Source organism: Cyprinus carpio, chromosome A17, assembly GCF_018340385.1.
Source record: "Cyprinus carpio isolate SPL01 chromosome A17, ASM1834038v1, whole genome shotgun sequence".
Lineage (NCBI taxonomy): Eukaryota > Metazoa > Chordata > Actinopteri > Cypriniformes > Cyprinidae > Cyprinus > Cyprinus carpio.
Window position 1 is genome coordinate 20,130,934 of NC_056588.1, and position 283,582 is coordinate 20,414,515.

Below are 283,582 nucleotides of genomic sequence, written 5' to 3' on the forward strand. Positions count from 1 at the left end.
TGAAGTCATCAACAAGGGGTATGTAACATCTCAGATAACACCTATCACCCTATGTGTTTGAAACATCCACCATGAATCATTTAACCCATTCATTCTTGAGAATAGCCAAGCTGATGTCATCCTGGGTCGCCCATGGCTCATCCGACACCAACCCACCATAAATTGGAAATCTGGAAAAATTCTGAACTGGGGCTCCAACCCACAGACGACCAACCTGAACCAGTGTAAGTGAGTTCTACTACTTCCATTGAAAGCCCCCAAGAAAGCCTATCAGTCACTATCCCTTCGTGTTACTCATCTTTTTCAGATGTGTTCAAATCCTGTTGCAGCCTCCAAGCTACCGCCACACCGACCCGGGGGATTGTGCTATCGATTTGGTCCCAGGTGAAACCATTTCCAAGGGTCGGATCTACTCGTTGTCCATTCCTGAACAAACCGCCATGCAAAAATACGTCGAAGAAGCCTTGCAACAAGGGTACATCAACCTTCCACCTCTCCAGCTGCCACCAAGCTTTTTCTTGTCCCAAAGAAGGACGGAGGCTTACAGCCCTGCATAGATTATAAGAGCCCTCAATAAAATCACGGTGAAATTCAGCTATCCACTCCCTTTAGTTCCATCCGCCCTCGAAACAACTCTGAGAAGCCCGCATATTCAAGCTGGACCTGAAGAGTGCAATATATAATTTAATCAGGATTCGAGAAGGGGATGAATGGAAAACAGCATTCATCACTCCCGCAGGGCACTACAAATACCTTGTGATGCCGTATGGCCTGGTCAACACCCCCTCAGTATTTCAGAGTTTCACGGACGAGGTCCTCTGAGAATTCCTGAACCGCTTCATTCTCATTTACATCGATGACATTCTCATCTTTCTCCAACGATAAAACCGAACATCAGCGCCATGTCTCCCAAGAACTCCAACGGCTGCGAGAGTTTTTCCTTGTGTTCTTAAAGGCAGAAAAGTGTGTTTTCCATCAGACCTCCATCGAATTCCTGGGTTACCACCTCAGTGAGAAAGGAGTTGAGATGGATGACCGGTAAGACCCAAGCCATCACCTCCTGGCCCACTCCTCAGTCAATCAAGGAATTACAGAGGTTCCTGGGTTTTGTAAATTTTTAAACCGCAGCCGGTTCATAGACCAGTACAGCATGTTAACAGCACCATTAATGTCTCTCCTAAAGGGGAAGCCGAAGACCCCTCACTGGACCCTAGACGCTGAACACGCTTTCCAAACGCTCAAATCCGCCTTCACCACTGCTCCCCTGCTCCATCACCCAGACCCGAAAAAGATGTTCATCATTGAGGTGGACGCTTCAACAACAGGAGTGGGGGGCCATGCTGTCGCAGTACCAAGAAAATTCCTCCAAACCCGTGCCTTGTGCGTTCTTTCTCCCGAAAAATTATCCCCCCTGAAAGTAACTATGATATCGGCAACCGAGAACTCCTAGCCAAGAAGCTCGCCCTGGAAGAATGGAGGCACTGGTTGGAGGGGGCCGGGCATCCATTTCTCGTACTTACCGACCACAAGAACCTCCAATACTTAAGGGAAGCCAACAGACTTAACCCCCGCCAAGCTCGATGTGCTCTGTTTCTTTCTTTACCCGGTTCCATTTTTAAGATATCCTAACCCCGCCCAGGGTCAAAAAACATGAGAGCAGATACACTGTCAGGTCTCCACGCTCCCGAGGAAACCATGGAAGAACCCAGAAACCATCCTACCAACAAAGTTCTTTATTCGTTAACCCCATCCAATGGGATATCTCGATGAACAGCTCCTTGAGCTATCTCAACGTATGCCCGTTCCTCCAGAGTGTCCCGCCTGGCAAAGTCTACATGCCTGAAGATTTCCGCACTTCCCTCATCTCTTCCGCCAATTCGCCTGTTGGAACAGGTCACCCAGGCATCAGTAAAACTTACTATACCCTCCAGCAGAAATACTGGTGGCCGAAGCATGCATGATGACATCAAGACGTTTATCCAAGGATGCACACTCTGCGCCATGACCAAGGTCCCACGCCAACTACCCCACCGGGAAGCTACTCCCGTTACCTATCCCTCATCGCCCTGGTCCCATATTGGTCGAATTTGTCACCGATCTCCCAGTCTCCGATGGCAACAATCGATCGATTCTCTAAGGTGTGCAAGCTAATCCCTCTGAAAGCCCTGCCTACCAGCCTTTGACACTGCGGAATTACTATTTGAACACGTGTGTTTCGCAATTTCGGTATTCCTGAAGATATTGTGTCGGACAGAGAGCCCCAGTTCACCTCCAGAGTGTGGCGGTCATTCTTCGCCCTCCTCAATGTTACAGTGAGCTTAACTTCTGGTTACCACCCGCAGACAAACCGCCAAACCGAACGGAAAATCCAGGACATCACCCGCTTCCTCAGGATATTCTGTCACACCAACCAAAACCTTTGGAGCCGCTATTTAATCTGGGCAGAGTATGCCCAAAACTCCTTCAGACAGACATCCATGTAAGGGGGAAACAGGTCAATTTAGCTCAAAGGGAATCATTTAAGATTTTAAAGGGAATTTGAACAGAATCAGTTTCACGGCTGATCACTGAAACGGCCAGCGATTTACTGAACGAGCCATATAACATCAAATCTGCGCTGGATATTAATATCCAAAGTATAGTGAAAACACTATTAATTAGCACAGTAACAAGATCGGCAGTTTAAGACATTAACTTGTAAGCACAAAAACACAAGATACTTCTCTTTTCAATATGAATAAGGCTTTATTAGATAAATCTAAGACATATAAACTAATCTAACACATAAGCACACGCACTCACACATTCACACAAGTTGCAGGAGGATAGAAAGTTAGGAAAGAGTGAGTTTAAGAGAATTGAAAATGTGAAATCCCAAGTTTACAGCAATACGTGAAATTGCATAGACATGAACAACCATCAGTCACTTAATTAAGCCTCGCATTGAGTTCCTCAATGAGGTTAAATTATATTAGATACACCAGTACAGACCGAGTCTGGAGGTACGTTACTTGTGATGCCTGTGTAACGGGGTTCCCTTTGTTGTCGCTGAAAAGTGGGTTTCCCGAGGGTTGCTGATTGGCTGGAAGTTTCAGTAGTCGTTGAAGTGACGTCTTGGGAAGCCCGTTGGTTGGGCGTAGGCTGAAGATGCGGAGTTGTGGGCTGGTTGTAGTTTCAGACGGGGCACGCGAGGTCAGACTCGGAGACACGACATTACAAAACTTAACTCAGAACACGACACTCTCCAACGGAAAAAGAAAAGAAACTAAAGTAAAAGAATAGAAGTAAAGTTTGACGAGACTAGGTGGTGTTTTCTTCTCATCGTGGCTAAGTAGCAGCAGGCGTGCAGGCCAAAGCATGCTGGAATGGCGCTCGAAGAATGCTAAAAGTGATGACAAAGCATGACTAAAACGCAAACGCTAAAAGCCGGCATGACTGATAGCAAAAGCTAAAAGCAAGTTTAAGCTAAAAGCAAAGGCTAAAAAGCTAAAACTACAAGCAAAAGCAAAGTTTGATGGTGTCCTGAGTATTTGAACTGGCATTTTGGCCACACCTCAAATGTTGTCTTGACTAATTAGATATTTCTTTTCTCAGGGTGGTTGCATTGTTTGTCCCACCCATTCATAAATCATATGTTATCTTATCAAGCACGTGGTCCGAATTTTCCCCGCTCTTGCAGGGTATAATTTGGACAAGATTCCTTAAACAATAATATGATACATTTCACAAATAACTGATGGTCAGAAACCTTTCAAGCAAGAAGATTCGAACACACACATACAAAACATGAATATGATCCCTTAAGCTATTCAAGAGTTATGTAAAAAGACATACACAATAAGTGATTAGAAACATTATAATCAAATGTGTGGGTTACATGTATGATATGGAGTTAAGCAATGGACTGATATCCATTTTAGAAGTCTTTTTTGAGTTCATTTTGGTGCATATATGCATTGGAAGGCATTCTATGTGCCATTCTGTGGAGTAAGGATATGTCCTGGGAAGACCAGAGAGGTTAACAGGTCTCCTTAGGAATTTCAGTCTGGTTTCCTTCGAGTTGGGGAAGTCAATCCAAAGAGCTTGTGATCATGAATTACTATCATGGGTTTACATGTGATGGTAATGCTGTGCATCTCTTTGATTACTTGCCCCAAATTTGAAAATCTATTCTTCGAATTGAAAATTGTCAATAATTGTTCTAATTGTGTTAATGTGTGAAAGGCTGTTCTGTGGAAGAGCTAATTGGTTATCTAGCTTCAGACTGTGGTGCTAGGAGTTGATTTACAGCATCCTGTTGCCTTTCCGAGGAATTCGGCTTCTCTTGTTTCAACCATGCTCACGATAGAATCTTTTAATTTGTCTGGTTCAGGCCTCATAACGCTACATCCACAAACCTGACCCCATTCCAATGTGTCCTGGGGCTATCAACTGCCACTGTTTCCCTGGTCCGGTGAGCCATCAGAAGTCCTTGCCGTGAATGCATGGATCCAAGACAGTGAGAAGGTTTGGAACCAGGCACACCACCACCTTCAGCAGGCAGTAAACCGCCACTGGCACTTTGCTGATACTCACCGCCGCCAAATTCCCATCTACCAGCCTGGGCAATTAGTATGGCTCTCCACTTGTTATATCCGGTTGAGACAACCATTGTCGCAAGTTAAGCCCAAAGTACATCGGTCAATTCCCTGTGGAGAGACAAATCATCCCAGTCACTTACCAACTTTGACTACCCGCTCAGTATCGGATACACCCCACCTTTCATGTTTCCCTTCAAAAAATCCCATCACTTACCTGTCTCTGTTCCCTCTGCAGACTCGGCCCCTGACGATAACCCACGATACCGCCCATAGAAGTCGAGCCCATCTACACAATCAAGGAGATACTGGACTCCCGACGTCGTGTTGGGTGGACGACTTGAGTACCTGGTGGTCTGGAAGGACTATGGTCCAGAAGAGAGGTGCTGGGTACCTCATCATGATATCCTCAACCCCAACCTACTCACCGGTTTCATGTTCAGCATCCGGGGAAACCGGCTCCACGACCCCCGCGGCAGACCCCCACGACATTGGGGGTCAAGGTCTTATTACTCTGGGTAATGTCAGGGACCAGTCAAGCCCCGGTCCCATCCACCACACAACGATCATTCTCTCCAGAGTACTAATCACCCCGCACCTGTTCACCATTAGCAACCTTATCACAGGGCACCATAAAACACTCACCACAGCCTCAGTTCAGTGATAAACCTCCAACAGGAACAGACCAAATCTCATTGTCTCTTGACCATCGGCTGCACTAAAGATTCCCAGATGTAACGTATACTCACCTTTGGAACACTAACCTCTGTGTCGTTGTCCTACTGTCTCCAGGTCCCGTTTGATTCCCTGTAAACCCGTGATCCGGTGATCTCCCAAGCTTCCATTGGTTCCTCTGAGCTTGCTTGATACTATCCGCATCTGAAAGAGAAAGAGACAAGTATTAACGAACTGTGACTGCGTGGTATGGACATATCTTCAGAGGACGTTCTCACCTGTATTCAGCCCCGCACTGAGTGATCTGCACCAAACCCGCACCGGAATTCACCGAATTTTCACCTTGCACTTGAGATTCTAAAAATAAACACTGTTTGGATTCACTTACCTTTGTCTCTTGTCTATATCCTGACTATATATATATATATATATATATATATATATATATACATACAGTATTGTTTGTATTTCTTTGGAAAATGGTATTTTAATATACAAAAAATGGTTTAATTTATGTATTTTGTATGTTTTGATGTAGTTTGTCCACTAGTATTTTCACCAACAAAAAATGGTACATTATTTTTGCCATTAATTGTAATAATCCAGTGAGACTTTTGTTTGCACATGGAGTCTGACAACAGCCGGTTGCTCCACACAGAGATCTGATCTCACCATCATCCAATCTGTCTGGAATAACATGAAGAAACAGAACAAACTGAGAACAGACTAAATCCAGAAAAACTGTGGGCAATGTCTCCAAGACTTCAAGAAACCTACCTCCAAACTTTTGTTTGGGGGGGGGGGGGGGGTACTAGTGGCCTAAGAATTTTGCACAGTACTGTATACCAAACTCTCATAGTGGACTTGTAACGCTGTGCCAAACGAAAAAAAAAAATACAAATAATAATTTTCTTTATTCATTTCCTCAATTTTTGAGACAGTGTTTAAAAATGTATAAGTGATTTTTAAACAAAACAGTCTGCTTATTTAATACAGATTACTACTTGTGACAGTGCTAACTGCCTTGTGTATTTTTAATGTTAAATGATTTCTTTGGAAAACACTCACCTATTTTTTTTGTCTTTTTTCCTTCTTGGTTTTGCTATTTGTGCTTTGTTGTTTCTGACTACCTATAGTAAAACGAACTGAAATAATCACATTCGAGACTGTATCTTTCATATGTAGTCAAAAAGTTATCTAAAATAGTTTTTGGACTAATGAGGACAAGTTACATTAGACCATTGCTTAGGTCTGCCCACATAATATTAATAAAAAAAATTGAAGTAACCGAATGGTTACCAACACACGACTATTAATCTATGAGGTTGCCACGACATTGCCATGACATAGCAGTTACATACTGACAATGTCACAAGTTATGTCATGGAAAAGAATCCAGGGCTGCTTTCCAGTTCCCTTATTATGCCATTCATTCGCTAACTTCCCTCCATCTCATTTACTCGGATAAACGTCATTGATTACGTTGCATGAGTACCCACTACTGGCAGAACCCTTGAAATGGGCTGAATTGGAACGTCCTAAGCCCTTGATCACTTAGAATCTGCTATTGAGTTGGTTTATTGTTTACATTTTTTCCCTTATGAATTTGTTTGGTGCAGCATTCTATATGTATAAAGGTATGCTTGGGCTGTTATAAATGGAAAACTAATAATTTTTTTAGAGTTTTTTTATAAATAATACATTGTACAGTTTTTTGGGGGTGGGGATGCAATCTGTGATGACATTATAGTCGTGTTGCATTGTGGTCTATAGTGCGGCCTGAAGTGTGCAATCGACGGGGTCGAGTGTATGTCCATGTCAAAATTCCCTCTTCCATTTGACGAAGTGGAACACACTTCAAAATGGATACGGAATTCCCCCGAGGGTAAGTGCTTAGGGACATTTGCGAGTGCGTGTCTAAAAGTGAATGGAAGTGGACCAACCCTCCCCCTCATGCTTGCAAATCTCAGTTAGTGAGAGAATAGTGCCAAAATTGTAAGCGAGAGAGAAAAGAAAGACGGAGCTGTACATATCGGATTATTTTGGGAACTTTTTGCCCATCATGAACAACAGGTCATTTAGACATTTGCAACAGTTTGTTTTTTTACACATACAGATTGGTTCTATGCAGTCAATCCATTTTGCAGTTCTTTAAACTGTTGTTTTCGCTTGTAAATCAGCGTTCACAGGCTTGCAGTGCTTTTGACTGTCTTTTGGGTGAAAAAAACGTGCCAAAAGTGTAAGCGCGGAAAAATGGAAGTCAGGAAGCATGCAGAGTATATTTTATTTGCTTTTAGCATGAAGCTGCAGTTTCACAATACATGAATTATACTTATAAATAACAGTAAAATGCTGCAAATCATTTTTTCTTATGCTTGAAACGCGATTTACACCTTTACAAAGCTTCTGTTGCGCATGCAAATTTAATTTACGCTTACAGTCTTATGTACATTTGCACAAATATTACCCTGCATATGCAAATCTTTTTGACATCATTTTTACATTCATACTGGTGTCTTACCTTAGCACCCGCCCTGAGGGAGCTGTCATCAGTCCGCCACTGTTTCACCCACCGGGAATGACTCATAAACGACTGAGGTGTTTTGATGTTGGTGTAATAATGAACATAGCCGACATCATTTACTCCCGAAATCTGAGCCACTGAAGACGCAGTGGATTACCTTTTTTTGTGAAGGGAATGTGCCCCCGATCTACATAAATGCATCTATGTTCGCGCAAATCATTTTGTGATCCAGCCTCACCTACAGAAGAAGTGATTATATGGTTTTTAATGAATTTTTGTAAATTGCCTTTCCTTATAATGTGCTAATTAGCAAGTTTCACGATTAATGCTGCTAATGTAAAACTGTCCCTCAGAGAGTGGCTCGGAAGAGAGGGGCGACGGCTTGCTTTGGAAAAAAAGCTGTTTTTTGACAGGGTAAAAAGGGTGTTTTTTACACTATCACTGAGAAATTTTAACCAAACTATGTTACAGACTTTTTCATTAAGACCCTAAGAAATCATATCAACTTGTGGAAAATGGGCATTTCATGATCCCTTTAATATGACTCGGGGAACATCGACTTGTTCTCAGCATGGGATTCATCAATTACATGTTGACTGTGTATGCACAACATTCCTATAAGTTCTTTACAGAAAGCAGAAATTACTAGTACCCCTTTTCAAGTCTTCGGGTTCGCGTTCGACTCATTTGTTCATCCCAGGACAGCCCCATAGACTAGAGGCTTTGCAGTCTGTACTGAAAATTGTTAATGACCATTAAATGGTCAGAGTGTTGGACTTGCATCCCAAGGGTTGTGAGTTCGAGTCTCGGGCTAACAGGAATCGTAGGTGGGGGGAGTGAATGTACAGCGCTCTCTCCACCTTCAATACCACCATGAGGTGCCCCTTGAGCAAGGCACCGAACCCCCAACTGCTCCCCGGGTGCTGCAGCATAAATGGCTGCCACATGCTCTGGGTGTGTGTTCATGCTCTTCTTTTAAACTTTAATCACGGAAGTTGAGTAAAAGAATTTTGTATGGGTTAAACACAGAGCATGAATTCCGAGTATGGGTCACCATACTTGGCTGTATGTCATGTCACTTTTTTTTTTTTTTTCAAATAGATAAAGATTAGTTAATCTCTTGAGTCTTCGGGTCTGATCCATTTGTTATTTTGTCATGTCACAACCATGACTACTATGAATTAGAAAAGAAGAACAAACTAAGGGAAAACACTGACATATTCCTTTACTTTATATGCATTTTGGTTTACTATGAGTGATTTTATAGTTACTTGCAGACCAGGATAATTGGCTATTTTACATTTTTGTTTTTGCATCTCTGTGAATATGGTACATAAAACAACCTCATGCTAAAAAAAAAAAAAAAAAAAATCATCACATAAAGGCAGCAGCAGAGGGTGATACATCAGATTCAGTATGTGGTACACATGAAGAACACTGGATTAAAAGGAACAACAACTAGTAGTCCTGAAACAAATACATCACATTGTAATAATGACATCATATTGTCTGACATTAGCAGATATAATATCCTCTACTATAATATAGTCTGAATAACATGCTTGTACATAAATAGTATGTATTAATGTTTTACTGTCAACATCACAATACATTCATATCTTATTGTTGACTGCTCAGAGGGACAACACCTTTAAAAAGTATACAGTAGCTTGAGTTATTTATGTTTCCACAAGATGATTGTCCAAGTAAGGAAATAATGGCATGAAGTAGGACTTGATATATTCGCCATTCTAGAGAAGAGACAGACAGGACAATAATGTCAAACACACTTCTGTACTTTTCACGCAAATAAAAGCAGTAATGCAATGTTCAATTTGCTAAATGCAGATTGCAGTGGTAATATTTATTAATCTATGGAATTATTGGGATATACATGCTAATGTTTAGCAATTATACAATATCTTTTTGGAAATTTTTGTGCAGTTTTCAACACTATTCCTGTGTTTGTCCAGACCAATGTCTTCATCTGCATCACGATTGCAGCTTATTGACAACCCAGTTGTTGTTTTATTTTTTATTATTCTTTTTTTTTTTTTTACAATTTATGAACATAGAATTGGTCAAACACTGTCAGGTCACAGCACAACTCAATGTAAAACTACAACTGCACCTGAACAGTTTAACATCAAATGTGCTGGAACTATAACAGCTGAACACACAATTTGCCTCCTCATTCATTTCAAATACTGGCTGCAAGGAAAAGATTGGGTATTTTTGTTAACTTAAAGTACTGATTTTGGTAACTTCAGTTATACATCAATCATGTCACAAAGACTGAACATTTCATGTAACATTACCTGACGTGTCTTTATCACAGCGGTGAATATTTCACTTAGAAGACAAGCACTTCTATGTCACATTGCCAGCATACTTTTTTATATGTGTTATTCAGACAAATCACCAACTAAATCTTGGAATACATCGCTGATGATTGGGTGATGTTTTGTTTGGTGTCATTGACCTGAGCAACAAAGTGAACCAAAATATTGTTTTATTCAAAAGTAATGGATACTCATATTCCTCCAGCTAAGCTTGCTGTAAATTATGAAGTGACTTTTTGGGGGCATTGCTTTCTACTTTGGTCAGTGTGTAGGCCTACTGCTTGGATGTCTTTGCTCTTGTTTGCACCAAGAGCATTGTTTTTAAATAGTAGACCATATAAGCTTCCATCACAACTCTTCACGGGTTGTACATCATTCTGCTACACTTTTTCACCTCGACCTGAGTGGGTGTTTTTTTCTTTCTCTCCGAAGTTTAAGCAAGTACTCAGGGTAAAGAAAAAAAAGTACTATTTTGAAATTGTAACTATCCATGGCTGCAAGATGTGCGAAGTGAAAAACACTAGAGTGCAACTTGCATTTAACTGCAAATTATTTAATCAGATTTATCAAAGTGGGCCTTGTTACCCGCGTATGACTGTGACGTTGGTGATTGGTCCATTTAGCACTGTGTCCTTTAATGTATGAGCAGAATAAAACATTTATATATAGATCAGATATATAGATATAGATTAACTATATTAAATGATATAAATATAAGACATACAGAGGCATTTTGCCTCTTATCTTGAATCTTATGGTCATTTTAAATGCGTTTAAACAGACTTTGTGTACTCTCTGGGTGTGTTTTTGTGATATGCTTGATAATGTAAGATTGCATATCGTTAAAACAACACATAATATAAGCGCAGAAGATATATATCACACATCCCAGCCTTGACTTGAGTGGAGAGGCTTTATTAACATTAAGTGACATCTGACCCACGGAAGCCATTGGCACATGCTTTAATTAAGCTCAGTGGCACATCCGGTGACACTTCTGGTTTTCACTGACATGTCAGTGGAGAGTGGCATTATGGCAAGCCGTTTTAGCATTAAATAACCTAGCTGTACTAGTCATATAATTTAGTTTTGACTCGTCGTAATTGGAGTTAAGATACCTACAATGTTATTATGACCAAAGTCCCTTTCAAGGAGTCTTTATTATGACTAGTCATATGCATTGAAGATATCTACAGTGTTATTTTTACTAGTCATAATATACATTCGAGATATCTACTGTGCTATTATGACTAGTCATATTCTTCCATCGACTTCCAGTGGAAAATGTTTTCTGATATCTACAAATGAGTTTGGACTGATAGAAATTGTAATTAAAGATATCTATAATTGATTTTGTAAGAGACATAATTGTAATTAAAGATATCTCAAATTACAATTTTACTAATGATAATTAAACTAGAGATATATCTAACTAAATTGCCATTAGTAAAAATTGTAATTCAAGACATCTCTAACTAGTGTTTGACTAGTCATAATCAAATTTCAGATATTCATAATTTTTAAAGATATCCAAAATACATTATTAGATGATGATTAGATTATTATCTGAAAGTAATTTATCACTAGTCAAATTACAGTTGTAGAAATCTTGAATTTTATTTTTGACCAAGCAAAACTTGAGATATCTTGAACTGGAATTCTTCCTAGTTAAAGCTCATTTAAAGATCTGCCATTTAATTATGGATATCTCAATCTGATTTTTGACTAGAAAGATCTTTGTTTGGGGAGATATCTGCACTTAGCTTTGTGACTAGTCAAAATTCCTTTATAGATATCTAAAATGTGCATGCAAATGCACCTTTGTTAAGCCCCATCTTAAAACATTTTATTAACCAATCCTACCTTGGAAACTGTTGTCTTCTGCCATTTTGTCTAAGAATTGTATAATAAAGTTATACCCAATTAATTCAAAATAAAAATGTAGCTGGTGCACGTGTAAAAGTGACGTAAGGTATGCAGAGAACACTCAATCTACACACATTATTTAAAGTTTTTAGAGATATCTCTAATCAGATTTCTTACTTGTCCAATTATAATTGCAAATATCTTTATTTACTACTCTTACTAATCAAATTATAATGATGTCTTGTCAAAATACAATTGTAAGTATTATGGATAGTCAAACCAGTTTTATTTCAATTCTGCCTGCCATAGTACTGAAACCTTACTGGTATGCATGCAGCAGCATTACTATACCTTCTATGGCTTATATATTTAAAAAAATATATTTTATAGAATTATGCAATAAGAGATTAAACCATTTTTTTAACAATGTGAATTTTATTATTAAAATATATTTTTGTAATTAAAGTTTTTTTTTTTATTAAAGTATGATCAATAAAACTGGATTTGTCTTATGACAGTTCAGATACTGAAAGCACATGTTGGGGATTTCTGAAGGAAAGTTTCAGGAATAACCCATCAATCTTTCATAGAGACACCACACTTTTATATCAAAGTTGTGAAAAGCTGTTTATTGCAGTTTACAACCTTGGAAATTGTCTAAAATATTCTGTTTTAAAATTAATGAGACGCATCACATTAAATACAAGAAAAGCAGGCGGTTTGTTAATTTTTTTTAATATTAATTTTAATGATTAGTTTGACTTTTAATATTAGATAAGAGGGAGGAATGAGGAGAGATGAAGTAAACATGGTTTTAAAACTTGAAAAGCAGAAAAAGTGCAGTCAGTTAAACAGGTTTTAAAAATGGAATGCAGAAAAGTGCGTCTTCATTCATTAAATATTTAATAGTATCTTACCAATATAAAGCTTACAACAGTTCAAAGTTCTAAATAGAAACTTTCAGACAAAATCTGTGAGGTATGTACATGGTCATGACGTCACCAGCCTGCATAAACAGGCTCAGCATCACAAGGGATTCCATAGAAGCGACCACGTGGGCGGTCTTTTCGCAGGAGGGGGGTCCGGGCAAGGGAAAGCTCGCTGTCATTATCTCTTCTCCTCCGCAGAACCAAAATAATGATGAAGAGAAGACCCACTGTGGAGGAGAAGAATCATTTAAGAGCGACAACTGACCTTTTGCTAAACCCCGCCTTAAAACATTACCAAACAATCTTAAATCGAATACTGACCAATTAATAAGTTCTATAATAAATTTAGCTTGATACCTCCTCCTCCAATAACAAGCAGTGCAATGGTAACAGGAGAAAGTTCACACGTCTCCCCTGCCTTTCTGAAGAAGGTCTCCATGCAGTAACCAGGGGCCGTGCTGCCCTCGGGACAGAACGCATCACTGGGACACTCGATCGGATTTACATCAGGACTCTGGTTTATATAGACAGAAGTACATTTATTCTATGTAGTGACACATATTTGTAATCATAAATATGCTCTCATTTAGAATGTTCTTAGATAAACGAGGAAGTATTAAAAAAAACAGTACATGATTTCCATTTTAAGCAAGAGGGACAAGTTCAGTGGTAACAGTAAAGACTGTGTGTGTGTTTAGAGGAAGTAATCACTCACAGGGCAGTAGTGGTTTTCAGGACACCGGTCACAGTTCTCCTGGCCCCAGTGGATCTGATAGAAACCCCTGCTGCAAATCTGACAAATGATTTGATGGGCAGGCTTGTGCATTCCTGTCAAAAAAATATTGATGACATTTGAGTTTCATAAGTGTGGAAATTCAGATTTTCTTATTCAACAAAAGACCTTCATTCATGTACTGTACTATGGCAAAACTTGTATATCACATTGTGTGTTTTTATCTTTTTCATTATTTTTTTTGTGTTTCTTGGTTTCATGGGTTTATGGGTTTTTGTAGTTTTATGGAAGTAAGTTTTTTTATTTTGTTTTTTTCTATAATTTGAGTAAGCAATGTGGCTAAAAGAAGATGATACCTGGGCGACAAGGTGTGCATTCTTTGGAAGCGGTCTGTAGAGCCTCTGAGCCTGCAGGACAGACCTGACACTGAGTACAGCTGGAGGAACTATCAAAGGGGCAGAAAGAAGAATTGTAACAAAGAAAATCTGTCAGTTCTGTGGCACTGCAATGACGCCGCTGTGACGACTAACATATTAGGAAAACAAAGCACAGCACTGAAATTTGAGAGAATGTCATCAAGTCTATGAATGGAGATGGTTCATTTTAATAGCCATATAATTTAACCTTTATGTAAACACATCAAAGCATTTAATCTGTAAATATCAAGATATTGTACTGATTCCTTAAAATAAAAACAAGAACAAAACTAAATATTATTAAATATCCAAAGTTGAATTTTTTTAATTACAAATCTAATAAAAATGTAATAAGTACACATAAATAAAAATAAAAGTGTATATTACTCAAAGTCTGTGATGTATTTATTTATGGTGCAGTGTTCAGAAAAGGAACTTACTTGCAGTACATGCCTTGTGGACATGGGTTACATGATGTTGAATTTTGCAAAGATGTGTAGAAACCTGATGCAAAAAGGAGAAGAAAAGAAACAGTACAATATATTTTGTATGCTTTATTAAATGTTTAATTTCAGATAACATTTTACATCTCATAACTGTACTATAAGGTATATAATACTTATGCTTTTTATTTTTCATAGATACATGTACTTTTATGTAATAAAGAATAATTTTTAATGATTCCAGTGAAATATACAATGATACACTTTTATGTATTTTAATAAAAAATTCTAAATGAATCTAAATTCTTATTTCCCCTCAGTATTTCAATAGTTGCATTTGCGTTTGTTTTTTCTCCACCTCTCAATATGTCAATTTATTTAGGTAGGAAAGCAGAATGAATGAATGAATGAATTTACATATGTATGCATGTCACTTGTTACCTGGTGCACAGGCTGTACAGGAGGCAGAGCCCGTGTTATTGCTGTAGGACCCAGTAGGACACGGCTGGCAGACGGGGCTTCCAGTGGAACTAATGAAAAAATGGTTAAAGCCTTGGCATGGAAAGACTGCATATGCTTCAAATAAACAACAGTGTAATACTTTCTCCTCTCACTTGCTGTAAAACCCAGATAAACAGGGCAGACAGCCCTGCTGTCCTGCTAGAGGCTGATAGAAACCCTGCACACACAGAAGACAGGCTCCAGGGAACACACACAGCCCGGCCTCAGGACAGCAAGAACACAACAGAGTTTCTGAGACCACAGAAAGAGAAAGTACATGTGTCAACTTCAACTTTTAAGACAACACGAAATCAAAATGAAACCAATTCACGTTCCTGACACACACAAAAGCACCCACCATTATCATAATAAGAGCCAGGAGCGCAGGCAGCACAGGTGGAAGTGTTGAGGCCGGAGCAGCTGAGCGCTGTAGTGCTGGGAGCAGCAGTGGTCATGTTTGCACTGGCTGTGGTGATCGTCACAGCAGGACTGAGTGTTGTCTGACTCATCACCACTCCTACACAACGACAGAAGACAAACCAGGTTCACATTAATCATGACACAATGGTCTAACCCACTTATGGACTGTAAACAGTTTATAAACCACAAAGAAGATCATAAAAGCAGTTAATATGACATGAACATCTCATTTTGGCCCAGTACTGTTGTGTGTTTTTATGGTCTGTTGATGTGTACTGTAAATGGCTCAGCATGGTTGTTACCCATCAGCAGAAAGGCAAACAGAGTCCTTATTGTGAATGTAATCACATTAGCCATGAGTTCGGTCACCCTCAGCAACACAAGCACCCACTGAAGAAATACAGTTATTCTGAGGGGATGGTCATATGACTGGATTTCACTCCAGAAATACCAGAACAAGCGAGGGACCCAGTTCTCTTCCAAGCTTTCACTACGTACTCAGAGGAAAATAGATGACTCTTACTGACTTGTTAATTAACATTTCAGATCATTTGAACAAATTCTTTGAAACACACAATTGGGTAATTTGACAAATAACATCGACACTGAAAAATGAATGAATCAGAGGTCATAAAAACTTAAATTACTACAGAACACTGTACAATAACCCATAGTCTTTGTTTACTAAGCAGAGCTGTATTCTGACATTTGATTTTGGTCTGCAGATCTGCAGGTAGCCTTGTTGGGTTTAGGCATGTCTTAGTTATCAGGAAGAATTTTGTTTTGTCAAAATATCTCTTTTGTCAAAAGATGTAGTAAATGTGTCTCTGTATTGAAAAACAACCACAAATAAATAAATTAATAAATACATACATATACATACATAAAGGAAACTGATTTTTAAAAACACTTAAACACAGTTATACATGTATATATATATTTTCTATTATAAAAATATTAAACATTAGGTCAAATAAGAATAAAGTCTAGATAGACATTTAATACTGATTTTAAAAAGGGGGCTTATTCACAAGCCAAAAGTTCAAAAAGTGAACCCTTTACATTTTTTCCTCACGACCATGGATGGCACTTCTATGTATTTTAAGATATCAGCTCAATGATAAAAGTTAAATATTAAAATGCGGGTTGACATTGTGTTAAAAGTCACAGTTTCTCAGTTAATTTGCTGTGATTCGGAAACTCACCCAAAACACAAGCGGTGGCGAGAACAGACAAAACTCCCAAACTCTCCATGATCCAGCGATTTACTTCAGGATCTGTTTATCCATCTGAATTCATCACGACAGACGACAACACTCGTGAAAGAGTGTATTACTGGCAACTGTGGAAGATTTCTGCTCTCATTCCCTCTTTCCCTCTTTCGAGGGCTCATCAATGTCATATGACACTAATCATGTGATCTGAATCAAAGACTGAAACCATTTACTGTTCTCTACCTCACTATTGTATCATCTACAAACACGAACTAAAGTGAGCACCATCCAGAAGTTATAAGACGTAATATTTAAAGTGGGTGACATATTAACAAGCTGGACGCCAGTCAAAGGTCCAAATGACAACATTCTTCTGCTTCTTGTTTTATGGCGGTTCACAGAAATGCAAAAGACGATATTTTTGAAGTCCCGCCCTCAAAACAGTCAACAGGACCCCTTACAGTTACTATGGTAACTGTACTTTATACACACACACACACACACACACAGTGGTAATTTGAAGGTCTGGGTTATTTGAAGAAGTAAAGAAATAGTTGCATTTCTGTCATTTCGCCCAAAGCTTGATTTGTTCTGCTTTACACAAGTGCCAGAGTCTATCTCTCGCACTGTCCAATCTGCTCCATTTCAGATGGATGGGAGAAAGTTTATTACCTACTTGAATATTCTGCACACCAAGCAGAAAAGATATGGTCTATTTTTCAACATATTTCCTCTTGACTGTTTATTATGATGTTCAGACTTGAGCATGCCCTGAGTAACACAGGATTTCACATCCATGGTAAACACAGCAACAAGTGAAGCCAGTTTGTAGACATAGTAACACTGATGGATTCAAATACTGCATAACAGATATACACATATAAAGGTTAGAATACAGAGTGCAAAACAGCCCTTTATGGTAAACAATAACAGAGATGTTCATTCAAAACAAGGCAAATACACACAGAAACAGTGTATCCTTGTGGCGCGGATGATTCAGAAGAGCATACAGTGATATGGAGAGACACAGAGGAGACTGACTTGACTGTTATTTATTTGGCAGTACAGAGATGTTCAAGTCCAGGCCTAAATACCCAGTGTATCCTTGTTTTGATCCAAAATGTCTTAAATTGTGTTCCGAAGATGAAGCCTCCCGGTTTCATCCAAATGTCTTAAATGGGTTCGAAAGACGATCCAAAATGTCTTAAATTGTGTTCCGAAGATGAACGGAGATTAATGACAACATTTTCATTTTGGGGTTGAGCAGTATACCACCTATTGAATATTTAACAGTTTTCTTTCTCTGTTTATTTATGGCTTGATATAACTTAGTAAACAATTTCAAAGCTATGATGTTCAGTGCAGAGGGCCTGCCACTGACAAACTTTATTTATTTTATTCTTAGTTTGTTTATCTTTTTTGCAATGTGACAAAATTGGTTGGTAGCCATCGACCTTCATAGTATTTCCATTCTATGGAAGTCAATGGCTACCTTCAACTGTTTGATCACCAACATACTTCAAAATATTTTCTTTTATGTTCAACAGAAAAAAAGAAGCTCATACAGGTTTGGAACAACTTGAGGTTTTTTCATTTTGGGGTGAACTATCCCTTTAAAAACCTTATTTAAATGGATCACTCGTCGCACCCCGGATAGACAGAGCAGTATTCACTCTAGCTGCTTGACTGACGTGTCTTTTTTTACATCCCTCACTGTCTTTGATTGAAACTTCTGGGCAACTCCATAGAGAACATGAGCCGCCACCGTCCCAAGTTCTGCTGCTCCCTCCACGTGGAACATTTGATCACCAAAGACGATGTGAGGTCTGATCTTTTCCAGCATGGGGCCTTTAGGGGCTCCTGCTAGGAAGAGGGCTTCATCTGTCTCTAGACCCCAGGAACGTAATGTCTTGAGGGCCCGGGTGCCTGAACTGGCTGCACTGCAAGCTGTAACCAAATAGGTGCGGATGGGACAGTCCAGGCGCTGACCTTTGGGATAGAATTTCTGTTGCAGTTTTCCCAGAGCTTCCAAGAACCCCTTAAGTGGTCCCTATGGAAAATGATAATAATCCACTGTTGACAGAAGTATAATATACTTGTTTCCTTGTGAAAAAGTGTTTACAGCAAACATTATTCACATTATAGATCAACAAATGGAGTTTAAACACATTTTTATAATCCACACAGTATAATATTGCACTGCTGTTACATTTAAATTGAACATACATGATCAAGAGGTTTATTTTCATGGGCTTTCTCATGCTCCAAGAATTTGTCCAGTCCATGAGTTTTGTAGAGTCTCTCCGACTCATCCGAGAAGAGAACGTCATCTCCATCAAAGGCTACTCGCAGCTGAGTCTCCGGCACCTCTGTGATTTTTCTGGGTGAGAATACTGTAGCTGATGTAGCTAATTTTATTATTATTATTATTATTATTTAGTGATGTCAAAGGTAATATGTTAAATAGATAGTCCACCCAAAATTTTTCTAAGGAAATTTGTAAATTAACAGCAGAACAGAATAGCAGAATTACTGTATACTAAAACTATCATATATATATATATATTTCTACTAGTTGCCAAGTCATATACATACTGTATACATAACTATACAGACATATTAAAAAAATAATAAAAATGACAACAAAACAAAAACACAACAAAATTACTAAAACTTATAAAGGAAGATATTTTAAAGAATGTTGGTAACCACACTGTTTCGGATCCCATTGACTTACATTGTATTTTTTGTCCATAAAATGGAAATCAACAGAAACAGAAACTATTTGGTTTCCAACATTCTTCAAAATATCTTTATGTTCCACAGAAAGAAAAAAAAAGAAAGCATGCAGGTTTGGAACAAAGTGAGGGTGGGTAAATGATGACAGAATTGTAATTTTAGGGTTGAAGTCCTGGTGTTTGTCCAGTTAAAAACAGAGCCTCGCAATCTTTTGACTTAAGGTAATGGTTAATTGAATTTATGAGCCGAAGTCCAACATGAGCATGATTGCTAGTCATAAGAACCACATCAAAGAGCTCTTCACTGTCTGGATAAAGCTCCCTGAGTCGAGAGTTCACTGTCTACACAGCACAGAAAAAGAACATTTCCCTCTATATCCATAGCTCTTGGAAAGAGATAACTGAATGACAAAAATAAATATTTTCTTCCCTTAAGGTGAAATAATTGTAAACAATTTTTAGATTCTCATTAATGATATCACTGCTAATCACTGATGTATGTAAGTACATTAGACTAGGTTGACCTTAATGAAGGGGAAAGTAGGCCCAGGTGCGAAGGGCTCGAGCTCAGGTTGGATCTGGTATTTCAGGTAATCCTCCATTCCCTGCTGCTCATAAATGTCCTGCTCTCGTTCCAAGAGGGCACAGGATGACACGGCAATGGTGATGGCATTCTGAGGCTTTGGCTGAATAAACATACTATTTTCTATTTGACTATTTGATTTTTTTTTTCAAATGTATTTCAAATTTTGACAGACAAACAGACAGACAGACAGATAGACAGACCGATAGATAGATAGATAGATAGATAGATAGATAGATAGATAGATAGATAGATAGATAGATAGATAGATAGATAGATAAAGCTATCCATTTACAGCAAATTGTTACAAACCTCACTGTTAGTCTAGGGGTTAAATGAAGTCGTAACAAAATGTAAATAAATAAAAAGTCTGACGGTCACATCAATCCCCTGATCCAGAAAAGCACAGCCACTAAATTAAGCAAATAACTTAATTTATTAATAACAAAAGGAAGCAAATCTTCAGGAGAGGGCCAGGCCAACATAACAAACAAAAAACCCTCTAGCTAAACACAAAAACTCTAAATATCCTTAACTAAAAAAAAAGAAAATAAATGACAGAGTCTTACCTATCTCCCTGTCTACCATAAACATAAACAAAATTTTATATCCAAAACAAATGGCACCCTCTCCCTACCGCTTCCTAAGAAAGACAAACAAAGGTATTTACATGAATTAGAAAATAACACAAAAGAATCATAAACACACCCACCATAACGTTCACACACACACACTCTCATAGTTTGTAATTAACAAGTTAATTCACAAAGTTCAGAGGTAATAAAGACCACACTTGGTCCCACTGAGATACACAAAATAACACCAATCTGGATCAGGACAAAGAGTGAGCGCGTAGCCGTCCAGTCCTCCAACATTATTTCTTTGCCGTCTTATACACCTTGGATCTCTGTAGCATTCACTCAGTACTGATGAATGATGGACATCAGCTGGAATCCAATTAGCAATCTATAACAGAGAGAGACAGAAAGAGCAGGAGAAGAAAACATGCAATGTCTAACTTGCCCCAGTAGGTGAAATCACTCTCCCAAGAGCGCACAATTCACAAATACGTCCACAGGACGTAACACCCCCACCACTAAGAATGCAAAAATAAATAAAAATAAGAAACAAAATAAAGACGTCGACCCAAATCTCTCCTAGATAGTGAATACATTAATCGGGTACCACTCTTAACTTCTTGAAAGGGCATCTGCCATAACATTCTCCACCCCCTTCTTGTGACGAATATCTAAGCTGTACTCTTGTAGAGTAAGAGACCACCGTAACAACCGTTGATTAGCACCTAACATACGAGAGAGAAACACCAGGGGATTATGATCAGTATATACCACAATAGGACTAATACTACTACCCAGGTACACATCAAAATGCTTGAGCGCTAACAACAGTGCAAGGGCCTCTTTTTCAATTACACTATAATTCCGTTGAGCTCCAATGAACTTTTTTAGAAAAATAGGAGACAGGATGTTCAACACAAGCTTGATCCTCCTGTAACAATACAGCTCCAGCACCATTGTCACTCGCATCCACCTGTGATTTAAAAGTCCTTGTAAAATCAGGTGCAGAGAGAACAGGAGCCTGACAAAGGAGATCCTTTGCTGCTTCAAAAGCAAGTTGACATTCGGGTAGACCACACAAACTCTTGTTTTATACTGAGGAGATCTGTGAGTGGACAGACCAAGGTGGAAAAATTTGAACAAAAAGCTCGATAGTAAACACTCATCCCCAGAAAACGTCTTAGTTCACGTTTATTAGATGGAACAGGAAACTGAAGAATAGCTGCTATTTTAGCATCAATTGGTTTTACCAGTCCCTGACCCACTTGCTTTCCCAAATAGGTAATTGTACCTTTAGCAAATTCACACTTTGCCAGATTTAGTGTCAATGAAGCGGTCCTTAAACGACTACAAACTTCTCTGAGTGTTTCTAAGTGTTGTACCCAATCATCTGAATGAATCACAATATCATCCAGGTACACTTCACAATTTGAGACTCCCGAAAGAACTTGATGCATCATCCTCTGGAATGTAGCAGGTGCATTTCTCATCCCAAAAGCTAAAACGGTGTATTGTAGAAAGCTATCAGGGGTTACAAATGCAGATATCTCAGAGGTTCGTTTAGTGAGGGGCACCTGCCAATATCCCTTCAATAAGTCCAACTTAGTAACATATTTAGCTGAACCAACTTGATCCACGCAGTCTTCAATTCTAGGAAGAGGAAAGGAGTCAGGCTTTGTTACATCATTGACTTTACGGTAATCCGTACAAAATCGAAAGGTTGAATCTGGTTTAGGTACCAGCAAGCAGGGAGAGCTCCATGGGCTCTGACTGGGCACGGCCATACCATGTTTTAACAGGTAGTCAACTTCTACTTTTATAACTTCCCGCTTTCGTGGATTTAGTCTGTAAGGGTGTTGTTTTATTGGTTTTGGCATTCCACACATCAATGTCATGAGCACAGACAGATGTTCTACCGGGGACATCACTAAACAAGATAGAAAAAGTACTCAACAACTCCAACAAGTCATGAGACTGTTCTGCAGTCAGATGTGAAAGAAAACAGGAGGGATCTTGTAATATAGCAGAATTCTGAAGGCGGGTGGGAGAAATAGGAAAGCCTCCGCCTTGCAGTTCATCCTCGTCCGTAGAGGATGTAGCTATTACACTCACAGTAGCAGCAGCAGCACAAGTTAAGAGAGAATCAACCTGCTTGCTATTGTTATCAGATGATGTTCTACTCACATAAGCTTTAAGGCGATTCACATGACATACACGATTCTTGCACTTTCGGTCCGGTGTAGCAACAACATAGTTGGTCTCATTCAAACTCCTTTCAATCAAATACGGACCAGCAAATTTGGCATGTAGAATCGACCCAGGCATTGGCAGCAAAACTAAAACCTGATCACCAGGTGAAAAGTCTCGTTTTACACTTTTTACATCAAACCGTTCTTTCTTTCATTTTTACCTGAGTTTCAGACAGATGTAACTTAGCCAGGGTCTCGTGCTTTACCTAGCTTTTCACTGATGGAGGTAACATACTCATCAACAGGCACAGGTCTAGATGGCTGGCTTAACAACTGATCACTTAGTAATTTTAACGGACCCCGCATAGTGTGCCCAAACACGAGTTCAGCAGGGCTGAAACCAAGAGACTCCTGTACAGTCTCTCTGGTTGCAAACATCAAATAAGGAAGACCCTCAGCCCAGTCTCTACCAGTCTCGATACAATAACATCGCAACATCGCTTTGAGGGTTTGGTGAAACCTTTCCAAGGCCCCCTGGGATTCGGGATGATAGGCACTAGACATTTGATGGCCAATACCCAGCATCCCTAAAGCCTGCCTGAAAACCTTGGAGGTAAAATTCGAACCCTGATCACTCTGTATAATCCTTGGTAATCCAAACGTTGTACAGAACTTAAGAAGCTCTTTTACCACCCACCTTAGCCCTCAATGTACGTAATGGAATTGCTTTCAACAAAACGGGTGGTCGCACACATTATTGTGAAGATATACTGATGTCCTGCTTTCCCTTTTGGCAGTGGTCCGACACAGTCAATAATCAGTCGGGTCAAATGGATCATCTACAACAGGAATCGGACAAAGGGGGTGCGGGAGGAATTTTCTGATTCGGCTTGCTTGCCATCTGGCAAACATGGCATGAGTTACAGTATTTAGAAACAGAGTTCTTAAGTCCAGGCCAGAAAAAGTATCTAGAAATGCGGTAATTAAGTTTTAGTTATACCAACATGTCCAGAAAGAAAATTCTCATGGGCAAGTTTCAAAACCTGTTGCCGATAAGTAGATGGCAAAACTATTTGCTGCACCTCCTGCCAGCCAAGCTCTTCCTTCGGTGGTTTCCATCTGCGCATCAGCAAGCCCTCCTCCCAAAAGTAAACCACCCCTGAATTAGAATCATGGACACTATTCTCAACAGCCTTTATGCACTTGGCCAGAAGGAAGGGTCTGCTCTCTGTGCAACAGCTAAAGAGTCTCTCCCCACCTTCAAGGAAGGCTCCATTTCACCCTCCTCCCTTCCAGAAGGTACATCAACATCAGAATCTGGTGGTATAAACAGAGCACATTCCACAGTCTTAGGCACGTCATTAGCTATAAAAGAGGTTGACAGATCTACTATTTCTTTAAACTTCTGTGCTTGAGCATGAGTAACCACACAAGAGGGGAACACAGACGGAAACTTTATCAGCTAAATCATCGTTTTGGGAAGTATTAGGCATGCGGGGTCACAATAGGTGTAGGGAAAACTAGGCCACCTGCAAGATCATTCCCCAGAATCAAGTCAACACCCTCTACAGGTAACTGTTCCACGCACAGCCAAGTTGACTACCCCACTAACAATATCAGATTTCAAGTATGCAGTATGAAGTGGTACATTCACACAACGCATCTCAATTCCACGTACCAATACTTCCTGACCAGTAAAAGTAGTATCGGAAAACGGCAAGATTCCTGCAGATATAAACGATTGAGCTGCCCCCGTATCACGCAGAATTGTTACAGGCTTAAACTCCGAATCACACGATAACGAGACTGTTACCCTAAACAAAAAAGGCTGATACATCTCTTTATCAGTGTTAGATTGTACAAAATCAACAAGTGCAACATTTTTAGTCTTAGAAGCACCACTCTTCTGCTTCCATGCTCTACAATCCGCAATCAGATCATTTGAATCTAGGCAAAAAAAACAAACTCGCTTGTCAGCACCCCCATTTGATTTACGAGTCACTTCATTTTTAAACGGACGTGCAACACGCTGCACCGAATTTTTCCACCTGCATTTTGACATTTGCACCCAAAGAAAAAAACATTCTTGTGTGTCAGCAGCACAAATTCGTCTGCCAAAACTGCAGCATCAGCTAGAGAAGTGACCTTCTGTTCATTTAAATACACAACAATGTTAGCCGGAACGCAATTTTTAAACTCTTCTAACAAGATTAACTCCTGTATTTCCTCCAGGGATGTAACCTTGCTAGAAAGACACCACTTTTCGAAAAGCACTTTCTTTTCTCTCACAAATTCAACAAAAGTTTGTTTGACTGTTTTCATATGCCCCCGAAACTTCTGCCGATAAGCCTCTGGGACCAACTCATATGCCCGCAAAACAGCAGACTTTACTGTTTCATAGTCAAGGGAACCTTCAATAGGTAAGGCCGAGCAAACCTCTTGAGCTTTCCCTGTTAGACTGCATTGCAACAGCAAAGCCCACATCTCTTTTGGCCATTTTAGTTTACTAGCAATTCTCTCAAACGCAACAAAGTAGGAATCGACTTCAGCCTCCCTAAATGGAGGTACCAGTCTAATATACCTACTAACGTCAAATGAATCACTCGCAGTAGATCTAGAAAAATCTTCAGTTCCAGTGCTATTTACGGGTGAGGATATGGAACTACTCAGAATACGTGGAACTGGAATTGGCCTTTTGGCCAACCGCTCAGATTCCAAATCCAATTTACGGATCTCAATATCTCTTTCCGCCTGTTTTTCTAATATACGAAACCTAATCATCTCCGCCTCGCATTCTTGCTTCTTAATTAAAAGATCCATCTCTTTCAATTTTAAAGCAATCTTTGGATCCTGAGGCACAGAATCAAAATTTGGACTTGCCTCTTTAGGATCCACTGCCAGCTCATCCTCATCACCAGATTGTCTAGGTAAAATACCTGCAGTTGTCAATTTCTCCTGAAGATCTTGTTTAAGCACTTGTTTTAGTGGCCTCCCTCTCAATCCTAATATTGAAGAATTCCGCAATTAAAACCAAATCTTTTTTTCTACATCTATTAAAGACCTCAATCGTGGGCATGAGAGTAAACGCTGTCAAATCGAATTCCATTATTTCCCTTCTTTACTCCTTCCCCACCCACAAATGAAAACAGTCAAAACGTTAGAAGAAGAGAGAAAAACTCACCATACACAAACCGCGACCCATCGAATCACGATCGTACAAACAGACTTCAGTCTTGGACAAACAGAGCAAAACTTCCAATTTGCGATCCGAAAAATAAACGAACTCACTTCTCAATAAAAAAAAAATAAATGACGGGCGAGCCACTTGTTGTTAAAATCATTGTTGTTATAGGGGTTAAATGAAGTCGTAACAAAATGTAAATAAATAAAAAGTCTGACGGTCACATCAATCCCCTGATCCAGAAAAGCACAGCCACTAAATTAAGCAAATAACTTAATTTATTAATAACAAAAGGAAGCAAATCTTCAGGAGAGGGCCAGGCCAACATAACAAACAAAAAACCCTCTAGCTAAACACAAAAACTCTAAATATCCTTAACTAAAAAAAAAAGAAAATAAATGACAGAGTCTTACCTATCTCCCTGTCTACCATAAACATAAACAAAATTTTATATCCAAAACAAATGGCACCCTCTCCTACCGCTTCCTAAGAAAGACAAACAAAGGTATTTACATAAATTAGAAAAATAAACACAAAAGAATCATAAAACACACCCACCATAACGTTCACACACACTCTCATAGTTTGTAATTTAACAAGTTAATTCACAAAGTTCAGAGATAATAAAGACCACACTTGGTCCCACTGAGATACACAAACTAAACACCCATCTGGATCAGGACAAAGAGTGAGCGCGTAGCCCGTCAGTCCTCCAGCATTATTTCTTTGCCGTCTTATACACCTTGGATCTCTGTAGCATTCACTCAGTACTGATGAATGATGGACCATCAGCTGGAATCCAATTAGCAATCTATAACAGAGAGAGACAGAAAGAGCAGGAGAAGAAAACATGCAATGTCTAACTTGCCCAGTAGGTGAAATCACTCTCCCAAGAGCGCACAATTCACAAATACGTCCACAGGACGTAACAAAATGCTATAGACAAAATTGCCAACAAACAACTTCAAATAAATAAATAAAAGTAAAATATTGGTCATTAACCAATAAAAGTTTTTAGACAGACAGACAGACAGACAGACAGACATAGACCTAGATAGTAAACCTGTACAATAAGACAAAAAAAAAAAAAAAAAAAAAAATGCACAAATGTTATTTCAAATAAATAAGCAAACAAACAAACCATTTCATTTCAATTTCAAATGCTTTTAGGAAAACAGATAGACATTAAAATAAAATAAAATAAAATAAAATAAAATAAAATAATAAAATAAATGTATAGCCTAAAGAACAAAAAATGCCATTAAAAATATTAAATGTTATTTAAATAAACAAATAAGACAATAAAGCAAAAAATGTCAAACAACCAATTTCAAATGTTTTTAGACAGACAACAGATAGAAAGACAGACAGATGATATTAAACTAATAAACAAACATAAACAACAAACAAACCATGCAATAAGGCCAAGAATGTCAATCATTTCAGTTTCAAATGTTTTTAGGTAAAAAGGACATTAATTAAATAAATTAATAAACAAATAAATAGCCTATTCAATAAGAAAAAAATGTCATTAACAATAGCCTATCAAATGTTATTTAAATAAACAAATAACGCAATAAAACAAAACCAAAAACTGTCAAACAGCCCATTTCAAATGTTTTTTAGACATTAGACAGTCAGATATATGTAAATAAATAAATAAATGAGTGGCCAAACGTAACGTCCTAAAAAACAAACACTTTTTTAAATTCTCCTTAAATCGATGCGTAATCTGTTTCTGCAGTTATTGAAGCACTGTATAAAAGCAACTGACTTCAAGCGCGTCTTCGTGTCCTTTTTTCTAAATATGTACAATCGCTCCTACCAAATTCTGCGCAGCGATTTTATTTCGGATCATGGTCCTCTTGAGCTGCCTTGTGATTTTGTCTGCTGATACACTGTTGAATAGGCTACAGGTTTTACTGCACCAGACGCTCCCACGGTCACGCCGAAGCGCTCGCGCCAATCTTTAATGTCCCGCTGATGATGCAGACACCTCGGTGCGCTCAACACGATCACAACCGGTCGCTATATTATAAAGAACTTGGCTACAGACTCACCGGTGTAGGTTTCTTGCTGGGACTCGACTGGTTACAGGTCTCCTTCCTCTCCCCAAAAGTGTGCGTCTCTGTCATTACTGGTTTATTCGTGACGAGCAGCTGAGAGACTGATGGTCAGAGGAGCCCTGCTCTGTAAGACCTTCACATACATGCACACACTGGACAGTCACATCCCCTGGAGCTAAGCACAGCCCAAAGAGCAATCATCGGAGCACACACTGATTTAGACAGAAGGGGACGGCTGCTGTCACCATCACCATCACATCTCCATCATCTGCTGCTTCTGGGAATCATGATGGAGGGTCTTCCTGTGGCAGCTATGAGTGTGGGTGTACTGTACATAGTGCTAGTTTGTGTTTTTACATCATCTGCAAATGGAGGAAATGCTTTTTTGGGCTCTGGGGATCTCAGGCAAATCTCAGAGATGTTCCCATGACAACTGCTGGTGTTAAGAAGTACCTAAAAGAGAGGGAAAGCCCTTCTTGATCAGCACTAATGCACAAGAGCACTTCATAATGACTCTGAAGACATACTGTGCTGTGTACACTGTATTTTTTTCTTTCATGAGGCTCAAAAAAGGAATATGAGCAAGTTATGTACTATTCAGACATGTCCAGGAGGATTTATTTAAAATGTTTTAGAAAGAAGTCTCTTATGCTCATCAACGCTGCATTTATTTGATCTAGAATACAGTAAAACAGTCTTATTCTGATGTATGATTGCAATTTAAAATAAATGTTTTCTATTTTAATATATTTTAAAATATAATTTATTCTTATGATGGTAAAGCTGAATTTTCTGCAGTCATTTTTCCAGTCTTCAGTGTCACATGATCCTTCAGAAATCATTCTGATACACTGATTTGGTGCTCAAGAAACATTAATCATAATTTTTGAAAAGAGTTGTGCTGCTTAGTATTTTTGTGGAAAGGTCAAGATTTTTGGATGAATTAAAAAAAAAAAATTCTAGCTAGACAGAATGATTTAAGCATTTAGTCCAATGAAAATTGGGTATGTGATCTTAATATCCACTATGTATCTCAGAATAGGGCAATGCATCTTGTGACAAAGACTCAGAAAAAGAATAGCAGAGAGCTCCAGTTATGTTAAGAAAACTTCATTTATTACTTTCATTGCATGACATAAATACTTAGTAGGCTTCGAAAAGTTCTTCTTTACATCTTATTAGACTGAACCGGCCATTACAAAATAAGAACAAGCTTTGAATAAATAGAGTAAATTCTCTCATTGTGATTCTCTTTATACAGAAAAAGTAATTTTGTACATATATAATTTCATTATTTTTGTTCTCTGTAAAATAAAGCATCTGTTTAATTTTAAAGACTCATATCTTATTTTTAATTAATACAAAAAACACAAGGCGGCAAAAAAAGAAAAAAAAAAGAATGAGAATTGGAAGAGGGCACAAATCAGAAACTGAGTTTATCACATGACAGGCTGGAAGATGAGTCTGCAGACGCTGAACCTGCCGTCCGAGGAAGTATTCGACATTTGCCACACCATCTCACTTCAAAACCAAATTACATTCCAAGTCCAGCTGTAGAAATCAATCCCTCAGTATCATGCCAATGTACAATCAATCATTCCTGAGGAACAGTCATGATATCAAAACAGGAAGCAACCAGAAAAAGCAAAGAATTGTTCCATTCGGCTACTTGACGTACCGCTAAACAGCGATGCAAATCTGTATACATCACTATCTAATCCTAAAGCTATATCTGCAGTATTTTCAGTGTCAGGTGTAGCCGTCTATCCCAATACTGATGGTATAGAATCAGTTCAGCTGACTACAGGTGAGCAAAGGCAAAGCAATCAAGAAGTCCTCTTCAGTCTTATTATAACAAGTAACTGTGGTAAATCTGGAGATAATCAAATTACCTTAATATTGACAAAAATAAATATATAAAGTAACACGGAAGTATGGCAAAGTGACATATTTGAACAAAATCTAGCTGTACCCTGCCATTCATCAACATAAACCTTTGATTCTGTATAATGCAAATATCTTGTTTAAAGCTGTGTATCTGCAGACATTGTGGTGAATGTCCTGTAAATGCAGCAGTGTGGTGAGAGAGCAAAAGAAGATGTGAGGACAGGTTTGAAAAATACGAATGATTCAAACGAGGTCAAAAAGAGGTCAAGTATTAACCATCAACCAGCAGTATCAAACTGCCTCAAGTGTGATGGAGCCTACAATATTGCTAGAACCGGTCAATGCCGCTTCATAAGATGCATGCAAACATATTAGACCTTTTCCTTTCTAAAAAAAAAAAACCCGTTCTATGTGGTGCCAAGGATTTACAATAACAACTTTGGCAAAAAGGAATGTGTTCTGAACTGATTAAGAAGGCTAAATTACTATTTCAGTGTCAATCAGATTTTTAGTGTTGGAAAACAGTATCTTATAAAGTATCTATTGAGAATGTTTAATAACACTGATGTAAGATCTCAAGAAACAATTCTGTCTGTAGTTAAAATCTGAAATCAGGTGCAAGGTTCAAGTTTAATGTTACTGTGAAATGACTCGAGATCATTACACATGATAAATCATGAAATGTGCCAGCTGTAACTCATTTCAAATGCTCCTCTATTCGCCATAAAAAGTGCATTTCATACTAGCCAGTAGTGTTTGTCATTTCGTTCCATTACAGGTGAAGTGTTTTGGTCAAAACTGTTTTGCAGCACAATATCAATATTCTCAGTTTCAGACCATCTTGACTGCAAAACCTAGTGCATCTATATGATGACGAGGTGACGAGGTTACAGAAGCAGATGTTTTGCAGTTAACCTTGAACCAAAGACTGAGGTTTAAAAAACTGAACAAAACTAAAGCTTTTTTTCTTATACTGAGATCTGAAACCAACAGAACAGCATCTTTCATTGGTAAATGTTCACCCCAAATTCAATAGGAAATAAAAAGAAATGTATTTTGCATAAAGAAAATGAAGCCTATTTCAGGCTGATATATTTTTTAATTAAAATAGCATAAATTAAATTCAACAGAAGTATACTGTGATGTACAAATACTTGTAAAATACTTCACAATTTAAAATAAAATATAAATATTTATTTTTACACAGTAAAATAATGAGATTCGGGAGAGGATGCTCAATTATCCTAATATTAATGCAAAAATTGTCAAATTGGCTTAATTTTCTTTATGAAACATCAATAGAATCTTTTTTAGAATATGACCCAGATGTCATATTCTTGACAGGTTTCATGAGATTTGCCATTATACATACAGTTACAGACAGAAAGTAGTGGTTTTTTTTTGATTATGATATATATATATATACATACATATATATATAACATATAGTATATGGTATATATATATCACTATATATATATATATATATATAGAGAGAGTGTGAAAAAGACAAAGAAAGGCATCTGCCTCTTAGTGTAGCAGACAGTCAGGGCTGACTGAGACGGTAGTGTAGGCATACTGTAACGGGACGGAACCGTGTGGGGGTAAACAGGGATGAGGTAGGGGCTTTAAAGTGTTCTTTCGTACCAGAGGGAGAAGCAGAAGGCTCCCAAACTGCTGTAAAAGGCAATTACTTTACAGTTCAGTATTAGTTACAGAAAACAAAGAACATCCAAATGTTGCACATTCATTTGCATGAGGAATATGAGAGAATCTTCTCTTTTTGGAAGATACATTAAATCCATTTTCAAACTTATATATATATATATATATATATATATATTATTATATATATATATATATATATATATATATATATATATATAATATATATATATATAAACACACACACACACACGTATTTTTGGCCATTCATCTAATCCCCAAATATCACTTCTCTGTTTTACAGAAAGCAGCATTATTGTCTAAAAAACATTTGGAAAAAAAAAATAACATCTGTGCTATATTGTGCCACAAAGGTGTCACTGATGGTGCAGTTAGTGTTAGTATTATTGTCTTCATATGTGTCACAGTTTTGTTATTCTCATATTAATAATGTGCTCACAGTTTACATTCACTCTAGAAAACTGAGCCCATAGAACCTCCGGTGCTAATAAAGCCACAATTACTGGCAGACAAAATCCTATTAACAAGCTGTATTTTTTCGGGTGCAGCTCTGTTTTACAGAATCGCCCGCTTGTTCCATGCTTATTTGTAATTAAGCTCATTATTTAAAAGCAAAGCCCTAAATAAATACTTTGGCTCCCATAGCGATGGGGTACTTCCTTTATGTGCTTGAGGCAATTTCAGTCCTTCTCACTTTGTTCCGTGGTCAAGGCGGTTTCTTTCGCTTTGAAGTGATTGCATTTAGTGTTCATATTTACATTATGATGATGAAAATGATGTGCACGCATGTTCCCGATGAAATCTCAGTGAAACTCATGGTAATGTGCTTATGTCTGTGTGTGTGTGTGTGTGGTGAGAGCGCTGTGGTCAGATACCAGTCCTGTCGCTGTAGAAAGGCGTTACGTGGAACATGTAGCAGTGAGTGCAAACTCTCACCGGTTTCATCTGACCATATCTAGGCAACGGGGCTGAGTGTGATGAGCAGCGGGAACAGAAGATCTGCAAAAAAACATCATCTCATTAGGATTGGAATCATGTTTTTCTTGTTTTCTTCCTCTTTTTTTTTTTTTTTATAAGTAACTGCCAACTGGATGGGGGTGGAGACTAATTACTTTAAAACCTGAAACGTCTGCCTATTTAAGAGCCGCTGATAAGCTCTCTCTCGCTCTCTATTTATATACACACTATTAAAAAATTAAACATTCTAACATTATTACAAAAAGCTGAAATATATACACACACACTTTTTTAAAATAAATATATCTATATCTTGAAAGAACTGGTTTCTCTATGGAGAAAATGAATGAGATTTTTATGCCTGGAAACAACTGCACCCTATTCTGACCTTTCCACAGCTCCTGCAGTGATGTTTCCTTCTGATGACTGTAAATGGCGCTTTACATGCAATGCAGGAATTGCAGGCCTCATCTGGTACCCATTCAGGAGGGTCTGATGTTGAAAAAAAGAACAGAGAAAGGGGTTACAAAAATGAAGAAAGGTCAGTCAGGTGTTGAAGCAGTGGCCATTTATCTTCTTACAGCATTACATATTAGCAATGCTCTAAAACCTAGCACCATGGCAACACAGGAAGATGCCCTCTAAAGCAGCATCCTAAGAGCGTCATTCTATATTTCCCATAAACATTTCTACTGACTTTGAGTTTGCTGATTCTCTTGTTTGAAAGCCCACAATCTCATTAGGATTTTTTTCTCAAAGAAATTACTGGAATAGTCAAACCTGTTTGATTGTGTATTTAGAGCAAGAACAGGATGCTTTAAAGTCTAGTTAGGCAGCTCACTAGGGCTTAATCTAAATATGCCTACTTATAGAGTATATAGAAATCTAGTAATAATCAGTATGTTCGAATTCACAGCTTCAAAAAACAGTAGGCGAAAAGTACCCGGATGACCAACTACATGTGGTGAGAATCTGAAATGCGCATACAAAGATTCATAAAAGATGGGTAACCTACATACATTCATACTATATAGAACACAGTTTTTAATAGTCAAAAAGTACATTCCTTGTTCAAAAAAGTGCCAAGTCAGAGAAAGTGTGATTTCAGATGCAGCCAAGGTTTTGGTATATTATGTATATCAAAATAAAAAGCTTTTTTTTTTTTTTTTTTTTCTGAACTAACCTTCAAAGTGACCCTCTCGGGCTTTAGCAGCGAGCTCTGATGAAGAGATGGTCTCTTGACAGAGAGCACAGTCCTCCAGTACAGCACTGCCCAGACATGGACCTGAGGTGCATAACAAACAGCATATTAAACTAATGATGTCTGACATCGGGCGATAAAACATGCCGTTATGGTATCTGTATCTTTCAGAAGTGTGCCTCACAAACCTTTCTTGGGCTTCTCAGTGTCCCCTTGGTCGGATTTTGTAGCCATGACCTCAAACAGAGTCTTTAAGATGCTTCGCAGGTCACTCGCATAGTTAGTTTGCAACTGATCAGCCACACCTTCAGATATTTTAAAGACAAGTATTGTTCGTTTTACAGAGCTAGTTAGACATTTTATAGTCAGATTTACAGTGCACTTAGTAGGCAATACTGAAATGTTACATGTTAAACAATATCACAGGATGTAAATTATAAGACTGGATCTCATAAAAAAAAAAAGTCTGACAAATGCAAACAAAATAAACACACTGTGTATTTAATGATTCATTTAGATTTTTACTTTAGTAGAAAAGCGGTTTTGCCATTTAAACAAGGCTTTACAAAGCATCGCAAAGCCTTCATCAGACTCTAAATCCCACACATCGTTAGGTAACACACCTGATATGCAGACAAAAAGGCGATGGATGAGGTCACTACTGCTATGGAAACGTGAGCGAATTTTGTTGTGAGCAGCGAGTTTGGCAGCTTGCAAAGCCACTTGAATCTCCTGATGATCCAGATCCTCAGACATGTCCGAGCTGGTTGTCAGGCTACTGACAGGACTGAAAGAGAAGATTACTAGGTTAAAATTAAATTTAATAATACACTAAAAAAGGGTCAGAAGCTGTCACTGGGGCGGTACCTTTTCAAAAGGCACACCTTTGTACCTAAAGAGTCCATATTGGTACCTTAAAAGATACAAATTAGTACCTAAAGTCTAATATATTGATACGTAAAAGGTACAAAAGTGTACCTTTTGAAAAGGTACCGCCCCACACTCTCAGAAAAAAAGGTACAGAAGCTGTCACTGGGATGGTACCGTTTTAAAAGGTGCACTTTTGTACCTTTAAGGTACCAATATGGACTCTTTAGGTACAAAGCTGTGCCTTTTGAAAAGGTACCACCCCAGTGACAGCTTCTGTCCCTTTTTTTCTGAGAGTGCAGTGACAGCTTCTGTCACTTCTATTAAGAGTAATAAAAAAGTAAATCTGTTCTAAGATATAATTGTCTTGTGTTCAATCTCTGAAAAATGATCATTTCCTGGTTGAAACTGCTGGCCTTCCTCAAGAGAGAATTTCACATAATCAAGTTAATCCAGAAAGTGTGACCCTATGGTTGAGGGAACACTACAGGATTTGTGCAAGAGCTTGCTGGAACCACAGAGCAAATTTTAGGATTTGATCATTCACACTGATGTTAAAATAAATGTTCTGAAAAACGTATACATGCTAATTTTTTTCCCTCTGCAAAAGTAGTGTTTGTCAAGGTGTTGTAGTATGGATGCTAAGATGTCATTATGCATGCGAGTTTAACGCAGTTGCTAGGATCTTCTGGGTGATAGCCAGGACATTGCTATGTGCAACGAGATGTTCTGGAAGGTTATTCTTATAGCGCTGCTATTTCAATTGTCAAAAGAACAAATCTCCTGAAAAACTAATGCTGCATTTAAGTCATACATGTAATCAGTCACACTCTACTACCTACGGTGAAAAGCAGTGATGTGAGCTAATAAAACATAGCTGTGTTTGTTCGAACAGCTCAATCAGCCCAAAATAGGACCATTGGCTTTTCAGTGGGACTACCGATGGCAGATGGGGGAAAACCAAAATCACAAACTTCTAAGCCTTAGCTAGCATCGAAAACTAAACAATCTATAGAGTGGTTTATGTATGAGTCATAAAACCCAGAAGTAAATTAGCGTTTTTGCGCTTCCTGTTCCACTGTGCAGAAGACAATGGGTTTTTTATGAAAGGTATTTTGGTTAAATGCCTGAAATATGTCTGTATTAACACGCACTCAGGATATTTTCACTTTATCTATAACATAAGAGATATATTTAACACCTCACTCGTGATTTTTTTTTAAAGCTATTACATGCCTGGAAAAAGACATTAAACTCCATCACGTTGAACAGGTAAACTCAGAATGACATTTAAGTCATGTGACCATGGTGTATATTGTAGTCTAACTTTTGTAAAGCAATTGTACTTAGGCTTCAAAATTCATAATCCTTGTGTTCAGTTGTAAACTTTCTCTTGATGAACAAACATACAATAACTGCAAACCTTTGTAGGTTGTTTGTTTTGCACAGGGAACCAAGGTTATGCTAACTTCCAGGTTGGACTACAACAGTATATCATCCCTACAGCGCTCTATAGTAACAGTGCTCACATATCTTACTTCAACCTATTAGCCAAAAGTTAGACATGTTTACCTGGGTGTGTATGAACTTGACAAACTGCATGTAGTGATAGAAACACCGTCAATGTCACTGCTGGGGACAGAACTGAGGGGGGACTCCTGAGAACTGCTGCGGACCATTGCAACAAAAAAACAAAACAAAAAAAAATGGGGGGCAACAGATGAAAATGAAATATGAGAACCAAAAAGATTGATAACCTTCATAATGAAATCAACTAATATATACAAAAAAAAGGCAACAAACAAAACATTTTCAAAATCAAAGAAAACCTGAATCATGTCATTAAAAATTCAATTTCACACACAAGTAAACAAACCTAGAGTTCTTTCTGTTATCTTCCTTTGGCTGTTTTCCAAAACCTTCCGATCTCCCTTTAACTATAGTTTTAGGTTGCGTCGGGCATCCCGTGTCCTGATGGGTGCAACTAGGTCCTCCCTCCCCTTGTCCCGAGCCTCTATCCTGAGTCAGAAGAACCCCTGGGGTGCATTTCTCACAGCACGGATAGTGGGAAAATTCCTGACTGCCTTCGTCTTCTCTCACTTGGTTCTGCACAGAGCCGTGTGGTACAGAAGGGGTGAGGTGGCCCTGAGAAGGGGGCAGAGTGAGAGATAAATGTCCATTTCCCTTCCCTGGGCTGCCAGCAGCTACTGCTGATTGAATGACAGAGCTCGTAATGGTGAGCTTGTGCTTCTCAAACCCCAGCGTCATGCCCCGTCCAGCAGGCTCCATGGCATCCTCGTGGTTGTCCACGCATCCGCCAGTGCAGCACACGCAGGAGTTAAGTAGGCACTGAGTGGCAACTAAAGCCCCGCCCTCACCGGATTCCGGAATGCTGGCTGAATGAGGTACGACGACGGCCAAGTCGGTCAAGCTTGGGGAATGAGGGTTGAATATAACAGTGGCAGACAACTTCATTCCACCGGTCCGACTGGCGATTTCTTCCGCAGTCTGTACGCTGTCCTCCTCCTGTGACCCTTCCCAGCCATTCACCACAGGGGACCTTTCGGAGTCCCCCATGGACTCGGCTGATTGGAGTTGGCAAACCATATTGTTGTCATCGCTTGACTGACAGATTGTCAACCAACCGTTACACGAGGAGTCAGTCAACAGGCCGGGTCTACTGTGCTCTGGGGATCTGAGGCATACAGTAGGAAGAGGAAGTTGCCCGTGGCACAGCTCGCTAGTTACACCAGACTCCAGGTCGTCCATAAAGAACACTCTATCATCATCGTGGTATGATCCCGGGACTCTCCGCGGAGACGCTTGAGTGCTGGAGGCGGCACTGGAACCTTCGAGACTACTTCCTCTATAGGGCCGTGGCCGATGGGCTGGAGACTGACTCTGACTTGGAGGGGAAAGCAGCGTAGACATTTCGTCCCCCACTTGATGCACCATCATATTAAGTTGCTCTATCTCTTCTTCATCATACTGCATGGAGCAAGCCAAGTCTGCATCTGTGGCCTCCTCCTCTTCACACTCACGGGACTCGGGCTGCCCCTTTCTCTCCTCATCCTCCTTCCATGCAGAATCATCTTCCTGAGCTACACAAAGTGTGAGATCCACCACCTCCTCAACTCCATCATCCTGTTCCAGTGTCTCTAGATGGCTCTCAGGGCCAGTGGAAGCAGCTGGGTCATTGGTCGACGGCCTACTGGAGCCTGCAGGGAATTCTCCGTCCTGGGAGATGCAGAGGCTGCGCTCCAGCGTCATGAGCTCTTCTTCCGTTAAAGTCTGCAGCAGGTCCCTGCCAGGAAGAACACAATTATATGATTCACAAATCTAACATTTTCTTCAGTTGCTACTTTAAAAGTTAATAGGGCTTGAATTTTAAATCTCAGTGCTGATGCAGATATTATAAATCCATACAATTAAAGAGAGACAATAATCCAGTGATGTACAAATAAACTCAGGCATCAACTCTATTTCTGACATACTCCACACATCTGCGCTACAAACGGACCGTTCAGAGCTGTTGTGGTGTGGTGTAGACATGCTGTAAGCCTTCAATACATCATTGACTACATAATATCACGCAATCAAAGCAAACCAAACCACAGATTTGACCGAAGCAGTCACTGATGCATGTGAGTTCACAAAGTCTCACTGAATAACCTCTGGCTACACCTGCATCAGATGACCAAATCAGAATGACTACTGTGAACACTAACCATACCTTATTTTTCTCAGCAAAGTACGGAAAGGCCGGAAGAGTTCAGACATGTCCTCTGGTTTGCGGTCAAGGTTAAGAGGCCCTTCAGAGTAGATAACAAGTCCACTAATAAGACAAAACATAACAAAAGATACCATTAAAAAAGTATGACTTATACATGAAATTATCATTTTAAAGGTGGATGACATGAAAAAAAGAGATGACACATCACTTACCAAACAATGGCAAGTCTAGGGATTGTAAACATGAGAGCTGGTTCGTAGTCATCTATCATGTCTTGTGTAAGATACTCAAGCTTTAGGGCCCTTGAGATGGGAAAACAAGACATTTGCTTATTAATAATACATAAAAAAAAAAAAAGTAAATAAATACATGGTGCTACTAAATTATACTGATCATAATTCTTTTCACGTATCTTTCCAATTAATATCGCAATGCATCATATCACCATGTGTATTGTATAGGGATGTAGCAGGCAACACCCTGTCCAAGATCTGAATATTCACCTCTCAACTGTCTCACAGAAGAGCACAATCACCTCCTGCTGGATGTAATACTCTTTAGGAGACTTCACAGGCACCATGGCTGACACGTAGCTACAATAGGAAACAGACAGATCCATTATATGATTATATAAACACCACATTTTGTTTTAAAAATCTGCTGGTGTAAAGGTATCTTGTAATGATTTATGAACTGTCCATGAATGCACCCTAGGCATCATCATGATTATATGTGACCCTGGACCACAAAACCAGTCTAAAGTGTCAGTTTTTGATTTTATTAACTTTCCATTAATGTATTGTTTGTATCATTCTGATTATATTTGGCTTTGTTAGAACTCTTTGAAAATCTGGAATCTGAGGGTGCAAAAAAAATCGAAATATTGAGAAAATCACCTTTGAAGTTGTCCAAATGAATTCTTAGCAATGCATATTACTAAGCAAAATTAAGTTTTAATATATTTACGGTAGGAAATTTACAAAATATCTTCATGGACATGATCTTTACTTAATATCCTAATGATTTTTGGCATAAAAGAAAAATCAATAATTTTGACCCATACAATGTATTTTTGGTTATTGCTACAAATATACCCCAGAGACGTAAGACTGGTTTTGTGGTCCAGGTCGCATAAGCGGATGCAAAAATCAAAACAGCATTTTAAGGTACCTGAGCTCAAACTCAGCGAAGAGGCTGTCAAACTGACGTAGCACCTCCTTCAAGCGGTCTGTGTAGTTGTTGAGATCTCGCAGCGCTTGGTCTCGTGTGATGTTGCGTACTTCCTCCAGGCTACGGGTGAGGTCTTTAGCTAGTGGTCTCATGGCCATGCTCTCGATTTCACGATTCATAATGATCGATCCTGCTGCCAGGCACTGGAGAGAGGAGTGATGATAATATCATCACTGCTTCTAACGGGTTACACCCTGTTACTCAAGTGACAGCTATGATACACTGTTGGTAAAATATTGCAATGGAATACGGTTTTTCAGTAAAGTTCTTTATCATCAATAAGTTCTTTTGAAAGTTAACAAGAAATATCTCTATGGAAGATGCCTCTTTCTAAAGGTAAGTAGTTAGTGCTCACTACCTCTGCTCCAAACCACAGCTGCCCGGCGAGGTTGTCATGGCGGATCTCTTCTGGGAACTTCACACAGAAGTCTCTGTTGGCTCGGTCTTCAGGTATGCACTCATCCATGATCTGATTTATGATGTTTAAAACATTGTCCTATACAAATATTGAGAAGATACACAACACGCAGTGTTAGAACATTCACTTTTAAGGGTTTAAGTGAGACAGGTCAATAATGCATTAAATTTTTTAAAAGTTAAAGTTAAGGTTTTGAATTTAAAAAAATTTTTTTTTTTATTTTGTTTTTTTGTTTTTTTTTTATGAAGAATGCAAAAAAGTGTCACAGTTTACACAAATACATTAAACAGCACAATTGTTTTTAATAGTGATAATAAGACATTTCTTGAGCACTAAATCAGCAAACAATTTCTGAAAGATTGCGTGACTAAAGACTCAAGTATGAGTCCATCAAAGAAATATTATATTTTAAAATATATTCAAAAGGCTCATTCTTAAAGATTCCAGAATGAAAAACAAACAACTGCTGCTCAAACTGGCCAAACCAAACTAAGCTCTCTACTGTAAGAGCATAAGTGGAGTGAACTGGTTAACCTGGCAGGAGCGGAACTGGTTGACCAGCAGTGTACACCTCTGAGGGTCCTTCCTGCCGTCCAGACTGTCCAGCTCAGTGGCCACTTGGTTCAGCTCTTCATCTGCATAGTAGAACTGGGCCAGCAGCTGTGGATCTGACCTCTGTATGAAAAAAAAAATAAAAAAATCAAATATAAACAAATGCTCGGAATGATCTAATCAAGCACCAGATGATCAAACAATCTAGTGCTAAAGTAGGCACATATCAGTCCTGTAATAAGAGGGGTGTCTGGCGCTGTATGCAAACATATTATTATTAAAAGAGGCATAAGTTGTTGCAACAACAGCCATTCACATATCAGAAGAGTATGTTAGACACTAAACGAGTGTAGCTATAGATGTCAGCACTGGATTAAAGAGGATTTAGACCTTTGGACCCCTTCTGCTTCAGTGGGCACTCGACAGGGAACATCTTCAATGAATTGCATCATAGACTGGAGCTTCAAATTTCAAGAGCTTACACACACTACTGCCGAAAGGTTTGGGATCAGTGTCATTCTTATTTATTTTTTTAAAGAAATTACTCTTGGACTTTCTATTCATCAAAGGATCTAGAAAAAAGGCATCACCGTTTCCATGTCCATGTGGCAGAAATGTACAGTAAAAATCATGCAGTCAGTTAATGACATGTTTTCAAATAAATGGAGAAGACAATTAACAGCTATGATTATGTGTTGCAATCAAACATACAGTAAAATTTGGTCGTTTTGTATGTTGGTTCATCTGATGGGTTGTCATCATCGCTGCTCAGTCATCTCAGAGCTTATAATAATATTTTTCTAATAATAAGATTATAATAATATTCCACATTATTACGGTTTTCACTGTGTTTTTGATCGAAGAGACACAGCTTTGGTGATCATAAAAAAATATATTCTTAGATTGTCAATATTTTCCCATTTTTGAATGCTTCGGTTTATTTTTATAATACATGCCAGTGCAAAATCTCCAAAAAGATTTTAGGGTGCTGTGGATAGTTAAGATTTTGTTGTGATGTGGTTACTGTGGTTTTTTACCAGGGTAGTTTGTTTTTTTTTAATAGGGTGTTATTCTCTGTGTTGTTTTTCAAAATCTCCCCAGCCCAGGGGTCTGTTTTAAATGCAAGCCTAGGATTTGTTTTTGTATTATTGTCCAGTATGTTTTGGATTTGTTTTTGTGTTTTTTTCCAAGCAAAACTGTACAACAATTAAAAACACAGGTCAGTCCTATGAGATCAACACAGGAGAAAGCAAACCACTTGAGACTCCAAATCCCCATAGAACAATTAAGCACATATATATTTTTACTCTGGGCGACTATTTGGGTTGTGAAATTCAAACGGACTTCAAAGGGATGAAAATGATGTCTGTGTAGGTTTATGGTTATAGCACAGTTGTAAAATTAAGGCAACATTGATAAGGAGGACCTGGGTCAAGTAATGCACTAACAGTGACACACTTTCCTAAGCATCAACCAAACATATTAAATCATTTATCAAAAACCAATCTTTTCTCATTTTGTACACTACAAATCTGCTAATTTTAGTAAGTGTCAGACACTGCAGTTAATTCCTGATGACAACAACAGGCATGTTTGTGAAGAACGTATCCAAGTGAGTCACAGTCGTCGAGGTAGAACTGCACCCGTGGGCCAAGGCTTCTCTGACAACGAGCGTTTGCATATCTTAAGGGATAACTCTTTTCTGCTCTAACATCCTGTTGGAAGACTATTCAGACTTTTTAAGACATTACCAAAAATGTTCTGAAAAGTGGCCTTAATTTCTCACAGAAAGTCTTTAATGCATTAAACATCAGTTGAAAACAAAACGGTCACAAAGAACAACTGCATCAGCTGCCCAAAGTGTGCACTGCATTAATCTTTCACCACTAAACACATTGTGAGCTACAGTGAAATGTGGTTTTAGATGTGTAAAACACAAATTGCTGATAGCAAAAAAGTTTGGGGCTACACAAAGGGCTTCAGCAAAGACCAAACACAGCGCATAGAAACACACCTGAGAAAATCCTAATGTACTAATATATGCTTTCATACTGCACACTTTAACAAAGAATATGATTAAATAGCTGCCAGCGTACCACACAGCTGTGCACAAGCCCATTCATTATAAAGGGACAAAATCATCTGAATAAACAGTAAAGGACTGTGTTTCAAAACGTAGTGAAGATTCTACCTACAAGAAAATGTTGGCATATGATGTCCAAAATCGCTGTTAAGGTAGGCAACTCACATTGTATGACGCTCAAAATGCTGTCTAGGTAGGGAGCTCGCATCATGTGAGGCCAGAATAGCTGTTAGAGAGCTTGTTTTTTATACAACGACCCAAAAAGCTGTGTAGGCAAGACGCCCACATCATATGATACCCCGAGTGCTGTCTAACTAGACAGCTCGCTATGTTTTGAAACACATTCATTTGATAATAAAGCTACATGTTGAGTTTTTTTTTTTTTTTTTAATTGAACTAATGGCAAGCTTACCTTTGGCTTATAAAGCCACTTTCGGAAGCGATTCATCATTGGTCACCTCGCCAGTTTACCGAAAGCTCCGTACCAAACCCGAACCGGACCTTTAAACCCGCACACAAACACACAGCTAGCGAGCTAAGCTAGCGCCTGCTCTTTAACAAAGCCGCGCTGACAGTTTTAAGTAGAGGCCAAAAAACTGACACAGGCTGTGTTAATCCACTGTTAGCTAATCACGGGCTCGGACTCTGCCCTTATATCCAGCAGCCGAGCCGTTGCCTTTGTCCCCGAACACACGGGCTGCTCATGACTAAGCTCTTGAGCTCGCGCTCGCTCGGACTCGGACTGCGGAAGTGGCGCTGCTTGACTGATTACACTAGTGTTGCCAAACACTCCGCGGTTTTTATTTCTAAACGATCTAGTACAGTTGTTTTTATTAACCGTCCTTTTTTTTTACATAAACAAAGGAAAAATAATATTTCTTAATTATATATGTCTACACAATATTATTTTAATTATTTTTACACATTTATTTAACTTTCTTTTTTTTTAAATCACTTCACGTTACTGAAATGCTATTTAAATTAATTATTATTATCATTAATATTATGTTTTTCACTAAATGTTTCATTTTTGGACAAAAGAGAACAAAGGGAATCGGAATAGACGGACCGCCTCGCTGTTGCCAGGCAACAACAAAACACTGTATCTGCCGGATGGACGGACCGCCTCGCTGTTGCCAGGCAACGTATATTTAGATCAGTGGCCGGATGGTCCGGATAGATCAGTTTTTAACAGGACATTATCAACCTCCCTAAACCTGTTCAAGACAAAAAAGTTAAACACTCTGACCAATTTTATTGAAATGCTCTGAATCAGGTAAGCTAAGTAAAAATAATCCACATTATCGGACTGCTATCTATTGATCCGAAAGTATATTTAATTTGGCTGAGAAAAATCCAGCGAGAATGAACTATAAAGAACTCCTGGACGACTTTCAGGAGGACAAACAATGCATTGACAGTTTTACAGAGGATATGCCAAGGATCTTAAGGTATTCTTTTCTAACACAGGTCTATTCTCCTCCATATACATATACATATAGGTATATTCTCCTCCATATACATGTTTATATTCATGTGTTTATTATCTTGTGTTTGTTGTATTGTGTTGGTTGTTTTTTATTTATTGCATTATTAACTTTTTTTTTTACTTTTTAAAATTACTTTTAAAATAATTCCCCTTGAAAAAGTAAAGTAAGGGATTGATTTAATTTAATTACAGTTGCTTCTGATGTTGCAGACTATAGAACTGGGGCCGGTTGCATAAACATAGACACAATGTTGTGTCTTACAGACTTGTCTGATCAGCTAACAGTTAGCAAGGGCTAATCAGTCTTACTTTTTGGATTCACATTAGACCAGTCTACCTTACTGTAACTGTTTTGACCAGTCTTGAAGAAAATAAATGAGATGATTAACTTTTTAAAACTAGTCTAAGCAGTTTATGCAATCCGCCACAGTTCTGTATAAAACAATAGTGGATTTAACATCAAAATGTAACAATTAATGTTGAAATAGTTGTCTTTAATTTAACATTCCCCCTTTAAATACTTTGATCAGTTCAAGATTCATTTATGCAATATTATATTTGTATTATTTAGGCCTATTTGAAAGAGTTGAAAGAGCAGTTTCATGTCTATCCATGTACTGTTCAGCAACTCGTTAGAAAGTAATTAGTAATGCGTAATGCAATATTTAGAGAGAGTAGTTAGAACAGTAATAGTTAGTAGTAGTTAGTATATGAAGATGTATTTAGTAGCTAGTAATTAATTACTGTTTTAATTACACTGATCTTCACTATAGGGACACATAATAATCATAGTCTCATGTCTTTTAGAATCGGTCCTCTGCTGACCAGAAGTTTATTATTGATACTTTGTATGGATGTAACATGCACAAAAAGCTTTTGGATGTTGTGTTCAACATCTTTTACAATCACCATGGAAAAAAATTATTCAGCGTGGATCGAAACCTGTTCATTGGTAAATTAATTTTGTTAATACTACTGATGGTAATATTACTATAACCCAAGTACTGTTTGTTTTTGCTATAAAGTTAATTTAGATTCAGACATTCAGAAAGGTAACAGATCTGATTTTGTCTTGTGTTTGGTTTTCTCAGTCGTCTTTTATCTCGCCATGTTCTGTCGTGATGATCTTGGCCTGGAGCATTTCAGTAGAATTACTAGACATCTCAAACATGCACAAAGTAAGCAAAACACATGTACTATACACACAAATCCTTTATGTGCACTTTTTTATGGACCAGTTTATCATTATGGACCAGTTTATGCATCTAGAAAAACAGAATTAAAATGTAATTTACAGTGAACTTGAATAGTAACTGAGTATAAAGTACTGATATTTCAACATCGTATTATACATTTACCCATTCTTTGCTTTCTGTCCGGTACCTCAGTTCCTGAGTTTTTTCTTCAACATCAGCAACCTCACAGCACACATCCAGAGAGAATGGAGTCACATCTATGATGCTGCCATTGTAAAATGCTAATAATAAACAAGAAAGAGTGTTTATTAGTGAGAATATCACGTTATTTGACAGTGTGATGCGCACTTGATACCTTCAGGCGATGTTACCTTACAGGCTGGTGTTGCATTAAATCACACTATCAAAAAATAAATACATATCCTGAATTATTTATAAGTATCTGTATGTCATCAATTGAAATAGGTGTATTAATTAGGTGGATGCTTTTCGTAATCATTCAATTATTAATGAGAGTATGAATTCTAGCTGGAGGCTTGAAAAAGGTGTGGCTCAGTGTTTCCTGATGCCAGAACTAACATGTAACTAATAGACTCTGCTCTACACAATCTTTTCAGGCTTTTTATTTCTGTTATTTATTCTTTATTCTTCTTATCAGACAGTGCAGTGAGATTGAGGTGCTGTTAGATCAGCTTGGCAAAAAAATGAGCGGAGGAAATCTGCCCAAAAAAATCTCCCAGGAAAAACACTAAGCCCAGGAAATTTGATCTGACCCAGCCCAAAGCTCGCCCGCTCCCTGCTCCTGAAGTCATTCCACGGAAGGACAAGTTCAAGCCAGTAAGTATTAAAATAAATACTTAAAATAATGGAGTATGTGTTTTATGAGTCAGTCTTTTTTTTTTAATCTGTTGAAAAAACACCTAACTCATTTCATTCAATCAACATTTTATTATTGAATAATTGGTTGTTTGGGAAAAGGTCAAAAGATTCATAAATGACTAATAATGGTTAATAAATGTAATATATGCTCTCAGTTTCTATTCATTAAAACATTAAAACAAGCTGCTTTGTCATAATTACAGCAGAAATATGAGGAGTGGCTTTCTAATATTGCTTTGGAGAAGGTGGGCCGTTGAATCAAAAAGGCAGAGAACCACTGTGTTATGACATTATTCATTTTAGATGGTAAAATTATGCTGATTGTGGCATTTGCTTGCCTCCTTCCTCAGGTACCAGCCACCACTCACAGAACTCCAAAGGAACCAGAGATTCTGGATGAGATGAAGCAGAGTAATCAACAAAAGCTTTAGTAAGCCCAAACACAGAGATACTAGGAAGCAAACTGCTTTTAATTTTGTCGTAATTATTACATTAATTTCTGTTCTGACTTTACCTCATGGTGGTTTTTTACTTACTCCATTAGCAAATCCTGAATGAAGCAAACTCTCAGCAGTTCAGATGTGCAAACCTGCAGAAGTCTGAGAAAACTCAAGTTAGTGTCTTACAGCACAGTTGAACTGAGCTGTTTTTTCTTCAATGCCACAGCACCACAGAATTCAAAAGCTAGAAATGTTTATATTTTTTGATGAGCAGAATACGATATCGCAGATTCTTCAAAGCCGTGCTGAACTCCAATTTGACAAGCTTTATACTTCTGGAAACCCTGCCACCAAAAAGGTAATTTAGACTAGACTAGCATGCATTGATAAAAAAAAGTTTCTTGACACATGCACCATGTGCTTTTGAACCTATTTTCTACTATTGAGGATCTTTGTACTGTTAAAAAGTGTCTGAATGTATCTGTTTACAATGGCACAGATGAACAGCTTACCTGTCAGACTGAACACAACAGCCATACTGCAAGAGGGAGCTTTATATAATCGTCAACTGGAAGAAGAGTTAGGAAGGTAGAGTCGCACTCATCAGTAATCAGATTTTATTTTTCTCTGTGCAATTACTCAAATGTACTCCAAATTATTTGGACTAATTATCTCAAATTATTCATCATTATTCCAAAGCATTGAAAAGCAACTAATACCACACTGAAGAAATAGTTCTTCAAAAAAATTACAATCTGTCATCATTTACTCACCATTAACTCACATATTTCCAAAACTATTTTTTCAATGAAACACAAAAGGAGACATTCATGTTGCTCTTTTCCATTTAATGAGAATGATTGTCAATGGATGTTGTTTAATTAAAAAAAAAAAGACAAGAAGCACCATAAACTGTCTACTGTATATGACATATAACTGATATTTGAGATTTTGCGCTATTTCTATGTGACGAATCAAATTAATGTGTGGCATTGGCTCATTTGTTCAAAAGGAGCTTCCTTTTGATCCTCCCTGATCACTACAACTGTTTGGTTAAGGGAACAAAAATCTAATCTTATGTGGTAAATTAAGGTGTGCCACAAGGCTCAATATGAGGTCCTTTGCCCTTTTAAAAATCAGATTTCATGAGGAGCAAACTGAAATCAGAAAAAAATATCAAATCTCATTTATATATGTTTAATAAGACACATGAAAAAAAAAATCGCACTAGAACACTAGGTCTGACATCAATATTGCTATATGTCTATTTCTATAGTGGCGTAAACTACATTTATGGTTCTTCTAGGGTGACTTAGAAAATCATGAGATAAATGTGAGATCATAAAATGTTTGGGTTATCCTACCCTTCAAGTCATGGAGGTGTTTTCTACAACATTCATGTCATGGTTATTCACTTGTGTGAATAACAAAATCCTTTGTTCTAATGTATGTGTATTTGGGTGTTCAGATTAGAGTGATTGTCGCAGGGTGCAAGCGAGCCATCTGCGCCCCTGCAGTGGCAGAAGGAGATGAAAGAGAAGGATCTGCAGGAGGAACTAGCTGAGCTGGAGCACCGAAGACTGGAGGGACGGATCAGCCATGAGGAGGCAGTTCTTGCACGAGAACGTGTCTTGGATGGTGAGGAAGGTGATGTCATAACAAACATCAGTGTTTACAGCAATAAATGACTTAGTCTGCATTAAGTTTATGATGATGTAATGTGTGATTGGCTCAGACTGCAGAGCTCATGCGCAAGTATGCAGAAAAACGTCTGAAGGAGGAGAAGGAAATGAGAGAGCTGGTGCAACAAGTGGCCGATGGTCACAAGAACTCCAAAGCTGCCAGAAATTTAACAACGGATAGGTACGAAAAGTGTGATTTGTATAGCATAACATTTCAACAAATTATTAAATGATAATAAAAACGCATTGTATTTCTTCAGAGCTGTTAAAGAGGTCTCAGAGCAGAGCAGGGAACTCCTCAGCCAGGCTCTGGAGGAAGCCCAGGCCGAGCTAAGCAGGAAGATGGAGCTTATCTGTCAGATTCATGCTTCCTCGTCAGACAAAAGTTTGTGGATGACACTCAGGTTGGTTAATTATCTTCTTATATTATCAAAAATCTAATTATATCCACTACAGTCAGTGGTTTTGACGCAATGGACCCAATTTACGTTTCATGATCTTTAAGAATTTAGACTGAACTGCAGGAGGCTGTCAGTGGAGATGAGAGAGTGCTGGCCCTACAGAAGACCCTTGAACAGAAACAACAGGAACGACAGAAAAGAAAGACAGAAAAAAAAAAAACCAGTATGAAGAAAAATAAGCAGGTGCTTCCACTCACAGCGAAGACCACCCTTAACAAAAAGGTGAGAAGTTATTAGAACATGGTCCAGATGTCACAAATTTTGCCACAATAACACTAACACTACAAATGTTTATTATTGCTATGTTTCTCTATTAAATGGTACATGCAGCAGGTTCTTGAGGAACAGCACTGGCAGGAGTTGGAGCATAATTTCGAACAACAGATATACAGGACCTTTCAGCAGTCATCTAAAAAAAAATGTGCTGGTCAGAACCACAGGAGAGTTTTCTGATAGGCACGTCTCTTGTAAATGCAATATTTGTAATTTTTTTTTTTTTGAAAGTGTGTGAGAATGTTATTTTGTGAATATGTGTGTGGGTTTTATATATATATAAACAATACTTGGTATAAAGCATGTTATCCATATATTGGTATTTAAAATATAAGCACATGTAAATATTTTCTAAAGTTGCTTTTAGCACATGCCTGGATTAATCGTGATGTTACCAAAGATATACATACAATATTGGGCATGTTATAGTTGCTTTTAGCAGCAGGCCTGGTTGAGATTTTAGAAAGCAGATTTACTCTTGAAAGAACAGTGTTTTGGCTGTAGAAATAAAACAGAATGATTGCATGAGGTTTTTTTCCTATACTAAAATATTTCTAATCGCAAAACTACAGTAACAAAACGCATTCTCTGTATTGAATAATGATATCAGAATAAACCAGTTCAGTACAACTTTTTAATGTTGTTCCATTTCATTTTAGCAAAATTATTAGATTAATGGCCAAAGAATGTTTGAATAAGAGTGAATTATTTTGAAACAACTGAAATAGAACAGTTCCAAACAACCGAAACCATGTATTGCACTATAGTACCATAACAACATGAATTATCTTGAAAATAATCTACAACATCATTTAGTGGAACGCATTGTGTGTGCTACTTAAACATTCAGAAGTGTACATATATGAAACAACGATATTAAACAAATCACATTTACCTAACAAGACGTTTTCATACACACTGTACCCTACGTACAGTTTCATAGTGCTCAGACCCTATTTTAACTATTAGAACTATTTTAACTACTTGATCAAAAACAACAATATGAAGATTAACCCTTAGTGTCTAACATGAAAAATAAAAAAAGTTCAAATGTTAGTTAAGTGTTTAGAGGTTTAACTGTATAAAATCATTCAGTCTAAAAAACAAAAACAGTTATCCAGTTCCCAATGCATCTTTTTTTACCTACTGATACTTTAAGAAAAACTAGAATGTATGCACCCGTTTTCGTAGCACAGATGAAAAAAAAAAAAAAAAAAAACAATATATTTTGACATTATTCTGATATGACAGGAACCTACTGATACTTTAAGAAAAACTAGAATGTATGCACCCGTTTTCGTAGCTGGTTGTAGTGGTTACATCATGAGTGGTTATTTCAGACAACTAGTTTTAAAAGACATGATATGCAAGTGAATAACATTAAATCAATATTCTTAAGTTGAAATGAATTGGGCCATCATCAAGTCTTGAAGATGAAGGTTATCCACCGATCAACCACTGGACTGTTATTTTAAAAACAATTAATATAGTAAGACTTTAAAAAAATAGCAAACTTCGTCTGCATTTAAGTGTTTGTTCAAGCTAGAACAAACAAGGAAGGCCATTTATACACTCACATTCACTCCCAGCATTCTCATCTACATTCTCTTGACCCTTGATATGGATCAAGTGAAAGACAAGAGGGAGTTTATCTCCTTATGAATCCAAGGATGTTTCATCGTTCCATAACAGATCATTAATCAAAGAGATGTCTCGCGCCTCATTAATTCACCAGGCTTTTGGGTTCATCTTATCTCTGAATGACATCCTCAGTTTGTTCCTGGGGGCCGGCACAGGTGGCTGAGGGGCCTGACTGTCCTCTTTCCCAGGATTTTCAGGTATATCGGACTCATCATCTCTTTTTTGAGGGATGCAAGGGTGCTGACAGGGCTCGATTTGTCCAAGAGGTGCATTTTTGCGAGTGGATGTGTGGCTCTTCTGTAACTGCTGAATGATGGCAGAGAATTTAGCATCAAGCGAGGGTCGCCCTGTCCGAGGCCTTGCCCCTCTACAGTTCTCTTTCTCTTGACTGGGTAATACACTGGTAGGTTGAACAAATGGTAATTTATCAGGAGGAGGTGGAGGTGCTCTCCTCTTGATTCTGCTGGCTGTGACAGGACTTGTATTAGACTGATTGCTTTCTTTACCTGGTGACAGAACCGTTTTTTGTACCACCATTGGCCGGGATCCTTCAAACAGTGCTGCCCAATAGGGAGGCTCTGTGTCCTCCTCCTGACCAATAAGAAAGCGCCCATCAGTTTCCTCAATCTTATTGTGAATTATGTCAGTCAAGCTCTCAAATTTCCCAGGGGACCCGATACCTGAAAATAACACATTTTTAAACAAGCAATTAAGAGAAATAACAGCAAGTTTCACTATGACTCGTTCATCCCAATTCAGTCAAATCCATCCAGTACATTCTTATTTTCTATTATAAATGATAAATATATCCTTCATTACTCACTTAGATCATTATAAACAGAGTCAGCTTGCTTTATGAGAAAGAGCGGGGGTTTCCGTGGTGATAAAACCTCTATTTCCATGATCTTCTCGCATGTATGTTGCCACTGACCTAAAGAATAAGTCCATATTGATTGTTAACAAATTGTAATAAAATAATTTAGCTTTGATTTCTGACAGACATCAGGGGAACTTACTCTGGTCATAAATGTGCTGCCAGAGGGCATCCAGCCACTCCTGCAAGATGTCAGGGGTTTCAGTGATGAACACATGACTGGTAGAGTCTCCATTTCCCGGGTTTATCAGGTTGAGTCTAGTGCCAGTCCTCTGGTGGTCCTTTCCTACCACACGAATACGGGTGTCCTGCATAAACACACACAGAAACTCTGTACTGCATATTTAATGATGGTTCTCCCATTCAGTGAGTCTTGTAGCAATGTATCCTAAGTGGTAAAGCTTTGTCTGTTATTTGCTATTATTGCCATAACTTTTAATGTTGACTGCAACTAAATTACTAGCTTTAAGATTAGAAAGGCTGAATTGCCACTATAGCAGTCTAAAGTAACGATTATAATATAACAGTTATACTGTATAATATGGGTGATATTAGATTTCTCTCAAATTTATCAGCCCATACTGGATACGTAATTGTGCTTGCTCATTTTTCCAATTTTTCCATTATCTTTGTGTTACATTTAAATTACCATTGAAGGCTTACTTCACAAATAATTTAATAACACTGGTAGATCTTTAGCCAATCTAAAAATCTAATGTCCATTTTTCATATATTACAGTGTTGTGATGTCAAAATCCACCTGTAGTATCTATTATTTTGTAATTTTAATTTTTTATTTTTTATTTTTTTTTTATTTCAGTGTTGTGATGTAGTATTTAAAACAATTTAATTTTGTTTTGTGTGCTTTGTAATTTATTTTTCAAAAATGGAACACTGTTGTTACTGTCACATGACCTCCAGCGTCGGTTGCTTCATTGCATTTGTATGTGTTCTTTATTATTATTCTTCCCCAATGGGAGTCTATGGCAGCCTGTAGTATCTAAAACAATTTAATTTACATATTTGGAACATATTTGGCACACTTGTAGTGATGTGCGGAGTCTGAAATCGCATACTTCCCTACTATATAGTAGGTGAAAAACAGTATGTGAGGAGAGTAGTATGTCCGAATTTGAAAAACAGTAGGTGTGCATTCATGTGTGCATTCAATGGACACTTTACTTTCCCATGAGGCAATGGGAGAGGATTTATGAATGTGTGTGAAGTTCGAATTTCATTCATACTACCCATATCCATACTATATGGAACTTACTTGAACGACCGTGAAGTAAATTCAAATTCACAAGTAGTAGGAATTTAATTAAATTCAAATTCACACGGGAAAAACCCTGAGTACGTGATTTCAGACGCACCGCTGGTCAACGCGAATAGTGAACTATAGTGCCACCACCAGTTAAAAAACACTTCTCAAATGGTTTTGAACCCTTTGTTACAGAAAAATTTAATTTAGTTAATCTTATCACTCTCTTCATGGTGAACACATTCAATAACAGCCATTTTTTCACTACTCCTCCTTCAAAATGTGTCCAATTTTTGAGAAAATTGGCTCAGATAATCTTTGGACTGAGCCGCACATAAATGACTGAACAGAATTTTGATATACATCTTTGTTCAAAAGTTATGATATCGTGAAAATTGGTTTAGGGGCTGTATCTTGGCCAAACTTTGATCAATCAAAACGAAACTTGGTACGCTTAATCAACACTGTGATCTGAGACTCCATATCAAATTTGGCAACAGCACCACCTAGTGATCATGAGATACAAAAAAATGGCTATTTTTCCTAATAACTCTTGAACTGTTAGTCAGAAAATCATTGTTTTTGTGTCTATGGATTCCTTGGGTCATGCAGAATCTGTGGATGTGAATGATTTTACTAGATTTTATCAATTCCAATATCATTTGAACTATTTGACATATCACACAAAAATTAGACATCAACAACATGTCCAGGAGTTACCTGAGAAATCTGAACACAGCGCCACCTAGTGTTCTAAAGATATAACTTTTGAAAACATTGTCCAAATATTGGCTTCCCTGCTTCAGTACATTCCTTGACTTATGCCAAATCTGACGATATCTCATTTTCCATCATTTTGTTGGTCCGCCATTTTTAAGTAAATGCAAACCGTTTTTTCCTGTTACTCCTCCTACAAATTTCTCCGAAATCGGATTAGATTATCTTTCGACCAAATCGCACAGAAATGACTCTCCGAAGTAGACTAATTGCTTAGCATGCTAACCAGTTGCCATTCTTTCTAATGTAGCTCTTCAGCTATCAAATTAACCATAAGACATGTTAGCGTTAATTTAGCTTTGCATGCTAATCTGATTAACGTGCTAAGAAACTTTTTTGTGAGCTCATTCTGACACTGAAACATCTCCTCAGCAGCCTGTTGAACATGCATGAGTGACAACGACAAGCTCAATGTGTTACGCCACGGATCCCGAATGCTTCATGTCGTGGGCTCGAAATACAGTGCAATATATGCCCAGACCGCAAGAGGTACTGTGGCGAGAAATGATACAGAAGTTGCTGCTGTTGCAGCCATTGTTCCTTTTCAAGAATCATCTCAGCTGAAACTATTAATACGAAATGCAGTGCTTTTACTTACAAATTAATTAATTTGAATTGATTCTCAGATGGGTGACAGGCACTTGACCTGGAGATTGTGGGTTTGATTCCCTTGTGTTACAACTTAATAAAATTGTGTATAATGTTGTGTCATTTCAATTCCTTTATTATCCTGCTAGGAGTTGTACTAATCTTTCTTCCTCTTGGATTAGAAATAAAGCTGTTTTTATTCATGCTGTGTTCATTTTCATTTGTACTTCAAATTTTATTTTTATTTCAGTTTTAGTCATCTTAGCACTTCAAATTGAGTAGGCGTAAAGGCAACATTTCTAATTATTAAATTTTTTTTCATCTAATATTTATTTCAGCTTTACTTCAAATGAAAATATTTTAAATAGTTTTATTTAACAATAACAACACGGTTTTGAAGACAAACATTTTTCTTCGGGAAATTACACTAATGAATGTTGCATGAGACTTGGAATTTTTATAAAGAAAAGGGTCCACTTTGATTTGTGGTGATTAGATTCAAACACAATAACCCACTTGATCTTAGAACAGAAAAATACTTGAGGTAAAAAAAAGAAAAAAAAAGGCCACTTTGAAAATTTTCCCTACCTTGTTAATGGGAATAATGAGGCTGGGCTCCACTTTTGCTTGGATTTCTTCAGGAGAGTAATAGCATGAAATCTGTCCAGCCTTCAGCACACAGTATAGCTTACAACGGCGCTGCAAACCCTCAATGCTTTGCTAAATGGAAAATCAAAATGCTAATCTTACAAATTTCATTTCATTTTCATTTCAGTTAGTATGAATTGTGTATGGCATATATTCTTTAATAAAGAAGTTCCTGTCTTACCTGTTGGCTCAGGTATCCGCTCATCATGTCTTGTGTCATGCAGTCAGGTTGTGCCACCAGCTTACAGCACAGGTTACCATACAACGGCAGCCATGACGAAGCCTCCACTGACAGACCGATGGCAGAAAGTCAATCAGAATCACTACGCTAGTCAATTATTAGAACATGGCTTGTTTGCTCTTACCATTTTGCAGAATTATAAGAGAATGAGACTGGAAAGATCCCTCTGCCTGCTCCAAACCCAGAGTGGTGTATGCCAGCAGTGAGTACCGTGCACCTCTGTCACAAAAGGAAGTTATTTATTTGAAAGATACTACAGGCATTTCTCTACTAATACAACAACAACAAAAATTATTGTAAAGGTAATGAACATATTATCCATCCTTGCATACACTGGTATTGGGTTGGACTGGAGGAAAGTGTCAGGGTCTCCTCCATCCAGAAGAGGGCAGAGCTTCCTGCTTGAAGATCTGCCAAAAGAGGAGCGCAGTTTCCTGGCCAGTTTTTTTGGAGTATTGACTAAGGTTGTCTCCTCCTCCAGTCCACAGCTATACAGCTCACATGTCAGTTCAAAGTCCGGCTTAACTTCAGAGCTGTTGAAAATATTGAAAATGAGCTCAGAACTCAACAGACTGCAGCCAGGCAGTTCAAGCTCATTTAATCAATATAATTTTCATATAGTTCTCAAATGACTGTAGATTTGCAGAGAGAAATAGGGAAAGCTGAAAACTTACAAAATTTTGACACCTTCAAAGCAAATATCGGTCATTGAGGGGTCTGCAATCACCATTTCAGTGTCAAAAATCTCTGACCCAATCTTCATCAAACAGAAGACTGCAACACGCTGTGCACCTGTTGGGTTGAGATACACATGACATCGGCATAAATGGCTACGTGAAGATATTTACATATAACGATTTAATTAAAATAACCATTTTCTGTTCTATTGTATATAAAAGCTAAATCTTCAGGATTCACTATGACAGTCTTCAGTGTCACATAATCATTCATAAAGCATTCTAATAGGCTGAATATTTTTCATTATCAATTTTGAAAACATATGCACTGCTTAATGGTTTTGAGAAAAACAGGGATGTAACGATGAGCCAGTTGAAAATCAATACAGTTGGAGGTGGAAGTTTATATGAATGTATATTGGAGGGGAACTGACTGTTTTTAGAAAAGTTTAAATGGTATTTTCTTTTCCTCTTGCCTCTGTATAATGCTTTTTATAATAGTGTTCATAGAGTGAATCTGCATCTCATTCAGCCCGCCTGCCGCTTCTGTTTCATGCAGATGTTTTAATGTAGTGTAGCTTCACAAAGCTATAGCAAAGACTATAGAATACCCAAGACATGTCACTCATAGTTTTGGCCGCTCGATCAAGTTGCACTTGGATGCCCGAGAGGCGTTTCAAAGTGACATGACTTGTCTTAAAGGGACTTTGGCTATAGTCAGACCATTCTGTTTTGGCGTAAAATTTCAAAAATCTACAATATAATTTAGATTAAAAATGGCTCATGCTGTGAGAAGCTCATCTCATTATATATATAAGAAATTAGGGAAATTACATTAAATCAGTTTTGTGAATCATTTCACATTGTACGTTACGATCAGTTATCAGTTGAGTGAATCGTTACATCCTTAGGAAACTATGATGCATTTTTTCAGGCTTCTTTGATGAATAGAGCAGCATTTATTTCAAAACAGAAATTGTCTGTAACATTATAAAATGTCTTCACGGTCACTCATAATTACTATATAAAACGTTTCGTATTGTCACTCACTCCCTTTGCTGTTAAAGTGTTCCGTGTCTTTCCAAAACAATGGAATTCGTAGGCCTGGGTAAGCAAAAGAAAACTACATGAACCAAAGACACACTGAAGCATTAATAATAAATATAACAGACAGAGGTATATAATTACCAGATATGGCTACCTTTCCTTTACAAGCGATTTGATCCGGAGAGCCTGATGATCTGAAATATATAAATAAAGAATTTAATGGCCATTTATTTCTTATTTGCATGTCTGATAATAATTTACATTTAAAAAAAAAAAAAAATTCCACTAAATACTCCTAACAAAAAGAACAGCTGGCAATACACCTGCTGCTCTAACCTTCTAATGTCCTGCTGCTTTTTCCTCATCTGGGCTTCACTCATGTAGGCTTTAATTCGGGCGTTACAGGTTAACAGACTCCTGGAAGCATCCAACACCTGCTCTTTTTTAGTGCTCGCAACCAGAAGCTTGTAAGCCCCAGCTCTCATCCGCATCTCAAACTCCAACTTCTCCTGAATATCACAGTCCTATTGGAAGGATAAATTAAATCAGGAGTTGAGAAATAAACAGTTTAGGGTAAAAAAAAAAAAAAAAAAAAAAAAAAAAAAAAGACTAAAGGAAAAAACATACTGGAAGAAAACGACTCTACCACACAATCTACTGTACAAAGGCAGGTGCATACTACTGATTCGTGATGAGATGAGACATGGGCATTGGGCACCACTGGCCTGGACACTGAAGAAATGAAAATGATGCAATGAAATAACATCAAAACGGCTGGAAGAGAAGATGAGCCTCTTCTAGGCTGTAAACGGGTCTCTGATAACCGACAATGACACATGGATTGATGACAGTGAGTGGAAGTAATGGAAAACTGACTCATTTCCGCGAATCGGTTCTTTCGAACAGTTTATTTTAAAACTTCGATTCAGTGATTCTTTTTTCCATCCATAATCATGTGGACCCAGGTGCATTACATATCCTAATAAATCACAAGCAGGCACACATTGCGGTGAGCTTTATTGTTACTTTTTATTAACTGTAATTTATCAGCTCAACAGATTCATAGGAAAAAATAGTCCGATTCATATGAAATGATTCGTTCACGCGAGTGGGTGGTGATGGGGAAGAAAAGTCGGACAAGAAAGACAAAACAACCTAAACACTCACACTTTCTAAAAAGCACTCTTGATTTTAGAGCTGTGCGATGATGTTTCAAAATTAAATGTCAAGATTATTGGTCTTATTTGTACCGAATGACGAAGTGCTCATAAGCTTCAATGCAAAACACAGCATATCAATGAAACATGATCACACGCTCCCAAACACAGACTACCTTTAGTTTCTTAGAAATCTGTCGTATGTACAACAAATTCATGTCCTCTATAATCTGCTGCGTGTCATTCACAACTGCGCATCGCTTCTTATGTCTGTCTTTGGCCTGAGAAAGTATTTAATGCGCCGGTTAGTCTCAGTGTATGAATAACATCAACCATATTCCACACACGAAAAACTAAAACACGGACTTCAAAAACACAAACTCACCTCGCTTTGAAAAAACATGCTTTCCCTTATTTTCTTCCTCTTAATCTCCATGGCGAGAGAGGAACACGACGATACCGTGGACCGAGCGGCGACGTTTCGTTTAAAACGTTGAATATCCCGCGGTGGATCCATACTGGCCTCTTCCTCCAGACAAGCCCCGCTCCGCACAACAAACCAACGGATTACACAACCGCCAGCCGACCAATCAGCTTCTTTCAAAGCGCTCCGATGCCGACACAACGGTTGGGCGATACCATTTTTAAATTCGGAAAGGTTGGAATAGCTAACCAGCTCAAGAGGTTTGAATATACAAGTCGAACTTATTAATACGTTTTGGTGAAATTCATAATAATTTATAAAAAACTATAAATTTTAAACATGTTTATGCGAATGCTTATAAAGTAGGTTTGTGTTATCACTGTGATGTCGTGCTGATCTCCCCCGTCTGTCTCTAAATAGTTTAAACTGATGGTCTGCCGCACTGCATTCTAATGAATCCTCGACGTTCTGATCGAGTCTCTTCAGTCAGAGCGAGGCTTCTGCATGTTTTTAGTGCGATTGTTATTTAACTCGTAAGGTGATGACATTTTGCAAGCATTTCGCACAGGAAAACGGTATCATATGAAAAGAAATCAATGCCACCTCTGTCGCTGCTGTCACGCTCATTCTTGACAACGTCGTTAGTACCAGATGACTTCATACACCTAGATGTCGTGCTGTAATCTGAGTCAGAGAGGGACAGAGATATCAAGCAACAGATAATCCGAAGGATCAACAGTTTGATTAAAGGTTACGATACACAATCCCACTGCAGCTCGTTCAAGGTATGGATGCATGCTTGGTGTTACAGAACATGTCAGCTGACTACCTGTCTGATTTCATACTCTGGCCAATAACGTTAGATCTGCTTGCATACGAAGATTTGCATTAATTTTTCTATGGCAGTTATAGAGGGAATTATGGGTCATTAAAACGTGAGATGACATGATTGTCGTTTGATGTGAGCTTAACTAACATTAACCATTAAAACAAACGCATTGGATCTCACCATCGAGGTTCATGGATTTGATTTGCCAGAGCTTTACAGTAACCTATTTAAGCTAAACCTAAGTGATTCGTTGTTTTCAGTGGATGGAAATGGTCTTTTTTCTATTCTTAATGAATCTATAGCACGCAGCCTAGTCGTGAAAGGTCTTGAGTATTGATGTCAGGTTTTTTAAGCATCAGCATACTGTCTTTATGTATTTCAGTGATATACATTTATTCACACATTGTGTCTTTGTTAGGCCTTGTGAAAATCTTGCTAGATTGGCCAGTTTGTCAGAGAGGTTTGCAGACTAGTTTAAAAAGATTTGGGTTTTCAGTGCCCATGCCGATATCTTGAGAGCGCGCAGGGTGGCCGATATAATAATGAAAGTGACCGGGGCAAGTTGTCACATATTTATTCCATTTAATTTTTCCCAGCTTGGGTTCATTTTTTGAGACAGTTTCTATTCCGCCACATACCTTAAAGTCTATGCTTCACCCATCCTGACATTCATGAAAAATACCTGTCCTGAGAACACAAGTTTCACGTGTGACAAATAATTTTTTAATTTTATAAAAAGAATGAATAAATAGATAAAAAGACTCAAAAATAACTAAGAATATTTGTGTTATATGCAAATAATGTGCATTGACAATACGATTAAAAAAACCCCCTCTAAAATCACTACAAATATTTGCATTGTATGCAAACATTGTACATTGACTTCTCTGAATCAGTAAAGCAGACATTTTCATCAGCACTAAAATGCTTCTAAACACTAAAAATAACAATTATAGACTAATTAAACATTATGCCTGATGTATGTTTTTGTTTATTACTAGCATAGACTTATGGTTGCAGAGTTTTTCCTGCGAAAAATTCTAACTTGATTGAGGGCCAAACATAAATATTAAAATTGTCATTTTTTAAAAGTAAAATTCATTTATATTGTCTATATTTCAATGCAAAAAAAATTACACATAAGAAGTGAAGTTATGCTTAAATGACATGTTTTCCCCCCTCTTCAAATCAAATGTCATCAACTTTGGCCTACGTGCCCTGGTTTGGGCATCTCTGCTATACAGTAAGTTTATATCTAAGAACTGGGATGCTAAATATGTAATATTTTTTGTTGTTAGGTGTCATGCAGCAGAAAGTGTGCACACGCAACACGGCACTGTTTGTGAAGAACGGTCAGGCGTGTGGAGCCGGAGCCCCTCCTCAACTTCCTTTCCGCTGCCCGCGATGTGGAGAGCATGAACGATTCCACAGTCTTTCTTCTCTCAGAGCGCACCTAGAATACAGCCACCCGTTCCACACTAAACATGACATCAGCCTCCATTCCACGAGGGACCTTTCTGACACACAGTGCATGGACGGCTGCAAAATCTCCAATTCCAACATGCATAAAGTACGTGATGCCGGCACAAATACTAACTCCACTGTGAGAGGAGAGCACAAGCACTTATTCGGCGTGGACCAAACTCCATCGCAGCAGCCCGCAGAGCAAAAGCTCACGCCCCCAGTGAGGAGCTTCAGTGTTGGGGACGCGGCGGCTGGAGCCGGACCCCTCTCGGCTCCTGTGGCCTCAGTGGAGAAGAGGCTGGAGGGGATGATGAGGACAGCCAATAGCAGCATGGAGCGACGTCTGCTGCGGCTGAGCTCAGAGCTGGCACAGACAGACACGGCTATCCTGTGTGAGCGCGCTCACTCGCATCACCTGGCCCAGGAGAAACAGGAAGTGCTGGAGCGAGAGCGGGCGCTCAGCAGACAGGTAGACGCCGCCGTTATGGTAATCGCCACCATGAGGCAACAGCTCAGCGTCTCAGAGCACGAGCTGGAGAGGAGAGAACAGTGAGTGAAAGATTTAAATATCGTTTCAGCTCTGAATATGTTTTGGGGGACCTATTAACCCTTTAAAACCTACTGACAGACAAATTTCACAGGCCTCTAAATTGCTAAAAACCCACACAAGCCCTCTGTAGTCTGAATGATATTTTGTACTTCCTTTTAATATAATTATAAAAGAAAGTAAATGTAAGAATAACTTTTATATTGTTAGTTTTATATTGATGAACTGGACTGAAGCAAGTTAGGTTTACTTGATTAATTCATACAACATCTTTTAGAAAAATCATGTTAAAATGTATCAAATATGACACACTAAGCTATTGAGGAATGTTTATTTGTCTCTCAATCATCATTTTATTCTATTGTATGATATGTCTCCCTCCCCATATATACACAATAAAAACCTTAAGAGCTTTGATCATAAAACTAAGCACTTAAATATTGTTTTAGTAAGACATATTATTGGGAGATATAAACTGATTTTTATATTTACCGCATGTAAGTATTTTGCTATACTTTTATAAAAAGTTAATTGATTACAATACAGCAGAATTTCATCTTACTTTTTGATCATGCAAATATGAGCAAATTTATCAAATTGCATTTTTTGCTCAGTTTGGACCTCTGAATTTTTTGTATGTGTGTGTTTCCTTATTCTTCAGTGTCATATTATATAAGCCATAAAAACCTGATGTGTCAATATCATACTCAATAAAAACACGTATGCAAACTTTATATTTTAATATTTTGTCTTAAGTTTCATTAAACTGTTCCATTTCCCAAAAAAATAACAAATCTGATTGTTAGTTGATATGTCAGGATTTACATGGTTAAAAGAACAGTACATATTTACTTTTTCTACGTAATTTTCTCCATGTAACACATGTTTAATAGAATGTCCAAGCTTTTGAAAACGTTTTAAAACATCTTCTTTTGTGTTCAACGGATGACAGAAATTTAAAGGGGTCATGAACTGCCTTTTTTTATTATTTTGTACTGTTCTCTGAGGTCCACGTATAATGTTATCAAGATTTTTACATAGAAAAACATCATCATTTAGAAGTAACAGGCTATTTTCTGTCCTGTCTTGACCCCCTTATCAGAACGCTCTGTTTGAATGGGTGTGGTGGATTGTAGACTCAGAAGTAAACGCCCACTGCTATGATTGGCTAACAGTTGTGTGTGTTTGACAGCCTGCATCCTTCACAGATGAGCGCTGCTGTGATTTAGGTTAAAGACTCATAAATACTGACTACATATCAAACAATCTGTAATAACAGACAAAGCAATAGTGATCATGTAAGAAAAACAGTTCTTCTTCTATGGAGGCGGGGTTTAGCCACACTATTACGTCATAAAGTGTCACATTCCACAAGCTGTCGTTTTGTCAGATTGGCTTCAGTATAGGCTGATTTTAGACTAACGAGAAAGTTTTGAGTTCTGAAACTTGCAGGATGTTTTTATAGTACAATAACCTCTTATGTCAAAAGATCAAGGGATTTTTGGTTTCTCAGTTCATGACCTCTTTAAAGCTACAGGGTTGGAACATCATGAGGGGGAGTGTATTATGAAACTGAAGGAAACATTTATGACTGTCAAGGGGAAAATATGAATTAAAAAATGCCTCATAAAGCAGTTCTCCGCTAACTACCTTTTACTGTATTGCAGGGAGGTTATTACCATCCAGAGGTTTCTGGAAGCGGCAGCACAGCATGAGATGTGTGGGAAGGTTCGCTTGCGACGGTTCATTGAGAGCCTCTTGCGGCGGATTTCCCTGGCCGAGAGACTACTGGAATACTATCAGAGCGCCCCTCACAGGCATTATTGCACGGTTCACTCTGTATGTCACCAAAATTTCCATATACTGTAAAATAAAAAATATGTATATCATGACTTTTTTTTTATTTAAACATTTATTTCTATATTTTTAAAAAATGGTTTTCAAGCAATTATTTTTTCCCCAATTTAATTATTTACTTATTTAAAAAAAAAAAAATCATTTTGAATATTAAGTTTTCTTTAGGGTACTCCACTTGACCTAAACAACTGGAATGCATTTTCATAAAAAGGTCATATCTGATAGAAAAAAACAACAACTTCATGACATTTTATAACAATAATTTAAAATTAAAATTAATAATAATAAACAAGACCATGCATGAATTTCATGAAACCATGAATTCCTCTTTAAGTCCTCCAAAAATGATAGAATGACTTTGAAATTGAAAAGGTATTTTCACACGCATTTTTATATGAATTGCATTTTCAGTGTATTTTTAAATGAGGAAGAGCATCAAGTCATTGTCCCATGTACTGATATAAAAAGGGAAATTCAATAATGAATCACCTGATATGACCCACTTGTACAATTTTCCAGGATTGCAATAATTAAGTTCTATTTCAGAAATATGTCAGTCCTCTGCATTTCTCTAATCTGTCATTATTTCAGGTGCCTCTGCCATCAGAGCTCGGTCCACACAGAATAACAGAAAGCAGGTATTGCGTTATTCGTTTTACCTTTAGAAGGAAATTTGCATTACCTCAGTAATGGGTAATCCATGTAACCATTTAACCTCTAGTTTACTATAATTAACAACCAGCAGGACATTTTCAGAGAACTTCAGTATAAATCATGTCCTTACTTGACTCAGGCCAGTCATTTGGCTTGTAGTAGACAGGATGTCCCCTCTTAAGTAATTCATGAGATCCTAGATTCAAGACAGTAGATGATCAAGTACCTCTGCCAGAAATAATAATTACTCTTCTTTTCCATTTAGTCTTGATGTGTGTAAAAATTAATACAAGCATGTGTGGTGGATGATGATAATTAGCCTATTTTGCTGTTCTTTGACATCAGGTCTTCAGGAGACCATCTTGAGCAGGATGAAGAGCAGCAGTTACTTGGTCAGTCTGGATGGGGACTGTCTAAAGGTTCTTCTGGGAGACTGGGTTACGACAGCTGGTCCCAGCGGAGGAGGTCAGATGGGTACGAGGTTTAGGGACAGAGGCGGAGCTTAGCAATGAATGTACGTGCAAATAACACAATATTACTGAAATATGTTGAGTATATTAACAATAATACAGTTGGGTACAAAGTCTGAGGCCACATTGAAAATCTTATTTTTTGATGATTATTTATCATTTGGGTATGTTTTTTTGTTTTTGTTTTGTTTTTTCATCAGGTTATCAATTACTAAGAAATGTTGATATGGATTTCACTAGAAACAGAAAAAGAGACTTGAAAATTATTATTAGAATCATTTAATTAGTGGCAGACGTTTGGACCCAACTGTATGTACTGTAAATATGAGTTACGCAAAAGCCCAGTAAACAACAGCGATGTCTAACTGCAGATGGCAGATTAGTTATTTGACACTTATTTGAATCTTGAATGTGTTTATGATCCATCTGTGAAATATTTTAATTATAAGATTGGCTGTAGACTGAACACATGGTGGAGCTGCCCTTTAATTCAAATAGAAAAGCTGTCATTACAGGTTGCTTACATGAAGTGAAGCTATAGTTAGTAATGTTACATGCTTGTTGTTTTCTAATTAACACTACTTACTGTTCAGGAAAATTAATGTAGTTATATTATCTAAATGCAGGATGATGTTAAAACAAAACCCACTTTGAGCTTGTAGTTTGTTCACAAACTTTCTCTTATAGAAAATGCACTGTTTCAGCAAGAAGAAAAATTATGTAGCAAATATCAAAATCATTTAGTCTTTTTTTGAAGGTGCAGTTGTGTATTTTAAATAGTGGTGCTACATTTTAAGGGATGAATATACATTACCCTGCTTATGTCAGCCAGCCTCATTAGAATGAGAGAAAAAGGAAACTTTAACAGAGAAGAAAGTTCTCTTTTGTTTTAAAACATGCAGCTATTGGAATATGTATAGATGTTGTTAAGTGTTCTAAAATTCATTGCCAAGAACTTTGATAATAGATCCTTTTTGCTATTCTGTACAATTGGAGCAATAGCACTTATGGACTTTAGGAATGCACTTTCATTTAAAAAGATAGTTTACCCAAAAATCATTCAGTCATCTTTTACTCACCCTAGTGTCGTCTGAAGATATATTTTTTTTTACAATGGAAGTCAATGGTCGCCAAACCCATTTAACAATTGGTTACCAACATTCTATAAAATATCTGCTTTAGTGTTTCACAGAGGAAAGAAATGCATAACAGGTTTGGAACGACACAAGTGTGAGTAAACGATTTGGTATCAAAATGTTTTCATTTTGGGTAAGCTACCGTGTTAAGTGATTATAATTACAGTATTTAAGTCCTAAACTTAAATGGCATCTAGCACTGAAATCAACCGAATATTCCATATTCAAAAAATGTTAAGCTCTATGGACAGATTCTGACTGTTCTAACTGTACTGTTCTTTTTACAAGCTAAAGGAAAATCACAATTCATGTTTGTGGAATTCAGTAGCATGTCACAGACACCATAAAGCTTAACTTGAAAAAACTTGAAAAAATGGAACGTTCATTCTCAGCTCTGTACAACTGGAGCAGTAGCACTTTTTTTAATTTTTGGCAAAACTGTGAAACAATTCAGATAATAGCAGTATACTACCAAAGTCCATTAAAGGGGACATCGGATGCCCATTTTCCACAAGTTGGTATGATTTTTTAGGGTGATGTCTGTAGCATACTTTGGTTAAGATTCTTCAGTGATCGTGTAAAACAACACCATTTTCACCTTGTCAAAAACAGCGAGCCATTTCGGTGCATGTCTCTTTAAATGATAATGAGCTACTGCTCATCCCACCCCTCTCTTCCATGAGGGGTTTTGACTATAGACTGTATAATGTACGTAGTGTCCTTGATGTCCACCGTAGATTCCTGAAGAGCGTTTTTGAAGCTCAAAGTGGGCGGAGCCGGCCGTCACCATCTTGGCAGCGCGTCACTCTCAGATAAACGAAAATGGGCAAAAAGGCGGGAGCTGGTTACTGAAGCCACGCCCACCTAGCACAACGGCAGTGTCAGCAGTGGCAATCCACCTGTCACTCAAGTGGCCATGCCCTTAATTATGCAGAACTTTAAGGCTTAATATAATTTAAACAGATTTGTTATAAAAAAAATTTAAACCCCCTCACAGTTATCATGAACCGTAAAATTAGCTATATAGACCAAAATCATTTTTTGAACAGGCTGTAAACATGTTTTTTTTTCTGCTGTAAAGTTGGGCATTTTAACATGGGGACTCATTCCCTATGCAGCCAGCCTCAAGCTGTAATAATACATTTCATTCGATGTCCCCTTTAATGTACAAATAATACTGACATGCAGTATAACATTTGAAGTATAATTTTATGTATAATGAGGGTATTGTCCATAAAACCAACAGACTGGAGGAACAGTGTAGTGGTTATGTGCTGCATTATTAATAGATTGTAGTGGTCAATAAAGGACCACTGCATGCACACTAGTGTAGAACCTTAATCTGAATTTGACTTCACATCATTTCAATTTCACAGTATTCAAAAGAAATGTTTTGTAAATACTAGTATGCAATTTGTCAGATGCAGGGTAGATCTCATCCACCGCACCTTAGTCTTGATATGAACCCAGTCAGTTTTGGCGGGAAATAAGCCAAATGAGGGCATTTGCTAGCATTTCAGCTCAGGCTACTTGTTCTGTTCAGTTTAAGCTCTGACTTTTCCCCATGCATGTGACCAGCTAAATAGGACCCCTTGGCTTCATGTGTTGGACTTTTACCAGCTAAATAGGACCCCTTGGCTTCATTATAATAAATATATATATATATTTTTATCTTTTTAGATTAAAAAAAAAAATATATATATATAAAAAGCCCAGCAGAAATGACAAATGGCACTTGGATTTTGAGTTCAGAAGACGAAAGTTTTAATCTCTTTTTGTGCTGTTTGGTTCAGTGGTGGCAATGTCATCCACTCTATTGTGTGCTCAGTTCTGACTGTGATTAGAATCTGATTTAGTCTTTTGTGGTTCCTTCGTGTTTCTGTATCACTAGCTGATCTTAGAAGGAGATCTGAAGTACTGTAGTGCTGTGTGAGCATGAGTTAGTTCACATCCATCAGTATTTTATTGTGAGTGAGCATGCTGTAATGCTTTATCCAGTGGCTTGTGCAATATGTGGCAATATTTTCATAATGGGAGGAAAAGAAACGGTACTGTACAGAAGAAATTTGGAGGACATCAAAGGGTCGAACAAGATCAAGTAGATCTCAACCTAATTCACATGTGGTTTTATTTATTTATACTTATGTTTTATTTTCTCACTTATCTGCATTCTAGATAATCTGAGCCAGTGTTTATTTTATTATGGGTATTACAGTGTCCATAACACTGGTTCGGATCATCCTTTTTAAGAATCAACTATGTTTTTTAGACAGGCAATTCATTTCTAATCTACTATATTTCGGTATCAGGTTTGAATTTCACAATGTAGAGTTCTGCACAGAGGTCTGTGAATTAGGTTGGACCCTAGCTGTGCCATTATAGATGTGACAATCAGAAGTTGAACAAAGCTACATTGCTTTAATGTTTTTTGTTCTATCGTTTGGTGTTTCTTGATAATAATAAGTATAATTTGAGCTAATGATTAATGTTGTGCCATGTTGATTTTGTTAAAAATATTGAATTTGTTTTCTCTAGACTTAATTATCTTAATGTTTGTGCCTTTCTCTTGAAACATTGTCGTCTGTATTACACTTGTATTATGTGAGATCTGAAGTCTCACTCGATACTTGCTGCTGTACGTGATATTCTGAATAATAGAAATGAGATTAGAATTGATCATTAAAGATTGATTAGTAAATGCTATGCCTGTTTTCCATTTCTTGTGGCTACTGCAGCATTATTAAAATCTGAATGGTCATTCATTTGATCAGGTCTACTTGTTTTACTGTGTTTTTTTCATTCAGTGCTCTAAATGAATATATGACTTTTTAATTCATCTTCTCATGTCTTCAGAAGGTTTTGCTCACTTCTTATTTGATACTGCAGTGCAGAGGATGAACACTAGAGGGTATCATTGATTTTACTTTTTATGCAGCTCAGAGTGTAATTGTGAGTATTTGATTAGTTTTCTACAGCAAATTCAACTCTGAGTTTGTGGTACCACCTTAGATGAAGCCTGTTAGAAACCGAAGACGATTGGGATTCGCAATGTCTGAAATATTTGTATTATTTAACACCAGCACTCTTATATGTGACATTTAAAAATTTGGATTTTCAGTCAAACTTTGGAAGATGAAGAGAAATCCTTAGGTATTTTAGGACATGAATGTTTGAGAATGTTTCCAAACATGTTACAGAGCTACTGGTAGCAGCATTTTCTTTGAAAATGATCAGAAAATACTTTTTCTTTGTAAATAATCATATATTATAATACATATAATTTGGCTTAGATCTCAAAGATCTGTGTTATACTTAATTTAAGAAGTAACTAGAATCCTGGAGGAACTTTTTCCTAATAATAACTGGTTATTTTTATTTATTTATTTGTTACATTATGTCTTATCTTAACTAAACCAGCCACTGTACATTAAAGAAAAATGAAAGAAAAAGAAAAAATTTCATCATTAACTAATTTCATTGCAAACCTGTATGATTTTCTTTCTTCCATGGAACACAAAATTAGACGTTTAAAAGAATGTTCGAGCTGCTCGGTTCCAATGTAACTGAATGAGAACAAATGCTGTAAAGCTCCATAAATGACAAAAAGCAAAATAAAAGTATTTGAAACTATTTTCACTTTGAAGTACTGAAATACTTCAGTACATATAGTATTGTAATAACAAATGGCATAGTATTTATTTTTTTATTTTTTTGGTAAAAATAACTCCCATAATCTTTGTTTTATGTACAGTACAACTTAGAAATATGCTTTATTTATTTATTTATTTTGTAAAATTGTGTACTATATTCCATGCCTTCATAAGTGATAGTTTTCTGTGAGGAACAGAATGATGTTTGTCACAAGTCACTTAAAAAAAGAGCATTTTGAACATCTTATCAAATTTTCCTTCTGTGTTCACCGGAAGAAAGAAAATCATTTGGGTGTAAAATGATGTAAATAAAACTGTCATTTTGGTGTGAACTATTCCTGGCTTCCTATGCTTCAGAGATTTGTAGAGCAGAAGAGCTTTGGGGCCTAATGCTCAGAGAGTTTGGCTGTGTTTCAAGGAAAATAAAGCTCCAGAATGGAAACACACATTAACCAGACGGCATAGATCTGTGGTCGAAGGGCGAAGACCTCCCTGCTACATTAAACAAAGATATCATCTAGGAACAGAGACCAAAGAGTGAAACATGAGTCCGTGTTGAGCTGTAGTGGTACGAGCTGAAATGGGAAGGTGGTGCATGTTAACATGTTTCTTTACAGTGTAGTGTTCTTGAAGATCAAAGAATCGCTTGGGAGCCGTTTTGATTGGTTCGCTCTCACTGTTGTCTTTGCGAGCGTATTAAGGGCTCTAATGGCTGCAGTCTCTAAGGCTCGGACTGACGTCACTCATTACACTGAGAACACTGAGGTCATGACCTGTCCAATTTACATTTTTCAGAAGGTTTTTGTCTAACGGAGGCCATTCATGACCATTTGGGCCTAGTCAAACATGCAGGATGTGTTCTTGTGTTTAATACGACCTGTATTCAGTAGCTTCAGAATTGTAGATCTCTGTTATCCTCTGTCCTCATGATGTCCTTGAATATTCCTTTCCCTGTTTCCCGTTCATTCATTATGTTGAAGGCAGTTTAGTTTGGGAAAATTTGGGAATTACTGACACTAATTGCTCTAATGCATCCTTTCTTAAAAAAATAATAATATTATCTAATAAGTAATGCAATCTTGATTTTTTTTTGTTATAGCTTCGTAAGTTTTGACAAGGAATATTTTTAAATATTTCTAAGTTCTGCAGCTTACTAGGGTCATGTACTCCTCATTGGGAATCACAGCTCATTTCTGCTAAAATTTCACTGGAAAGCCAATAAACTTCTGACAGTGAGGCCTCTGTTTGTTTGAGTTGGCTGTGAAGAAAGTTTACAAGCCACTTTATTAGGAGGAGACAGAAAGAGTGAATAAGCAGACCAATATTATTAGAAAGCACACTTGTTTGCGTAACTAAAAGTGTTGTTCAGTCATACGTGTCACAGCATAATGAGGACCGGAGAGTTTATGCATTTATTAATGTCTGGTGTGAATTCGGATGACATGGTAGAACATCCTTATGATGTCATTAGAACTGTTTTCATATGTGATTCACACACACAGTGTGTATGTGGTTCTCCAAGCTCAGAGGACTGGAGTAGGCGGGAGTGTTGCATCCTGTTACATAGCTTTAGCTTATTATAGATGCTGTTTTTATGTGTATGCCAACAAATGATTAGATGAAGTATGCAGGAGAAACAACATGACCATAGATGACTAAACTGTCCACATGTCTCTATCTATAAATATATTTCTTTAAACAGTGTCATGCAAACATGTTCGTGAGTCATAATAGGTTGGGCAACAGCCAACATGTCAACAGTCTGCTTCTGCACTGATAATGAGATTACCGGTTCGTCATTTTCTACCGTAGTCGATCATTTCATTCATTTCTTGCTCGTAATTTTGAATCTGATTCATGTAACACTGAATAATGTAACAAACTGTGTCAATATGGATTGGAAAAAACAGCTCACCTTCTGCTGTCACATCTCCATTAGTAGTAGAGGGATATTTCTGCATAATATAGACTTAAGTGGCATATTTTTTTAATGTATGCGAATACAGTAGGTCTCCCTTTGTAAGTGTGTAATTGCAATATATTGTGGCTGCAGAAAATATGGATCATCATTTATTCACTCTCACATCATTCCAAAACATCAACATGTTCTTTCTTCTGTGGAAAATAAAAGAAAATATTTTGAAGAACATTGGAAAGCAAGCAGCATCGGAGCACGTTGTCTTTTATGTCATACCTTTCATGTTTCATGTTCCGTGCTTGGGCCAGAAAGAGGGGAAAAAAAAGGCACAGCGTCTGTTTAGTATATTAAAATCTGTCGTGGCTGGGTGAAAGAGGGAATTTGTGTGCTGCTCATTCTTCAGAGCAAACTGGAGGTGTAAAAATCATCATATCATGAAGGGAACGCTAATCAACAATTTATTAATGTTTCAGCCTGCTTCTGATAGGACAAGCTAACAAAAACTATTTTTAACTGAACGCTACTTCAAAGCTACCGCTATCCCCCTCTCTCTCTCTCTCTCTCTCTCTCTCTCTCTCTCACTCACTCTCTCGTGCGCTCATGCACGTACGTTCTCACCTTGTTGCCAAAGTCTCAGAACAACAATCTTTTGCAATTCTGTGAATTTGTCACGGAAGAAGGCAAAATTGCAGGTAAAAACGTGCAAATCGCTCTTGTCATTGGCCATGTTTGCTTTTTGGCTCTTTTTAACCAGCTTGTCATATTCAATAATTAATCACTTAATATTAAGTCATGGCTGTAACCAGGGTTTGAAAATGAATGAGGTCTAGAGAGGGGTTAAGAATTGTGCTATAATAACCCCCACAAATACAACTCATCATACACACTGAACACTGTAAAAGAGACAGACTTGTAGATGTTTTGTAGGAATTATACCATATTTATTGCATCAAAATTTGTTAATACTTCACTATAGGTTAGGGTGGATAATTTAATCAGTAGCTTATTATTCATGCAACAATACAGTAAAACTTAGTTTTCATTAATGTCTTAACTTAATTGTGCATGCAGACACTCACACGAGGAGTTTTAAACGGCAGATTAGTCATTCAGAGAACAAATTTCACTTTTGAACATGAAAAATGACCTCATATCTGGCTATGGCCATGAGTCTATTTAGACCAAAAGTGTCTAAATGCTTTTTGTTTTGAGTTTGAACTATATCTGTTCCATTCCTTTTGGCATTTCTACAAGGTTGGCATTTACAACCTAACAAACTACTTTTTTGTTTTTTTCCTGAAATCTGTCAGGAATGTTGCTTGGTTTGATATTTTGTGTTTAATGCAATTATTATATTTATAATTATATATGTCCAAATACAATTTTGTGGTCATCAATCATCCATGGCCCTATTTTTTTTTCCCAGTCTCACACTTATCAAAGCATTTTCTGAGCGTGAGTATTGTCTGAGTGGTGGTGAAAGACTGAAGTGTCGTTGCCCCTTGAAAGGAAACCGTTATGGGAATTGTAGTAACCGGTTTACTTGCAATATCTCGTGCAACGTCCGTGTAGGAACTTCGCGAAGATCTTTCAACCCGTGACAGACGAGTTTGGCTAAAGTTTACAGACATTAAAGCACGAATTCTAGAATCCTTCGATCTGTAGGCGCATTTAAGTTTCACAATAGTGGAAAAAACTACATTTCCCATAATCCTCTGCATGACGTATAACAGTGTTGACATTGCGTACGTGTGAATCGGATGCCTGTATATGGAGTAGACATGGACAGGAGTGACTCGATCCTAACGGTATTCTTAAGGCTGCGCTTAAGCTTTAACACATGGTGTCGATTTTGATGGCCTTAGTACGAAGTCATCTCTGAAATAGCACTTGCACTCGATATCAAAGAAGGAGCAAGGTGCGTGAAAAGGTGGCGCGAAGTTGAATGTCAAGTTGACGCTGGACACTTGCGTTATGATGCCACGAGACAACATGACTTCCACTGTCCAGAAAATCGCCAGACAGGCCCTCACGACGTTCAGAAACCCCTCGCTTGTCGGAGAACACAATAAAGTGTTTTTGGAAAACCTGAGCAAGCTGAAAAGCCTTATGGCGGAGGTCAGAGCGGCGGACTTGAAGATCGCACCCCGGAGCACCGAGAGCGCCCCGGTGCCGTCTCCGCGCGTCGCGCCTCCCGTTACATACATGCACATCTACGAGACCGACACGTTCAGCATGGGGGTGTTCTTACTAAAAACGGGCGCTTCGATACCGCTGCACGATCATCCGGGAATGCACGGCATGCTGAAAGTGATTTACGGCAAGGTGCGAATCAGCTGTTTCGACAGATTAGATAAACCTCGGGACGGTGCCAGCGGCGTGCAGTTCAGCCCTCCGCTCATGCCCTTCCAGAGGAGCTCTCTTCGGCCCTCGGTGCTGAGGTCGGTGGGGGAATACACGGAGGAGAACAGTCCGTGCGTGCTGTCACCCCAGAAGGACAATATCCACCAGATAGACGCTGTTGACGGACCCACGGCTTTCCTTGACATCTTATCACCGCCGTATGATCCGGATGAAGGGAGAGACTGCCATTATTATAAAGTTTTGCATACACATTCAGAGGCTGTAGATAGAAAGAGTGAAGCCCAGGAACCCGGTGACCTGTGGCTTATGGAGATCCCACAGCCTAGTGAATTCTGGTGTGGGGGTGAACCCTACCCAGGGCCTGAAGTGTCCCTCTGAAGGATCTGACTATAAACTGGGTTCAGCCTATCTTCTCCTTACATGTCAGACTGGCTTCCTGATCAAGAGTACAGTGGTTTATTTGAAATACCTAGGCACTTATCCACAGCTGCCTGCTGTCTTTGACTTTTAATTGTCTTTTGGCTATTATTTTCCATAAATTTCCAATGTGTTGCATGCAGACCGTGTCCTGATTTTGTGTACAGGTTCAACAAAAGAACTAGCGTCTGTCCTTTCTCTTTTGCCTGGATTGACTTTGTTTAGCATGTGATAAATATTTAAGTATTTGCAGCAGATGTGAGATTTGGTTTAACAAAGGCTTCACACGGTCTATCAGAGCAGGAATCTGCTCCTCTTGTTTGCATTGATATATTGTGTTAATGCATTAAGGTGTCAGAACACTGAAATGTTTAGCAATCTTTAACAATCTTGACAAATTGGCCTACGTAACACTGGATACTTTTTTTAACACCTCTGTTAATTATTACAATAAAGCACTTAGTAATGATGACATGTAAAAAAATAAATAATAATAATAATCATGGAAAATTTTTAAAGACAATTGAAATATGAAGAATATGATGCAAATTTTACTTAAGAAATTAAAGTTCTGTTTTTTTTCTCAGATAGATTTCTGCTAATAAAAGATGCAATAGAAACGGGTCTTGTTGATTTTTTAAAATACTTTTTAGAGTTAGGAGCATGTTACAGCCAACATCCACAACAGTTCAAAGGTCTTTGATGCTCAGCAAGGCTGATTTTTTCATGAAATACAGTAAAAACAGTAATACTGTGAAATATTATTACAACTTCAAATAATGGTTTTCTGTATTTTAAAACGTAATTTATTCTTGTGATGGCAAAGCTGAATTTTACTTCGTCTTCGGTGTCACATGATTCTTCAGAGATTATTCTAATATGCTAATTTGGCATTCAAGAAACACTTATAATTATCAATGTTGAAAACTGTTTAACATTTTGTATTTTTTTGAAGAATACAAGTTCAAAAGAACTACATTTATCTGAAATCCAACTATTTTGTAACATAATGTCTTTGCTGTCAATTTAATGCGTCCTTGCTGAATAAAAGTGTCAATTTCTTTCAAAAAGAACCTTATTACTCTTTTGAACGCCAATGTATTGTATATTGCGTACTTGCAACCTTCTCTTGAAGTATTAATCAGCCGCAATCAATAGTTTGTCAAAGCGCGACCTCTAGTGTTACAACTTTGTAATCTCATACAGTATTTAATTTCCCTTCCATTGATTCTCAAAAAATACACCTTGTGGTCATTATCATTTTATTCAAACACATGACAGTAATAATGGCAATAAAAAGACTCACTGTAAACACTATAGAACAACTGCAGTTTGCACAATGCACATGAAATATTCTGTGATAATAAGGACGTTGTCTAGTTACTACAACAAAACACATTCAACACTTAAATCATAAGCTGCCTTCGTATATTTGTGCGCACACAAAGGTCCAGGGTTAAATGGGGCAACGACCGACCCAGCAGTCAGAAGTTGTTAAACTGTAAACTGTTCACATCGCTGTGCCGTCTGCGCTCGCGCTGTGAGGAGCCTCACACGCCTTTTTATCTTTCTGTCTCTGGTGGATTTTTGTGTGCCTCCTTCGCTCGTCGCTCCTGGCGAACTTTCTCCCGCAGAAGTCACAGGAGAAGGGCTTCTCGCCCGTGTGCGTGCGGATGTGCGTCGTGAGGTGGTCGCTCCGGCTGAAGCTGCGCATGCAGATGCGGCACTGAAACGGCTTGTGGCCGGTGTGGATGCGGACGTGGCGCGTCAGCTCATCCGAGCGCGAAAACCTCCGGTCGCATCCCTCCGCCGGACAGGGGTACGGCCGCTCGTGGACCGGCGTCTTGCACGGTCTGTTCGGGTACTTCCGTGGCCGCAGTATCGGCCTGAGTGGGACATTCTGCGGATTGGCGCAGTCTATAGGCGGCCTCGGCCCATCTACCGGACAAGCCAGAGTAAAATTTCTTATGGTGTTCAAAGGAGTCAGAGGTGGAGGGACTCTGATGGACTCAAAAGAGCATGAGAATGGCTTGATGTCCTGAAATACAGCCATGTTGTCCCTTTGGCTGCTGCTGGTCTGATAGAACCCCCCATAGTCGGGAATGATGGAGAAAAGCGTCCCGTCTATAGTTGACTTTGGGGTTGAGTAGGACGGAGTGGCGTATGTAATGGGGCACGTGGCGGTCGATAGGTAAGCCGAGGGGTCCTGGTAACCATCGGCGCTGCAGGTGTATGGGGGTGGGCCTGTGTACATATGCTCCATGTTGGCAAGAGTTTGGCCTATTTTGGAGCAGTCCGGAGTGAGGTCTGTGGGAGCTGAGGGGGATCCCGTGGAGAATGATCCCGGGGAAGGGGGCCTATCTTGCACTCCTGCACTGACGAAGTTGATTATTCCCTCCTGATTCCAGCTTCCCTGAGCGTCGATGGAAATCTTGCCTGTGTAGGCGATGGGCGCGCTGTGTGGTGAAAACTTGCTCGGGTCTGTCAGTTCAAGGCCCTGGTTTTCCACGCCGAAGCTGTCGGTGCTCAAGCCACCTGTAGAGTGAAAACAAGACATTTCTCTTGAGCAATGCCTTCTTATTTCATCAGGTGAAGCATGCATTTCCAGCGAATCGCATATTCGGCACGTGATATCTAGGAAAATATAGTAAGCTATTTGTTTTCAAAAGATAGCTAGTATGTAGGTGGCAAAATATATGCGGGTATATCTCGGTATTCTGGTTGGACCAAGTTCTCAGTAAAGTATTTTTAGTCGAATACTGAATGTTGTTCCTCTAAATGAGCTGTAGAGGAGATATAAATAGCCTAAAATCTATCAGGAAATATTGTACTCCATGCGGGTTTGTTTTGAAATTGTTTAGAATGCCAGCCTGTGTATGGACACGCGTTGGCTACTAAAAGTAGGCTGTTGAATGTTTCCACAGTTCAGTGAGCACACACTTTCAGCTTTTTAGATTAGATTCAACTTTATTGTCATTGCACATGTGGGTACAAGGCAACGAAATGCAGTACAGGGGAAGAAGAAATACAGCATGACATTAGGGAAGGGAGGAGAAAAAAACAACACCCAGACTATGCTCCTTTTGTGACAACATGCCCCGACACAAGACAGACTATAGACTATATACACACAGTAAAACATAAACACAGGCAACTAATACAAACAACGATAAAGTAAAGAAAAAAAAAAACTAGATAACAAGAGTTCAGGCTCTATTATTAAGATGTGTATTTGTTTCTCTAACAGGGTGATTAGAGCTAAAATGATTCTAATTCAGCATAGCTTTAAAGTAGTTGTTTAAAACCAACTTATAAGCAAGAAAGCAAGCAAACAAGTACAGGTCACAGGCTTTTTTTTAAAACTCAAAATATGATTACTAATCTACAGCTCTTGTGAATAGCTGTTACTTTGATGATTGTAAGCATCCTCATGTTTTCTTACCTCCCGACGGCTCACTGAACTGGTGAGAAGCAGAACAAACCCCCACATCCACCCGAGAGAAGCCCGACGCGGGGGTCTCATCCAGAGGGTAGCTGCGCGTCAGATCATTCAGCGACGCGTTAATTCGATCCCTGCTACTAGCTGTCGCTGTCATTCTGATCCCCGAGGTTTTTTTTTTAAAGAAGTTGAATTTTATTCAGTTGTTCGCAGAGATTTTCGGATCTGGTTGATGTGCTGTAAATATGTTCACTTCGGTCTGTCAGAGCTCATCAGCTCCCTTCATATGTGCGCTGCAACAAGTGAAACTTCATGTCGTAGTATGCGTTTAAGAAGAGCCTGTCAATGGCCCATGACGTCACTGACCATACAAGGACAGAACCGGACCAAAAAAAAAAACCGGGTTGTCCTTTCTTTTATTTCTTTTTTTTATTTCTTTTTTTTTTTTTTTTAGACATCTCTGACTCTGCTTAACTCGAATTTGTTGTGATTTAATTCTTGTGCACATGTTGAAATAGGTTTGTGATCTATGGAAACAATTTTTTAATTTTTATTAACTTTTGGTGCGTGTCATTATCAGGAATTCCGGTTAGTGCGCATCCCATAAATGGATATCATCCGGTACTCGCAAACACGCCCCTTTTGCCTTATATGTGAGGCATCCGGGAAACTCGACACGGAAAATAACGAGCCGCGCCGAGTTGACGTCCCACAGAGGAACCGTGATAAAACTAAATTCAGGAAAGTGATATCTGAATGTGTTGGAAAGTCATTCTAGTTTCTACAGAGCTAAGGAAACATTATTATTAATACAGGCTACAGAACTGTTTATTTTCCTCGGTAACAAGATCATTGCGTTTAAACATCTTGATTACTGAAAATAGACTTTAGTTATGTTTTCTACACTAAACCCCTAAAAATAACACAACATTATCCATTAATTTTAAAGAGATTTCTGTTAACTATAAAACATTGCAATGAAGTGTAAAATTCAAAAAACAGGTAAAACATCTTTAAAAACGAAATAAACAAATGAATACCCTGTTTTTTTTTTTTTTTTTTTTTTTTTTTTTTTTACCTGTACCTTATACATATATTTTAGACTTTCACAGCATTTTGAAGCATTTCAGACATCTCAAAGTAGTTTTAGAAGCCGTTTCACAAAATATATGCATGCAGGTACTATTAGTTTTCATTTGGTTTGAATACTACTGAACATGTATTTAGCATACAATATCTAATACATAGCTCTCTATTGTAAGGTCTTATTCTCGTATGTTCTCTGTTAATATGACTGACACATGTAAGGCCGTCCTCGGCTCTTCATCATCATCTCTCTCGTCACTTTTTGTTTTTCTGCCACCGTGTTCTATTTTCATCCATAGCAGCATGAGCAACAGAGTGTTTGCTGTATGTGCGACTGAGGCCTAATTCATAGCCTCCCACACTATGGAACAGCCCCTTCTCCATGGAGTCCTAGCAGAAGTGGAGCCTCTCTGAATAGATCTGCATCTGCCCTCCTCTTACTTCTGTACAGACACCCCCAGCCTGCCTGCCTTCTCTCTGTTCCCATTCACACTCGCCCACATGCACAGCGCTGCATGCTGACTGAGCTTCTGTGCATGCCAGCAATACACATTACAAAGCAAGCTCTTCAGGTCTTATTTAATAGATCATAGTCAGAAACTGAATGCATATGAAAAGATTCAACCAGGAATGTTTGTTGCATGGCAAACCCGTGCCTTCCACACACTTGGCGTCCTGTGATGCAGCTCATGGCCACATCAGCTCTACTGCATCCTCCAGCAGTCAGTCTGAATCTGACGCTCGCTGTCACCCAGAACCTGTTCAGAATCTATTGCATTCTAGCTCAAAATCTATATAACTGTATATCTGTGAAGCGCGTTCTGTTGGAGACCTCGGTCTGTTATTATGATTCGTGAGTTCAGGTGTCTTGTTAAACGAATAGCATTTTTCTCCCAATAAAAGCCAAACATCTATTCATTCTCAGGATTGTTGGGGGCAGCACAAACGTTTGCTTGCTTTGTCTTACGCCTACAGACACAAAAATGTCTTGCCATTGTGTCAGTGCTGCTATTCACCAGAAAAAGTTAATTGCAGCTGTGGAAGACACAATACTTATATAACTCACAAGACAAGTTATCGCAGAAATATGAACACAAATGATACTGAAATGAATAAAATAACTGATAAAACTGCTAATGATAAAATAAAAATTCGCATTTCGGTCATTATCAACCAAGAAATTGATAATTATGTTAAATATCAAAGGATATATTTTGAAATAAAGTGAATTCTTCATAGCAGATGGTAGATTATTTCGGCGGGTTGTTTGGTACCCCCATCCCAACAGCCCTCTCTCTCTGTGCCCCTCTCATGCCCTCTGTGCCTCGCACGCCCACGCAGCGCCATGTTGGGATGGGTTCACAGCCCATTTCGTTTGCGCTGGCTTTGGTGTTGCGTGGGGGTTTGTTGACCCCTGCACACGACGATTAATCAAACGTCACTCTGTGATTTCTCCAAAACTCATTATTCCTTTTTTATAACACAACACGCCTCTGTTAAACGCGGTTTTTCGATAAATCATCCCTGTAGGGCTATACACACTTCCATCTGAATCTTTTTTACTTATTTAATCTAGTCAAAGAAATTAATGTGAAGTTTTGGTAACTGTTCATTTGCATCGTCAGCTGTTTTATTCACAAAGAAACAGACACTTCATTTTCTCAAATATGAAAACAACCAAAGTGTTCGGAGTTGGTCAGAAGGAAAAAAACAAAACAGTAATATTGTGAAATATTATTTCTATTTAAAATAACTTTTTTTCTATTTTATATATTTTAAAATGTAATTTATTTCTGTGATGCAAAGCTGAATTTTCAGCATCATTACTTTATTATTATCAATGTTGAAAACAGTTGTGCATTTAAATATTTTTGAATGATGTATATTTTTTAGGATTCTTCTGAACAGCATTTATTAGAAATAGAAATATACTGTAATATTATAAATCACCTTGTGATCATTCTAGCTGAATAAAATTAGTCATACATTAAAAAAAAAAGAAAGAAAAACAATGCAGACCCCAAACTTTTGGACATGTATCTTTTAGGAAAAAATAAGTGATTCCAAATAGTTTTTCTCTCAGTCTTAATTCTCATTCAAACATTATACAGTTCAACGCTTACCGTTCTCGACGGCTGCATTCTGCTGAACGTGTGCTTGGTTTTCATGACCAGCGTAGAGCTTTTCTCTTGTCCGGGGTCTTCACGGCTTTCTTCTGCTGTTCACCCAAACACAACTAACACTGATCAGATGTAGTCCTCTACATCTCTAAGAGGAGGTTCATGTATGCTTTTCTATTCATTCGGAAACCAACCAAAAAACTGGACAATGCACTTGTTCCCACCTCCAAACACCCTCACGATTGCCGCTGGTATGGTAATGAGTGAGATTTGGGGAGGCCGGCAGATTGGGCCAGAGAGCGTCTCTTTGAGTCGGGAGGGGGGCGCCGTAGGTGTGAGGGTTTGGTTTAAGCATGTTACTCTTAAAAGGCATGGCGTCCCAAACAGCTGACCCTCTAGTGAAGGGTCCTGAGCAACAGCAGAACAGGTTTTGGAGCTTTGTGAATTTGATTAGCCAGTAAAGTCTTCTTTATGGAAATAGAATGTTCTTTTTAGGTTTTCAGAACGTTTTGTGTTTACAACATTGTCTTACTCTGTCACTTTTTGATACATTTGATGTAAACCTGGAGAGCTTTAAAGACCTCTATGTGTCTCTTTCCCTTCCATTACACATCTTAAATAGTCAAAACTGGGGAGGGTTAAAGTTTTAAGTATTGATAATTGAAAAAAGCCTTAATAAGTTATTCTGCATTTTTATGAATAGAACTTCATTCTCAATTATCATGCTCTTTTATAGTAAATGCAGTTTGTTTAGGCATAACATTGCCAGAGCAGAACATCACACAAATGGTTTCACAGATTTTGGCTGATGCTTCAGAACCGCCATCCAGAATCACAGAACCACAAAGAATCGCTTCCATGCCCAGAGCTCGAGAAGATACAGCAACTAACTCACTGGAGAACAAGGGACAGTCTGTAATTAACAATTACAAAATGAAGCAGTACATATATTACTTGTCTCACGTTGAAATGTAATATACTATATATATAGTTTTAACAGATTCAAAGCAGATATAAACATACAATTATAACTCAAGCCAAGTATTTCTGAATAAGAAGCTCCAGATTTTTTTCCACAGGGATCAGTGAACCCCCATCACACAAAATTCCCCGTGCGTAGGAGGAAAGAGCAGGAAGATGGATGACCAAGCCGCTATGGTTTGATGGTATTGCCCATGTCATCAGCAAGAAACAAAGACAGAAAGCAGCAGCACGGAGAGGACGGGGAGCGTGGATCATTAGATGCAGAATCAACACGGGCCAGCTGAAATCCCTCTGTCGCTCTCATTGTTAATCTGTGTGAAAGTGGTGTGTATTCAATATCATAACATAAATGACAGAACTTGATGTTGTTATGTTCTGGCTCGTTTCAGACGTTCAGGCTTGTCCTGTTCAGTCAGCAGATATTGCTCGGCGTTCCTCGAATGATTCTTTTGAACGGTCAAAGACAAAACATCCACCCCCAATGTGAACCTGCTGGAGAACACATATTCAATAAAATCAAACAATCAGAATACTGCCTCTAAATTACAAAATCAATTCTACAAATATCAGATGAGAAGAGGCTAAATAAGAAAACACGCGCTCATGCAGTGCTCAAACTATAAGCTATTTATCGACTTTAACAGTAAAAGGTTGCATTATTTAAACTTGTCACAGTATGTTTGAAATTCAGGCTGAATAGATCATGCATTGTTGTGTAATTCGTGCCTAGTAAACAATCGCATTTGAACTCAGTTACAGGGATAGTTCACCTAAAAATGACAATTCTGTCATCATTTACTCAAACCAAACCAAAGATATTTTAAAGAATGTTTGTAACCAAACTTTTTTCCCCTCGATACTGTGGAAGTCAATGTTACCAGCAACTATTTGGTTACCGACGTTCTTCAGAATATCTTCTATTGTGTTCAACAGCTGAAGGAATCTCGTAGCACTTTAAGAGAGTTATATTTATCAGATAATGTGACTTGAAACAGTCTCTGTGGGTTTATCTGCAATACATGTGACGGAAAGAATTGTAATGCACTGTCGCTCATCTAAAAAACGAGCATTCCATAACCTTGTGCGTTTGAGCACGTGATGGGGTTTTCTTAGCACTGTGTTTGTGATGAGAGAGTCATGCTGGGTCTGTGTGGTCCAGCAGATGGCGTCATTTCCCTTCTCGAGCACGTGTCAGTGTTCAGTCACTGCTCGTCTGTCGGGAGGCAAACCTTGTGAAATCTGAATGGACTGCTGCTGGATGAAATAGAAATGGAAGCAATGGACAGCCCTCTAAAAGTGTTTTTTTTTTTTTTTTTTTTTTTTTTTTTTTTTCACAGTACATCAATATAAAATGTTCTGGCAACTGGAGCTGATTCAGGTTAATATGCGTTTTTCTGTTGTGGTTTTATGTATTTCAACTTTTAAATATACTAAATAGGCCCCACCACATGCAATGGTAATTTGTTCCTCCCTTATGTTAAAAGCTTATTCAGGAATAAAATAAATAAATATGCAAAAAAGTGAAGACTGACAAATATTTGCGACATGGAGTGCAAAGAAGTAATCTCTTTTTAATAGTTTGGAGTCTGTAAGATTATTATTATTATTAATGTTTTACATTTTTTAAAAAGATGTTTAAAAGAGGTCTCTTCTGCTCACTAAGGCTGCATTTATTTGACCAAAAACACAGTAATATTGTTGAATATTGTTACAATTTAAAATAACTGCTTTTTCAGTGCTTCAAGAGGATCCATTTATTTATTTATAGTTATTCACTGCTTTGCAAAGTGGATTTAGTCCTTTTGTTATAATATAATAGTGGTACCACGCAATCATTGCAATTGTTCTATTATATATCTATTGTATATATCAACATCATATCAACATAACATGAAAAGGAAAAGAAAAAACTCTAAAATCACATTTATGTTTGTCAATTTTTAAATTAATGTGAACAGTCAAATTATACATAAAATCTGCAGGCAGTTGCCATCGTCTTTAAGGTTATTGCCTACAGTAATGTACCTCTCCTGAATTAATACTGTACAAAATGGTATTTCGACAGGTCTTCTGTGTACTTTTTAAGCTACAGTGAATAAAAAAGAACAATTGTTCTTTTACGTAAAGTATTCTCATGTACCTTTTCTTTCAGAGTGTAGACACTCTTGTAAAGCACAACCAACATTTGAACCATTATTGTGATTCTCCTCAAGGTACAGCTGTCTTTAGAGCTCCAGAGAGAGAGAGAGAGAGAGAGAGAGAGAGAGAGAGACATCTGCAACAGCAGCAACTGATCAAGGTGAGCCACTAACAGGCTAAACTCAAAGGAAAGCTCCTGGTCAGCTCACCCCGATAACACAGTGTACCAGTCCAACAACAGTCCTCCAAAGTCCTCCACTCGGCTGGAAGGCTGCCAAAGATGACAAGACCTGGCTGGAAGAGCAGAGCAAAGCACTGTCATCACTGACCTGTGGAAGCTTGTGGCGGTTATGCCATATTATTATATATTAATAATAATAATGAATAAATTAGAAAAACCTTTTACTCATTGAATTTATCCAATTCACTCTAAAATACATCCTCACAGAAGTGTGGAACTAATGCTGTTAGCATTAATGTGTCTCAGAGTTAAGCAGCATCTGTCTATACCCCACATTTACACTTTATAAAAGTGAACGTGTAAGTGAGGGGAGGTCAAGTCATATGGAAGTTGTTGTTTTTTTTACATGATCAGTGGGTTGTACAGTTTCAGTGACACAAAGATGTTAAATTCAGGTTTGTTTTTCACCCTCAGAACACTGGGATACTTTTGCATCGTTTTGTTAAAGCTTGAATCTGGTTATTATTCACTTCCATTATATTGACAATATACAGGAAGTTTTCTCTTAATTTCTGCTTTTGTGGTCTGAAAAAATAAACGCCATACAGCATTAGAACAACACCAGTTTCAATTTTGAGTGAACTATCCCTTTAAATAAAAACCTAGAAAACGGAGTAATTTTTTTTTGGACATGAATTCATCACATAAATGGTCATGACAGACAAATCATTTTTGATTATTCCATTTTTAATGGAAAATGTAAAACATCTCTTAAACTTCAATGTACATACAGTAGCAAACAACACATACAGCAAATAAAGCACACCATGTTATAGAAAATCATAATATATATTTATACAGTATATGTATATTCTGCTATTTACAAATTACATTTCAGCTGAAAATTTCACAAGATCTTATGTTTTTTAAACAAACAGAATAAACTTTAATTTCATTAATATTCTCCCTCTGCACAGTGAATATCTGCCAAACTGTTAATAATTTATTGTTGCTTAAACATAATAAAACCTGTCAGTTTGGCAGCTGCTGATGTGATGGAATGCCGCTATGATTGTGTTGGAATCGCTGCTCTCTCCAACTGTCAAAAACACAGCATGACACCAAGGTGAACACACGTCATGAATCTTTATCGCCTTTGGAAAACATGTATTTTCCCGTGTTGTTCTTTCTAATGGCCTTCTGCATGTGCGGCAAGTGGAAGCGACGGGCTTTGAAGTTCATTGCACCTGTTTGGAGAGCACAGTGTACTTCTTTTATCTCTCTGTTTATCGCTTCCTGTCCATGCAGGAAAACACGATGTGGAAGTTCAAACAGAGAATAAAATCAAAGAGAAGACAGTGACATCATAGAGGAAGTTACAGAACCTTGCAGAGTGTCCCATTTTGTTGGAATCAAGTCTAAGAACAGAGGTTTCTTCCTGGAGAATCTTGGGATTGTCTTTATGCTCCAAGGCTTTGAACAGAGGAGGAGGAGGAGGAGATGCACTGTCAGGACTCCTCCTGTGTGACATCGTCTGTGTTCTTCTTCAAATGGTTCCTCAATGTGGCTACAGCATCTTTCACAGAGTGATAAAAGATGTTCTTCACCTGAACAATAAAGAGGAATGAAAAGATATTGTGGATTCAGATTTTACATACAGATTTGAATTTTTACATATAAAATTATCAACTTAAAATAAAAGTGCAATAGCAATTTTGGCTACATCAAGCCTCTTATTACTAAAGGCTGGAATACACTATACAAATCTTAACAGATTTTAAAACACTAGGCCTCATACACCAACTTTATTAATGGTTACAAAGGAAAAACTGGACATTATACACTAAACGACTGAGGATAACACACTATCAGATGTTCAAATTGTCACAATGTGTGTTCTAAAATCTGCGCAAAATATCAAACATATTTGATATCCTCTAACTGGATGGAATCATAGTCTGAAGCTAGAAAATCTAAATCTGTGTCCATCATACACCATGCAATTTTCTGTAAAACGGTCAAGTCCAACTGACTAGCATAGACTCCACCAGACTGTAAATTTGGTCAAAATCCTGGAAAAAGTTGTGTAGTGTATTCCAGCCTCAAAACAGAATTAAAAGAATAAAGTGAGACACAATGCCACAAAACAAATGAACAAGTAATGATTTTGAACCCATGAGATTTCACTGTGGGTAGGGTTACCAGCATGATGCAGCAGAAATGGAAACTAAATGATCAACAACATAAGTCACAGTAGCCAGATGGAGGTACCTGGAGTTTGTCTTCATAGTTCACTTGGTCTTTGAGAGGGCGGAGCTCTTGGGTTAGATAATAGGAGTTGTGCGCATGTTCAGGAGACACAAAGTCCACATTCACTTGGATGCAACTGTGCAGATTCATCACTTAAAACACACAGCATGTATAAATACTGAATACTGAACTTCTGGTGGAGTGACAGCTTTAAGAAACCAGTCATCCTTCCCAAGAGCCCAGGACACATTGCTTTAGGAGGATGTAGCTGGTAATGTGAGTGTGGTAATGTACCTGGTGCAGGGCTCCAGCAGGGATGATAACAGCATCTCCAAGGAACTGGAGGAGTGTGCGGGTCTCTACGCTATATTCATCCTGTAGCCTCTGCCTCAGACTGGGGCTCAGATACCAGCCGCCTTCACGCAGGGGGTCAGCATCACTGTCCCACTCTGAGTCGGAGTCTGTCTCTGGATCCACTTCAGCCTGATGCTCAGCAGAAACCTGCGAACGCACACACACTGAAGCATGGATATCATATTCTCATTGATTGGGGCCGGGGGGGGAGGGGTTGTTTATTAAAACAGCAATATGTGTTTAGTGGACTAATTTTATCTAGATGGAATATAAAGCTACGTCGTCTTCAAAGCAATGAATGCTAATGGATGGTTTTCGGAGCATAAACAGGGAGAACAAAGGGCCCAAGACTGAGCCTTGTGGCACACCATACTGAACCAGTGTTATATCAAACAACTCATCCCTTACTAGCAAGTAAATACGTTCATAAACTTTACATGATCATGTAGTGTAGTACCTTTTGTAGAAACTCCTGGATCTTTTGTAGGTCTTTACTCATGTAGATGTGCCACAGAGCACCTGGTGTCTCATTAGGGTCTTTCAGTCGTTTCTTTACACTCTCATCCAGAACTTCTCCTTCCAAGAGCTTTAATACCCCTATCACAAAGGGTTTGACAGCCAAATTAATGCAATCTTACACACAAATTATTGCTCACAATATTCCATAAAAGTTCTTATGGTGGGATTTTAAAGAACACTAACAACTGTTTTATTTTAGCAATTTCCAAGACTTTAATTTTAACAATTTTCAAGACTTTTTTATTAATTTAGAAATTTTTTTGATTTTATTAATCAAAATTCATTTTTATTTTCATTAATCAACATTCAAATAATGATCTCATAAGAAGGCAAGGAATGATTTTGTACTAAGGAGTCTTCCTATTTTCAAAATCCATATACAAGATGTTTTTGCATGCAGATCCACCTTCCTTGCAATTAATTGTACTGTTAAATAATGTAATGTATATGCAAACCTACTGAGGCAAAATAAATATTTTAGAGGCAAAGGTCAATGTACCTGCTTTTGATGGGGCTCCGTTTCCTTTGGCCACCCCAACATATACCAGAATACTCATGGTGTCTGAGATTTCAACATGTAGATTACTGGTCCCGAAGTCTTGGGCTGGACATGTTGTTACACCTGAACAAACACAGGAACATAAGGTCCATTGCATAACAAAGAGCACAACAGCACTGTCAGTGAGTACAGGAAAGAAAGAATACCGTGGGCGCAGCAGAGGCGAGGACCAAGGTCGGGTCGAATGAAGAAGGAGGGCAGATGTGAGGCCAGGTTCAGATGAGCCTCGGGGTCTGTGTACTGTGGTACCGGCAAAGACTTCATCACATCATGATATCTGAGGTGGGTGAAAGCATTTGCATGATCAGATTTCTTTGTCTCAAAAATATCAGAAAAACCTCAGTACACATCAAGATGTGCTATTAAAGCAATGTGATTTTTTAAATTATTCTAAAAATATTATAGAATTATTATTACTTATAATGATTACAATTCTGTTTATTTTATAATTGTGTAATTTAAGGTGACTTGATGGTTTAATAACATTTTTTGAGAACTCGTTTACAGTGAATTTTATTTTTGTGATTTTAATTCCATTTCTTTGTTGTTTAAATAAAGAAATAATGTAGAATCTGATGGACCTGTGTGCAAAATAAAAAAGCAACCCTGCATTTTTAATTAATTTGAAGAATGACAGTCATTTAACATTAGAAATCTATTACTCTATTGAGAAATTCATGTGTTTTTGTTTCTGGAACTTGTTGCAGTCTTTTACTGCATGCCTGAGTTCCAAGCTTGAGAAGAGGTTTATTCAAATAGTGGTGAAAGTATATTCAAATCGAAGCATTAGCAGAAAACAGGAAGCATTAGCAGTACAAAGTGGTATTCAATGAAAATTCAAGTGAGGTCTGAAAGACAATATATGTTTCAAATGTTTACCAAAAGCAGCAGTACCTGGCAGGCATGAGGGCCAAAAACTCCTCCCCTGATGGCCAGTCTTTCAGTCTGTACACCACTGACTCCCCTTTATCAGATTTAGGTCTCTCTGTGGGTTACATACAGAACAATGCAAATATCATTTAGTGCACAGAGTCAAATAACAAAATCATATTCGCAAATTAGAATAGAAAGATAAGTACAGAAATTCTGGACTCACTTGACACATCTTCAAAACCATCCCAGAACTCCTTGACCTTGGAGTTTGTGATGCTCCCATCTCTGCAATTGTAGAGGTCACTATGGAGGCTGGAGAACTCGCGGCTGAAGTGCTCAGGCTTCCACAGATTAGCCTTCAAACTCTTGTGCAATCCAGAAACCAGCACTGGCTAAAGAGACATCGCAACAACTACAGCTTCAGAATCATACAATATGAAGTTTCTTTTTACGTTTAAATTGCAAATAAAATGTTTTCATACAAGAAGCTATTCCTAATGTCATTTTTTCAAATAATCAAAATTAGGGCTGCATGATTAATCGCATGTCATTGTCATGCGTGTTTCGTCAGTAAAGCCAGTTCTGTGATTAGCAGTAAATGTCCATAACCCGTTTTCAAATGGAGTGGCATTTACTACACAGAGCCATTTTTCACAGACAAGCTATGCAATATTGCGTTTATAACAGAATGCAATGGTTTCTCTGAAGTAATTAAATCCCAAGAGGTTTCATCCTATGCCAATCTTATTTTTTGTATTTTTTTTATTTTTTTACAGAAACTAAAACTGTAATTCAGTGGAACTTCCCATGACAGTATAATTTCCTTTTCCCCCAGTATCTATAGCGATATAGTTAATACTCCACTAGCGTGAGCAATACAAACCTGCTCCTGTATCCAGTACTCTTCGAACAGTCTTTGGTTGCCTTGGTGATGGTGATCTTTGAGCCAAAGCAGCCGGTGGTTCCCTAGCCATTCGTGAGGGACTATGGTGTGGGGATCAGCCAATGGGCTTTCATCAAGCTTTACCCCCTCTGGCTGCTGCCCCACCTCCCCCTCTGGCAGCGAATCCTGAATCAGTCCCACCCTGGCCATCTTTGTAGCCGGAATCTTATTTTCTACTACGGAAGCAATGATGTCATCCAGGATGTTGGGTACGCGAGTGCTTTGGACTACCTAAAGAATAAAGCATGAGTAAGTTTGTTACAAGTGTTAAAATCATTCTTATATTCTTGTATTTATGAGTCTGTATATATCTAACCTGTTCGGACAAGTTGTAAACTGGTGCAAAGGCACCTCCGGTGGACCCAAGACGTAATTTCCCAGCTGTGGAGGTCAAAAGGTCACGCAACGTTGATCCTTGTTCAGGGCTCATGGACTTCCCACTGTGAGCTTCCATTCCATCACACCCTGCCTTCTCTAGATTAATAAGAGGAAACAACATGTCAAGTGCATTTTATTCAGAAGGTACAATCAGGCAAAATGGGAAGCTACTAGAGGCAAAAACAAAGTGACAAATTCACAGCCTCACAAAACACTTCTGAGGTTTAATACACTATGTGGAGGAACATATTTTGCACCAATGAGATTTCATGGTGGGCAGGACTACCTTTATGTTGTGAAAAAAACACAAGCAACCAATAGAGTGTCTTACTGCACATTGCTTGTTGTGGACATGACTGGTTAGTAAAAAACTCTTACCTCTTTTCTCAGTCTGCGCTTTCACTGTGACATGCAAGTTCTTCTGCTGATCTGGGATCTGCTGGCTCTTCAAGTCACTCTGATCTCTGTCTGAAAGCTGAAGTCACACCAAACACTCTTTCATAAAATGTTATTCATTCAACTACACAGCTTCACACACATCTAAACATTCCTGTAGCCCAAGCAGAAGATCAGAGGATGTCCCATCCTGCTCCTGGAGGTCGAACGTCTGCAGGGTTTAGCTCCAACCAACCACTTTCAGTGAGTCTGAAGACCTTGATCGTCTCAGATGTGTTTAATTAGTTTTGGAGCAAAACTCTGCAGGACAGTGGCCCTCCAGGCTTGGACACCTTTGCAGCAGAGCCATGCCAAAGATATGGGTTTAATTCCCAGGTAATTCCTTTACTAATAAACTTTATACCTTGAATGCAGTGTAAGTCGCTTTGGACAAAAAAGTCTACCACATGCATAAATGTAAATGCAAAGAGGAACTTGCCAGGACATAAGTAAGCCAAATGCATAATGTGAAGTTGGCATCTTACTGGTGGGAGTCCATTGGTAGTGGCCGTGCTGGGGTTGTGGGTTTTGCTGTCAGTGCAGGAACAATGGGATGGGATTCCAAACTTTTCTCTCACTGAGTGCACAGACCTCTGCATGTCTGCCAATACTTGAAAAGATGGCAATGCACTACTTTAACTATCAGGTACTCAGTCAAAGGTGACAGAAAACAGGATGTGATGTTTAGATACATATAAGTACACAAACCTACACTTATGCTTACCTGTTTCAGGGACAATCTGAGTAGGCATTAAGTTCTTAAAGTCATGTGGCTGGTTCTTCACACATCGCACCCAGACATACAGTTCCTTATCTGAATGACAAAATATACAAATTGTTGGAAAGAGAATCACAGCCAAAAAAAACAAAAAAAAAACCCTGCTGAAAAGACCAGCATATGTTTGTTTTAAAACATTTTATATAGATTGCACTCACAAAGAGAAATTTATAAATGATGATATTTTAAAATAAAAATGTATTTAAAAAAAATTGTGACTAAAGAAATTAGATTTGATCAATTTAAATAAAAAAAAAAAAAAATCCATCAACTTTCTTATTCTGAAAAATTTTAAGTTTCTTGATTTTTTCCAAATTTTCCATGGTCATGGGAATCCTGTTAGCAAGACCATGTTGGTCGACAAACAATTCCAGCTAATTTCTTAACATGCTAGACCAAAACTAAACTAGTGTTAACCTGCTTGGACCAGAAAGGAAAGTCATGTTGGTTTAAGCTGGCGTTTTACAGAGAGGTGAAATGAAAATGGCATCCTGGAAAATCTGTGATGTATTTGCAACTGACCTTTGGCTTTCTTATTCTCTCTAGCTTTGTAGCAGTCCATGCAAACTACGAAGCCACATTTGTGACAAGCCCAGTGCATGTTGAAGAGAGTGGCCTCACATGCATCACACATCTCCCTCACACCTCTCACCGCTCGCTTCCACATGATCTGAGCTAGAGAAAGGAAAAGAGAAAGAAGACAGCAGTGCAAGGTGAAAAAGTCAAACTGACAAGGAATAAGAGACTGTGTGTATTTGTCACTCCACACAAACATACTGTCTTTCTTGACCCAGGTGAAAGCAGTGTCCTCTGTCTTTACGAGCTGGCAGAACTTGTCTCCGATGAACGTGAGGACGGATTTTGATGTCTCAAGGTCCATCTTTCTCCTCTTCTTGTCGTCCTCGTCCTCTGAGCTGCCTGTCCACACCGTAACCGCCTCCTCATCTGTCTGCTCAGACACCGAAAACCCATCCACACGGATAACACCGTTCCTACTGTATGACAGACTGAAGAGAGACTGGGAAGAATTAGTGTATGCATAAACTGTGCTGTTTGACTGATTTTAAAAAGACAAAAGTTCAGATGTTCTTCCATTAAACATTCGCAAATCATGGACGATTGTCATGTTTTAAAAAAACTTGTGTGCATGTCATTAAAGTTGGACTCCACAGTACTTGTACATGAGACTTGAGTAAATATTGCACCAATGATGAACCAAATAAAACGTAAATGAAGTGCATCACAGGGAGTTCACATATGTCCAAGAACAGTGCCAAAAGTATTAAAGACTGACCGTCGGAAGTAGTAAAAACGGCAGAAGACTGGTGAGATGGCAGGCTCCTGAGATTTACGTGAGCGATCCAAGCGACACTCTCTGCACTTCTGCACGTTGGGCCCAAACTCTACACACGAGTCGTCTTGTAAGAACGCTTCTCCAGTTTGCTTGAGCTTCCTCACCTTCCTCCAGTCTTTCAGCACAGAGTGAGGGATGCCATCTAAGACGGAAATCTGAGCTGAGTACACATTTGTAATCTCAGTGTCAGTTTGAATATGCATGATTTGAATTGTCATTACCTCCGTTCTCGGTTCTGAATGCCATGGTGAAACTGACACTCAATTACATTTTTGGCAAAAACACACACTATGCATAAATGTTCAGCCAGTTAAACAGCTTGTTTAAACAGAACTGCTATAGGTTACAACACTGAATACTGCAAAGGTATTTTCCCTTTCATATTTTCTAGGCATTGGAGAATAATCTTTTATAAAGACCATCCAGGTCTGAGATGACTCACAACATTACAACATTTGATAAAAAAAGAAGTACTAAAAAAGCCATGACTATGACTATATTTGACTCAAAATATAATTGATACTCATTCTCTGGAGAAAATGAATGGGAGTTTATCATCATTAATACCAATGACAAAGATGTTCTAATTAATAACATTTACTTTGGATCAAAACAAAAACTCACTGCTGTTAGCGAGTCTCTGCTGAGGCTTATCTTTTGCACTTTGCAAAGTTCCACTGGGTTTGGCCTTTTCCTCTTCTTCCTCCTCCTCCTCCTCCACTTTCTTCTTCTGGTGGTCATTCTGCTTGATTTTAAAAGAGGACTTAGACTGCCTTTTAAACCTCCGTCCTGATCCACTTTCATTGCCGGAGTCTCCTCCACTCTCACTGTCACCACTGGACTCTAATGGCCGTTTCTCGCCTCGTTTCTCCCTCTCAGGCTTCATATGTACCGGGGTTGATCGTTTTTCAATAGATTTCTTGTCCTCCATGAAGGACTCCTTACCCTCCAGCTTGCCATTTCTGTCCAAGACAGGTTTAACATCCTCCAAGGAAGACTTCTTGTCCATTGTCACTGGTTTCTCATCGGCCATGACAGATTTTTTGTCCTCTGAATTGAAACTTAGAGCATTACTATTAGACATCCTATCCTCTAAACTAGGCTTCCTGTTGTCTTGAGCAGTCTTCTTGTTCAATATTTTGGACTTTCTGCTGTCTAGGGAAGAATCTTTATCCTCCTGACTGAACCCATTATCCACCAGTCCATTAACTTTCTGTTTGATTGGCACAGATGTGTTTGTGCTGCTCAAAGTTACAGCTGTCTTAGTGCCATCTACTGTTTGGGAGACCGTGCTGTCTCTGTCTTGCTCAGAATGGCGGGTCAGCCAGGCTTTTTTCAGTTTATGGTAGTTGTTCTGACCGGAGTGAGACTGGTTGGTTACGGCCAAAGCAGGTGCCTGCTCATTGGTTAGCAAACCTTGTTTGGTTGTTGGTACAGGGCTGGAAGTCCCTGATGCTAGTCGGAGACATTCAGAAGAACTAGTGTTGAATACAGACGCTTTTTCTCTTCCTGAAGCATGTGCAGAACACACAGGGTGTGTAGTGAGCATAGTGCTAGACCCACACCTGCTATTTGAGAGGTGAGGGGTATGATTCATAGCGTTTGAAGGATGTGTAGTGTGCTGAGGCTGGATCGTATACATGTTATGTCTAGATTCAGCAGTAGCTAGTCCAGCTCTGTGTTTCTTCAGATGAGGGAAGTCTCTAGAAGTGCAAAAAGAGGTGGGAGAGGACTCCATCTTCGGTTGAACAGCACCACTATCTCTCCTCTTGCAGTATTCTGCAATTAGTTCTATTCTAGAGTGTGTGACATTCATATTTGTTAAGGGGTGACTCGGTTGAGCTGTGTTAATAGGTTTAGTTGTCATGTTTATGGGTGTATTGAGATCTCGCTTTTGGGCTGTCATGTTGATGGGGTGAACAGTATCCAGAGGGGTCCACAGGACACCTCTCTTATGCTGAACACTGCCCTCCTTTGAATGTGGGTTGGACAAACTTTCCAGTGGTCTTATGTAGCCGCACTGCATTTGGGAAACTGAGCTGTCAGACACTGTGTAACTTGTATGTGTGTGATTCGTTGGACGTACAATGACTGATGCAGTGGCTGACTGTGGTTTGACTACACCTCCATTTGTTGTGTGCCCACCACCAACTTTCTCTCTGCCATATGTGACTCCACCCCATTGGGTATCGTAGGGTTGCAATGGCATTGTTGATTTCTCTGGCACAGGTCTTTTCCCGTCTAAGGCGACATGTTTGAGTTCAGGCAACAAGGTAGGTGGCCTCTGTTGCTTCTGACCTTTTCCTGGCAAGCTCATTGACTGAACAGGTGTGAGAGTAGGCGGGGAGAATCTGCCATGTCCAGAGTCTTTTGAAACCACATTGGTTGGTGCCGGAGGGTGAAAAATAGGGGCACGGTGGAGTAAAGGCACGTTGCGTGGAGAAGAGGAGACAGAAATGTGAGAAGAGCCTGGCCCCCTTCTCTCAACAGCCGCTATCTCTACTGCTTCCAAGGAAGATGCTTTATGAGCCAGCTGCTCTGTGATCTTTCCCAGAAGACCTTCCTTCTCATGGTGGCGTTTAACAAGAGGCGGAGGTTTGGCTCTCAATGAGACCTGTGAGCTGGAGGAAGGGGCAACTGTGTTGCTGGCACTGAGTCTCTCATAGAGTTCTTTGTTGGCTGGCACTCTGCGTTGTGGAGGCTTGTTCTCCACGCTGTTAGACAGAGACGCATAGTAGCTGCTCGGAGTGAGGGTGGGGGTGGGATGGGCTGACTGTGGCCGGGGAGGTAGAGTGTGTCTGAATGCATGCACATCTCTCTCTCTGTCTATCTCTCTCTCCCTCTCCTTTGAACAAAGGGCAGATGTGGGGTCTCTAGGGTATCTTGGTTCCCTATCCGAGCCCAGTTTAGCAGTGAATGGTGCCACCTCACTGCTCTCCAGAAGAATGCGGCGGTTCTCTTCCTGGTAGCGGTTAGGTCTCTCACCTGTGAGATCATAAACAACAAGTGGCTGTTTGGTACGACTTGGGGATGACTCAAGGGTGACTGGGCAGTAAGTCTGCCCATTTTTGCCCGCTGCTGTGCGGAGACGCTCCTGTTCAGACTTGAGGTGAGTGTGGCTGAGTGTGTTCTCAGTGAAAGCTCTTCTATCCAGCTCTCTAGAAACAAGAACAGCAGGAATGAATGTGGAAGAGAGCTTGCTGTAAAGGTCAGTATGTCTGATGAGTAAGATTTAATTGACCATGGACCATAGGAAATTAATTCAAAATTAATGCATAAAATTAATGCACACCCGAGGTTGGTGATGTGAGTTTTAATAATTTATCAGGTCAAGTCTTGTTTTAGACCATCATTACTAGTTTGTAAAGTATGTGGTGAACTGATATGACAGTGTAATGCTGTTAATAAGCAGTTATAGGAAATGGATAACACCCAACAGCGTCTGTCAACCCATTAAAAAAGCAACAGTGTTGTGTTATTTAAGGAACAAAAATGATATAAAGTGGAAAAAGTGTGTGTAGAAGTTAGCTGAAAACTTACTCTATGGTTTTGGAGGAGAGTGTGCAATGCTGAGTGCTCCTACACACTCTCTGAGGGTCTGCACTGGAGGGTCGGATGGGCAGTGGGGGTTGCAACCCTTGACCATCTGCATTAGTAACAGGGGTGGGCTGAGAAATCCAAGGGCTTGGGGTGTTCTGTTACCACACAGACAAACATACAGTTTCACACAAATTTACAGGACCTGTTTTGGTTTGAAAGAAAGATGAATCTCTATCTAACAAAGGACACCAAAGCTTAGGGAGATAAAAATAAATAAATAAAATAAAATGCAATATGCAAGGACATAAGTCAATCCCTTCTTAAATAAGAGAACTCTTTGAGTGTACACTCTAACACACATTGAGAAACACAATCTTGTTTATATCCATAGTACAAGTAAAGATGAATAGTGGGTTATAGACGACTCAAGGATGCCCTGATACCACATGAATAAAACAGAGAAGGAGTGAGTGTGTGTGTGTGTGTGGGGGGGGGGGGTTTCTTTTCATTTTCACAATCAATTGCCTGTCACAATTCAAACAACCCACTGCAATATATGTTCATAATACCATAACCTGCCTCCTGATGCTTTATCTCGGCTTAAAAGCTAAACCAGTCAAATACAACCATCATTGACTTGCATGACATCCTTATAAAATCCAGAGGAGCCAGGATAAAACCAATTATGTCTATAGCAGAATTAGCAGAAGAGGAGCTCTCTTCCAGTATGCACACCTCAGGGGATATGCTCTGCTTCGTCTAGACGTCTCCCTGACAATCAGAGGTTTAGCCATGATCTCATAAGTACCATAACAACTACACAAATATCATCATCTGTATACACAACAACACCATGAATAACACAAAGCATGTGCTACCAAAACAACTTGTTGCAGTGATTACAATCTTTTTAGACTCAAAAATGCTTAAAAATCCACAAAAAATGTTTTTTTTTTTTTTTAATTGCTATGACTGTATATGATCCACCTATTTTCTAAAACCCTTATCCAACATCTAAGGTCGAAGGCAGAGAAACATCCAGGATTGATGGGCAAACCATCACAGGGCAAACACACACAGACATCTAAACTCACATCTAAGGACAATTTGGTGTCCAATTTACCTATCTTACATGTCTTTGGATTGTCGGGGAAACCGGAGCGCTCAGAGAAAACCCACAAACATGCAAACTCCACACAGAAAGGCCTTCTGGCTACCTACTGAACCACCGTGCCAAAGGAGTCACATGAGCAAGCTCTTTATATGTCGGAGCAACACACTCAGTGCCACAGCTCTGACCAGGCTTAATATCTTAACTGACTCCAGAATCTTGATTGTGCATGCTAGAAGTGTGTGAGGTCACTTACACTCATCATGCTGCTGTCAGAGATGCCAGCACCATCTGGGTGTGTCCATTTGGATGCTTGCAGGCCCAGACCAGGGTAGCTATGGGCTCCGTTGGGGAAAGGAGGCCACAGGAGGGGATAGAGACCAAGAGGTGCCAGAGGAGCTGCACCAGAGGTCTGGCCCAGGAGAGACGGGTTCCCTGGAAGGGCTAAAGGATGGTGGGGAAGTCCCAGGGCTCCGATACGAGGATGTCCAGTCAAGAGTGAGGCAGACCGGGACAGTGCAGGCAGGAGGGACGGGAGGAGGTGTGGATGAGGGATGGTTGAGTGGGGTGTGCTCAGGGAGCAGAGGGGAGGCTGGGAGTGGAGGGGAATGGGTGAGAGTTGTGCAGGGTGAGGAGAGGGACTGAGTAGCTTGCTGTTGGAGGAAACAGGCGTAAGGTTGGGAGAGCTGGAGGAGGGAGAAGGCATCTTAAGGTGGTGTTTGGGGTTTGGGGGCGTGTGTGGGGGCTGATTGTAGGTGGGGTGGGTATCAAGCTCCGTCCTGATTAACGCAGGGTCTCTGTAGATAGTGAAGGGCTCCTTCCTGTCCACAATGAGGGGACTTTTGGTGGACTTATCAGGAGTAGGAGTGCGATTAGGCATACGAGGAGGAGAATGTGTTGGGGTTCTGGATCGATTTGGGGTTGGAGAAGGGGTCTGAATCAGTACTGGAGTTGTGGAGCAGGTCACTTTGGGATTGGGTGCCATTTTAAGGCTGCTAAGAGTTCTGTCCACAGATTTAGTCAGAGGAGCGCCATCCTTCAGCAGGCCCATCTCTAGAGATGCATTCTGCTTCTCCCTGGACATCACCCGTAGACTCTGAGGTTTAGAAATGATCTCAGGAGAGGAGCAAGGACTGGTGTGCACACTAGGCTTGTGGGTAGCTTCCAAGGAGATTACAGGTCCATATTCTGCATTAACAGCTTTTGGCGAACAACTCTGTTTAGAATCCACATCTTCCTTTTTGTTGCAAGGTACAGCTGGAGAACGAGGCGGTGGTCCTCTAGGCTCCTCTTCTACTGGGACTGCAGTGTCACTGCTGGAGGTAATGGCCTCAGAATGGGGAAATTCTGACCTCCTGACCTCTGAATGGTTAAACTCTGACCCCCTAGACTCTGCGTGGGTGAACTCTGACCCTCTGACCTCTGGAGCAATCGTTGACAACTCGTGCTCACCTCGCGCTCCTTCACACTCCAGAGGTGATGCAGGTACCAGCACACATGTGGTTTCCATGGAGACCAGCTGCTCACTCTCTTGGGACGCCAGAAGCGCAGACACAGCCTCCGAGTCCTCCAGAGACGCCCCCTCACTCCTGCCCTCTATTCCTGTCATTACTACATCACCTTTCTCTTCTGAGTTCCCACCACTAACAAGAGCAACAGACTCGGGTGCATCTGTGCTACTGAGTGCTCCGCTGCAGGAAGCACTAGGGGAATTGGATGGAGAGGTTTTTACCATTTTCTGAGTCTCGTTCTCTCCTAATTGGTTGGGCGAAGGTTCTCCGCCTCCATGGGAGGGCTGAACCTCACAGTCCAATGGCCTCTTTGAAGTGTATTGCTGATTTGGCTGTCTCTTTGATCCTGAATCCAAGGATGAATCCTGCACTCTGCAGCTGGAATTTTCGGAATCGCTGTTCTCTGACAGGTCAGACACACTGCCTGCTTTCAACCTCTTTAACCCACATCTATTTCTCTTTTTGTCATCTTTTTCCTCATCTTCTTTCCTCCTTTTTCTCTCAACATTGCTGTTTTTAGATTTGGAAAAATCTAAGAAAATAACAGATCAATAATGCTGATTTTAAAAAAGTTACACAGCCACTGTAGTACATGTAATATTCTCATTGACACTTTGAAAAACTCAGCACTCCGTATCAAGCTAATGCCATAAATCTGAATCCAGCTAGATGTAATTTAACACAGGTGGAGCTCCTAATATCATCATTACGATTATCCATGGCTACAGCTCACCTCTTCCCTCATCACTCCTCTTTTCGACCCTCATGCATTCTTTTTCATCCTCTTCCATGCTGCTCTGTGTGGTCATCTCAGAGTGCTGCTGCACTGGCCTGGAGCTGCACACCCAGCAGAGAGACAGAGCATGTTTTGTAACTAGAGGATGTATATGTATATTGCTGTTATGCATTTGGAAATATTTTAAAGACTCTACCTGGTCATTTGTTGTAGTGTTGTTTGATATGCTTCCTGTGCCCTGGAAGCAGATTTAAAAGATAAAAGAGGTAACGAAGACACAATCAAACATTTAATTTAACTAACTGAGGACGTGTCATAAACTTCTACCCCTATAAGTAAAAGTATCCCTTTTTTTCCAATGAAGACATGCCCCAAAAATGTCTCCAAAGAAAGGTTTTTTCATATCTGCTATACTTTTGGGGACAATTTTGTTGAAAAATTAGTATGTGCACACAAACTCACAACATAAAATACTCACAGGAAAAATCCTGTTGATCTTGGTGATATGTGGTTTGCGTTTTGAGTTGTCTCCCATCAGCAAGGAGTGGGTGATTTCATCCAGCAACATCATCTGAACCAGCGATGGATCTACATTCACAATCTCCTGAACCTTTTGAATATTAAAAAAAATCCTTCATGTAAAACACATTTTTACATTATCTTACCATACACAGCCTGATATATTTGTGTATTTATGTGGCCTCACCTGGTCAGTCATGACAGCAACAGTTCTGTTGTTCTGGTCTTGATGTGTGATGACTCCAGACAGCCACTGGGTTTTGGACTCCTGTCTGAACACTTTTACTCTCAGGCCCTTTAGAGAACAAGCACCTGTCGCATAAAAGCAAACATCACACACATCAAAGAACTACCATTCATAACACTGACCTAAAAAACAATGACCCTCTAATCCTCAAATCACCATGGAGATCAAATCATAAACACACTCTTGATGACATGTTAATTCATGCATTAATCAAATCCTTATTTGATAAATGTGGATGAGCCAAGTTTGACCCATAAAATAAACATAATATAGTATGATGTGGCAGCATTCATAACAATGCACCAGTACTTCACATTATTGCACCAGCAAGGTAAATAAACTACACAACTTAGCAGAAGAATTAGTTATGATTAATATGAATAAAATGAATTATACTTTTGTAATATTTCTGTTGGGACTTTTTTACTATATTGCTTTCAACATTGTTTTAATGCTAAAAACACTCAGCCTTGCCCAGTGATGCATGGCATCTTGTGGCTATTTGCCATCTTTAGACTGTAAAAAATGCTTTAGACTAAACTCTAACTGAATGAGCCATATTCAAAAATGTGATGCACATAATTTTGATTCTATTTGAAGATGGCACATTCACATTGCATCCTAACCAGACACAATGCAATGCATTCTAGCAACAAGCAATTTGTCTGTAAATACCAGACAACAAAAGCAATCAAATATCTTAATAAGCCAATAAGCAAGCACGGTCTCACACTCATCACAAAGTTTGTAGGCCTATTTAATAAAACATAAACCGTTTTAACATGATTAAAAATACACACTGGCTACATATTTAAATACAACTTTTGTCATGGAATGCACTTGCTTGTTCACATGGATATCACAGTTTTAACATTCTTGTTTCCTTTTTTTCAAGATCCGAGGTAAATGATACATTGTCACTTTCAGTATGCCTATTACAGTCATGCACAATGATTGAACTACAATTAAACCGCTTTAAGATTATACAATGCACATAATCAGCACCAGAGATTATTATAGTGATTAGACACAGTTTGTATGGTATGTTCTTGTTCCCAGCCACAATGTCATAGGAATTGAAAACATTTCTAAAATAAAATTGCCTTTTATTTGTTGTGTACAGCTGTTAGGACAAAAACTGTGATTAACATGGCAAAACCTTTTATTGTGTTGTTTCAGCCTCTGGTGTGGGGCTGTGTGGACTTTGGCAGAATAATTTTTTATTTTGATTACTAATAATAAATTACATTTAAACCGAATAATCTTTTAACGTTTTGCAGTAGTATTTTTAACATTTTGCTCTTCCTTGTGTTGTGCCTGAGAAAATCATAGTAATGGCCTCTGGTGACTTATATCTTTATTTAAAACCAGTCATGAGTGCTGAGCGCTGATAAACAGATATTGAATTTCCCAAATCCTCTGTGTACTCAAGCAGACAGAATATATTGAGCAAAGATGTTTGACAGTAAGGCTTCAAACAGTCAACTCCAAGTTGATCTGATTTACTCAAACTACCTTATCAAATGCTAACACAACACATACACCACAAACAAACCAAATCACAGGATTCTCACACAGATCAGCATCACAAAGATCTTTCCTATGAAGAATGGAAGCAGAGAGAATGTAAGCTAGAATACCTTGCTGAAGAATGTTCTGGAATTGGTTTTGTTTGAGCCAGGCCTGGACCTGTTCCTGCAGAGACGGATCATCTCTCACAGCTGCATTTCCACCGTCCACTTCATCCTTTAACAGCAAAACAACACAGCTTGAAACAAGTACTGGCTCTCTTTCCTTCTTTGAGGAGTGCTAAAAAATTTATCTGCTATGATCACACCGAAGGCTCCAAAAGAAAAGATGAAAGAAAGCAACAGTTGCACACCAGACAGCTTCAGATGGGGGAGGGATGTAAAGAGAGGCAGCGAACACACGAACACACACACACACACACACACACACACACACACACACACACACACACACACAGAGAGAGTACTACACATGGCATTACTCATCCATGTACACAATAGACGCACCTCATCATCGTACACACACATAAGACTGGAAATTATGTAACGGTAGTGTGCGAGGGATATTTAAGCTGAACTGCAGCTGAACTCCCAAAACCTCTGCCTGTTACACACACAGAGCGAATAAACACAGAGGCTACATATTTCCCAAAAAATGTAAAAAATTACATCTCTCTCTGTCACTTCCATCCAGTACCAGACAGAGATCACGAGTCCTGACACATACACACTGTCTACTCACCTGGCATTTTTCCATTTTAAAAAGTTTTTTCCCCCCTCAGGAATAAGGTTTATTTTTTGCACTTGACCATTTTTTTTTTATTCTGCTGAATGTATGTGAATGAAAATAAAAAATGAATGTATTATTTTTAATTAATACATTCATATATTATAGATATATTATAGATATATAAAATAGATATTATTTAATTATTATTTATTGCATTTATTATTTATCATTAATTATTTAAATGTTATAATTCATTATAATTATAAAATATTCATTACAATAATTGTATTTTACTGTTATGTTCTACTATATTAATTAGTTAATTAAAGCACTTGGGATTGAGAAAAGACAAGACTTTTTGTGAGCAGTCAAATCCAGTCACAGTAATCAGCGCTCTTGCTTTCTCTTCCATCAGTCTTCATCTGGCTAGTCTAATGTCCACTTTCTCCTCTGTGACCCATATACGACTGACCCCTGAGTCTGCATCATCTTCCCTCCCTCTCTCTCTCTCTCTCAGACACACACACACACACACACATATATATAAATACAGAGGCTCAGGTTCAGGGAACAGAAATCTTTCACAGCAATACTATGAACTGTTGTGACTTCCAACTGACATTTACATAAAACTCTTAAAGACACAGCAGCTAATAATGACCCTGTCTCTGTCAGAGAAACATGGTCAAGAAAAACTTGTCTAAATTGATAAATGTATATGTATGAAATGACCCCTTTAACAGCTATCAATCATGTCTTCTGTACACTATCATTATATAAAGTCTAAATTATTTCAAGAGGTCTTAAATTTGTGGACAGAAATAATGGAATCGTGATATGGCCTAATGTGATTTTTAAACACTGAACATTTCAAAGTAAAAACTGTGCTGTTGTGCATTCTACAGGGTTGTGGTTTCAGAACAGTTCGCAATCAATGACAAGCCTACATTCTTATGATCTACTGTTTAAATCATACCTGCAAACTCCTCGTCTTCTGGATAAGTTCATCGTTCTAACAAGCGCAGCTACTTTGTATATATTTCTGCTGTTCCATAATCACCACTTACTATCAGAGAGTGAATATGAATTTTCAATCATACATTTTAAATGAATATAAATAATGTATCATTTTGACTGATACCTTTTCTTTAAAATGGTTTAAAGGCTGAAATGAGGTTTATCATTTTTAATCTTTTTGTTTTCATCAAATCCTGTATTATTTGAACTATAAAGTTGCCTAAATTGTCTTTTTTTTATTTATTTTTTTACAGTACATGGTATCAATATGGTATTAATGACAAAACATTATTAACAAGAGCTCACCACAGTACGGCAACGAGATCTGTTGCTGGCCAGCTGTGTCTGTGTGATCCGTGTGTGTGTGTGTGTATGTAGAGTTCTAATAATATCAGTGTGTGTGTGAAAGACAGAGCGAGCGGCCATCTCTGATTACTATCTGCCCTTGCATAGCAAACATAAGGCGTGTGTGTGTGTATGTGTGTGTGTGTGTGTAAGAGAGCAGACTGCATGAGAGAGGGGAACGAGAGAGAAGGAGAGCAGGACGGAGAGAGAGAGCTAGAGAGAGAGAGAGAGAGAGAGAGAGAGAGAGAGAGAGAGAGAGAGAGAGAGAGAGAGTGTGAGTGTGAGTGTGTGTATTACTCATCCGTGCTTCAGTTCTCAGGACGAAGGGAAGACATGATTTATTCATTTACCCGCAGGCAGGTTTTGATCTCTCTCTCTCTCTCTCTCTCTCTCTCTCTCTCTCTCTCTCTCAGGCTCAGACTGTCTTTCTTGTCTTGCTCACACAAACATACACAGTCTCTCTCTTTCTCTCTCTCCCCCTGCTGTTTCTGTGCCTCTCTCACCTCACACTCTATTTCTCTCTTGGTCTATAAGGTTTCAGAGTCTCACACACACACACACACACACACACACACACAAGCAGCTCTGCTTCACTGGCCTTTAGGAGGAGGGGTAGCGAATGAAGGAGGAATGAGAGAGGAGATAATAAGACGGGGGATGAGGGAGGTGTGATTAGAGAGAGCGTTATGTGGGCAGGATGAAGGGCAAATTGAGCTAATGATGATGGTAAGGTTAATTAGTGTTAATTAGCATGTTACAGCGTGGCTTTCTTTGATTGGTGGGCTGGTTTTCCTGCTTTTAAACTTCACTAAACAATCTGAAATTTACTCACTCTGTCAATCAAGACAGACACACACACACACACACACACTATCAAACTTACTACTCTGAAAACAAAAGCATCTCTGCATTTCTCTCATACATATAGAACACACACACACACACACACACACATTATGAGATCAAAATCTCATTAACTACTAAACATAGACACATAAACAAGATCTAAACTTGACAGAGTGCACACACACACACCTCAGCTGACCTAAACGCATGAGAAATGAGATAAAGGCACGAATACAGAGAAACCCAGTGACTCAAACATACTCCAGAGGACATGACTCACCGCAGGACAGAATGAATACAACACTGAGAAAATTAGATCTATCATAAATACATTTCATTTATTCTGTTTACTCTTTATCTAATTTAGCAGCACATTTGGCTGTTTTAACTAAATATTGTCTGTCACTGTGAAGGCTGTGTTAACGTTCATGTCTGTCTTTATGACAGCTGCTTTATTCACAAGAGAATGAAATTATCTCCATTTATGGTATTAATATTGAATCCTCGTCTTGAATATTTCAGGTAAAATTCATGTAGTTTACACAGTAGAGTATGATGCTAACAATACCAAGGCCAAGAGTATGATTCCTAGGGAATGCATGAACTGATATTGAATGCAGTGCATGTCACTTTGGATATAAGCATCTACCAGCTGCATAAATAATGAAATGGAAAGTGAAGCCTTATTAACAACATGCATGACATTCTGTTGACAGCCAATGGCAATCATACCTCAGTATATAAAAACACAGAAATGTATTGACACTTATGTACTTACAATATATGGGGTAAGCGTACAATAGTTAAGCTTAACCCAGTAATATTCCTATAGTTTGCATGATGCATGCTATTCTAAAGCAGGGGTTCTAAACCTTTTCATTAATTGTAAGGGCCAAAAGCAAGCTTTGTAGGCCACATATAATCTGAGTGTAAACACATGTCCTCAAAGTAACCAGGTTTGATGTAAGGAAATTATACAACAGTTTAATATTATTTATAAAACACAGGCAAAAACACTTAAATTGACAGTACATTACTTCCGTTCAAAAGTTTAGGGTCAGTAAGAATTTTATTTTATTTTTTTTACATTAAATTAATACTTGCAATGATACATAAAATTTATAAAAAGAAAAGATTTTTACATTGTTACAATTTTTTTTATTTCAAACAAATGCAGTGTTTTTTTTTAACTTTCTATTTAACGAAGAACCCTGAAAAAAATGTATAATGATTTCCACAAAAATGTTAAGCAGCCATCTTCAACATAATAACAAGAAATGTTTTTTGGGCACCTAAATACATTTGAAACAATTAAAAATGTTATTACAGTAAACAGTTATTTTAATACTCATTATAATTAGTAGTTAGTTATTAAAAACACTTATTAATTATAAGTATTTTTGATTAAATAATTGCAGCTTTAGTGAGCATAAAAGACAAAAAAAAATATTTTTACAAAGTTGATTGCATGTCACTTTGTGCTACAGTTGTCTGTGAGCCACAGGATGAGAACCAATAAAGAAAAAGTGCCATTAAACACTACCATCATGGCCTACCTTCCATAATCCAAACAGCAATAATATTTGTTTTACTTGAAGTTAAGTCACATTACAGAAATTAAATTCTTGACATGAAAGCAGTTAATGGCAGAAATATAGTGTATATTGTATACTGTATTTATGTAGTAAATATCATGATAGCCTGTAAACAAATTAAGTGTCACAAACTTGATCAATCTCATGGAGCTACAAAATCGTTGATCCTACAGTAGACACAACAAAATCCAAATTAAGCACTAACACAAACCCAACTGCACCAAACTGAACTGATGGATGCATGGTTTCGTTTAGTCGCCAACCACGGTTTAGTGATTTAATTCCAGTTTCAATCAAAGTTCTGTTTGATTTATTTCTCCACTGTCATTTCTATGTTCTACAGGATGAAAGAGGTGAGACGGGACATGCTGGTGTGAGAGAGACAGACAGGACGGGGACATGACAGACGTCATACGAAGAGTGAGATGACCTCAGTCTAGCGCACAGCCAAAGCATCACCACGGCAACATGTGCAAGAGAGACATCGGGCTGATCCAACTATTGCATCAGGAAGAGAGAGATGGGGGGGGGGGGTGATGGGGAGAAAGAGAGAGAGAGAGAGAAGAAGGCATACAGACAGATTATTGTAAAAGATGAGCTAGTATGTTGTGTTTATGTATGTACAGAGAAAGATAGCTGGAGAAATCAGGAAGAGAGAACATCCAGAGAGAGATACAGAGGGTTAGAAACAGATGATGCCGAAAAGTGCTTCACTGAATTCAAATTTGAGAAGAAAAGAGAGGGAGATGTGCGTGTTTGAGAGAGGAGGAGAGACAGAAAGGCTTGATTGAGAGGGACAGAAGAGAGAGAGAGAGGGAGATGTATAGAGGGAGGGTGATGAGGTAGATGAGATAATGACAAACAGAGGAGAATGAGTGAGAGAGGAAGGATAGAGTCGCAGACTGACACACACACACAAAGAGTGCTCATAAAAATCAATGCAGGAGTCTGAAGACCTGTCCTTCAGTAAGAGAAGAACGACAAGTGCTGGATCAGAGATAGAGAGAGGCGCTCTTGTCTAAATATATCACTGAACATAGATACTTACAAAGCTCACAGATTTTCACTACATGTAATTGAAAGCTGAAGACAGCAATTTTTTTCTGTTAAATACTGTACTGACCAGAGGCGTGAGTTTGGGGTGAAACTGCCTTATTCTCTGAGCAATATAGCAGACAGGGGAAGTGCAGAAGAAGAAACTGGTTTGAAACTCGTATCTTCAGACATAACTGTTAACACTAGTGGCACAGAAATGACAAACTTTAACTTAAACTGAATGAGAGGATTGTGTTGTTGTCCATATAGCCATTTTAATACACTGTACACAATAACATAATTCCCTGTATTTAGTTTAATAAATGTCTCCAGAATTAATTTGAATGATTAGTGCAAGTTCTATATTCATTTTTACATTTTATTAAAAATGATTTTGTGCTCCAGGGTCACATATTAGTCTTAAGTCGCTGGGGTATATTTATAGCAATAGCCAAAAAAACATTGTATGGGTCGCATACAAAAATCCCAAATGCCAAAAATCATTAAGTTTACGTTTAATCAATTAGCAGACGCTTTTATCCAAAGCGACTTACAAATGAGAACAAAAGAAGCAATCAGACCAACGAGAGAACAACAACAGTATACAAGTGCCATGACAAGTCTCAGTTAGTCTAGCACAGAACTCATAGCAAGTTTTTTTTGTTTTTCCTCCCAAGAACAGGATAGACAAGAAAAGAAAAGGATATTAGGATATTAAATAAAGATCATGTTCCATGAAGATATTTTGTAAATTTCCTACTGTAAATATATCAAAACTTAATGTTTGATTAGTAATATGCATTGCTAAGAATTCATTTGGACAACTTTAAAGGTGATTTTCTCAATATTTAGATTTTTTTGCACCCTCAGATTCCAGATTTTAAATAAATATTGTCCTAACAATACATCAATGGAAAGCTTATTTATTCAGCTTTCAGATGATGTATAAATCTCAATTTCGAAAAATTGACACTTAAGAATGGTTTTGTTGTCCAGGGTCACTGAACAAAACTATTGATTCACACTATTAGAAAATGTGGCTTATACCAATATTCAGTAATAAGTTTAGTTATGATTGATAAGTGATATGACATTTACACTAACACTTCAATTTAAAAGTTGGAGCTATACAGCTGAATAAAACTTGGAACAATAATCAGTAGAGAAGAGTAGAATTCAACAACATTGAACACTGAACAGAACAGAACAGAAGTAGAGACTGTACAGTACAACAGAAGATAACATATAGTATAGAATATAGTAAAATAGAACAGAATAGTAAAAGATAATAGAATAAACTCAGGAAAGTGCAGCACAGTAAAACAACAGAAGTGTTTAACATCCAGTAGATTGGAGAAGTAAAAAAGAGCAGATAAAGTAGAACAGAGTGGAGTAAAAGTGAATGAGATAATGTTTAAAAAAGTGTACCATTTCATTTGTACAAAATAAACCCTGATTATTGATCTGTTTCTAATAGTTGTGTGTGTGTGTGTGTGTGTGTGTGTGTGTGTGTGTGTGTGTGTGTGTGTGTATATATATATAAAAATGAAGCTAATAAAAGAAGAAGCTGTCAATATAGCAATGGCTCCTGTTGAATGTTCAATTAGATTATTGTTATTAGATTGTTTCCTCTGTTATTATCATCATTACAAATTTATGAGCTTTCTATTTTTTGAAGGTTTAATAAAACTAAGCGAAAGAGTAGATACGAATGGAAGAGTAAATTAAATGAAAAATAACTCTGTGAATGTGTGTGAAACTGAGATGAAAAGCAGCTTTTCATAAGTCTGTGTGTGTGTGTGTGTATGTGTGTGTGTGTGTGTGTATGTGTGTGTGTGTGTGTGTGTGTGTGTGTGTGTGTGTGTGTGTGTGTGTGTGTGTGTGTGTGTGTAGACTGAGGGTGGCTGACTCACAGCTGAGTGTCTTTCTCACCACTGCCTCAAAAGGGAAAGTGTTCCACAGAGCCTAATGGAAACCACTCTGCCTGCTTTTCCCTTCAGTAAACCTCTCCCCCTTCTCTCACTTACTTCAGTCTATCTGTGTCATACACAAGAACACACACTCACTCACTCACGCAGGCAAACACACTGTTTGGAGCTTCCTAAAAACAGCTGCACTGTTCCCATTTCAGCTTAACAAGTCAACAGTGCGTAATCCTTCCCTCCACACACACACACATCTCATTACTCGTCCACTCACATACTTTCTCACACGCACAAACACCCTCAAACTGGCCCCTTAACATGTGCGAAGTAAAAACACAGCTTTGAGTTGTCAAGGAAACAGCAATAAATACACACAGTGCTCTGTCCGTACTCCATTTTCCCTGATAGTACGTTCTCACACTTTTTCTCCACCTTTATCTCTTTCCGTCTGTCTCTCTCTCTCTCAGGCTGCTCAGTAATTTACTCACGTCTCAGAGCTCAACATTCAGAGCTGTGGGTAATAGAGCAGTGGAGAGAAACACAGTATAGTAAGCAGAGCAAAGAGTAAAGTTAAAGGGATACTCCGTCCCAAAATGAAAATTTTGTCATTAATCACTTTTCCCCATGTCGTTCAAAACCTGTAAAAGCTTCGTTCGTCTTCAGAACACAATTTAAGATATTTTGGATGAAAACAGGGAGGCTTGAGACGGTCCCATAGACTGCCAAATAAATAACAGTGTCAAGGTCCAGGAAAGTATGAAAAGCGTTGTCAGAATAGTCCATCTACCATCAGTGATTCAACCGCAAGGTTATGAAGCGACGAGAATACTTTTTGTACACGAAGAAAACAAAAGTAACTGCTTTATTCAACAATTCCTCTCCTCTGTGTCTCTCCGAATCAAGGTAGCGCCATTTTGGCAATTCTGAGCAGTACGCAGATGGCGTACGCTCTTCTGCGTACTGCTCAGAATTGCCAATATGACACTACACTGATTTGGAGAGACACATAGGAGACGAATTGTTGAATAAAGCTGTTATTTTTGTTTTCTTTGTGTACAAAAAGTATTCTCGTCACTTCGTAATGTTACGGTTGAATCACTGATGGCAGATGGAGTATTCTGACAACGCTTTTCATACTTTTCTGGACCTTGACACTTTTATTTATTTGGCAGTCTATGGGACAGTCATAAGCCTCCCTGTTTTCATCCAAAATATCTTAAATTGTGTTCCGAAGATGAATGAAGCTTTTACGGGTTTGGAACGACATGGGGGTATGTGATTAATGACATCATTTTCATTTTGGGACGGAGTATCCCTTTAAACATAAAGGGAACAGAACAGAATAGTAGAGTGTATAAAATAGAACACAATACAACAGCATCGGAGAGTACAGTGTAGAATAGAGTAGGGGTGTAATGGTTAAGATTGCTCACGGTTCGGTTCACCGTTTTAGAGTCATGGTTTGGTAAGTGCCAAGAATATGTACGTACCAAGAGTACGGCAATACATATTGTGTGTGGTGTATTTTTTCAGTTCAGTTTGAATATCGTTACACCCCTAGAATAGAGTAAAAGTGGAAAAAAACTAAGTCAAGTACAGTAGATTAGATTAGAATGGGACAGAGTAGTGTAGCACAGAATTTAACAGAACAGAGTGTAGCACAAATAGATCAGAACAAAACAGAGTAGAACAGTGGAATAAATAGAATATAACAGAATAGAATAGTATAATAGAGTATAGCAAAGTGGGGTAAACCAGAATAGATAAAGTGGAGTAGAATAGAATAACATAATAATAGAATAAACTGAGTAAAGAAGAATAGAATAGAGTGAACTACAGAAGCATTGAACAGAACAGAAGAATAGAGTGGAGTACAGTAGAATGGAACAGAATAGAAGAACATTACAGTAGAACAGAATAAAAGAGTATAGCATAGAATATAGTGTATTACAACAGTAAAATAGTATAATTGTAAAAAAATATATAATTAAAACAGGAGAGTGGAGCATAGTAGAATAATAGAATGGAAAACAGTAGAATAGTAGAAACTTGGCAATTTGAACATATCTATTAATTTGGCGGGGGGTGGAGTACAGTAGAATATAATAAAATAGAGTAGCATACAATAGAGTTTAGCAAAGTGGAGTACATTAAAATTGAATAGAATAGCACATAATAAAATAAACAGTATATAACACAGTACAGTGGAGTACAGCATAATTAAAAAGAAATCAAATAGAATAGAACAGACTGGAGTAGAGCTGAATAGACAGAATGGAGAAGAACAGAACAGAATAGAGTAGAAAAGAACAGAATAAAATGAGCACAGATGAGTGTACAAGTGGGCAAGAACAACATTCAAATAAAATTTAACTGAGTAGTGCAGAATTAAATAGAAAAAAAGCAGAAAACAGGTACGTATATAACAAAAAAGAAAGTAGTAAAGTACAGCTGCACAGAATTAGAGTGGACTTGAATAGAACAGAATAAAGTACAGTGGAATAGAACAGAGTAGAATAGAATAGAATGTGGGAGTAAAGGAGGGTTGTGGGTTTAGAGGCTGATCCTCACATAATTTACAGAACTGCAGCATTCAGAACACATCAGTCTCTTCTTATGCCAGTGCTTTATCCAGACTCTTTCTCTCTCTCTAATGTGTCCCCTCCCTCTGCCTTGTGTTTCTTTCTCACAGCCTCAGTTCCCCCTCCACACACACACACACACACACACACACACACACACAGATGAAAGAGAGGGGGTGTCTCTTTTATCATCCATCCACAGGCATCAGAGACCGGGAGTGATGAAATGATGCAGTGGTATGTGTGTGTGTGCGTTTCTCCACAGCTCACAGTGAATGTAAACAGTCCTGTGTGTTACACTGTCTTCTACTGCACTAAATTATATGATTGTGCCTTGTGATTATGATAAACAAACACAGCCTGCAGGAGTATGTAAAAAGTGAGGAGCATGTGTCCTCGGCTAATTACACCCCTTACAACAACACACACTCACACACTGCTGAATTCACTGTGAGAATAAGCTCTAAAACACTCTAAAACTAACAAACACTACACACTACAAAATATATTTAACCCCCAAAATATATTCAACACATCCTGTAACTTTCAAATTCAAAATAAAAACATTAAATTCCTGGTTAAAATAAAGTTTTCAAAATGATCCTATATTGGACTGTGCAAAATAAAGGATTATTATTCAACATTCAATGGTGGGTTTCCCTTTACCAATGATGACCCTTCAGATTCTTTCAATTAAACCACTGTAACAGTGTATTGTGTATTGTTATACAAAACAGCATTTCCAAGCACCTGTCGCTTACTGACTGTTTGGGCTTATACATATGATCATACTTCATCTGTTAATTTGCACATAGTTTGTTACTCAGATGCAAGCAGTGCACTGCATGAGACAAAAAAGTATATTTTATTTATATATATATTGTTACTCATAATATATATATTTATATTATATATATATAGATATTACTTTGCCATGCAGTAATTTACTTTGCCAGGTTTTTTTTAGCATTAAAGAAAAAACATCCCTTTGTCATGTGATTCTCATTTCTCAACCCTAGGCAGCTACATTGATGGCCTCATTATTTCTATTAAATGTACTATACATAAAATGTACATGGACATTACCTGTAAAAAGTTTGGGGTCAGTAAAAAACAAAAAAGGACGCACATTCAACAAGAACATTAAATGAATCAAAAGTGACAGTAAAAACTTTCACATTGTTATAAAAAATATTTCCAATATTTCCTAAATGCTGTTCTTTTAATTCCACAAAAATATTAAGCAGAACAACAATTTTTAACTGTGATAATAGTAAGAAACTTGATCAGCAAATCAGCATATTAGAATGATTTCTGAAGGATCATGTGACCCTAAATCAAACTGTAAAAAAAATACTGAAATAGAAAGCAGTTATTTTTAATTTTATTTCTTTTTCACAATATTACTTTTTTTACTTCATTTTTTAATCAAATGAATGCAGCCTTGGTGAGCATAAGACATCTCTTCCAAAATTATTTAAAAATCTTTCCAACCCCAAACTTTTGAAGGCTATTGTAATTTGTACACTACAGAACATATTCTGAACACACAGAACACACTCCATAAACCCTGCAAAAAAGCTACAATATTCTACATAAACACTACATAATATATTTTAGAGAACATCCTCTGAAGACTATTAGATGTGCCTTACTTTCAATACTGTGCTGTCTGCTCTTTTAGAGGTTGTAGTTTACATAGAAATATTATTATAGAAATTTATATTCCTGTGTTTACATCATAATGCTATTTTCGAACAGTGTTTCCCCTGGAAAGCTACATTAAAATGGACTTTCAGCCGTTTAGTGAATATAAATCTCATTATTCAACAAGTTTTAGCACATTTTTTTTCATTAACATAGGATGAAATGGTAATTTGCAATTAAACAGACTGTCTGGGAAATGCATTCCTTAAGGCATTCTCACAAATGCTTACCAGCACTACAAACACAGACTAATTAAACCAGTAATGACTGGGAAATGTCATCATACCTCACACTTTTATGAGGTGGTCTGAGAAAGCAATGACACAAATTACATCTTCAGCAAAAATGTTAAACCTAGAGCAAGCGAGAGAGAGACGGAGCATGGAGATTTATTGATTACAGTTGTGTTGACGACAGTAATAAAATTATTTCTATTATTTTTTTCAGCATAAACTGAAAAAAGGTGAGAAAGGGCTAAATTAATCATTTCACACAATAAAATATAGCTGTATGCAATCATATATATCAGCATCTGCGCTCTTATTCATTATATTTAAGGTTCTTATATCGATATGTCATAAAACACTCAATGTCTAAGTAGATCAACAGCTCAGTCCCAGAATTCCAGTAGCCTAAAAAGCTAATGACTAGACCTAAGAAGAAAACGTCTTTCGAAACTTTCTACATTTATATGCAGTGGGCTATAATTTCAACACACTGTTATATAATGGATGTCAATCATACATAGTTACACAAATGCAACAACAAAACACCCACACACACAGACGAATCTGAATAATAACAACATGCACACACACCTCAAATGGCTGAAGCTCCTCCTTTTCTGTGTAGAACTCCAGCTGTCTGTCAGAGATGAACTCTACCACCGTCCAGCCTCCTATGCATGACTGACCAATCAGAGGCCGGAATCTCTGTAAAACAAATATCACAACCAGTCAGTCTCATCACTTCATAAGTCATCACAAACTTTTCAAGACCAGACAGTCTTGAACTCATGATTTTTTTTTTTTTTTTTTTAAAGAAGAAGTGTTTTTTCTTTATTATTAGATTAGGACAGTTATCATCCTGACTCCACCATCCACCCACACATACACACACACACACAGAGTTTCATACCATCGACCTATGCACTTTGTACAAACCCGACTCCAAAAAAGTTGGGACACTGTACAAATTGTGAATAAAAACAGAATGCAATGATGTGGAAGTTTCAAATTTCAATATTTTATTCAGAATACAACATAGATGACACATCAAATGTTTTAAACTGAGAAAATGTATCATTTTAAGAGAAAAAATAAGTTGATTTTAAATTTCATGGCATCAACACATCTCAAAAAAGTTGGGACAAGGCCATGTTTACCACTGTGTGGCATCCCCTCTTTTTTTTTTTAACACAGTCTGCAAACATCTGGGGACTGAGGAGACAAGTTGCTCAAGTTTTAGGAATAGGAATGTTGTCCCATTCTTGTCTAATACAGGCTTCTAGTTGCTCAACTGTCTTAGGTCTTCTTTGTCACATCTTCCTCTTTATGATGTGCCAAATGGTTTTCTATGGGTGAAAGATCTGGACTGCAGGCTGGCCATTTTAGTACCCGGATCCTTCTTCTACGCAGCCATGATGTTGTAATTGATGCAGTATGTGGTCTGGCATTTGTCATGTTGGAAAATGGCAAAATGCAACGGTCTTCCCTGGAAGAGAATTGAGAACTTGGATGCCTTTCCATTGATGTGTAAGCTGCCCATGCCACACGCACTCATGCAACCCCATACCATCAGAGATGCAGGCTTCTGAACTGAGCGCTGATAACAACTTGGGTTGTCCTTGTCCTCTTTAGTCCTATGACATGGCACAGGGACCATCGAGAACTTGAAATGGAGGTTCAAGTTTCCAAAAAGGGTTTTCGGATGACATGGCATCCCAGTCCATTTTCCAAAAAGAACTTCAAATTTTGATTCGTCTGACCACAGAACAGTTTTCCACTTTGCCACAGTCCTGAGCCCATGTTGTGATTTCCATTACAGTAGCATTCCTGTATGTGATGCAGTGCCATCTAAGGGCCAGAAGATCGCGGGCATCCAGTATGGTTTTCCGACCTTGACCCTTACGCATTGTTCCAGATTCTCTGAATCTTTGGAGATTGTTCCAGACTTCACCAGATCTGAGAAACTCCTTTCTCATATTGCTCCACTATTTTTCGCCGCAGCATTGGGGGAATTGGTGGTCCTCTGCCCATCTTGACTTCTGAGAGACACTGCCACTCTGAGAGGCTCTTTTTATACCCAATCATGTTGCCAACTGAACTAGTAAGTTGCAAACTGGTCCTCCAGCTGTTCCTTATTTGTACATTTAACTTTTCCGGCCTCTTACTGCTACCTGTCCCAACTTTTTTGGAATCGGGTCTTGTAGTATGACATTTTCAAAATGTCTCACTTTCAACATTTGAATGTTATCTATACATACAGTACATAACAATTTGTACAGTTGTCCCAACTTTTTTGGAACAGTAGGTGAAAAAAACATAAATTGAATTTTCTAAGAATTAGTTTTCAGAAAAAAAATATCATAGTTTCTGTGAAAATATTAAGCAGCACAACTGCTTTGCCTATGATAAAAAAATAAATGTTTATTGAGCACAAAATACGCATATCAGAATGATATCTGAAGGATCATGTAACCTGAAGAGTAATAGCTGCTAAAAATTCAGCTGAATAAATTACATGTGAAAATATATTCAAATATAAATCAGTCATTTTAATCTGCAACCATATTTTACAATATTATCGTTTTTACTGTTTTTTTAATAAACAAATGCACCCTTTGTGAGCATAATAGATTTAAAAAAAATAAAATCTCAAACTTTTGAACAATATTTTAATGATAATTTTTTCTTTAATGCAGATTTTTTATTTCATTATGAAATCAGTTGTATCACCGTGACACGTCCAAATAATAAATGAATTTTAAATAAAAACTTGACTACCAGAACAGGGATATTAAAAATGTCAAGTCTTCGACCTAATGATAATAAATGAATTTTAAATAAAAACTTTGACTACCAGAACAGGGATATTAAAAATGTCAAGTCTTCGACTAACAAACTTTCCAACACACCCCGGGGTTATTGGAGTTGGGTTTTGGTTTATTTTAAAATTTTTTAAGGAAATTGTTTTTTTTCCCTTACAAAACAACGATGAAACGAAGAAGTGTAGGCAATCTAGGTGTGAGACGGGGCCCAATGGTCAGAATATTATAGACAAAAGAATTATGTTTAGCAGCAATTCAGAGTCAAGTATCATGTTTGCAATACAAAAGAGCCATTCCATAATCAGTCCTTTATGGGAAGTGTGAATGGCTCATAGTCTGAAAACTTTAGCATGATGTGGGAAAAAAAAAATATTGGAATCAGTTTGTTGCTTTATTTTATTAGTGTTCATTTATTTTATTAAATTAGATAAATTGTTTTGATAAAATCAAAGGTTTATTATTATATATTTGTTTGGCATTTCATTTACTGTATACCCTTTAAATTCACTTATTGAAAGAACAGCAGCAGCAGTATGGTGTAACATTTATTTGAAACATGTATTTGGTACTTGCTACCTTATATCTTTACTCATTCCTTTGATTCTTTTCATGGCTTCGGAAAACTTGTCTCGGATATTTCTCTGCTTCGCTTTTTGCATAAGTCTCGGATGCATTGCTTTGTTGCTGTTTCTTTCTAGGAATGAAATACTGTCTCTACATCTTTAAAGTCTGTCCGCGAGTGATTGTACAGGTGCGGATATATTTGTGCAGCTCAGCTATTCGACACTCCAGTGTATTCAGGAGATGTTGCTCTCCTTAATGACCTCCACAGAATGAGGCCCCGTCCACACGGAGACGCGTTTCTGTGAATACGCACAAATTTTTTATCGGAGTGCAGCTCAGCTATTCGACAACCGGGTCCCAAAAAAAAAAACGCCGCCTTAGCGTTTTCGTCTGGACGCTAATCCGTATATTTTTCTGAAACGATGACGGTCATCAGCCCAAGTCAGACGTCACGTAACACCAACAAAAAACATGAACAAAACACTGGAGTTTAACACAGATTAATAAAACATGTTCACCCGCGCGTTTATGAGCATAGTCCAAAAGTCTGTCTTCGCCATCTCTGTGGCAGAATTACAGTGCCAATACTGGTCTGGCAAACTACATCTAGCGGTTTCGTGTGGACGCGGATATTTCTTGAGACGAGGAAAAAAAATATCAGATTGGGGTAAGCTCCGTCTCCATGTGGACGGGGCCTGAGGAACGAACGAGAAAAAAAATAATTGCGCATCAAAGAAGGTGGAGTTTCAGAACACACCCACCGATTGCATAACCGCCACGGACCAATAGAAACTCAAAGGTGTTTAGGAGCCGAAACAAACTCCCCCAAAACGAACTCAAAATGAACTTATTTTTGGCCTGATTTTGTTCGAAATGACGTCATATCAGTTCGTTCTTCGATTTCGTTTGAAGTATATCAGGGCCTTAAGCATGTCAAACCCATCAAACTGTAGTACTGACCAATGTGTGTGTGTGTGAGTAAATATCTTGTGAGAATTCAGTTAAACTTTCATTGATCAAGTCATATTCTCAATGAATGGTTTTTATTTATATAAATACTAGGCCAACACAATGAAAGTTTCCATGTCTGACTGTCTGTTCTCTCTGTGTATGTGTGTGTGGGATGTGTATTATGCAACAAATTTTAATGTCTCTTAGGTATCCTGAAGTGAAACCTAATCTACATGTGGCCACAAGTGTTATGGGATGTGCATGTGTATTGGTGTCAGGTTTTGCCTACATTGTGGGGACCAAATGTCCAGCCAGTGTGGAAAACAACTTAATAAACATAATAAATAAAGTCCTAACGAAAACACAAAAAAGTATGGGGTTAGGACTATGTCCAAAGGAATAGAAAATATCATTAGCTCGATATAAAAACTACATGAAATACATGGAAAGTCCCCAAAAAGATCATATATAAGTGTGCTTTTGCAGAGGCCTGACGCATGTGATGACTTGTGAGGAGCCAAACATCAGTCATCCAAAACCGCAACTCACAAGTACTGTGTGCCAGTCCGACTATGTATGTGTGTGTGACTCATAAACCAAGAGCTGGAGGGTAAGGGGACAAACAGAACGCGTGCGAGCTATTTTTAGACACTCTGCTGTGTGCAGTGCACTCACATACACTCTGTCACACACACCACACACAGTTACACACCTTTACCGCACTGTGGTTTGAGACTCTGTTCTGTCAGCGAGGCAGACAGAGAGAAAGGACAAACAGTCAGGACAAATATTCTTTTGCAGAAACAGCATATCAACTACACTACGACATAAATCTAGGCACAGAAAACACATTTAATGCATGCACACACTAACAGATGAACGAATACAATTCTGCAACTAATAGAATATAAAATACTATACATAAAAGAATCCAAGGTGAAGTGATCGACCAGGTTGATATTTAACCATTTGGTGACTGTTGTCATAGGCTAGTTATTAAAAGAAGTGTTAGTCATTTCTTCTGTTGGTTAGAAATCAATAACTTAATAATAATAAATATTTCTTAAAGATATTAAAGGGATAGTTCACCCAAAAATGAAAATTCTGTCATTAATTACTAGAGGTCGACCGATTCATCGGTTTTGCCAATTAATCGGCTCCGATAGTTGTTTGGCGGAAATACCGGTTATCAGCAAAAATCCATGCCGATAGTTTTCCGGGTTGCGTCTGTTGTTTGTACTGTAATTATATTTCAAAGTATTATTGATCAAATTAAGGCATTAGTGAGGATAAGACTTCTTCAAAAAAAAAAAACCCTTTCCAACCCCAACCTTTTGAATGGTAGTGTATTTTAAGTAAACACTGTTTCAGCTATTTTAAATACATCTCATTTCCCATGATTAATTTAAATATTTATAATATATCAGCATATGTTGCTCTCCACTGCAGATATCAGTGTTGGCTATTAAAAGTCAATATCAGTCGATCACTAATGAAAATAATTCATTTATTGTGTAAGGTGTCCATGCGAATAAACCAGTGTCTGGAGTGTGATAGCACATAGGCTGCGGCTAGCCATAAAACTAAGTCTTATCATAAACTTAAACAAGATCCTTCAGTCCATAAATGTCTGTTTAATAACTCATACACCATTTCTACCACTTTCCACTGACTTCTATCTTTTATAGTGAGCTGATATTTTCTACCCCCTTCCCAAAACATACCCCTGACAAGTATGTGTGAAAACCCCAAACGTGTGTAGGACTTTTGATGAAAAGTGTGACCGATGGGTCACACTTACAACAGAGTTGCAAAAATGCAAGTAACATTTTTTTATGAAGCTTTATTTACACATTTTGTTTACTTTGCACTTTAAACATCTAAATGACGGTTTAGTCCTGATTTTCCAAACCAGTATGACTTTCTTTCTTCTGCGGAACATACAGAAAGACATTTTAAAGAATGCTGGTAACCAAACAGTTTTACTTCCATTTTAAGGAAATGACATTTCTCAAAATATTATCTTATATGTTCCACAGAAGAAAGAAAACGATAGCAGGGTTATTCAAATCTTACCCTCGAGGGCCAGTGCACTGCAGAGTTTAGCTCCAACCCTGATCAAACTCACCTACCTATGATGTGACTAATGATCCTGAAGACACTGATTAGCATGCTCAGGTGTGTTTGATCAGGGTTGGAGCTAAACTCTGCAGTGCACTGGCCCTCGAGGGTAAGATTTGAATAACCCTGCCATATAGGTTTGAAACGACATGAGGGTAACAATATGAGTAAATGATGAAGGAATTTTCATTTTTGGGTGAACATCCCCTTTAAGTCACAAGAAATAAAGCTACAGCTGAGAGAAACAGTCACAATTACAAGAAAAAGTCAATATTTTGAGCTATAAAGTTGTAATAACAGAAACAGAGTAACAGTTTTAGAGAATTAGGATACTATTTTATTTTTCTAACTCTGTGGCAGAAACTAGCATCCATAAGTGCTATAAAAAGCCATTTTTCTCATGAAAACCGTTGACTGGTTCCCACAGTGTAGGTGATTTCATGTTTTACGGCCCTTTTCCACAGTGTAGGCAGAACATGAACATCACACATCACATTCAACACAAGATCAAAACCTGGATCGCAATCGCACATGTGATCAAACTCTGGAAGCCTCTTTTAAAGTGATCACACACACACACACACACACACACACACACAACTACTTTCCCCTCTCCCTCTGTCCTTTCATTTCTCTCTTGCGCAAACACAATCTAGGTCACACACCTGCTGAAGCATGGCCATACACCCTCACTCTTGGCAGAGCACACAGTGTTGCCATGGTTTTAGTGTGTGTGTGTGTGTGTGTGTGTAACATTAAGACTTCATTAAGCCCTCTAAAGCTGCTTGAGTCTGTCTCTACACATGCTTTGAGGACAGAGAGTGTTTTGGAGTGTGTGAGGGAATGCATGAGGGTCTATATTCGCATTTGAGACTGTTTATATTTTGTGTGAAGAAGGATGTGTGAATGTAATTAGAAACGTCTGCTCAGCACAAAGCCACATTTAGAAATACTTAATAAAATAGGTCAGAGTGCGCGCACACATACACACAACCACCCACCCACGCACACAAAAATACACAAATACACAGAGGGACAATCAAACACAAGCAGGAGTCACTGCTGATTAAATAAACAGAGATAAAACAGAAAGAGATAGACAGTAGATGTCATATCAGTCCACATCCAATGACAGAGTGACGGAGAGAGAGAGAGAGAGAGAGAGAGAGAGAGAGAGAGAGAGAGAGAGAGAGAGAGAGAGAGAGAGAGAGAGAGAGAGAGAATGAGAGAGTGAGAGAGAGAGAGAGAGAGAGAGAGAGAGAGAGAGAGAGAGAGAGAGAGAGACTATGGGGTAATAACAGCGGTGTTTATCACTGACCCTTGGGCTATGACATACTGACACGCGTCTCGCCACAGTAGCTGCTCTTTAACCCATGCAGGATCAATTTCAGCCTGTCCTTTCTGTAAATAACATGCATAGTTTCATTCTACTGTACTGAATTAATGCTCAACTGGAAGAAAAATCACTTTTATATACCAATTATTTCTCCATGAAACAACATAATTAAAAAGGAGAACAAATGTAGACTTTTGAGAAGTCCAGCCAGATTTGACCCCGGAAACTCTCGTCCCTTCAAGAGTTTAAGAAGGACAATGTCTCATACTGTGGTCACAAGCTAGACATTTCAACTTTCAGTATTTATCATCAAATCCGCCCAAGACCATATTATCTGTGCTAGCCACTATAATTTTAGAGAGCTACACACTTACTTTATATTTCATCAAAAGAATTTTGAAAACGATCTGAGACAAAGTTTGATATTTAAATGAATCAGTGAGCTATAAAACAGCAACCTGTGAGCAATATTGTCCTCTGGGGTAGAACTAGTTCTCAAGGGCTCTTAAATGTTTCACAGAGAGGCAGAAAGAGTTGACCTGCTCTCTTTGGGTAAACTTGACCTTTCGTGTCTGTTTTTTCCCCTCTTGGTGGGACTGCAGTCACAGAGCTTGTTTTGGATGAAGAACTGCCTCTGCTTTGAATTTCTGAAGAAGAGATTCAGCAAATACTTTCTTTTTAGTGCTTGAGTGCATTCAAACTGCTCTGATTTAGTGTTAAAATCCCTCCAAACTCAAGCTGTCTTTCATGAGAACATTTTTTAGAATGGGAAAATATGATTGATTTTTTATGCCTTTATTATTCCAATAAGTAGTTTCTGCTGAACAGAAGCTTATTTCCCTCTTATTTACACACACACACACACACACACGTTTTAACTCAAATTACACACACACACACACACACACACACACACACACACACACACACATTCATATATACACACACAAATATATATAGCTTTTGGGTATTATTTGATTGAAATACACCAGCTCTGTTAAACAGCTATCACAGATCAGTTTTTGTCAGTCTTGTTGTGTTCATGTGATTCACTGAGCTTCTGTTAGATTGTTGAACTCACTTTAATGCACAATTAAAGCTGATATTGCAGCACTGAGATAAGAATGACTGTGATCTGATATTTCACACGACATGAACTCCCTTTGAGTTCAGCCGTTAAATAAACGACTGCATCTCTCTGACTGTAATTAATGGCACAGTGGGAAAAGTATGTATAGGTATGGGAATTAGTTTCATTGATGCTTATTGTCACAGCATACAAGCTTAAATCTTTACCTAAAGAAAATAAAGCCACCAAAAATATTCAGGGAAACAAAAATCTGACATCTTGGGAATGTAGTGTGATATGAGTGCTGATCATCACACTTTGCTTCATGAGAAATGCTCACACACAGAAAAACCGAAAGTGAACAAAGCTTGTAGATCTCCCAAAGTGCACAAAGACAGACGGTGAGGTTCTCTTTTCTTTCTCCTTGCTCTCTTGCTCTGTTTATGTGTGTGTGCGTGCGTGTAAGAACCCTCTTTGTTTTGGCTCTCCAAGTGGCTGACATGCAGCCAACAGCCAGACAGAGCCTCAGTGTGTGAATGTGTGCGTGTGTGTGAGACGGAGAGAAAGAGAGAGCTACAGAGAAACAGGGTTAGAGAGAATGTGTGTGTGTGTACGTGTGAATGTATGTATGCGTGAGTTTGTGTGGCGGGTAAATTTATGTCCAGCTGAGTGAGTAATAGTGAATGCACTTCCACAAAAATGACTCTCTCTCTCTCTCTCTCTCTCTGTGCACAAACACACCAGATCGGTGGTAAATATGTACACATAAAAAACAAATCTGCCAGCCATAAATAGAAAATACAAACAAACATCATTCATGACCTTTGCTCTGCTGCACACACAAGCAAAACTAACACACACACCAGACTTGTGGTAATATACACACCAAAACAAATTTGCCAGTCATAAACAGAACTTAGCGTAAAAACTCTTCTGCTACCCACACACACACATATACTGGCTCTCTGCAGTGGATCATCTAGGTCATAATTGTCTCTCTAGACACCAGTTAAACACACATACACACACAAACAGGGAAACACGCACTGCCTATTACCTCCACAAGCACTAAATTACTAGCTTAACTGATGTTGCTAATGGCAACTTGGACAGACATCCACAACTACAGTCTTGCTCCGTGTGTGTGTTCTTGTCAGGGACAAAACAGGAAAGAGGGACAGAGAAAGACACTTTCAATTTAATGATCAAAAGAGTTAGCAATTCAGAGGCATCAACCCCCCCCCCATACATACACACTTGTATAGACATACACACACCCACATAGTAAAGGACTCACTTCCTGACTAAGTCACACCATTGATTAGTCATTGAGCAGCTAGAATTGCATGTGTATGTGTGCGTGTTGAATATGAATAACTGTGCTACAGTAACAGATGAAAATCATTAGAAGTTTGTTTTGCTAATGGACAGACTGATACAACTGGCTGTGTCTCCAAATGAGTGAGCGACATGGACGGCATTTTTGGGCATTATAAATGCATTTGAACATCCAAATGAACTTAGGATGGCCAGAATTTCTGAATTAAACAATCAAAATGAACTTTCAAATGTATGCAGAATGAATAAAGTGCCTCATTATACATATGAATGTTCAAAGCCAATGTCTGAACAACTTGATGCCCAAATTTGCTGTATCAAATATACAAACATTTAAATCCAATGTATGAATGTAACTATGATTCTCAAAAATGTTCATTCGATCATAAGGATGTTGAAATCAAATGTTCAGATGCATCTACAGTGCCCAAAAATGCTGACCAAAGCTTTCACATATTCACATTAAAGATTCAAATGCACTCTGATGCCCCAAACTGCTGAATCAAACATATAGTATGAACTTTCAAACAAACATATAACATCCAAAAATGCTTAATCTGCCAAATAAACATTCAAATACAACATATGAATGAAACCTTTATTTAGTCACAACATTTAAAATGTATATATAGTCTGAAAAATGCTGAAAAATGAAAAATGCTGAATAGAGTTCAAACATTTTAAATAAAGAGTCTATAATGCATCTATAATGCTCAAAAATGATGAACAAAACATTTAAATATTTAAATCAATCCAATTTCCCAAAATGTTGAACCAAACATAAGAAATTGCAAATCCAACATTCAAATGAACATGAGGCCCAAAAACACTGATTTGATCACATGAACTTCCAAATCCAACATTTAAATCAAACTATGATTCCCAAAAATGCTGAATCAAACATAACAAAGTACAAATCCAACGTTCAAACAAACACATGTTGCCTAAAAATGCTGATTCTAATATATAAATATATACAAATCTAATGTTCAAAAGAAACTGTGATGCCCAAAAACAAAGTCTGGGTAGGAAGTTCACTGACAGAGACAAGATGTGACCAGACATTTGTAAAAACACACACACACAAACAGATGCAGGACAGAACAGGACGTCCATAAAGGACAAATATGGAAACATCAGATTTTATCCACCGATTTATTTAAATTTAATCCAATTCATTCCTGGAAAAAAAGTGAATTCAGTTTGGTTTGTGAGGAATTTGAGATTAATGTGTTGTCTGTGGCTTTCCTGAATCCGCTGTGATTCATTAAAATGACATTTAGGAAAAATGAGCATGTGTGCACCACTGTGTGTGTGTGTGTCTGTTTCCCCTGCACATGCACACGCACACACACCCTGAGTCTAAGCAATTGCAACGCAAACAAACATCACTGTGTGTGTGTGTGTGTGGTCCTGTCTCTTCCTAAATGATGACATCATTGGCGCTGACTGGAGCTCATCACACACCCAGGCTTATAATCTCTTAACTAAGATCTATTTAACTGCCTGCCATTACTGACAGCAGAATCATCAGACAGAGAGAGAGAGCATGTGTGTGTGCCTAACACACATGAGTGCACAGACACGTATGTAAACACTGCGGTGGGTGAAGGTGTGTGTGCGCAAGATTGAGAATTAGTGAGTGAGAGAGGAGAAAGAGAGAGAGGTAGGTCTGGTGGTAGATGTCGACATGTGGTTAGACCGTTACAGGCACGGTGCCAAGAACAGGCGAGGGGGCGCGGGTCTCTCACACACACACACGTGCGCTAAATATAGAGCCCTGCCGAGTCTTCAATCTCACACATACACATTGTGAGATGAGTTCAAACGCATAGACAAACAAGCATGAGATGAAAGGGATACCAATATGTAAGGCACTATGAATCCTGCAGTCTGGAAATCGCAGACAGAATTGTGAAATCAAGTCATTAAGGTGGAATTTATTGTATAAAAGCAGAGTCATGTTAGCGAAATGTAGGCAAAAACGGGTCCATTTTTTAATACTGTCAATAGTGTAGCAATGTATGAAGCACATATCAGACAGAGTTCACTTTCTGTTGGTCAGCATGGTGAATTTGTGTGGTCAACCTGAACATGAGCAAAATTTGCATGGTGAACTACAATGGGAACACGGATTCCTATTGAAATGACTGGAATTTGGCCATTAAAAAAAAAGAAATACAGTGGTAAATGTGACTGCACCTTAATGTGTAACGTCACAAAAACGGACACATTTTGGATTAATAAATCAAAAATAGGACCGTGCATTTAATCAAATTCAAACTGTGGCACAGACTAGTGTCTGTGATTATTAAACTGCAAAAAGAAATATGATGTCTGAATTTTACAGTGAAAGAGCAGCGCAGTTTTGTTTACCGGGGTAAATCTCTGTTGTGCATCACTTTATTTGACAAACATAATTGAATGCATTTTTATCTGATTACAAGTTTTATGAATTGATAACCATGGTTTCTGATGATAATTTTGTATTAAATCTTAAAACACAGACTATATAAAAATTTAATTATTGTTACAATTTTAATAAATTATCAAATTGTAAAATTTTATGTATTCAATTGATTAGACCTGTATAGTTAAACCAATAAATCTTAACCCAGAAAAATTCAAATGAAAAACACAGAAATGTGTTTGCTTTTTTGTGTGTTATGAGTTGTGTGCATGTAATAAAGTCGGAAACATTCATATAGAGGGAAACCAAGACTGATGAGAGAGAAAGACCCCAAACCCCCAGAGGAAATAAAATTCCCAGGACACACAGAGCCGTGCACACAGGCGTGCAGTTGACCTGTTATTCTGTGTGGTCATGGAGTAATGTAAGCTCTGCAGCTGGTACATAAATATGACTTTGAGAGCAGAGTCCAAGGTAACTCGAAACAACTCTACAGCTGCGTACAAGCACACACACACACACACACACACTCACACACACACCTAACTCACTATTTGACACTACATTCAGCAGCTGCGTACAAGCACACTCTATTTGAACTACATTCAGACTTATGAAGTGTAGCGAGAGATGGCTCTCTCTGTTCTGTGTTCTGCTGGTCTCTGGGAAAGTAGAGAAGGAAAAATTAAAAGACAAATGAAATAAAGTGTGTCTGCCTCTCTCTCTGAAATGATGGCACTTCTGTGAAATGTCCCTTCGGAAATAAAGCACAACTGATGTCACGCCCTCATGTGAAATGAGCACACGTTCACGTACATCACACAGTAAATCGTGAATTAGTAAATCAGACGCTGAATGACTGTGAAATCACAGCTATGTGTGCAGACACACAGCAGACTAGATTAGTGATCTACAATAATATTATAGAAAACAGGATTAGAAAAGAAGCATTTTATAGACATCAACTTCAAGGCTCCATTTATTTGTTCATACATACAGAAAAAAAAAGGTAATACTGTGAAATATTTGTAATTAATTCCTGTGATGCAAAGCTGAATTTTCAGCATCATTACAGCATTGTGTCTTCAGTGTCACATAATCCTTCAGGAATCATTCTAATATTCTGATTTGCTGCTCAAGAAACATTTATTATCATTATCAATGTTGAAATCAGTTGTGCCGCTTAATTTTTTAAATCTAAATATTGCACTTTAAAACTTTTTTATTTTTATTTTTTTTTTTTTTTTTTTTTATGTTTTTGTGCAGTGTTTTCTATATATTTTTATTTTTGTGGAGGATGTTTTCCTCTAAAAAAGGTGCAACTGGAACAATCACAATGTATATTGCATTGTGAGGTAGTTTATGATACTCTAACAGTAAAAAAAAGAAAGAAATTCCAGCCTGAAGAACAATGCAATGTTTGTTTAGTAAAGGTTAGGCTTTATCATAACAGGAGTCATTTTCATATAAACATTTTAAAGATACAATAGTATCAGCTGTTCAACAGTAAAACAAAAATGTTCAAGTAAAACTAAATTACAACATTGTGGCAGAAGAAATCTTAACATTTTAAATGGACCTTGAGTATAAAATAACACAAATGGGTAAAATGTGGCTTCTTTTAAGCCTCTTAAATCAATGTAAAATTCCACTGACATGATTTTTGGGTTAAAAAAAAAAAAAAATCAAATTTAGCCTCTTTATCTCTTATTTTTTAGTATAATCTCATTTGTTATTATTAATAATGATGGTGTTTTTTTTTTTTTAGTGTTGTTAATAAGCCTGTAAAGGTCAAAAAGTTTCTGAGCACTTACAAATATGTACAAATTCCCTCACATACACATACATGCACGATAGTACAAACACATAATCTGTTCTTCCTCTTGACGCATTCACATTTCACATTCTCTCTCTCACACACACACACACACACACACGTAAGTGCTGTGTTAATGATCTGTCTGACAGAAACACACACACTGACTGGCTTTCTTCCCGTGAGTGAATGTCTCTCTCTCCACGTCTCCTCTAATCTCTCTTCCTCTCTCTGTCAAGTACACTGACATACATGCCATGTTAATTTTTGACAAAGAAGGTCAAATAGTGATAGGAAAAAAGAGGGCCAGGGAGATACTAGAAAGAGAGAAATAAAGGCAGAAAAAGATGGTGTGTGTAGGTCACTGTGATAGAGAATGGCTGCTGACTCAGTGATATTCTACAGCAAAGAAAGTCACAAGCTGATCTGTGTGTGTGTGTGTGTGAGAGAGAGAGAGAGAGACAGAGAGCGAGAGAGAGAGAGAGAGAGAGAGAGAGAGAGAGAGAGAGAGAGAGAGAGAGAGAGAGAGAGAGAGAGAGAGAGAGAGAGAGAGAGAGAGAGAGAGAGAGAGAGAGAGAGAGAGAGAGAGAGAGGGGAAACCAGAGTGTGTCTGTGGCTGTTTCAACCCACAGGGAAATTTATTGCTCAGAGGTTCTTTCTCAGTTATATTTCATTTAAGTTTCTCCTAAAAGAACAGAGAACTAATGAGATTACTGTTGACATACAGTGAGAGTATAGAGTTGTAAAATTAGGCTTTAGGGTTTGGTGTGATGGTGTATATCGTGTAATGGTTGATTTATTGATTTATGAATTATTCTATGCCATGGTATATCCACAACACAATAAAAAAAAAAAAAAAAAAAGATACCAACTGGAACATTAATGTATAGCAGGGGTGCCCAACCCTGCTCCTGGCGATCGACTGTCCTGCAAAGTTCAGCTCCAACCCTAATCAAACACACCTGAAGCAACTAATTAAGGTCTTCAGGCTCACTTAAAAATTAAAGGCAGGTGTGTTTGATTAGGGTTGAAGCTAAACAATGCAGGACAGTCGATCGCCAGGAGCAGGGTTGGGCACCCCTGATGTATAGTGGTGTAAACATTTGCCATGACAACGATTCAGTTTGATTGACCTTATGATTGTGCAAAATCAGAATCAAGCATTCAACAGTCCTGTAAGCAGTGATATACACTACTTTTCAAATGTTTGGGGTCAGTAAAACTTTTTTTTAATACTTATTACATTATTAATTACTAAATTATTACTTCTAAGGTTGGTTGACACCAAGAATGATAATAAAAATGATAATTATATTAGCATACACACTAATGTACTCTAACAAAGCCAGGTGGAAACTGATTGGCTGACAGTGTTTCTACCATTCATCAGCTGGAAGAAATCATTCCGAAAGTGATTCTAACGATCTTGTTCCTCTGTGTCATTATTGTTATAGCTGTGGTGTGGACTTCCCTATTTTCATAGAATCAGACTGATTATTAAAGCTGTATAATAATAGTTATCATTGCAGTTCTCATCCTTGGTGGGAACCGGCTTTTATTTAGCAAGACTGCATTAAATTGAACAAAAGTGATAGTAAAGACATTTCTAACGTTACAAGATTTCCATGTCAAATGTGGTCCTTTTGAACTCTATCAAAGAATCCTGAAATCAAATGCATCATGATAAACTAGTACAACCATTTTCAACATCGATAATCACAAGAAAACCCATAGCATCTTTTGTTTGTGTGTGTGTGTGTGTGTGGGAGACGGAGATGTGTGTGTGTGTGTGTGTGTGTGGGAGACGGAGATGTGTGTGTGTGTGTCACTGAGAATGAAATAAAAGAGGAAGAAAAAGCAAGAGGAGTAAAAAAAAGAAAAAAAGTGCATGAAAAGGGAAAGAAAGAGGTGAATGTGTGTCTGTGTGTTGGCAGAGTCAGATAAATGAGAAGAGAGGAATCAGTAGAGGCTGTGTGAAATCACTCTCTCTCTCAGATGCTGCTACAGAAATACTTTTATTCTGACCACCCTGACACACAATAACACTCTGCCCAGCACACACACACACACACACACACACACACACGCACTGTTTTATCAAACACAGCTATAAACACAGTGCTCTAAATGGAGAAAAAGTCCACACACACACACACACACACACACACACACACACACACACACACACACACACACACACACACACGTTCACTCTTATCTCTGCAGCCCGTTGGTCAAACAGAGCTCTGTTGCCACGGTTACCCCATTTACCCATGTAAATGTCTGTAACCCATGGTTACTCCAGGTTACAGCACGGTATCCCACAATAACACATGGTTAGCCACGGTGACATGCTGTCATAAATGAGGTTACATAATGCAGGATTGTAGAGTACGAGCCCGATGGGGCATAAATTACTGCTTTAAAGTCTTTGATCTGCCGTTTCTTTTTTTATCTTTATGACACAGAAGGCAACTAATGACAGTAACTAATGTCTAACAGCAGTTAGAACATATTAAACAGTGGTGGAAACAGTCCAGATATGAAAAGAAAATCCTGTCAGTTTCATTCTGTGCTGAGTGACTTCATCATTTAGATGTTCACAAACACACGTGTTGCTTCAGACACAGGTCGCCTCATAACTATCAGCATAAAGTGTGGTTTATATTGCATAAAATAAAAGCAGAAGTCAGACAGACACTGCAATCGCTACAAACCACAGTTCGCTTTTGAGCAGAAAAATTAAGGTCTGGTAAATAAGTTTTATCAAGCCAATAAAATGGCAACATAATGCCAATTAAACAAGAAAATAACCAGCTGTTTTAATGATTCATTCAGAAATCAGACTCACAAAATCTTTTGAATAATTCTGATGAATTCTTTGAAAGAACTCTAAATGATGAAATCCATCAGAGCGGTTACTGAATCACTGTCTGACTCACTTATCAATCTGCAACATTAACATTACATTCACATTTATTTTGTAAATATTTTATTTTTTATTATGTGAAATACACATATACACACACAAACACAGGGGTGGTGATACGCAGGTGCGCATGCGCAAAAAAAAAAAAAAAAAAAAAAAAAGTATTTTAGATAACTAACTGTAATACTGTATAAGATTTCCATTTCAACTGAACGCATAAATCTGGGCTATGTGCTGCCGGTTTCACAGCAAAACATAAAACTGTGACATTCACTGATGCGTTTCAGTGCTAACAAATCCGGCAGTAGGGCTGCATGATAAATCACATTCGATATTTAATGCGCATCTTGTCAGTAAAGCCGGTTCTGTAATCAGCAGTAAATCTACATCACCTGCGCACTTTCACATGGAGCAGCATTAACTACACAGAGCCGTTGTTCACTGACAAGCTGCGCAAAACATGCACAAAATATGATCGCATTTTTGCGCCGCTTGTCACAGCGATTTATCGTGCAGCCCTATCCAGCAGTGCATATACTTACTTGCCAGCAACCCGCCAAAATAAAAGTTTGCTGATTTTACGGTTTTAAAAATGTTGAAAATTCATATAAAAAAGAAAGAAATAAAGTAAAGAAGAAAAAAATTTACGGTTTTAAAAATGTTGAAAATTCATATGTACTGTACTTTTTGAGCACCAAACCAAATTTCTCTAGGTTGCACTCATGAGAACCAGTCCGAAAAACTTTTTGCACCCCTGTTATTTTTTATAGTTGTACCCACCCACCCACTATGGTAGTGTGCGCCACCAAACCAACACACTAGGTGCACTACATATACATAAAAAACTTGTATGCACCCCTGTACAACATACCCTATATATATATATATATATACACACACACACACACACACACACACACATATACATATATATATATACATACACTGTATACTTACATACATATATATTTAAACATACTTATAAATATTAAAATTATTTAAATAAAAATAACTTTTTCTTTAAGTAGACTGATAAAAACCATTGCACCCCAACTCTGACTGCATGAAGCCAGTCAGTCGCTTTCAAGTGCTTTCCATTTTTGTGTGTAACATGCATCAGATGGTCCATGAACAGTATGAGCAGGAGTACTTTCGAGGTTTTTGTGGACTCACCAGGGCAGGTTGCAGCTGCCTCTTCTCCTGGCTGCTGCTGTTGCCATTTGTGCTGGTTCTTTTGGAGGCCCAGACGAGTTCCTGCTCCAACAAAACCACCTCACATTCCTCTCGGAGTCTCCTCCACTGCCTCTCTGTGCTCTGCTCGCCGTCCCAGTGCACACACACCTAACACATGGAGAGAGAGAGAGAAAGGGTTAGTAGGTTGCAGATGTATGTACACAGATACTCAGGTGCACGTGCACATGCATACACAGAGCATATGTGTTCACAATTAACTTGATTGATGCAGCTAATTAACAGACGATTCAAAGGCGATAAATCTAATAAATTAGAAACAAATGTCAACACACCAACAGCATACTTAACCACTTACACAAAAACGTCTGCTTACAAGGTCACAAACAACATGTAATGGAAATCAAATAGATTACACGCAAACATGTGTTGCGTATGTCTACATGATGAAAAGACATTATTAGACCACACACAAACACCAGAACACATAGTCCTGTCCACATCAAGATACATATTTTCATTTTAGAGTTTGAACTCAATGTCAGTGTGTCATCACAGCGTCACAAGTGCTGCGTGCGTCTGACTGATGACTGAGCCAGACGAAGTTAAAACTCACTCACCGCCTGCAATGAGCCATCCAGCTCTACTGCAGCATGACAATATGGCTCAATCTGTGACAGATCTGAATCACAAATTCACCCAAAAGAAACTGACTATGAATACAGCACTGAGATCTAGCTCCACTCGCAGTGATTCAGAATTTTGGATATCATGCCGAGTGCGATTTAGAAAAACAGTTTGATCCTTTAAATGTTTCATCCATAATTTTTGGGCATCGTAAGTGCATTTAAAAGTTTGATTCAAATGTTTGAATGTTCACATTTAGAAATTTGATTTGAATGATCGATTCAGAAGTTTCACATATCATAGGACTGTTTGATTAAAAAATTTTAATGCTTGATACTGTATTTTTTGACTAGTATAGGCGTGTTTTAACATTTAAAAAACGTTTAAATGTTTGATTCATTTGTGACCTGGTTGCTAAACTGCTAAAGAAACTCCAAAGTCACATTTTCTATTTCCAAGTAACAATACGTAACAATTTAAGATATTTTGGATGAAAACCTGGAGGCTTGTGACTGTCCCATAGACTGTCAAATAAATAACAGTGTCAAGGTCCATAAAAGGTATGGAAGTCGTCGTCAGAATACTCCATCTGCCATCAGATGTGCAAGCTGGGTTATATGTAGGGACGGGAACACTTTTTGTAAGCGAAGAAAACAAAAATAACACTTTTTTCAACAAATTTTTTCAACAATTCCTTTGTCAACGGTCTCCTCTGTGTCTATTTTGGGGTATTCTAGGTACATGGGGGAAGTGATTTCAAAATTGAGTTCCCTTGCTTGAATGTCATCGGGACTGTGAATAGTTAATAACATTTGTAGAGCATGTTTGTATTTGTATAGTTCAAATTCGAATGTTATTTTTGAATTTTTTGTTCTTTCGAGTGTTTAATTCTAGAATTTTTTGTATTTTGAAGGAGTAATAATGTGTTCATCTTGTTTTTGAATGTTAAATTCCACAATGAAAAGCAGATCATCTTGTACTTTACAGGCATAATCAAGCATTCACCACATTGTGAAACAGTCATAATGTGATCATCTTCTAGAATAGCAAACTTCACACATTATAAAGCGTACCGACATTTGTCTGTGTGTGTGCGTACCAGACAGATGATGTCTCACACTCTACAGAAGAACAAAAACACCTAAAATATAATGCATTGCCGGGACACATTGTCATTGGTCAAGATCCTCTGAGCATGAGAGAGAGAGAACAGAGGAGATAGAAAAAGGACCATTTTTGAGTTGCTATGCTACCAACATCTCTCTCTCTCTCTCTCTCTCTCTGATTATCTCTCCATCTCCCTCAGCTCCTCCTTTTCTTCCTCCTGTCTTTCATCCTCACCTTTCCCCTTCATCTTCTCACTGTCTCTTTCACACAAAGACACACTCTCTCTCCCGGTGTAAGGATGCGTGTCGGACACCGAGGTGATTTACGTACACTCCTGCCATTATCTGAGAGATGTGTGTGTGTGCCTGACCGAGAGTGTGTGTAAGAAGGGGGAATGTGAAAGGAAAACAGCAATTATCCGTTTAGAGGAGATCATTAGTCATAGGAACCAGTCCTACTGCCTTTTGAAACCACACACACATTCACACAGAGCTTCATCTGTCCTGCGAATGTGAAGTGAGTCTACCATCACTTCAGGTTATCATTTTTCAGAGCGGCTGTTTTTTCTACCTCATGTGTGTAATTACAATGATGTATGCATGCCTTCTTCGGGTGTGTGTGTGTGTGTCAGGTATTTACAAGTGTGAGTGAGATAACAAGAAGCTTTTCCTGCTATTCTCTCTCTCACACACACAGACACACACACACACACAGACACACACACACACACGTGTCGGATGTGTGTGTGCGCCGAACTGTTCGGCCATGAAGCGTTGACAAGCTGTAACAGGTCAGAGAAGTGTTTCACACATACAGTCACATGGCCGCAGCACACACACACACACACACACACACACACACACACACACACACACACATATACACATATACAAACTCACAGGCGCACCTGCAAATCAACTCAAGCATTGCATACTCACACTCTTGCAGTATCTCTTATTGACAGACTGCAGGAGAGAAACATTTACACACTCTCTCTCTCTCTCTCTCAGTAAACACTTGCCTGAGGCTTGTGGGAGGGAAACATTCACCAGCATCAGATTTCAGCCTGGACCACATCCAACGCTCCGGCAGAAATGTGCTTATAGCATCAGCATTTATACACACACACACACCCTGACACTGCCTTCCTGTCTGACAAACCGCACACTCTTCTTTTACCGGTGGTTTTTCATGAGACGCACGTGTAAATATATTCTGCTAACTGTAATAATCTGTTCCAATCATTTCTGCAACACAAGTGAGGAGTGAATGAGAAGGGTCTGGTTGTGTTCCTGATGAAACCGACACTGTGTGTGTGAAAGGCGAGAGAGAGAGAGAAAGAGAGTCTGGGGAATAAAAGCATGCTGCCAACATAGTAGCATAAGACTATCATGTGACTTTGTGTGAGCGTGTCTGTGTCTGTTGTACATACTGTCTTTAGCACACACACACACAGACACACACACACAAACTCTGTGATCAGCGGAGGCGCCTCACTGATCAATAATTTACTGAGCGGAGAGAGAGGGAGGAAAGGTGGGCGGGTGAGAGAGAGAGAAACAGACAGAACAAGAGAGAATAAAAAAAAGAGATGAAGACTGAAAATGTGAGTGTACATGTTTATAAAGTCGACACACATCAGTGCTACATGAAAACACAATGTGTGACAAGCATTTCTTAGCTTATTACTGCAACATTCCCCTGTTTGTCATTAAAATGAACTCATTTAAAAGTAATTTTCTGTGTAATTTACAATAATTAAACGATTAATCAAACAGATAAATACAATTTGTTATTGTTTTATATGATTATATATGATTTTTTACGATATAATTATATGAATGGAAAAGCAATTAACATGAAATTTAATTAATATAATGTGCAACATGAACACTGTGATGCAAAGCAAACTATTTACACAAGCTGATGGATCTTATAATACAGCGCTATAGCTAAATAAAATGTTAACTGAGCAGTCGAAAGCTGCGTATTTATTGCATGGACAAAGCAGAAATGTAAGAGTCTAAGCATACGCACAGTTCCATTGAATGATAAATGTGTTTTAATGTTGTTGAACCGAATGTACGAAGGAAACTGTTAAAATAACCACAGCATTAACAACAACCTTGAAATAAGAGCAAACAGACATTGGGTTCGTTTTCTTTCAGAATCATCATTCGCCGATGGAGTGGAAACATTAAATAATATAGCATTTTATTTTATGAAAATGAGATAAAGAAGTTTTCGCACTGAAAGAGAAGTGATCTCGCGCTCATAGATGTGCCAGGCTATATCTGCAGCTAAACTGTATAAAAAGCAGAATGAACTGATGAAACGTTAAGACAATATACACAATAAATAAAGATAATTTATAAATGATGCAGTGCTAATTTACATATTTATTACAGTACAGAAACTATAATGTATATTTTCTACCTTATTCTGTGCAGAAAATTGAAATAATTGGTTGTAGTATATAAAACAACCAATTAAATTCTTTTAATCTTGCCTCTGTATAAAGCATATTATAGTTCATAAGTGCAGCTCTGCTTTGTTTACAGCAGAAACCAAGGAAACGCTTTAAGCGCCACCTGCTGGCAGAGAGTGAATCTGCATCTAGTTCAGCTCGTCCGTTGTTTCATGCAGATATTTTTATGTACAAAACATTGTTTTTGCTTCAAATTTTGAAATTATACAATCTAATTTAGATTAAAAACTGCTCTTGTTGCACATATACAGCATCTTTTTTTGGATCATGATTAAAATGCAGTGGTTGCCTCTAATTTTAAATGGAAAGAGCGCAGAAAAAGCCTTATTTTGGGGCTTGTTTTAAAATTTAAATGTAGTTTTGTTATTTACATTAGATTTACATTTTGTCATTTAGCAGACGCTTTTATCCAAAACGACTTACAAATGAGGACAATAGAAGCAATCAAAACCAACAAAAGAGCAATAATATGCAAGTGCTATATTAGTATATTATAATAGTGTTATATTTCAATTTCACAAAGAAATGTTCAGCATTATGTTCAAGCAATAATAAAAGAACACATTTAGTTTATAATTTGTCTTTAAATCTCATTTTGTAAAAAAAAAAAAAAAAATGTGAATTGAATAGTCAAATCAAAATCGTGAATCGAATCATACTTTGACTGAATCGTTACATCCCTAATTACAAATGATTGATTACTGTCCAGCAGTGTATTTGATTTCTTACAGCAAATTCAAAGTACTAGATAAGAAAAGAAAAGAACTGCTTGTAATAATAATAATAATAATAATAATAATAATAATAATAATAATAATACATACATACATACATACTGCACATAAATTTATTGTATATGACATTTCTGTGTTTTCTTATACATAATACTTTTAAATCGATTTTTTTAAATCTTGGTTTATATAAATGTATGCATATGATATGTCATGCCATAGGCATCATTAAACTAGTATCTAACAATGGACAAAAGTGTTTTTTTGTTTGTTTGTTTTTTACCTATGGTTCTGTGACCATAAAGGCTGCTGTGTAATTTGCCCCCAGACTAAGCATTTAAAGAATTTAGGGGAAGCATTTAAATAATCCTGTGAATGCATTTAAAGAATGAAGAATTGAATTGTTATAAATTTGCAAAAATCGTTCTTGAATCAAATCGAAAACCTATGAATCGTGAATCGAATCGAATGGCTGTCTACCCAAAGATTCACAGCCCTAAGCAGCAGGCATTCTTTCACAAGGAGAGTGAGAGTTGGACACCTTGGCCAGCTCTCCAGTCCCGTGACTGTGATTCTGTCATGCATGATATTCCGCAGTTTAAACAAACTCTCTTCTGTCTGCCAAACACACACACTCTCTCACCTTCACACTCTCTCCTCCACACATATAAAGGCACGGAAACAATCACACAGTGTGAGAGTCAGAGACGTGCATGATTACACAAACATCCGAACAACCACACACCCTGCCACGGAACTCCCCGGGGCTGTTAAATCATAAGACAGAGATCTGCAGGACTAACAGGAGATTCTCTTTCACAGACACATCAATGCAAGTAACGCATGATCAGAAGGACAAATGACAGAGTGGGAGTTAAAACAGCTCTGTATTGTGTTGAGGGAGGGCTTAAATCTACAATCACCCAGCCTGAGCTGGACTTCTTACGTATTTCAGGAGATAAGCTATAGCGCACACACACACACACACACACAAAATCTGTCTGGTCTGCAGAATCACTCATTGCTTCCCTGGCAAAGCTTCAAACCATCTGCCAAAGGTCATGGGTCAAATGAAAAGAAAGCTGTATATAAAGCACACCAACACATGCATTTTCCAGACAGACTGAGAGGGTCACATAAACATATAAACAAGAATTCACAACTTATGTCAACAAGCAAGAGAGAGACATCATTTAAATTTTTTTTGCTTCTCTCCACATGAGCTAATGAAATTCAACTCATGTCTCTGACACTGCAGAACCATATATCTGTGTCTGTGTGTGCGCATGTGTGTGTGTGTGTGTGTGTGTGTGTGTGTGTGTGTGTGTGTGTGTAGACCGACAAACACACGTGCAGAGAGCTGGAATCCGGCCCTCAGTGCGAGCACATGCACAGACGGGGAGGGGAAGAGGAGTGCATAAATAGAGCAGAGTACAAACACACACAACCACAGAAAAAGACAAGACAGAGATGAGGCCAAGCGGAGACATCTGGCTTAAGTTAATGCAGTTCAGAACAGAATTAGAGTGATATCAGAGTCGATAAAACACACACACAGCTGAAATTAATAAATGTCTGCATCAGATGAATGATTTCACAGGATGACGATCACTGCAACATGCACACTTGTGCAATCCAAACAGAAACACTGTTTGCACAAATAAACCCTCCATCAAAACTGCGTGCGTAACTTTCTCAGTGGGTTAGACTGCAACATAGACTGTTAACTGTTTTTTTTTTTTTTTTTTTTTACAAGAGTTCAAGAGGTTGAGTGATATTGTGAATATGGTCATGGCTAAAGATATAATGTACAGCATATCACATTATGAGAAAGTATATTTTCTTTTCAAAGTCAAAATTATAATTTAACATGAATGATCCATGCTAAATATATTTGCTTATACCAACACAATCTCATAAAATCTCATTTTTTTTGGTGACCCTGGACCACAAAACCAGTCTTAAGTTGCTGGGGTATATTTGTAGCAATAGCCAAAAATACATTGTATGGGTCAAAATTATCGATTTTACTTTTTTTGCCAAAAATCATTAGGATATTAAGAAAAGATCATGTTCCATGAAGATATTTTGTAAATTTCCTACCGTAAATATATCAAAACTTAATTTTTGATTAGTAATATACATTAAGAATTCATTTGGACAACTTCAAAGGTGATTTTCTCAGTATTTAGATTTTTTTTGCACCCTCAGATTCCAGATTTTCAAATAGTTGTATCTCGGCCAAATATTGTCCGATCCTAATAAACCATACATCAATGGAAAGATTATTTATTCTGATTTTTTGTATTTTGGAATAGTTTTGTACGATCCTAATAAACCATACCTGTAGTTTTAAATCGTGCATATCTCAAGTTGTCAAGTCAGGACACATTGCAGATATTTGGAAATTCAAGCAAACCAGTGTTTGTGGAAAAACAGAAAACAGCACAGTAAAACAACAGGTTGTGAAGGAGATGAGAAGCATTATCTGTGTGTGTGTGTGTGTGTGTGTGTGTGTAACACGGCAGGAGTTTGTAACCCAGGGAAAGCTGTCAGTCACACAGCTAAGCCGCTGTTGCCACGGGGACACTGTCTAGCCAATGGTGTAAAAGACATGAGTCCCCGAAGACAAATACACACTAACACACAAGCACTTAAAATCTCATGAAACACAAACACAAATACACCAGGAGAGAGAACCAACAGCTGTTCTGGTACACAAACCGAGCTATATATTCCCCAGCTTTAAAAATAAACTTACAAACACCAGAGAGATTTTTCACAGCTAAACTTAGGACACAATCCAAATAAATACACTACAATACTATAGAATAAGATTACAGTTTTCTCTAAAATAACTGACCTCACAGAGGGCGAACAAACTCTCATACAGTGAGAAAATCCTGCCGGTGCGAATTTATAACCATAAAGAGCTTGTTAGACAACATCTTACAGATATACAAGCAATCCTGCACCTGTACTGGGAACATGAATGACAGATATGCACACACATGAATGCAAGCCTCTGCCAAACAATCAAACCACATATGATCTGAGCAACAACGCCAGTAATCACACACGCTTCACTCTCATTCACACACGTACACAGCTGGAAGCATATGACAGCACGACTAAACTATTAATGTGCACAAACACAGACATCAGAGAGCAGGAATAAAACACAGGGCACCTCCCACATAACAGAGCAATGGTACATAGAAACAACATAATTATCTTCTATTTTTGGACCCGAGTGGAATACATACTGTACATTTGATTTACACTTTAAATGTCAATGAAACAAGCTGCTGTAACTTGTTCAATCGGTTACGCGGTACGATCCTCAGAGGGGTATCTGCTCTTTCACTGAGCACTAGTGTAGGAGGATTGTGTGCCTTTGACCCTCATAATTAACTTCACAGTAGTAAAAATGCAAGTATGTCTACTGCAGCGCACAGGGTGCCAGCAAAGACTCAAACCAAATGAACTGTAATGGCTGTACTGAAGTCAACATGCATTTAGCACATTTAGTAAAGTGTGTGGTTCCCACAGCTTTTCACTAATGAATATCCATGGTTTTTCCATTCATTGGTGATGCCTTTATGGATATGTAAAGCATTTTGTAGAGTTCTCAATAAGCAATTTGTAGCCAAAAATGTTAGAGCTAAAAATCTTTTAAAAATATATATTAACTCCTGACTTTTCAAGCCATTTATATTTGGATTCACACATATGGATGCGCATGCAAAAATACATTACAGGTGTAATTACATGCAGATCATTTTTTATATATATAAATACAATGTACATGTATGTACACAATAAGTGCATTATATTAAATTATTAATCCAAAAGTTAGTATGGTTCAAGAGACTTCATGGGCCCACTATTTTATATTGTCCTTATCACACGTTACATGTACTTACTATAGCAAAAACAGTAAATTATGCATAATTACATGCATCGAATCCTAAACCTAACCTGAACCCTAAATAAGTAGATAATGTTAATTAATATTACTCAGTCCTTAAATGTATAATTACACTGCAACCACAACACCTTAAAATAAAGTGTCACCAAGTTTTATAATACTTTTCCAGGAAATAACTATTTTAAAATCATATTTCTTGGTTTTGGAAACCTGAATGTGAATACACACCAGAATAGCAAACAAATGCAAGTGACACTTCATGATGTATTAATCAAGACAACTTTTTTCAGATTGTGTCAAGGAAGCTTCACCCTGATAATCAGGAATCGATTATGGAAGCTCAGCTCTGGAGACAGTTCAGATTCTGTCTCCATTATTTAGTTGAAGTCAGTTTAGTGTTGTATTATTGATCGTTAACGTGCAATGACATAGACATATTCTCAAATGATTTGTTTCGCAGGAGTGCAAAGTGTATCCGTTCTTCCTCAAAATCTGTTTGAAGTGAATATCAGTATGTAAAGATCAAATGAATGTGTAAATACGAGATCTCGTGCTGAAGCTGCGGTGCTGTGTGAGTGATGAGGCGCTACAGCGGCAGTGCAGTGAACTGACTCACAACAGCTGATTAGTCTGAGAGCAGTCCCGCTGAGATATAACCACAAACAAACAAACAGTGTGTGTGTCTATCATAGTAACACGCCCAGCCTTCGACTCGTAGTAAAAGCCGCCTGAATGTCTGTTGACTAAACAACTGACACAAACAAACGTACCAGCTTCCAAAACAATCAACTTTCGCTGTCATGTCAGTAACTTTTTTCCCCTGATAAACAAGGAAGAAGTTGTACGGAATGGAGAAGACTGGGTCCTAAATGAGGGTCGTGAGGTCAGTGTTACCGTTAGCGCGGGCGAGTCAGCGGTGGCGCGGATGAGTCCGGCTCTCCAGCTCCAGCGCGAGATCCCCGCGAGCTCCAGCCGCTCTCCGCCGCTCACGCACAGGCAGCGCTTCCCCACCAGCTCCAGCGCCATAGTCCCGCAAAAAAGTGCGAGAAATGTCCACGGAGAACAAGCAAACTCCCTCCTACTGTGGGCTACGATGTTGACACATTATTAAAATGTTGTGATTAAAAGAAGGTTCTTGTGAGTTTGAGTACAGGGGGTTAAAACTCCCCGGATTCGTCCTCTGGCGAGCGCTGACGCCTCTATGCGCCGAGAAACTGATTTACACTGAGAGTAGTAACAGTCATTATGACTCTCTCGCTCTCGCTCTCTCACTCACTCACTCACACGTGGTATTCATCCGCCCCAGTTAAAGCACACAGGACTATCAGACCGCAGCGGGCAGATTTGTCTGTCCGTCCGCCAGAGCTCACTCCTCTTTTAGACTACAGAAAACTAGTCCCTCGTCTGGGTTTTTTTCTGAACTTGAACTTCTCAAACACGTTTTTCTGTGTTTTTTTATGATATTGAAATTCTCAAACACGTTTTAAAATTAAATTTTTATAAATGATTGAGAAACTGCAGCTTTAACACAAAATACAGCCTAACATCAGGGTGTTTAATAAGGGTTGAATCTGAAGGGCTCTGGCCCTCCAGGAATTGAGTTTGACACCCCCCCCCCTGTTTTAACTACCTGGTTATTTTAACCTCCTTACAGCTGCCAAACATGTTACACATCATGAATATATAACGTTAAACATAATGTGAAGTATAAACATGTATTATATGTTTTTTTGTTTATTCACTTACCACAATTTACCAAACTGATTTGCTTGAAGAATGCAATACAACTTCACCTGAATTATTTTAGATACCTGATAATTTTGATATTTAGATACTTTATTTATCTATTTACTCATACTGCTTTCTTACTCATCTCTTTCTTCATCTTTTGTTCAATGGCTATTTACATATCGCAACATAACTGGTGGTTGTTCATCTTTAATCACTGAGAAAAATATCACATTCCAGCAATATATGTTTATTTATTTATTTATTTATTTTCTAACTTGCTTATTTTAAACCAACCACAACTTTTTTCCCTTGGAGAATGCACACATTCTCAATATAGGTACCTGAATAAACGGTGGTAAACTGTAGTTTAATCTCATTCACCTGGTAGATTTAAGAGCGTTATATTCTAAAGTAGGGCTAATGCTTTCTTCTGTTATTTCTAATTTGATCTGTCATCAGCTGGGTAGGAATCGTAGGATCATCTGTATTATGTTGCTGAAAGTATCCAAAAGTGTTGTTAGTGGTTAATTTTATATCAGATGACTAAGTGTATACTTCGAGTAGTTGATGTCAGTGGGCATGACAGGCTTTCATGTGAATGGTAAAAATAAACTGACTTATTTCTAATGTCTACATTCCGTGAACATCTCAAATCTTATGCCATATAACTTTCTCAGTGTTTTTTTTTTATGTTTAGGAATGTAAACAGATCATTCACAGAGAGTAAATAACATTATGAATTTATAATGCTATTTGACTGCCCTCATGTGTCGTGTACTGCAAATACAGCAGACCACATGGAACTGTCTTCTACAAAAATGACGAGACCTTTTCTGAATAATTAAATACATTCATATTCTAAAAATAAAATTAATGTTAAAAAAAAAAGTAAGTGCCCTGTCCTCAGTTTAGACCAGATAAGAGCAGTAACTTGCCTCAAATATTTTAAACCGCTGTGGTTATTCTGCCATCTGATGGTCATATGTTGTCTTGAGTGCATTGGCTTGTCTGAGTGTGGTTTATATTGTGATTGTATGTATTATTTTCACTGCACTACATAAAACATTAAACAAACTGGGATCTGGCATCTGATTAAAATTCACTCAAACCCCTAAACATTTTTTGCAGGTCTACAAAAAGCGTTATTATCTAAAACTAAAACAATAATAATCGTTACTTTAAATAAAATTAACGTTAATTGAAATAAAATTGAAATTCAGACATGTTGATAACATTCTGATCAGAAATGCGTTTACACTTGTATTTTCGATGTGTATGTGAACAACATCCGGATTCAGGTCACATGTTCATGCAAGTGTAAATCGCTGACAGACAAGACAGAGCAGGTTGCTTTTGATAATAGGAAACAAATTCTCAGCATTCAAATTCTGTTAGTTTTAATAAAAAATTTCAAATGATAAATACCGTTTTGAAGCTGTTTATTGGGGTGACGGTTCATGTGCGCTCCGCTTTGCCTCAGTTCAAGAGAAGCAAGAGCCATTATTTATGATTAGCATGAAATAAACATGAATGGACATCTGAGGGCGTGTTGAAAGATACACCACTGTACAACTTCCTGAATGATTAGTGTATGTCTCATGTAATTACTCAATGTGTGTTTCAACCGCGGAAAGACAGCAGCTTGAAAACAGTCACAACTTTAGAGAGAATTTTTCAAAAATTACATTATATTTTTATTCATATACCCTTTTTAAATGTAATTAATACAATAGATATAACGTAAAAATGGTATGAACTTGAATACTAATCAATTGTTACCTTTAACCTTAAAAATAGGGTTCCCTATATAGTTTAGTTTAGGACAATTGAGAAAAAATAACATGTATGCTTAATCACAAGCTTGTTAATTATTCCTGAATAATTCTCACTCCAGGCTGAACTCAAAAGTTGGTAGCTCTGTTTGAAGTTGAGGTTTTAGATTTCCTGAACAACTGTATAAATTAATGCCAAAGTGTTGCTGCAAGATACAGTGAGTATAGAAAAGAAGCACACCCCCCTTTTTTTTTTTTTTTACAAAAAAATAAATAAATATCACCAAACTGTCAGAATTAAAAATAAAAAATAAAAAAACAGAATCACTGTGTTATATCTTTCACTTGGATGTTATAAGTTGCACTGAGTAAATACAGCTGGATAAAGCAAAAAAAGTGCTTCTCGAATTCAGTGTGACAGCCTCTGCTTCGGCAGTGGGACGCCTTTCTTAGCGCCCGTGAAGCCCATGAAAAACTGCTCCAAAGTATGAAATTAGTTTAGTGTACATAAGCATGCAGCATACATACAGGGCACAGGGTGTGCCTCTGTTACATTGAATCAGAAGCTGGATCAGGGGGCAGAAAACCTGTAAATAACCTGGGCTCTGAACAGCATTGAGAGCACTTCAGGCGTATAGCCATGTCTGGGCATGAGTCTGACCAAGCAATCGTCTGGGCCAAACTGCATACAAGCACTGCTGACCAAGAGAGCATGCGGATCACCTACTCGCTTCCCACACACTAACGTGAGCAGTAGTGCCATCTTAAATGAGAGCACTTTCAAGTTGATTAAAAGGGTGGGCCAGACAGCACACTGAGCACCAGTGAAAAGTCCCAGATATACTAGCAACAGGTGAGAACGGGGGGATTCAGCCGTCTCATATTTACCCACTGAGCGACCCTCAAACATGTCATGAGATGCAGTGATATCGGCTACATAGACTTTTAGTGTTGAGGGAGTGCTGCCCGCATCCAGGCGTTCCTGCAGGAAGGTCAAAATAGTGAGGATATCGCAACTCGCCAGGTCCTCGTGTCTGCTGACACACCAGTTCACAAACACTTTCCATTTCAAAGTGTATATGTGCCTCATCAAAGGGGCTCTAGCCTCTGTTATTGTGTACAGCACTCACTGTGAAATGGTCAGCAGGTTCACTCCATGCTGAATTGCCTTAAATGTAGGTCCCACAGCTCCTGCTTTGGGAGCCAGATGGTGCAGTGCTATTTTGACTGGAGTGAATGCATATTCCCCCCCCCCTTTGGTCGGTGGCCCGACAGAGCATCCCCTTCCAAGGGGGCGGTCGTTAGTGAGAAGAATAATGGGCATTCTCCTCTGAAGCAAAGAGGTCGATTTCTGCTTCGCCAAAGAGACTCCAGATCATCTTCACTGTTTGAGGATGTAGTCTCGACTCTCCATGTATAATGCCCTCCCTGGACAGCATGTCCACGACGCAATTCAAACTTCCCGGTATATGCACTGCTCGAATCAAGAGGAGTGTTTGATCTGCCCAAAAGAGCAGGCGCCCTGTCAAGCTTTGCTGGGCACGCAAGCGCACTCCTCCCTGTATGCCACCACTGCTGTATTGTCTGTTCGGATCAGAACGTTATGGTCACTCACAAATGGTAGAAATTCCTGCAGTGCTACGCAAACAGCTTCAATTTCCAGGCAGTTTATATGCTGGCATTTCTTGTCGCTCGTCAACATACCAAACACAGAGGGCTCCCCAGCCTGACAGTGATGGGTGACGAGTGACGGCTGATGAGTGAGCGACTGCAATGTCCTGAACTCTGCACATGGCTAACCATTGCTTTGAGGCAAGGGGCTGCCGCTGTCATGTGAATAAGTAAGCGATTGGGACTTCTGTGTTCTGTACACGGTCGGCCACTGCTCGAAGGCAAGGGGCTACTGATATCCTGCGAATTAGTGAGCGATTGGAACTCCTCTGTGCTCTGCACACAGCTGGCTGCTGCTTTGAGGACTCTGCTAACAAAGTCCTTAGGGCCTTGCTTACTGGAGGGTAGACAAACTCGGGTAGCACTGCCTCTGTGTGGGGGCCACCCAGGCAGAAAGTCAGTGAATATTCATTCTGAAGGAGACATCGGAGGTGTAGGTGATCTTTTCCATACAATATGAAGATGTTATACTTACTGGAACTCTACAGGGGATGGAAATCCGGGCTCCTTCCACTGAAGAGAGTATATGAGGGAGTGAAATTCGGGGTTCTTCCTGTTAAGAGGATCTCTAAGTGTATGTAAGTGAAGGTAAGGTGAACTGGCACCTGACATCACATAAAGCAGCTGAGGCCAAAATCAGGTAAATGCTCGAACACTATTGGCTATTGCAGAGCAACAGAGTGATTTAATCAGGCTTCAGCATCTCGGAGGAAATGGGTTTCCCCCCATACATAATGATGAGATGAGGGCTTGATACTTTACTGATGGTATGCATGCATTTTAAGTGAGACTTAAGTATCCATTCTACATTTTGGGTCACACAGCAGATTCATCTGATCGGAAATTCAGTAATAAAATGAACACGTGGATGAAAAATTATAGTGGAATGTTTACAAAATTCACGCGGCACGTGACAGGGGCGTAACCTTTTGGAGCTCGACCCCCCCGTTCTTTCCTTCCCCATTCATTTCTCATCCAATACTTCCTGTGAAAGGTAAACAAATGGCGCTCCGCACTCTAAACTGTAAAATGATTCAAAATGTAAGCCGAATACGCTTATTTAAGAGTTCAAAATGCCCGGTCAGAAAAGAAAATATAACGTTCGCTTTCCACCTGTGAGTATTTCTCAATTTTCGTAGTTAAATGAGTATTGTGTGAAGCGTCCGAGTCTGCTGCTCAAATGAGCGCCACTGACATCCTCCTGTTCGCCTCATGGCCAGGGACGCATCAAGAAAATAATGCAAAAGGATACAGAGGTTGGACGAATCGCTACAGCTGTACCAGTCATCATATGTATCCTTTCAAAACACTCAGTGTTGAATGCTGGTGGAGAGTCATATGCAGTAAAGAGTCATTGATTCTTACGAAGCGTGTGAACAAGTCTCTCAGGCTTTCAATTGAAAATGTTTAGCCTGTTTTAGCACCATCAAGATCATCAAGCTATATATAGATTTTAGTATTATAACATTATATTTATTATACTTAAATAGAAGAGAGAAGTCGACTCCAAAAGAGTCATAATCCTCGACTCTGACTCTTCGATTCTTTTGTTCTAACGACTCCTTAGTTCATATCTATAGAGCGTTGTGATTGGCTGAAATCAGTGAAATAGCATTCTAAGAACCAGTTACATTGCTTAGTTTAACCTTAGTTCAACCTTTTCAGACTATCTATCTATCTATCTATCTATCTATCTATTTATATTGCTTAGTTTAACCTTAGTTCAACCTTTTCAGACTATCTATCTATCTATCTATCTATCATATTGATAATGATTCATTTAGTACTTTATACTGCTATGTTCCTAAACTGCAGAGTTAGCTAAAGCTTTAGAAATGTTCCTCCGGTCCCTCCTCACCATGACCTGTAAAATAACCCAATCCAGGAACAGCAGAGTGATGTCCATCAATCACATGTGAGCTTCAAAACAGGAATCCTCTTGTCTTAAATAACTATTCCTATGCATCGTCCACCGTTTTGTGAGTTTGTGTCCTGTACATCTATTTCTGTGTTCTTTGTAGGAAACAGTGCATTCATTCAGAGAAGTTGTTTGACTTCCTGAAGGATCTGGCAGATCAGGCCTCCACTGCTTCAACATCAGAGTGCAAAACTAAGGGCAAATGGCAGTCACACAGGTACAATATAATTGATCAAAACGCACAGGTGCCCAGCAAATAGTGTTATTATTTTTTCCATACAAGGAGTGATTGTTATGAAATGATCTTTCTTTAGGAAACGGTGGCAAAGTGTGTCTATCAAAGCCAGGTCACCGGAGAGGGAGGAGCCAGCTCAGAAAGCCACCAATGATCTGGTCATCAACAGCGATTCACCCAGTGTACGTTAATGAAGATTTTACAGAGTTATTTGTATTTTTAATCTTGACAATATTGTTCTTGATGTTTCTTTTTCAGGAGTCTGAGCTGTTCATCTGCTTGGAAACTCATTCACCTTGACCAGGCGTTTGAAAAGGTGAGATCTGTGCTGAATTATTCTGGTGTTAAACTAATGTATTAACTACATCAATCCAGTATTATACGAATTAAATCTTTTTTCTCCTTTTATTCTTAAGTTTGACGAGATCGAACAATCTCTTGCTGAAAACTGCAGTATTGTTTATGAAGAGCCAACATCTTTTGGGAGGGGGGTGTTATTGTTATTCTTAGCATCTGATATAAATATTTGATTTTTAATTTGTGAAATTGCTCTGTTGTGGTATTATATTGACCATGAATTGAATTATATAATTTTTGTTTTCAAATTTTCCAGGGAGTTTTAAATTCCGATAAGGAAGAAAATAATTTGTTTATTATATTAGAGATTTTGAGCAGCTCCGCTAATTTTTCTTTCTGTTGGATTCATAATTAAAACTGTAGATTGAACTGTCTGTTTGTAATCTAACATGACTTTCTAAGATGTGATATATATTTATAGTTAAATGTAAATAGTTATTTTTTTTCTTTTCTATCTGTCATCTTTAAATGCAGGTCACTAGTTTTGTTATTGTTATCCACAGTAGATTACAGGGATCTTTAAGTGGCATATTGTATGACAAGGTCAGTTGTATTTTATAGTAAATATTCTATAAGGTATATTTTAAGATGTCAGTATTACACAATATTGTATAAATATGCATTTTCTACTCCTAACATAACTACTGTGATATGACAAGATGTAGTAGAAATGTTTAAAATAACCAAGCATCTATTATAGGGTAATGCAAAATAATGGCTGAATAAAATAACTGAGGATGATGTTTCAAAGGTACTTTTATTTTAAGTAAATGATGCTCTTTGTCTGGTGACAAAAATTATACAAGAAAATAAATAAAACTCAAACTTTTTTTGGGACCGTAATTCGGGACAATACAAACAACAGTTTCTTCTGTTACTGAGTGACTTGAAATTGGTCTGTGGTTCCCTTTTCAAGCATTTCAAACATCAGCAGCTAATACCAGGCAAACCATATAAAGGCTGAAATACAGTACTTGCAGTAATACAAAGCAAATAGAAAAGCAGTGATCTAAAAATGACCAGTTGTGCATTCCACATGATTTTCTTTTTAATACAGTCTGTTTGAGACAAAAGAAACAGGCTTTCTGCACCTTGTATTTGCTTTGGTGAAGGTACATGGATATGAGTAAAAATCACATGTTCAAAATACTATTAGATGTGATGACAAATGTACATGAATGACTATTTCCTTTAGAAAGAAACATTAATTAATTAAGTGGTCCGAAATATCTCTTTATTGTTCTTTCTCCAAACCATTTTCAAGAAGATCCAAAGTTTCACAACTCTGAGAAAAGCCTCTTAACTTATCAAAAACCACCCAGAGTTTAAAAGGCACCGTTCAACCCTGTGACCCTTTCACAGAACAGGACAGGAGTGCCGTCAGAGAGTTACCATGCTCTAATAAGTACACTATATTACATACATAAAACAGATATTTCAAATGACCACTCATCTTTTCATCTTACATTTCTCAATCTTTTTTTTATTTACTGTAAACAAAAATCTTCCTAGTAAAGGAACGTGATAATGGAGCAATGTGATGCCAGCTGTTCAGTAGAGTCACATTCAGATCCCCTCTTTTGTAGGTGGAGCAAAATGAAAAATAAAAACAATAAAACAAACAAGAGCCAAAAACGGAGGCCGCTACATCCTGGGCTCAGCAGAGTCGTGCGCCGTAGCCAAATGTCTGTTTAATGGCGTGGCAGTAGTACCTCTGCCAGCCATCTCGTGTTCGTTCCTCTTCACTCTCAGGAACTGCCCGACACTCAATCTTCAACTCGGTCTCATTACCCTTGTCTGTCAAAGTCAATGTCACTGTTGCATAGTGCTCTGAAATAAAAAGGAAGGACAGACAGTGACGTTAACAATGAGCAGAGACAATCGGCTAGATGTTTCTCAAAGTCAGCGGTCACAAAAAGAGAGCTGGTAAATATAATATTTATAATGGGACATGCATAATTTTTTTTTTTTTTTTTTTTTTTTTTGTGATGTCAGATTTAAACCACATTTTTCTTCCACCATAGAGTGAACTACAATTTGAAAGTTTGGGGTCAGTACAATTTTTTTTTTTTTTTTTTTAAAGAAATATGTTTATGCTCATTCTTGGGCTGCATTTATTTGTTCAAAAATACAGTGAAAACAGTAAAATTGTGAAATATTATTAGAATTATTACAGATATATTTTAAAATATAATTTATTCCTGTGATGGCAAAGCTGAATGTTCATCATCAGTGCTCCGCTCTTCACTGTTAATGATCCTTCAGGAATCATTCTTATATGCTGATTTGCTGCTCAAGAAACATTTTTTATCATCAATAAAAAGCTTTTCTGCAAAATATTTTTATGTAAATAGGGGGACTTTTTCAGGATTCTTTGATGAATAGAAAGGTCAAAAGAACAGTAATTATTTAAAAGACAAATTTTATAACATTATTAACGTCTTAACTCACAATTTAATGCATCCTTGCTAATTAATAATAATAAATATCTCTCACTCTCTGTGCGAGTGGTGTGTGTCCGTTAAAGCAGTGCATTAATATAGAATGGTGATTAAATTGACTAACCAATCAGAATCCAGTATTAAGACAGACCATGGAATACATATTTATTCCATGGTCTGTTGGAATTCTTCATTCTGGCTGATTGGCCTTGTGCCTACGGGCAAATCACAGCCGTGCCAATATACAGCCATATCTCACGTCTACTCGCGTGATATTGCATATATATATCGATTTGATTAATCGTATGATTGTCACAAGTTAACTCGCGATTAATCACAACTTAATCGCACATTTTTATCTGTTCTAATTGTACCTTGAATTAATACTTTTCAAGTTTTTAGTACTCTAATCAACATGGGCATGAACAAATATGGACGCTTCATGCAATATATGTTTATTATTAGTGAAACCATAGTTAACAGAGCATGAAGACTAGACACGTTTCAAAGATCATAGATGTTTTTCAAAGAACATGTCTATTAGACACATGAAAAAAAGAACATAGAAATAGCAGGTTCCCATTACTTCTCTTTCTTTAAGCAATTTACTTACAAAAACCTGTTTACATTTTCGCAGGACAGGGCAGCTCACTTCTTCCGAACATGCAAAATGTACATTTATTATTTATTATTACATTTGTTTGCCTCTCTGTGCCTACATACTGTATTTTGATGCAGCTAAATTCTCAATAAAACTGTTTTCATTGATATATTTTCCTGTTTCTGTTGGTGGACAATCAAATGAATATGAAATAAGTAACAGTGAAAGAAGAAAGTGACGTGACATACAGCCAAGTACGGTGACCCATACTCGGAATTCATGCTCTGCATTTAACCCATGCAAAGTGCACACACAGCAGTGAACACACACCCGGAGCAGTGGGCAGCCATTTACGCTGCCCGGGGAGCAGTTGGGGGTTCGGTGCCTTGCTCAAGGGCACCTCAGTCGTGGTATTGAGGGTGGAGAGAGCGCTGTACATTCACTCACCCCACCTACAATTCCTGCCGGCCCGAGACTCGAACTCGCAACCTTTGGATTACGAGTCCGACTCTCAACCATTAGGCCACGACTTCCCCAAAGCCAAACAGTGACTGAAATGCTGCCCATTAAGACTACATAGCTCTCCCTTCCAAGATGTTAATCTGCACAAAAATCCTGATTTATAATTGAGCGGTCGTCTGATAAAATCAAATAGGCTACACATAAGATAAAGACAATAGCTGTGCTGTGATTTCGGCTATACTTGCATGTAAAATTTGAGAAGCAACATAATATCCATTTTTACTGAAAGCACTTCTCCTCTCAGCTGCTCGCGGAACAGAGTAGATGCAGAGAGAGAGAGAGGTGTGTGCGCAGTGGGAGAAAGAGACCTCACGCGCCAGTACCAGCGAGTATCAGAAACTAAATAAGGCTCGGGCAAACCCTAAAGATTGGTCAATAGGTGCTTTTTGAAAAGAAAAAAAAGTAGTAGTTGCTAAAGGGGTCTGAAAAGTTGCTAATTTGGCAACACTGTCAGCATCTCCATCCGTTTCTAAAACTACGGGCTAGGCCAGGGCCAAACAGAAAATGCACACTGCGTTAATCAAGCGTTAATAAAATGAGTGCCGTTAAAATGAATTTGTGTTAAGGCGTTAATTTTGACAGCCTTAATATATATATATATATATCTTTTTTTATTAAGTGTTAATTTTTTGGAGTCCTATTAAATATAAATGGCTCGGAAGTGCATATTATATATATATATATATATATATATTTTAGGCCTGGGACGGTTACCGCATTACCGCGGTCACGTGACGCCTACCGCGGGTCTAAACCTGTAACCGTCATCACCGCACAAAAAAAAAAAAAAAAAAAAAAAAAAAAAAAAAAAAAAAAATTTGGCCTGCACATCTGAATGCCTTCGGCAGAAGTCAAATGAGCCATTTTAATCTAGATTAATTCCAAGATTACAATGAGATTAATCTAGATTAAAAAATTTATCTATGTTCCTCTAATAGGCTAATAGCATTCCATTTGTATTGACTATTAGGCCTAGAGTACCTGTGTAATGTCTTGTAGCCTATATATTGAATTTCATTTCATTTTACTAAAGCATAAAATACAGGCCGACGCCTCATGAGAAAGCCAAAAAAGCAGGACCTCAGTTTTTAATTGCACGTGCTTATTCTTCTTAACACAATTCTCTCACGTGGTTGCGCAGCCGACAATTGCGCATTTAAGCTACTATTCCATCGAAACATGTCATTTATATATATAAATATGTAGACATATAGGATAAATTAATATAAATATTTAAAAATCTACAATATAGCCTATATAAATATTATTTATATTAAATATATTTTTACATATTTATATTAACTTAGCCTATATCTCGTGTGCGCTTTGGTCTGAGTGTGGTTCAAGGCTGTAATTTACACGAATGCTATTTAATTTAACAAAGTGTCGCTACCGTCATTGTTTTTTTTTTTTTTATAAATATTATTTATATTTATCTTATTTATAAATATTATTTATATTTATCTTATTTATAAGTAAAAAACAACCACAATATTGTGAGCAGCGACACTTTGTTAAATTAAATAGCTAGCATTCGTTAAATTATAGCCTTGAACCACACTGAGACCAAAGCGCACACGAGATATAGGCTAAATAAATATAAATATGTAAAAATATATAATATAAATAATATTTATATATATTATAGATTTTTAAATATTTATATTAATTTAGCCTAATTATATGTCTACATAGCTTACTCTATATGCCTTCGTTAAATAGCCTTCATTAACCACTGAGACAAGAAAAAAAAGCGCACACACTCTAAAAAAACGCTGGGTTGTTTTTTCAACCCAAATGCTGGGTTGAGACCGCTAGGTAGGACATTTGGTTGTTTTTTTAACCCAAGTTTGGGTTGAAAATTGGTCTTGATAATAACCCAGCGACGCTGGGTTGTGAACGCGGACGTGAAGGAGAGCACGCACGTCACGTTAAAATCGTACGTCTCCAGTGCGAGAAGCCGCCATTTTCTCATCGTGAAAGAAGCGAGAAGCGAGTGAAAGACATTACGGTAAGTAAAGATTCAAAATGTAAAATTATCGTTTATTGTTTACCCGGTTTTATGAAAGTCGGAAGGTTTTATGAAAGGCGGAAACAAAAGAGCTTAACGTTATATAGAAACATACGCGGACGCGGTTTTCGCCTCAGAAACGGAGGTCTTAACGGCCTTCTTTAACGTTACTGAACGGAACACGTACTTTTAATATAACGTCCGTGAGTGTCTTATGTCATATTTACATAATATTTTACAATATCTGCACTTTTTGAGGTGTTAATAGACGGTTATGGTTACGGTTACGCTCATGTTATTTAATCTTATTTTTCGCGGTTAAACTGAATGTACGTTAGTTTCCTAAAGGAAACCGCGTTATGTAATAAAGACTAGCATGATGATTTTGAGGCTGTTGAAGTGGTAATTGTTAAAAGTATGTTTTACATGTAATATTTCAGACTTGTTGAGCTCGTGTCTTCATTGTCCCCGCACTGAGAGTTAAAGACACCTGCTCTTGTGAGGAGTCACAGACTGTGTGAGGAGGAGGCGGTGTTCTCAGCTTCTTCTGAAGAGAGGGAGAGACGGGTTTAAGGCAAGTGAACTTCAGAATTATAAGTTATCTTTTTTTTTTACTAAGACTAAAATAATGTTTGTTTTTGTAGATGTTGAAAGCCAGAGACATAGGAGAGCATCATTCTTTTGAGATTTATGTAAGTTATTTTTGCAAAATTAATGTTTCTGTTGTCTCCTGTCTCTTTACTTCACATTTTGATGCAACAGCAGTATGATTACATCTTCATATTCTATTGAAACCAGTGATGTCCCTTTTTTCTTTGCAGAACTCAAGCTAACTTTGGAGTTAAGGACACAGAAGTCTGCTTGTGTGAGGAGGAGGCGGTGTTCTCAGCTTCTTCTGAAGAGAGGGAAAGATAGTTTAAGGCAAGTGAACTTCATAATTTCATAATATCAGTTATCAGTTGTTTTCTTTTACTAAGAGTAAAATAATGTTTGTTTTTGTAGATGTTGAAAGCCAGAGACATAGGGTGAGCATCATTCTTTTGAGATTTATGTAAGTTTTTTTTAGCAAAATAAATGTTTCTGTTGTCTCCTGTCTCTTTACTTCACATTTTGATGCAACAACAGTGTGATTATGTGCTCATTTCATTAAAACCATCGATGTCTGTTTTTCATTGCAGAACTCAAACCAACTTTGGAGTTGTCTGATTTGGAGTCATCATTCTTGGTCTTCCCTCTTAAAGGAATAGTTCACACAAAAAAATTATTTTATTGTCTTATTTTAATTAATATTTTATGTGTATATATATATCTAAAGTACAATCCCATATCAAAAAATATTTTATGTGTATATATATGTTAATACATTGAGAGTCCTAGATAGTCAGTATTTTCAAACCTCATAAATTCAGAGTTATTGTAGAAGTAATCCATTCCGATATTTATATATGATTAAATCTTAAATTATATGATAGCAAACACGTATGTTCAAAATAAAATATTGGTCTCCCAGACTTACAATGGAGGACAAAAATTAATAGAATATTAAATATATTTATTTGTGTTCCAAAAATTAGCAGAGTTTGTATGGGTCTGGAACAACATGGGGGAGTAAATTATGACCATTTTCCATTTTTTTTTGGTGGACTAACCCTTTGAAGAGCAGACCTCAACGTACATGAAAATTTGTGAGGTATGTTCGAATGTTTCAGTAAAGTAGCTTTCTGAAAGCAATATATTTATTCAAACAATATCACATGCCCTCACACTGGTGCTGCCATTATAGCATTCTCAAGCGCTGACATTAAACAACCACACAAAGTGTTGAAACTTTAAAACAGATTATTTACCTCTCCTTACTGATGTGAATACACCTCTATCTGAAAATGGATAGTTTAATTAGTTTTCTTTTTTTCAAATGTGTTTCTCTTTTTAGGCCACTGATGACGAACAGGTGGTGACCGGGATGAATGCTGGTCAAAGAAGAGAATGTCCTTTCCCCTAAACTGATGCAACAGTGGTTTTAAAGGAGGACGCTGTCCTGGGTGATGTAGAAGATGTCACATGTGCTGATGGGGCTTCTTCATGACTACATCAGTTATGCTAAAGAGATCATGGAAGTTGACAGTGATGCATGATCTGTATTCATGGACTATGAAACAAACTGTAAGTGTATAATTTGTAAAAACAAAATGTAAAATGCTTGTTCTGTGTTGTTTAGTAAAAGAGTTTACACTCTGTCATTCATACACATGCTCACATTCTTTCTCACACACACACACACACACACACACACACACACACACACGCGTCTGTTAAATGTTATAATATCAGTGTTAATGTTGTGGTTTATTTGTGTACTGTAATGCTAGAATAGTTGGTAAAGAACTTAACTAATTGTACATTTATTGTATAATAGTGTGTTCGTATATTTTTATACAATATATAAAATTTACCAAAGTCCAATTTGATCTTAAAAGTTATATTCAACAAATGTTCAATGCTTTATGAACTCTGTAGCTGTTAATGCCATACTTTTCTGCATTTCTTCTTACCAGCTTGTTACTTTTTGACTTTTCTCTTGTTTTTAATAAATATTTACCTTTTGATAGTTACTATTTGTGTGTAAAAGTGATTTTTAAAATGAACAAAATTTGTAGGTTTAATGCCTAGCTCAATTTGGATTCATTTTAGCTGTGAGTGCTTCCCAAACCTGTCCTGGAGGCCCCCCTGCCCTGCACTTTTTGTATGTCTCTGTCCTGGAGGCCCCCCTGCCCCCCTCATCGGCTCATTAGTAGAGACTGCAAGAACTAAACTGGGTGTGTCTGATTAGGGAGACATATAAAATGTGCAGGGCAGGGCGGCCTCCAGGACAGGTTTGGGAAGCACTGGCCTAGCAATGCACTGTTTCCCACAGCCTTACACTCAATTAGTGGCGACACTCCGCAAGTTCATTTTCTGCCAGCAGGAGGCGCTTTAAGAGCGGGGAGAGATACAGGATTCTCCGGTAACGGCTACAAAGCGCTGAGCTCACAAACGCTACCTTATCAAGCATTACGTGCAAAATCGAACATTTTCTAAATACAGTCGGTTTCCTTCTGAAATACAGTGATAAAAAAAACACCCGGTCTGGTTTTTTAAAACCCTGCAAAGTAGTAATTTTAAACCTTAAAAAAAAGCAACCCAGCATGCTGGGTTAAACATACTAACCCAACTGGTTGGGTTAAAATAACCCAGCGTTGGGTTCGTCCCTTTTTGACCCAGCGCTGGGTTGCCAAAATAACCCAAATTGGGTTGTTTTCAACCCAGCAGTTTTTAGAGTGCACGTAATATCTATATAAATATTAATATAGCTAAACATGTACAAATATGTAATATAAAAATATAAATCATATTAAATATAATTTCATATATTATATAAGTAAAAAAAAAAAACCGAATCTGGCTGACTTACTTGGGGGAAAAAAAAAAAAAACATCTACTCCGACCCCCCCAACAGAATTCGTGTAGACACAGAGATCAGAAGGTATTTGCAGGAGGAAGCCCTGGATTCTCACGCAGACCCTCTTGTCTGGTGGCGGGACAATAGTGTCCGATTCCCTCTGCTTTCCAAAGTAGATTCAAAAAAATATATGAGACCATTTGCGCTACAAGCATTCCCTCAGAACGTGTGTTCAGTGCTGCAGGTAACGTCGTTACGTCTTTCAGGGCCTCCCTAAAACCTGACAAAGTGAACATGCTAGTTTTTCTAGCAAAAAATATGAAGGCTGGGATGTAAACCATAGCGCCTTTCGTTTAGCCAGCACTTTTATTTTCAGACATAAATTTCTGTTCTTAATGTTCTTATTCTAAATGTGAAATAATACATGTTAAATAAACGTGTTCCTTATGCTCAATTGCTTAGCCTCTGTGCGCGCAAAAGTCGTTATAGTTTAAGTGATTGTTTGAGGACGACGACTGTAGCCTAATCTGAAGGTAAAAATATGGAAAATAAACATGCAAATTAATATCTATTACTGATCAATACGATAAATAAAAATGTGTTTGTTTGTCTTTATGATGCTCTATCTTCAGATCTCTGTTGTGAATTGCGATCAGATCTATCGCCCCCAAAAAATATGAAGGCTAGGGTAACCTCCCCTATTATTTCGTTTTGCAGAATTTTTATTTCAGACATCATTCCATTTCTGTTCTAAATGTTCATGTTCTAAATGTTCATGTAAAAAAAAAAAAGTGAAATAAACCTGTTCCTTATATTCGTTTGCCTCCCAATGTGTGTGCGAAAGTGAAAAGTCCGTCGATCACGGTGGTGGGTTTGGGGGGGGGGGGGGGGGGGGGGGGGGGGGGTTTGCGGGTTGCGGTTTACCGCGAGTTTGTTACCGCGGGGAATGTATTGCTTTTCAACCGCGGTAAGAAAAAATCAATACCGTCCCAGGCCTAATATATATATATTATATATATATATATATATATATATATTATAGATATATATATATATATATATATATGCACGATTAATGACAAAAATCATAATTGTCGATTACTCCCTTGAAATTGCAATTGCGATTATTAATTACGATTATCACAATTTACATCGAATGATGTTTATACCACTGTTTGATGCAACTGCATGCCGTATTTTTATACGAAAATAAACAAGCTGAAAACACCCAAACTGAAAAACCTTTAGTGTTTTTCTATTGTATAAAGCCTCAAATGTCAACTATAGGCCTACATCGGATTGATTTCTTGTTTAAATTATAAAAAAGTCAAAATATGAATGGTATTATAATGTTATACTAAAACTAAAATAATGGGAAGAACTCATGATAACACGTAGAAAGAAAAAAAACGCATCTTAAGCACGCAGAATAACATAAGTGGACTTTGAACGATTAATTGCCGCTTTGAGCGATTACGTAATTGTGGCATCCATAATTGTAATCACAATTAGAAATTCGATTAATTGTGTGTGTGTGTGTGTACATATATATATATATATGTTTATTTTTGTTTGTGTTTGTGTACATATTTATATACTTTTAAATGGTAGTGTACGTGACATTCTTGCAAAACTTCTGGTTTTCTGTCCATTCTTTCCAAACTGATAGCTCAGTTGTTGTCTCTTAACATCCAACACTTACATCATTACTATAACAAACAATGTAGATATATAACGGACACTAGCTAAACTTGTCTGAACAAATGTATCTGGTTGCAAAACTTGCAAAATCTCAGTGTGGAGGGTCAACTGTCTGCAGGATGAGCAAATTTAATTTTCTCTTACCACAAGGCCATGAGTTGAACCTCCATTTCATGACAATCTTCTGCTCAGGAACCTGTCAAACCCACACGGTTTCAGAAATCAAATCATAATTCAATCATCACTGAATGCATTTTTAGCTGAGCTGTTTATTTTAAGGGAAGGGTCTCCTGTCATCATGCTTTATCCGAATTGAAACCAAAATCTCACCAGCTCCTGGAACTCTCCATTCACGTTTCCGTCCAACAGGCGAAACTTTCCACCCTTTTCAGCCTCAACCATAGCACTGCTGCGTGTAAAAGCCTGCACCATCTGTAACACAATTTGTGATCCCTCTCAAACAAATGTAATCACTAATGAGAAATGATCTGCTCATTACATAATAAGAGCCCAGGGAGTCTAACTATAGTTAACAACTAATGGGCTGTCAGCTGTGGTGGCGGCAGCAGCAAGAAGACTCACCTCCTGACTGAGAAAGACCCTGTAAAGGTCTTCTGGAGAGGTGAGGAAGGTGTCTTTTATTGAGAACTTGCAGGTGGGGATTTTCACCCCTGTGTTGGGAGGAGGAGGAGCAGCACTACATGAGCCAATCTGAAAAAAGAAAAAAAAAAAATGAAAAGTTTGAACTGAAGCTGACCTGCATGACTTTGGCCTCTCTATTGCCATCTGTGGTTGAAAATAAAACTGGCCATTACTTGCAGAGTAGGTCGTTTGTCAGTTGCTGTTAGGGGTATGTGATAATGACAAAAAATTTATGTCTTTGTACTCTCTATTGCCATCTGTGGTGTATACAATAACTGTATATCCAATTGCAGTTGTTAGTAAAGGTTGTGACAAAGTTACAGTGAATATTGCACTAAATTAAAAATTGTAATGTTACAAATAAGTTGCAATATTGATGTTGTAACTGGGCTGAGATATATAAGAATTTTGATGACTGCAGAAACATGTTAATTCAGTATACACATTATCTCACCAGTCACAATTTTTCACACACTTTTCCAAAAGATAAGTGATTGTTTCAAATGTTACTAATGACAAAAAACAGTGGCTCTTAAACATATCTGGCCACTTAAGGATGTATAAATGTCTTAAATACATTTTCACATTGCGTTATACAACAGAATATAACAAAATATCAAAGCAAATGCCATTTATTTTAATGAAAGTCAGTACAAAGACAGCACTGGTAAGGATAACAATAGATTTAATGTTCAAAATTAGAGCAAATTAGTATTATTATAGTTTTTTTTTTATGCGGATTTTTTTTAAATGAGGATGTCATTCACTAATGTATATTAATTGGTTGGTATTGAATTGTTTGTTTGCAGATGCTTCATGCTTTGATATTGTGTATTTAATATAAACTTATCTATGTGGCGCAAGTATTCAAATATCTTTGGGGTCACGATTTCTTCATAGTAACATTTAGAAGAACAATTTAAGGCTCACATGAGTTATGTTTGACTTTGTTGTTGCCTGGGCTGTCTGCTGTTTGGTCACACCATTGGCTGTTGGCAGGATCATGCCCTGTGTGAACTCTACAACAGATAATAACAGATTATAACAATCCACATCCAACAGACAATGCAGTAGCAGCAATGGTTCTAAAACTCTTATGCATGGCGCCAGTTTGGCGTCTCAGTGAGATTTACCTGTTTTGAGGAAGTCCACGTAGCTGGCTAGCGCTGTACGGATTTTTTTGGCTCCCTCACTCCTCATCAGAGAAAGCAGCGCTGTCTCAGGCTCATCTTTACAAAGACTCACACTGATCTGCGAATGACCCCGAAAAAAAGACTCCATATCATTACTTACATGGTAGATATACTCAGCATGTTACTATGGTTCACACTAATCTGCTAAATATCTCGTTATTTTTTCACTTTTTTTTAAGATCAATGGTTCTTAACCTTTTTTGACGCCAAGTCAAGATTTTTTAAAAGGGATACTCCACCCCAAATGAAAATGTTGTCATTAATCTCTTACCCCCATGTCGTTCCAAACCCATAAAAGGTTTGTTTTTTAGATCGGAACGTTCGTCTTCGGATATTTTGGATGACAACCGGGAGGCTTGAGACTGTCCCATAGACTGCCAAGTAAGTTACACTGTCAAGGTTCAGGAAAGTATGAAAAGCATCGTCAGGATAGTCCATCTGCCATCAGTGATTCAACCGTAATATTATGAAGCGACGAGAACACTTTTTTTTGTAGGAGAAGAAAAAAGTAGTGATTTTTTTATTCAATTAATTTGTTTGTAGTTTGTTTTGTGTGTGTCCATATCACCGAATGCTGCGAATGTTTTTCTGTGTCATCCGTGCCACAAAGATATGCTGTTTGCTTTCAAATCAAAGCTAAACGTATGCTGCGAATGTTTTTCTTAGAAAACTGTCAAGGTTCACTTGCCAGCGTCGAAGAGCTATCGTCAGGAAAGTGGCCGGAAGTCATATTTTTCAATGTGAGCCGGCGTAGATGAGCGGCGAGAGGACGCATTTGTTCATTTTGTGTGTGTGAGGGTGGTGAGGAGCAGCGCGAGGGCAACTTTATGGTTAGATCTATCGCTGGCAGCAACCTATCAGAACGTAGAAGTTCATCGCTTGAGAGGATAGAGAACGCAGCTCCAACCACATTAGTTATCGCCAAAATAAAAGGTTGATTATTGCTGTGGCGGGTTTGCAGTAATCTATGATGTGTCCCTGTTTTGCATACAGGGACATAAAAAAAATTAATTAAAAATGATACGTGGACCAAGGTGTCTGAAATTGTTCATGTTTCTGGTGAGTTGCTGATGTGCAGTAACGATATAAGAATAATAATCTAATGATATAATAAAAATACTAGGCTACAGTAGTCCCAGTTTACTTTTTAAAAAATTTCTTGATTTGGGGTTAAGTAATGTTTATATACTGATTTAATTTACTTAAGTAACATTTTTAATGCAGGAATTTTTACTTGCCATCAGAGTATTTTTACAGGCTTTATACATTTTTAGGTAAAAGGATCTTAATACTTCGTCCACAAAATATTTAATGAGGTTAACTTATACCGATTTACAAAATCATTATTTGGTCAGTCTGCCCAAGATCAACAAGCTTGTTTGCTTTGCGGCCATTTAAATACACGATAAGCATTCGAATCTACGTCAAAACAGAGCGTCAGAGCACTTGCAATCTTTGAAACAGTTGTTGTGAGCAGGGCGGCCAGATGTAAATTTTTTTGACGCTCTCGACGCCGGTCCAGAAATGTGAACATCACAAAGTAGTTAATTTTTGTTTTCTTCGCTTACAAATCCAGTATTGTCATCACTGTAATTTACTTGGCAGTCTATGGGATATTCACAGCCTAACAGTTTAAGACATAAAATGAATTTAAAATTGTGTTCCCAAAAACGAACGAAGCTTTTTGTTCTTCTTAAACGAAACTTGGATTTTAGTTGTTCTGTCTTATTTTAAATTATTCTGAGTCCCCCTCAGAAGTTTGCTGAAACCTCCAGGTGGTCCCTAGAATATTATAGTGTTTAAATGAATTGACAGTATACACAGCAGAGTAGTAATCTTCTGTAAAGCCTTTAGTCTGGTGATGCCACAGCTTGTAAAGATATTGTTTAACTTACATCAAGGTCGTCCATGTCGTTTTCATCCGAAAGGTTTGGAACTTCAATATTCCCCTTGTATTGGATGCCTGATTTTGATGTCCCTATACAAACAGTCATGTAAATAGTTAGTAAGTGAGTCCCACAGAAACTAAATAACTGATTCAGTTAAATATTTAATTGGCCATATTCATTCCCTGATCCAAATCATTTTCCTCACCTCTCCAGTCGGCCTTCAGATCCCACTCATAGAAGAATATAAGCTTCCCTTTGCGATTATTGATGGATGCTTCTCCCTCCACCTTGCTGACTTCTGTGATCTCACACTTGCCTTCCTCACCCTCCACCCACAATCCCATGAGCAGCTCCTTCAGCTTCTCTGATGACCAGTTTGTGGCGTCCCTCTCGGTCCTAGTAATACAAGGCATATGCATTGACATTCAACACTAAGGATTTTTCTTCTGGCCCAGTGGTTCAGATTTGTACTTGCCCTACCAAAACCGTCACTGACCCTGCAGAAAACAAAACAAAAGAAACATACATATATATTTCTGACCTGCGTAACCCTCTGTTCTACTAATTAAGATTGTAATGACACAAAACTTTCAGATACTCATGAATTTTTTAGAACTGTCTATTCCAATTTCGATATCACAGCAAAACTATTAGTCCAGCTACTATAAAACGTAAAGATCAACTATAGTCAGTAATAAAATAAGAACATAAATTACAAATTTAAAATTGCTTGAATGTTAAAATTCTCAAGACTTAAAAAGACACGTAAATGAATTTGAACTTTTGTGACGATGCACCAATGTCAGCTGTATAAACAATAAATAGCTAATTCTATACAGACTGTTGATGTAGATTTCGTCAGACATTATTCCTTAGAAAGAATAGATTAAATGTTTATGCAATAATTAGTATACAAATGTCTTCAAGAAAACAAATGAACCTGTTCAATGGCGAAACTGTATGAAATTTAGTAAATAAACAGCTTTTACATGACTTAAACCCTAAAAATATACAAACCATAGATTTATGTGACTGTATTGCATCATGAGAAGGTCAAGGTTGAAACTAGATTCTGCAGTATTTAGAGACACCGCTAAAACCCATGTAACTTTTGGATGGAGATGCTGCCAAGCAAACACACATAATGGCTGAAATGCTTCAGCTTCCCCATGAACTGTTGTTCCTTCAAATTCACCTGATACAATCACCTTCAAAATCCTCGTTAAAATCCTAATTAACCTCGCATTTATCACACTTCAACTCTAAGAAAACAGATGCTCTCTTCCTCAGTAGCTTCACTGTCCGTGCTGAAGCTGAGACGGAGAGACGAGCGGAAATGATGTGAACTGTCCGGAGACAACGACAGCTGACAACCCGAGTAATAAACGAACAAAAACAAGATTTTCGCCAAGGGATAGAAACAGTCGCATGAAAAATGCGGGGGAAGCATGGCTTGGATAAACTTGCGACGACGCTAACGGACCGCTAGCTAGCATTTTACTTTATAGATAAAACAGACCAACCACCAAAACAACAACAACAACTTGAGCTATCTCGGTTGCAGCGAGTTATATTTTCTACGGTCGAGAGTCAGCTGATTGAAAGAGGACAGCTCGGGTCAGAGGCGAGTGTGCTTTAGCATGTTAGCATTAAGTCAGCTTGAGTGAGAGTGGATGTGCCGGTGACTCTCACCAGTGCCAGTTGTTGACGTTTGTGGCATCCGCTCTCTCCTCCACGATCCAGCGAGGGTCTCCTTCTCCCCACTTCGCCATATTGACTTAATAAAGATATTCTGCCGAAAATGAATGAATGAAGTCGTGGGTTCGGACAGAACGTGTCGGCCACGAGTGAACGCTCGCTTCTGGAAGCCTCGAGACCGCTGCCTCGGGTTTCGTTCGCCGTAGAAAGTACTGGAAACGGAAGTGAGTCGCGCGCAGAGCTCTCCGTGCTAAACACGAGCCGCTTGGAAGATTCCGCACGAGCCTGTCACACGTGAGACACCAGGTATTTCTGTGCAGCTCTTTCGAGAAATGGGTCGCGATGGCCGCATTTGAAACACTGCTTCATGAAGCTTAGAAACCTTTGCGAATCGTTTGTTTCGAAACGGAGAAGCGGAGCGCGTAACGGAATTCCAAAGTCACGTGATGTCAGTAAACGTCAAACGACGCTTCGGTACGTCATAACGGTTTCGAATCTCCCCAGCGTCTCTGATCTCGGATCAGTTTTATCAATTTGTAGACATTTTTTTTTAAACGAGGCGTTTGTGTAATTAAAAGGCTGAGTAGTAGTTAATAGTCTCTTACTGGTATGTTTAAACGAGCTCTCCATAAAACAAACAAAACAAGCTCTTGCAAATTGATAATAACTATTTTAAAGACGCGTATTATACAGATATTTCATTTTTAATGGTATTTTATTATTTTGATTGCATTTAATATATTATACTTTTAAGAATTAATTTACATCGGGTTAGTTTTGACCAGCAGGCGTCACCGGCGTGTGGTGTTTCGAGCGCTTCGAATCAGTGAATCATTTCGCGAAGAAACTGGTTCAATTGATTCGAAGCTTCCAAATGGTTCGTTTCTCCCATCGCTACGTAGGCTAAATGTAATTCTATTTGTTGGTATTATACTAACAGTGTTCTTTATTTTATTTAATATGGCTTTTGAAATGTAATATGCAAAATGGCAATATAAAATACATGTAGTAAGTGACAGTCAGATTGTCTACTATTACGGACATATTTTTTTGCAGTCGCACAAATAGTTGGGACAAGACTCGTTCTTATGCAATGAATGGTGACGTCAACATAACATTGAAATTAGCTTAATTCATCACGCAGTATTAATAATGATGAGAATACAATTTAAAATGTGTCATTTGTGAATGTAAATTAATTTAAGGAAAATTACATTTAAACTATCATTTATGATGCCTATTGCATTTATCGCTGCATTTAATAAATTTAAAAAAATCGATCGATTCCTGTTAATACATTTCATTTTTAATTTAGCTAATTAGGCCTTCTTTAATATTTAATTTAAATATTAATTTTATTGTGGGCAATGGCAAATTGGAATAAAAATTCCAATTATAGATAGATTTATAGATAGATAGATTTCAAGTGAATTCGGCACAGACAGAAAGGTTTTTTTTTTTTTTTTTTTGATTGATTTGTTACTATTATCAGTCATATTAACATATAGAACAGCCTTTACAAATCTAGCATTTAATTTTACTCTCTCTCTCTCTTTCTAATTTAAACATTATAACATTTTGAAAAATTACCTTCAAAATCCAAATTTATTCATTAAAAAACAAATTCATTACAATTTAAAACAATTAATAAAACACTAAATAAAAAATAAGAAAATCATACAGCATTTCACTTAATTGCTCAGTTGTAACAAATAACCAGTTCTGACAGTAAACTGCTGCTTTTGGCAGCACACAGTTTTATAGATGACAGTTTGGCATAATTTCAGAAAAGCCAAGGACAAGAACTACTAATATTGCGAAACAAAAATAAACAGCAGATAGTGGAAAGCACTGTTTCTTTGTAACAAGATTTAGATAGAAGAGATTCTTCAGCAGTATAATTTAATCTTATTTTTGAAGCAAGTAGATTTTAAATAAAAAGAACATTATCATGTGAAGTTTGTGTGTGTGTGTGTGTGTGTGTGTGTGTGCTTGTAGAGAAACAAAAGAAACAAAAGACATTACATGCTTATTAAGTACACATCTGTCTTTACCATTTACAAAAATTAATTATTACCAACGCATTACAGTTTAAACATTGTGAGTCAGTTCAAGGTTGCCAGCTGGTTCAAGCACTGCACGAACAACAGCACTTTACATGCAATGCAGTCTCTTGATCTGTAGATGGCTTTTCAGCATTCATTGGACGGTGTTTATGACACTGAGATCACTCACCCTAAACTGTTTTCCTCCGGACAAAGGCACAATGAAGCTCCTGATTCTGGCTGCACTTGTTGGACTGTGTCTTGCCCAGCACAACCCAAACACTAAACATAATAGGACCTCTATTGTTCAGCTGTTTGAGTGGCGGTGGGCAGATATAGCTGAAGAATGTGAGAGATACCTGGCACCGAATGGCTACGGAGGAGTTCAGGTATGTTTACAATGCTTATTGATTCCAGCACAAATTCGCCTGCACTATATTTTTAAGTAAGAGGATGATAAATGCGATGTTTGGAACTTTCAGAGCTTTCAGATTAGATATGTACAGAAGGTTTGGAATTATGAAGGGTTATTAAAATGTAAGAAAAAAACAACAACTGTATATAACAGTTGTCTTTGATTTTATAGATCTCTCCCCCCAGTGAGAGTATTGTAGTGTCCAATCCTTGGCAGCCTTGGTGGCAGAGGTATCAACCGATCAGCTACAACTTGTGCTCCAGATCAGGAACGGAGGCAGAGCTGAAGGACATGATCACACGCTGTAATAATGTTGGGGTAATGCAAAACTAAGGCTTATAGTATCGTACCTCAAAGACAACTGAAAAAAAAATAATAATTATGGAGCATCTCCTGTGTGCTGCTTTTCCTTCCTGTAGGTGAACATATATGTGGATGCAGTGATTAATCACATGTGTGGAGCCGCTGGTGGAGAGGGCACTCACTCCAGCTGTGGATCATACTTCAACGCCAACAAGAAGGACTTCCCTTCTGTTCCCTACTCATCATGGGACTTCAATGATGACAAATGTAAAACTGCCAATGAAGAGATTGAAAACTACAATGAGATTTTCCAGGTTCTTGGTTGCAGCAGTGCTTTTAACTTTTCTGTGTAGACTCTTCGTGACTTTGTTCTTGTTGTTGAATCCATCTTGTTGATTTCATGTTGACAGGTCAGGGATTGTCGCTTGGTGAGTCTCCTGGATTTGGCGCTGGAGAAAGACTATGTTAGAGGAAAGGTAGCTGAATATCTGAACAATCTGATCGATCTGGGTGTGGCTGGATTCAGAGTAGATGCTTGTAAGCACATGTGGCCTGGAGACCTTACTAACGTCTACGGCAGACTCAAGACCCTCAATACCACTTGGTTTTCTCCAGGCACCAAGCCCTTCATTTATCAAGAGGTCTCACCTTCTCATCAAGACCAGAGTTACCTAAAATGGTTGTTGAAAGCGTTAACACTAATGGCTTTTTTCAGGTGATCGACTTTGGTGGGGAGCCCATTAAAGCCAGTGAATATTTTGAACTTGGAAGAGTGACAGAGTTCAAATATAGTACAAAACTGGGCACAGTCATCCGTAAATGGAACAAAGAAAAGCTAAGCTATCTCAGGTATGCAGCAGTAACCTACATTATTATTAGCTTTCATTCTGCAGCATTGAGCGGTTGTATATTTTTGTATAAATAGTCAATAGTATTGCAAAAATGGCTTACAGTGCTGATTGTTTTTTTTTTAAGTTAAGCTAATCTACAGTTTTCTACTTACTGTAGTTGATGTGATATTATCAATAAGGAAGTGTCACTTGTGCCTAAAATCACGTTCAATAAGGTTACTGAAAGAGTTGTAAACAGCGATTTGTTTTAGGAACTGGGGAGAGGGCTGGAGTTTCATGCCTTCTGATAGAGCTGTGGTGTTTGTGGACAATCATGATAATCAGAGAGGCCACGGTGCTGGAGGAGCTTCTGTTCTGACATTCTGGGATTCTAGGTAAAATATTTTGTCCAGGAACTATGACTATTCCTACTGTGAGTGGTATGTTTTACACTGTGAATTCTGCAGGCTTTATAAGATCGCTACAGGGCTCATGTTGGCTCATCCATACGGTGTGACCAGAGTCATGTCTAGCTACCATTGGGATCGACATTTTGTGAATGGAAAGGTAAAATTGTTTGTTTTTAAATTATAGATTTATGTAGCAAATGAGAAGGATTAAAATAAATTACCCAATAAATTTTGAGACAAATGTCTTTTTAATTATTTCATGCTTTGTTTTGTTCAAGGTAATTAAATCAACAGTTTAATAATAATAATAATAATAATAATAAAATGAAATGTTTGGTATTTGGGGTAAAACACACCCCTATTGTTGGAGCTAAAAGCACAATAATTGACTTTCATTTGTTGACAATGACATTTGTTGATCGTTTGTTGGTTAGATTCAAATTGTCAATCTCATGTGTTAAGTAAAAGCATAATTTATTGTTACAGTAAGGACTGTTTCTGCATTTTTAAAATGAACACATTTTAATGAGTATATTTCTTGAATAAGGTAAATTACAACCCCAATTCCAGAAAACTTGGGACATTTTGTAAAATGCAATAAAAACAAGAATCTGTGATTTATTAATTCTCTTGGACTTTTTATTTAATTGACAAAAGTACAAAGAAAGGATTTCCAAAGTTTTCAATGACCAACTTAAATGTATTTTGTAAATATAAACAAATTTAGATTTTGATGCCTGCATGCAACACACTCCATATAAGTTGGGACCGGGGCAAAATTAAAGTGTAAAAGTTAAAGAGTATCCAAATGAAACTGTTTTGAAACAGTTCTCAGTAAGCAGGTGAAATGGTAATAGGTGAAGGGATCTTGTTTTGGTTTAAAAGGAGCATCTTAGCCTGTGAGAGAAGTGTCAAGCAAATCAAAAATCACATTTCTCGATGCAAAATCGCTAAGAATTTAGGTCTTTCACTAACAACAACCATACATAATATTGTGAAAAGATTTAGGGAATCCAGAGAAATCTCAGTCTGTGTAGGTCAAGGCAGGAAACCTCTGTTAAATGTGAGTGAGCCGTCATGCTGCGGGGTTAAATATAGCCACATGCAAGTGTGTTGCCACCTCATATAAGTTTTTAAACAAAACAAACTACCTTTATGATTTATTTTCCAACAAAAAAAAATTTCTGCAATCATGCACTATAGGAGTAAAGACAAGCACATTTTCCTTAAGTTGTGCCATGAGTGTGCTAAATGTTCAGAAAACCTGAATAGGCTAAATAATGTTTTGGTGAAATAAAACACAGGATCAGAATGACTGGATGGGCCCTCCAAGCAATGCCAATGGATCCACTAAGCCAGTACCCATCAACCCAGACTCCACCTGTGGGGACAAGTGGATATGTGAGCACAGATGGCGTCAAATCAGGTAGGTGTGAGTTTTTTAGGTCTGCTGGACAAATCTTTTTTTATTCGGTGTCAAATCCCAGCGATTCTCTTGCTCTATTCCCCACCACAGGAATATGGTGATTTATCGTAATGTTGTCAATGACCAGCCTCTCTCCAACTGGTGGGACAATGGTAATAATCAGATCGCTTTCAGCCGCGGCAGCAAAGGATTCATTGTCATCAACAATGATGATTGGTAAGAAACTTGCAACTCTAATCCATGAATAATTAACATGTTATAATGCAAATGAGCACATAACCGCTCATTAACTGGATTTGACTAATGTCTCAGGGCACTAAATGTGACACTGAACACTGGCCTGCCCAAGGGTACATACTGTGACATCATCTCTGGAGATAAAAGTGGGGGCAGTTGCACAGGGAAAGAGGTGTCAGTGGATGCTGATGGACACGCCACCTTCAGCATCAGCAACACAGACGAGGATCCATTCATCGCCATTCATGCTGACTCCAAACTGTAGATTCAGAGAGGATAATATTATAATAAAGTAGAATCACTTAACTCAACAGTGTCTCACACAGAACCGTAGTTTCCTGATTTAGTGAACAAACTAAGTTTTGCGCCTTTGTCGCCATCTCAGTTTGAAACCTGCAATTGCAGTTATTTGTGGAATTATCTTCTTTATGTGGTTTGTGCATCGGGACTCTTCAGTGCTAATGTTTTGAGGTGTGTGTGTGGGCTGTCAGTCAATGCACCAGTGTGAATATTCACTGTAATTTGGAATCACAGATATTACATATTGAAAGTATGTCCAAAATAAGAAGTTTCACAGAAGAATGTGAATGTCTGAACAAGCAAAACAAATTACAAATCACACTACCTATGGTGAATAGATACTGAATAGATTGCAAAGTTAGCTCAAATCACGTCAAACTGTGCTAATTAGGGGCCAAGCACAAAATGTTTAAATACAGGCATTTCAGTCAAATGTATTTTATGCAGTATTTCAAACCTTTAACCCACTTTGGAAAATCAACCCATGGCAACAGTTTAAAAGTAGCCCAAATCTGTGGAAAAAACGCGGTCTTGGCAACCCTGCATCCAAAAAGAGCTGCAGGAGTTAGATTTGAGTTGTAGGAGTCGGGTTTGGATTATGGAGATATGGATGAAGGGGAGGTGATGGAGTATTTGCTGCTCAACAGATCCTGAGCTCACTGACAAATATGTGCTCGCTTTACACAGTGTGTGTGTGATCGCGAAATCGAAAGTGAATGTGAACAGCAAGAACACTCATTCAAAAGAGATTTAAGTACTCTGCATACTGAGGGCTCCTTATTAGAATGTTTAAAGGAGTGGACACAAAAAAAAAGCAGGAGCGAAACACATGTTGCGGGAGCAGGCACCAATGGTCAGAAATTCAGCGGGAGCGGGATAAAGAAAACAGACATTTTAACGTAATTTAGAAATCCCGGGCGGATGCATTTTTTAGGTCCAAAATGAGGACATGTCCGGGGAAAAGAGGACGTATGATCACCCTAGCTTTAGGGCTTTGACCAACTTAAACATTATCGTAAAAGACTATAAATAAACAAACATAATTTATGTACCTAATGTTTATTTAGTGTTAACTATTAGAGTAACTAAACTAAGTATAATTTGACATAAAGGAGTGGAATTCGCTGCCCTGGTGAATGTTCCTTTGCTGCAGTATCTACATATAACCACTAGATGGCACAACAGCAAACGTTGACTGCAAATGAGTCATTTCAGCTCTAAATAATTTGAAAGACTAATTATTACTTTAGAATTATGATAACGATATTTTAAGATGAGATATCTTAGATTTATCTGTGAAATAGAAGTTCAATACCTAAGTTATGTTGCTCAGCGAAAAGTGCGTATGTTATGAATAAGGTGTTTTATACTGTACCTATAATATCTCACATTTTTTGTTGTTATAATTTTATACAATTTATGATTTTGAGAAATATTTAGCAATAGTATTTTACTATTTCTTTGACACATTTGGTTTATTTTCAGAGTACGTATCGAAGGTTTTTTTTGTTATTTTCTAAAGCCATTTTCTAAAGGTACAATCTACATTAAATAAACTGAACATGATAACTGAAACTGATTTGACAGATCTAACAACAGTTTTATCAACATCTAAAACACATTTGTGTTTTTGTTTTGTTTTTTAATTGGAGAAAATATTGTTCGGCAAGTAATGCAACTAAAACAATTTGTGTATATCTCTTTTGCTAACATTAAACTGTATTATATCAAAAATATTTACATGGGGTGTCAAGTATGAGACCACTAATGAATTACAAGATGCAAATGTTATTTGTATAACAATTTGAGTAAAAATCAAAGTCTAATCTGTCCCGCTAGAGTTTCAAATGGTAACAGTATATTTTAAGGACCAATTCTCACTATTAACTAGTTGCTTATTAGCATGCATGTTACTAGCATATTGGCTGTTCATTAGTACTTATTGCCTTATTCTGCATGTCCATATTCTAGATCACTTAACTCAACCAAATACCTAAAATTAACTACCTTACTAACGACTAATAAGCAGCAAATCAGGAGTTTACTGAGGGAAAACACTTAGATAGTTTAAAACATTACCTTGAAAATTAACGTAAAATATTTTTACACTTCCCATAATAACAAAAAAATCAAATGATTACAGAATTCACAGTGGTATTACAACAATATTGCATTATAATAATCATGATAATCAATAATACTTTAATTATTTTACTTTGTACCACTATTTATTATTTTCCTTCTTTATTATTATTAGTTATTATTGTTTGGCTCCCTAAAAAACACCAGTGTAAATGTGATGTGGACTGAGAAACTATCACAACTAAAAAGAGGTTTAAGTTCACATTAAAGTCCAGGGACTTTGCAAATAATTTTTCAGTCAATGCAAATAATTTTTTATTCTTCTTCAATTTGATTACTGAAAAAAACTCCAACCCCTTTTCAGTAACCAAACTGAACAGAATAAAACTCATTTGTATTGACCGAAAAATTATTTTTCAATTGTGCTCTGAAAACCAGATTAATACATTTAACTCATAAAATGTTCAAAATTTTCCTACGGAGGACATGTCCCCTGTAGATACATATGTCCACCCCCAGAGTCTCACAAAAGCCTGCAGGAAACACTAGATATATGCATGAAAAACCCATATCAGTTGACTTGTCCTGCACTTTTTCCTTAGCTCAGCACCAGCTGAATATTAGTGGAAGAGCAGACAGGGTCGGCTCTTCTGTGGGTTCATCTGTCCTCTCCTGGAGCTCCAGCATTCCACATCTGAGGGTCACACCTGCACTCTCACACCACGAACCCCTCAGACAGACCTCAACAGTATGCAACTAACTAACCTTCTTTCTGGATAGATATCTGCAGTCCTGATTTAATCTTAAATCAAAACTGATAACTCACTGTACAACTCTTTTAAAATAGTGTCAGCATCTTCATCTGCATCTGCGTCACACGTGTACAAGCTGTAAGTTAAAACTATTTACATTTACATTTAATCATTTAGCAGACGCTTTTATCCAAAACGACTTACAAATGAGAACAGTAGAAACAATCAGATCAACAAGAGAACAACAACGGTATACAAGTGTTATGACAAGTCTCAGTTAGTCTAGTACAGAACACGTAGCCAGGGTTTTTTTTTTTTTTTTTTTGAATATGATAGACAAGAAAAGAAAGGGTAAGTACTAGTATTAGTTGGTTAAGTGCAGGCGAAAAAGATGAGTCTTTAGATGTTTTTTGAAAATGAGTAAAGACTCAGCTGTTCGAATTGAGATCGGGAGGTCATTCCACCAGCTGGGCACAGTCCAGGAAAAAGTCTGTGAGAGTGATTTTGAACCTCTTTGGGATGGCAACACAAGGCGTCGTTCACTTGCAGAGCGCAAACTTCTGGAGGGCGCAGATTGAACTAGTGAGTTTAGGTATGTTGGCGCCGTGCCAGTGGTCGTCTTGTAGGCAAGCATCAGTACCTTACCACTGGTAGCCAGTGTAACCTGATGAGGAGAGGAGTAACATGAGCTGTTTTTGGCTCATTGAAGACCACTCTCGCTTACTGCATTCTGGATGAGTTGTAGAGGCTTGATAGTACATGCAGGAAGGCCCGCCAAGAGAGCATTACAATAGTCCAGTCTGGAGAGAACAAGAGCTTGGACAAGAAGTTGGGTGGCTTGCTCTGACAGGAAGGGTCTAATCTTCCTAATGTTGTATAAGGCAAATCTGCAGGACCGGGTCGTTGTAGCAATATGGTCTGTGAAGCTTAACTGATGATCCATCAAAACTCCTAGGTTTCTGGCTGTCCTGGAAGGAGTTATGGTTGACGAACCCAGCTGTATAGAGAAGTTGTGATGAAACGATGGGTTAGCTGAAACTACCAGCAGTTCAGTCTTAGTAAGGTTGAGGTGAAGGTGATGGTCATTCATCCAGCTAGAAATGTCACTCAGACAGGCTGAAATGCGAGCAACTACCGTCGGGTCAACTATTGCTAGAGATTGTGCACACAGCTTGATCTGATTTAGTTCAGAATTACAGCTGCTTCTTTCCACTGAGCTATGTGTGCAGTCAGTCACATTCACTGCCATTCTGAGGAAGTACTTCAGTGAGAAGAAGGGCCTGGAGTACATACAGCAGCTGTGTCCCCGAGTTCAGCACTGTCCTGATGGTGGTGTAATCCATTTCCAGGGTTCTTTTTCAAGTTTTTGCTTTAGTTCCAGGATTCTGGATTCATGTGATAAGTCACATTATAAGTAGTTGTATAGGAACTCCACCTAAATGTGCTCATAAAAATACTCAAAATAGGCATTATCTCAGAGGTCATTTGTGTCTCAGTTCCGTTTCAGATAAGTGATATGAATGTATATTTATAAATACAATAATTAAACCTGTACATGTAATACATATATTATAAATGCGATTTAACAATATCAAATGAAATGTTCTCTGTCTGTAGATACTATTGCCTGGCTTCTGCATCTGCCCTACTAAAGCCTAAGTCAAAAAAAAGTTTTGATTGGGTGTTTTAAGTGACAGTTCCTTTTTTTGCCCATAAAGCTGTGCCTAAATTTTGTAATAAACTATGTTGACTATACTCATAATGTCAGTATGCTGTTGTAAACAGAAATGAGCATATTATGTTTGGGGTCTTTAACTACACAAAGACTGCAGGTGGGGAGCGGCGGTTACGCTCCAGTATTCTTGAGCCTCTGCTGGATGTGTTCACTATCAACAAACATCTGGACACCATACAGGTGATTACCTGTTATCTGTCTGCCTTTTTTCATTCTGTTGTTCTGTCATTAATTAAATAATCTTCTCTTTGATCTGTTTCTAGGAGCTGCTGCAAAATGAGGAGCTCTTCTGAAGTGTGGTATTGTAATGTATATTATGTATTATGAGTAATGTTTTTTTGTTGTTGTTTTTGGGTGTTTTTCTCCTCGTTTCATCCTTTTGTTGGAGGCTCTTTTGAGGCTTTTGTTTGGCATGATTATACATTTATTAGATCTGTACTGCACCACATGCATAAGCAGCATGTAAGTAGGTTTGATTTCAAGAAAAAGTTATGATTGCACATTTGACGGTGTTTCTGCTGCGTCACAGATATACAGTAGGAAAAAGTTATTTTTAGGTTACTGTATTGAGAATTTGCTTTCATAACAGCCATGGTTACCAAGAGTAGGACACTCAGAATAAATGCAAATTTGATTATTGTGAAATATAATTTACATGAGGAGCAATGCCACATTTACGTTCAGGTATTAGCCTAATTACACCAGAAACATTCAGTCAATTTGTGTATTTTGTGGAAAGCTCAGCAAATTACAGTACACTGAGCGTATTTTCTGACTTGATTGAGAAGGCCTGTAAACATGCTCAGCTGCATGTATAATTATGCCACATATAAGTAAATTTCTCCCTGATTAGGTGACGCTGTCACATTCCAAAACAGCCTCGTTGGAAGCATTATACCTCACTTGAAGACAGCAGGCAATAAATGTTAGATACTCAGCTCGTTGAATTATATTTGCATATACGCTAACATCTTACACTGACCATCTTTGTTAAACATGAAACATGAACCTGTTCTTTCATAAGAGGAGATAATGTGTTGTGTATACAGCAATAACAGGCCAAGCATTAAAGTGACCCTGCCACTGTCAAACAGAGGGCAGTCTATCGCCTAGCCACCGGACTGCTGCAGACAGCCGAAACTCACGCCTGGATCCAGTGAGCCTACATCTGGGGCGAGGAGTGGTATGGTGGGGTTGGAATAAGTGTGATGGATTTCATCTGTACAAAATGCACTCCTTGAACAAAGCCAGGGAGACCAAAGTGAATGAGACCAAAACCATATGAGGTTCATGTGTTCCACTTTGAGTTGATATAAACTGATATAAAATAAGTTTCACCGTGGTTCATTCATTGTGCCAATGTTTTTAATGCAAATGTCTTACAATCAGAAGGCTATCGTACATGTTATCGTCTGAGATTTTGAGTTGTTGTATTTGTGGGTTGTATATATTTAAGCAATAACACATAAGAAAGAGTGCTGATGTTCCAAATATTCCCACACCTTTGGCTTGACAGCTGGTGATCATAGATGTGCTGATATTTGGAAAAACCACACCAGCAGGTCTTGCATCTCATCCAACCAACTCATTAAAAACAGAGATTCGTTTAAGAACAACACAAGTTATGAATGAAGCAGTGAATCATTCACTCAATAAGTCTATGTTTTTTGAGCCCCTTGTGCATAGACTGTTGGAACACTCACAGACAAGTGGAGAGACACAAACTCAAGGTCTGAAGTAAAGTAAACAACCCAGCTTTTACTACCAAGGTCTCAGGTACAGTTTGATATTTTGCTTGAGTCAGAACGTGTTCTGCCAGTATCAGTAATACTAGCAGCCGTCAGTCTAGCTTGCTAGGCCAGTGAGACTTGAACAGGCAAATTCACCCTTTTATCTGCACATAACCCTATAAAGTCTTCTGTAACACATTTGATAGGTGGATTTGTAAAGCCTCTAAATTATCAACAATATAATCTACTGCTTGCATTCTGTCATCTGGCTTATAGTTCATAATTTGTAGCAACTAGCTAGTAAAAGGCCTTTTAGTTTAATTATTAAAATGTCACCTTCGAGTTGTGTACATGTGTCTTCATTCTGTGAAATCTATTGATTTTTATAAAGTTAACAAAATAATGACCTTTATAATGATATTAATATTTCAACATGAAGATGTACTTTTTTATTTTTTGAAAATCAGGTTAAAATGTAAAATATCATGAAGGTTTATTTGTACATCTTGCAGCCACTGCATCTCCACAAATTAAAAAGCTCTTTTATCATAATCTTCTTACTAAGACGTGTTATTGGGAAGAATTGTTGCATTTTGGTATTCAGAAATTATATTTATATGCATCAAGGCCATAATCATGTCTTGAACTTGGGGGGGGGGGGCTTTGGGGCAGTACGTTTTTTAATGTTTTCTAAAGACGTTTCTTTCATCAAGGCTGCATTTATTTGATCAAAAATAAACTTATAAATATACAAAAATATACTAATGTACTTTAAAATATAATTTCCTGTGAAACAAAGCTGAATTTTCAGCATTATTTCTCCAGTCTTCCTTCAGAATTCAATCTAATATGCTGATTTATAATCAATGTTGGAAACATTTTTGCTGCTTCATATTTTTTGGCGGCCTACTTTTTCCAGGATTCATTGGTAAATAAAAAGTTAAAAGGAACAGTGTTTATTCAAAATAGAAATTTTGTGTTACAATATACATTACTATTTAAAAGTTTGGGGTCAATAAATTGTTTCTTTTTTCATCTTTTTAATTTTTTTTTTTTTTTAAGAAATTAATACTTTTATCCAGCAAGGATGTGTTGAATGGGTAAAAAGTGATAGTAAAGATATATTGTTAGAAAAGATTTGGGTACAACGGGGCTAAAGGCCATTATTATTTTCATCTAAACCACTGGATGGCATAAAAACATGGTGAAGCACTTTCCAGAACATTTGCTTTTCAAGATGCACGTGTATATTTGTCTGTTCAATTGATGTGGTGGCGCGCAGCAGCGCAAAGATGATACTTGATCTAATATTTTATGTTGTAGATTTAAGTAGCAAATGAGAAGCACTAAAATTGAGACAAAGGTTTTCTGATTTTCAGTTTTGTTTAAGATAATTAAAGCAATAGTTTTTGTATGGTATTTGGGGTAAAAAGTGCCCCTGCTTTCAGTAATTAAAATGATAATAAATAGATGACTGACTTTTCCATTTGTTGACATTCAGATGGTAAATTTCATATATTATGTTGGGTGTCCATATTAGAGATTATCACCATGTTTAGAATGAAACTATCATATTTAAAAACATATTAATCATATCATATCATAAAATATTTGTTGTTACTACTGTAAATATATATTCAATTATTATTGGATCTCCTTCAATACTTTCAAAATCTTTACTTATTGTAATGATTTTGTTTCTGTATTTTAAAATATATTTTTATATTAACATATTTTAATAGTGTATTTACTGAACAGTGTATTTTCTTTTTTCAAAATAAGCAGAAAGTTTTGAACAAGTATATAAATATATAAATAAATATATAAATTATACATTTTAGGCGTGATTTTTTAGGTGGGCCTTTAACCCCGATGTACCCTACTATTTTGAAAAAATACAATTCTTTTTATCCTTTTATTCATCAAAGAATTTTAAAAAAGTAAGCAGCACAACAGTTTCAACACTGTTAATAAATCAGTATGTTAGAATGATTTCTGAAGATCATGTGACACTGAAGACTGGAGTAATGCGCTGCGTCACAGAAATTAATCATATTTGAAACTATATTAAAGTAGGAAACCAATATTTAATATTTTACAGTTTTCTGTATTTTTGATCAAATAAATACAGCCTTGATGAGCATAAGAGACTCCAGTAAAAATCATTAAAAAACGAAACTGATTTTGAACGGCAGTGAATAAAAAGCTATATTACTGCGGCACTTGACTCTCTCTCTCACACACACACACACACACACACACACACACAAATCAGAGCACAGATGCATTTATTTTCGTTTGTTATTACTTATATAAAAATCATTGATTTACATTACAAACTATCAGAATTTCGTGTCACTTTTTGGTAAATAACATTTGCACATAATTGCATAATTTTGCTCAGTTTGGGCCTCGGAATGTTTCTTTCTTGAGTAGGAGCTCCATATTTTCACCAAATCATACTATTCGTAAAGCCCAGCCCATTCATCAAGAGCCAGAACGCCACTTCTCGCGAGATTTCCGTAGCTCGTCATCCCCGGGCTCCCTGGTACAGTTCCGTCTTCCTCTCTCTCGCTGCGTTTCAGCCCACACTGACCTGACCCTGCCAGAGCGAAACAACCGGCCCGGAGCCACAGTCCACAGCGCGTCCACTCACGGAACGCCTTTACATCCCGACAGTAACAGTACTCGCGAGGACACACCACCGCAGGTACGTGAAGCGGCGGCGGGTTTATATCCGGACGGTGGCAGCGAATGGAAGCGTGAGTGCATGGAGCAGATCACACGGGGCCTAGCGCGCTGTCTGCTCCGCCGAGCCCTCTCCATGCCGCCGGGACACCGGCAGCCTTTCACTGGACACGGGTTTGGAGTTAAACGCTGAAATCCTGAGATCCAGGCTGTCGGTGAACCGAGAGATCGCGAGCTCACGATGTCAGTTAATTCGTGCGGATTTAAAGCCTGCTGAACGAGCTGATGCTGTCCACGCCTCTTTCTTTAAAGCTAAAGCTAAGCTCGTGACACTAATAAGTGCGATAGAGCTGAACACTTGCGGTTTCGTTCTCCCGCGGTGATATTTCACCAGTTTTCTCTGTCGAGTTGAGAAACGCGTGACTAGTCTGTGTTTGTGCTGCTGGTTAAAGTTAGTTGGTCAGTCGTGTGTTCTGGTCAGTGAAGTGTCAGTCAGTTCCTCAGTAAACAGGTCGACCCTCTTTAAATCCCGACTGTCATGCGGTCACTTCAGCGAGGACTTCGCTCCTTGTCCTGCCCTACTGTTATCTTATCTTGAAGGAGTGAGCTTTATTGTAGACCTGGTGTAAATATCCACCTCACGGTGAAAAAATCTTTTGTTTGGTCTCTTGTTTTCATCGAAACGCTTATCGCTGCCACTGGAGCCTGTTTTGACTTTAGTAGTCCTGGTTTTTCGCTGTAGCTAACAGGAAAGATTGTCTGTCAGTAGTTGGGTGGCTTTTAATAGTCGCTTTAAGTTTGCGCATGCGCACTGACGTGACACTCAGTGAATGGGAGGAAGCCTTTATGACAGGGACACATGCGTCCAGACCTCATGAAACCAGAATTGTGCTGTGGCTTTTAATCCATGCCTAGTGTTGCACACTTCTAAGGGTTTACTACTACTAGCAGGGTTTTTTTTTTAACATATACAGTCATTTCTAATAGGAAGATAAATCTAAAATTTAGATGATGACATAGATTGCAACAGTTGGGTTTCAGGAAGTAAAAATGGCAGTCATTTTGACCATGAGAAATTGTTTAAAAAAAAAAAAAAAAAGTATACAGCTTTAAAGACAGACCTACCGTGAGCTCCAAGGATGTGAATCGATAGTATATGCTTTTGTTGAAGCCATCAGCCTGTATTATTTCAAAATTATTTGTAAATAATTGTTTTACATTGGGATTCCTGGTGAAAAACTGCATTTACCAAATATTCAACAAAGAAATCTCCACAAATTAGACAATCAAAACAAGCAAATTGTGCTATTTTGTATCCACCCACTTCCATGAAGCACTGCAAATAACTTCCTTTGCTCTCAAACTATTTAAATATTTGTATGTATATATTGCAATGTGTATGTATATATATATATATATATATGTATGTATTTTGGAACCCCCCCACTATTTTTATTGTTATTATTATTCCTATTTTTTCACATTTTAGTTTTTGATTTATCTATATATCTCTCTCTCTCTCTCTCTCTCTATATATATATATTTATATTAGATATCTCTATATCTATATATATATATATATATATATATATATATATATATAAATATTGCAATAAATGTAGAATATATAGGCTTGTTTCTGTATGCATAATCAATTAGTTTGATATTTATCCATAATTTATTTATTGCCGTATACAGTCTTTTACCTTTGTCTTTTGGTCTGTTGCACAATTTTTTTTTTTTTTTTTGCTTCAAATCTAAATTTCTGATGTTGTGATTCACCTTGCAACATCGAGTAGCTAATCATGGTCATCACCTGTGATGTAAATTCAAACACTGGCTTTTTATTAAAACACAAAGCATATGTCCAGTCCCCCCCAAAAGTCCCATCTTTCAATAGAAAATGTTATTACAGAAAATTGTGTCATTGAAGAATTTTGTGAAGTCTGTAAGTTTGTTTATATTGGTGAGGAGCTGCTGTTTTCACAGTGCTGCCTTTGCACCAGTTGTACCCTTATTTTCCTCTCTTTGTCTGAACCGTTGTTCTGAGAAGTGTATATTTAAATAAACAAAGAGAGGTTTACATAATTAAGACAAGTAGATGACTTCATTTTCACTTCCTGTGCCTCCTTAGTTTCAACAGCTTTCCTATCTTTATCATCCATGTTTCTGAGGGACCGGCTGAATGTTTTGAACAGTTCTGTACAAATAATAGATTAAAACTGGATCTGTTTCAGTTCAGGGACTCAAAAGTCAGAACTGTCTTACACGACTGCGTTCCCAAACAGCAGGTATCCACCTCCGAAAGCAATGGCCGCGTTTATTGTTTCGTCTGCTCACAAGTAATTTATTATATATGAAAATTATTATCATGTTCTGTGGCTTCACCTACATTTCTTAGTAATATTTAGTGCCAGTTTATCAGGAAGTGATGATTTTGTTCTGTTGGACTCGTTGGATGGAAACGGTGCTTATTCGCAAATGTTTTATGTGATATTCCAATTTTGTGCATAAGTTAAATTCGCAGCTTTGGATGGAAACCCAGCTATTGATTGGATGTGTTTGAATTGGAATATGTTGTATTACATCTGGTTTATGACATTGAAAATGGTTGACCATATTGCATTGTGGGATACAATACCCATCCTAGTAAACTCTGTGATATACATATTGGAAAATATAGGCCAGATGGGTATTCCATGCATGCAGTTCTCATACTATGCGCTACACTACAGAAATAGAAACAGTAGTATAGCAGTATGGTATTTTGAACATAGCCAGACGAAGTGTTTACTAATCCAGATGGAAGTGTGGCATTGTGTTGTTGAGCAGATAGGTCCACTTTGCTTAGCACCAGCTACATAAAGCAACGGTCTCTGACAGATTTGCCATTGCTAAACATCTCAGCCTGTGGCAGCGTTTACAGACGCAGTGCTTCTAAGTGATTCACATCTTTGTTTTTCATTTTCCTCTTAGCAGGGCAAAAAAAAGTACACGTAGTTTAGAGCAAGTGAGCGCACCACACCCATCTCCACTTTGTTCTCTGTGCACAGGGCTGTGAATCTAACACACGTGAAGCCCAAGAAATGTGTTTCCACTTACTTAACAAGGAATATGCAAGTAAGGGCAATGAGCAGATTCAGCTTGCACCTCAACAGCTGCTTGTCCTGTCTTGTATGTTTTAAAAATTCCTTTCCTGCATTTGCCATAATCTGATATGCTTTCACATAAGTATTTTCTCACTAGTGTTATATTGTAGGCTTTTTTTTAACATTTAAATCAAAATTTTAACTGACTAATTAGGGCTGCAATGACTAGTTGATAAGCAAACTAAGTGTAGTCATTTTAATCAGAACTAATAAATTTATTGTTAAACATTAAATTAATTTCAGCGTTCAAAAGTTTGGGGTCGGTAAGACTCTATGCTTGGGGGTCGAAAGTCTCCTATGCTCACCAAGGGTGCATTTTTTTTGATTAAAAGTACGATAAAACCGTAATATCAAATTATTTTAATTTACAAGAACTGTTTTCTATTTTAGTATATTTTTAAAAATATTTTATGTAAGCTGATATGATTGTTTATTGATATTAATGACAACTTTAATACTTGGGCCCATGCAGAATATGCATTATTATAATCTTTGTGTGAATTAAACTAATTATTTTTAAGTGTCTGATAATGGATATGGATTTAATCTTTTGTTTTAATTCTGCTTTTTGACACAATTAATACATGATTATAAGACTACGGCAATAAAACATTCATTATGATTGTTGAGGCGTAAGCTAAATCTGCTCATTAAAACATTCATTATGAATGTTTTGCTATTAATAATTAATTTAATTCATTATTCATGAAAACCATATTGGGTACTCACCATATGGTACCATTTATTAGTAGACCCTATATAATCAATAACCAGTTCTGTAAAAAAAATAATAATATCATCAGTGGAAAATATTGCTTAAACATTTAGTGCTTTTAAACCTTGCAAAATGCTTTAAGCAGAGCTAATAGTACTACACTTTTTTTTCTAGTAACTGAAAGCACAATCCGATCAGACAAAATTAAATAAATGTGCACACACAGATTTTTGTAAATGACATGCATTCCAGTTCCACCCTGATTCTATCTCGGCCTGTCATGGGACCATCTGCTTGTTAAGAACATGATGACATACTATAAATAAAGAGTTCATATGCATCTTTCATGGAGATGGTTTCTTTTGGCTAAGTAACGTTGTGAGATGTGACCGGAAATTGGAGACTGATGGCCTCTTTAAGGACTCCTGGGAAATTGCAGTAGAATGGTGAACCTAAATGTATTCGTAATGTAATCGGCTTATCCATATTCCCAACACAGTGAATCTCTTGGACACGCTGAACTGATCAGACTCCAGTCAGACACAGAGCAAACGCCGTTCCAGGACCTGCTGCTTCTTGTCACTGTCCTGAAGGCAGAATTCAGCCAGACATGTCATCTAATACAACAGTGCACTGTTTCTGTTTGCTTCACATTTTGTATGAAAGCACTCAACCATGTCCACTTTTATGGCTTCCATTAAGAGGCCATCTTTTCCTTGTTGCCTCGTCATAATTAAACACTCTTGCATTTCAATATTGCATTTCTTTAAATAAATAAAAAAATACCTGAATTAAAAAAAAAACACACATCTAATTCCCAAACATTTCTCATTTTTAGTTTCCTAAAATTACTAAAACTAAATAAAATAAAATTAATAAAACTTAAAAATTAATAAAACTTTACCTAAAATTAAAATGAAAACCGAAAATATAAAAATTGAATTTAAATCAAAATATTAACAAAAACTATAATAGTATATTGATACTAAAATAACACTGATCAGACTGTCATGGAATTTTTATTTTATTTTTTGGATGCTGTTTTCTTCCACTGGCTTTAATGTCAGAGGTAATGTCAGATTTTTAATGGCTAAGTTTTGTATAGATTATCATTAAAGGGGGAGTCAGTGCCGTTTTTAGATCTGCGACCACTCTGCATCAGCGTACTCGAGTGATATTTTCCCGGCTGGATATTTTTGTTGCTTGCAAAGCCCCTCTGCACTTGAGTTTAGGATGTCAGTTGAGTTAGCGAAGGGTGTCTTGAATGACCACTCTGGCTTTGCATAGCTCCACAGTGTCATCTGTTCAGCAAACAAATGCTGTTTATTTTATATGATAGAGCCTGTTTTAGCTTTGTTTGATTAGCTCAGTGATCATATTGCTCATTTACAGTCTCTGTTCTCGGTGGAAAAAGTGGACGTGTGTGAGGGAGTGTCGCCCGCTCACGGGTGCTTAGCTTGATGTCAATAAGTAAACCAAGACTGCTGCCCTCAGCACACGTACTAATTGGATCATACCACTGTGAAAGGGAGGAGGTGGAACGAACAAGCCAGAAATATAGAGGAGGTGATTAGGTGTGATTTTTAGAGTAAGAGAAGCAAGTAAAAGTCAACCACAGAGGAGGCGGCGTTCCAGGGCAGTCGGTGAATACTTTTGGTTGGCCATATTAGAACATCTTATGCAATTTGCTGAATAAGTGTGCCAAAGTGTGATGATTTTGCTTTGCTTGAGGCATTCTGTTATGCATTGCCTGCTGAAAGTATAAATGGATAGCAACTAACAATACACAACTTTTATCTCAAGATGTTTAATATGATAATGATATCGATTCTGAGGGGTAATCTGATGTGGTTTACCTGTAGTTCTGTTGCTTATAATTAGATGCTACAAAAGCAATATCCCCATGTACACTCTGCTGCTGAATACAGGTGTCACTCTTATTGTCTCATTAGGCTTATATTTACAAATAATTGTTGGCAAACTGTTAGCAGCTATGTTTGTGGTTTTGCAGCTGCAAGATGTAATGAGTGCAGCTGCTGTGCACACATTGAAAACAGTGCATGAGTTATGAATGGAGTTCTTTCGCTGCTTCTTGTGCTTTAAAAATTGCTTGAACTTGTAAATTTGTAAATTAATCTGCAAATCACATGCGTGCCTGAACTGTGGGGCCTGGTCCGTACGTATCACGGATCAACTGCGATTCGTTTAAACCGTAGTATAGCCTATGACAGATCAGAACAATCATTAGTTTAATAATTTAACATTTAGGCCCCGTCCACACAGAGACACGTTAAGCTGTATACGCATACATTTTGTATCGTATAGGTGTTTCGTACACACGGATCCGGGGTTTTGGGAGAGTGAAACCAATATTTTTTTAAACCGGGTCCCAGAGTGGATAAATCTGAAAACATCACCCTTGTGTTTTCGGTTTCGTGGTTTCGTGTGGACGCAGATATTTCTTGAGACAAGGGAGAAAAAAAAGATCGGATAGGGAAAGCTCTGGCTTTGTGTGGCCGTGGTCTTGATTTACATGAAATTGTCAAATTCCTGCTTCATAGCAATAGCATACAACAAACGAAAATACGGAATAATTAGAACAATCATTAATGCACAATAAATAACAGAGTGTCATACACATTTTTCCCAGAACATTCTTGCGAGCCAGTAGCAAAACTTCCATGGCCCTGTACTGCAGAACCGGTGGTTGGGGACCTCGGACCTAAAATGCTGAAAATCATCATTGGGAAAAATTTATTTGAAGTGTAATTTGACTGTTTAGTTTGGCTCATTTCCCATCCAGTGGCCATCTGGTTTGGTTAAGAATTCTTGATATTATTCCCTTATTCATGTTCATATTTCGACCAATTTTGATTCTTTGTAGATTACATTTGTCAAGTGGCTGTTTGGCCCTATTGTCATGCATCCTGCTGGACTGAACATTTGTGCTCAATTCTGTCTTTCTGTTCTTTATTACGTTTTTCAAGAATGGCACTGGACATGGCTGACTCACAGTACCTTCTCATCCTGGCACCGTCGCTGGTCATTGCTCTCATGTTCCTCTTTTTCTGGCTCTTCATGAAAGAGACTTCCTACGATGAGGTTCTGGCCCGGCAGAAACGAGACCTCAAATTGCCTCCCGCCAAGCCCGATACTCGTAAAAAGATCGAGAAAAAGAAGAACAAGAAGAAGGAGACTGGTGGAAGTGGATTGGGAGGAGGTGGGGGCGGCGAGTCAGAGGAAGACCTGAGGGATTTCGATACATCTGATGCCACTAGCCCTACCTTGAATGATGAAGATTCTGAGGTGGTGCCTGTGAGTCCACCTGTTGCTGCTCCGGTCCTGGCAGAACCTCCATCTGGGATAAGAGAGAGGAAAAAGAAAGAGAAAAAGCCAAAAGCTTCTCCAACTGCTGCTCCAGCTGCTGCCCCAACGGTTGTACCCCTTTCCCGTACAACCCCAACTACTCCTCCAACTTCAGAAGAACCAGAAGTCAATGGGTCCAAACCTGCTGTCCGTAAGGAGCCGCCCCTCCCCCTGACCAAACAGTCCAGCCCACCGCAGCGTCAGGCCACGCCCCCTGCCCCCACTGAGACTACCAGCAAAAAGAAAGCCAAGAAGCAGAAGAGTGAGTCTGGTGAGTGTACTACCTACAAATAGGAATATGTCTTATGCAACTGCTCCTTGAAAATGTGCAATGTTCTCATTCACGAGGGCAATCCAGCTTGTGAACCGTAAAGCCTAAAAGTATACTTTAGTTATGAAGCAAGCACTTTGCATACATGCACAGCTGGTTTTTGCAGTTCTGCCAAATATTTCCAGATGCCGAAATTCCAGTGCATCACTACTAAAAATCAATCAGAACCATTCAAAAACCATTCAGAACACCCTGACAACCACCATCATTACCCTAACAACCACCCAGAACACTTCTTCTCATGTTTCTCTCTAAAGATGCCTGACTCTTTATTTCTCACAGAAGAGCATCCACCTGAGGTCAAGCCTGATCTGTCTCCTCCTGTGGTGAAGAAGGAGCCTGTGATCATCGAGGTGGAGTTAAAGGCAAAGGTCGGAGCTGCCCCTGTTGCCACAGCAGCACCACCAACTGCCTCTAGCGGCAGTGGGCGTAGAAAGAAGAAGCAGAAGGTGGAACCTATCATCACAGGTAAGAATAAGCCAAAATCAGACAAACTAGAGAGGTTAAAATTGGTCATGAGTCATTGGTGAGAGCATAAGGAAATGCCAGTGAATCAATAAAGTGGGCATCTGGTCTGTTAGATATACGGCAAGGTTTTGTAAAGCCCATAAATGTAATGAACTACTAATTGATTAATCTTGGACAAATTCTATGACATTCCCGGTTATACAGTAAATTCCATTTTTATGACTGGATTCCATCAATCATAAGGCACTATGTTATTCTAACGCAAATTACAATCACTAAAGTTTCTAATAGGCTAAATTAATCTCTTACTTGCATCATATCTGCAGTTTGTTGTTTATAATGAGAGAATTCAGTCAGAGAGCGCATACACAGTAATGCTTTTCCTTCATTTAAACATTCAGCTTTAATCACGACAGCAGTTTAATTGTGTGGGGCTATTTGTTTTGCCCCGTTATCTTGAATTTGTGGGGCATTTTTGTTCATTTTGGTAGCATTTTTACCACAAACCTGTTAATTTCCAAGTTTTAAAAATTGAACAACATGATGAGTAAATGATTTTAGTTTTGTGTAAAGTATTGCTTCAATAATTCCTGTGGTCATGTTTGTTTCAGTGGATGAGGCACATGTCCAGTCCTCAGCCCCAGTCACTCAGACTGACTCCACCATCTCGACAAACCACCAGAACAACCAAAACAATGAGGCTCCACCCCCTGCTCCTGCACCCACCAAACATGGCAAGAAACAGAAGAGCGAAACTAACAAAGGTACTTGGCGTCTTTTAATACAGTGTTTTTACAGTAGCACACAGAATGGGGAATATAGCCAGATTTGAATTATTTAGAACATTTTTAGTGATGCTTTTCCATGTTGAATGAGTTATAAGTAAATTCATAATCAGCATTCCCCCCCCCATTCTCCACCATCTTGAAATTACAAAGGATGTCATCAATGCTGCATTAGAATTTGGCCTCAAGAAGGCATATTAAGAGACAGCAAAACCTATGATCCCCTAAAATACTGGATACGGAGGGTTTTGAAATTGTGAGCAGGAGGCTGATACGTGTCTGTTTTTGTGCAGAGAACTCTGAGGTGAAGCTCAAGGAGCTGCAGGCCAGTCTGAGTGGACTTGTGCTGTCAGATTCTGATGTGGTCAGTCTCGTCTCGCTGCTCCGAAACAAGAGTCCCAACGCTTTGGACAACTGGTATAAGGTTAGAGGATTAGGTTGACTTTTATTTTTCGTTTAGTGTTTTTTGCCATCATGGAGTAATGAAATATGTTTGATAGTGAAAGCTTGAGTTGTCAGATTTCTGATGATTTTTCTGGTTTCGCTTTCTCAGTCTGCAGCTAAGTTTGAGCCCTCGGCCCAGCAGCTCGCAGAGAAAGATCGTCTTCTGAGCACGCTACAGGAGGAGGTGTCTATCGCCAAGGGCAAAGTCAAACAGTTAAGCCAGGTTAGTCATTTATTTCACTTATATTTCCTGATGTGAGTAACAGGTTTTGATGTGTGTGGTGCTTTCCATGAATAAGGTTTATTGGTTAGTTAATTAATTAATTAAATATTTAGGTTTACTTTGTTTATTACTAGAAAATAATCATCTCAGGGTTGTAAACACTATTAAGACATGTTACCAAAATTTTGCAAAATTGGCATACCTCATATAAACTAAACCTACTTGTATAATATTTAAATTAATTTGAGAAAAAAGGTTCTGAATAAAACTATTTTTTACGTTTTCTGACTTATTACTTTTTATTCATTTCAAGCCCTTTTTTTGCAAAGTGCCAAAAAATAGAAAATAGAAATATAACTTTTTAATGAGCTTGGTAGTAATTTATTGAATGTGACTTCAGGAACTGCAAGCTGAGAAGCAGAAGACAGGCCGTGTGGAGTCTGTGCTGCATGAACATCGTGTTGCCAGAGAGAAAGACATCATGCAGGTGAAAGCTCAGAGCTACCAGGAGATGCAGATTAAGGTAATCAATCTTGATGACCGATTAAAAAGTCATGCAGAAGGCAAATTGTAGATTAGTGGACTAGATCTTACCAAACTAAGTAATTACAACATTTCAAGCATTTTATCTGCGTTATATGTTCTGTAAAAAAAACAATTCAAATCAGTGGCATATTTGCCAATACCGATATATCGGCGACAGGCTCATATCGGCCGATAAAACTGGCAAAACGATATATTGGTCGGGCTCTAGTCATAATAGAGCATAAGAAAGCATGCTTGATGTGGTATTTTTATGTGTAAGAACATCCAATGACAAATGAACTTTCTCTCTGCAGTTCCAACAGATAAGAGAACAGCTGGACGGTCAGATCGCTCGACTGCAGCAGGAAAACAGCATCCTGAGGGATGCTGTGGAGAGATGCTCCACCACCAACCAAATGGAGTCCAAGTGAGTCCTAATGTAATTCCTCATGCTATGGCCACTTAAGAGCACTTCCATGTTGACACTTGGACTTTTCAGGCACTTAAGTGTCAGGATTGGTGGAAACACTGAAAATTTCCACAAGCTTTTGCATACTTGGATGGTTTACGTTTAATGTGTGTTTTCAGGCAGTCATCCGAGCTGAATAAACTGCGTTCAGAATGCAACGGCCTGATGAAAGAGCTAGCAGAGACCAAAAACAAGCTGCAGCAGGAAGAGTTGCAACGGAAGAGTCTAGAAGTCAACTACAAGCAAAATGTGTCCCAGCTGGAGGTGCCTGTCCTATTATTGTCACAAAGCCTTGCACAATACACATCTTTTAACAACTTAACTATTTAACATCCAATGAGTCCCATTTTTATTAGAACACCGAACAAGGCATTTACAAAATGTATAAAAGAAACATTTTAAAAAGTTTTATGATGTGTATAAAATATGTAGCTAACTACCTTGCACTAGATTAGAAGTGTGATGTTAGTTTAAACAGTCATGTTCAGATGCTGTGCCAATTGACGTTCAATTGAAGAATTTTGAAAGCTGTTTTAAAACCAGCGTCGCTTGCCCAGCTACTCATAATTGTAAAAAATGCAGTCACAATTGCACAAAGAAAACTGCCCCCTTTCCAGCGGTGCGCTTTCACTCCTCCGAAAAGCCCAATTGGACGTGCAAATCAGTAAAATTTGATGATGTTGATGATGATATGATTTTTGCCATAATCGAGCAGCCCTACGGGAATCTTTAGAAAAGTGTGTTTGACTATTTCCTCTGCTTACTTTACGCACTTCTGATTTGTATTTAAAAATTTTCAATTTCCATTTTCCTTACAACACTGCATGTTGGCAGAATTAGCTTGTTACAGGAACTCTTGAAAACAACTGAGCTTCTGTTTAATGTCTCTAAAATGTAGCATCTGTGTGTAGCGCCACTACATTTGGCTACTTAATCCCTATTGAGTTGAAACTGTTTTGTATCTTTTGTTGCAGGATGCGAAACGTCGTTGGGAAGAGCTGCAGAACTATTTGCACAACGTGAGTGCAGAGAGAGAAAAGCTTCAGAATGCTAAACAAGGTAGAAACACACACACACACACCCTTACAGACATCAAGTGTTCTGCGCACCCCACTTAACCAGTGTCTTCTGTGTCTTCTCAGAGCTGCAGAATCAAATGATGGCTGTGGAAAACGAGATAACCAATAAAAACAAGGAGATCCAGACTCTCCACAGCAGCCTGAAGGACACGCTCATCTTTAAAGAGCAGGAGCAGCAGAAGGTCAAGCATCTGGAGCAGAAGGTCATGCAGCTGTTGGAGGCGTCTCAGCACACCATGCAGCCTGACAACCAGCTACAGGAACAAGTCCAGGTACCTGAGGAATCACTGTACTCCTCAAACTCTAAAGAAGAATGTGTGTGTGTTATATGGCTGCAGATCATCACACAACGTTGTCATTTATAGGATCTTCTTAAAGAAAACAAAATGCTGAAAGTTCAGATTGATAATCTTCAGACTCAGCTTAACACTCAGGTATGTGTGTGGGCTGCTGGATGAAGCTGAATCTGTCTCTGCTTGTTGGTGGACAGTCATCTTTAAGAGTCTTTTCTTTGTTCCTCCTCTTAGGCTACAACAGTATCACATTTCGATGAGCTTCAAAAACTGTAAGTGATCACCGCAAAGCTTCCTTGTTTTATAGTTTTGCACAAAGTAAGGTCTGTTTCACACTGCAAATGTAAACGGTGCATATATATATTTTTACACCCATATTAACAGGTTAGGTTACTAGGGCTGTGTATTGGCAAGAATCTGATGATGCGATACGCATCACGATACAGAGGTTGCGATATATTGCGATACTGTAAGCAAGACGATATATTGGGGTATTTCTTATTTTAGGAATAGGAGAATGTGATATTTTAGGAAAATTGTCATTTAGAACACACACACTTTTCTCTCTCTCTCTCTCTCTCTCTCTCTCATTTTAACACACGGAGTGTAGACACTGTGAAAGATTCATTGTGCATATATTTATTGTGTTATAGCAGAGCTTTTTGAGATCGCGATTAACTGAGATGTCAGCTTTTAGTGTTAATAAAGGAAGCGCGCTGCTCGCATTCTGCCATGCCAAACCATGCACTCAGCAGCCCATGCTTTCTTTTCTGTTCAGAATAACAGTGGTTTGTGACTGTTGATGCTTAGCCTAAATAACAAATATTTTATCGGGAGTGTTTATGCTGGGATGTTGTGAAGCTTAGGAGATGTTACAGAACCATTTCATGTAAATTTCTTCGATGCACTGAAAAAAAAATCTATATAGATTACTTTTATGTGTGGTTTTGCGGGCGGGAGCGGGACAAAACATGAATGTCGCGGTTGGGAGTGGGACCAGATAAGATATATTTCTGTGGAGCGGGACTGAAAAATCCGAATGTACAAGGAGAAGAGCAGTGGGGAGAGCACACATCCCTGAGGAGCGCCTGCGCTGATGGTGCAGTTATTCGACATGAATTTCCCCAGTCTCACTATCTGTCAGGAAGCTGGTGATCCATTGACAGATGGAGCTAGGAACAGAGTGCTGGGATGATTGTATGGAAAGCCGAACTGAAGTCCACAAACAGGATCCTCACATAAGTCTCTAGTTTGTCCAGATGTTGTAGGTTATAATGCAGCCCTATGTTGACTGCATCTTCCACAGACATGTTTGCTTGGTTAGCAAACTGCAAGGGGTCCAGTAAGAGTCCAGTGATGTCCTTCAGATAGGCCAACACCAGTCTTTCAAACGACTTCATGACCACAGATGTTAGAGCCACAGGTCATTAAGTCCTGTGATTTTGGGTTTCTTTGGGATGGGGCTGATGCTGGAGCATTTGAAGCAGAAATGGATTTTGCACAGCTTCAGTGATTTGTTGAAGATCTGTGTGAAGATGAGGGCCAGCTGGTCAGCACAGGTTTTCAGACAGGCTGGTGAAACACCATCTGAGCCTGATGCTTTTCTTCTCTTCTGTTTCCTGAAGACCTGACGCACATCATCTTCACTGCTCTGAAGTGCAGGATGAGGGGAGGGGGTGTTGCGGGAGGTGTTAATGTTTGTGTAGAGAGTTGGTCAGGAACGGTGTGGGGTGTGAGACCAGGAGTTTCAAATCTGCAGTAAAACTCATTCAGGTCTTCAGCAAATTGTTGATTCGCCTCAGAGCTGGGGGATGGCTTGTGATGTCTTTCAGGCCTCTCCACACTGAAGCAGGGTCGTTTGCGTTTTCCAGCTGCTTCGAGTAGCTCCTCTTAGCCACCCTGTTCTCCTTTGTCAGTGTGTTTCTGGCCTAATTGTTCAAGATTCTGTCCCCACTCCTGTAGACATCCTCTTCGGCCTGACGGAGCTGTCTGAGTTTTGCTGGGAACCATGGTTTGTCATTGTTGTATGTTAAATGAGTCCTGGTAGGGATGCACATATCCTCTCAGAAACTGATATATGATGTTAAATTCTCTGAGCTCGTCCAGATCCGTGGCTGCAGCTTAAAATGATGTATGATGGTTGAGTTTGTGTGAGGTTTGTGGATAAAGTTATGTTTGATTGTTCAGTCTTTTTACAGTCCTTATTACAGGTTTAAAATCATTTTAAAGTATTAAAACAGTGAGCATAATTTGTGCATTACAAAATGTAATTTATTCTTGTGGTGGCAAAGCTGATTTTTCAGCATCATTACTCCAGTATTCAGTGTCACATGATCCTTCAGAAATCATTCTAATATAATGATTTGATGCTCAAGAAACATTTTCTTATTATTATCATTGTTAAAAACAATTGTGCTGCTTAATATTTTTGTGGAAACCATAATGTATATTTTTTCTGGATTTTTTTTGTTTTTGTGATAATAGAAAGTTCAAAAGAACAGTATTTATTTGAAATAAAGATTTATTTTTGTTAACAGTATTACTGTAACTTTTGGTCAGATTAAAAGTATTAATTTCATTAATATTATTTATATTTATTATTATTGTTACTGTTGTTATTAAAATGCTTACTGACCCCAAGCTTTTGAATGGTAATGAATTAATTTATTTAATTTCACAAAAACAAATGGCTGCAGCTTATAAATCTAAAACACTGTAATATTCATTTGTATTTAACCAGCAATATTTCAGCCCAGATATCACTTGGTGAAAGCATGCTGCTTCACTTGCACAGTGCTGATGCTTGTGGTGTGAAACAGGCCTGACTCTGTATCCTGACAAGTCAGTTTTCAGCGTCAAGTTAAATGCTACATGATGCAATAAAATAACAGTTTATTAGACTGTACAGTATGTGTTGTTTAATATACAGATATGTAGAATGAGATTTTGGACCAATAAGACCTTCTACTTTCAGCTAAAAGTCCTAACATGGAACGGATTTATCTCTTGGCACTTTATCATGCTTCACATGGTTGGGAAACAGCTTAAGGCAGTCAGTTGTCTTAAATCTCATTATGTTATCTTGCATGTGTCTCTCATTAGGCTGGCTGAAAAAGAGCTACAGAGGAAGAGTCTAGAAGATTCTCTTAATGCTGAGAGGAGCAGCAGTGCAGGCAGGGAGACAAAAATGCAGGCAAGTGTCACCACCCTCGTTCCAGCTCACACCAGTTAAACTGAAGTGTGATTTCCGCTGAATAATGATCACACGGCTCTCTTTCTGCCCCTGCAGGCCATACACAATGAGAACCTGACAGTGAAGACGGACCTCCAGAATCTGCAGGCACAGATTTCTGAGCAGGTTTGACTTCAGTTGCTTTTCTTTTCACTAATCCATTAATGCACGTTCACACTAACGCACACCACTGTCGTGTCTTCTCTTTCTTCAGGCTCTTTCTATGGATCAACTCAAGCAAAGGTGAGTGCATTGAAATCGTTTAGAATTATAAACAAAATACCGACTGCCCTAGTGCTACACTGATGTTAAAAATCAGGCCAATACCGATGACCCAATTATTTTTATGTTAGATAGATATTAAAATACAAATGTCAATATGTCTACATATAAAAAAAATGTCTAAAAAAATATGTAAGTTAAATCAAGCATTTTTCCTACTGTTTTCAAGGTAAGACCAGTATTATAAATTATTAACAATAATATTTACAAGAAGAATTCTTGCAAAACAAATAATAAATTAAACTCCAAAAAAGTACATTTAAAATTAGACAATAGTTTTATAAATTACCAATTATATTTTATGGCCACTATTAAAAATCTGTATCAATAATATTAAAATATTAGCATAAAAGTAAGCTAAACTTAATAGTTGTTGTTGTTGTATTTTTTTCCAGATTTGCAGCATCATAAACATGTATTTAAAACAGAAACAATACATTTTGATCTCAAATAAATAAACAAATTTGAAACAAGTTAAGTTTTAAGTTTTAAAAAAATTAATAGATAATATATACAAGTTTGTTAGTGTGTGTGTGTTATTATAAGTGTATCTAAACTAAAGACAATATAGTATGCAATATGAAAATGAGCATTTTAGTTTAGACTGGATTTTAGTGTAGACACGCTTGAGAAATTAACGAGATTCCTAATTAAACAAAGTATAATTTAGAGCTATAATTTTGCATTTCTTAGTAACATTTGGCAAGTTTGTCATGAATTTAACTGTTTTTATTGATATACAATCACAGCTCTATTTAGTCTGAAAGGACTCAAATTTAGGTTCCTCCAACCAGGAAGTTTTCATTATAAATGCAGTGCCATGTATTGTTTATTAATGATCAGTAATTAATGGGTGTTGTTTTGTGTTCTTAGCCTCCAGCAACGTGATGAGAAGGTTAGAATGGTGGAGAATTTGCTGGAGTCCAGCCTCATTCAGGTGGCCAATAAGGAAGATGAACTGAAGGTGAACAAGGAAGTCTTAAAGAAGTTTTTAAGTTTTAAGAAATAGTTTTTAGAATTTAATTCCTTATTTATTTATATGTATGTAGTTTTTGTGATTTAGTTAGTTATTTATTTATATTTATTTGTTTATTTATTTATATGTATATGTATATGTGTGTGTGTGTATAACTAGCTAAAGCACAATGAATGCTCTTACAACAGCAGTTAAATAATCCTTTTTTTTTTTTCACAGGCAATCAAAAATGATTATGAAGATTTGAAACAGCAGCTGGAAGCAGTACAGAAACATGCTACAGAGCAGGTAGTGAGTACCATTACCACACAGGCATGTTTGTGGAGGACAGAGAGAGATATTGTGATTAATGCCTGCCAAAGCTGCCCGCTCACATTCGTCCTCTGTTTCTTTCCAACACATTTTTTCCAGACAATGTCAGAAAAGATGCTAGAAGAGCTACAGCAGAAGTAAGTTACATAGTCACAACCAGGGCCAGAGTGGGGCCCATTTTCAGCCCAAGAGTTTAATGCCTCCCTGTATGTTTCAACGAGAACATGCAGAAAAATAACTAATGACATACTAAACTCCTTTAGCAAACATTCTGCATTCAGCACAGCTGAAAAATACACCACAAACAAATTAAAAAGTCAGTCAATTAAGATGAATATCAGCAGTGTGCTGTTCTATGAAATGTCACTACTGTATAAAAACCTTGATCTTGTCTTATTTGTAAGGTGGGATTGTTTGACAGGTGTTACACATAATATTTAATAATTTACTGACTTTTTTTAGAAACACTAACAGATAAATACATATTTTTTCCATCATTTTGACTGAAAAAACAAAAAACTAACAAGAAAGAGTTTTTAAACCTAGCGTGTAAACGTTCATTTAACTACAGTTATCTGTACTTTACATCGTACATGTGCCTATGTGGATACACTCTTTCTCTATGGGTGTGTGTGTGTGAGAGAGAGAAAGAGTGTGCACTCTCTGCCAAGTGACAACACTTTAATACATAGTGAAAGTAACTGATGTGCTGCTTTAAATACAAAGTTAAGATGTGTGATTATTTACACACTAGTTATCAGTCACACAATAATGTAAGACATGCTTTTTCCATCCGTGTGTGTGTGTGTGTGTGAAATATGGAGAGAAAGTGGGGAAGAAGCTGGGGATTTATATCCACCATATAATATTTCAAACACGCCACAAAGAGATGTGCACATGCAAGCAGGTGTATGCTTCTACACCTAAAATCCTGCGTTGTTTTTTTTTTCTTTAAGAATGCCATTTGTTATCATTTGAAAACACACACTTAGAAATCATGTAAAATGTGAGTTTATAAAGGCAGAAACTATTTCCAGAGTGCTGATTTATTTCACCTTTTTCCAATTTGATCAGGATTCAGGAGAAGGATGAAAAAATTCGATCAGTCGAGGAAAGTTTGCAGTCAGCGATGAACAAAGAATCAGAGAGAAAGAAGGCAATGGAGGTAAGTGTGTTCTGTTGATTTGGACGATTCATTGCTCTAGAACCATCGGTGCATGACGTATTAGAGACTTCTATGTGTGTTGTTCATAGGATCTACAACAGCAGGTCGAGACTCTGAACACTGAACTCCAGCTGAGGAGCAGAGAAACTCAGGAGTCAAACTCAGACTTGAACTCTAAAATCCAGGAGCTTCATGTTCAGTATGTACCACTCCTGTCACATGGCCTTTTGCTTGTCGATTAATCCCGATGGATTATTTTTTCCCAACCTTTTTTTTTTAAACCACAAAACACAGAGTGTTAATGGATGTTATGGGACCCAAATTGGAGTTTACTTGTAAACAATGTTATGTTTACATTCATTTTCAAGGTCTAATAAACATGTGGAATGTTCTCTATTAATGGTATGAAACAAATATCTGGATTATATTACATGATATAGAACAAATCAAGGTGATTTAATATGAAATTAATATCTGGAGGATATTGAATGTTGTAGAAAAAAATATTAATATTTTTAGCCATATCACCCATCTTCCCAAAGATCTCAAATTTGGTTCCATAAGCCAGTTCCTAAAATTGAGTTTCATTTCTGAAAACATAATTTAAGTGATATTTGAGAATAATCCATTTGCAAAACCTGAATTATAGCTTTTACTAAATGTTATATTTTTCTCTAATCTTTTGGCCACAAATTGATGCCATACAGTTATTATATTGTACAAGATTCCTTTGGAGCTTTCCAGACAAAATTAATGTTGAGTTGTACTGATCAGTAATGCATATGTGTATATTTTAGGTTAAAGGCCAAGGATCAGGACGTTGAGAGGCTGCGGAGAGAACTGGAGAAGGAAATTCAACAACAGCAGGTAAGAGTGTTGAGAAATTCAAATCAGATGCAGCAAGCAACTATAACAAACTATGAATGTAAAACTTCAACTCTACTTCAGGTAAATGTGTTGACATTGTGACATTCAGTTTGTATTTTGCATTGATGTAAGTATTTGTGTGTCTCTTTTTCCCCAAAGCAAGCCGTTTCTGCAGTTTCCAGCCAGGAATTAACAGCGTAAGATTCATGTTCTATTAGTTATGATATATGCTGATGATCTCAAACATGTTCTAGTATAATAAAGGCTTATCATGCCTACGTAATATACGCATTCTGCTCTGTGTCTGTCTTCAGGCTGGCAGAGAAGGACAGGCAGCTATCTGCCCTTCAGGAAGAGCTGCTCGAGTTGAGGGAGTCGGTGGAGCTGCATCGTAAGAAGAACAACGTAAGTTAAGCGAGGTTGAGACTTGAGCAGCTCTCTTCCTGTAGAAGCTAATGTGTGTTAATGCACATGCTAATGAGCATGTAAAGCAGGTGACTTGAATCTGAATGGCAGCTCTAAAGACTTGACCAGATGCTGTGCATCCCAGAACCTTTGAGAAATGCATTTCTTACAAATGTTGTCAGTACTTTTAAGTGTCAGTGATAATTGTTAACTGCATATACAGGTCCTTCTCAAAAAATTAGCATATTGTGATAAAAGTTCATTATTTTCCATAATGTAATGATAAAAATTAAACTTTCATATATTTTAGATTCATTGCACACCAACTGAAATATTTCAGGTCTTTTATTGTTTTAATACTGATGATTTTGGCATACAGCTCATGAAAACCCAAAATTCCTATCTCAAAAAATTAGCATATCATGAAAAGGTTCTCTAAACGAGCTATTAACCTAATCATCTGAATCAACTAATTAACTCTAAACACCTGCAAAAGATTCCTGAGGCTTTTTTTAAAACTCCCAGCCTGGTTCATTACTCAAAACCGCAATCATGGGTAAGACTGCCGACCTGACTGCTGTCCAGAATGCCATCATTGACACCCTCAAGCGAGAGGGTAAGACACAGAAAGAAATTTCTGAACGAATAGGCTGTTTCCAGAGTGCTGTATCAAGGCACCTCAGTGGGAGGTCTGTGGGAAGGAAAAAGTGTGGCAAAAAACGCTGCACAGCGAGAAGAGGTGACCGGACCCTGAGGAAGATTGTGGAGAAGGACCGATTCCAGACCTTGGGGGACCTGCGGAAGCAGTGGACTGAGTCTGGAGTAGAAACATCCAGAGCCACCGTGCACAGGCGTGTGCTTTTGAACCAGAAACAGCGGCAGATGCGCCTGACCTGGGCTACAGAGAAGAAGCACTGGACTGTTGCTCAGTGGTGCAAAGTACTTTTTTCGGATGAAAGCAAATTTTGCATGTCATTCGGTAATCAAGGTGCCAGAGTCTGGAGGAAGACTGGGGAGAAGGAAATGCCAAAATGCCTGAAGTCCAGTGTCAAGTACCCACAGTCAGTGATGGTCTGGGGTGCCATGTCAGCTGCTGGTGTTGGTCCACTGTGTTTTATCAAGGGCAGGGTCAATGCAGCTAGCTATCAGGAGATTTTGGAGCACTTCATGCTTCCATCTGGTGAAAAGCTTTATGGAGATGAAGATTTAGTTTTTTCAGCACGACCTGGCACCTGCTCACAGTGCCAAAACCACTGGTAAATGGTTTACTGACCATGGTATTACTGTGCTCAATTGGCCTGCCAACTCTCCTGACCTGAACCCCTTAGAGAATCTGTGGGATATTGTGAAGAGAAAGTTGAGAGACGCAAGACCCAACACTATGGATGAGCTTAAGGCCGCTATCGAAGCATCCTGGACCTCCATAACACCTCAGCAGTGCCACAGGCTGATTGCCTCCATGCCACGCCGCATTGAAGCAGTCATTTCTGCAAAAGGATTCCCGACCAAGTATTGAGTGCATAACTGAACATAATTATTTGAAGGTTGACTTTTTTTGTATTAAAAACACTTTTCTTTTATTGGTCGGATGAAATATGCTAATTTTTTGAGAATTTTTTTTGGGTTTTCATGAGCTGTATGCCAAAATCATCAGTATTAAAACAATAAAAGACCTGAAATATTTCAGTTGGTGTGCAATGAATCTAAAATATATGAAAGTTTAATTTTTATCATTACATTATGGAACAAATGTCTAGATTATATTTAGTTTTGTTCATAATGAACTTTTTCACAATATGCTAATTTTTTGAGAAGGACCTGTATGTCCATGAAAATACATAAGATATACTCAAATGAGATTGTAATGTCAATGACCTGGAAAAGGCTTCTTTTTTTTTTTTCTACATAGTGGTGGTCTCCCCTTGTGGAGGTGACTATTTTTAGTTAATGTGGATCATCATAAAATGTATCATGCTGATAGGTAATTCCTCCAATGGTAACGTTTGCTTTTTCTACATCCACTCTGATAGGTGATCAGGATAAAGTCTGAGATCACTGTCGTATCACACAAACAGAACCGCTGATTTAGATGGTCTAGGAGCACTTGTGTACATCACCTCAGTAATTTTTATTTATTTTATTTTAGGTGTTCTATGATGTAATCTGTTTGAATATCATGCATTTGTTCCACTGCTTTTTAGCTGAACATTCTTCATGGTACATTTTCATTTTTTTTTTTTTTCTTGTAATTCTTGAGTTGCAGGACAAGTTTGGTCATTGTTAGGTTTTGGGCTGTATACATGGTTCTATAAATGGCAAAATGAATGGGACAGTCGTTTGTTTGGCAAAAGTGTAGGCTGAACTGAAAGTGGTGTTTCTCTGAAACTGACTAGGAGCTCCGGGAGAAAAACTGGAGCGCTATGGAGGCACTGTCAGCCACCGAGACCATGCTTCAGGGAAAACTCGCCAAGAGCGTCAAGGTTCGCACCACAACTCCCAAACTACTTCACTCTAGAGTCAAATCAAAGCATCTCCAATAAGCCTCTGCCATTTATTGACCAGTGAAGTTCTCATTCCTTATTAACTTCCTCATGAATGGCTGCATACTCATTTTATAACTCTGAACTGCTCAGCTGCATGCTACTAATGCACTACGTTGAATGCTGAGAGCTGTAAAAAGCTGCAAACTTGTGAATGTGCTTTGAAATTTGTTCAGAAATTTTGGCTGAATCTTGTTTGGTTTTAAATTCTCCTTTGTTTTTTACATTTTTTTTTTTAAACAAGACAACTGAAATGAGTGTGCAGCTATTTTTTCATCCTCTTTTTTTTTTTTTTTTTTTTTTTTTTTTTTTTTTTTTTAATTATTAGATTAAGAATCATTTCATGCCCATTGTGTCATTTGACCTCCCCTGATTTCCTCTTTCCCAGCATGCTGATCACACCACCTTCTTTCCACTACTCCGTCGGCACCAATTAAAATCGTTCCAAAAAACAGCAAATTCGGGTAGAAAATGAACAAATCCAAAGGCACACAGAGTGACTTCTTTTTTTTTTTTTTTTTTTTTTTTTTTTTTGGAAGATGTTTTATTAGTTTGATTGCATCCATCCCGTGTTTCGCTCTCCCAGCACATTTTAAGGTCTCACCATCTCTCTCCTCCTGCCAGGTGTGTGTAGACCTGTCAGTAACCAGAAACTCCTGCCCCTTCATGGGCTTGAGCGCTCATCTAAATGTAGCGAGGCATAGAGTAACCAGTGACTCTATAAACGGTCCTGAAGCTATAACTAACCCTGCTTACATCATGAGTAATTCTGCTGTGGCTGGGGCTGCTGTCGCTAGTCGAGTGGACGGCATGTACTGTCCAGTGTGTGGACATCTGCTCTCAGTCATCTCCAGCTGCACCTGCTGGACAAACTCAGCATTCCCCAGATCTCTGTTATGTTCTTTTCAAACTCTTTTGTGGGTCTGTTCAATATAGTTAAATGCATAAAAAAAAAAAGTTTTGTTATTTGGCCTTTAAAGCAAAATGAAATCAAATTGACCCTGTTTAGTTTATTGCATGTTCAAGACCTTATTGTGAAGAAAAATCATCAGTGCATGTTATTCCAAATACCAAATAAATTCTAATCTTTTTCTAATCAAAATGTGATACATTGGTTAGTATTTTTATTTGATCTGGATCCATTCTGTTGTGTAACACTGACTAATCACAATCCAGGCAATTCCCAATGGATATAAACTCCTACTTTTTTTCTAATTAAAGGGTTAACCCATTCAAAAATGAAATTTGTCATAATTTACTCATGTCAACTTTATGACTTTCTTTTGTGGAACATAAAAGATGTTTTGAGAAATAAACTGGTTATGAAGAATCATCAACATATCTACTTTTTTGTTCTGTGGAAGAATGAACAACATGAGGGAACATTAAATTATGACAGTTTTCGTTTTTGAATGAACCTTTCCCTTTAAATATCCTGTTTTACTTGACTACTTAAAGTTCACGATTATTTTTCTTGTAAAATATCCCGTTTCATTGGAAATGCAGCACATTATTGAAGTAAATGTTTCAATGTATTATGGTGACTTTAAAAGCTAGTAATGTTTGGAAATGTCTAGATTATATTTAGTTTTGTTCATTTATTTTTAAATATACTTTTTAAATATATGGTGTTTTACAATTTTTTTTAAAACTATTTTCTTTTCGAGTTACTCTGATTCAGTGCTGGGTTTTAGATGTTTCTTGTTGGTATGTGTTGATAAGGGTAGAGGTTTAAAAGTGTTATAAATGAATATACAAAAGTTTTTTTTTTTTTTTTTTTTTTTTCTCTCTGAATGTTGATGTCTAGGACTAAACAGTTGTGTATCTCATTTGTGTGCATATATGCGATTATTATTACATCAGAGTTTATGACTTACGATGATAATGAGGGAAATTTCTTAAACAACAGGGATTTTATAGGGGAATCTGTCACTTTTTGGTGGGGAGCACCAGTGGCTTGATAGAGATCTAGGCACAGTTTTTGTGGTGTGGATTATGGAGTGGTAACTGACCCTTGAAGTGTTATTGGAGCAGCTTTAAGCAGTTTGATTGATGGAGTGTTTGATCTGTGTTTTTCCACAGGAGCATCAGACAGTGCTGGAGTCAGCGGAGGCCGAATGCCGAGCATTGCTGCACAGACTCCTGCCGCACGTGCCACTGCCCACCGACCAGGTGCACAATACACACACACACACACGCATGCATGCACAGCGAAAAAATAATGTTACGTTAAGTTTTGCAAGGAAAGCACAAGTAATTTATTTCACCTCCCCATCCTAATATACTGAAACAGGATTCACATCTGTGTAGAAATGTGCATGTGCATGATTGCAGAATCCTCTAATGTACATTTACATTCTGATTGTGCAGAACCACCAGCAGTGGCTACAGAAGTTTGAGACGTCGGCTGGAGAAGTGACCTCTGCTCCTGCTTCAGGAGCTGGAGATGCCCAGGTACAGATGCATTGTAAATATCCAGCTCCATGAATCAAGTTGGTGCATAAACGTTCAGAAGAGTTCAAGATTTGTTTTTTTTTGGGGCAGGCTTTAGCAGAAAAGTTGAAGGAGGCTGAGGAGGCCCAGAAAGGTCTACAGAAAGATTGTGAGACGTACAAGAAAGTGCTAGCAGAGACGGTGAGTTGTGTTCATGCTGTGTGTAAATGTTGGACACCTGACAGTTTGTTAGCAGCAGTGGGCTGAGGGGTGGGTAGTGATGGTGTTGGTGCACAGGAAGGGATCCTGCAGCGGCTACAGAGCAGTGTGGAGCAGGAGGAGACGCGCTGGAGGGAGAAGCTGGAGCAGTCACAGACTGATCTCAGAGAGGTTGGTAAAAACAAACACACTACGTTGCCTTTCCTCAAACCTACACTACTCCTTTGACATTTTAGTCCGATTTAATGCAAAAATTATGATTATGATTCTATAATAAATCCTGCAGTGCATCATTAGAAAGTACTACTTTAGTAAATTAATTATTGCATTTGGCAGTTGATGCATTCAGTCGGATTCATTGCATCACAATGCATTTTGAATCTATTATATGTTATTATATTATAAGTTATAGTGTTTTTCTGTAATGTTTATAAGAGACAACTCTTATGCTCATAAAAAAAACAATAATAGTGTATATATGTTATAGTGTATAATAGTGTTTTTTTTTTTTCACTGTGACCTAGCGATTTATTAAGATTAATCAAGTTAGACTGCAAAGTATAAATGTGATGCTTTTGGTGTTTAGATGACTCAGAGGGTAATTGCGCTGGAACAGGAAGTGGACAGACTGAGCTCAGATGGAGATGTGGAGAGTGTGAGTTTGCTTTCACTTTATCAGCTCTCGAACGCTTTACTACTTGCATCTTGAATTTGACAAACAAAATAGCTCTGGGCTGAAGAATATGCCTTTGAATACTGCTTTGCAATGTATATATTGTAGTTGAGGCGAGACAAACAGCACCTGGAGGCTGAACTGGAGAGAGCAGAGCGTGAGAGCGCCACCTATGTCTCAGAGGTCAGAGAGGTAAACACAAATACTAAAGACATTCAGAAGATGCACTGCATGCTTATGCTTCTCTCGTACTCTTATATTTTAGTTTTTTTTTTTTTGTGGTTGTCGTTTTTAAATGTCTAACACATTAGATTTTTGCAGCTAAACTAAAATCTGTTGAAGGGTTGGTATCTACTTGTCTATCCTCAGTCCGAGCTATCGCAGCTATCAGTGATGAACGAATTTGACATACTTGACGTGATCTTTCCAATGCTCTCATTAACCTGCAGATCTTTGTAGAACGCTTTTATTGTCTGGACTGAGGATAGAACTGTCTTGAAGGAATGTTCCGGCTTTTACAGCACGCTGTCGATTACCAGAGAAAGAAATTTAGACTTTTCCTTCCTTCGAAGTAGAGGGTTTAAATATTGCCACAATTACTTCTATTGTAAGAGAGTCAGAATTTGTTTCTGTGGTAATCAATAATGCTCAGCTTTCCTGGAAGTTTCTCAGGGAACATAACATTTCTTCAGTAGAACATTACAAGTCTTGATCTTCCGTGTTAGAAATGACATAGGAAGTCCCTTATTTATTAAATTAATAAATCAAATTCAGACAATTCCTCCAAAGCCACCACCCATATTCTCAGCGCCACTCATTCCTTCAACATCTCAAACTTCATTTCAGCTCAGAGATCTCTTGACTGAGTTGCAAAGCAAACTCAACGGCTCGTACACAGAGGCCGTCAGGCAGAATGAGGAGTTGAATTTGGTAAGATGTCCCCCTGGTTAAACTGAAGTAGCTTTCTCTTTCTCCTCTGAGCTCACGTGGGTGAGGGCGCTCGCTTCAAAGGCCTGGACTTTATGGCAAGGGCTTACTATCTGTTATCTCTAATTTTTACCCATTTGTTCAGTTGTAAATGTGAATTCATTTCCCAATAATTACACTGTCATGCTCCAATAATGACATAAATTGCTGTTAATTTAGCAATAAATCAAGTCGTGATCATATGAAACATTAAAGATGACAGGTACACCTTGCCAAAGTTACGATGTGTTGATCTGTCATCTAATACCTTACTCTGTTTCCTCTGCGGTCACAGTTTAACTTACTGCCACCTTTGCTTAAAACTTGGAAATGCACACACAAGCACACACACATTCTTAAAGGCTCAGCTCTTGTCTGTTACACACACTACTGTTCAAAAGATTTTGGGCTCATTAATATTTTTTATTATTTAATACTTTTGTTTGGCAATTGATCAGAAGTGACGGTTAAAGGGATAGTTCACCCAAAAATGAAAATTCGGTCATTAATGACTCATCCTCATGTCGTTCCAAACCAGTAAGAGCTTTGTTCATCTTTGGAATGCAAATTAAGGTATTTTTGATGAAATCAAAGTAAAGTATTCTTGTAGCTTCATAACATTACGGTTGGACCACTGATGACGCACGGACTATTTTAACAATGTCCTTACTACTAGATTTACAAATATATATATATTTCAAATAAATGCTGTACTCTTGTGCTTTCTGATTATCAAAAGAATCTTTAAAAAATGCATGGTTTCCACAAAAATGTTAAGCAGCCCAGCTGTTTTCAACATTGGTAATAATGAGAAATGTTTCTTGAGCATCAAATCATCATATTAGAATGATTTCTGAAGGATCATGTGACACTGAAGACTGGAGCAATGATGCTGAAAATTCCCACAGGAGTAAATGACAATGAACAAAACATTAAAGTATATTTTTAATCGTAATAATATATTTAATCAAATCAATGATTTTACTGTATTTTTGATCAACTAAATGCAACCTTGGTGAGCATAAGACACTTCTTTAAAAGCCTTAAAATCTCTCTTCAACTTTAAACTTCTGAACAGTAGTGTGGTTGTTTTATTTTATTCTAGTGTAAAATGTTTGTCCATTTGTATGTTCTTTCACCTTTTATTCTCTGAACTAGTGTCAAATCCTCAGTGTTTGTGCGTTTTTGACATTTAGACATCACCTGCTTCACCCTTTTGCAAAGGAAACTTAGATTTCCACAATTTAAATGTCCATTTCTATGTCGGAGTACTTATTTATTTTTATTTTTTTTTCTCAAGTATTCAGTACAGTTAACTGTATTCCTTAAATGGATAGTTCTTCCCAAAATCTGCCATTTACTCATGTCATTCCAATCCTGTATGATTTTCTTTGTATTGTGGAAGTCCAAAGGAGATGTTTAGCAGAGTGTCAGAGCTGCTCTCTTCCATTCAGTAGCAGTGAATAGGGACCAGCTGGAAACCAAAATGCACTAAAATAGTCTGTTCTATTCAACATGGTTAATATTTACTGAAAATCCTGACAGCTACGCTCAACTTTTATTTGATGAAAAAGAGCAGCTTGGACATTCTGCTCTAAATAGCTCCTTTTCTGCTCCACAGAAGAAAGTAAGACACAGGTTTTGAAAGAGTTGGGGTGAGTAAAGGATTTTCATTTTAGGTGAACTATCCGTTTAAGAGCCCCATCATTGACTTGTCAGTAAAGTGATATTTGCTTTGGGTTTTTATTCAGCTTAAGACTCGGCTGACTGAGACGTTGTGTAAGCTTGAGACGGAGGAGAGTGAGCGACAGAAAGTGGCTGGAGATCTTTATAAGGTAAAGCTTGTGATGCAGGAGGAACTTTCTGTTAAACCATCCACATTTTAAAAGTGGTTAAGAAGCTTGTTAGCCATCAAGTTATTTTCTTTCTCTCATTGTGTGCTGTGTCACCTGGTCACAGGCCCAGCAGGCTCTGGAGTTGATTCAGGCAGAGATCATTAAAGAAGCAGGCCAAGCTGACCTGATAGAGACCAGCAGCCTCACGCAAACGGTGAGAAGTTAATGTGTGGACAGTTTTTGGTTGTCAGATGTGAGTGGGTTAATGAGATGAACTACACCAGTGGTTACTGGACTTGAAACACTTTATAATGATCATAAATGTAAATGCCACTATTTTATAGGGTTGCATTACATTTGCATACATGCATACACACAGTACTGTTGAAAAGTCATAGGCATTAGTATTCACATAAAGCACTGTCTCCCTCATCTAACACACCCGATTCTTCTCGTCGGCTCATTATAGAGACTTTAAGAACTAAAGAGGGTCAGAAAAGGTAAAGTGTTCAGCAGCGGCAGCTCTTAAAATAATAGCAGCAGAAATAAACTTATAACCCAGCTGCTGTGATGACTGTTAATCCAAAAACTAAAAAAATTAAAAAAGAGGAAATCAGTAACTTTTGTAGCTTTAAGGATTCATCTTTATTTAATTTATAATTTAGTGTTCGATAACTTTATTGAATTTCTGTATATTTCCTACACAGGAATATGACATTTATTATAATGGGTTTATGTGAAGATCGTTTTAAGTTCATTTAAATTAGAAGTTATTATTTTATAAAGTCTAATAAATGTAAAAATTCATAGCTCTTAATTATACTGTAATGTTGGATGGCTGTAGTCAGTGGTTAAATATTAGAGGAAAAAACTATTTCATAGAGACATCAGTTGTAGTATTATTAGATTCAGTGATATACGTATCCCGGCATTGACTTTGCTTTTACCAAAAAGTTGTTTTAAGATTGTTTTGTATTTGTTGTTTGTGTTTATTATTTTGTATATGGGTTGTGATTTTGTTGGGATTTGAATTTGTTTTTAAAAACTCAGTTGGGATTAATCATGATTAATTTCAGAAAAAAATGTGATCAATTAGCTACTTTTTTAATCGATTGACCATAAACAGATTTCATGTAACAAAAAATAAAAAATGAATTCACCAAGTTTACAAGGCAACATTCATCATTTTAATCAGGTTTAACTTGATGTACAATAACTAATTAATTATAATATATAATTAATAATTAATATTAATAAAAACACTATTGACTAAAGTATATAACTAAATCCAATGTATAATAAAACTATACATACTTTACAATTATATAAAACAGAAAACAGTAATGAAAATTTAAATGAAAATATACAATATTAACTCTGTAAGTATCTCAGTGATACTAAAACACTGCAAGTGTGGTCATAGATTTTAGCCTTTGGAAAATTGTGACATTTTAAAAATATCTGTCTGACTCGTGTTCTTAGGAGGAGATTGACCGTAAGGAGAAGATGACTGCAGGCTTGAATCAGACAGTACAGGAACTACAAGAGCTGCTTCAGTCTGTCAACAGACAGCTTACAAAGGGAAATGAAAGGGTAGGTTCCTTTTTTCTTTTTTTTTTCTCTCTCCCTTAACTGTATTCTAGTTTTGTGTTTCTTAGATCAAGTCACTGTAGTAAAAAAGAAAAAAAAACTATCAATGTTATACATTTTACACTTGGCTTTTAACCAACATTACCTATATAAGCTTTTTTTTCTTACATTTTATTTATATATATATATATATATATATATATATATATATATATATATATATATATATATATATATATAGCTATAGTTCACAGAAATAGCAGAAAATTAATTTCCAGTGACTCTATGCTTGCTCATTCTGTTGACTTCTGTATTTGGTAATGTTTGCTCCTGAACAAGTTATGTTAAACAAGTGCCCTAATGTCTGTTTGTTTCAGGATGATGGGGATAAATTATACTCTAATTATAAACTGTAATGAAATGAGGAAGACTTCGGTGTGCTCTCATAAAGCCACATGACATCATACCAGATTAACCCAGCGTTTGATTCCAGCCCTGTTTACTACACCTGATCTACCATGTGATCTCCAGTTAAACCAGTCCACAATCCCTTCACACTCCAGCCTGGGCTCCCGTTCTCCCAGAAACACCCTGACGACGTGCACTCAGTGAGCCGGATCCTTTCTAATGCTGTGGCATTCCTCATATTCAGTAGACATACAGAGCAAAGGCTTCCGAAAGACGAGACGGTTAAACTCGTTGACGTTTCATTTGACCCATTCTCAGTCCAAATACTTTGAATACTACTTTTTGTTAGCCCTCTTCGACCAGAGAGGTTTTTATCCTTTCGTATAAAGAAACATTGAGGATATTTGTTGTTTTAAAAATAATATAACTGTTAATAAAATAAATCTACTGACATTCACTATGTTTTCAGCTCTTGTCTTGAAACCCTTAAATTCAGAGGCACATGCAAGAGATCGGTTTTAAACCAATAAATGCTTTTCCTGACTAATTATGCTCGGTTTAGTATTTGTTTTCCTGGGGGCCTGTTGTAATGAGGGGCATATTATGGTATCGTGGGTGAAAGACGGGTTAAATCTGTGCTAAACACCACTGCAAGCAATTCTTTAAGTGCTGCTCAGACAGAGGCATCCTCCTCATCTGTTGTTATCACACTCTATACTGTTGCTTATTTCATTAACACTGATATTTCATTTTTTGTAAAACAGGTGAAAGGTAATAAAAGGGATGCTTGATTAAAAATGCAGTGTGGCCTCAATTTATTTTTTTATAACAGTTTTTTCTTTCCTTCATTTAGTGGTGACATTGAGTCTTATATTGGAATTGTAAAGCATAACAATTAACTGCTTGCTGATTGTGCTTCACTTTTTGAACCAATTAATTTTCAGAGCTATGTGAAAAAGGTAATGGTAAATAATGTTTTGCACCCTGCATAGTTGGCTGGAACAGTATTAAAAGGCTACAGTTTTGGGAGTGAAAAAGTTTTTTTTTTTTTTTTTTTTTTTTTTTAAACAAGAAATCTCTCAATAACATTTTTGAGATTTTTATATATGTGTTTTATTTGTGTTTTTTTGGGTTTGTATATGTGTTTTTTTTTTGGTGTTTTTTTTTTTTTGTTTTTGTTTTTTTGGGGAAGAACTTGTAATGAGTTGTTGAAGAAATAACACATTAATTGGGTTTCGTAATAACGTGATTGCAAAATTCCCATCATTTCTCATAAAGAAGCTAATTCTCTATGAAATACGAAAATAGACCTACAGTGGTTATATCAGACTTCATTACAAGAACTGAATGCTGTTATTTTTTAAACGATCATATTAGGACAAACCAAGTAGACTTATAATTTGTCTTCCCATGGAACATACAAATGTGAGTTGTTTAGTAGAATGTCCAAGCTGCTCTTTTACAATTACAGAAGAACCTGGTAACCGATTGCAAAGGTGAACTGGCCCTTTAAATGAATCACGTGTGCTTAATGTTCACACAATGCTTCAAATTCAAAGTGGCCTACATCACACATTTTCACTTACCTTTGTCTTTCTCCACAAGGCTGCAATGATTTAGACTTTAATCGAGGGTGAAGAACAAGTTAAAGGACAACAACAAGACTTTTGTGTGGCTTTGAGGTCAGCAGACACTGCAGATTCCCTGCAATCAGCTGATCCCAGACCTGCCTCTGTCCATGACATTATCACTAGGGACATTTTAGCATCATATACTGGCATGGAGGTAAAGTAGTGACATGTAGTGTAGATAAACCCCATGTATGTCCAAAAAGTGTGCGGTCTCCCCCTTCTAATTAGTGTCTTTCTGCTATTCCAGTCATTTTTGTGTGGATATATATCAATGCTACAGCTACACAATGACATGAAACTCCAGAGCAGTGGTTTTCAAAATGTGGGTCGCAGAGTGGAAATAACTAGGCATGGCAAATATAAGAATGGTTAAGCTGTTAAAGTTTGTTGGTGGGCATAATATTTACATGTTTGAATCAACATGTGACTCACGTACTGAATGAATCATTACTTCAATATAGCCATTAGGCTTTTTTCCTTTCCACCATGAAAGCAAAATAATACAATGTATTATTAATAGGCTTAATACAATTATTAATAATACAATGGAACTGATATGTAGTGTGAAAATATAGAAATTAACTAAAAGAGAATAGATGCTTTTATCCCTGTTTGTGTGTGTGTGTGTGTGTGTATATATATATATATATATATATATATATATATATATATATATATATATATGTATATATATATATATATATATATACAGTGTATGTATATATATATATATATATATAATACGATATAACATACATACTGTATATATATATATATATATACAAACACACACACTGTATATATATATATTATATATATACAAACACACACACTGTATATATATATATAATTTTTAGTTCTTTATGTGTTTTTTTGTATTATTTTAATTTTTTCTCCTTAATAGAGAATTGTTAGCTTTACGATTCATTGTTGTCGGTGCTCTGAGATACAGTCCCACAGTTTCCTCTGTTGCATATATTGCGCAGTATACCCTTGTGAAAAAGAAGTGTGCTTAAATGTGCACTTGTAGTGTGCATCAAACCATATGATTAATAAAAAACGTACTTGGAGTTATTTATACATTATTAATATAATAAAAGGCCACTTATACTCATGACTGCTTCGTAACACACATAGGCAGCCGTTTTAAAAAGTAATGATGTCGCATTTAAAGTCTTACTCATATTTTGTTGTTTTTAAAGAGGTATACGTATGTTTCTTAAAGCACATGTAAAGTACTTGATTATAATTTTAATTGTTTTAAATGCACTAAATTGCAACTTCATTGCAAAAGTAGAAAAGCCCATAGTCTATACTGCAGAGATAGTAAGGATAGTATGGAAATATATATTATATTTTGAACATATCCATTTAAAATCCGAGGAGGCTAAACAGGGTTTTCCTGCTTTAGGTGTTCATTTTGAAAGTGGTGTAAAATATCACATGAACGCAGAGCGTGACATTACTCCGCTGACCTGAAGCAATAACTTACAGAAGTCAACAGCTACAAAGGTATTCTTGAAGCTCTAACAGACTAATAGACTTACACAGGTTAAATAATAACAGCATAATTTACCGAATCTGTTCTCGTAGAAAGAGTTACTGTGAGTTTGAACTGTTAGTCATACACCTCCTCTGTAACTAGGGATCCACTAAAGTCCACCCAAAAGACAGCATAACAACGGCATAACAACACCTTGACAACCACCCACAAAATAAACTAGCATTGCAATGCTGTCTTCAGATCATCTTGAGTACTGTTTATGCATTATGAAAGAAAAAGAAATTATGATTTGGTCAAGATCTTGACTCAAAATTGCGCAATCATTCTGTCATATGTCATGCTCATAATTTCTCTGTTGTATATGCAGGTATATTCTCAAAGATCTAAACCAGACACATGCCTTTCAGGAACAGCAAGTCTTTCCATCTGCTATCCATCAAGATGGAATGAGCGACCGAGTCTTTGATCCTTCATGCAGGCACGTGTGTGGAGGGGTGTAGGGTTTGGGGGAAAAGGGTTGACTGTAATTCAGAAAAAAAAAAAACTCTGCCTATACGCAACACACATGTGTTTATAGGATGCTGTCAGCATGTTGGCAAAGTTGAGAAATATTGAAGTCATTGACACAGGATTGTTATTTATCAATATACTAAGCACAATGTTATGTTCTTGTGTTTGTTTATTGAGAAGTGGCATGATGTAAGAACAATAGAAGCAGATTTTTGGACGTGACTACCGTTCAACTAACCGATTAAAAAGAGATTAGTGTTGCAGTAATTAATCACAAGATCTGGGATGTTCTAAATAAATGATTCAGTAAAATTCCCTCAAAATGAATGTTTTTTTTTAAAAAGTAATGAGGTAAAATTAAAAAAAAAAAAAAAAGTATGTTTTTTGTGTTAGTTTGTTTGTTTTTTGGTTAAGGTGAGTTTTATTTTATTTAGGTTGTTTTGAAGTTCAAAAGTAAAATATTAAGCACAACTTTCAAAATTGATAATAATAAGACATGTTTCTTGAGCACCAAATCAAAGAATGATTGGACTGGAGTAATGGCTGCTGAAAATTCAGTGTTGCCATCATAGAAATGATTTATATTTGACATATATTTAAATAGAAAACAGTTATTTAAAATTATACTATTTCACAATATTGCTGTTTTTACTGTTTTTAACTTTAATCAAGTTAATGCAGCCTCGGAGAGCAGGAGATATTTCTTTCAAAAACATTCCAAAGATCTTATCCACCTTAAACTTCTGAGACACTTTTAAATGATTATTTTAGTGTTTACTCTTTCTACTATTGTAAGCACGTTGGTCAACTCATGTTAATATTGCTCTATAAATAAATTTGACAGTGACATTTTAAATAGATATGGGGTGAATTTCAAAACATGTTCAACATTTATATATATGTATGTATATACTGCAAAATGAAAATGAAGCTGTTTATAGCCTTATTTGCTTTGTGACATTTAGGCACATTGTCCTCTCTCTCAACTTTGCTTTACTAGTATGCGTCTAGACTTTTTTTTTTTTTTTGTAATTCCCATTATTCAGTCACCTTGCCATTAGCATTAATTCAGCACAACAAATACTGTCAAAGAGTGTGTGTATTTAAATATTGTAAGAAGGCTTCATTTTCTTTAAGCAAAATATAATTCCTTATTTCTTCAAATGTTTCTCCATTTCTTCGTTTCTTTAAATGGATTGCAGTGTCATTTACCCATATAATGATTTCAGAACAAATGAAGGAACTGCAGCTGTGACAAACTCATTTGGAGCCCTGTTGTTTTTTGAGGGAGTGTGAAGGAGGTGAAACACCCGCCAAAAACCCCCAACTGCTCTGGATGGACTGTGGTGACAGTGTGGGCTGATTACAAGCCTTTACAGAAGTGTGGAGGTGACACATCCAGCAGGAACGTGTGAATGACTGAACAGCCATCAGAGTACACGGAGGAGTGCTAGAGTTTAACGGCCACCGCCTGTGATCAATAACAACACTATTTTAGCATTCATTCATCCAGAGGAAGCAAACTGACAACATGCACTTGAATGAGAACATACAGTACACTTCAGCAAGAGAGCCATTTCCTTCCTTTAATGTGTCAAAATGATAAAAAAAAAAAAAAAAAAAAAAACAGTTTCCCCTCAAATAAATATATTCTGTCATCATTTACTCACTCTCACATCTCATTTGCTGTTCCATGCAAGAAAGAAAGCAAATCATGACAGAAGTTTTTCTTTTTGGGTGAACAAATTTCAGTATTGTTGAAAAACTATTGTTTTTATCTCTCTCTCCATGCACTGGTCAGTTTTCAGATTTCGGCCTATTTTGCTTCCTAAACATCTTCCTCCAGATATTTATATACAAATCCAAACAAACAAACAAATAAATAAATACTCTCTCTGCTTCAGCAGCATACACCAAACGCCCCAGTTTTATTCCTATCTACATTATGAAGATTTTTTACAGAGTGGTTAGTTCATAAAGGTATTGATATTGATGGTTTCATGAGGAACCTTTAGCTTTCATGAAACATTTCCACTGGGCAAAATGTTTGTTTATGTATTTATTTATGTATTTATTTTATAATGGAAAAGTTAAGTTTATTCAAATGTTCTTCACAACTGTTATTATATATAATTATATATATGTTAATTGAAAGTGAACCCAAAATTGTTTCTTATTGTCATTGCTGCAAGTTTGTATCATTTCTCTGATTTATATAACATGGTGTTCCTAAAACATGGCGAACATTTATTTATTTATTTCACTTATTGCTTATGGAGTGAGACTCATAAACAAAGACATCCAACACCTCCTCAGTCTCTAAAATGAAACGAGAATTTTGGATTTATATTCTGGAAATGTATGCAAATTAGAGATAATGCCACATTTGCATATTTAAACATAACATTTCAGAAAACTTTTAATACAAAACACTTGTCTCACTGTACTGTGATTAATCATCTGGGGAAGTGCGGTGATATCTATTAGTCCAAACGTTTAGCCTATTCACCCGAGGTGTCTTGCCTTTAACAAACAAATGCATTCAAAAAGTTTAAAATACAGGTTCAGTAAATCTATAATCCTGCTTACCAACCCATCAAACTTAAACAGAGTCTGAATGCTTCTGAGAAGGCATGAATGAAAAGCAAACTTCTAGCAAATGGCTCATTCATGTGGACTGAGCTGTTAGAACAGCATGGGGTCTGTGATGGGACCGGCAGCATTTAACACCGTGATGCTTTACAACAGGTCAGCATTTTATATTCTCAGGCCCTGTTACATAATTTACATATGTTATGGCTGCACGTGGGCTTTTTGAATGTCAAAATCAAAGGCAAATCCCATTCAGCATATTACAAAAATGATAACTGCAAATTAAAGGGCTAGTTTTAAAGATAGATTCATACATTTTTGTCCATATGCAATGAAAGCCAAAGGGGTCCAATGTTCTTTGGATCACAATGTTCTGCAAAATATCTTTTGTGTTCTGCAGAAAACACAAAAACAAAACTTTGACATGAGGGTGAATAATGACATGCCTTTCATTTGGGGTGAAGTGCCTGTATGATGCAAAATTTTAAATCATTGAAAAAGCAAACACTTATTTGATTACTGATATGTGGGCTTTTTCTTGCACTAAAGAAATTACAGTTATAAATAAATAAAAAACTAAATGTTTTTTTTTTTCAAATTATTATTATAATTATTATTTACACCTTACTAATATTTTTTTTTTAATTCTCACAAACAAGCATATTACTCTAAATATGTCTAAGTGTCAGCCTTTGTTTACATAATTGAAGGTGCCGCCTCAGACCCGCCGTTGCGTTGGATTGTTCCGTTAGAGGGGGTGCGTTTTTTTTAGCTCAAATGGTGAAATATCACAGGATCAAAATTTCCATTACATATCGTGCAGAGAAAACACAGTCCTCTAACGATGCTAAGTATACACCAACCAACAATAAAGCTACGAGAACAGTCACTATAATATTTGGAAACTTTCTTCGTATGCTTCCCCGCGTAAAGTCGTTTTAAGTGAATGGTACGGTCCACCCCACTAGTACTGTTTTTATTACAGCGCGGATGGAAGCGCTAGTAAGTTATCCACTGCTCCTATAATGAAATGCCTCCAAAATTTAAGACTTTATTATTATTATAATTTTAATGATAATTATTATTATTTTTAAATATCTCTGATGTAGGATTTAACTGTTTATTTGTTTGTGTTCGTTTCTGAAAAGTACCACTCAAGATTGGGAGCGGGTAAATGGGAAATATGGCACTGTGCAGCGTCCTTTGAAGTCCTTTCCCTTTTTTCGTCGCTGGATTGATCGTGTAACTGAGAGAGACAGTTGTTTGAAAAGCCTCATGTTTTCACCGGGTCAAGAGGAGCACTGTGCGCCCACCAAAGAGCCAGTAAAGTACGGCGAACTGGTGGTTTTGGGGTGAGTCCACACACGCAGCTATTTTTTTTCCTCATGTGTGTCCAATGTTGACACGACTTTGATTCTATTATTCGCTGTTTCTAAGTTATTCTTTCGCGTGCCTGTAATAATCTCACAATAGGCTTCTTCAGAAACCCTCAAGCACATTTTCGAGCCTCTGTTTAGTTCACAACTGCGTTTTTGGAGAGTACGGAAATAGTTTGTTTACACACAGACCTCCCAAGCGCCTAAAACCAACGCGCTCACGTTACTGCACAGATGAAACACGTGCTGCCTGTGCGCTTAAACTAGCCTCTAAGAACTACATCTAGGCGCTTATTATCTTTATGCACGAAAAACCATCCTCTAAGGTGATTTCCCTATGATTTAGAAACACTGTTTGTAAATGTGATGTGCATTTACTCCATCATGGTTTAGCTGTGAATTGGTTTAATCCTCAAGGCTCTTATTTTGGCCCCAGCGTTCGGATCTTGATGGGATTTTCTCATCGGGCTCGTTCATCATCTGCACGGAAAGTCATAACGAGATGAAGGGCGGTGGAGGAATTCGGAAGCAGCCCACTAAAGTTATTTGTTCCCCCTCCTTTTCTGTGACTGAGCACAGAGGCTGTCTCCTTTTTCGCTCTGCTGGGTTGTAAATCACAAATGTGCCGTGATCCAGAGCAGGGCTTTTCAAAACATTCCTGGAGCAGTGCATTATTTGTTGGATGTCTTCCTCGTTGGTTAAAATATGCTCTGTATGTGCTGGTTTGGATGTGTCTGATAAAGGCAATCCAAAATGTGCAAAACCCTTATTTCGATAGCTTTACAATCAAAATCATCCCAACTCTGAATCTGAGATATTTAACCTCAAGCATCTCAAATGTTCTATAGATTATTTTTCTTTACTTTACAAAGGGTACTGTATCATGTTTGATACATACATTAAAATAATAAAAAATAAAGGTTTTTAAATGATCAGCGTGATCACAACTTTGCCAGAAAGTGTTGTATGCAATCTACAGCATCTACTGCATACTTTTTGTTAGTATAAATGTAAAAACGTCCACCTTCAGGTTGTTTTATTATTATTTTTTTTTTTTTTTTGTGAATTCGTCCTTTTTTAAATGCAAGCATAAGATTAACTTTTATATTGTTAGTAGCATTTCAAGATGAACATTTACTGATGGATTTTCTTGATTATCCATTATATAATTTTATATAAACTACACAGCTTTGATTAATAAAACTAAACATTTAAACACATCTTAGACATTATTGGGAGATATAAAGTGAAAACTGATATTCATGTGCATTTTATGTTATAAAGATCTCATTGTTTTACATTACGAGCGATCACAATTTCTATCAGCATCTGCACTAAATTGCATGTTTATGCTCCGTTTGGGCCTCTGAATATAATTGGTGTCTCCCTCCTTAAATGAGACCTCCATATTCCCAGACTATTGCATACGAGTCATAAAAACTTGACCAAAAAAATGTCATTTATCTGTTTAAAAAATTGATTTCTGACTATTTCATATGTCAGTCTTTACAGGGTTAAAACCGCAATGAGATGAATTTCATGGGTTCTGAGATATGCATGTTTTTGTTGGAGCAGCTCTGTCTAAGAGCACAGAAAGCTTTGTAACGGTCTTCAGTTTGACATCAATTTGTAGGCCAACCTGGCTGCAGGCGCCCTGGGTTCCCTCAGGAATTTCCTATGGGGTTTTTTAAATTTTTATAATAGCCTAGTGGTTTTCGATGTGAGTAAATTAAGAAGGTCTGTGGTTAACATTACTCAAAGAGAGTGTCATGTTTTGTTTTTTAACACAAGCGTTGTCTGATTTCACATCCTCATGGTGGTTGTAGTCCTTATTTGGCAACTTGCGTTTAAAAAAACAACCGCAGCAGCTTCAAAATACACTTAACTTTTTCAAAAAGTTTCTTGAAGTAATCATTTTCATGAAAATGCTTTTTATGCAGAATATGATTTTAAATATGACGGAGATATGACAGCCTTTGTAATGTTAATGTCAAAAATTAATGCCAGGTTACTTCCCCCCAGGAAAATTTTCATCCTTTTGAGGTCAGATGTAATTATGTGTATTATTTGTGATATAATTATTTTAAGGCTACTAATCTGCATTGTTACCAAATTAAATGCATGACATGTCATAACCAATGTCTGACTCAAGGAATATGTTTCCCAGGTGCATAATTTCAAACTCAAATCAAGGTTTATCAGTGGAAGTGGTTGAGGGGTTTGTGTCTCTAATATGTCAAGTGAATAAACATTTATTATACAACTGTGATATAGTTCAGAATTAAGCAGAATGCATGAAATTATGCATGAAAAGTTATTGGAATGTTTGATTTATAGAATTTGATAACCTGTAGGAGCCAAACAGACCTACTGTAGCATATTCCTTGTGAAAAAAAGAAAAAAATTCATGGTACCAACTTTCCGCTGCCCTGATTCAGTGGGGTTGCCTGGCATTGGCTGCTGGCACACAGAGAGCCGAGGCTGAAAGAGGGTATTATTGATCTGGGCAAAGGCACATCTGAGCCTCCAGTCCTCCTCTCTCTGTTCATTGTTCACATTAGACTGACTGAGCTTTTTGATAAGGCTTTGTGGGACACTACAACCCTCGAAAATGCACCTTTTGTAATGGTGTCTTTCCTCTGTGACTGATAGCTGTGGGGAGATGGATCTCGCTGACTCTAAAGTTCACTGAGATAGCCTTACAATCGCTTTCATTCAAACCCTGACCTCTGAAAGGAGACTTTGTAATAGGATCTCTGATGTGATGTGGTGAACTTAATGATTAGTGTAATTAAAATCTAAATTCAAAATGGGTTTAACATCATTCATTTTGTTATTTCTCACACCCAACCTGTTATTGTTTTCCAGATGTAAACTGTAAACCCTAAACTGTAGGACACTTCATACCGACATCATTCTGGCCGAATTAGAAAGTTAAAGCAGCTGCCTATGAAGGTGCCTTCTAAGGAAACTAGTTTCAAAAAGACTTCCAAGGCACTATGGCTAATGATCTAGAACAATTCAAATGAGCTTTAGTCACAGCCAAGCAAGTATTTAAGGATTGTTCCCGCTAAAAATGAAGTCATGCATTAACTTTACCGTTAAGAGCTGGAGCCAATGGGAAGAAGTCTCTGTACTGACAGCATTCAGTCTAAGGAGTCTTGAGCACTATGGTGTATTTAACTGTGAGTAGCTTGATTAAATAATGCAATGGGTTTAATTAAATGTTGTGTAAGTTTAAAATGAGTGTCATTTTATGATGCACATTTCTCTTCACTATGAGTAAGTGACAGTTACGTTTTCAGATTATACTTTAAGTTGCATGCAACATTAAAAGGAACCTGCCGAAGGGAAGTAACTTCATGAAAACTGCACATGCTGTTATACAAGAGAACATTTACATATGAATCATGTTCCTCGTCACTGATGTGTTGCAGCAATTACATAAATATATTTATATTTAAATATTTAAATCCAACCACACCTAATTATGATTATGAACACACCTAATTTAGTAATGTGGGTGGATGTTAGATGTACAGAACCTTGATGAATTTATTTACTTTTATACACTGATAGAATCTACAGACTTTTATTTTCTGTGCCAACTGTTTTTTATTTTTTTGAACACATTGTTGCCTGCATTTTTCTATTGACCATTAAATCAAAATTTATCTGTGCCAACTGTGAGTTGACAGTTCTTATTTTTTTTATGGAATGCTGCTGTGTTTATAGCTTTTTTTTTTAAATTTTCATGTTTTTTTTTTAGTTTTTGGCAAACCAAAAATGCTTTTTTTCCCCCCATGTTCGAGAAGCAGTTTTACTCATATATATATATAATATATTAGAAATTATAATCTCTCATAATTGGGAACGGAGAGGTCTGACTTTAAATGAACTTTGCCAACTTGAACATTTCATAATGGTACCCACAAGGGGGTCTTAAGATTTGGTAAAAAAAAAAAAACAGCCACTTTGAATTTAAAAAAAAAAATGGCATGAAATCACTTTGTGAATCCACACTTGTTCTATTTAAAAGCTTCAGACCTCAGTTGATCCTAAAGTGTAGAAAAGAAACATTGTACCTGGTTCTTGCATGCAGTGTTCTTGTTAAAACCTCAGGTGGTCTTTATGTGTGCGTGTGTAAAACTTAAGACAACTTTTGAGTTTTTAGTTAAAAAATGTGCTGCGTATTCCAAATGTGAAATCCTGCAATCTCTTTAATTTTTTGGTGACATGCTGTTATGATTTTAGATTTGTATATCTTGTGGACAGAAATATTTACAATTAAGCAGATTTGAATACAATGTGTGAACCTGGAGAATTTTGCTCATAATACACATTAAAGCAACGTTGTTTTAAAGTGAAAGTGTTTTGTAATGTTTTATCACGAGCCCCTTGTGTGTTGAGTGTGTAGTAGATGACACAGAGCACCGTCCCTACTCTTTGAAGCACGTGGGGCGTACTGTCTATACAGATATTTCAATGTGGTTTAATAATTGTGCAAAAGCATGGTAATTACGAAGCTCATTTTGAATGATGAGTATTCCAGTACTGCAGAAACCTGAGTGGCTTTCTGGATTCTGTGTTGTTCTGCTCATGTGGCAGCCTGGGATCTATAAAGCTGTGAAGCACTATTTCCACTCGCTGGAAAATTAGATTCTGCGTTTACTTGAAACAAGTCTTAAAATCTCCCTCATCTAATGTGATCTAATTTACGCTTTTTTCTTTTTGAAAATACAATGGTTCACTCCCCAATGGAGACAGAGGGCGAAGGAAAAGCCGGTTCGCCCTTTACAAAAGAGCCAAAGCCAACGGTGTCAAACCCAGCACTGTACACATCCTTAACACCCCACAAGCCAGCAAGGTAATCTCATTTCAGAATCCATAATTGGGAAACCTAATCATCTGTGAGAATGCTTTTCACTACTTGTGTTGTGTGCTGACTTCTTTATTTTACTTGTTACTGTTATGACTTGAATTTACAGATTTCACAGCCAGAATTCCACTTCACATTACCATTAAAAAAAAAAAAAGGTTTGGTTTGGAGATCAGAAATTGGGGGTAATTTTGAATGATGTACAGCTCAACGTGGGGATTGAGTTTTGGGGTCCTACCTTCACTCTCCAGCCCAGTTACCAGCTTTTATGTTGTAATAATATACTATTATAAATAATCTGACATTAATGGCACAACCAAATGCTTTGCCCTTTTGAAGAGATTGCATTTCATTTTATATTTTGCAGCTGGGGTGTGTCAACTGATTTTAGATTGTGGGCCGTGGAGAAAGGCTAACTTAAGGGACTGATTTTTGTTTGTTAAACCATGCAGTTCCCATGCAAGCGCATGATCAACACATGCTGTTATAAAGCTTGTAAAATCCAGAATCAACTATGCGACCGCAATTCATGGAACTTAAAATTCTTTCACCAGACTTTAAAACTCCACGTAGCATGGAGAAGTTGTAGAGAAAGTTGGTTTCTTGCCCAGTTGTAAACTGTGCAATGCAATGTTTGGTTAAGGAAGATTGCATCTTTTATTTAGTTACTCCAAAGCACTGGCTACGATAGCGTACCTGACCCCACCTTTCAAATGTCTGCTTGCTACTGGGACATTCTTCAGGGATTTACAGGGTGGTACTAAACAATAATGGGTGGGGTTGAGTTGTAAAAAGTTTACTGTCCTCCAGAGCAGCCACAACCAATAAACTAATCCATGCTGATACTCTGCTGTCTCCAGATGTTGTTGAAATTCAAAGAGACTGTCCTTCCTTCTGATACTTGAGAAGTTTAATGGGTGACGTGGTGTTTGAGATCTGTTTGAACACTTTTGAGTGGCCAGGCCACAACTTTCAAGTTAAGTTACTTAACTTTTTGAGAACATACATTATCCATTTGGACTTTTTTTATGTGGTTGGTGGCTTCTGTGATGATTTCTGATGACTCATGATGTCATTTTGCCACTCTTCCAGTCAGCTAAAGACAACCTGCCAACAGCCGCCATTGTCCGAGGAGATCTTTTTTCAATGAGAGCTGCTTCATTACATCGTGTGCCTCTTGTTCTGTTCCAAAACCTAGTGAGCTGCCTAACAAGACTGCATTTTTATGTTTATCATAGACATGAGGCTTAGTTGTTTCTTTTGGGCAGACTCTAAGGGGTGGTTCACACAGAACGCGCCTTTGCGTCTAAAATGCAGCACTCAGGAATGGTTTTTAAAAAAGACTCCTCCACCATGTTGCCATCAAATAAAAGTTTCCAAGCCAAGACCTGGAGGACAAAACATCCATAGAACTGCAGAACAAGTCCATTAATTTTCCATCAGTTTCAAGCCACAAATATTTAGATCACCTCTCAAAAGAAGAAAAACAGAGATGTTAACAAACTGCAAGTTCTGGGCACTTGCGATCCATATACAGCACCTGCCGCAGTATTTCAATCACATCAGAGGGACGTTCTAAAGCACTTATAGTGAATAATAAGACCAAGATCAAATTCAGCGTACACCTTGATGATGCAGACTAAATACAGGCAAACAGAGGAGCCCAGAAAATGAACTCCATGCATTTAGTCATATTAAGCATTTACTTTTAAAATGTTTTTAATGGAAAATGCTTAATATGCTATTTATCAAGCTTGATTCATATTTTAGGCTTGTCTGTATATAGTATGCATCATCAACTAGGTGTATACTAAATGTTGTGTTTTAATATCACTGTCTTAGTACTTTAGTTCTTGGTATAAACCTGGTAAAAAGAATTGCCAGTCAGCAGAGGAAAGCCTTGTTTTTCCCTCCATGTCAGCATTTATACATGGGTTTGCAGTCACATGAAAACTAAGTATCATAATTTCCATACCAGTGTTAGTGTTCAAACCGATATTAGTATTTTCAGTTACAAATATGACTGAAATGGTCACACTATAGAGCCTTGTTTAGTTATTTTTATAGTTGTTTTGTCATTTTGAAAAGAAAGAATGTGATTTATATTTGTGATTATGTTTGTTTTACTCAAAGATACAGGCTCCATAATTAAAGTCCCATGAACGCAAGGAATGTTTTCTTCTCTCCATGAAACTAGCTGGCATGCTGTATTTTTTTTTGGGAAGTTTTGTTACTGTTGGCTGCTTATTATCTGTCCGCAGTGCCTCGTCAGAGCTGAAAATAGCCCAGCGCACAGTCATATGTGAATCACGCTGCTCTTTGGGGTCACAGCGCTCTTAGGTGGAAGGCCTTCCGTGGCTCCAGGCATTAGTCTGAAAGGCTTAACTAAAAAACGACCAGTTCTCCAGCAGTGACACAAGTGCAGCTGCATCATTGTAATGTTAAAGTTGAACAAAGAACAGGCTCTGCGATTACTCAAAGCACGCCCGTGAACTCCTTTCAGATAATGGGTCACGAAATGTCACTAAACTATTCCAGGAACAATATGTGATTGTTCATGGATGTCTTGGAGGTTTTTTCTGAGGTTAGAGTTGTTGCCTCTTGCATTGAGGGCTGTCCAGCACTGATAGAGGGTACAGTTGAATTGGATCCTATGGCTTGAGGTTGGTGGCCGCAGCATCTCATTTCATCATGGTTTACAACACAAGGCCCAAGCTGCTTCGGCGTCTCACAGATGGGGCTGCTTTATATACCTTTTTGCCCATCGAGTGCAGCTCCACTAGGCCTATTGTCTGGGGTCTTTTCTGTAGCTTTTGTGGCCCACTGTAAAACGGGTGGGATGTGGGGGGTGGATAGATGGACCCCCTGTTGTGATCTGGCAGTGAGCCTGGAGAGCTGCCCAATGTTTCACCCTCAAGCCTCTTTGTTACAGTTTGGGCACATGCTCCACCAACAATAAAGTCCCAAATTTTAAACTGGGCTGGTCATACACAAACTGTCACAACATAATTGATATAGCGTTGGACTATATCTGGGTGCAATTAGATAAAAATGATAGTTAACTTTTAAAGCTACTTATAGTATTGTGTGTTTAGTTATGAAAATATGGAACAGTGAATCGTGTCTACAATCGTGTCTAACTTTCTTATTTGGGCTACTTTCTTGTTTAACTGTATTATTTCTTTAATTACTTATGTTAGTGTTTTGCAGGCTGTGTATTCACTGACAGAAGTGCTAAAATATACACAAGCTGACGAGTTAAATCGGGTGTGTTAGATGAGGGAGATAGTGCTGGGCTGCTCCAGGACAGTTTTGAAAACCATTTCAGAGACATGTTCTTAAATCTGAGTAAAATATATAAAATATATTACATGCATGCACAGATTTAAGTCAGCTTTAATCGCCTTTTTGGTAAATTCATAACTTAACTGACCACGACATTGCATGCATGTAGTTTATTTCACACTTTGATATGAAAGAATACAGGCTACAGCGCGCACCGGCGCCTTTGTGCGTGCATTTGAAGAGCATGCGCCGCGAGCACAGTAGCCTACTGTTTCCGCGCGTGGAGTGTGCGTCTGAAATGTCTCCCGTTCTCAGTCATTCTGCGACTGAATAAATGCAATTCTTGTCAAGAGAAAAGGTGACCGAAGCAGCAGTTGTGCAGGGGATAAAATTTTTCAGTTTAATATCTAAATTAATATTTAATTATAGTTGGTCCCATTACCACGGTGGTAAAAATCTGCCAGAATCACAGCCCCAATCAAAAATCCATATTTTCAAATATTGTGCACTTTATCGCATTTTGTCTTGATACACACTCGCTCCTGCAGTGTTTGAAGTTTAACAGTTATTCATTAGAAACTAATTGCGAAATGAAAATATGCACATGACTTGAAGTTAATAAAATTTACAGAATAAAGAATATAGCCATAACTTATGCACTGGGGAAAGGATCTCTGGAGTTTTAAATGTTGTAAGCACTAGAGGTCAACCGAGGTATCAGCACCGATAATTGATTGCCAGAACTACCGGCTATTGGCAAAAATCCATGCTGATAGTTTTTCCGGGTTGCGTTCATTTCTGGAGAGGCTGAGAAGCTCCGTTCTCATTATACAGTACATCGGGCAGGACATCCAAACAATCGCCTCTCATTCATCCACCACAAATATGGCTTATCATCTGAGAGATGTAAGTATTAGCAACTCTACATGGCTGCTCAATGTAATGTTAACCTAGAGAAATGTGCACTGTTCAAGTGTCTGTGTGGAGTATGTAAGCAGAACAGCACTTACAGCAGGACAGATGGAGGCGCCGGTGCACTCGCTTGCTCCTAAAAATTTTGTAATTATTTTTTTTTGTTCATACAGATAAATGTAATACATATTTCGAATCTGTTAAGACTCTGTTTATTTGTGTGCACTCACAAAAAAAAAAAAAAAAAATCACGGCACTTTTGTAAAGTAATAAAAGCAAACATGACGCGCTTTCTGCCATCTTGGTCTCTCTGAACTTGTGCACGAAACTCCTTGTATATCTTTACCTTACAGACATTAAAAATGTATCTATACAGAGTGAAATGTCTACTTTCAAATGAACTAATTAAAATGGAAAACCAATTCTCAGATTATGTAATCCGTATGAAACATGCAAACAGCCGCATCCACTGCGGAGATGACGGGTCGATGTTGCCGAGTTCATCTCTTAAACCTGAAAACAAAGAAGGCACAAGTTTATCAAATGATTAAAATGTTAATGCAGCCTCCTTAGTGTTTTTCCCTGATTCATTCATAATCATTACTTCTCCCCGTGCGCTGTGGCAAGCTTTATGCGTGTGCTTGAGCCCTTATTAGGCTATGTAGGCAATTAAAGGCTCTTTATAATTATATAATGGTTATTAATAAACGTGCGATTAGTCAACTAATGCTTAAAATGAACGACTACTAGTCGACCAGAAAAATTCTTATTTTGAGGGCAGCCTTAGTAATATCCACTCTCGGTCGACCTCTAGTAAGCACTCTGTCAGCACCAGCCCACATTACAGTCTGCTGCTTCAAGAGGATTATAAAACGCTCCTGTGCAGAGGACAACCAGTCATGCTGTTGTTGTTGTTGTTGTTTACTTTTTAGTAGTGGAGGTGACGTTACTGACAAAGGTTCTTTATGCCACAGTGCCGTTTGTTTTATTTAAACATTTTGAAGCATGTAAAAGGCTACACTGGGACTTCCAAACATTTTTGAATGACTCAAACTGATACAGACGGTCAGAAAGAACTGAATATATGGAAATTATTCAAACACTACTCTGATACTGGAGTTGCGAAACAAAGAGTGAGAACCAAACTGTCCGACTGGCATGTTTTTAGAAAAGTTGTGTGGTAAAAATAAAGCACATCTTTAAATGATTCCAATATTCATATTCTTGTACAAAATTGATTTGGATTTTGAGTTCTTCATATATATTGGATTGTCCTATAACAGACTCACCCAGCACAACTATTTAGTCTGGGTTATTACAGGACATATGTGGGGCGTGAAATTTTGGCTTTCCGTTTGGATATGTGAACTGCTTGTGACCTCCGGTGTTATTGAGAATGGTGTTATGTGCATGTGCATTCACACAGTCCTGTGCTCCGCACACTGATGTGAACACTGAGTTTTAAACACCATAATACATCGGGCTGCTGTTGTTGTTGTACAGATACAAACCACCTTCCTCTCTTAGCTGTGTTTTTCCATTGTTGCACACTAGTGTAGTTACCATGACCCAGTTTCCTCTCCCTTATGAGCACACGTGATAGAGATGTGGGTAATTTGGAAATCACAGATTAGAGGAGAGAAAGGGTGAATTGGGAAGCGAGCATGATGGGAAATTGGCTGCTTTTAAACACTGCAATGTTGTGGTTTTTGTCTCAAGCCACCAGAATAGTGTTCACACACAATGCTCTTTTAAATGAACTCAATTCAGATCATACATGCCAATCTGTGACAGCTAACTTTCTTTCTTTGAGTAGAAATGAAATAGAATAGTCTTCAAACTATACTTTTTTTTATTTTTTTTTAGTTTTGTTAGTCATGATGTTTCTTCCTCTTCTTACACTCTTGACTTAAATCTTGGATGATTTATTTATAACAAGCCGCGTATGACAGCTGTATGAGTAATGAATGTTTGATGGGGTGTGTTTCACATAGACAGTTAAACGCTCAAATTGCACGTTTGTTACAGTGCCATTTTAGTTTTGGACAAACTCATGACTGCTAAACGCTTGTCAAAATGTGCATTTCTTATGCAATATTAAGCCTACTTGCTTATTAATTGAGCAAATGATCTGTATAACTAAGTAAAGGATCCCTTAGCTTACTTGGGGCATGAGCCTAAAATAATGCTTTTTACTTTTCTGACCCATTAGTTTTTTTTTTCAGACAAAATGAAAGGGACAAACAAATCTTATAGACATAGCAACCGCATAACAATCACACTAAAAGCTGTAGGTATTACATGGCAACATCCTGGAATTATGGCGACAAGTTTTTCACAGGAAAACATCATTTAATGTTTTCAGAAAGTGTAAAAATCTTGTAATGTATTTAAAAAAAAAAAAAAAAAAAAAAAAACACTCTCTGTGTGCCACTGTAGCAGGACACCCTCCCTGACAGATGCTTTTGTTGTGTTGTGACAGGCGGTGAACTGTAAGGGCCAGCACAGCATCTCCTACACGCTGTCCAGAAACCAGACGGTGGTGGTGGAGTACAGCCATGACAAAGACACAGACATGTTCCAGGTACTGTTTCACCAAAACAAAACACTTTGAAATCTCTTCTTCTTCACTGTTACTTTGAGCATAAATTCAGTTCAGTTACTGTGCGCAGGCACATCTCTTTCTGTCCAACTTTTATGTGTGCTATAAGATCTGTGATATGGTCTGGTTTGCTCATGAGGGAAAGAGTCATATGGATTGTAGCAAATGAAAAGAAAAGCAAAAACAGGAACCACCAGCAACAGGGACAAAACAGAAACACTCTCTATAAAAAGGAAATAAAGTGGAGACTGTTGTATCTTTATTTCGGTACAAGTATTTATAAACAGGATTTAGTGCAATGAGCACCTCTCTATTCTTGGGAATTTCCACCCCACTTTTAAAACTAAAATAGGCTCTTCAAACAAGTCCCGGCACATGCATGACTGTTTTTCGTCCTGTTTACTACTGAGACAAAATAGTGTAGGGACTGCTAAAAACTGTACAAAACATTTTACTGATTTCAGAATTTTGTTGCACTTTACACACAAATATTATGGGAAAAAAAGAAAAATCACTGTATTCACAAAAAATGTAAGCAGTATAACTGTTTTCATCATCCGTAGGAATAAAATATTGATTGTGTGTGTGTGTGGTTTCAGAATATTCTTTTCAATAGTAAGAATAATTGTTTTCTCCCAACATTCCTTCTGTCATGACCTGAAAAATAACTTCTCAGATAGTTGCTAGAAATTCATATTAATTGTAAGATATATCCAGGGCTGGGAAGGTTACTTTAAAAATGTATTTCACTACAGATTACAAAATACAAGCTTTAAAAAATAATCAGTAATGTATTTCGTTACATTACTCAGGTTTAGTAACGTAATCTAAATACTTTAGAATACTTTGAAATACTTAAAGGGGTCGTATTATGCGATTTAAATTTTTCCTTTCTCTTTGGAGTGTTACAAGCTCTTGGTGCATAAAGAAGATCTGTAAAGTTGCAAAGACTAAAGTCTCAAACCCAAAGCCCTAAAAAGGCTCGTTCTAACACGCCCCCACATGTCTACGTCACTGTGGGAAGATTTGCATAACACCGCCCAAATATTAACGCAAAGAAAGACGTACCTTTTATTCTCGCTGTTTTAAGCTATGAAACCCCTTTAAGCTATGAAACACACAAAGGAAAATATTAACCTGATGTCTTGTTTTTATGCTTTCCAACTCTAAATAAAAATTATGTCTACCAGACATAAGGTTTGTTTTCTTTGCATTTTATTTTTAACAACATCAGTTTTCCACAGAATTTCTATGAACAACAAAAAAAATGTTATGTCATTTTTAAATCTTCCAATCAATATAAATTCAATTTGAATACAATGAATGGGATTCCGTGCTGTTTCATGCTGCATTCTTCAAAACGAATCCAGACACACCGAACACATAATAAAAGAAGCCAAAACAACTGGCACAATTGTCCAAGATATACAATAGATTTGTTTAATGAATGGACCAAACTTTAAATGATGATAATCCTCTCTATTGAGAAGCGATCGGAACAAAAGAATCGCTGAGTCAAAATTGACAGGGCTCGTTTCCCACGGTTGCAAGCAATGTCGTTACAGTACAATATTTAACAACCACAGTTCACTAACGATGCTTTTGGGAAACACACCTCAGATCTATCCAGTTTGTGAACCACTGGTTTCCACACTGGTTTCGTTAAACAAAATTAATGATTATTTTAAAAGATTGACTCAAACGAATCATCTGTTCACGAATTGGATCATGAACTCGCGTTACTGCGCCAAAGATGATCTATTCTAGAACATTTCGAATGAATGAAGACTTCAAGTTCACCTGTAAAGCACATAAAGCTATCGTTTGACTTTATAAACTTTTATTTCATGCATGATTCGTATAGATCTGTTAACTGAATGCAAAGTGTGAATTCTAGGAGAATTTTTGTGTCGTGATGAGCATGGATGCACGCCCACTAGGAGTTGCTAAATGAATAGGGTGCTGCACAGTTTGTTTGGTGCCTCAAGTTGCCTTAATGGTTAAAATCCCCAAACTGTTTACTTAAATATTAAATTAAGAAATGACATTACCAAAGTGATTACTTTTATTTTTAATCTAAAATACTTTTCGGATGTAACTGTAATCTGATTACCCCTCATTTAAAATGTAATTATAACGAAATACAGTTACTCATATTTTGTGTTTTAAATGCGTGACGCCGTTACATGCATTTCATTACTCCCCAGCCCTGGATATATCTGAGAAACTTGAAATCTATTTGTTTTTCTGTTGTATGTTAGATTGGACGATCAACGGAAGGCCCTATTGACTTTGTGGTGACTGACACTGTGTCGGGTGGAGGGGAGAGTGAGGACACACCCATCACTCAAAGCACCATCTCCCGCTTTGCCTGCCGGGTGGTGTGTGAACGTAACCCGCCCTACACAGCACGTATCTACGCTGCAGGCTTTGATTCTTCCAAGAATATATTTCTCGGAGTAAGTGGGTTTTCTTGCCTGATCTTGAAATGGAATTGTCTGTGGGATACATTTCTCATCGGAGTTACTTTATTAAGCTTTTATTTATATATACTTGTGTATCTGCTGTCTTGGGAAGTATCCACTGGAACTGATCTAAACTTACCTGGTAAATATAGGTGTGTCCGGCGAACTGGAATGAGTCACCCATGTGTAACTATAAAGAGTGCAGTGCATTCATTTTTGTTTATGTATAGTAATTAAGTCTCTCTGTAGGAGAAAGCAGCCAAATGGAAGAATCCAGATGGTCACATGGACGGGCTGACAACCAATGGTGTGCTAGTCATGCACCCGCGGGGCGGGTTCACACAGGAGTCCAAGCCTGGTGTGTGGAGGGAGATATCAGTGTGTGGAGATGTTTACACACTGAGAGAAACACGGTCCGCTCTAACTCGAGGCAAACTGGTTAGTATGTCTGCTGCAACTGTATAAATATTGATATCCACATGATGAAGGGGTCTTAGCTGAACATGAGAAAAAACAATGTTCAAAATATTTAAGTTTTTTTTATGAAGTGCATATTGAGGAAAAAACTAAGTTATGGATGTGACAAAACTCTGTTATGGATGTGACGTGTCTGAAATACACACAAAATCTGAAATCAACAATTAAATCATCATGTCACTTTTGTTGACACACAAAATTACTCTTAATGCTAGTTTTGACATTAAGAAAACCATCTGAAATTATTCTGAAGATTTTTTGAACTTTATGAATGATTATTGTAGGTCCAAGTGGTGTGTGTGTGTGTGTGTGAGAGAGTAACTGGAAGCAGGCAGAGTATGGCTGTTTCTAAAGAACGCAGTGCCATCTGCTGGTAAAAACTAATCTCAGAATCAATTCAAGAGAATCCTGATGCATTCGGAAAATAGTACAATTAATCCACGGATCAGCTGACAATACTGATATACATGTCATTAAGACCTATCTTATCTGAGGTGATGAAAGAATAACTAACTGGGCTATCTCAGCTGCTGAACTATCACGTCATGCTACATGATATGAGACATTAATATAACTAGATTTCTATTCAACTTACTTTCCCTGATTCTGTGCCGTTTTTAGTGTCATCTTGCCATTTTTACTCTGTGTAAAATAGTCTTCGAGCTGTCAAAACCTGAGCTTGAATGGCAGGTAGCGTGAGAGTGCGCCTGTTTCGAGCCTAAATTAATCAGGTTCCTCGTGCACTTTCAGGATGCCTCTCTACTAGGACGTGAATATTATATAAACACACAGGACAGTCACGGAACATTACAGCAGAGATGATAACGATTTTCATTATTATTTGAGATGTCGATCCCTATCCAATTTATTTATAACATCATAAATATCTCCAGTGAACAACCATTTGTTTCATTAACGTTTACTTATGATTGCCCTTATAGCTAACGACATTAGGCAATGTTACATTTCACTGAAACACGGAAGAGTAATGTTTTTATCACTGTCATGCCACCTGCGGAAGGAACATGCGTTATATCACGTGTTTAATTTTTCAATTTTTCTTTTAATGTAACGTCCGTAACGTCACGCCCATAACGCAAAATTAAAGTGTTTACAAGTAACAAAAGTGTGTGAAGTTCATCACATGATACCTTTTATATGAGTTTACATTGCACAGAAACATTGAATATTTTTGCATTAACACTGTATGTGTAGCATAAACTTATCCTCTAAAACGTTATGGACGTTACCTGGCCCTGGAACTCAAAGACACATTTAACAAGAGGCTTATAAATTTATAGAGCTTTTGACTTTTTAGTACCTATGGATATTGTCTTACTCCGATCATGTTTGTTTCACTATGTTCAGTTTGCAAAGTCATAGTTATATTTCAGAGTTATATATTTTTTTATATTGATTGTTTTTTTTTTAAGGGAATGGTTAGTGTCTTTTTAAGGGAGTGTTAAAATGTTCTACAGATAGAAAGGAAGCAAAGCAGTTACTTTGGTTATTAAGAGTTGTGCTATACAAGCTGCCGCAGTATGTTTGAGTCTTCGAACCTCTAGCTCCTCCTGGAGGACAAATGTGTTTATGCACTCTTTCATTGTTACCATACTACATCAACTGTTTTGCTAATAAACACACTGCTAAAAATAAATACTTGAGACAAACATTAAACCTCATGGATATGTGTTCGTAAACAAAAGTTAACAGTCTCAGATATTGAAAAACAATATCCAGCCATCAATTAATCCATCAAACTCATTGAGAAATGTTAACAATGTTGCACTAAGTGTAACAAAAACTGTTTGTGTGAGCCCTGTGATGGACTGGCCATTTGTCCAAGATGTTTCCCTGTCTAAAGCCTGAGATCCTGGGATAGGCTCCAGTTTCCCGGCAGCCCAACATGGGACATGTGTTTTGAAAAAGGATTGATCACCTGTAATGAATGCACTGCTCAGATGTATGTTTTATGCTCAGGTGGAGAGTGAGAGTAACGTACTCCAGGATGGCTCTCTGGTTGACCTGTGCGGAGCCACACTACTCTGGCGCACAGCTGACGGCCTTTTCCACACCCCCACTCAGAAGCACCTGGAGGCCTTGCGGCAAGAGCTGAACGCAGCCCGGCCTCAGTGCCCCGTGGGCCTCAACACCCTGGCCTTTCCCAGCATGCAACGCTGCAGCCGTGCCCTGGCCAGTGTCCCCACCCAGGAGGACAAGCAGCCGTGGGTCTATCTTGCTTGTGGCCACGTTCATGGCTACCACGACTGGGGCCACCGTTCTGAACGAGACCCCAATGCTCAAAGAGAGTGTCCCATGTGCAGAACCGTGGGCCCCTACGTGCCACTCTGGCTCGGATGCGAACCAGCCTTTTACGTCGATACCGGCGCACCAACGCATGCCTTTGTACCTTGCGGTCACGTGTGCTCTGAAAAGTCAGCCCGGTATTGGGCGGAGATTCCTTTACCGCACGGCACCCACGCTTTCCATGCCGCCTGCCCCTTCTGCGCTACCCAACTCAATCTGGCACAAAAGTGGGCGAAGCTCATTTTTCAGGGGCCTATAGACTGAGAGTGTAGAGGAGGTGGACAGTGGATTATCGCGTAACTGGAGTCCAGTATGCTGAAGGACAATTCCTAGAAGGTGCGACCGCAAGCTGTGAAACTGCCCTTGAAATGCGTTTGCTGGAGAGCAGGTTCTTGCTCATGACTGTGGTGATAGTTAGCGAATGACAGGTGTCCGTCATGATTTCCTTAGTTATTGTCTAACAGCCTTCAAGATGTCAGTTCACACCTGTATGAGCACATCACTCAGGAGATTTAATATATTTCTACACCTGGCTTTAGACTAGAGATGCTTTTTGTTCTGTCTTGGTGATCAACCTTCCTGTGGAGTTTTGTTGCTTTAATAATCCTTCCATTGATTTCCAAAGAACTTGATTATCTGGTTCTAGTGTGTAGAGTTGGAACTAAACTGTGCAGAATGGTCAGAGCCCCAGGACCAGGACTTAACATCCATTATTTTAAGTAGTTCAATGTGTGGGCAGGATCCCAAACTCCACTGAGGGCTTCTACAAGGATCCACCTGTTGGAGAAGTGATTTGGGATCTGCAGTACTAAAATGGTTGTTTCCAAAGAATAAAAAAATGGTGATTCTGATGAGTTTTATAACATGAAGAGTTACCAACATAACACTCCTAAAGGATCCTGCAGGAATAATAACCAGCCACAGTGGAAGCTTCATTTTCAGATGGATCGTGCATTAAAGAATTACAGTGATTTGTCAGTTTAGCCTAGTTCTCTGTTCATAAAAGTATTCGGAAACTAACACATGCTGTTTTTCTGTCTAAAAGCTTTGATGTAAAGGTATTTTTATTCATACTGGGGTAACCAGTAAGCAGATTAACAACGGATGTTGCCAAATATTTATGGAACTGGCTTTAGAGTTAGTAACTAAAGTAGTAGATCTTGAAAATTGTGTCCCAAATATTTTGGTACTGCTTATAACTTGCCACTTGTTCGTTTGCCACATGTTGATATTGATATATATAATCACAGTAGATGTGAGAAATGTGGAATATTCTGCAGTTACCATCTAAACAAATGTAGAAAATAATGAGAATGAAAACGATGATGGTGGAGGTTTATGGCGTAAAGGAGCTATGAAGCAGTGTTCACTTGATGATGATTTCTCATTGGTCAAAATTCTTCCTATTTCAACTGTTTTATAAGCTTGTCATGAGATTTAAAATGACTTTATTCCACTATTTTCCTAAAATTTATACAGAGATGATTTCTAATGTCTAAAGACATTTTTACAGGGAAGTGAAGAAGATATTTTAGACGTACTGAAGGGGTATTTTTATAAAAACTTGCATTTACAGAGCCTTTTTACTCACTGAAAAGTATTTTACTACACCATAGCCCATGTACAGTTAGTTTTAAAACAGATACTAATATATTTATTCAAATATGTACTTTAGGTGTCGGTATGAATGTATCAGCCTGAACAACAACAAATGGTCATCACTCATTTATAAGTGCATGCTGTGTCTGGAGACTTAACCTGTGAACAGTCGGTAGTCATGTATTTTTTATTGATGCACAAGCCTTTGATCCATCTTCTGATTATGCTTGTGTTTGCAAAATAACCCAATGTTCCTCCAACACTCCATGTTGATTTCAGACCCAATATGAAATGTAACGCTCTAAAATGTCACATTGGATTTCATTTGTTAATTGAATGTTCTGTTCTCTTTTTTGTTTAGATATACAAGTAGTACTTGTGGTGTAAACGCCTTGTGTGGTTATACATACACTAGAGGATATTGTGTTTCCTTGAAACATATCATTGTGAAATTTTCACACCAAAAGCAAAATGAATTCTGGTTGGGGAGTATACTTACTAAAGCAAAGCTACTGTTTATTAACAATGATGGTGCTTCCATGTGGAGTAAACTAAAATAAGGCCATTTTTTATTTTTTTTTTAAATGCCAAAAAGGACTTTGTGAAAAAGCTTTTATATTTTGTCAGGTTGAATTCCAGGGAGTACAATACATGTGTAAACCATTGTAAATTTCAGTTGTTCAAAATTAGGCACAATAAACATTACACTACAGAGCTTTAGTGTTTTAATTGCAGCTTTGCAACAACAGTGTAAAAAAAGAGCTTTTCGCTGCAAGTAGACAGTTTAACACAGAAAGAAACAACACTGAAGTGATGGAGTACAGACACTGAATCTATTAGCCACGCAGTCAATATTTGTGATGTTTTAATCAAGATGCAAAACTGATGTTTGGCCACAGGGCTGTAAAAAAAAAAAAAAAATAGTCCATGCTGCATTTACATTTGTCTTTGCATTTTTGTTATCACATTTTGTAAATAAAAGACATTTCACTGCAAAAGCTTTAGTCGTAATAAACCAGCGATGTGTCTTCTAGACATGTATGTATTGGAAAACGCTTCTGTTTCTTTCATTACTTCAGAGTTATCCATGTAGATATTTTCAGAATGCCCTTTAAGAGCAGAGAATTTTTTCATGTTTCAAACATGAATAACCAAACTTGTGTGCTGAGTGAATGAGTGAAGTTCACACTCTGCCTAACATCTCTACCATGAGGCTGTCACTGTCTTTAGGTCAAAAGTTTAGAGAAACTTTACTACACTTGCTAATGAATGTTAAATCCTGCACATTTCAGGCCTATAAAGAGTCTAGCTGCGTCCCAAATTATGCACTGTGCACTCAACCATGTAGAGTATGAATATTATAAGGTTATTTTGTCATTACAAAACGTCATAGAATAGTGCATAAGTACGCGATTTGGGACGCACCTCCTGTCTGCTTCTTCCTACTCCTTTTTCTTCAGTTGCTCTTACATTACATCATCAAACCCATCATAAAGTTAAAAGTTCAAAATTTAGTTCCCAACAAAATTATGAAGGTTTTTTTTTTTTTTTTTGAAGATAACGCTTGGAAACAAAACAAATCATCACCAGAGATCTGATGTTGTGAGAGATTAAAATAAAAAAATATTAAAATTAAGATCACTAAAAATGATAAGAAATCGTCCACGTTTCTTTTTTGAAGTTGTGTGAATTATTAACGCCCACAAGAGGGTGCTGTTATCATATTTTATAAACTTGAAATTTTTCACAGTGACACTAACATTTTTTTTCATGAGCTAAAGCTACTGTAGAAACATTATGACTGCATTTAAGAATAATTCAATAAATTAAACGTCTTTTTAGTACAATTTTCACATTTTTACTGCAATTTATATTTTTAATTTGTTGCCTTTTTTAATAATACATTTAGTTCATGAAGGGAGCACCTTTCATGAAGTTAAGCCATTGTATTTATAATAACCTTCTGATTATAATAATCTATTTTTTTAATATACTAAACTAAAAATAAATTAAGAAGCAACCAATTTAAAATGCATAATATTAACACGAGATTAAAAAAAAAAAAAAAAACATGAAACTATTTTAACTAAATTTTCACTAACACTCTGTGAATAACATTTTTAGCTATTAATTTTTAAAAGCATTCACGCAATGGCTCGTTTGCAGTTGTGCATGTTCCCTGTTTCAAACTAACTGTGAATCTGAAAAATTACACTTGAATCACAGAATGAAAGGGCTTCAAATAATGGCAACCAAACAGTGATGACATATTGTCCCTTTCATACGCGCTCTCTCTGCAAATAAGGGCATATAAAAGGATTTCGATTCTGAGCATGCCATTTAGCTGCTTTGAAAGGGAAGATCAGTGGGATGCCATGACTGCTAATTAACATTTCCTCCTGTAGATGCTGGGGAGATGGGATGTGTCTCGGTCCCACTCTACGCTGTCTCTCCAAATGACAGTCAGCGTAGTAAAGGTGACAGAAAGCTCGTTGGGAAATCTCTGCTTGGCTTGCCCCCCATTTAAGAGGGTTTATTAAAAATGACATAACGTCTGCATTTGTGATGAAGCTTACGGCTTGTCTTTTGTGGTTATTTTGTAATGTGAAAAATTCTCAAGTGTGATGTAATATTAAATGCCTGAAAAGGCCACCTCACTACGAAGTCATACACAGAGGATGGCTGTCACAAACGACCGAAATATGTGCTCCTGTACTCTGTTCTCTCCTTGTTTGAATTATGAAAATAAGATTAAGCCTTACAGCTGGTACCTTTCCTGTCTTTGCACTGATTTTGAAATATACAGTTCAGCAATAGTTTCTCTTATGAGATCTGTGCATTCACCAAAACTGTTCGAGACGTAATGTGGAAGGCTTAGCAAGGGAATATTGCATGCTCGTGCTCAGAGAGAGAAAGAGAGAATGTCTTTTTATTTGCTGCCTGCTAGCTGTCTCCTTCAGGATGCCTGCCAGCTCAGACAGTCAACTGCTGAAGGATCAAAGCCGCAGAAAATCAAGACATGTCACCCCCATCAGCAGTGTCAAGATTGGGACATCAAACCAAAATATGGTTTGAGTGCTGAGTCCTCTAGAAAGGTGATTTTCAGACAATGTTAGGCTTCTTTATCAATCTTTTAGAACAAAGAAAATTGATGATAATTACAGTGCAGTGAAGTGGTCTTGTTAAAATGTGTTCGTTTCTGTATGTAACATGGATGTTGTAATGTTCATCTTCACTAGTCATGTTGAGAGATTTTTTTGCTATTTTTCCTCTTTCTATTAATTTGTTCAAAAGAATTGTGCAAATATATGTGATGACTTCAAATGCACCTCTTCTAAAAATGTCGCAATATCATAAAAAGTCATAATACAGGAATAAAATTCTTGAAAAGAAAAAAAAACTTACAATATATAAAAAAAAATTATAATATATTATAGCTTATAAAAGTCTTCTAATTTTCTGTGTAGTATCGCAAAGTCATGTGGTCATGGGGAGTACTGGAAATTATATCAAAGGTAAGTATCAGAAATATCAGACAATATTATCTTTTTATGATATTAGTTAAGGTTATAAAATGTCATGTGGTGTGTATTTATATATATATATATATATATAATATATATACCTTTTATAATATATATATATATATATGATATATATATATATATAAAACATTTACCTTTTATAAATGATGATTGAGAAATATTTTACCTTTTATTTACTGGTTACACCGCATGACATTTTATGTCATTAAATGTAACTTTTGAAAACCATATAAAAGCTCTTAGATAAAAAAAAAAAGGATTTTCCCCCTTTTGTTTATGTACACTTATTGATCTTGTTTTTTTGAATTCACTTCATGATCAGTCCTGACCGCATGAGGTTTTTTTTTTTTTTTTTTTTTTGAGCATCCAAATATCCTGATGGAATGCTAATGGAATTTTTTATATTATAATTTGGAACCAATCCTAAATGGGATAAAACAAAAATCCTCTCAGAATCAAATATGATCCTGCTGGATAAACTGGAAATCCTAGTTTTCCATTTATTTTGTCACTGGATGCAGTAGGAAGCTTGTTTGATCCCATTAGCTTCCAAATGATGACAGATGTCAGCAGCAGTCCTTCAGGGGTTTTAAGGTCTAGAGTCTCTCGGAAGGTGTTGACTGCTGAACTCTTTTGCTCCTGCAGGGGAACAGTCCCTCGACCAGGTGAACTGCCACAGGTGGCAGGATGCCAAAATATCAATAGCAGGGATGGTGAACTTGATATTTACCTCTCTCCCCCAGCGTGATTCCCCTTTTTAATTTGTTGTTTTTATTTGTTGTATATAAGTGTTTTTATTTATAAGTGTGGGAGCGGTGTAGTCACGGCGCGCGTTTGTTTCCCCCGCGCTTCTAATTTAGTAAACTTGGCAGTCGTTTTAATCTCCCGGCAAATTGAAGCGGTAGGGGATCGTGGCAAGTGTTGGATGCATGTTATTAATTCCTCGCTATTTCTGTCTAGTGCAATTAGTCACTGTTTGCCGCTGAAAATGTCCCATTAATTATCTACGGCCTGTAAGTGGAGCTGCGCTTGTGGCTACTGTCTGGAGATTTTGGTTCGGTAGGAAGAGGACAGGAGAGGTCCGCATTCACTGTCCTCACCTCTGAATGGTTGACGGTTTTGAAATGTCTCTTTAATAGCCTTTTAACGCGTAATCTTTGCTTCGGTGCAAAAGAACAGCACAGTCGTCTCAGTTTGGCTTCTGTTGTCATCATAAATTGTTTACGAGCAGCCGAAGGCGCAAAAGTCGTTTCAGTAAAAACCCTTTTATAGTAAACGTGACGTAAGATTAAAGGTCTGCACACAGTTACATTCTTCATCTGTCATGTGAGCTGTTCCAGGTTACCTGAAAAAAATAAAATAAAATAAAACCTTGACTGAGGGTAAGACCGGGGCTTGTTGTCACATTAGCTGTGAGTGAGTCAAAAATCCAGTTGCAGAAATGCTTGGTTTCTCTATTATCTGTTATTATTAAACACAAATATTTTTAGGTCAAGTTATCACATAAGCCCTATGTTTTATGCTGTAATTTTAATTAATTAATTAATAATAATAATAAAAACGGGTTTGTTTATATATATATATATATATATATATATATATATATATATATATATATATATATATATATATTTTAATCACTGTCAATAAAAAAAGTTCCCTTTTTGTCAACTTACCCCATAGAGTTTACCATTATGCTACACTATAATGTCAACTTGTGTTAAACTGTATCTTTTAGACAGTTACAATAGAAATCTCATGAGATGCATGCTTTGTTTGTTTTTTAAGTTGGTGATTTTGTATGGATTTGTGTGATTCGTATGAAAAAAAAAAAAGAAAAGAAAACCACAACCACGAAGGTCCAGGCACAAATGAGATTTTATGAATTGGCCACCGAATTGCATTGAACTTTTTGTGACAAGCCCCATTCTCCTTCATACATTTATTAAATATGATTCAAAAGGAACACAATTAATTAAATGAAAAGTATTTTGGTCACACTTTAGTTTAGGGACCAATTCTTACTATTAACTAACTATTAACTATGACTTTTACATCAATGAACTCGCTGCTTATTAATAGTTAGTAGGGTAGTTGTTAAGTTTTAGGTAAGGTATTAACATGCACTTTAATAAGTACTAATAAACAGCAGGTATGCTAGTAATATGCCTGCTAATAATAAGCAACTAGTTAATAGTGAGAACTGGTCCCTAAACTAAAGTGTTGCCAGTATTTTATATGCAGGAACAGCACCTGATATCTTTAATAATATACTGACCAAGCATGTTTTCAATTTTATCTCAACAATACCAATTCAAATTTGGGCGAATTACTTCTGCAAACCCATATTTTGAATTTACATCTGTTTATACAGTTTCTTCCTTTCTTGTCCAATGATAAAACAAGCAGTTAGTCAGAACGGCAGTGTATTTATAGAGCTAGGGCTCATACACAAACACATCAGCAGCATCGAGCCCCTCATCATCCTCCCTCCTCTCTCTCTCTCTCTCTCTCTCTCTCTCATTTGCAGCTCTATGGCAGCAGTGGCACTCTCAGCTCCACAAGAGGACAAATGACTTTAATTACAGAGTAATTGCCGAGCGTTGTGTTAATTAAATCTTGATCAGTTTAAGTAACTGGATTGCTCCCACATCGAGCCCATGCTGTGATGTGCTGTCTCACTCTCCCTCGTGCACATCTTCAGTCTCACGCTCTCTCCGCAACGCGTCTCTGTAACACAGCTCAAACCTTTCTGGTGTTTCATTCTTTTCTTGAAGTCATAACCACTTCATTTAGTTCGGTCAACTCTTTGGCTGGGTTCCATTATGTCAAAATTTGTTAAAACTCATTAATATTAGTTAATATATTAGGAATCATGCATTAAAAACTATATAAATTTTTTACAGCAGTTATTAATTCAGATGAATGTTAATTCATAAATATACAATTGTTCAATATATACTACCATTCAAAAGTTTGAGAATTATATTAGGAATTTTGAGTTGAGTTTTTCATGTTTTTAATATAGTAAAAACAAATAGTGCAGAATATTTGAATTTAAAATAGCTTTTCTATTTTAATCCATTTAAAAAAAATGTAATTTATTCCTGTGATGCAAAGCTGAATTTTTCAGCATCATTACTCCAGTCTTCATTGTCACACGATCCTTCAGAAATCATTCTAACATACTGATTTGAAACATTTCTGAATATTGTCAATGTTGAAAACAGTTGTGCGGCTTTTAGCAGCATTTATTTGAAACAAATCTTTTAAACAACAATTTCTTGACTCTTATACGCTTAATAAAAGTATTTATTTCTTAAAATTAAAAAAATTGTTCTTTCCCGATTCGCTCTTTTTGTTTATAATACATTATTTTTTAATCTATGCAACTTAATGTTAAAATGTAGTAGTAGATGTAATAATTAGCATTAACCTATTCTGTACAAGCATTAACTAACAATAAATAAAATAATTAAAAAATATATATATATATTCTCAAAAATATTGTTTAGTCTAATACACACTTTTATTTTAATACCCAAATTTTCTCAATTAAGTCAAAAAAAAAAAAAAAAAAAAAAAAAAAACTTTTTACAAGTTTTTTCCCCCCATAGTGTTTATTAAAGGGTTTATTGCAATCGGCTACAAGTCATTTGAAAAAATGCCATAACAAACATGATAGAAGCAGAATCAAGAGTGTGGCATCTACTGCAATTTTAGATACATGCATTATCTTTAGGTTCCTGTTGCTTTGGCCAAATTGAATCCTCTTATTTTAATTACCCGCCATTAGGTGTTCTGCTCAAGGCAATTTCAAGCAGCCCTTGCTTTTGTTGCATCTCATACTCCAGGCCCCACCAACCAATATTAATCACAATTGTCCTAATCTCAGGGATTTTAATTGGAGTGCTTTGTAAACCACAAGGAGGTAAACAGAAGACAAAGGTGGCCTGAATGCCCCTTAAAATTGTCGTCTGATGTGCGCTAGGATCACCTTTTTGTTTCGTGTTGGTTTTCAAAAAAAAAAAACAAGATCACAATATCACTACATGCTTGTCTCAGAAATTGTAAAAAGCTCGTCTGATAGAGCTGTATATTAATAAAATAGCATGCATTAATACATAGTACACACTACATTTACCACTGCAATTAATCTGTTTCAGACCGAATCCTTTCACTGCTGTGCATATTTGTGTAGCTAACACAGAGGATCATGGGATTTTTCTCTACAGATTTTAAAGGGCTTTATTGAAAATCCACTTGTTTGCTAGGCTCTTGGGTTTAGATTAAAACAGACTGTCAGTGTACAGTAAGTAAGCAGATAGTAAGCAACAGGCTGGAGCTGAAACATATTGCAACGAGTGGCGGATTTATCTGTGATTTAGGAAAACCTAATCCAGTTTTCACTGATGCACCGAGTGATTTAATTTATGTGCAGATGTCAATATGTGAAGTGTTACCATGATGGCTTTGCTCTTAAAATACTGTGGTTTTCTGCTCTCTCCTCTGCACTGGCTGTAGTCACCAGGCATCTCCCTAAAAAAAAAAAAGGTCAAAAATAAGGTTTTTAAGGTCAACAAATTCATTTTTTATATAGATATAAAATCACACACAAATATATATATAATCAAGATCATTTTTTATACTCATAATAAAAACTTATCTTATTCTTTTTCTAATATGATATCTCACAGATAATATATATTATTATACATTTATTTTTAATTTTTTGTAATTTATTATTTTACTACTTTTGCTTTTGTAACTGGCATCAACGTTCCTCCCTTTTATTTGAAGCCATATTGCAAAAAAAAAAAAAAAAAAGAATGTAAATTTAATTAAGTGCATGTTATTACTCTTTGTGGCTTAGAGAGAAAACTATATACATTGCTCAAAGTCTGCGGTTGTATACTGGTTTAAGATGACGGGGGTATGTATTATTTATAGGAACATTTCTATATTATGATTTCACTTTCATTACACATATTGTCCTAGAAGCAATTTAAAATGTGTCTAAAGAGAAGAAGAAACAGGCTTGTGTGTGTGTTAGAGCAGGGCAGACGGTGTGTGTGTGTGTGTGTGTGTGTCGGGGGGTGGTTGAATCAGTGATTAGACAGTAGGGACGGTAGTAAAGGGGGAGATTATGAACTCGGATGTGCTGACACATCTCTGGCTCTCAGTTTAGTCAAGGATCAGACTCACTTTAGATAGTGGAGGATTAATGATCAGTCTGGCTTGACATTTTTATGAGGGTAACCTTTCCACCCGTCAGGCGCTGAAGGGTCTCGTACTACATCCACATCGAAGATACTTTTGACGTTCCACATCAGGTCACACAAGTTGCCAGCTGCAGTTACTGTTATTATTAAACTATAACAAAAAATATGTGTGATTTTTTTTTAGAATATTCATTTTTCTATTTATTTCAATAATGGTAATAGTTACAGTTAAAGTAGCACTTTCTGTAAGGCTATGTTTATAGTAAAGCAATCATTAATCATAACAGCAGGCACTGAGTTTACACATCACTAGATTATGATGGGATTAAAGCCTAATAAAAAAACCTGTCCCATCTCTAGAACAGCAAGAAATATGGTTAGGATGCAAATAAGAAAGAAACAAAACATGGTATATAGTTATCATAGTTACTACATCAGTCAAACATTGTCCTCAGTAAGAGAGAAGAGATTTGAAAGCTTATACAGTGTTTAGTAGAGATCCCTTATTTATTTATTTATTTATTATGATTCTGCAGTAACGATGGTACATTGCAGGAAACTATCAACAGTGGAGATGTAGGCTAAATGCAGTTGTCTCGATTGTGCTACTGCGAAGATTAAAACGCGCACTGGCGCGATATTTATAACGTTGATATTGGCGCAAACGCCGCTGTTAAGATCAACATTAGCAATGCAATCCACACAGTTGCTGGCACAAGGAAAGCGGGGAACTTAGACGATAATGTTAATTTAAAAACTTACTTTGCTAATACAGCTTCCGTTTACTGGTGCGAGAATGAAGATGAGTTCACCGGCATATTCTGAGTGCGCGCCGTTTGCAGACTAGACGCGCGAAACGAACGGGTCTCGAGACACGTCTAACAAACGTGTAACATGCATAAGATTTCAAATAACTAACACTAACTTCAGAATTTAGAAGACGGCTGGAATGTCGTCGTGGACGCTGACGGGAGCGACAGCCGCGTGTGTTTTAGCTGTGTATGCCGCCTCTGCTCCGCGCGCTGTGCCCGGCGGAGACTCAGGTGAGACTGCACTCAGTCACGTGTGTTTGTGTTTATGTCACATGCAGCCTATCACAGAACAGCATACTGTAATATCACATACACCGCATGACGTGAAACTTCTGCAAACGGGAACCGCATAAAACCTATTGAGATTATTATTCACCTGCCTGAATCCAACAGCCAGTGGAACCCAAAAATGATTTGGAAGTCACACCTAAAATATATGAATATCACAACATTATGTAACAACATATTAGACCAAGTGATGTCTGTTTTAAAGAAGGATAGCATAAGCTAAACTTTTGTTATACAATGAACATTTTCTGGTTTTAATGTCGAGCAATAATGGCCCAGAAAAGGTGTTTTTGAGAAAAGGCATCATGTCTTTACAGATGCCTTTTTTTTTTTTTTTTGCCATAAAAGCTGCCAAGAGAACAGAAAAAAACTAATCCCTCTGGAATGACGTCAGAGCATTAATCAGGAGAGAGTGAGAGAGAAATACTGTACATGATGATATCCTTGCACTGCAAAACATGCAGCAGTCTGTATTCATGTGAGATTTATCATATATAATAAAAGAATTGATTTTGTTACCCTTTAGCCAGTTTGTGATTATATTATACCAAGGTTTTTTTTTCCTTATGTTAGTCCTCTAATCCTCCCATGGGATTTCCAGAAGGAACAGTTATTTAATGCTTTTGATGTGTTATAAGCAATGCTATTAACACAAAGGTAAATTACTCTTGTAGGCATAGCACTTCTACTGTTTTTTTTTTTTTTTTTTTTGGCAGAATTAAGTAAAAGAGAATAAAGAGGAGACATCTGTCCTAATATAATAATGAAGAAAATGCTAAATGTGCAATTTCTGATACGAAGGTTCATATTTGTTGATATTGTTTTATATTGTATTATTTTGTTTATTTTAACTGTGTATTGTTTAATTTTTGTAAAGGCTCACTAGGGAAGGACATTGAGAATTAGCTTCGGCTAAAATGTTGTAGTATGTAACATGTGTTTATGTGACATACTTGTCCCTATTCAAATAAACATAACATAACATTTTACTATTATTTCTATTATAAATGCTTAACTGCATTAATATGTTAATAACCTTTTGCCCCAAAGTCATGTGGTATGACCAACAAAATCATGTGCTGCAACCTAAATGCAGAAACATGTAGAACAAAACATAAAACTATAAATGATAGAATAACTAGTTTGTCTGCAGACCCTTATGTTTGTGTAACAAGGTCAAGAAGTCTCTTAAAATATCAGATACAAATATCATAATTTGATATTTCAATGACAAGGCAAGGTTCAGGTTGTAAAATGAGCTGTGGCTCCCCCCAAAAAATAATTCATTCATTATATTTATAAAAAATAATTTTTCCCTTGTAAATTCTAAACACATAATATTGTTTAAAAATAATGATTAATGTGTGTATACTTACATGTATTCAAGTTGTTGAAATATTACTACTTGATAGTTCCACCACATTAGATTATTATTTGTTTTAAAGGTATAAAACATTTTAATAAACACATGAAACCAACAAAGTACATTTCTAAGAACTTGGCACATGTGTTTTAAACTACATTTTTATACGATTTTTGCTTTTCTTTATCGTGTACTCTTATTGACCCATAGACGCATTTGTGCACAATGGAACACCTTTGCACATAAACAAATGTATTCAATAATGGGGAAACAAATTTCTTCTAGGAGCATGTGCACGGGCAGGGTGGCTTTTGGAGGCTTTTAGGGGGATGGGGGGCTGCAAGAAACTGTTTGGGGCTTAGAGAGAGAAAATAAAAAATCAGCCAACCCCTAAAGCGTGCCGTTTAGGGACATTGCTGGATGCTGGAGTGATAGCGCCAGCTGAATGCTCGGCAGAAATTCTCCAGGTCTCCGTCTCGCAGTCCTAATCCCTTTAGGTGTGCTGCGCCCCGGAGAGGCTGAGCGGGCGCCCCGCGGGACCGCTGTTGTCTAGGAATGCGAGTGTGGAAATGGTGGGGATTATGGGGGGAGAAAGGCTGCTGTGGGTGCCCGATGGTGTGCTATCACAGAGACACTTCGCTGTCCTGCGCTCAACTGCGTTTGCACCTCTTTCTCCATTTAGCCCTCCCTCTTTGGGACTGGGCTCAGTATTGGGGTCTAGAGACAGTACTGCAGTGTATGAATGAAATTGTGATGTATAACATGAGAAATTTTGATTACAGGGAGATTCACACGCTTTGAAATGCGGTAGACCTGGCCTCACCGCGTGTGTATCTATTTCTATTCCAAATGAGAGTGTGAAAGCAGAGAAAATTCAGCTGCTGAAGTGTGAGGGGTCTGCACCTACAGATAGAGGACTTCCAACATGACAACGAAAACAGACGACCGCTAGTGATACGCAGGAAGTGCCAGCTAACAATTTCAAAATGTTGTGATGCACTGAACATTTCATATTGCATCAGAGAGCACAGATTATAGGATTTTACAGTATTTAGGCAAGTATTGCATCAGGCAGAATTGCTTAGATTTATACAACAGGGCAGAAACATTTGGGATTAGTGGGCGAAAGGACTTTTTGGCCATTAATCTCTGAACTGCAGTTTAAATACAATTGTTTTTGTTTGTAGATTTCAAGATTTTGTAGAGTCAACCTTAAAGCATCACCCCCCCCCCCCCCCAAATAAACTCACTTATTTTTATGTATATCCTCTGTATTGACTCTGTAATGAGCTGGATTACCACAGTTATGGAAAAATAATTTTAGGCATGGAAAAGGAATAACATTTAATGTCATGGTGGATATACACTACCACTTAAAGTTTAAAGATGGTAGGTTTTTTTTTTTATTTTAAATAAGTCCCTTATGCTCACCAAGGCTGAATTTACTTGATCAAAAATGCAGTAATAATGTGAAATATTATTACAATTAAATTAAATCTCATTTAATCTATTTTAAAATGCAGTTTATTCCTGTGATGGTAAAGCTGAATTTTTAGCATCAGTACTCCAGTCTTCAGTGTCAGAAATAATTCTAATATGTTGATTTGGTGCTTAAGAAACATGTTGAAAACAGTCGTAGTTGTGCTGCTTGTTATCTTTGTGGATTTCAGATTTCTGGTTTTCACATTTGTTTATAAATTAATTAATACATTATTTCATTGATAGAAAGTTCAAAAGAACAGTATTTATTTGAAATAGAAATATTTTGTAACTTTATAAATGTCTTTACTGTCACTTTGATCAATTTAATGTATTGTTGCTTAATAAAGTATGAATTTATTAAAAAAATCTTTACTGACATCAAACTTTTAAATCGTAGTGTACATTTAAACACATTTATCTAAATATAATTAATTATTTTATATATATATATAATATAAATTTATTACATTTATATATTAAAAACTGGTGGGTCATAAACCAAAAAGTCAACATTCAGTTAAAAATGTATTTTGGTGTTTTAGCACCAATACATCTGTGACTTTGTTGAAGCCATGTCCAAATTAGACAGTTGTCTAATTTGTTAATAAATAACCATTAATTAATAAATTAACACATTTCATTGTTTACATTGAAGACACATTTCATTGAGACAGTATCTGGCCATATTTAATCAGCTTGCTTGTTTGGAGTAAACTTTACTCAGAAACCAACGATAACACCAGTTTGTCTGTAAAGGGTTTTAATGGAGACATATAATAAGTATAATATGTAAAACTATTAATTCAGGTTACAGGTGCATCTCAATAAATTAGAATGTCGTGGAAAAGTTCACTTGTTTCAGTAATTCAACTCAAATTGTGAAACTTGTGTATTAAATAAATTCAGTGCACACAGACTGAAGTAGTTTAAGTCTTTGGTTCTTTTAATTGTGATGATTTTGGCTCACATTTAACAAAAACCCACCATCTCAACAAATTAGAATACTTCATAAGACCAATAAAAAAAAAAAAAAACATTTTTAGTGAATTGTTGGCCTTCTGGAAATTATGTTCATTTATTCATTTACTGTACAGGTTCTCAATACTTGGTAGGGGCTCCTTTTGCTTTAATTACTGCCTCAATACGGCGTGGCATAGAGGTGATCAGTTTGTAGCACTGCTGAGGTGGTATGGAAGCCCAGATTTATTTGACAGGGTCCTTCAGCTCATCTGCATTTTTGGTCTCTTTTTTCTCATTTTCCTCTTGACAATACCCCACAGATTCTCTATGGGGTTCAGGTCTGGTGAGTTTGCTGGCCAGTCAAGCCGACCAACACCATGGCCATTTAACCAACTTTTGGTGCTTTTGGCAGTGTGGGCAGGTGCCAAATCCTGCTGGAAAATGAAATCAGCATCTTCAAAAAGCTGGTCAGCAGAAGGAAGCATGAAGTGCTCCAAAATTTCTTGGTAAACGGGTGCAGTGACTTTGGTTTTCAAAAAAAACAAAATGGACCAACACCAGCAGATGACATTGCACCCCAAATCATCACAGACTGTTGAAAACTTAACTCTGGACTTCATGCAACTTGGGCTATGAGCTTCTCCGCCCTTCCTCCAGACTCTAGGACCTTGCTTTCCAAATGAAATACAAAACTTGCTCTCATCTGAAAAGAGGACTTTGGACCACTGGGCAACAGTCCAGTTTTTCTTCTCAGCCCAGGTAAGACGCCTCTGACGTTGTCTGTGGTTCAGGAGTGGCTTAACAAGAGGAATACAACAACTGTAGCCGAATTCCTGTACGTCTGTGTGTGGTGGCTCTTTATGCCTTGACCGCAGCCTCAGTCCATTCTTTGTGAAGTTTACTCAAATTCTTGAATTGATTTTGTTTGACAATCCTCATAAGGCTGCGGTTCTCTCGGTTGGTTGTGCATCTTTTTCTTCCAAACTTTTTCCTTCCACTCAACTTTCTGTTAACATGCTTGGATACAGCACTCTGTGAACAGTCAGCTTCTTTGGCAATGAATGTTTGTGGCTTACCCTCAAAGTGAAGGGTGTCAATGATTGTCTTCTGGACAACTGTCAGATCAGCAGTCTTCCCCATGATTGTGTAGCCCAGTAAACCAAACTGAGAGACCATTTTGAAGGCTCAGAAAACCTTTGCAGGTGTTTTGAGTTGATTAGCTGATTAGCATGTCACCATATTCTAATTTGTTGAGATAGTGAATAGGTGGGTTTTTGTTAAATGTGAGCCAAAATCATCACAATTAAAAGAACCAAAGACTTAAATTATTTGTTTATGTGTGCATTGAATGTATTTAATACACGAGTTTGACAATTTAAGTTGAATTACTGAAATAAATGAACTTTTCCACGACATTCTAATTTATTGAGATGCACCTGTACATACAAACAGAAATACACTGAACAAACTCTGTCCAGTAATCATGAACACCTGAAAAAGTTATGAAAATCGATTGGTCAAAAAGTGTGGGGACCCTGAATTACTGATTTATAAAGTGGTTATGGTTTACAGGCCTAGATATGTGTGAATAATGTCATAAGAGGAAACACTAAGGTTCTTAAGATCACAGTCATTGTTAGAGTTTTAGAGGGAGCTTTTTGTATGTGTGTGGCTTGGCATAGAGGGACTCACAGGCGTTTATGCTCGTGTACAGCATACCGCGACAGATGGGGCTCTGCGCATGCACCTAGAGTATAGGAAGAGTGAATAGATTAGCCTGTGTATGTGTGCGTCTGTCTGCTTGGGGATCAGGGGAGCTGTGTGCGATGGAAGAGAATGAGCGTGTCGCTTAGGAAATGTCACACTGGGAAGATTTTGCAGGTTTTGATCCCAGCAAATTAATGCAAAACCCAGTGCAAGTATTTGATTTGGGAAAACTTTCAGGAGCGGACTTGTCTCTTAATAATAATTATTGGGTTTACATTATTTCCCTCTCTGTTTTTCTACAACAGGAGAGCTGATCTCTGCTGCTTGTGAGCTGGGGGTAAGCATTAGCTGCATTGTTTAATCAATCCACTCATTAACTCTTATAAGCATTAAGGAATTTTAATTAAGTATGGGGGGGGGGAGAAAAATGATTAATTTACTTTTCAGGCCACAGGTTTTTTATCCTCTCTTTTCTATGCACTTCTTTTTTGACTAAGTTAGGAATAGAGAATGCTATAATTTGCAACCCTGTTCTTCAAATCCAATTAGACTGAATGGTTAGGCGATGGCTTTTGTAAGCTTTGCCTTATGTACGGTATAAGGCTTATTATACTCAACCCCTCTCTTTTTGTGCATGCGCGTGTGTAAGCCTCAAAGAATGAACTAAATCGGGTTAACAGTTATAATAAGTTTTATTATTTAATAAAGTTTATTACGCTGCCACGATCCTTTTAGGGAGGCTGTGGCTGTGTCACTATGCCAGTAATCCCTCCCTCTGTCCGTGTGGCCTGCCTGTCTGCGGCTCTCCCCAGGGTCGGAGGGCTCTCTCCGGGCCACAGGCCGCCGGCCCTCCCTTCCTGCTCCCTTGAGCCATGGATCTTTTCTCCTTTCAACTTCTCGTCGCAGGACTGCCCCCTACCACGTGTTCCGCCTTTTTTGCCGTGCCACACGCGCTTCCAGACCCGGCAACGCCTCTGCGTGTCTTTCCATGCTGTCAGCCTCGCATGGCACCAGTGCAGGCATTTCAGCCACACACGTCACACGTCGTTTGCGCAGTCACACGCACCTTGCTGGCACTTCCAAGCGTGCCCTTTGTGCCCCTGCCATCTGCTTACCATACTGTCTCTCTCTTTTTTGTGTTCTGTGTCTGTTCCCCCCTTCCAAGCCTCCCTGTTCTTCTCTGCCTTGACCTCTCTTGCTTGTCTTCAAGCTGTCTGTTCGTTCTGTATTATAGACGTTTAACAGTGTTGGGGAAGCTACTTTGCAACTGATTCTACTCATAATTTAAAATCGCTCAATTACAGTCAAGCTGCCCTTTTGTGACCCTGGACCACAAAACCAGTCATAAGGGCCAAATTTTTGAAAGTGTGCAACATCTGAAAGCTATATAAATAAGCTTTCCATTAAAGTATGGTTTGTTATAGTAGGACAATATTTGGCCAAGATACGTCTATTTGAAAATCTGGAATCTGAAGGTGCAAAAAAATCTAAATATTGAGAAAATGCCTTTAAAGTTGTCCAAATTAAATTCTTAGCAATGCATATTACTAATCAAAATTTAAGTTTTGTTATATTTACAGTTGAAAATTCACAAATACCTTCATGGAGCATGATCTTTACTTAATATCCTAATGATTTTTGGCATAAAAGAAAAATCAATAATTTTGAGCCATACAATATATATATGGTCCAAATATACTACAAGCTAAGTGGCTAGCAATACTAGTTGACCAAGTTCCCAGTAGTTCCATCTCTAACTTTAAAGACCCCCAAATATAACAGTCCCTTCTAAAATTTATTTTCTTTCCTGCAATTTCAAGTTTATATCTTGCAATTTTTCATTGACAACTCACCATTTTTTTCTCAGACTGTGATAATTTCGAGTTTGTCTTGCAGTTCAGATTTTATTATTATTTTTTTTTTTTTAGAAATTCTGAGTTTACATCTTGCAAATCTGACTTTTTTCCTCTTAAGTCTTGGTTTATATCTCTTTTAAGGGATGCATATTTTGAGGGCGAAATTACAAAATGCAAAATGTTTTTGTACATTCAATTTCCTATTCATAATAAATGTAGGAAAGAAAATACAATGGAGATCAAAATTAGAGAACAACCTTCAATTTCCTAAATTTCAAGGTCACTGTTTAGTCCCATTTCAGGAGAACCCCGGTGGCAAAGCGACTGATTTGGCCCACTGCTCTGCTCATTTTGATTGATTTATTTTCTTATTTATTATTACCTAACATAATTACACACTAGGCACCCTTTAAAAGATATATAAACTCAAATTTGTGAAATGTAAACTCATAATTCTGAGAAAAATAGTCAGAATTTCAAGACATAGAGTCAGGACTGTGAGAAATAAACTCTGAATTGTGAGAAAAGTGTCCAAATTGCAAGATATATATTTTTTTCCCTCTATACTGAAATTTTTGCAGACCTCCCAGAACCCCATTGCAGCCCCCTAAGGGGGCCACAGAGCCTAATATGCAAACCCCTGAACTAGACGATAGATCTAGTTTCTCCTGGGTTTACTTTTTTATTTGTCAATAATATATATATTTATGAAAGCTTTAAGTTACTTTTAGTTAGTTACTTCCTAACACTGACTTATCATAGTTCACCAAACCTAACTGACATGGACTTCAGCTTAATGAAATTGTTTAGAGGGGATCAGTTGACTGGGACTGTTTCTCCTACTTTGATCTTGAACTCACACTAGCTTTTAGACATCCACTTGTCCACCGAGTCTCCAATCCATCCCTCAAACAACCTCTTCCCGAAAAACGTTTCCTTGCTCTTCGCTGTAGTGTGCAGTGTTTCTCAGCCTGCTGTGCCTGTGTGTGTTATCAGGCCAGTAGGAGTGAGACAGCCTTTAATAGCTCTAGTCCTTATCGCTCCTTAGGGGACTTAGTTCCTAATTGCTGGGAAGGCAAGAAGACAGTAGATCAGGCTTTGCGCGAGGGGGAGGACAGTGTTATGCTTTAACCCGCAAAAGTAAGGTCTGCCTTTGAAAGCTGAACTGTATGCTGATGGGTGGTGGGAGAAGAGGGGGATTACTAGATTTTGTTGCTGTTATCAGAATATTCTGCGAGTGAGTTTACATCTGTGTTTTCCCCTAGGTGGCCCATGCTCCAGGATATCCGCTCTTCACCATGTTGTCCTCTCTTATGCTTTCGCTGCTGCCTCTCAGCTCTCCGGCACACAGCGTCAATGTCCTGTGTGCTGTCTTTGGGGCCGGGGCTAGTGGAGCCCTCTGCTTCACTGTCTGCAGGTAGGCCACTCTCAGACTATTAGACCAAAGTTTTAGTTAATCAGTAGCTAACTATGTATGAGAAGCGGAACTCTTTTTTCATGCTCTACTACACATACTCTAAGAACGTGTGATGCTCAGGGAGAAGCGGAACTGTTTTTTCAGAAGTTCCATGATATATTTTGCTGATAATGTGCACTGTAAATTGTAAAGCATTCAAGGCTTACTTTATTTTCATATTCATGTAATATGTATATACACACACACACACACACACACACACACACACACACACACACACACATGTAATATGTATATCACACACAAAAAACACATAAAAAAAAAAACACACAAACACTCAAGTTTGGGGTCAGTAAGATTTTTAAATGTTTTCAATGGTCATCAAGACTGGATTTATTTTAGCAAAAATATAGTAAAAATAGTAATTAATTTTAATAGTAATAGGGTGAAATATTGTTATAATGTAAAATAAATGTTTTAATATATTTCATTTATTTCTGTGATGGCACAGGTGAATTTCAGTGTCATGATCCTTCAGAAATCATTCTTATATGCTGATATTTTCTAATAAAGAATATGCTTAATAATTTTTGTCGGAATTATATATATATATATATATTTTTTTTTTTTCTTCAAAATTCCAAAATAACAGCATTTATTTCAATTAGAATATGATATATTATTTTATATAATATAAATATTATATAATCACACACACACACACACACACACACACACACCACACACACACAGAGCCACTCCACACACACCTGGGGGTAGAGCCGCAGACAGGCAGGCCACTTCACGGAAAGATCAATAGAAATTTGAATATAGAAGAAATATGAAAAAATAACTTTGCCGTCCTAGAAAACTGATCTAACAGGTAGTAGCTGCTGCATGTATTTTAATATCTACACGTGACTCTTGCAAACACATGCCCTCACTCAGCTGAGTTTGTGAGCCAAGCTGACCAGAGATTTGGCTGCAGTTACATGTCCAATGCAACCTCTGCTCTTAAGCCTTAAAGGATTTAGATCCAATTTTGGATTACAGCAACCAAAAAAGTCATTTCCTTTGGCCCCCGCAACCCATCCTCCTCCTGTGGCTGATGGCAGTGAGTATTTTGTTGCATATGCACACACACACAAACCCTCTTAGCTCTTAAGTTTCAGTATATAATCTATGTTTTCAATTGAAAACATAAGTGTAATAGGTTTTGATGGTTATCTGTCCGGGTTTAGCCTGGGGTTTGGCCTCATGCATGTCTGTTGGGCTCTGAGCAGTAGCTGGCAGGCTTGAGATGCCAGGACTGGAAGGAGGGAGTGTTTTAGGGGTTTCAGAGCTTCCGGCACAGTCTGGGACTCCCTTCTGGGTTGGCATTGGGGTCCTTAGGTACTTCGCCCGTGCCCAGTGGTAATACTGAGGTGGCGTGCCACTCCCGGTAGGAACACTACCGGACAGGCCTGTCCCCAGGCTGCTACCCTGGCACCCAACTCCACTCTGAGACTGACCATTTTCTGCCCTACACATTCTCTGCCATCTTTGAGGAATTTCAGTGCATTACGGTTTGAATGCCTTGCTTGTTAGACATATTACATATTGTGCAATAAGTGGATCAATGACATGACACTTTTGCATATATGCAATGACTGGAATGCATACATTTATTCTATGAAAATTTTTATTATAATTTTTTTTTTAATGAATTTATTTTTGTGGTGCATAAAAATAAAAATGTCTAGATATCAAAATGAATAAAAATGCTTCAATGAAAGGGATAGTTCACCCAAAAATTAACATTTTGTCATAATTTACCCTTACGTCATATTATTTTTGTTTCTTCGAAAAGCAGTCATTTTGAATAATGTTGGTAAGCAAACAGTTGCTGGTAGCCATTGACTTCCATTAAAATGAAATATTCTGGAAGTCAATGGTTACCAGTAACTGTGAGAAGAAAGAAACTCATACAGGTTGTAAATGATGATAGAACTTTCATTTTTTACATTTTCATTCAACTGTCTCTCTTAAGTAGTTTGACAAATATTGAATTATTATTTCTTACAAAAGAAATATATTTTATCCAATAGATTTTTGTTGCAGAAAATAAAATATAATATAGAATAATATCATAGACAGAACACATGCAGACCCTCTTGATTCTATGTCAATGTTAACAAGACTCTCAAAACATCAGTATCTTGACCTTTTTATGACAAGGGAAGGTTAGTTCAAGTAGTAAAATGTCATGTGGTGTGACTCCCCTAAAATTATATTTATTATATTTATTAAATATAATAGTTTTTTTTTTTAACCTTTAAACACTTACATTTTATTATTATTATAGTTATAACCACTGAGAATCATTTAATGACACCATGTATTCCAAATGTAAGTAAAATATGCCATTACATTTTACTTGACTGTTACATTGCATTACGATTTTAAAGTCATTAAATATGAATTTTTCAAAACCATATGAACCCAACATGTGAACAAGAGTACTGTACATTTTAAAGAACTTGGCACATGTGTCTTAAACTAGATTTTTAAAAGATGTTTCTCTTTCTTCAGTGTTGACACTTTTATACAAAATAAATAGATGAAACAGTCTAAAACACTTTGTTAAATTTAGAGAATTCACTATAAAGCTGTCCATTAGATATTCTCATTGTGAAAACTCTTTGATGTTCCAAGTTAAATTAGGTAGACAGATTGTTATACAATGTGTCTTGCTTCCCAGATGTAGCACTTCATTTTCCTTTGATTTGTCAATTACGGATTTTTTTTAAACATCATGGTTTGAGTGTCACACTACTTGCCTTTATCTACTCTACTACATCTGAGTAAGCCTTTGAGGATAGCTGGCATCAGTAATAATCATAATCGTTGACTGAATTACAAGCTGGGAATCATTATTTTGAACTTGAGCTTTTGGTTCGTAGCATTAAAGGTGTCTTTGTGAACTCTAAAAAACAAAAATGATGACCAACAGTTGTTGATTATTTTAGTTTTAGTTTACATGCTTACATGTTAGCCTACAAGAACAGCAGAGAAGCTATCATAGATTTTAACTTAAGCCAGTAAATAGCCACCTATAGCAATCATCCAGAATACCCTGGCATCCACATAATAAGACCACTCAGAAACTGCAAAGTGATGTGGTCCTTAAAAATTCCCACCATTGTTCCGTACACTCAAATACTGCCTTTTAAGAACACATTGTGACTGCTTAACACAATGATTACCTTGCATTTTCTGTCAGTTCATGATGTCGATTACGTAATAGAAGTGGCCGTGGGGTCGGTGAAGGTGACTCCACCCATCCTTCTCAGTCCTGGGTCCACCACACCTGTGAGGGTGCACACCAGCCAAGAGCAGACGGGTCCAGTTCTGCATGCACCAGCTCATATCACAGCTGACCGGGCTCCAGTGCCCACCTGTCCTGGTGCCTTTGTGTCCATATAAGGCACTTTACCATATGGTCATGACTGTGCTTTCTTTACTGGACCCTCCACTTGCTCTTAGTCACCCTGTGGCTCTCTACGGTGAGCTGTGTTTATTAACAAGACAATTGCTTCATGAGAGCAGTACCCTTGTTAGAATGTGATAGCCTAAGCAAATGTGAGCATTTAAAGGGACAGTTCAACCAAAAAATGAAAATTCTGATATTATTTACTCACCCTCATGTCATTCCAAACCTTTAAGATTTTATTTGCAGAACACACAAACAATATCTTGAAGATCTTTGGTCTATCAAACCATTTAGGTGACCATTGACTTCCATTGTGTGGATAAAAAAAAAAAAAAAAACATTTCTCTGAATATCTTCTTTTAAGTTCCACAGAAGCAGAAAGTCATACAGGTTTGTAACGACATGAGGGTGATTAAATAATAGTAGAATTTTCATTTTTGAGTTAACTGTTTTTGAAAAGTCCTATTCAAGCCGTTTTGTTCTGTTGCCGCATTGATACTTCTACAACGTAGGTTTGTCTGTGTATTTGTTTATGTTAAAGACTAAAAAAAAAAACGCTGTCGTTTCCCACGTCCCTTGGCTGCCCCCTCTTGCATACCTCTGTTGTCAGGTAAATCACCGACCCAGAAAAAACAGCTCCTGGCAGCTTAAGCATATGCTTTATTAGCCAGTCTAATCTCTAAAACGCTCTGGTTTGCAGCCATTCGTTTTTGGTAAATATATCTTCTCTTTAGCAATGACACCCACCCTTTGTTTTTCATGCCAAGAACCTTTGTATCTTGAAAAAAAAAAGAATATTCTACATTAAATGCAACTTAAACCCTATTGGCAGCAGCTCCTGATATCAAAACGAAGAAAAATGCTTCATATTACTAGCATATCGACTGTTTATTAGTACTTATATAGCACATATTAATGCCTTATTCTGCACAATCATATTCTAGATTATTAAATAAAATGCATATCTGCTGAATGATATACACAGTTTCTTTTTGTCTATTATATCCACATAATGTGTGTCAGTGGGGGATTAAGATGGAATTGGGTGAAATTGTTGTGCCATTGGCTGTATTGTTTGAGGTGAACTGGAGTTATTAGTTGTTAACATGCACTGTCCTGTGGCGAGGCACGTCTCAACCCAGCAGAATCCATAGGTATAGGTATAGGTATAATGTCCATAGGTATAATACATGCACACAGTCTACCAGAGATTGTATGACAGTAATTCTTTGCACAGCTTCAACTAGATTTCAGTTTTTTGTGTTTCATTGTTTGTATCATCAACTACATTTTAATAATAAATTACTGCTTATAAATTTTATTCTTTATACTATGTATAAAGTGTAGAAAGAATCACACACTATTCTCAATTATTTTCTCTGTTTTAATAAGACCTCATCATAAACGTAAGGCCGCCTAGATAAGTGTAGCTCAGCTGGGCCATACTTAAGGCTTATGTTTCTTAATTATTGTTTGGGGCGTCTGTCATTAAGTGAAGCCATGTTGTGGAGACGCTGTGTTTCATTGTGAAATCGAAACTACTTCCAAAGGAGAGGACATAAGCTCAGAATCAGTGTGTTAAGCTGTATGTTTTTACATTGTTTGGGGCACACTGTTCCAGAACAGTTCAACCCAAATATTCAGATGTGTGCAACACATGGAAGAGGACTGCTTCCTGTGAGAGTAGCCTACCGGTGACTGTTTCTTTAAAGTGGGGCAGTTCCAACTTTGCAAGGACAGTCTGGCGCTTCTGACTCACAGTCTGTAAGTACGTTTTCATATGTAAAGGATTTGCCACTGATGATTCAAATGAAAGTTTTGAACAGTGTAGAGTAGAGCTTGTTGTTTGACGTTTTTTCGATCACAAATGCAGACATGGTTTTATGTTTATGTGGTGCGATACGCAAGGCAACGCAACGCTTAAAAACACAGTTTAAGTCATTATAATCAGTAATTATGTCCCCACTGGATGCAACAAATGCCTTGTTTGTAATGGCCTTTACTGGTTTTGTCTCATTGCGCCGTTGGACAGCATCACAGTATGGTAAGAGGCATAACATTTCCGTCACATGCTTGAGGCATTCAGCCAATCAAAACGCACTGGATAGCTGGCCAATCAGAGCACACCTCACTTTTCAGACCGATGAGCTTTTGTAAAAAGCAATGCGTTTCAGAAGGCGGGGCATAAAGGAGCAAAAATAATGTACAGTATGTGGAAAATAATGTGTTTTTTTAACCTTAAACCACATAAACCCATTTCATTACACCAAATACACTAAATAATTTTCTTTTTAGCAACATTATATGACCCCTTTAAAGGCCTATAAGTTATCATTAAAAATCTGTTCTTCTATGGAGAATGGGAACAGTAATTTTACTTCTGTAACACGACTCCTGGATACTTCATTCATCCCTAATAATTCAGAAATTTGGATAATTCTAAATTATTTCCAAATAATTGTAATCATTCTAATTATGCTAATTTCTGATAATAATAAAATAATTTAAATACTTTTGTGAAATTTTAATGAAATTATTTTCTGATGAATAAATCAAATGTATCACAGTTAATTGCATATATCAATATATCAATTGTTAATGAAGATATTTTAAACACACTTTAGACAATAAGTACATTTTTACCCCCCATTTTTTTAAAATAAATAAATAAACATATTTTATTATTGAACATGCTTTACCAAGGTGCCTTCATGCCTAAATTCATTCACACTTTATTTTAAGGTGTTATTATTACAGTGTATTTATACAAAAGTACCGAGTAATATTAACAACATGCATTTACTATAGGTTTAGATTTAAGGTTTGTTTCTTGTAATTATAATTTATATAAAAGAAAGAAGTTAGATAAGCATTCATTTTCTATGCAATGATGTAGTCAAGTATGTTTGCACAGTTGCAGTGTTTATTTTGGAGTCACCACTCTGTTCTGAACTGAAGTACTACAGAGACACTAACACAGCAGCATCCTGCACAGCAGACATGATAACGGCAAACAAGCCTCTGATGCTGTACGCAAGTGTCACTCTCTCACCTTATCAGTGAAGAGAGAGAGCGAAGGAGACCCAGGTGGTCCTACATGTTCTGGAATGAAGGATGTGTCAAGCAGACAGACACTCCTAAAGAGGTCCGTGTCAAGCCCCCTCAGAGGAATAAAGACAGGAGGAGGACAGCGAGGGACTGTCAGGTCGCCCCATTGAAGCGATGACAGGGAGGATGTGATATTTCACACCGACGACCCCTACCACCGGATAGCACCCCTGCTCTAACCCAGCCTTGGCCCCCCAACTGCTGACGTGTGCTGGGAGTTAATTGGCACGCAGTGGGAGCAGAATCGCGGGTGCGGGGGGTCCGCACCTTCACCGAGCCTCATCTTCCTCAGCCCCATCCTCGAGTAGTAAAGAGGACTAGCGAGAAGCCGATATCACCAAGAATCCCCCGCCTGCTTTTGACAAGCTATTAGTCTGACTGCGCACAAACACGCAGCCTCGTCTCATACAAGACAGGAAAAGAAAAGAGAGGAAAGGCAAGTAGTGTGCAAAAAAGCAGTAGAAGAGAAAAGAGAAGTAGTCAGCAAGCGCGAGTTCCTCACACACCATCCTTCCTCCTTTCTTCCATCCGTATCCTTCTCTCCGCTCCCCTTTTTCCTGACTTACTTTGCTTTCCCTGCGAAAGCTCCATTGTTCCCCTTCCCCTAAGTCTCATCAGCCTCTTTTGTGGCCGACTATCACAGCGGCAGGCAGAGGCGCGCTGGAAACGTCTAAATGGTATCATGGCTGGTGATTAAGCGAGCGAGCTTCTGCAGTGCCGCCGCTGCTTATGAGTGAGGTCTGATAAGGCGAGGGCCCTGCTCTCTACTCAATTTCAGATACCGTTAATGGAATCTGTCTTGTGCGATTGTAATGTGAGAGCGCCTAATTTGCCATGGAGCTTGAAGCTGTCAGCGGCGAGGGATTGCGGGGTCAGGAGGGAGCTGGCAGCCGCTTGGCCCGCGGCGTGTATCTGTGCCGCTGAATAGAGCAGCTCTCCGCCTGTCACTTAGCTGATAGGCTGATGAGGACTCTAAGCCACTCGGCACAATGAGGAGAGGGCCATACTGCCTCGCTTCCCCCCTCTTCCACCCCCCTTTAATTGTCAAGCCCGCTAAAATTTTTCCAAGCCAGTGTGCTGGAGACCGGGCTGAGTTTTTTTTTCTCTGCAGCTCTCTCTCTTTTGCGTCTTCCCAACTTTTTTTATTCTCCTTGCTTTCCTCCATTTCTGTCTTCTCTGGTCTCCAACAGACAAAGCTGACCTCACTCGTTCATCTTTTTGTCCAGCGTTTCCTTTTACCTCGCCCCAGCCATGTGTCCTATCTTATTCTTCCCAGCTGGAGTCCAAGTCTAAGTCAAGTCTCAAGTCTTTTGTCATAAGTCAAAGTCAAGTCTCAAATTATATATCCATTGCAGGTGAAAATGTACATGCAGAGATTTTCCCCCAATTGTGAATTCATGAGTTAATGAGTAACCAGGATTTGTTTTACATCCAGATAAGATTTGTGAGCCCATGTTTACCATTTGTGACCTAGGTCCATAAAACCAGTCATAAGGGTAAGGATTTTTGATGTTTAGATTTATATAGCTTTCCATTGATTTATGGTTTGTTAGGATAGGACAATAATTGATAGAGATACAACTAAAAAAATCTGGAATCTGAGGGTGCAAAAAAATCTAAATATTGAGAAAATCACCTTTAAAGTTGACTAAATGAAGTTCTTAGCAATGCATATTACTAGTTTTGATATATTTACCAGTAGGGAATTTACAACATATCTTAATGGAACATGATCTTTATTTAATATCCTAATGATTTTTGGCATAAAAGAAAAATGGATCATTTTGACCCATACAGTGTATTGTTGGCTATTGATACAAATATTTTGTATTGCATTTTTTCTAGCATGCTTTATGTGGTTAAATGTCTACATATAAGCAATTTAGGGGCACTGTATTTATGTTGATATTGTTTTTTATAAACAAAACAGATAAAACTTTATTTTACAGTGCCCTTGTTACGTTACTTGTACTTACTATAGTAATAACAGTAAGTTATTCATAATAACAAGCAGCTAACCCTAAACCTAAGCCTAACCTAAATTTATAGTAAGTAATGTTGATAATTATTACCAAATTTATTTAGCCCTTTTCACAATTGTTTCACACATTGTTTCAAACCAGTGTTATAGAAAATTATGACGTTAATGTTTACAGTATCTTAATGCCTTTCAGTCGCTTTAAGCAGATTACTACATTTTGTAATGATACAAGCAATCAAGCAGTTGAGATATGCTATATAATTGCTTTACATGAGTGTACTGTTTGAACATGGATGAAGTTGGACATACTTGTATATCTAACTTTATATGAAGAGCTTTATATTTACTGGTTCCTGATCATCTGAATAGTACCAGTGATTTTGGACTCTGTACTGACACTTATTGGTGTGGTTGCATTTGTCATTATTAACTGAACTCATGATGCCAGATCTCACAACATAACACCATCACTGTTAATTCTTGATTTATTATTTTCAAGCATTTTTGAATGATTACAATACCATGTACCTACTGTACTAATTGAATAGATTTTCAATCAGAATATTTCAAATGATTTCAATTGTTGATTTGCTGCTTCATATGTAGATTTTATTTTACATACCTCCAGATTATGTTGTAGCACACACTAGAGTTTATGTTATGTCAGAAAACATTGGAAAAGCTGTATTTATAGTACATCACTGTTGTCTCCTCTGTGCTCAGGGTGGTGGGGCCTGGTCCAGGGGCCGTCCTGGCAGGAGGTGTTTTTGAGGTGTCCAAGCTGGTATGGCAGTGGTCAGTCGTGGCTGAAGTCTTTTCTCTTAACAACTTGTTTGTGGGCATCCTTTTCTCCCTCTCAGCCTGTTTCCACTGTGCAGAGAGTGTTCATCATAAGAAGAAGGTACTATAGTCCAAACCATTTATGGATGCAAAATCACTGTTGGTTTGAAACAGATACCTCTTGGTTGTAAGATGCATATTTATATAAATATTTGGCTTTTCTCAGTTTGCTCTATGGGGGGCGCTCTTCTGTGGGCTGAGCCTGTGTAACCAGCACACACTGGTCTTGTATGTTGTCATCATAATTCCCTGGGCCCTCCTGCACCTGAACACTCATAATGTAAGTATTGATAATCACTCAGCTGTCCCTCAGTTTTGTCAACATTTTTAAAAAAATGTAGCAGTCTTGTAAAATATACTGGAGGTTAAATACCTCTCAAAGAGCATATTCAGTGATTATGAACTCCACATCATGTAAAAAACATACAACATTACAGAGATTAGTATTCATATCCTGGTGATTTCTTAAGGTTTTTACGCACTGGTACTTACAGTTGAAAGCAGTGAAAAGCAGTAGAGGAAATTGTTTCCAGATGATTGTGGTTTCGTCCAAGTCTTATGTCAATATTTTATTATTATGTTTTGGTATGTAAGGATCTATCAATAACAAGTTACATGCATCCCCCGCAGGGTTTGTCCCTCTTTGGTCTGGTGTCTTTGGGGATGTGTTTCCTCGCTGGTTTTGTGCCCTACATCTACCTGCCAATTTCCTCCTACCTCAACAGAGCTCGCTGGAGCTGGGGAGACCAGACATCTCTCCACGGCCTCCTCACACACCTGCTGCGAGCTGAATACGGCACCTTCAGCCTGGTACCAACAGATTCATTAGTGTTTATAATAATAATAATAATAAAAATGTTTTCAAAAATTAAATGTGTGTACTAGCATATGAAGTTATTTCCATGCTGTGTTATTTTCTGAAACTAATGCACTGCTTATGTATTTCTTTGGCTTTAGGCAAAAAAACAGATGAAAACTTGAACCTCCTAAAAATGTTACGGTTAGTATAAGAAAATTGCAAAACAAATTAACTTTCCAGTTGTTTATGATTTGATGAATGAATCCAGATTGTAAATTCCAGAAGGAAAAGTAGGAATTATGTAGTGGGCAAAAACTCAGTTCAGTAAAAAAATAATTTAAAACAAGAAAATAAAAGCAGTTGCAATTTAGCATGCAAATACTACAGTGATATAATTGCTTTCATTTATGAATCCAGATTTTAATTTCCAGAAGGAAGTATGTGTATGAGAATTATGTAGTGAGCAAAAACAAACAAACAAACAAAAAAAAAAACATAACAACATGTTGCAATTTAGTATGCAAATACTACAGTGATACAGTTGTTACCATTTAGATTTAGAATGGCAAATATTCTATTCTATCTATTAGGGTTGCACAATTTTGAAAAAATCATAATTGTTAATTATGTCCCTTGATATTGTAACTGGAATTGTGATTTGATACTAAAATGATAAAATTTTATGTGAAAATTATAATTTGTGCAAGACTGCTGCACACAGTATTCTCTAGCACTTAGTTTTACAGTCGTGTTCTGCAGGTCATTGCAATAACTAGATACTAAGCCTGTACATATTACCAGTCCTTTTTTGAGTAAGTTCACTGTAAATGCATGTATTATTGTAAAAGAAGTTGCAAATGTTTTATTTTTTGTCTTATTCTTGTCTAAGTGTTTTTTCACTTATATTAAGTGGTGCTTTAATGATGACTAATGACTTTGTTAATACCCTTTTTATGTTAGTTCTTGTACTGTAGATCCGCCTTCCCTCCAAAACTACAAACCTGCTAGGAATAGCAAATCTGGTGTGTTGCACTGGCTTAGAAATGATCAGTGACGTTCACAGTGTCTTTGATGACACTGGTGTTACACATCATGCGAGACTCGGGTCTTCTCCTCAGCCCACCCGCATCAAACGTTTGGGTGCCCCCAGAGAGAGAGCTTATTTTATGTCCCGCTAGTACCAATCAGCTGTTTCCCATCACCCCCCACAGCTGCCACATAGTGTGATGGACAGGTGAGAGCCAGAGAAGTGAACACAACAAGCATGTCACAGCATAAACCTGCCATACGGAGCTCAAACACTCTCTCTCTCTCACACACTCGCTTTCAAACAGCACTTAAATAAGCTGTCAGAGAAAGATGGGTATTAAGGCACAGGCAGGGCACTATCTCTTACAGCAGGGAAAATTGGCCATTGACTGGGTTTGGGAGACAGATAGAAGGGAAGACTATCACAAAACTGCACTTCATGTATAAAAAGAAAATAAAAAAACATTCAGACACTCACAGCACTTTTAGTTTGAGTCTCTGTCCACCACACATAGTGGATGTATTGATAAGTGTGTCTCTTGTGTGTCAGGGCTCAGTGGAATCACTGTGTGAATGATCTGTCTATCCCAGTACTAGCGCTGATGCTTCTAGGCATTTTGCTCTCTTCATGGAACAGGTAAGACATAGCTGGATGTGATCCACTGAAGTGAAGGAAAACCACACAATCTAAAAGTTTGAAGGAGTTTAAAGCGTGTAGGTTTTCTTCCATCACAGTTTTATCTGCAGAGGCTTCTGTAAATGTAAACACTGTTTGTGTCACTCTGATTTTTTTTCTATCAAATATGTCAGCTTCTGGCTCAACTACTGGTTCTTCTGAAACCTGTTTGGAATTATCTTTTTTGCCATTTACATTCATTTCCATTTTGCAATTTCATTTGGTGCTGCTAGTGGCACAGATGTTGAACACTTTTTTTAGACTACCATTAAAAAGTTTGGGGTTGGCACGATTTTTTAAAGTCTCTTCTAACCAAAGCTAGTGATAAAAAAATACAACAAAAGTTTAAAATATTAAAAATCATTATCAATGTACAAAAAAAAAAAAAAAAACCCAACAAAAAAAGAAGGAACAGATTTTTAAATATATATTTTTTTAGCATTTTATTTTTTATAAATTGTTCTTTTTTTTGTAATTTTTGTAATAATTTTTAATAATTTTATAAACATTTATAAATGTATTTACTGTCACTTATGATCAATTTAATGCTAATTTAAGAGTTTTAATTTCTTTCAAAAAAAAAAAAAATTCTGGACTACTAAATCTGATTGGAGAGGTGGTGTTGAAAGCTTAAAGCTTGACATATTGCTGATATTATATACTATTATATTATATATAGTACATAGAAATTACATTTGCATAAAACATTATCGGCAGAGCAAAAAGCAACAAATTAGCTAACCATATTGCATTTGAAATGTTCATTACAAGATTTTTGCTAGATAATAACTTCATATTGTATTTCAAATGTAATTTCATTGTATTCAAAGGCAATATTTTTAACTAATGGCAACTTTTTTAATTAATGGCATAAATGTGACCCCCAGACTGCGCTGTGTTTTTGTCTGGTTGATTGTGACCATGGTGAGCATCTACTCTGTGTTCTTTGCCTGGAGAGCAAACCTGAACATCGAGAATCCTCTTCTGTTGGGAGTGTTGAGAAATACTGTTCTAACAGTTTCTTATATGATGCAAGATATTTAAAATTGCCTTCAGTGAATATATCACATGTGTGTATGTAGGTTGAGTGTTTATGGTTGTATTCTGTTGGTGGGGGTGTGTGTGTGGTCTGGGCTGGTCTGGGCCGTGTGTTGGCTGAATGGGCGTCTGGGCTGGGGGACGCTGTGGAACACAGGGGCCTGGATACTCACTGCAGGCCTCATCACACACAGGATCAGCTTAAACCAGGGGTAAACCATTCAGATACAATCACATAGTCTGGGTGCCGGTGGATGATGTTAAACTTTTCAAACATCTTTAATTCACCTTTCAAAATTTAAGGTCACAGAAATCATGAAATATCTTAAATAGCTTTGTAAAAAGACATATTTATGTATTCATACTGATTTATATGCTAACCAATGTTGAAGACAAGAAATATAGCAGATTTCATGTATGAAAGTGTTAAGATGAGGAGGTTTCATTCGCTTTTGTCCTCACTCTAATGTGTCCCTCTATTCTGCATTGATGCTTTAAGTTCTTAAAAAGTGACAATAATAGATTATAAATGTTACAAATACTTGTTTTCCAAATTAAAACTGGACCATGGTTTCTCTCAAAATATTAACTGTTTTCAACATTGATAAAATGTTTCTTTAAGACTAAATCAGCAGATTAGAATGATTTCTGAAGGATCATGTTGCACTGAAGACTGGCGTAATGATGCTGAAAATTCAGCTTTACCATCACAGGAATAAATTGTATTTTTTAACATATTAAATAGAAACTGTTTATTTTAATTTGTAATAATATTTCACAATAGTACTCTTTTTCCTATTGTTTTGGTCAAATTAATGGAGCCTTAGTGAGCATAAGAGCGTTTGCTGTTTGGTCAAAATGATGGTTCCTCTTTACAAAAAGAGAAATGCCGAATATCATTTTTTAGGTCCAATAGTTTTTTTATACTTGTTTAATTGACAACCCTAATTTTGAATGTTCATGTATCACTTCTTATATTGCCTCAATGCTTTAGCAATACAGAATATATATAGCTAATCTTATATATATATATCTTCTATATATCTATTATATATATATATTTATATATCTATATATATATATTATAGTGGGCCCGTGCCTTTTTGTATATTTGTGGTTGATCATACTCCAGACCATGGCAGTCAGAATTCTTCATTTCCTCAATGCTTCAGCACACATCAAAGCTAAAGCTCTCTTGCACTCTTTCTGCAGCTTGAATCTATGCTTGATTTACCCGTCCTGGCCTAGTCATTCAGATTAAAGCCAGATGAGTTCTGTGCTTGTTAGCCGTGTCATGATTAGAGCGCTGAGGTTTGGTACTTCGCTGCCACAAACGGTGCTGCTTTGATCAGTGGTGAGACTGACACTCTTGTCAGCGCTCATCGCACCTGTCCTGAGGCTGATTACACCTCGTCACTGCTCACAGAGAAACAGAGCGACTGACTGCAGGATAGCTGAAACACCAATAATGTCACACATCCTTACACTTTAGTGCAAACTCTTCAAAGTGACATGGATTCACAGCTGATGTGGTTAAAGTATTTGTGAATGAATGTGCAGGTGCATTCACAAACTCAGCTCACAAACTTTTTGTATCACTTTCAGATCACTTTTTACTTGCAAAACTTTCATTATTTTATACTCTCTTTGTAAAGCTTTTACAACAGCCTTATTTCACTAAAGACTTTTAAAAACAGGCATTTTTTGACCTAATCTGGGATTTTGTAAGTGCAATAATTACTGATATATGGTGGTAATTATCATGTCTTAGGCAAGATATCACACAAAATAAAATAATATATATATACATGCATACATACAAAAACTACAGTTACTTATACTGAAACCTTATATTTAACATATGCACATATTTGCTGTCAAAATTAAGCTCACATAAGATATTATATTTAAGATCATATTTTAAGATCATATTTTCATATTTTAAACTTGTCTTAGTGCAATCACAATATAAAAACTAGTTATTATACTTATTATATTGTCTTAACAATATTACATTAATATGGGCAATATTTTGGAGCAATTCATATTTAAATATAATTTTACAATTATTAAGATAATTGTGAAAAAAAAAAAAAATTTTTTACAAGAAAATGTGTAGCTTTATATTATTCCTCTGAAAAGGATCATCATATTTGGAGCAGTTATTTTAATATTATTTGTATGCTATTAAGTTTATACTGATTTTTATTTGAATCAGCTTTTTTATTTGAAGTTTTCATAATTTTAATATTTATTATTATTATTATTTTTTTTTATTTTGGTATGTGCTTTTGCCATTTTCAGTCATATTTTTATATATATTATTATTTAGGTTTATTTTTATTTCAGTTTTAGTTTTCATTTATTTACTGTACTTCAACCTAAACATATTTCTAATTTTTGTTTACTTTCAGCTTTTCGTGTAAAATTTATATTTCCTTTTATTTCAGGTTAATTTCCATTACCAAACTTGTTTTAATAGTTTTAGTTTTAGTTAATGATAATAAGGATGCTAAGGACCCCTATTTTGGGGTACTTAGCTTTAAAAACCTTAAAACCACTGCTGTATATAAATATACAAAACACTGTTGTGGCCCTATTTAACCCCTGACTGCAACTCAAGCAGCACTGCACATATTGTTTACACAGCATGTTTAATGCTAGGTATTTTCAAGGTGTTTTTGTCTGTGTGTGTCGACAGAGAGTGTGATCAGAGCAGAAATGATGTCGTGGACAGGTTTGCCCGTGAGGTTGTGTCGTCATTGCCGGAGGGCATGTTGGTTCTGACTCGTGGTGATCTCCCAGGAAACACGCTGCGCTACCTGCACTACTGCCAGGGTCTCCGGCCAGACCTCAGCCTTGTTGACCAGGAGGTCCGTAATCCAGCCCTGACACATGTCTAATTTATCTCAGCTATAGCCATGCTACTCTGTCACTGTTTTAAATGGCTTGTAAAAACCTGTATTATGTGATGCAGATGATGACATATAGCTGGTATGTGGGAAAACTCCAGAAGCATTTACCTGGAGTCACGTTTCCTGGGCGCTGGTGGGATCCAGTCAACACCGTGGGAAAAGAAAACATTCAGCATTGAGCAGTTTTCTCAAGCACAATATGCAGTAAGATTCACACACTCAGAGTGTTCATATTCATATGCCATCCGTATTTATGCTACAAATGATATTGTAATTTATGTATATTAGACAGAGATGCACTAGAGATAGCAAACCATTACATGTCACCTGTAACCCCTTATACAAAAGAAATGAACCATCTATACTGCCTCCCTCCACCAGACGGCAGTATTTCCTCGGTAAAGCCCCCGGTCTCTGAGAGGGGGGCAATAAGCACTACAGTCTTTTCCCTGGGAAGCAGAACAGAGAGAATAAGAAATAAATACTTGAGAAAAAACAATCAGCAACCTGCTTGTTTTGTTAAGAGAGCCGGTTTCTATATTCCTGCCATGTGTATCCTGTGATTAAAGATCTGCATTGGCTCTAACATAACAGACAGGCTTAGAAGCTTTTACTCAGTTCTACAAAAAATACTCTACTCTAAAGAGTTTTTGTTCCTTCTTGCTGGATTATGCAGAGAATGAAAGTATGAATCTAATAATTTAACTTGGTTTCCTTGGAGAGTTAATATAATATAATATAATTTTATTTTATATAATATAATATAAATTTATTTTACATAACAAGCAATAACATTACATAACATATAAAACATGACAAGCAATGTTACATTATTAAAAATATTTGTTACCTTTATATTGATGTGAATCACAACTTAACTTTCTATTTGAATGTACATTAACTAAAGGCATAATGAATGCTATCAGGAAGTTTTTACCCATTCATTTAAAACTGTAACTATGTCACTATGACTGATGCTTGGTTTTTGCTCTGGGTTTGCCTACAGCAGGCCTGTGTTTGTATGTATTGGCCTAACTGAGGGTGACCCCAGCTGGAAGAGTTTCTCTCGTTGGCCCTGGGGCGTCTGTGAGCAGTTGGTACCTGTCAAAACCCCATTTGACCCTGAAAAATGGGCCCACAAAACACTTGAGCTTTACAACTGGAGCCAGCCACATGACAGGTATCACAATTGTTTGTAGTTTACTTAGGGAGTGATATATTGCCTGGTAGGTCATAATATGTTGTTAATATATGGACTATCATGTTTTCAGCTGAAATGAACACTAGACTAACAGATTTTAGTGATTAGAGGGGCAAATTATTGATAGATAAAACTTATTTTGGCACAGTTCCTTGCATGTTATGACCTCAAAACCCTTTAACAGTAGTACAACTTTTGCGAACAAATACATTTTGATGTTTGCATCTCATAATCTCCAAATCTACGGCATATCTGATGTAGTAAACTTGCTCAGTAGCTCACCTGGTACATTTTGATGCAATGAATCACGAGTCAAGTCACTCCACAAAAAAACACTAGGGTTTAGTGCAAGCGGTGATTGAGCCTTTTAGCCTTTTAACGCCACTGACCGGACGTTTTTAAATTTCTTCACATTAAACACTTTGGAGAAAATTAAACACGGTATTTTGCACTGGACATTTCAGTTTGAAAGTGCTGTTAAACATGCTTCAGTAGCACAGCATCATTTTGCAAAAACTGACCCACAGTCATGTTTTTTTCATGACACTGGGGTGTTTAATAAAACCTACACCATGGGGAGAAAAGAATTACATCAGTTATGTGGACGTGGCACCTGAAAGTGCAGCAAAATGTACCTGGAGCAACATATTTCAGGTTTGTAGAAATGTAAGAAGATTTGATATGAAATTAATCAAAAATTCAATTAGAAAAATTTTGAATGCATTGTTTTTTTTCTCAATGTCAGCTCATCAATGTTGCCTTTGAAGGACAGTATACTGGTATAGCATGTGGCTAGCAATGCTAAGGTAATGGATTCTATTCCAAGTGTCCACACATGCTTAATTAAGCATGTGCCAGATTAAATAAATGGATATGTAAATAAATGTTAGGGATAATATACTACTCAATGCACCTTTAGGTTCATCAGTAGTCTGAGCATCCTTACCAGGTGCACCCCAGCACCATTTTATATCTCGTGCAACCCATTGAAGTGATTTGGTCCTCACCGATATTAAAGTACACTTAATAAACACTGCTCTGACTCCATGCTGTGCAGACGGCCTCCGTTTTCCAGCTTCAAAGTCGTTATTAGTCTGCTGACCCCACCCTAATGACTTTCTAAACTGCGGCATGTCAATATCTGTGTATAAAGTGAAATTAGTTCTAGTCTCCAGCACTGAGGCTCTCTGCAGCCGGCTGGCATTCAGCAAGTTAATCGGGGTTGAATGGTGTGACATTACTCTCCTCTCACTCACTACAAGCGTGTCCATCCCTGCCTGCCAGCCAAATATTAGCGGGGAAGTCACACGCTAAAATATTCCTTTGAAGGAGAGGCCGCACATTTATGAGCGATGTAGTGGAAAGGAAGAAATGCAGAAATATATGGGTCGTTCATCACAGAGAGAGCTTCCAAAGACAGGCGAGGTTGAAGATCAGCTGTTGTTTATGGTTTGAAGATATGCAGAATATGATTCGCTGGATTACTGGCTGGTTTTAAACTTGTATTTCAAGTCCGTACTTAACAAGACTGGTTTGATGCCATCTGAATATACATCAAAAAGAATAATGCTTATAAAATATCATCAACTTGGTTATTTTAAGAAAGTACACAGTTAGGAAAGTAAGATTAACTACACTTTTTTATGTTTATTCCACACTGTCAGCTTCCATCCTGGCTCCTGGGAGAGAGTTGCCAATGAGGAGATGTGGCAGGCCAGGTAATACTCAGGTTACAGCTCTTATCACTGTATCTTTGCCAAACCTCCATATATAGCTACAAATGTATACTTAGGTGCTTTTATTCCATCGCTTTTTAGGATGAAGACAGCTTTTTTCCTGTTTGACCTGGCTGAGAACATGGAGAACATGGTCTCTATGAGCTTTCTTACAATGTGAGTGGGAAATTACATCATATATGTGACCCTGGACCACAAAACCAGTCTTAAGTGTCAATTTCAAAATTAAGAAAGCTTTCCATTGATATATGGTTTGTTAGGATCGGACAATATTTGGCCGAGATTATTTGAATATCTCGAATCTGAGGGTGCAAAAAAATCTAAATATTGAGAAAATTGCCTTTAAAGTTGTCCAAATGAAGTCCTTAGCAATGCATATTACTAATCAAAAATGAAGTATTGATATATTTACGGTAGGTAAATATGCAACTTAAGACAGGTTTTGTGCTCCAGGATCACATATTACATATATTCCTTTTTTTTTTGGAATTGCAGTGCTTGCAATGCAGCTTTCAATAAATATTTAAATTGTATTATACATTTATTATTAACAGTTTTTGTAATTAATTGTTTAAACATACTCTTTGTTTAGATAAGCTCAGTCTTAGGTGTGCCGTTTTAAGAAATTTAAGTTTGAAGATTGAAAATCTCTCATTGGCATACTATTACAGAATGTTTGCTATCCAAAATTCAACCGACAGCAATTTACATGGTGAATTTTTCATGTTTTTAACAACAAAAAACAAGACGCAGAGTGAGCGTCATGGAAGCGGCAAAGTGGCTCTAATGCAAAATTATACACAGAATCAAAGCCTAAAACCAAAGCTTACCTAAAACCTTTAACACTTTCTTTTGCTACCTTGCAAGCACTGCAAATCTAGTTTGTCAGCATGATGTGTCAAGTAAATTATTTTTATACTAATTGCTGTTCTTTAAAACATCACATTTGATGTTTTCTATATTTTATGTTAAATGTTGAGTTTTACAAACCTTTCAAGTCTCTTTTAAAAGACATTAAATGTTGTAATTTCAAGTCTATAACTCTGCCTTTTATTATACAAATTTTTAAAACTCTGTGGTCTTCTTTTATCGACAGCTGTATTGTCATATTGTGGATGCCCAGGCAGACTACCCAGCAAACTGGGATAAGAACCTGGCTCTTGCTGCAGAAGGTCTGCTGCGATTAGGGGGCAGAGGTCATGGTCTGGATTCCCTCCTGAGTCGCAGCATCCGCCACTTCAGTCGCTACCTTCAGAGAGAACCCACCGATCCCCAGAGCAAAGCCATCCGCTCCATCATTACACATCTCAGGAAAGAGCGGGACAAACTCAGAGACAGACAGAAGGGTTGAGACAGGAAGTGACATGAATTGTCTGAAACAACACAGAGAGTCTTCAGGTATAAATAGCACAGGAAGGTAAGAGGGAAGATAGTAAATATAAAGAGAGCTTTAAATACAGAATTTAAAGACAGTGCAGGTTTATCTGAAGACTGTAACTGACGTTAAATCTGTAATTTACCAACACACCGATTCTTCTAAAAGTAAAATTGACTCAAAATGTTAAAATGGACCAATGTCACAAAATGAGTTTTATACAGGGATATTGTAGGATACAAGCTATTGATCCATAACTTCATCATTGTAACCTCATTCATTTAGTTGACAGACATTATTTCATTTAACAAGATGATATATTGGTTGATTATAAAAATCAGGGATTAATTAAATTTCCTCAACATGCTTAAGTCAAACATCTAAGACACAGTGAAAGGTAAAGGGACACAATCTTTTGAACTGAATCTGAAGTGGAGCTGTAATAGAATTTGCTGCGTTTGTGTGTGTGTTGTTTCTTTTGTAATAAAATTTTCACACTTTCAATATGTTAATATCCATTGAGTTGATGATCAAAGTTATCCAGAACCACTCATTCCACCTCTTCCCACCTCTCTCTCTTCTTCTCTCTTTCTGGAATAATTATCCTTTTTTTTGCCCCCCGCTGTCATGCATCTCTCTCTCACTTTAGTTTAGGATCACAAAGGTCTCAGATTGAGATTGAGGGGGTGAGGGGTAAATTTGGGCACAACCATGAGAGATTAAGAATGACCCATTAATCTGGGACAGATTTGAAAATACTGCGTTCTTTTCTCTGTTTCCCTTTTTTTTTGCTTTGTCTAGCCCTTAAAACAGCTTTGAATTCTCTTTAATACAGAGGAGACAAGAACCCTAGGGAGTCTTCCAACTATTGTTTGATTTTAAACGATTCTAAAATTATAAATTCTGATTGAAGTTTTGTTCATATAAACAATTTTGATAATGTGTTTTGTGGTCACTGGATGATCAATGTAAAATGTGTGTCCTAAGAGCCGCTACAATCAGCTGGTTTTTGTATACATGAAGCATGGTTTCATCCTGAGTTCAGGATGTCAGCTGCACCTTATCACAATATATAACGTCTCCCTTTCTCATGTACAGTCATCTCTTCTTCCACTGAGCTGCTTTCTCTCCGTCCCTCCCTGTTTTTTCCTCTCTCTCATCTGAGGGATTGTGTGAACCCATGGAATCGCCGTGACCGTGGATGCAGGCAGGGAGCCACGGCAACACTGGAATGTGGGGTGCCTGAACAGATAAGAGCTGAGAACCCAGCCAGGGAGAGGGAGCAAAGACAAGCTAGCGAGAAGTAATAAGTACATAGTTAAGACAGGAAGTGCTAGAAAGAGACAAATGGACACTGACAAGACAGAAATGAAATCACAGCACAGGGACTTGGAGACAAAAGAGGGAAGGTAAGAGAGAATGGTAAACCCTGAGAAAGAGCCAAAGAGAACAGTGCAGTTGCACACACACACTCATAACATGGGAAGCCAGCCTTATTCCTCTTTGCATTTCATTTACATCCCTCGCTGTATCGACCAATCGGATTGGGAGCAAAGCCCGAAGCTTAGGAGGGGAATAAAAAGACAAAAATGCCTTCGCTGCTCTCATCCTTCTCTGATAATACCCCCTCTTTTCTCCTTTCTCCTCTGCACCCGGAGAGGAAGTAGATACTGTCCGAAATGGCCATAGCAGAAGCGACACCTCCGCTCCCTGTGCTTTGCCGATAGAACCCTCGCCAGCGGCAGGCCTGAAAAGGGGGCTTTAGCTGCGGGGCCAATCTCCTCTACTTCCTCCTGCTGAGCGAGTGGAGGAAGGGATGGAGGCCCACGGAGGAGGGTGGAAGGGATGGAGACACAATATGTGAAATTGGCTATAATGTGCTTGTCACATTACAGACTGGAGGAAATGAAACTTGAAACTTGTGGATGTGTGGAAAAGTGTGGATGATGGCTCTTTGTTTAGACAGAACAACATGCTTTTCTGAGACTGTGTCTTAAAAACGAAGGCTGCTGTCTTGCTGCCTCACTGCCCAGTCAGTCAGTGACTTAACTGGCACCTTATTTGTAGGAAGGTAATGATGGGTATTAGGGCTGTCTAGTTTTGCTCTTGGAAGGGCACCTTCCTGCAGGGTCTAGCTCCAACTTCCTCTACCACACCTGCTTGTAAGTTTCTAGATCCTTAAAATACCTTAAAGGATAAGTTCACATTCAGAATGAAAATTCTGTCATCATTTACTCACCCTCCACTTGTTCCAAACCTGAATGAGTTTCTTTCTTCTGTTCAACACAGAAGAAGATATTTTGAAAAATGTATCTAAACAGTTGATGTGCACCATTGACTTCCATAGTAGGAAAAAATACTATGGAAGTCAATGGTGCCCATCAACAGTTTGGATACCAAAATTTTTCTAAATATCCTCTTTTACTGAATCTGCTTGTGTCAGAAGAAAACCACTGTTAGAGATCCAGCCTGGCCCTCATGTTCTCGCACTGTGCCCAAATGTAACTGTTTTTGATCCACAAACAAGCCCTTAAACCCCCAAGACATTTCATGTGCCACACCATCTCACCATCATCCCTCTTCCTAAAGTCTGCCTTCTCCATCTCCTTATCCCTCTCTTTTATAAACCTCTGAACAATGGAAGGAGATATGAGAGGGATTAGGCAGAGAACAAGGATTGAGTCTGTCTCCATTTCTCTGGATTGATTCTTGAACCTTTGTTTAATCCCTGGCCCTGGACTCACATAGCTATGGCTGGACTGCCTCAGGTGGGTTGTTGAAGCAGGTTGAGGGGTGAAGAGATGAAAACTGGCTGCTGTACATGGGGGGTGTCACTGAGCGGGCTCATTTCTGTGGTGGTCCTAGTGTCTTTGGAAAGCCCTAATAGAATGAAGCCATGGAGTTATTGAGGGAAAAGATGAATGGAATCCACTGGCTGGAGTGCTTTAGACAGTAGGTTGGGTCCTTTTGATGAATGCTTGTGGCCACCTGAACACTTAATCCTATTCTGAACATGTAGAGTTTGGTCACTTTATTCAACCAATTTAACTTTAATTTGAATTAAATTTGCATAGTGTATAGAGAACCACACCAAGGTATGTCTTGCTTTCACTTATTCATCAATTTTGATACTTTCTCTCTTCACCCTAAGTTGCTGAAGGTTTAGAGAAGGCCCATAACTAAAGTTTACAGGTCCTAGGACAATATTTGTATACTGTACTATTAGGTCCTTCTCCCTGGTGCTCAAAGAATATTAAACACCTGGGGCCTCATTCATAAAACGTGCACACATAATTGATCTTAGTTCCAACCAGCTCCAAACACACTTGCCTGGAAGTTTCTAGTGAGTCTGAATACCTTGATTAGCTGGTTCGGGTGTGTATAAGTGGGTTTGTAGATAAACTCTGCAGGACAGTGGTCCTCCAGGAACAGGTTTGGATACCCCTGTTTTCATAATAATCCTGAAGACCTTGTTTCAGGTGTGTTTGATTAGGGTTGGAGTTAAAGTCTGCAGTACAGTGGCCCTCGAACAGTACCACAGAGGAACTTCTTTGGACCCTTCTTTTGGACCTCCTAGTAACAAGACTAGAGCTGCCAAAACATGGCTACCATGGACATCTTTGGATTGATGTATTTCATAAATGCCTAGAACGGTTTACGAACTTATATTTTAGAAGTCATAAATACTGTTTAAGTGCAGCTTATATAACATCTGTCTACACTCAATCATTTGTTCAACTGAACAACAGGTCACAGTGTGATAAGGCCATTGTGATCCTTTTGGAATATCAAAAAAGGCTAAATACACTATGACCAACAGCCGTTTCATAAAAAGATCCTTTAGCTTTGCAGCTTAACAACATAGAATAGCTTCATTTTCTGATACTTGTGTGGATCTATTTAAATAATGGTGAGGTAAACTCACAAATTAAACACCTTTATGAATACCCACAGGTTCTGAAGAGGGATGTCTCATTGTACAGAAGAAACCCTCAGAAAGGGGGAGATGATATCTTACCTTTCATGTGATGAGTTACTCTAAGCGAGCGGATGTGTGTTTGTGTATGTGCCCAGAGCAGGTGTTTCCAATTAAACGGACCTGTCTTCCTTCTCCCTCCGGTTCTAATTTTGTGCCACATTAAAGGAGTGCGACGCCATTCAGAGCCACATTTTCATAATTTGCTGCCTCTATGTGCTTGCATCCCATTGCGTCTGTGGCTGTGAATGCATACCTGAGGAAGAGGCACAGCCACCATCCACTGAGAGAGAAGCAATATTCACATGTAGCTGTAGTTTTCTTTCATTTACTGGCCAAGAATGAATTTAAATTGTTTCTAATTCATAAGTCATGTTGTAGAACCTTTCTAGCTCTTACCAAATTATTGGATCTTGAAGGGTTAGTTCACCCAAAGTTCTCAAAAGAGCAGCACGATACAACATATTCAAAGAGAACCCATTATATTCAGTGTATGTCTGCACTATATTTGGTGCTTTCCCTAATTCTTCTAACAGTACAAGTGGATTTGGAATGTTCACTTGGATTTGGGTTATTTCATGGTGTACATGACCGCTGTAAACTTCAAAAGATAACTTTTTGTGAAGGGAAAAGACTGCAATTTCTGTGAATAACAAGTGGTAGTTTGAATATGTCGGAGTGCGAGTGACATTTAAAAATGACTGCGGAATAGGAAAATGACCAGTTTCAGAAGAATTTTAATTTTGGGATGAGTCTTATTCCTTTTAAACTCTCAGAATATCAAATCATGTTTGGATCCCAAACAGCATGTTTAATAAAATACCAAGTCCAGCTTGTTCATTACAGCCTTGTTGATGTCAATCAATGGATTAAATTAGGTTACAGCATGCTGTAAGTTTCATTGGTTTTACAAATCATATTGCAACAAACATGTAATTCAGGGATTGCTTGGTTGACACTTTTTCATGATTTTCTTGTGGAAAATATTTGTGAAGGGCTTAAAACGGATGAATCACATTTTTTAAAAAGTTTACATTTCCACCCTGACAGACCGGAGCTAATCGCAGTATTTGGGGGAACATTTGGGAAAATGTTTCATAATGGGCAGACACCAGCTAATCTAAAAAGCTCCCCATTTACAAAATGGAAATCCCAGGATCCAATTGGGCTAATGAAGAGAGTTGAGCGGGATAATGCGATGTGCTGTTAATGCTGTGTAAGAGGCCTGTAATGTTGTGTTGGTGGTGAAAAGCCTGTGTGCTATGAGGGTTGTGTGACTGACTGGAGAGAGACTTCCAGAGCCTGAAGGCCTGGCTGCGGCTCTCACCGCCTGCCTCAAGAGACCCTCTTCCTGGTAAGATCTGTCTTTCTTGCCCTTCTGGAGAAGGAGTGAATTCGGGCATGCTGAAGTGGTGCAGAATGGACTCTCCTCTGATCTCTTGCCCCATCCGTTTCCTACTGTTCTCCATCTGTTTTTCATAAGCTGAATGAGTCCTGTTCTGTACATTTTACAGTCTTTCTCTATGTCTTGCTCTCGCTTGTTGTCCCCCTTGCACTCCTTTCTCTAGTAATATGCTGTGTTTGTACCATGGGACAGTGATGGAATAGATGGTAATAGCATGGTTATTTTATATCCCTTTGATGTTTCTGTCTACTTAAAAAAATAATAATAATAATAATAATATATACACACACACACACACACACACACATATATATATATATATATACATATACATATACACACATATATATTATATTATATATATATATATATATATAATATATATATATATATTATATACACACACACATATATATATACACCACACATATATATATATATATAGATATATACACACCACACACATATATATATATACACACACATAATTATACATACACACCACCACAACACACACACAACCACACACACACACACACACATTACAGCATATATATATATAAATATTTATAGAAGAAAATAGGCGATTTTGAGAGAGTTACACATCTGTCTACTACAAAAGGTTGATACCACCACTCTGGCAAGGCTCTAAAAAGTTATGAACAAACATTCTTTCATTTGAACAAATGTTCGTTCAAAGTTATCTGCTCCTAAAATGCACAAAAATATACATAATTCATGTAATTTTTTTCCCCTAAACATTTTAGTTGGATGTTCGATTGTTCTATTTGGTTTCAGAATGTTCTGAGGACAGTCAAAACTAACTTTTAAAGAATGGGAACTTTAGCAAATGTTTTTTGGACTATATTTTTTGTTAGCTGGGATGGTAGTAAATATTCCAGAGAGTTACTTGGTTTGTCACCAATTTCGTCAGCGGCTTTGAATTTTGATGTTGAAAAACATGAAATATACAGTAAACGGGACAATCATAGATGAATTATGGGTAAAAACCATGGTGGTTTTTTGACTGTAGCATCAGACCATGATACTGAAAAAAAAGAAGGCTTTTTAAGAAAGACTTGTGTGCTGTAATGGACCTCATGCATGAGAGGGTTAACTATAACTACTGTATGCCCTAAATGATTATAATAATACTGTACCATGGTATTGGTATCTCAAATGTTATGGGGAGGTTACCTGTTTGAAAAAAACACCAACATAATAGTTACTATGGTATTTATACTTTGGTACCATGGCCAAATAATGGTGCTCTCTCTTCTAATTACCTGTTTCCTTTCTACCCCTTGTTGTCACTCATTTTTCACCATGACAGCCCCTCCCCCTTCTCTCTCGGCGCAGTCGCTCCTCGCAGATGTGCACAAACAAGAAGAGATTAAGCAAAACGAATCTAAACAGACAAACGGAATTAGACTGACGGGTGTTTGGTGGCCTGGTTTTGGAGTGATAAACAGTGGATGCTGATGGGTGTGTGTGTGTGTCTGCGTGCGTGTGTTTGTGTATGTGGTGTGCTTTCTAGTGTCTAGAGGATTAACAGCGAGTTAGGTGTGTATGCTGGGTTGATTGCTTTTGGGTACTGCAAAATGTTTGTATAATGCATTCTGTTTTTGTAATTGTTTCTTTTTAATTTCTATGTGACATCAGCCTGAACCCAATGTTTTCACTGGCAATAAAAAAAACATGCAAATATAAAAATGTATAAGCTAATATACTGTCTATAATAACAAACTGTATACTAACATATACCATGGTGGATGACGCATAACGTATTAATGGTTTTGTTTGTTTTGTTTGTTATAATGTTAACATCAATATTTAAGTTTATCAACATTCTTTTTTCTTTTTCATATTTTTTTTAATAATACTCAATGGTTCATTTAAAAAAAAAAATTAAAAAGACATTTTAAATATTAACTTAATATGAGGTTTATTTGCATGCATAATATATATTTAAAAAATGTTATTTTAAATAGTTTTATTTGTGCCACGTCTAAAACTATTCATGTCTTCTTCCCACTTATCTGAAATCTTGTGGCAAAATATGAGATAATAAATAGTCCACACACTGAACTCAACAGAAGACACGCAGGCTGCAGGAGGCATTGGTGCAAGTCTTCAGAGTGTCTCATGCTCGATGTTTGTGTGGCCCAGTCACCAGGCATAAGTGTGTCTGAAGGTGAGAGTGTGTCAGTGGCCACTAATGGGTTGTTTTGATCACCTGTCTGTGTCTGATTTCAAAGCTGCAGGGTATAATTCCATAGGAGTGTGTGTGTGTGTGTTACCGAGCGTGTAGAGCATTGGTCTGGCACACACATTTTTGTGGATCAGATGTGTGGGTGACCGCCTGATTCCTATATATCTACACTCACAGAACTGCCAATTATTTGAAAAGCTTAACTATTTAAAGCCACTGTGTGTTATTTCTCCACCACTAGTGGCAACTAAAATGATTGTTTACAAACAGGTTTCACCATTTTCAGTTGTTCATAAAAATGGGCAGTACTATATTAAACTCAGTGCCACTGGTTAAGTTATAAACGTCAGCGTAACTATCGTCACTTGCAGCTGCGAATCATGAGAGTATTCTCACTAAGCATTTGTACAGCGTCACAGCAGCGGCTCAAAAGCTACATATTTATTTTCAAAGACAGCTATAAATTTGTTTCCAAATTTGGTCAGTTATAAACTTGAAAGTATTAAAGTCTTAAAAGTTTGTCAACTTTGTTTTGTCAAATCATGTTGTTTCAAAATCATCGATATAGAACATGCTTTTTTATTATGTTTTTTTAATAACACCATACTTTCACCCAAAGTGAATAATTAAAAACTTTTTAAATGGGTCAATCTTCTGTACATAGTTTTTTAATTCTTCACTTTTCTTTTCTTGACTTACTCCAGTTCTTGTTAAACCCACTAGACATTTTATTTCTGTGCATTTTTAGCACTTTTTGTGTGAAATCATATTAATTTTGTCCATCAGCAGTGTGCTGTCACTTGATGCGTGGACTCTCCGCGTGCTGCTCCTGTGTTACACGTAACACTCATGTGTTAACATGCACACCGGAAAAAATATTTGAGCTGATTTTAGAACTACATTGTGTTTTGTTTGTCTTGTCTCCTAGCAACAAAACACATTCCTGTGTGAGTTTGTTGTGTTTTGGAATGCCTTATACGACTGAGGATCACACACTTCCAGACTTTCATGATGGCCAGTTCATAAAAGTTGGGCGGTTCCTCCTTCTATCCATCAATTGTTTGATTGTATTGAGGCATTAACTAAAAATAAGGAGCTTTTTAATTGAGTCTGTATGACTTTTGGAGGAATAGTTCACAAGATTATTAAGATGCATTTTGAAAATAGTTTAGATTAATTGATATTTCATGACATCTTTAAGGATCATCTTTTTATTGTATAGAATGAGTATACTATGATCCAATATGCCTAGATGATGGGTGTAAATGGTTGTCAAACGTAATACTATGTGGTTGCTAAGGTATTGTGAGTGACAACACAGTATATATCCCCCTGGCTCCATTTATGTCCTTACAACAAATGTGAAAGACTTACACAAACAAAGTTCAATATTTACGGAAGCAATAGTACAAGTGATGGCGTTTGTCTTGACAAGCACTATTAAAGCACTATTAGTTCACAATGATTATTAAGATGCATTTTGAAAAAATAGATTAGATTAATTGATATTTCATGACATCTTTAAGGATCATCCCCTTTTTATTGTATAGAATGAGTATACTATTTATCCAATATGCCTAGACTGATGTGGTAAATGGTTGTCAATGTAATACTATGTTGTTGCTAAGGTATTGTGGAGTGACCATGGGTACTATGTGTATGCTAATGTGTTTTGGGTGGTTTGCTTTCAAGGTGTTTGCCAGGATGTTCAGGATGGTCCATTAAGTTTTGATTGCTTACCAGCCCAAATCAAAATGAACCCAACATTGCATCCGAAATCGAATACTTTTCCCACTGTATAGTATGCGAAAAACAGTATGCCAGTATTC

The 283,582-nt window shown here is 37.6% G+C and overlaps 14 protein-coding genes, 2 long non-coding RNA genes and 1 pseudogene across 33 annotated transcripts; 9 read left to right on the plus strand and 8 right to left on the minus strand.

The window, feature by feature from the left end:
- Positions 1-12,830: 12,830 nt before the first annotated feature.
- Positions 12,831-16,954, minus strand: LOC109064959 (laminin subunit alpha-5-like). Its single transcript, XM_042774360.1, has 9 exons — positions 16,632-16,954; positions 15,365-15,523; positions 15,120-15,258; positions 14,947-15,035; positions 14,503-14,566; positions 14,003-14,091; positions 13,629-13,741; positions 13,271-13,427; positions 12,831-13,140 (listed from the first exon to the last, which is right to left on the minus strand). Exons 1-9 carry the CDS (start codon positions 16,678-16,680, stop codon positions 12,983-12,985), a joined length of 1,017 nt encoding a protein of 338 aa, XP_042630294.1. The 5' UTR covers positions 16,681-16,954; the 3' UTR covers positions 12,831-12,982.
- Positions 16,955-17,877: 923 nt separating this feature from the next.
- LOC122148198 (cytosolic 5'-nucleotidase 1A-like) lies at positions 17,878-28,666 on the minus strand. Its single transcript, XM_042774361.1, has 2 exons — positions 27,970-28,666; positions 17,878-18,690 (listed from the first exon to the last, which is right to left on the minus strand). Exons 1-2 carry the CDS (start codon positions 28,042-28,044, stop codon positions 18,310-18,312), a joined length of 456 nt encoding a protein of 151 aa, XP_042630295.1. The 5' UTR covers positions 28,045-28,666; the 3' UTR covers positions 17,878-18,309.
- A 2,667-nt stretch (positions 28,667-31,333) lies between these two features.
- LOC109107236 (lateral signaling target protein 2 homolog) lies at positions 31,334-43,351 on the minus strand. Of its 2 annotated transcripts, none has more exons than XM_042774363.1 (15): positions 43,002-43,351; positions 40,489-40,629; positions 39,895-40,032; positions 39,477-39,679; positions 38,810-38,899; positions 38,519-38,608; positions 38,307-38,408; positions 36,450-37,877; positions 36,146-36,238; positions 34,330-34,493; positions 33,895-34,011; positions 33,689-33,790; positions 32,894-32,997; positions 32,485-32,547; positions 31,334-31,539 (listed from the first exon to the last, which is right to left on the minus strand). In XM_042774363.1, exons 1-15 carry the CDS (start codon positions 43,038-43,040, stop codon positions 31,393-31,395), a joined length of 3,021 nt encoding a protein of 1,006 aa, XP_042630297.1. In that variant the 5' UTR covers positions 43,041-43,351; the 3' UTR covers positions 31,334-31,392. The 2 variants fall into 2 exon arrangements, with proteins under 2 accessions (XP_042630297.1, XP_042630296.1); XM_042774362.1 differs by having other exon boundaries at positions 36,146-36,241.
- A 428-nt stretch (positions 43,352-43,779) lies between these two features.
- Positions 43,780-46,583, plus strand: LOC122134308. Of its 3 annotated transcripts, none has more exons than XR_006162179.1 (4): positions 43,780-44,040; positions 45,170-45,256; positions 45,467-46,111; positions 46,504-46,583. It is a non-coding gene; the product is annotated as an uncharacterized LOC122134308 (long non-coding RNA). The 3 variants fall into 3 exon arrangements; XR_006162177.1 differs by lacking the exon at positions 43,780-44,040 and adding an exon at positions 44,887-45,030; XR_006162178.1 differs by lacking the exon at positions 43,780-44,040 and adding an exon at positions 44,887-45,030 and having other exon boundaries at positions 45,933-46,111.
- A 114-nt stretch (positions 46,584-46,697) lies between these two features.
- Positions 46,698-49,211, plus strand: LOC109107239 (cilia- and flagella-associated protein 99-like). 4 transcript variants are annotated; one of them, XR_006162175.1, is made up of 8 exons: positions 46,698-46,766; positions 46,868-46,951; positions 47,093-47,181; positions 48,062-48,240; positions 48,329-48,456; positions 48,536-48,679; positions 48,781-48,958; positions 49,067-49,211. XR_006162175.1 is itself a non-coding variant. In XM_042774365.1 (6 exons), the coding sequence occupies exons 4-6, from the start codon at positions 48,193-48,195 to the stop codon at positions 48,714-48,716; spliced, it is 357 nt and encodes a 118-aa protein (XP_042630299.1). In that variant the 5' UTR covers positions 46,698-46,766; positions 46,868-46,951; positions 47,093-47,181; positions 48,062-48,192; the 3' UTR covers positions 48,717-49,211. The 4 variants fall into 4 exon arrangements, 1 of the variants encoding a protein (XP_042630299.1); XR_006162176.1 differs by having other exon boundaries at positions 48,062-48,231; XM_042774365.1 differs by having other exon boundaries at positions 48,536-49,211.
- Positions 49,212-50,262: 1,051 nt separating this feature from the next.
- On the minus strand, positions 50,263-58,504 carry LOC109107237 (rhotekin-2). 3 transcript variants are annotated; one of them, XM_042774367.1, is made up of 13 exons: positions 58,306-58,504; positions 58,097-58,201; positions 57,100-57,287; positions 56,905-56,957; positions 56,767-56,820; positions 55,714-55,831; positions 55,372-55,572; positions 55,164-55,258; positions 54,980-55,086; positions 54,739-54,870; positions 51,667-51,832; positions 51,474-51,581; positions 50,263-51,330 (listed from the first exon to the last, which is right to left on the minus strand). In XM_042774367.1, exons 1-13 carry the CDS (start codon positions 58,435-58,437, stop codon positions 50,738-50,740), a joined length of 2,052 nt encoding a protein of 683 aa, XP_042630301.1. In that variant the 5' UTR covers positions 58,438-58,504; the 3' UTR covers positions 50,263-50,737. The 3 variants fall into 3 exon arrangements, with proteins under 3 accessions (XP_042630301.1, XP_018976056.1, XP_042630300.1); XM_019120511.2 differs by lacking the exon at positions 58,097-58,201 and having other exon boundaries at positions 58,306-58,502; XM_042774366.1 differs by lacking the exons at positions 58,097-58,201; positions 58,306-58,504 and adding an exon at positions 57,391-57,410.
- A 264-nt stretch (positions 58,505-58,768) lies between these two features.
- LOC109107241 (protein ZNF365-like) lies at positions 58,769-66,159 on the plus strand. Its single transcript, XM_019120513.2, has 5 exons — positions 58,769-59,129; positions 60,472-61,186; positions 62,852-63,023; positions 63,633-63,679; positions 64,041-66,159. Exons 2-5 carry the CDS (start codon positions 60,477-60,479, stop codon positions 64,180-64,182), a joined length of 1,071 nt encoding a protein of 356 aa, XP_018976058.2. The 5' UTR covers positions 58,769-59,129; positions 60,472-60,476; the 3' UTR covers positions 64,183-66,159.
- Positions 66,160-72,608: 6,449 nt separating this feature from the next.
- Positions 72,609-74,274, plus strand: LOC109107242 (2-aminoethanethiol dioxygenase-like). The gene has a single exon (XM_019120514.2). It carries the CDS (start codon positions 72,844-72,846, stop codon positions 73,609-73,611), a length of 768 nt encoding a protein of 255 aa, XP_018976059.2. The 5' UTR covers positions 72,609-72,843; the 3' UTR covers positions 73,612-74,274.
- Positions 74,275-74,898: 624 nt separating this feature from the next.
- Positions 74,899-77,997, minus strand: LOC122148199 (early growth response protein 2b-like). The gene is made up of 2 exons (XM_042774368.1): positions 77,093-77,997; positions 74,899-76,185 (listed from the first exon to the last, which is right to left on the minus strand). Exons 1-2 carry the CDS (start codon positions 77,244-77,246, stop codon positions 75,161-75,163), a joined length of 1,179 nt encoding a protein of 392 aa, XP_042630302.1. The 5' UTR covers positions 77,247-77,997; the 3' UTR covers positions 74,899-75,160.
- A 6,328-nt stretch (positions 77,998-84,325) lies between these two features.
- On the minus strand, positions 84,326-142,096 carry LOC109084551 (probable JmjC domain-containing histone demethylation protein 2C). 2 transcript variants are annotated; one of them, XM_042774369.1, is made up of 27 exons: positions 141,570-142,096; positions 131,774-131,941; positions 113,836-113,949; positions 101,347-101,452; positions 99,647-99,771; positions 99,419-99,550; positions 99,137-99,178; positions 98,938-99,049; positions 96,950-98,736; positions 95,583-95,737; positions 92,667-95,200; positions 91,983-92,202; positions 91,466-91,695; positions 91,211-91,363; positions 90,635-90,724; positions 90,396-90,520; positions 89,854-89,950; positions 89,414-89,571; positions 89,038-89,328; positions 88,378-88,546; positions 88,176-88,266; positions 87,428-87,558; positions 87,222-87,344; positions 86,661-86,800; positions 86,144-86,350; positions 85,871-86,002; positions 84,326-85,206 (listed from the first exon to the last, which is right to left on the minus strand). In XM_042774369.1, the coding sequence occupies exons 1-27, from the start codon at positions 141,699-141,701 to the stop codon at positions 85,108-85,110; spliced, it is 7,863 nt and encodes a 2,620-aa protein (XP_042630303.1). In that variant the 5' UTR covers positions 141,702-142,096; the 3' UTR covers positions 84,326-85,107. The 2 variants fall into 2 exon arrangements, with proteins under 2 accessions (XP_042630303.1, XP_042630304.1); XM_042774370.1 differs by having other exon boundaries at positions 91,983-92,184; positions 141,570-142,095.
- Positions 142,097-146,809: 4,713 nt separating this feature from the next.
- LOC109107249 (dr1-associated corepressor) lies at positions 146,810-149,104 on the plus strand. The gene is made up of 7 exons (XM_019120524.2): positions 146,810-146,964; positions 147,070-147,142; positions 147,671-147,764; positions 147,871-147,984; positions 148,082-148,184; positions 148,261-148,318; positions 148,419-149,104. The coding sequence occupies exons 1-6, from the start codon at positions 146,923-146,925 to the stop codon at positions 148,300-148,302; spliced, it is 468 nt and encodes a 155-aa protein (XP_018976069.1). The 5' UTR covers positions 146,810-146,922; the 3' UTR covers positions 148,303-148,318; positions 148,419-149,104.
- LOC109107248 (activator of 90 kDa heat shock protein ATPase homolog 1-like) lies at positions 149,098-164,973 on the minus strand. Its single transcript, XM_019120522.2, has 9 exons — positions 164,491-164,973; positions 163,004-163,194; positions 162,805-162,887; positions 160,850-160,967; positions 160,647-160,735; positions 159,657-159,785; positions 159,405-159,506; positions 159,219-159,270; positions 149,098-150,189 (listed from the first exon to the last, which is right to left on the minus strand). The coding sequence occupies exons 1-9, from the start codon at positions 164,568-164,570 to the stop codon at positions 150,017-150,019; spliced, it is 1,017 nt and encodes a 338-aa protein (XP_018976067.1). The 5' UTR covers positions 164,571-164,973; the 3' UTR covers positions 149,098-150,016.
- Positions 164,974-166,586: 1,613 nt separating this feature from the next.
- On the plus strand, positions 166,587-170,473 carry LOC109107245 (alpha-amylase). Its single transcript, XM_019120520.2, has 10 exons — positions 166,587-166,930; positions 167,128-167,274; positions 167,376-167,573; positions 167,670-167,900; positions 167,975-168,108; positions 168,362-168,484; positions 168,557-168,656; positions 169,804-169,925; positions 170,016-170,141; positions 170,238-170,473. Exons 1-10 carry the CDS (start codon positions 166,655-166,657, stop codon positions 170,425-170,427), a joined length of 1,647 nt encoding a protein of 548 aa, XP_018976065.2. The 5' UTR covers positions 166,587-166,654; the 3' UTR covers positions 170,428-170,473.
- An 8,765-nt stretch (positions 170,474-179,238) lies between these two features.
- On the plus strand, positions 179,239-209,997 carry LOC109107646 (kinectin). 9 transcript variants are annotated; one of them, XM_042774374.1, is made up of 36 exons: positions 179,242-179,471; positions 186,301-186,950; positions 187,293-187,478; positions 188,090-188,242; positions 188,557-188,687; positions 188,817-188,930; positions 189,331-189,453; positions 189,770-189,882; positions 190,044-190,188; positions 190,899-190,983; positions 191,067-191,275; positions 191,369-191,437; positions 191,531-191,568; positions 194,399-194,489; positions 194,586-194,654; positions 194,743-194,771; positions 195,684-195,774; positions 196,006-196,077; positions 196,198-196,235; positions 197,173-197,263; positions 197,353-197,462; positions 198,061-198,130; positions 198,290-198,327; positions 198,445-198,535; positions 200,929-201,015; positions 203,158-203,247; positions 203,446-203,529; positions 203,620-203,709; positions 203,806-203,898; positions 204,314-204,382; positions 204,509-204,583; positions 205,247-205,330; positions 207,118-207,201; positions 207,326-207,415; positions 208,684-208,794; positions 209,169-209,997. In XM_042774374.1, exons 2-36 carry the CDS (start codon positions 186,302-186,304, stop codon positions 209,205-209,207), a joined length of 3,801 nt encoding a protein of 1,266 aa, XP_042630308.1. In that variant the 5' UTR covers positions 179,242-179,471; position 186,301; the 3' UTR covers positions 209,208-209,997. The 9 variants fall into 9 exon arrangements, 7 of the variants coding, with proteins under 7 accessions (XP_042630308.1, XP_042630314.1, XP_042630306.1 ...); XM_042774372.1 differs by having other exon boundaries at positions 179,244-179,471; positions 204,509-204,592; XM_042774373.1 differs by having other exon boundaries at positions 179,246-179,471; positions 196,006-196,074; positions 204,509-204,592.
- Positions 209,998-216,324: 6,327 nt separating this feature from the next.
- On the plus strand, positions 216,325-236,391 carry LOC109107647 (E3 ubiquitin-protein ligase pellino homolog 2-like). The gene is made up of 7 exons (XM_042774381.1): positions 216,325-216,438; positions 216,585-216,789; positions 221,551-221,679; positions 228,371-228,472; positions 230,752-230,949; positions 231,205-231,393; positions 233,413-236,391. Exons 1-7 carry the CDS (start codon positions 216,383-216,385, stop codon positions 234,001-234,003), a joined length of 1,470 nt encoding a protein of 489 aa, XP_042630315.1. The 5' UTR covers positions 216,325-216,382; the 3' UTR covers positions 234,004-236,391.
- Positions 236,392-242,496: 6,105 nt separating this feature from the next.
- LOC109107265 lies at positions 242,497-245,373 on the minus strand. The gene is made up of 3 exons (XR_002020737.2): positions 244,868-245,373; positions 244,089-244,256; positions 242,497-243,422 (listed from the first exon to the last, which is right to left on the minus strand). It is a non-coding gene; the product is annotated as an uncharacterized LOC109107265 (long non-coding RNA).
- A 5,493-nt stretch (positions 245,374-250,866) lies between these two features.
- On the plus strand, positions 250,867-274,467 carry LOC109107652 (annotated as a pseudogene).
- The last annotated feature ends 9,115 nt before the right edge of the window (positions 274,468-283,582 follow it).

Coding starts and splice junctions, on each gene's coding strand:
- LOC109064959 (XM_042774360.1), bottom strand. CDS start 16,680: ATGGAGAGTTTGGGAGTTTTGTCTGTTCTCGCCACCGCTTGTGTTTTG. Junction 15,259..15,364: donor TGGCTCTTATTATGATAATG/GTGGGTGCTTTT, acceptor CTGTGGTCTCAG/AAACTCTGTTGTGTTCTTGC. Junction 13,428..13,628: donor CTGAAAACCACTACTGCCCT/GTGAGTGATTAC, acceptor TATATAAACCAG/AGTCCTGATGTAAATCCGAT.
- LOC122148198 (XM_042774361.1), bottom strand. CDS start 28,044: ATGACAGAGACGCACACTTTTGGGGAGAGGAAGGAGACCTGTAACCAG. Junction 18,691..27,969: donor CCAGCAAGAAACCTACACCG/GTGAGTCTGTAG, acceptor CATTTTCCATAG/GGACCACTTAAGGGGTTCTT.
- LOC109107236 (XM_042774362.1), bottom strand. CDS start 43,040: ATGATGAATCGCTTCCGAAAGTGGCTTTATAAGCCAAAG. Junction 37,878..38,306: donor ACTTTGCTGAGAAAAATAAG/GTATGGTTAGTG, acceptor TCTTCCTGGCAG/GGACCTGCTGCAGACTTTAA. Junction 32,548..32,893: donor ACTGCAGGAGCTGTGGAAAG/GTCAGAATAGGG, acceptor GTTTTTTTGCAG/ATCTTCTGTTCCCGCTGCTC.
- LOC109107239 (XM_042774365.1), top strand. CDS start 48,193: ATGAGGAGGCAGTTCTTGCACGAGAACGTGTCTTGGATGGTGAGGAAG. Junction 48,241..48,328: donor TGTCTTGGATGGTGAGGAAG/GTGATGTCATAA, acceptor TGATTGGCTCAG/ACTGCAGAGCTCATGCGCAA. Junction 48,457..48,535: donor AGAAATTTAACAACGGATAG/GTACGAAAAGTG, acceptor GTATTTCTTCAG/AGCTGTTAAAGAGGTCTCAG.
- LOC109107237 (XM_042774367.1), bottom strand. CDS start 58,437: ATGGATCCACCGCGGGATATTCAACGTTTTAAACGAAACGTCGCCGCT. Junction 55,573..55,713: donor TTTGAAGGTGTCAAAATTTT/GTAAGTTTTCAG, acceptor TATTTTCAACAG/CTCTGAAGTTAAGCCGGACT. Junction 55,087..55,163: donor TCTTATAATTCTGCAAAATG/GTAAGAGCAAAC, acceptor TCGGTCTGTCAG/TGGAGGCTTCGTCATGGCTG.
- LOC109107241 (XM_019120513.2), top strand. CDS start 60,477: ATGCAGCAGAAAGTGTGCACACGCAACACGGCACTGTTTGTGAAGAAC. Junction 61,187..62,851: donor GAGCTGGAGAGGAGAGAACA/GTGAGTGAAAGA, acceptor ACTGTATTGCAG/GGAGGTTATTACCATCCAGA. Junction 63,680..64,040: donor CACAGAATAACAGAAAGCAG/GTATTGCGTTAT, acceptor CTTTGACATCAG/GTCTTCAGGAGACCATCTTG.
- LOC109107242 (XM_019120514.2), top strand. CDS start 72,844: ATGATGCCACGAGACAACATGACTTCCACTGTCCAGAAAATCGCCAGA.
- LOC122148199 (XM_042774368.1), bottom strand. CDS start 77,246: ATGACAGCGACAGCTAGTAGCAGGGATCGAATTAACGCGTCGCTGAAT. Junction 76,186..77,092: donor GTTCAGTGAGCCGTCGGGAG/GTAAGAAAACAT, acceptor TTCACTCTACAG/GTGGCTTGAGCACCGACAGC.
- LOC109084551 (XM_042774369.1), bottom strand. CDS start 141,701: ATGGCGCTGGAGCTGGTGGGGAAGCGCTGCCTGTGCGTGAGCGGCGGA. Junction 89,572..89,853: donor AGCGCAGACTGAGAAAAGAG/GTAAGAGTTTTT, acceptor TTATTAATCTAG/AGAAGGCAGGGTGTGATGGA. Junction 87,559..88,175: donor TTGGCCCTCATGCCTGCCAG/GTACTGCTGCTT, acceptor CACCCACCTCAG/ATATCATGATGTGATGAAGT.
- LOC109107249 (XM_019120524.2), top strand. CDS start 146,923: ATGCCCGGTCAGAAAAGAAAATATAACGTTCGCTTTCCACCT. Junction 146,965..147,069: donor ATAACGTTCGCTTTCCACCT/GTGAGTATTTCT, acceptor CCTCATGGCCAG/GGACGCATCAAGAAAATAAT. Junction 147,143..147,670: donor AGCTGTACCAGTCATCATAT/GTATCCTTTCAA, acceptor CTGCAGAGTTAG/CTAAAGCTTTAGAAATGTTC.
- LOC109107248 (XM_019120522.2), bottom strand. CDS start 164,570: ATGGCGAAGTGGGGAGAAGGAGACCCTCGCTGGATCGTGGAGGAGAGA. Junction 159,786..160,646: donor CAAAGTCAAACATAACTCAT/GTGAGCCTTAAA, acceptor TTCTTTTTTCAG/ATTGGCTCATGTAGTGCTGC. Junction 159,271..159,404: donor ATGGAGAGTTCCAGGAGCTG/GTGAGATTTTGG, acceptor TGGGTTTGACAG/GTTCCTGAGCAGAAGATTGT.
- LOC109107245 (XM_019120520.2), top strand. CDS start 166,655: ATGCAATGCAGTCTCTTGATCTGTAGATGGCTTTTCAGCATTCATTGG. Junction 167,574..167,669: donor ACTACAATGAGATTTTCCAG/GTTCTTGGTTGC, acceptor TCATGTTGACAG/GTCAGGGATTGTCGCTTGGT. Junction 167,901..167,974: donor AGCCCTTCATTTATCAAGAG/GTCTCACCTTCT, acceptor GGCTTTTTTCAG/GTGATCGACTTTGGTGGGGA.
- LOC109107646 (XM_042774372.1), top strand. CDS start 186,302: ATGGCACTGGACATGGCTGACTCACAGTACCTTCTCATCCTGGCACCG. Junction 189,883..190,043: donor ACCAACCAAATGGAGTCCAA/GTGAGTCCTAAT, acceptor GTGTGTTTTCAG/GCAGTCATCCGAGCTGAATA. Junction 191,438..191,530: donor AGACTCAGCTTAACACTCAG/GTATGTGTGTGG, acceptor TCCTCCTCTTAG/GCTACAACAGTATCACATTT.
- LOC109107647 (XM_042774381.1), top strand. CDS start 216,383: ATGGTACGGTCCACCCCACTAGTACTGTTTTTATTACAGCGCGGATGG. Junction 230,950..231,204: donor CCAAGAATATATTTCTCGGA/GTAAGTGGGTTT, acceptor GTCTCTCTGTAG/GAGAAAGCAGCCAAATGGAA. Junction 231,394..233,412: donor CTCTAACTCGAGGCAAACTG/GTTAGTATGTCT, acceptor TTTTATGCTCAG/GTGGAGAGTGAGAGTAACGT.